General features: G+C 40.7%; 10 protein-coding genes across 16 annotated transcripts; 3 read left to right on the plus strand and 7 right to left on the minus strand.

Annotated features, from left to right (window-relative positions):
- Positions 1-3,200: 3,200 nt before the first annotated feature.
- si:ch73-22o12.1 (nectin-2) lies at positions 3,201-121,461 on the minus strand. Of its 2 annotated transcripts, XM_008431331.3 has the most exons (10): positions 121,056-121,461; positions 78,767-78,876; positions 75,633-75,882; positions 70,913-71,206; positions 70,568-70,685; positions 69,228-69,376; positions 7,247-7,379; positions 7,010-7,067; positions 6,788-6,880; positions 3,201-4,505 (listed from the first exon to the last, which is right to left on the minus strand). In XM_008431331.3, the coding sequence occupies exons 1-10, from the start codon at positions 121,135-121,137 to the stop codon at positions 4,299-4,301; spliced, it is 1,494 nt and encodes a 497-aa protein (XP_008429553.1). In that variant the 5' UTR covers positions 121,138-121,461; the 3' UTR covers positions 3,201-4,298. The 2 variants fall into 2 exon arrangements, with proteins under 2 accessions (XP_008429553.1, XP_008429552.1); XM_008431330.3 differs by lacking the exons at positions 3,201-4,505; positions 6,788-6,880; positions 7,010-7,067; positions 7,247-7,379 and adding an exon at positions 50,362-55,491 and having other exon boundaries at positions 121,056-121,460.
- A 6,890-nt stretch (positions 121,462-128,351) lies between these two features.
- Positions 128,352-147,998, plus strand: g6fl (g6f-like). Of its 2 annotated transcripts, XM_008431333.3 has the most exons (11): positions 128,358-128,601; positions 129,716-130,048; positions 132,635-132,898; positions 133,181-133,216; positions 133,493-133,822; positions 138,575-138,829; positions 145,061-145,177; positions 145,352-145,425; positions 145,623-145,649; positions 147,349-147,395; positions 147,671-147,998. In XM_008431333.3, exons 1-11 carry the CDS (start codon positions 128,523-128,525, stop codon positions 147,690-147,692), a joined length of 1,584 nt encoding a protein of 527 aa, XP_008429555.1. In that variant the 5' UTR covers positions 128,358-128,522; the 3' UTR covers positions 147,693-147,998. The 2 variants fall into 2 exon arrangements, with proteins under 2 accessions (XP_081453695.1, XP_008429555.1); XM_081597569.1 differs by lacking the exon at positions 147,349-147,395 and having other exon boundaries at positions 128,352-128,601.
- A 3,251-nt stretch (positions 147,999-151,249) lies between these two features.
- Positions 151,250-164,280, plus strand: abhd16a (abhydrolase domain containing 16A, phospholipase). Of its 2 annotated transcripts, none has more exons than XM_008431335.3 (21): positions 151,250-151,353; positions 152,201-152,333; positions 152,824-152,880; positions 152,964-153,030; positions 154,838-154,924; positions 155,182-155,267; positions 155,406-155,479; positions 157,083-157,190; positions 157,505-157,619; positions 157,712-157,813; positions 157,914-157,977; positions 159,102-159,151; positions 159,439-159,562; positions 159,645-159,749; positions 160,519-160,582; positions 160,692-160,748; positions 161,918-161,980; positions 162,117-162,193; positions 162,934-163,032; positions 163,115-163,161; positions 163,735-164,280. In XM_008431335.3, the coding sequence occupies exons 1-21, from the start codon at positions 151,313-151,315 to the stop codon at positions 163,816-163,818; spliced, it is 1,704 nt and encodes a 567-aa protein (XP_008429557.1). In that variant the 5' UTR covers positions 151,250-151,312; the 3' UTR covers positions 163,819-164,280. The 2 variants fall into 2 exon arrangements, with proteins under 2 accessions (XP_008429557.1, XP_081453694.1); XM_081597568.1 differs by having other exon boundaries at positions 151,267-151,353; positions 152,177-152,333.
- On the minus strand, positions 163,734-183,202 carry vars1 (valyl-tRNA synthetase 1). The gene is made up of 28 exons (XM_008431336.2): positions 183,088-183,202; positions 182,249-182,607; positions 180,736-180,879; positions 180,459-180,654; positions 180,248-180,363; positions 180,050-180,125; positions 179,420-179,520; positions 179,210-179,337; positions 178,137-178,301; positions 177,853-178,054; positions 176,698-176,806; positions 176,432-176,611; positions 176,194-176,318; positions 175,961-176,064; positions 175,721-175,879; positions 173,754-173,844; positions 173,532-173,637; positions 173,329-173,399; positions 172,998-173,123; positions 172,812-172,916; positions 171,194-171,341; positions 170,892-171,019; positions 170,602-170,757; positions 169,538-169,762; positions 169,312-169,423; positions 168,780-168,955; positions 165,952-166,101; positions 163,734-165,855 (listed from the first exon to the last, which is right to left on the minus strand). The coding sequence occupies exons 2-28, from the start codon at positions 182,603-182,605 to the stop codon at positions 165,787-165,789; spliced, it is 3,825 nt and encodes a 1,274-aa protein (XP_008429558.2). The 5' UTR covers positions 182,606-182,607; positions 183,088-183,202; the 3' UTR covers positions 163,734-165,786.
- Positions 183,203-184,511: 1,309 nt separating this feature from the next.
- On the minus strand, positions 184,512-188,955 carry LOC103477956 (uncharacterized). Its single transcript, XM_008431337.3, has 3 exons — positions 188,237-188,955; positions 185,590-186,351; positions 184,512-185,366 (listed from the first exon to the last, which is right to left on the minus strand). Exons 1-3 carry the CDS (start codon positions 188,534-188,536, stop codon positions 184,851-184,853), a joined length of 1,578 nt encoding a protein of 525 aa, XP_008429559.2. The 5' UTR covers positions 188,537-188,955; the 3' UTR covers positions 184,512-184,850.
- Positions 188,956-190,758: 1,803 nt separating this feature from the next.
- Positions 190,759-193,576, minus strand: ino80e (INO80 complex subunit E). Of its 2 annotated transcripts, XM_008431338.3 has the most exons (8): positions 193,432-193,576; positions 193,107-193,189; positions 192,943-193,013; positions 192,810-192,862; positions 192,652-192,733; positions 192,156-192,276; positions 191,787-191,885; positions 190,759-191,480 (listed from the first exon to the last, which is right to left on the minus strand). In XM_008431338.3, exons 1-8 carry the CDS (start codon positions 193,490-193,492, stop codon positions 191,274-191,276), a joined length of 777 nt encoding a protein of 258 aa, XP_008429560.1. In that variant the 5' UTR covers positions 193,493-193,576; the 3' UTR covers positions 190,759-191,273. The 2 variants fall into 2 exon arrangements, with proteins under 2 accessions (XP_008429560.1, XP_008429561.1); XM_008431339.3 differs by lacking the exon at positions 191,787-191,885 and having other exon boundaries at positions 193,432-193,560.
- Positions 193,577-195,720: 2,144 nt separating this feature from the next.
- Positions 195,721-202,086, plus strand: LOC103477958 (zinc-binding protein A33). Of its 2 annotated transcripts, XM_008431342.3 has the most exons (7): positions 195,721-195,874; positions 196,030-196,146; positions 196,306-196,401; positions 197,979-198,212; positions 198,643-198,665; positions 198,803-198,918; positions 200,794-202,086. In XM_008431342.3, exons 2-7 carry the CDS (start codon positions 196,081-196,083, stop codon positions 201,345-201,347), a joined length of 1,089 nt encoding a protein of 362 aa, XP_008429564.1. In that variant the 5' UTR covers positions 195,721-195,874; positions 196,030-196,080; the 3' UTR covers positions 201,348-202,086. The 2 variants fall into 2 exon arrangements, with proteins under 2 accessions (XP_008429564.1, XP_008429563.1); XM_008431341.3 differs by having other exon boundaries at positions 195,740-196,146.
- A 305-nt stretch (positions 202,087-202,391) lies between these two features.
- LOC103477959 (uncharacterized) lies at positions 202,392-222,299 on the minus strand. 2 transcript variants are annotated; one of them, XM_008431345.3, is made up of 11 exons: positions 222,095-222,299; positions 215,996-216,061; positions 215,728-215,748; positions 215,340-215,612; positions 213,007-213,127; positions 212,683-212,858; positions 212,325-212,467; positions 211,466-211,613; positions 209,938-210,119; positions 209,758-209,850; positions 202,392-208,785 (listed from the first exon to the last, which is right to left on the minus strand). In XM_008431345.3, exons 2-11 carry the CDS (start codon positions 216,039-216,041, stop codon positions 208,006-208,008), a joined length of 1,983 nt encoding a protein of 660 aa, XP_008429567.1. In that variant the 5' UTR covers positions 216,042-216,061; positions 222,095-222,299; the 3' UTR covers positions 202,392-208,005. The 2 variants fall into 2 exon arrangements, with proteins under 2 accessions (XP_008429567.1, XP_008429566.1); XM_008431344.3 differs by lacking the exon at positions 222,095-222,299 and adding an exon at positions 221,867-222,048.
- A 1,256-nt stretch (positions 222,300-223,555) lies between these two features.
- mdc1 (mediator of DNA damage checkpoint 1) lies at positions 223,556-236,442 on the minus strand. Its single transcript, XM_008431348.2, has 12 exons — positions 236,187-236,442; positions 235,576-235,713; positions 234,015-234,575; positions 233,861-233,939; positions 232,109-233,118; positions 231,766-231,828; positions 227,748-231,328; positions 226,842-226,973; positions 225,869-226,051; positions 225,656-225,781; positions 224,570-224,680; positions 223,556-224,481 (listed from the first exon to the last, which is right to left on the minus strand). Exons 2-12 carry the CDS (start codon positions 235,709-235,711, stop codon positions 224,278-224,280), a joined length of 6,186 nt encoding a protein of 2,061 aa, XP_008429570.2. The 5' UTR covers positions 235,712-235,713; positions 236,187-236,442; the 3' UTR covers positions 223,556-224,277.
- A 2,272-nt stretch (positions 236,443-238,714) lies between these two features.
- On the minus strand, positions 238,715-243,012 carry tubb5 (tubulin, beta 5). The gene is made up of 5 exons (XM_008431347.3): positions 242,855-243,012; positions 240,420-240,528; positions 240,149-240,259; positions 239,815-240,059; positions 238,715-239,701 (listed from the first exon to the last, which is right to left on the minus strand). The coding sequence occupies exons 1-5, from the start codon at positions 242,909-242,911 to the stop codon at positions 238,889-238,891; spliced, it is 1,335 nt and encodes a 444-aa protein (XP_008429569.1). The 5' UTR covers positions 242,912-243,012; the 3' UTR covers positions 238,715-238,888.
- Positions 243,013-245,563: the final 2,551 nt, after the last annotated feature.

The following is a 245,563-nucleotide window of genomic DNA, read 5'->3' on the forward strand; positions in this document are numbered from 1 at the left end:
TACGCCGGGCCTCACCCACTCACTCCACCAGCATAGCTCCAGACCCACATGCCTCCGTCTCTGTGCCTGCGGCTTCACAGCGTCACTCACCATGGTGCCAGTGTTCGTGCCTCCCTCGTCCTCTTGCTCTTTCACACAGCGTGTCCTTCTGGCCTGATATTTACAGAAATGGTCACGATAAGTAACAATAATGTGTAGGGAAACAAGCTAGCGCTAAAAGAAATCCAGTACACGCTGAAGAATATGTCGGAGGTTTACGTTTTTACCGTTTCTACACGTCACAGGAGACAATATAATCTAATTTGGTCCCATTTCTGCAATATTCTGTTCATTTGTCTCAATTAAAACACTCTGGGGTGCAGTAATCCCCGTCAGGCTTGTGTTTGTAAAATCAGTGTGTGTTTTACTCACCAACCAAGCCATCAGCATACAGCCAAACAGGCTCATCATTGTCATACACATAACGAGTCTGGGCAGAGTTTGTCCATCGGGTCAAGTTGCTGGTGGCTTAGAAATGAGCAGCAGGGATCACTGAAGTCCCAAGCTGCCACACATTTGTTTCACTTGCAGACAAGGTCACTCGGTAAATCCCCGATCACCTACTTTGCTGCGAGTCAACTCAGACATTTACTCCTTCCCACAACTTTTCTGTCCACCCCGATTCTCTCAATCCCTTCTCTTCTGCCTCTATTTTTAACCGGCTTAGCAGCACTAGAGGCATGAGCGCTTTATTCTCTGCCTTATTCCTCACTCCTGGTTACCTGCCTGCCAATTCACAAGGTCTGCTAATCCTGTAATGGGGCAAGTACTGAGAACAGTTATATTAGTAACAGGGTACAGGCTGACGGTGTTCTCTTCAGAGAAATGTTCCTCAAACTTACGCATAAAAGCCTTTGATCCAGTTTACAGCGCATCCTCTTGAAGTCCCAGCATTTTACGGCACCTTGAAAAGAATTCACACACCTTTAACTGTTTGATTTTATAACCTCACTTTTCACAAACGGAGTGATTGTACGCTGGAAGAAAAAAATGTTTACGTTTTTGCAAATGAAAATACTGTAACAGGAGTAGTAATCTATTTGGACATGACTCTGAATTTTAAACGCCAATAGAATGTTTTGGTCCATTGTTTTGGACCAAAACATTCCAAATTGACACAAATTCTTAATTGGATTTAGGTCCGGACTTTGATTAGGCCATTGCAACACTTTCTGTTGAGGCCTCTGAGTTAGTCACAGGTGGATCTGTACAGTAAGCAAGCAAGATCACGTCTATTTAAGCAGAAGTTTGGACAGTTTCTCTGTTGTTAGCATGCAGCTGTGTGCTAGCACAACACCAAGAACGAGACATCAGGCGTGTTGGACGAGGGAGACGTCTAAGAGCTGCAGAACACCAACCCTGGAGGACTGGATTTGAAAACCTCTGCTGTCGTAACTGTGCATCAATGTGGGAATGGTTAGGAGACAATTTCCACATTTGAATCCATCATTCTAGAGTTGGACATTTCTGGGTTGATGTCATCTGGGCAGAAGAGACTAAACCATAGATTTTTGATCATAATGAATAATACAATGTTTGGAGTAAACTAAACACAGAACAATTATCTCTTTCTAATTGGCCAAAGCCTGGACATCATGTGGTCAATGATTCAACAGCGAACCTCATCAACATATCGACGTACTTTACAGTAAAACGTGAGGCCGTCTGCCTTAGAGGTAAAACTTGGCCAAAATTGGGGAACAAGACAACGATCCAGAACAGTTTTACAATGGCTCAGTTAAAGTCCAGACCTAAATCTGATAGAAAACAACCTGAGATCTTTGCTGCATGTCGTTTCTGTCCATTTAATTTTTGAAGAACACTAGTGGCACAAGATATTTAAAGAAGGAGTGAGAGAACAGAAGGAGAATCAAGAAGAGAGGGAGAATAGGAGATGGCAATTAAAGAAAGTACATGGAAGAAAGCAAAATGATTTGGATGCGGAAGGAAGGACACTAGGAAAGGAAATAAGGCATTCCAATGATGGAATGAAGAGGGAGGAAGAATACAGGGAAGATCTGATGGTTGTAAGGAAAGATGAGAGGAGGTAATGAATAAAGGACAAAAGGAATAATAGAAAAAGGTAAGAAAGATAAAAGACAAAATAAGACCAAGAATGCAAAAGAGAAAGGATGGAGGAGATACAGAAAAGTACAGTATGGAAGGAAAATGAAAAGGATCGAAGGAAGAACACAAAAGACAAAATGTCAAAAAAGAAGGCCAGATGTGTCAAAGGAATGAAGGACAGCTTTTAGATATTGGGACAGGGAATCATGTTTTGAAAGACGAGTATGTTTCTGTCTTCCATTTTTTGTCTCCATATTGATCCGTACCTAGAAAAAAAAAATCCAGTAATTTCCCCAGAATGCACCGGAACCCTGACTGGCCTTTAACTGCGAGAGACAGACATGATGTCAGCAATGGACCCATTAGACATTCAGTACTTCTGAGAAGCTTGTTGTTCATGTGTGACCAGAATACAGACACAGGGGTAACAGACTGCAGAGTCATGGTGTGCTGCTAGCCTTCATCTGCAGCAGCAGCAGCAGCAGCAGCTCAGGCTAATCTGCAAAGGCCCAGGCTCATTCAGGACACAGCGGCACACCGTACCAATTAATACTGATAAACTGCAACACACGAGCGGCGTACACACGAGTCACTGCTGCGGCAGAGATATCTGCATAATCCCCAAACTCTGCATCTGTAAAGGGAATTGTTTGCTGTGGTTAAAGTGCTCAAACTGGATCACCTTCATCTGTGGAAAAAAAAAAAAACCTTTATTCTGTGCTGCTGGAGTGTGATACAGAAGGAAATGCAGCCCAAGATAGAAAGTGGTGAGTCAGACAGGATGAGGGAAAGCACCAGAACGAGAGTCCGTATCAGTTGAGCCACTACCGCAGTCCTCCGATGCAGCGTGAGAACCGGAGCCTCGTCGGGCTCCTCATTCCACCATCATGTCCTGACAAACGGCACAAAGCGACGCTCATTAAGCAGCAAGACCACACCACACTCTAATGGGTGTTTTCTGTGTTGGTCATTAGCAGGTGTGGAGCTACTCCGCTCTGCTCGCTCACTCGGTAAATACTGCCCTCTGGTGGGGAAGGCGCGGAACTACAGCTGGGAGTGGAGGGAAATAACGCTGCAATGAATACAAACGGTGATTTCGGAAACATTAAAATTTGTTTATTGGAATCAACAAGGAATTTGAAAACTTAATTTACACATGAAATATGATTAAAACCTGAAGTTTTCCAGCATAAATTACCAGTTTATAGATTAAATAAAATATGAAACACCCTCATGGCACCAGCACAAAGAAAACCCTCTAAAATCATAAAGGAGGATCATTTAAATATTTCAGCCACTACTACTCTTAGTCGTCTCCGTGTCAACGCCATTTTGACCTCTTAAACCCCTAATCCTCCAGAAGAGATTCATTGCAACAGATTCATGGTTATAATCCAGATTTATCTTAATCCAACTGAACACACTGCCACATAAAGTAAATAATAATAATAATAACAGGTACAAAGTTTTTCAATGTTCAGACATGGCAACGTATTTGGCAACCGTGTCCTTCCTTCTGTGGCTTTAAGGACGGACAGAAGGATGCAAAACGTCTGCTGCTCAAATACAAAAATATGGCTCTCGGGCTGTGCGCCCAATCTTCATCAAAGAGTCTAATAGGAAACAGAAAAAGCTGCAGGAATATGTGCTAAAACATGATAAGACAGCAGTTTAAAAACCTAATGTCGTCACGGTCTGCGGCTCTCGTCTCGGCGCTGCCTGATTAACTGCAGCTAATGGCTTCACTGCAGGGCGCCTGTTTCACACCGACTTCATGCCAGCTGGGCTTGAAAACCAACAGATGCAGCTACCAGGATTTATTGGTCTTCTCCTAACCAAGTTACATCTATAACCACAGCAGGTAGGAGCATTTGATAATCTGTATAAACAGGCCGACATTATCAGTGTTCATCACATGGACACGTTTTGTAACTGTATAGTATGCTGGGATTTTTAACATCCAGCTACTTTACATTCTTGTGCGGTGGTGCACAGCAACAGTTTGCATCTGGCTCAACATCATAAAAGCGACATGTCTGAACGTTGTTATCTCACAATAAAGACTACCGGCAACATGGCAGAAAATATTCACATTCACAAAGTTATTACTCTAGGAAAGAGTGAAATTGTGTCCTTTTTATACAGGAATGCACCCAGTCACACACACAAACATCCATTTCGTTCGACGACCCTCAGACGATCATGGCGGATGATATAAAGCTGTCTCCGCGGCCGACAGGAAGGTTCCCGTTATTGTCCTGAAGATCACTGTTTGTGTGCATGTAAGGAGGCGGGACGTCGTTGTTCTTAAGGTCATTCCAACCTGAAGAGAAGTAATGCTCTCCATCGTGGGATCCAAGCTCGTCATCGACCTCATCCTCCTGGTGGCCATCGAGGTCCTGCCAACAACAATTTAAATGGTGAATGTTTACGTTTGTTCCTGTCATGACTGGAAGAAAACAGAACCAGAAAAACACATATTGCACCTAAAATCACTCAAACCCTGCTGGCTAAATTCTGACTTTAGTATTTGCAATAAAAAAAAACAGGGTTTGTTGCCTATTCAAATACATGGAAGAATGAGGGGAGGCACAAATGGCCCATTGCTGTCTCTCTTTATAAATCCCATATAATATAAGATTACATATGTTCTACAAATGCTGACACTTCACAGTTAATATATGTAATGAATGTGTGACATTTTTAATCTGAGCAGCCATGAATGCGCAGTAAAAATCTGCAGGGTGGGCCAGGAAGTACCATGACGCACTGATAGGGGGCAGTGCTGAGCCCTGTAGGCACAATAGGCAACAAGTGTCCTCCTTTTACACATTGAAAAGACTTTAAACCAGTGGTCCCCAAACTACGGCCCGCCGCCACATTTGGTCCGCCCCCCTGAATAATACCAGAGAGCATTCAGATTTTTTTTCATATATTGTATTTTCCGGTTTATATGTGGATTTTTCTTCAACCACCAGGGGGCTCTTTAGCAGGAAGTGTGTCCTGTAAACTATGGGTGTTTTGTTTTGCATGGCGCATTGCTGCCATCTGTTGGACTTTTAGGGAACTGCTTGACTTTTATGTTATTTAATCAGTACGGTTGTTTGCTAGCGGTAGAGCAGATGAACACACGTGTCTGTTATGAACACTGCATTCCAGGTTTCCCTCAATGAAATATATACTAGTCAGGCCCAGTGACCGTTTCACTAACGGGTTTTGCCCATGTGCTTTCTGGGTAATAATCGAGAAACGCGCCACGCCACCCCCCTATTCAACGATTTCCGGCAGCGCAGGTGATAAACGTGTAATACTTCTTCTGTTACAAACTGACTCCGGCCCCTCACCAGAGAAGGGAAAAGTTATGTGGCCCTCACAGGAAAAAGTTTGGGGACCACTGGTTTAAACAGTCAGAAAAAATACACTCGAAATAGAAACTATCCAGAATGATGGTCCGTCTTGCTGATCATCTCCATTGAAGCAGCCAAATTTTAAAAAATTAAGGCAAACAAAGTTTTTATTTACAACAGATGCAGATATTTGTGGAGAATGATTGGCACATAGACTTTATATACAACATATGCAAAGGTGAGATTGCACACATTTTTTAGTTTAAAGACAAAAAATGAAATTTCTTAAAAATCATTTTTTCACTGTCAGAGTTTGAATCTGAGTGAGTGAAAGCACAGTAAATGCTTTGGAGTCCTTGGACTTGAAAAAGCGTTCTATACATGCAAGCAATATAACATTTTCCCAATTTGACCACAGGTGACTATTTAATTTTCCTGCCGTCATAAGGCTAAATTAAAAATGTATAAAATAAAAATATTTCAGTCAAGATAAAAGATTGTACTTTTGTTCTATATTTTTGGCTCCATAGCAGTCATGAACCTCACCACACGTTTGAGGCTGCTTATGTTTCCAGTATAGTTCAAATAAATGGACACAGAATTCTGTAATCTAGTACAATCCCAGCTTTTTGTTTCATCTTTTATGGTTGTCATTTATATAAATATATTTTAAAGAAGTCATATCCTAGATTTTTACGTTTTGAGGTGTCCACTGTCTTGTATTATGTTGATTTTTAGTGATGCATGGAGACATGTTTCTTTAAATGTAGGGTGAGAGAAATTATTATGTCAATATTTATAGTTAAAGTCAGAGCTTTACAAAACCAAAACCCAAAACTGTAACTGGATTTCAGGAATCTTTTTATGCAATTTTAACACATGGTGGACAGGAAAACAGAGCTGTGAAATTGGTAAGCTTTGAACAAGAGAAAAATGGCAAAAATAATAAATAAACAAAGCTTATGTGCAGATGTATAAGGCTGCCGCTGCTATATCCAGGCCACCAAGAAAAATCCACCTGGTGGCGCCACCAGATGATGAGGGTTGTAGCGAAACTAACAGCAGGTTGTGTTTAAAGTTTTTTTTTCTTCCCCTTTAATAAAATATTATACATTGGTTTAGACAGTTTATGCTGACCTCACCATCTTGCTAAAGGGCAGCTAGCTAAAAACATTTAATAAATAAATCATAATGCTCTGGAGAAGAGTTGAGTAATGTGATGAATATTTGATAGGAGCTCACAGGGGCCTTCTCGGTGTTAGGAAGAGCTCAAATATTATCCAGCAAAGTTAAAATTAAAGTTGGATTCATTTATAGTCAGAAAGCGTTCTCACCGTGACGGGCTCTGGGGCTTGGGTGGAGTAATACTGAGTCTGCAGAGGTGCATCCTGGGTCACTGGGACATTACCCGGGATCAACGGCTGTGACTGCACACACACAAACACATCAATCAATACATTTCAGATGATCAAATCAAATCTGGGTTTCTATCTGACAACCTGACACAACTGTCTGGACGATAATCTTTGTCTTTACAGCGTTTGTGTGTGACTCACCCCTTTTTTAGAGCTGCTGGTCTTCTTGGGAGGAGGGGGCTTGTACTTGGGAGGACCCCTGAAACAAAAAACACACAGCTGTCACGTTTAGTGAGTCGCACAAATGTGAGGCACGCTGCATGCCGTGCCATCTGAAGGGAACAGATTTACACACAAAAAAAAGAAAGAAAAAGAGTGAAGTGAAGCGAAGTGAAGTGAAACGGAGTCGTCCACGCTCAGTCGGTCACAGATACTCACTCTGAATTGAGTTTGTTTTTGCGTTTGCGGTACATGGCTATGCCTGTTCCGATGGCGGCCAGGACCACAATGACCCCGATGATGGCGCCGATGATGCTGCCCGTGGCGGCACCCTTCTGCGGGAGGCGAGTAGCTGGGAAATAAAGAACGGCGTGAAATTTAAAAGTGTTTGACGAAACAGCAACTTCTTACTCTGTAGCTCTGATATGGGAGTGTTTCTGCAAAGGATAAATGGCACATCCTACAGTAGTTTAGCATTTCTTAAAGACATAAGTACTGCATTTATACTTTTGTATGATGTTTACTTACAAGTCAAGTATGAGGTGAAATTAGTTTTCATCCAAAATAAACTAGATTTTAAGCAGGAGTTTAAAGGGATAGAGTATGTTTTTTTTTTCTTTTTTCTTAAGGGGAGTTACGTAAGCTCTCCACCTTAAAAATAGATTTCTGTCTGAAATAACTCTGCTTAGGAAAATGAAAAGAGAAAAACACTAGTAAAGAACATTGATTACAGATTTTCTTTGGTCACACTGAAGCATTTGTAGTCAAATTTTAATAGCAGAGAAAAATGACCGTGGTAAAAGTTAATGTGTTGTTTTTATTGTTTATCCATTTATGTCAAACAGAAAATCAAGCCAAACTGTAAGGAAAAAGTAAGAACCCCTAAAACGTCCAACTGGTCATTAAGTCATTTCAGTAATTAGTGTTTTTCTCCACTATGAAGGACAAAAACTCTGGTGGCTGGATGTTCTCCATCAGGATTTTCTACTGGACAGCAGAAGTAATGGTTCCACCAAATACACCAGGTCTATCTGGGCTTTTAGCTTTATGCCAAATAAAAAAAGAGGCTCAATTTCTCTCTCACCAAGTTACAACATGATAACGGAAATAAACTTGATAGATCACATTGGAAATAAAGTGGCCTTGATGCTGTTCTATGTTAAATAAAAACCTGAAGATGTACATTTCTGTTAGTGATTTTTGTGTTATTGCCTGAATATTTGGTCATCACTCCACATGAATATATTCGAGTGTTGTAATCATTTTCATGGTTTTCATGGCCACAGATGTATTAAAGGCTTCCAGACTGCTTCTACAAACATTTGTGAAAGAATGGAGAGTTGAGCATGGTTCAATGATATCCACCGGGGAAGTGTCTTCTGTACTAAATATCCCACAGTTTTATACAAAAGTGAAAGTGGTTGGGTGCATGGATGATCAGGTGCATAGAGTTCAGGGGTCAAACTCTCTACAGAGTAAATACACAGCGTCATGTGTCCTTCAGGTTAGCATAAGAGGGAGTTTTATGAAAGAGGCTGTCATTTATCTGCAGTGAGCAGCTGAATGCAAGCCCCAACCTTAACCTGAAAAATTAATGTGCATTTTGGGATGAATTAACAGCCAGACCTTCAAGTACAACATCAGTGCCTGACCTCACAAATGCAACTCTGGATGAATGTGGAAATCTTCCCATAAACAAACTACTGGAAAGTCTTTCCAGAGGGATTCAAGCTGCTGCAGCTGCTAAGGATGGGCAGATATATTAAACCCTTACAGGATGTCACTTAAATTGTGTTTGGTGAGTGAATTTTTTTTTCTTTTGCAAAACTGCGTATCTTGAGAATCTTATGCTGCAAGTATTCAAGCTGCTACAAAGAAAGCACAAAATTACTAGAATTTGCTGTTTCTAACCGTTGTCAAGGTGAGGAAAAGAAAGCTAAATGATCAAATTAAAACACGGTAAACATCAGAGCTGCACACCTCTTTCTGTTTCAATAATCATATATTGGTTCCAATTATTTGCATGACCTTTTCAAAACTCCAGGCTGCTCAGGTTGGAAGGCACTGATTTAACAACCATTAGTATTAATGAAATGTCATGTAGCACAAGGCAGGAAGATAGACGATATTCACTTCTCTATGAGTAGCTTAATAATACGAGGGAATAAAGAAAACGCACTCAGTGACTGAGTCGGGTGAAGAAATGCGTGTGTGTGCGTGGGTGAACGTGTGCAACACTGCTGCTAAAGTACAAGAGGGGTCTTGATTAGAGTGTCGAGTCACAGGGGTGATTAAAAAGAACCAGAGGAATCACGCAGAGGCTCGACTAATGAACCATGTCCACGCTGAGCATCAGCCGCTTTCAGACAGACACACACACACACACGCACGCACACACACAGAGAGGAAGAGAGACGAGGCGTGTTTACTGAAGGTGCAGCTCGACTCATTATCTTTGGTATTCCTGGGGGATTATGCTAATGAGGGGGAGGTAAAGGGCAGAGAGGATCTGAGGCTCATCTGATGAGAACAAACTCCTCGTCTTAGTAATTGGAGGGGTCATGATTGAGTGTTGTTAGCCTTCTAATTACGATTCTTTTCCAACAATAGACTACTTTGAACATCTCCTAAAAATAATTTCCATTCTTTCACATGCACAGAAGCCGCTCTAATGATCCTGTCTTCTCGGAGTAGTCGTCTCGCTACATCACCTCCAAGACCGACCCAGCACGATCCCTGCTGCTCAGAACAAAGCTGTGGGTTTCCTCTCTCGTTCGGGCTTTATGTTCTAATTTACGACAGCTGCGTTCAGAGGGGTTCATGTGCACCATCAACACATCACACTTTCCAAAATTTATCATCGCAATCCCACCTCTTTTGGGGAGAAGTCACAAAAATAATCACGAAGCTCCACACGTATTAAATAAACCCGTCTCTACAATCGGAGCTGGTCTTTTGATGAGGTGAACTGAGTTAATTGTGTTTTCAGGGAAAACTCAACCTGCTCATTTCTCGTCACCAAACCCAACAAGTGTGTAGTTTTCCATCGTCAGAGTCACAAAGTGAGAATACACTCCATCACAAGAGGACGCCTTTTATCAGCCAAATCAAACACTTGTGTGATTCGCTTCAGATCTTCCAGAGCTCTTCTTTTTGATTCCTAATATTAGATTTAACAAATCTAATAAATTGCAGAATCACTTCTGCAAACATTTATCGTAATTAGAGGCTTAAATGGTCAGAAATTAAATGTGACCCTTGATCTAAACGTGTCCAAGCAGAAGCTGGAACATTAAAAAGAAGCTGTGGAAAAAAATTCTGTCCGACTTAAATCTAAAGATTTTGAATTTAAAACGGAATGGAATGAAAAAAATGAGGAGTGAGAATATAAAGATGTTCTTTTGGATTTGAATAGAGATTAACAGAGACTGATTTATTCAAAGAACAGAGAACGAAGCAGCTTAATGAGATTTTTAGTGATCCAACCTGAAGTCACGTCAAGTCGACCAGATTCCCCACCGTCAGAGTCTCGCTTTATTTTATTTTTCTCTTGTTACATCAGAAATCTGAAGAAATTAAAGACACGGGGGACCACTTCATCCAGACAGAGCCACCTTTGAGGCATGTTGGTGTAATTTTATCCAAATCCAGTCAAACACTTGATATTTGGAGGCCAAGAGTGTTTTTTAGATACAGCACCAATGATAAACATGAATCAGAAACCCTATCACTGCGTTCAGTGCAACAGCAAAGTCACAAAAACTGTTTCAAGTTAATTTATTAAGTGTGAAAAACACCATAAGTGACATATATTCACATATCACCTGATTGGCACCCATTCCTAGGAAATGTATCATGAAGCTTTGAAAAATACTTTTCACTTTTTAAGCACATCAGAGAATCTTTGATTAGTAATAAACTTCATATTGTTCCTGGATATGAATATGATCCAATGAAGAGGCCAGTTTCTCTTTTTAAAAATTAAAACCTAAAACTTGATGTGATATTAATATATATATATAAACAATCTAAAGAACATTTCAGGCGTTTTAGACATTGGTCCAAAAGTTAAGCGTGGGAAACCCAACAGTTGTGGGTTTTTGGGATCTTCTTACAAAATTATACAAGTAAAGCATGTTTGTGCTCCAATTATTAGCAAAAATAATCAGTAATATATTTTCAGTTTATGCTTTTTGTGTTGATTTAAGGTCTCAGGTCTTATTTTGAGATCTGGAAGAATTTAAGTTTGGAGGTCACCATTTTAAGACAGCCAGCAACTTCTTCTTTAATACTGTGAAACAGAACAACTTGTGATACAGAACAACTTATAAAGAACAACCCTGGTAAACTAAAACTTTTTCATCAGGACTTGTTAAAAACTGGAAAATATCCGATTATGACAAAGCTATAGTTTTTTAAAATTACTTTTACTTATTTTCTTGACACTTGTATGCCAAGAACTGATAATTCTGGGATCTAATACTGTATTAAATTGAGACAGGAATAATAGAAAGTTGACCACTCCAAAGTAAAAAATATAATGAATAAATAAATAAAAAACAACTTCCAATCCAGGGCGGGCAAAGGCCCCCCAATGCTCGCTGCACACAGATAATTCTTGTACGGAAAGAGCCTTGAATAATGAATAGATTTTGTTTTGTCTGCCAAACTGACGCAAAAATTTCAAATCTAAAAAGTAAGAAGTCCCTGAATCTGAGCTCAACATGCAGCGCATCCTTGCCTTGATGCAGTGACGGCCCTCGGCCTCTTGGTGGTGCTGTGTCTCTTCAGCAGAGCAGCCTCTGCTGGCCACACGGCATTTTAAATACCTGCCTTTCCCGTATAGCCTGTATAACCGCTTCCTCATTACAGCGCCGTCTCTGTTTATCATCACACCAACCTTCTCATTTTTCAGCTCCCAGCGTTTTTTCTGAAACGACACTGAAGCCCTCTCTTTCTCTCCCTTTTTTCTTTGCCTCTTATCTCGCAGCCGTCATTATCCAACCATGTCATTTCACTCAGCAGGTTTCAGGTAGAAAGTGATTCCTTCCTTTCAGATAACCTCTGATTGAGAATAAAAAAAAAATGCTGCAGGAAATAAGGCTCAGTTTAAAGGACTGAGGTGTGAGAGTGAAAGAAGTGACTTGTGATGGTGCCATTTGTGTTGGCCCTGTACACCAGCCATGTCTTTCTGTAATGAAATCTCAGAGGAAGAGTGTGTGTTCTGGGTGTGTTTAAACCTGTGCAGCTTCAGGCCAAGGACAAGACACGCGAGCACAGTTAAGACCCATCCAAACAGAGTAAACACAGTGTATGAACACCCGGCTCCGTATCCCGCTCTCATCGCTTCACTTGACTTATTTACACAAGAACTCTACTGCTTCGCTGCGTGCCCTTTGCCCTCCAGCCTCTGCCTTCCAGACAAGTGCAATTTACATAAATAATAAGAAAACTGATATAAAGAAAAAACAAAAAGCACACACAAAGCACCGTCCAATTTATTTGAGAGGAACGGAGCCCAAAGGCAGAGAGCAGTTTCTTTCAACCAAATCATGTTCTGTTTTATTTCTTTTTCTTTTTTTCCTTTTTTTTTTTTTTTTTTACAGTGAATGGGAAAATGGGCCAGAGATCAGATTTAGTTTTGAGGTCGCGTCTGCTCCTGTGAGCCAATCAACGTGAGAACAATCTGGTCTGAAAGGCATCTTTTTCCCCTTCCTGTGCAAGAGCCTTCCCTGCCTGACCAGCCAGTCAACCATGGACCACCGCGCTCCCACGAGGCACAGGAGAGAAGGAAAATAGGAGCTGGGGGAGGAGTGGGAGTGTCGGGAAAAGGAGATGAGGCTGAATGGTTGGCTGAAGATGTCTGAAATTACTGCAGACCTACTTCAGCAGGATGAAAATACCACCAGAATCTCTTGAGCTTAAGGATGCATGGATGAATCCTGGACACAGCTCCCTAACTGAGCATTTTTCTTTCCTCAGTTTTATCTCAATTTCTCTCCATTTCTGGCTAAAGGGGTTGTTCAGATGTCACAACTTTCTTATCTGGAGGGTTGCATTGGGTGTGTGGAAAAGTTAGGAAATGGTCAGAGCAGCAAAAGGCTAACAGTGACTCAGACAAACCACAAGTCTTAGCCGATTTTAGCTATTGCATAAGAACTGAAAGTCAAAATGTTTGGATCTACGGATAATCCATCCATCCACTGTCTTATGCTCATCAAAAATTGGATTGTCAGCCTAACAGGTTCAGGAGAATAATCCTGACATCCTCCTCTCTGGGTCATTCTGGGGGAATCCCAGTGTTTTCAGGTCAGAAGAGTTGCATAATCGCTCGTATCTGTTCTAGCCCGTCTCCCCTCACATGCCTGGAAAACCTACAAAGGTCTACTTTGAGCTTGGCCCAAAAGAAATACTTCCCCATCTTATGTCAAAGTTTGAGATCAACCCATCTCCAGCTGCATCCTACAAGACGTACATCCATCTGGACTCCTTTGCCTGAGGCAAAGGCTGACCCTTAACCCCGTACATTTTGCTGGTTGGTTTTGCTGCAGCTCATGACTTGAAGACCACCACAACAAGCCTATCCAACCCACACTGTGAAGAAGTTTGACCATGCGCTGAAAAATCTGGATGCTGCTCTTGTTTTTGTTATAAAACAACTGGATCACACTTAAAAAGCCTGCCTGGTATTTCACACTCCGGCAACACCCTTCAAAAAGAGCCTCAGCTTACTGTGTGTTAAGTTTTGTTTCCCTTTCTGAGTCAAACAATTTTCCGAAACTTCTTTGAAGTCAACCCAAATTCCTCTTACAAAGCCTCCCTAAATTCCTTCAGCAGTAAAGTCTCCTCTCATGCAGCCACACGCTACGCTAACGGAAATTAATCTTCTACGCTTTTTGGACAACACCGTTGTGAAGTGTCGTTTTCTCTGCCAACAAACTTCTGTACCTCTATAGTCACACTGACTGAGGCTGCCAGCTCTATCAATCTGCCTCATCAACTGCAACTCCTTAGACTGCTATATTAATCACATAAAACTTTTCAATTCAGCTGCAGGTTGTATTTTATGCAAAACCACTGAAGACAGACGATCCAAGGGTCTTCAGCTCCAGGTCTCAATGGTCGGTGTCCTACAAATTTTGGATGCGTCTCTGCTTCAACTTGAGTGAAATAACCAGGTTGTTAGCAGGACTCTGGAGAACTCGACTGCATGCTGAGGAGTTAAATTAACCATTTGATTCAGGTGTGTTGGACCAGGCACACATCTAAAAGCTTCAGGACACTGACTCTCAAGGCCTTGGAGTCTCCTTGACTGTCCCTTTTCTTTTCTAGTTGGGAAAAAAATTATCACAGCAGCAATCAGTTGACAAGGTTAACAACAAACAGTCTTCAGCATTGTTACTTTGGAGTAACAACACAGCTGTTCATCTGAAAAAGAAAAAAAAAACTTGTGGACGTGTAGACAAATATCTCCTAAACTGGTAAAAAATACAACTGGTGGCACTTGGGTTGTCTTTACCGGTACTGTCAGGTATAGTGAACCCCTGGTATTCAGAAAAGGTGGAGGGACAGAGACCACAATCGCCACTAAAATCTGTGAATACCTTCTCTGAAAGTGTTAGTTTTAATTGTTTAAATAGCAAGTATACCCTGCTATGAAAAGTGGGAACTGTTTTGACACTATTCTTCACTCGTGGGGTGACAAACCAATCAGTGAACAGGAAACCAAATGACGCTCCTTGATTGGCTGCTTTGCAAACACCAACAATAGCATGTCATTTAGCATTGTGACTAGATATTTCAGCTTCCCGTTTTCCTTTGAATATTTCAGATACGGATTTTTCACAAAAAGAATATCAAATTCCACCAAAAAATTCACAAATTGGTGAATCCTTGAAAACTGAATCATGAAGAGAGCACCAACAGCCAAAGAGAACAAAACTGTTCAAGTGCAATTTTCAGAAATATTCAGGAATTTCCTTCTAAAGACTGAAACATCAATTGCGGACTAGGAAAGATGCTGGTAGCTGCTTATGCTGGGATGTTAAATCTGGGACTGGGAGGTTTAACCGTGTCCCAGTGCCAAGGAAGAAAAACCAGTGGAAGCTGCTGGCTGATGTGTTCAGTGAACAGGATAACTGCTATTGGCAATGCACACAGCACACCCCAGATTTTAGATTTCCAAACACAATAGCAACATGTTATCTCAAAGTGTTGCATTGTGCTGCAATGCAAATCATCAAATATGCAAAAGTGGGCATCACCAAAGTTTAAATGCAAGACAACATTATTAATTCAGACTTTCAGTATTTCTCTTTTAATACGTGGTCAAAAATGGATGGAAATTTTAAACTGCATCCTTCTACTCATCATACAATGCCAACTAATAAAACAGTTAACACTTTTCATTGGTTCAGTGGATAAACTGACAAAACCCAAATTCTGCTGCCCTTCGGCTTCAATCGCCTGTCAGCTTGCCGACTCTCGGACAACTTAGAATTTCACAAAGTGGTACTTGTAAAAAAAAAAAAAAACTTTAAGAACCAGTAATGTAGATGGATAATAGCAGTTATTATCCCGTGGGTTTAAACATTTTCAGTTCAAGTGGTGCTAAATGGCTGGAATCAGATAAAACGATGGGGTTTGCCCGACTAGATTCAACAAACCTGCAGTAAAAAGATATCTTTCTACAAGAGATAAGGAAAGTATGAGTAATAACCCCACAGAACCATCCATTTAGAGCTCTTTTATGAGTATCAGGAGACAGATCAGCTCTTTCTAATGACTAGCAGAATGTGAGTCAGTGGTAAAGGAGCTAAACGTAGGTAAGAGTAGCAGGCAGAAGAGGATTCATTGCGTGATGAGTCAAACGGAGATTAGTCCAAACATCGGCGCTGTAGGAAGAAAGACATTTAGGAGAGATGAGGCTGGAGGAAAGGAGGCAGCAGGTACAGCCAGGAGAGATGAAGCCTGTGATTAAGAGGCTGGCTTTTGATAAGTACAGTGGGATTTCCCTGCTGCTGCCTTCGACTGGCTGATCACACACTGAGAGGGGATGAAGGAGAAAGCAGAAGACAAAGATCTCACATCCCTCTCTTTTCGACTCAATCCCTTGTTCTCTGCTGCTGCGTGTTTACGCCTCTCCCTGAAGGGATTAAAGTTAAACACGCTGGCCTATCCTCAACTTCACAGCACTGGGCTGCCGGCTTTTGCTGCATTTGTTTGCCCTCCTCTCCGTCACCCCCCCTCCCCCTTTCTGTCTCTCTGTCATCCTGCTTCGTCTCTGGTTCAATTTAGGATTCGCTTGCTTGGCTCCGTAATACGACAGCACAAATCTGTAGCGTCTCTGTCTGCATCTCTTATCTGCTGTGTGCCTAACGAGAGGAGATAAGCCTGTTTTTATTACCCCCACTGACCTGTTCGGCAAATCTGAACGACACACTCACTAACAAACAAGTTTTTAGAGCGCTGAAAGCATTTTTACGATCCTTAAAAAACCCCACAGCCACGTATACCCGTGGAAGAAAAGGAACAGATATGTGTGCGGTTGATCTTGGCTTAAAAGATTACAGTGCGACTGTTCATTGAAAAAACAATCCTGCTGCAGCCGACGATCAAATTTGTTTCTAATGGGTTAGCTGGAGTTTTATGAAGTGACAGCTGACAAAAAATATCCAAAGCTCGATGGCGGTTTGGCCACGAGATGCTGATGTTACGGGATTGCCTTCAATTTGTGCCGTCTCCCCCTCCTCTGACCCTGTCGCACTCCTTCAAATCACACCCCAATATGGCTTTTTTAAGCAAATTCAAACACGTTGTATAAATCCAACACACTTGATCATCCTGCAACCATTAAAATGTCTTTGACCGAGAAAACATTTTTGATTTAAAATTCTCTCCTCTGTGAGATTTACCGAGTTCTTTTTAAAACAAAAACACACATCAGCCGAAACTGGAGACTTCTGCAGAAGTTTGAGCTAAGCGGCGTTTCGAAACAAACCAGTTTCGGCTGAAATTCGACCTGAAACTGGTTGTAGAACAAACACAAAGCACAGAAAAACACAAGGCTATCACGGTCCCAGCAGAGTGCCTGGAGATGAGATTAGGACCGAATGAATTGATGGCCTCTGAAGGAGATTAAGATAAAGAACAGTGCGTGTAATCTCGTTGCTCACTAAGAGAAAAGAGAGACCCCTGGCCTTTAGATTGCGCGGGTAACTTCGTAAAAAAAACACACGCACAGTTCATCCATCTGGTGGGGCATTCGTTAAGGTTGAGGCTTTTATGCACTTGGTACATTGCCTCTCAAAGCTACTCAAAGGCTCTTGAACTTTCTCACATTTTGTTGTGCAACAGCAACAAGCTTTGGTGTATTTTACTGGGGTTGCATAATTGTGCTGTCCTGTGGAAGGAAAATGATACACAGCTGATGAATTGTCTCACTAATTAAAAGTCACTACTTTGCAGAACCACTTTAAATGTCAAAGTTTTGCCACAGATCCTCAATTGAACTTCCTGCTCTGGACGCTGACTGGGCTCCATGACACTTTGCTTTGAACTTCAGCTGCTCAGAATATCTTGGATGTAATACTTGGTAGAATATAAAGAGATTCTGCATGTGGATGCTTTTGATTTTTACTGCCTACATGATGATCGATTGTGGATTGTGGATTCATTGCTTTTGTTGTTGGTGTGTTTGTGTTTGTTTTCATCTTTAACAAAACTCTGAGATTTTCATAGCTTTGAATGTTTTATAAACTATTCCTGCTTTAGAGTTTTCCATAACTTTCTCCCTGACGTCTCCGTTTCTTGGTTTGTTCACAGATTCTCTCTAGCAAATCTCTGACCTTCAAATAACCTTTTTGTAAACTCCATTAGGGGACTTTTGAAGATGCACTGGATTTTATTTGCTAGTATACAGGAGGAAAGTAGGAGAACCATTCATCTCTTTCTTCTCTTAATTATGCACTAATCTATTGGTCACCTAAAAATCCCAATAAATTACATTGAAGTGTATACTTGTACATGCGAAAAATGTAAAAATATTCAGAGGTACGGGTACTTGTGGACTGCAGAGGAGAGAACAGAAAGACTAAGATCAGAAAAAGTGGATAAAATACTGTTGGCTGAACGATACAAGAGAGCTGAAGTCCAGAGCCTCCTTGAGTCTTCACTGTAGCCCCTCAACACGCACACACTCTTAAATTATTCACCATTAATGCAGGAGCTGCAGCTACCCCTCACTTTAATTTTACAACCCTCAATCGCAACTGTCATTTACTATTCTCTGCACGCACAACACCATTACCATCCATTTTACCGCTAAACAAATCAGATCAAATTGATTGTGCTTATTTGGACAAACACGACCGCCTGAACGGCTCTGAGAGGACATGCTGAGGCGATCTGGCTGAAGGAAAAAGCTGAACAACCTGGGGTTGTGTGTGTGTGTGAGAGACAGAGAGAGAGACAGAGAGAGAGAGAGATGGCTTAGTTAGGGTCTTTGGTCAGGGGAAATCACCAAGGCCGGTCCTGTCTAATCTTCCGTGATCCTAGAGATCAACATTATACATTTCAGCTGTCTGAGGATTAAATTAACGTCCCAGTACGCACCGTCTTGTGTAAGTGCACATGTGCGTTTTGGCATTTTAAAAAGCTCAGTGGTGGATACTGTGTGAACTCGGTGTGTGATGCTGCTCTTCCTCTCCCTCTCCGGGGAGACAGTGTGTTCCCTGCCACAGTGCATCAAAGCACATTTAGTTGCCTTGGGAAAAGGCAGGAGCTCTCCTCTTTTCCCCCCCTCCCTCCATCTCTTTCTCTGCGTGCCTCCATCATCATCATCATCGTTCCCCCCCTCCATCTCCAACTCTTTTCCTTCCCTTTCTGACAAGGTCGCTGCATCCCTCCCTCCCTGTCAATATTTACAGTCCACTTTACACTGGCAAGAGGGGGGTTGGCTGCAGCCAGCAGAGAAAAGCAGGGGTGCATTAGCCAAATGTGGCTGTCCACTCAGGACATGAATGATCTGTTGTACTACAAACACTCTGCTCCTCTGCAAACACATGCACCGTCGCAGAAGGGCGCCAGGTATAGCTGGAAAACGCACTTTACACGAGAGTGACAAGGGCTCTGAAAGCACCGGTCAGTTTGTCATAACAGTCGTAGGAGCACATTATGTTTTCTAAACAATTTTAGCACTCCAGTGCATTAAAGTAATAATACAGAGCTGTGATATATCCAACAGTAAAGAAATACAACTGAACCGCACCATGTGGAGGTTTTAACAAGCTGGTGTTTCCCTGCATCCTTTTTACAAAGTTCCGGCATTTTACTGCACTATAAATCCTTCGTTCGGCTCGGATGCAATAATCTCATCCAAACATGCAAAACTGCAACAGAAAAATATCAAATAAAAGTTTATCTCACTACCGTTTTATTGTTAAATCTTTAGGAAACTGTTTTTTTTTTTTTTACATTTTATTTATTTATTTTTCTAGAGTATGCTGAAGAAACAACAGTTCCCTTTTTACGCAAGGAGTCGATGTTTAAAGTGTTGATGCTTCATAATCTCTTCGGTTCTCTTGAATTCTTGAAATCAACTTCTGGGCCAAATCCTGACAGATGGTCGCCCGCTCTTGGAACCGGATCAGTGTTTTTTGGCTCCTGCTTAGTTAACCACCATTTTAAAACAATTTTAAAAATTATTCACCACATGGTGGGGCTGAAATCTGGAGAGTTACCATGGACTCAAAATGTGCGTTTTGATCTTTGGACATCTTGATCCTTTTTCCCCCTCTGCTCTTTAAAGCTAGGAAAAAAATTCTGCCACTTTTGAATGCATGCCACGTCCAACACACCCGAATCACATGTAAAGTTAATGCAGGACTTGTTGATATGCCACAGAGGAAATTCAGCCTTTCAATATGGAATGATGCAAGCTGTTGCTCTTGGACTTTTTCTTCCAATTCTGGGCAACTATAATCCTTTCTTTTCCAAAAATGTTTGAAATAATTCAAATCATCAGGAAAATTAATATGATTTTGCTTAAATCCAATGTTTAGTCTTTGCACATCCTGCTGCCATTGTTGCCTGAGCTCTGCACTGGAGGCTGCTTGATTCTGACTTTGTGAAGGAGACACTCCTGGTGGCTGATTAAAGCTCTTCACTGCAACTAGATCACTAAACCTTTGATAGCTCAGATTTATTTTCCCTCTTCTTTTTTTTTTAAAGCAGAGCTCTCTGGAACGGTTGTACACCAGATGTCTTTAGAGAATTTGGAAATTAAGAATGAAGAATGTCATTTTGCCTTTTAGCACAAACCATTCACTGCAGTACCTATTTTAAGCAGCTGATATCTCTGCAGACAAAACCAGTACCTGGTAGCAGAAGAAGGAACTATGTCTCACACAACCTTATAAGTGTTGCATTTTAGCACCTTTAAAAAGTCAGTGAATTATTTTGCAGTAATCACCCCCACTTTATGCTTATATTCAACCAAATATAAGCTTGTAGAAAGAAAAATCAATACGCTTTCAGACTCTACTTTATTATATTTCTTGTTTGGTGAAAGCGATGGATGCTGTGTGCAGACTGCCACAGGAATGGGGTTATGCACAGCTTCCCGAAGCAACACAACGGGCTTCCTGCAGACGACGGCAGGTATAAACTAGGTGTAATACTTCCCTATCCGCTCTTTTAAAGGTTAGAGCTACCTATTAAATTCTTGATAATGAAGGTAATTATTATATGAGGTCTAATATGTCAGCTGTTCCCCTACAGATATGGTCACTTCCATGCAAAGCAGCGAAATCTACATGCTTCTGTTAGTCAAATGTGTATTAACAACACTTAAATACTTAGTATGTACTTTGCTTTACAAATTCATGAAACAAGACAACAACATTTTCCTTTGTTTGATGAAAAGCTAAAAAAAAAAAACACTAAACAAAATTTTTGATTGATTTTCCCCTTTCTGGGATAAAATATTAAAGTACATTTTCACAAGACAATTCTGAAAATTATTATTTTTTTTCCCATTTAATCATAATCTAACCCTAACCCTACCCTAACCCTTCAAGTGCCACCATTAGGTAACTTCTGGATGTTTCCCTGCTCCAACACACCTGAGTCAAATGATCTCCTAATGACAAAAGTTTCTGTAAAACCTGCCGTGATGCAAAGGAAGCAATTCGGGCTTTTGATGCATCCAAAAGCTGCAGGACAGGATTTGTAGACCCCTGTACTATAAAGTCATCTTTTATTTGCTAATAAAGCTCTTTGTAATCAGCTAATACACACCCGGTCACTGCACAGGAACCCAAACAATAAGAATAGTCGCATAAAGATCGAAAACAGCCGCAGGATTTTTGTGTCTCTGCCAAATTGTTTGACCATGACTGCACCGTGGAGGGCAGGGAGGCTGGTACAAACCTGGGCGAGGTTTGTACCAGCTTGTGTTCAAATGAACACAAGCTGCATTGTTATTCTGAAGGAGTCCACAGCTTAAGACTTTAGGGGTCATAATCTCCAACGATGTTTAGCTAGCTGGCAGGTGGCAGATTCACAAGCAAGAGCAAACATGGGTCTTTCCAACCACTTTGCACCGCTTTAAATTATCCGCTCTGTTAAACGTTTGTGATTTTGCAAAGACTGTCAGATTAAATTTTAAAGTAGCTCTTTGAGATTTTTTTCAGAATATACCGAGTTGGGAAATTTAAACACATTATGGATTAACTGGAAATCCAACAAGTTGTGGAGCTTGTGATTCGTCCTCATTTAGCAGAATCAGTGGGGGCCACAGTCCAGTTTAAACAGAGCTTCAAACGGCCTTGTTCGGGGCCAGAGCAATTATCGTGTTTTATGTAACGGCCATGTAGAGGAACATCACTCGGCGCTCGCACGTTTCATTGTGGGTCTCTCCAAAAGCACACAGATGAATTTTGATTAGCACCCCTTGATATCACTCCACAGAAAATGGAAAATGGAATGAAATGAGGTGAGGTGCCATTTGCATTTGCACATTTGTCCGTCTGTCTGTGATGGCAGACTGACGGCGGTTTTTATTTCATTACAATGCTAAAAAATAATCTATTACATTTCAATCTTCTGAATTTGTGAAAGATGAGAAAATATCAAATTTTCACTGCAGGATCAGGATGGAAATTTGAAATCAAAGCCATTCCAGGGAACTGGAAAGACTTTTTTTTTTTTGTATTCTTGCTGAGAGCAAAGCTCGATCTGTCAGTCTGAACTGTACACACGACTCTGTGTGGCGTCTCTGAAGAGGACTAATGAAGAGAAGGGGAAGAAATGCACGTGTGAGCCGCTTGACGCCGCAACCCTTCGCAGACGGAAACAGAAACTTCAAATCATCACCTGCTGGCAGCAATTTACACCTGTCCATGATTTACAGGAGATGAATCATCACAATTATTATTTCAACATGGAGAGGAAAACATTTTCTTCGATGTGCCAATTTGTTTTCATTTTTTATTTACGGCTTTCTCTTGTTCTTCATTACTAACGGCAACAGCAGCAATAATCACCGCAGCACTTTGAAAAACAAAAGTAGAAAGTGTTTCCATGAGGGGAGAACAGCAGATCGCCCTGCCTCATTATATAACATTGTGTTGAATCACGTTTTAAATTAAATATAACTTATTACTCTTTGTCTCTGCTTTGTTTAGGACTCTGGTAGAAGCGATGCTGCTAGATATTTCCATCTACCATCATAATTACCTCTGCTTGCATAAACAAACACCTAACCACACTGCAGCCTATGGACAACATTGTTACCACTCCTGGCTAAGTAGTTCACGCCGTAATTGACTTATTCACAATATTTAATTAAAACTAATGTGTTTGCATGCATCTTATTTCATTGCAGTTGGACTTGCACAGGGAATATGGAGACTGCAGGCATTAAAACTGTGGGTGTTCATATATTTTCATTTATATAAAAAAAAAAAGCCTAAAAATGGAAAAGGAAACTAAAGGGTTCTTCTATTAAAAAGGCAAGTATGTAAAAACAAAAATCAGGCAGTTCAGCAGTTTTTATTTTGGATAAGCCTGAATAAAAGAATGAAGCAATATCTGTGTTTGCAGACTTTATTTCCAATGCTATCAAATGATAAATCCATCCACCCATATCACAGAAAAATAAAAGAAAATCTGATGTTTTCACATAACATGTAGGAACCCTGAAACTAATTTAAACTAACTCCAGGCAGGTACTCCTCTCACCCTGAACAAATACTGTAACCTACAGTAAATGTTGCAATCTGAGAATATCCGGCAACCTATTTTAGCCCACCGTGCCCCCAGGCCTTCCATCCATCTTCCCAGCATGCTTTTCCTGCTCCCTTCGCCCCCTCAACACTCCCCCCTCCTGTGCCACTGTCACCGCGGCCTTGAGGCCAAGCAGTCAGGAGCAGCTGGTATGTTTACCTGCCCTGCTAACCGTGGCTAACCTCTGGCTAAAAGCTACTCTCACCTCATTGCCCACCACTCTGGAGCCTCACACATACACACACACGCACACACGCGCTCTGGGAAAAAAAAAAAAAAAAAGAAAAACTTTGATATCCTCTTAGATTTCTACCCTGCAGTCAAGAAGCTATACCCTCTCTTTCCTGCAGCCCACTGAGCAAAAATCCAACATATAATGAGAAGGGAGAAAAATAACGCAGAGGACTTGGCTTCCGCTCTCTTTCTTTCTGCGAGCATGAAGAGCCAGTTCGTTCGCTCCTTTTAACTCACACAGACTCGTGAGAGCGCTCGTCATGTCGCCCTCCCACCAAGTCGCTCACAAAGCCTGCCAGAAAAGAAACGAGGCACAGAGGACGAGCGAGATGGAGAAGGAGGGAAAGGAGTGTCAAACATATAGGAAGGAACAGAGAGAACTGACAGAAGAGGAGAGTCAGTCTGAAGAACGGAGGGGAGTGCGATGAAGACGTCTTGGAGGGAGAGGAGTTGAAGATGCGGCAAAGTGCCCGACTATTACTCTTCCTGATTGCCTACGTCGCTAATTATACATGTGCAGAATTACGAGTGTTTTTCTTTGAAACGGCCATTTCCCTTCCGGCTTTGTTTGTGTTGTTTGTACCTGCTGCACTGTTGACCTCAAACTAGGCAGACAAAAAAGAGCCTCACACAGAGTCCTGAGAGCGCCATCGCTGTAATAGGCCCCATCTCTCCCTCAAATGGCCTCTCATCAGCCGCTGATTAATGACACACAGAGCCGTAATGGCCCCGCGCACTCTCCACATTCATTTACTCTCCTCTTCATCCAACACCCCTGGAGAGAAACCACAACAATGCGAGCTGTCGAGACACCCGAAAACTGCGCTCTCGCTGAGCCCGAATTCAAACGCTCATTAAGAAAGACATTTTCCTCTATTGCCATTTAGTTATGCAGGGCAACTGGGAGCCGGTGTGGACACAAAAGCAAACAGCGGAGATGGGAAGGTGGAGAAGGAAGAATTTATAGGTTCAATTTATCTGTGTGGATACAAGGAAGGGTTTCATTATTGTTTAAATGTGTTTGATTGGCCTACTGTCAACGAGTGCTGGTGATTTATGCTCTGGGTTCCCATAATGTTGCAGGAAAACAACACTCATACAGACTTGCTTCCAAGCAAATCTAAACTGTATTTGCTTGGGGGAAAAAAGCAAAATGTCTCGGCTGTTTTGATTTCCGAGAACGCTGCGGATGTTTGAGCTCCCAGTGGTCATCGATGTGCGCCCGTCAACAATCCGGCTCATTACAGCGCTGCGACACTTCCGCCTCCTTCAAGTCCATATAACCTTTGAACAAAGTTTTATTTTATGGTAGAAATAAAAACAGGAAAAGTGTGGCGTTCATGTCCATCCTATTTGCTGCTGCAATTAAAGCCATTCTAGCACTAATTTGCTTTGATTCAACTTATTATGCTGTAGTTCTGGCTTTACGTTTAGGATCACTGCCACCCCCGTGTTTTACTGCGAGGATGGTTTGTTCCAGTTCCATTTTTTCAGCCGGCTAAAAGTTCTGTACTGTTTTGGCATCAGTGGACGAGAGCACCTTCCTCCATGTTTGCCATGTTTCCCCTACATGCTTTATTCTTTCAGTTCTTGTTCATCAGATTCTTTGCAAACTATTTTTGAAGCTCCATACCTCTCCTAGAATAAAAAATTTGGTCCCTTGATATCTTCTCTGCTAGATTAGCCAATGGATGTTTTGGTTGGGTTAATGTCACGGCGTACACTCACAGGGTGAACAGTGAATTTCACCCAGCTGTAAGCTTCTCCATAACTTCCTCCCTGCTCTCTCTGCTGAGGTCCTCAAGTCGTCATGTTTCCGTCTGTTCACTAATGTTTTCTAACAAACCTCTTAGAGAACAGCTGGATTTGCACTGGAGTTAGATTAATCACAGCAGGTCTATTTTGACCAATTTAGATCATTAAATGTAGATTTTATGTAGTTTTATTGAAAGAGAAAAAGGGACGGGATGTAACTCGGATTTTTAATCGCAAGAATGCTGAAAAATCTAAAAAGATGCAACTTTATTCTTCCACGTCACTGTTATTCATCATTTTGTTGCTTCATCACATAAAAGCCCAATGCATTACATGCTGAAGTGTAAAAAGTTCACTTTACAAGATATAGATAAACGTGCGGAGCATGGGTACCGTCCGCTCTCTTGCATCTCGAGGCCTTTCACAAAAAAACTACAACTGAATCAAGATGCAGTGATGCGCTTCCGGACGCATGAGCACAGATGCAAATGTTCCCGTAAACCCTCACACGTCAGGAATGAAAGACACTGAATTGCTCTACATACGTCAAATGACATTACGCTGAGTATCCGCCATTAAAACTCCCTGCAGCATCAATAATGAATAAATCTACATTACCATGCACTGAAGGCAACGCTGCTGATCTCATTGCTCCAAACTAAAAGTGGCTGGAGGCGCACGTTGGCTAATGGAAATGCTCCTTTATGCACCATTCATCTCAATGCTCAGACACAACCAAACTCCAGCCTCTTCCGCCTCTTGTTCTGGGCTCTTCAGATGCTGCCGCTCTCCCTCTCCCTCTCCCTCCCTCCTCGGCGAGGCTCGTCCGTTTATCACCGAGTGTGTACGTGCGTCTGTGTCCCTCCATCGACACTATTTATGCTCTTGCGTCTCGGCGTGTTTGTGTGGGGTAATCAATAGTGTTTCAGCGAAGGACACTTAGCGGCGGATCGGGGCCCAAATTCAAGACAGCATAAAAGACAACATGACAGAAACACTTGTGCTGGACCTGAAGGGGCTCAGTGTGACACAGACTGCAGAGACAGCGTTCAACACAAGGCGCGCACGCACACACACACACACACACACACACACACACTCCCTCACACACACTTTGGCATGCCTTTGAACTCTGAATCAGGGTCTTCGGTTACATTTAGAAGCGTTTACACACTACTGAATCAAAGCAGGCAAACTAATGAGTTATTGACCGATGAGCATGCACCCGTTCCACCAATAACAAACGTGACCAGCGTCCCCGTCACTACTAGAGTGGGCTGTAATGGGGGGAGTGCGCATGGAGGTGCGGGCGGCGGGGCTAACTGCGTGTACACAGGCCATTATTAAAGGTTTAGTGTGTGCTCACCAGTCAGTCAGGCTCCAGGCAGAGGAGTCAGCTTAAGGGCTCATAGCAGCTCCCTGAGGAGACACTAAATACCATCAGCCGTTTAAATCCATCCATGACCATTTTAAATATGCAGCACACAGTCGCTCCATTTTTAATAAGGGCTCTGAGCAAGACGCAGGGAGGAGAGAAAAGAAAGGGAGAATAACAGAGCGGCGGGCTGAGAAGTGAGAGCAAGGAATGTGAGGTGAGTCGAGTCTGTGGGGATGATTTTCTGGGTGTTGGAGATTCACCCGAAAAGTCAAAAAAAAAAAAAAAAAATGCGTCAAAGTCTGTGAGGCACACAGGAAGAGTGGCAACAAACACACGCATCCTGCACAGCCAGGTGTGCAGATAACATAAATAGAGACAGAAAAGCGACTCTGTGGGGTGGATATTGCAGAAGCACTCGTGAGTGAAAGCAGGAGATGATGCAAAGGGTTTTGATTCCTTCCACAGGAAAATCCAGGCATTTTTCTCCGAGTCAAAAATAAATACTATTACACACACCTGGATGAGCTGTAAATTTCTTCTTAATCCGTGGCTTAACTTAGCTCAAAACCCCGTCTGCTCTGCTCAGATTTCAAAGCACACCTGAGCGCGCGGCGGAGTGTGCGCCGCCAGAGAAACAGCGGGGGAAAGTCTGTTGTACATTTTGATCCGAGCGCGGATGAGATATTAGGATCAAAGTCGGGGAAAGTAAGGGGAGGAAATCAGCCCGATCTTGGCTCCGAATCCACCAGAAACACCCAGACAGACTACCTGATTAGCTAGGCAATTGTGGCCTATATCCAAGCAGGCGAAGCGAGGGGAATATTGATGGCAAAGCCTCAGGCGAAGTTGTACGTCAGGCCCTCTTGAAGCTCCAAATGACACAAATCAGTGGTAAAGTTTATAGGTTTACCTCTCACTGTAGTCGACTTTTTATGTAGCTCTGACTTTAACATGATAGTTGATAACGTGCTTAATGTGATTTATGTGTTAAGGTTTTGTTCCTTTCACCGGAACAAGACCGTTATTTGCCGCCGTTGAATTTTCTAGGTGCATAAAAGCTAAACATCCTCATCAAGTTGGATTTAAAAAAGAAAAAAAAAAACTTTAAACATGGCTTCACAAAGCTGCTGCTTAATTCTTTATTATCTAAGCTGAGGTCGTAGAGTTTCTCAGGTAAACTGCAGCCCATTATATTCAAGAAAATAAAAGTTCCCATCACATCCTCCAGTATGTAAATGTCAGATCTTCCCGTAACAAGTTGAAGTAATACAGAGTTCATGAAAGGTTTTCATTTAAAAGTCGACTTAAAGCTACTAGCCTGAGGTGTGTTTCCTGTTGACGTCAACCGCAATTAAAATAAAAACAAATCTGCTGGATGAATTCTGATTTTCAACGGTGGGATTTTGCGATTATGCCAATTTTTTTGTTGTTTTTTTTTTTTGAAAATGTGCAAGTGACCACACAGGTGGGAGAGAGGCGAGGTAAAACTAGGAGCATCAAATAAAAGAAAGGGGGGAAAAAAAGATTTGAGTTGATCAAAGTAAATACTGCGGTAGATCAGCAACCTTTTCAAATTCTTGGGCATTTCCATCTCTCTCTTTTTTCCCCTTAAATAAAACTCAAATGAAGAAAGTGTTAAGGATCAGTCAGTTGTAGACCAGGGCAGACAATATTTATGGGAAATGTTACTTTATTAGTGCATGAGCCCTTTCTCTTAAACATTAGATGTCATTGGACCATCAAATCTAGCTCCAAGGGTTCAGTATAAAATGCTGCACAATATTTGTAGCTTAAGCCAATTTGCAATGCCTCAGTACATAAAAACCCGACTGTTATTTAGTCTTTTAGTTTCCTTTCGTATGAATGTGTGCATGATTGTTATTGCGCAACACAGGCATTTAAAAATGAGTTTCAGGTACAGGATTTTAATAAAACATGGCAGTAAGGTGATGTGATAGTCTTCCTATCCAAGATCTTAATTGCCTAATTATACATCATCCTCAGTGGGTTAATTGTGCCAGAAATTGTATTTGTCATTTAATGGTTGGGTGGAAAGAAAATACTTAATGTGTAAAAACATTTGCAGCATGGAATAGTAGAGTAAGCTTAATTTGTTGACTGAAATTAATCAGAACCGGCCAGGAGGTCATTTTGTGACGGGTTTTTCATAACCCGACACGAAATGCCCTCCGTAGGTGGTTAATAATGGATCCGTCTCTTCCAGCCTGTCTTCACAAAGCTCTTGAATTTAAATCCATCAGTTTTCCACATATGGTTCAGATAGACTGCCTGACAAAAAACAAAAAAGAAAAAGCCACCTGGATTCAACTATGCAAATAGATTTGAGGCGCATATTGGATAATTACTGCATGGACAACTGTCTTCCAGCTGGCAACAAGTTATTTAATCCCATCTGATGCAATGAGCAACTTCTCATTTCTTCACCTTGTTGAAAGACCCATCATGTGACCGTGGAGGGGATTTGAAAATTGTCCATCACATTATCCATACTTGTCTGGAATCACCGTCTTTAAGGAAGAAATATGGGAAGAAGCAGTGAAGGAGCAGTTCAGAGAGCATCATTTACATCGGACATGGATCAGCCCTTCACCCCACTGAGGATATTTGTGGATCAGGTTTTGCACCTTGGTCAAACTCTCCCATCATCAAGTCAAGATCTTTGAGAAAAATGTATGCAACGCTGGATGATGATAAATCTTGTGACTGTGCAAAAGCTCATCGAAGAAATGCCACAGCAAATGTGCTACAATCAAAGTTAAAGGAGATCCAATTAAGCATTAGTGTGTGACCTTTTTACTTGGCCAGGCAGCGAGTTTCTTCTTGAAGCCGCATTTCTAAAAATGAGTCGACTCAACGCCGATCACAGAACCACGTTTGCTTATTAGAAAGGTAAATTTGCCACAAACCAAGAAAACTGACAGTGGACTTTCATTTTATCAACAATAAACTGCATCTTAAATGATATTTACAGCAAGATCTGGCAAACGCCAGTTAATTATTATTCTTAATTATTATTCTACATGTTACAGTAAACTAGATGCTCTGACTGTGCAAAGTAAGTGTCCACGATTTCTCACCATCTCATTTCTTAACTACGCTGCATCGTATTTTTACACGCTGTTGAATTACTGTAATGATAGAAGCGGCGCCTTTGACCTGCAGCTGTGTGCAAACCATTTACTAACACTCCACTAAAGCCTGTATGTCAACAGGATTCACTCAACAGGAATGATGTTGTTTCTCAGCGCGGTGGATCGCTGGCTCGCCCCTCACCGTTTTTTTTTTAGCTTTGGTAAAAAAAACAAAAGGAGAAAAGAGCACCGCCACGCAGGCCCGCCATTGTTTCTGCTTCAGGTGACAGGTGTGTCACACCAGAAACCTGCCGATCCTGCCTGGCGGAGCGAATGACCTGCTAGTCAACTTGTCTGGAACGGTGGGAGCTCACTCACTTGTCACGCTGGTTTTATTTTCTGGATTCAGGCCCATTGACAAAAAGAGAGAAGCCACCTTTGGCGTTTCTCAGAGACGTTCGCACACAAGACGTAGATTCAGCACGGTGTGTTTGTTACCCGTCGAGACCCGCGCTCATCCGGTTGTCAGCGAACACACAAAGCCAGAGTCGCCACTTTCTTTGACACACCAAGCTGGAATGTTAATGACTACAGAAACCCATTATCTTTACATCCTCTCGTTCCCTCCTTTAGCATGTAACCCTTCCTTTCAAGAAGAACCCGACAGTCATTGTTAGTTAATGGAGAGCACCGTTGTTTCACCGAGAGCGCATCTGGAGACACAGAGAGTGGAGGGCAGAAGATGGAGCGCGAGGCGGCAGCGAAAAGGGAGGCCGACTGGTGACATAAATTGGGGGACTCATAAAAAGTGTCATCCTGGAATTAATCTGTGGTGAACGAATAAAGTGAAGCACCTCCGGGACGCGTGAATCTGTGCAGGGAATCCGGCTGCATTCAGTCTGGGGAGAAGCATGACTTATAAAATCACTTGTAAAGCTTCATGACCTAGATTTAAAACAAAATGTGTGTGCATTTACTTCTATTAGTCAATAGAGATGCATGCTCAGTCTGTGAAGTTCTGTGTGTGTGTTTGTGCCTCAGCTGTCACATATTCCTCGTCTCTTTCTGCCGCAGCGCCTTCAGGAACTGCCACATACATCATGAATTTTATGCAAACTGAATGTCAACACTGATGCATAATATTTTTGAAATAAAACGCTAAATGTCACCAAATACCAGAGTCTGGTTCGACTGAGGGTGGGGGGGGGCAGGGTGCTGCATCACCGGAGGATGTGCCGCCGGGCTGCGGTCGCCAAGCCAGCCCCGTCACACCAGAGCTGAGAGGCTGCGGCTGAGCCGTGCACGGTTGTGGCAGCAGCAGCCGCAAAGTGGGCACAGATGTGAGGGACGAGGGGGAGAGAGACAAAAAAGTGGCAGACGACAGAAAAATAGAAGAATGCTTCTAAATATACATCCAAACAGGGTTCAGGCTTTCAAAACATTTTGCAAGAGAGAGGTCTCAACTCCTGCTTTTTTTTTTTAAACCAGTCTATATGATGTAAATCCATGCAATAAAACTTTAACTTGACATGGGAATCTAGAGTGACGCTTGTTATAAAAATAAAAAAAATAGTTTCAATAAAGCCCGGATGCACAGCTAACACAGCAAAGTGACAGATTCGATTTCCCACTGGATTTATAATTTTCCCAGGAGTCTCCATTTATGTCACACATTTCACTGGAGTTGGTCTCATTCTGCTCACGCTGCACTCTGATCTCAGAATGTCGATGAGTTGGGCGTGGCTGGCAGAGCAGGACAAGGAAAACATTGTTTCCTTAATTAGCTATTGTGAGAGCTGGATTAATATTAGTAGCTGTAATTAGAAGCTGCTGGTCATTTCCGCTCCTTGCAGAGTGTTTACTTCTTGGTCTGATCGTCTGCAGATGAGCTCCCTCTTTGCCTTTGGACCAGTACGAGTTCTGCATAAATTCATAGCAAAGGTTCATGACGACGATTCAGCTTAGTTGTGAGCAGAAAAATGCAAATTCACATTCAATTTACTGGAGCCGTTCCTACAAATATCAGGCTTTTAAGTATGAAAGTTGTGAGAATTAAGCCACTCTTGATGGCCCCCTGCTGGGCTGCAGGTCCTAGCATCTGCACAGTTTGGTTATGCCTCAGGCCAGCCCTGGAAATGGCAGTGCTTTGAACCCTGCATGCATCCATACATGGGTTTCACCATTTTAATCTGGCTTTTAAAACCTATTAAGTAACTTTAAAAAAAAATAAATTAAATCTTGTGAATGCATGTTTTGTGCTCCATGTCGGTTCTGTATCTGCATGCAAATGTAAAAAACTCAAATCTGACTTGTGGTCAAAATCATTCAGCCGTTAAAATCTGGCAGAGGAACCAAAAAAATGAATGGATTTACATTTGTGTTGTTCAAAATGTTCATTAATCTGAAGAAAATAAATAAATGAAAACGATAAAGCACTCAAACTACAAATGTTACCTCCACACACAATCTGAAGACATACATCTCTTCATTTAGACCACAAAGCATAAAAACTGTGTTCTTTAACCTTGAAGCACAAATGCTTCACGTTTGGTATTTGATCATTTAAAATGTCTTCATTATCTCCCCTTCTGCTCTTAACTTTTGGCACAAACTCAGTTAATAAGTGCTTTGTGAGGCTGCATGACTAACATTTCACCACTAAATCTAATTAGTTAATTTTTTAGGCTAAATGAGCAACTGAACTAAATTAAGAAATTCCCCCACGCAATTCCTGAGACACTGCATTTGAAAGAAATTGAACATGACGTCTTGCGCAAACGTAGCTGCATGATTAGTAATCAAATAAGGGGCAAATGCTTGAAAACAATGACGTGCTGACCCTTTTATCTTTTCAAATACTTTTTGGCTTCACTCGGATTATACTCATGACACCCAAAGGGAAGAAAAAATAAAAACGGCACACAAGCGGAGCGGAGGATGTGAGGACAGGAGGAGGAAGAAGGAGGAGGAAAAAAAAACACAGAATAAGTACCCAGTGAGGCAGACGTACAGCTTAAACTCTTCCTCCAAGGCAGGAGACCACCAGCTGAGCTCCTCAAATGAAAGGCTACACCATTAATATGTATGCAGAGTGCCTGCTTCAAGTATGTTCAAAAAACACGGCGACTTTCTGTCATGTGCGCACACACACACACACACCCGCACACCTACACACGCACACACACACACACATACACGTCCCCAATACCGGGCGGTCTGCGGCGGTCATGAAGAAATTTGATATTCTTGAGATTCAAAGTGCTGTGTTTGCGCTTCTGACCTTTAAGGTTGAAGGGGTGAGTAATGAGGAGCGGGGCCAGGCCTCTGCCTCTGAGGCTGCTGAATGATGGACAGAGATGGAGGGATGGGTGAGAGATTGAGACGGAGAAAGTAAAGAGAAAGAAATATGAAGGCGCCGTCATCACAATTCGTCCCCCCCTCTGGCTCGCCCAGCTGCTGTTTTCTTCTCCCCCCTTTCTTGATCACTTCTCATTGTCGCTCAGCTCCCTCCCATCACTCCTAACTACTTGTACAGCCGCTGCCCTCCCCTCCTCCTCCTCCTCCTCCTCCTCCTCTTCTCCTTCGTCTTTATTTTTTTCTTCTTCATCCACATAAATGACTCAGTGAAACAGGTCAAGTGTTACAAAATTCCCCCTGCAGCTCAACCTGCCTAATACAAAGCCCGGCTCATTGCACCAAGACAAGTAATACCCCCTCCACCCCCTTCACACACGCATGCACAGAGACCGACCACCAACACGGATCAACTAAAAAGCTCACAAAACGCAGCTGCATTTGCATATCCATTATCTCCATGTACGCCAACTCACACCACGCTCTTCCATCAGACATATTTACCATTCGAGCAATAAATTATAAGAGTACAGATGTCAGAAGAACACATTTCCAGCGAAAGGTATCAAAGTGATTCAATCTGTATGGAAAACCGAAAAAGGTTTTTTTTTTTGGTTTTTTTTCTTCCTGAAGAAAAACATCCCAATTTCAACAGATGAAAAGCTGGTTGATTAAACCATCTGAAGATGAAATCATTCCCAAATGTTTGCCTTTGTTAGTTTTGGATTGAAAGTGAGAAGTCTAAACACACCGCCTTTGGGGTTTTTGGGAAATTTAAATTTCTCTCCCTTTGATGGTTCACAGACAACCGAAAACTATGCTGCAGATTAATAAGCCGTGGAAGCCGTCAGTGTTATTGGTGCAGCAAACATTCCTGCTGTAAGCCAACGTAAACACACAGACAGACACTTCCTGAGCGCCTTTATGCAGCGTCTTGTAAAAAAAAAAAAATTCTAAAATAGCAACTACAAACTTCAGTGGATTGTAATGGAGATAGACAAAGCAATGCATAATTTTAAAAAAGGAAACAGTTTGCAAATTGTCTTAAACTAAAAAGAGTTTGCATTTAGCCCCTTTACTCCAATACACCTGAATAAAATAGCAGAGAAACAACCGAAAGCCCCCGGTAACCATGACAACTATTTGTCTTGCATCCTATGAATTCATTTTAAAGTCGGCATAAACATGAGAAGGTGCCTCAGATCAAAATCCATTTCAAGGGCTGCATGAGAGCAAGCAGGAGGAAAAGTAACTTCACTTCACTGGGAAAATGCCAACATGAAACTTCTTTTTTTCCAGGAAGGTTGATGGGAAGATGGATGGAGCTAAATGAAGAGCAATCCATGAAGAGCAATCCTGGAAGAAAATCTGTTAGTGACCGAAAAAGATTGAGAAACAAACAAGAGGTTCATCTTAGAACACAAAGAAGATCCTAAACATGCAGCTAGAGGCACAAAGAATAGTTTGGATCAAAGTATATTTGTGTGTTGTAATGGCCTAGTCAAACTCCAGACTAAATAAGTCCACTTAGTTGAAGCAAGATTTGAAAATGACCATTTCCCTCCAGGTTGGCGCTTAGCTTAAGCAATTTGGCAGAGAAAAACAGAAAAATTTGTGCAAAGACACTTAAAAAAGCACTTATTAAAAACTAATAATATAAATGGATGTCATGTGTTTCAGATTCTTATTCATAAACAAAACAAAAACTTCCACAACACAATTATGCACTCCTCTGAGCTGGTCTACCACATAAAAACAGCAAACTGTGAGATCAGGTATGAATGTTTTAGCAAAGCGCTGAACCTCTCTGGCCAATTCACGCTAATGAGGAGCAATGGAAGAGAGAAAACGCAGCACCATGAGAGCAAAAGCGCTATTAAGAGGAAGACAGCAGAGTTGAGGGCCTTAAAATAGGATAAATAACCAGGGGAAAAAAAAAATCAACACACACCTTTGCCCTTTATCACACACTCAGACACACACCATGACAAAACAGAGGCTCGACTGCAAAGCGAACGAGTGTGTTTCCTGTGCCGGCAGGAGGGCTGTGATATAGAAACGCAGCCGCTCCATATATCAGCTTGGTGGGGACCTACGGTAGATAAACGACCTGCGAGCGGTACCTGGACAGTGTGTGTAATACGCTGATAAATAACCCGGAGCTGGAGGCGATATGACGGCGTGAGGACTCCTAGAGGGAGAGAGGGCCATGCACAAACACGAGGCGATAAACAGACCGGAAGCGTGAAGATTGGGCCGGAGCAGGCACTTGTTTATGAGAGTTTTGTTTGTCTGGATCCACTGGGAATGATAACTCATTTGGGAGGGTAATGACTTAGGAAAACTGAAATGTACTGGAACATGAATTAATCAAAATGCAAGCCTCGTGCTCATGCTACCCCGAAAGTGCTCTGTGTGGTGCAGTTTTAAATTTTACACTGTGTTTTTATCTCCGAGCTAAAGTGCTCCATCCGTTAAACGCCAAACACAACAGAACCGAAATTCCAGGAGAAAGCCGGTCGCATCAGACGTCCGCAGCCGCGATGAACCTGTTTTTTCTGACAAGGCAGCAAAGATCAAATCCACAACGCCGAGGACGATAATCCTGTGTTTATAAACATTTCACGTAGAGCCCCTGTGATGCCAAATGCCACATTTGAATACCATTTAATTTCCTTCAGTAAGATAAGACCTTTTGTCCATTCAGGACTATTCCTCCTATCGCTGCCCAAAGCCGACAGTTAAAAAGAACCTGGGATGGCGCAGGGCGGCTGTGCTTTGCATGGCAATGCTCAGCCATTCTCTAAATAGCTCCATCTTCTGCACATTAAACTCTGAAGTGGCTCGCAAGAGTTACCCATAATGCCTTGGCTCTGGCGTTGAGTGAGTGCACGATGTGGCTGAAATCGCTTTGGCTCCCAGAGGAGAGGACGGGTTAATAAGGGGACAAAAACATACGGCGCAGTCCCTGGAGGAGTGGCACTCTGGTCAGCGCAGCGGCTCTTCATGGGGAAACAGGACATGTGCTGAAGAGATGATGTCTGGCAGCCACCAGAGCAACGCTTAACCCATGAGCAGCCAGACTCATCTGTCTTTTCAAGGTAATTAAGAGATAAAAGGCATAAACTAAACTTATCTCATCCACTCCACTGCCACTTCATTAGGCACACCTTGCTAACTCTAGGCTGGACTCTGCTTTGTCTTCAGAACCATCTCAAGGGTGACCTATAGGTCTAAGGTTACCCTCATGTTCATTAAATTTTTTTTTTTTTTACACAAAATCATTCTTGGATAATAACATTTCAGTCTGGTCAGTTCTGGCTATTTCGAGCTCCTTTCAAAACGATCCGCTTTAGTTCCTCTTGTCACTTTAAAGCCCAATAAGCATAAGGTAAACTCAATGTTTACCCTCGCACGTGAAAATGGCTGCAGCCAGATCGCAACTATACAACCGTACATCTTTGAAAAGCAGAAGTAAAGCTTTCTGCACAACCAGCAAGATTGCAGAAAGCGGTTTCTAAATGGTAAGTTAACAACAAAACACTCGACCTTTCCAGCCGCCATTATACAGAGTTGTTAGGGTTGCTAGGTAACGGTGACATGTCTGAATGTGACGTGAAGCTTTTGAAACAGTTCATTTTCAAGGCACCAAAATACATTAACTTATTGTCAAAAACCAGCTGGGTGGTTTTCTAAAGCACTTAGACTGTTTATAAAAGCAGTTTAGATCCAGACGGAAGTATAAAAATGTGCAAAATGTAAATTTTTACATTCCAGGTCCCCTTTTAACTTATTTGGTATTCCTTATGATGTTTGCTCATCAATGCTCTCCAACAACCCTATGAGGCCTTGAAAGAACAGATGGATTTCTACTAGAGATGTGCCGATCAGGTTTTTTCCTGCCGATACCGACCACCCATGAGGGCCAATCACCGATACCGATCACATAATTATTATTTTTTTTTATATCATCAGCACTACCGGTTACATTATGTGGAAAAAGCAACCATGAATTCACCTTAATTTAGACAAAAACTTGTTTTTAATAACTTTTTCGAAGAAGAAAACTAAACAAAACAGGCATTCTGCAAATTGTACTGCTATCGGTAATACTATCTTTAACAGACTGATAACATATGAAGGCTCTGAAGAGGCTAAATAATGCAAAGAGCCAAAATAAAACCTCTCAACATTGCCAAAAAATTCAAGTATAAAACTTAACATTCAAAGGCAAATACAGGTTCCATTACAATAAACAATCCAGAGTTACTGAATAAAAACTTCCTGATAGCATGGCGGCTAGCTGATTACTGCTAGTTCTGAGTGGCTGTTTCTGACTGAGCGGAGTAATTATGCAGAACAGGGAGGAGATCGATTATTTTTTTAGAGATTATCTGTCTCATGTTAGGACAGCAAAAGTTTTAGTACGTATGTAAAATGTATTTTTTTAGGTTAGATGCTGCAGCTTTAAACAGAGGTTCGGTGTGAGAGTCACTGCCAGATGGAGCAGAAGCGGCGCTCCGTCTGTGAAATATTACTACCTGTAGCGCGTAGCAGCGGTTCAACAGCGAGATCAGAACCAGCGTTTTACATCTCAGTTTAAAGACTTAAATAATTTTGCGGGTTATTTGTTTAGCTTTCTGACCGTCATGCTAATCCGGGTGAGCATTTGTAGCTGTGCGCTGCTTTACCTCCTATCTGATCCTCCATATGTCTTTTTTACTGCAGTGAGCCTCGATGTAGCCAAACTCCGTCAAGTATGGCATTGTTTTTATGTCGTATTCGCTTCGTCGTGTTGATGCATTTTGACGTGCTTCAGTTTTCCGCCGTAACTCGTAAACGTCCCCATTCACTCAGTATGTTATAGTTCCACATCGCTTAGGATTTGTTGCTGCGCGTTTGCGCAGTGTGAAGGAAAGAGGAGACCAGCTGCACAATGAGATGCAGGTGATCGGAATCGGCAACAAGAGCCAATGATCGCCGATCACCGATCATACACTTTTTCACGGAAATCGGCCGATTATGATCGGTGGCCGATCGATCGGCACACCTCTAATTTCTACCATTCCTCATGGCATAAACTCAACGACGACGAGTCAGAAACTTTCCTCAAGAGATCTGGGTGAATGGTGAGATGAGAGCCTTGCACATTTACTGCAGATATGAGCATCAATGAAGCCCATAAATGATGCCTAAAGCTTTTCTAATGGGTTGAGATGCGGTTGGCTTTTGAAGCCACTGGGGTAGAGTGAAGTCATCATCACGATCAAGTCGCCTTCGGATGATCGGACACTCTGGTCATTGAGAGATCGACCTGCTTAGCAACAGGACTTAAATATTCTGTGGTGTTTAATTGATGCTCCTCTGAAACTCAGAGGACAGAAAGCATCACAACACCATTATATCACCAACACAGAAGCATTCATACATTCATGTTGCACACTGAAAACTAACCCTACCTGGACCGCACATCTGAATGCTGTAGATAAAATCAGAGACTCACTTCTTGTCTGTGCTAATTTTGGCCTTGGCTTCTTTTTCTAGCTGACAGGAGCAGCACTCAGAACGGTCTCCTGCTGCTGTAGCCCAGCTGCTTTAAGGTCTGACATGCTGCACATTTGGAGAACAACATTCAGAATGTGTACAAGAAGAATTTATTATGACCATTCCCATCTGACAAGGTATTTTCATCCATGCAGGTGTCGTTACTGGGTATATTCTGTGTTTTTGACAATTCTCTGTAAACCCAAGAGATATTTGCGGCTGAAAATCTTAGTTCAGTATTTTCTGAAAAGTTCTGAGCATCCACTTTGAAGCCAACTATGCCACTTAAAAGTCACTTAAACCTTTTTTTTCTTGCTAATTCTGATGCTCAGTTTGAACTTCAGCAAGTCATTTTCACCACATCTACATATTGAAAACCCATCAAGTGAATGTCAGGTAAAACCTTAGATCACATTTTTTAAAGAGTTTCACAAACTAGTATCGGGTTGTGTAATCTCAATCAGCAACAACATTCTCTAAACAAAATCATCTTGAATTGCTTTTAGTTAGAACACAAACAAAACAGGTATTTGGGATTAATGTTCTACATTTATTCTGCCCCATTTTCATTCTAAGTCACGTTCTGCTTCACGCCTTGCTCCTTATTTTCTAATTTATCGCTTACCTTGGAACATTCCACTGTTTGACTTAATGATTTTTAATGCAAATTTAAACAATGGTTTCCAAATATGACAAATCCTCCGATTCAAAGCAAGGAAAGAAAATCCTCTCAATGTGTCGCGTTTCATAATTACAGGGTGTAATGTAGAAAGCATCAATAGGAAAAAACTTCAGTAAATCATTTCAAAACTATTTTTTAAAGCATTTCCTGTTGATTTATAATGACATTTTACCAGGTTATTTTAAATATTGATATATTCATTGGTATGCGCATTATAGCTTATATTTCCAGATAATTCACAGCATGTCATTAATTTCCTCTGTGCTGAATTGCATTTTCTGAACAAGATGTGTAAATGAAGCTTAAGAATGACGATTTAAATTCATGACCAGTTCTGTGTTTAATGTTAAAAGAAGACTAGAGACCGTAGGCCTGACTCGGGGTGACAAACGCTTGAGACCTGATCGGGGGAGTCAAAAGTTATTCTGCTCAACTTGGAACAAATGCTCATGAACATCTGTAATCTTATACCAGTTACAATAGTTTTTGATGTGTTTTTAATATTCAAAAACATAATGTGTGCCTGGATCTCACCGAGACATTTAACTACAAATTAAAAAAATGAAGGTAATCCAATATTTTCCTCTTTTAGTTTAGAGTCTAATTCCACTTGTTGAATTTAAATTTGTTCAAAAAATTGCTAGAGAAATATTACCTTTACAAAAGTGAGTATTTTTGTTGTGAATCACATGGATCTGTCACAGCTGCTGACCTGGCTCACTTTCATTTTGGAAAAGATGCTGATGACAAACATCACAACATCACATGCCTGCAGTGGGAGGATGAATGGATGTCATTTTGGGTTATTATGGTTTATAATTGATGATGAAGCGTAATGACACATTTTCCAAAGGAATTTGATGTTACATGCTTGTCATCGAGGTTTTCTTTTAGAGGTTGCAAAAATTCCTTTCCAGAAACGCCGCCTTCGACTAACGCAGCGCAGGGTGAGTCAGATCTGTTGGATAAATAAAACGTGCCGCAAGTCATTAAATATAAATGAGCAGAGATACAGAGTATACTGGTAGTCCAAAGGCAAACACAGCAACAGATTTCTTGCTTCAACATTTAGTCTGCAGGAGATAAGATAACCGAGGAAGCAGCCGGAGCAAAAGACTCGATTACAAGAAACGCAAAGTCTAGATAAGATGACGGATGAGTTCAGGGGGAAGTTTGTGGTTATGAAGGAGGTGCTGACACTTCCATATGTTTACACACAGACATGCACACATTCTGTGGAGCTCTCCCAGTCCTGTTTTCCGTAAGGGGGATATTTAATGTCAAACAAAGAAAGCAGAGAGGACGCGAACCCTGCATTGGGACTGGCTGGCCGATAACATCAGTGTGGACTCAGAGCTCAGAGTCCACGCCTTCACTTCACCATACTGTACTGTGCATACCAGCAGATGTACACAGAAAACCCACACACTGGATAAATACAGAACTTGCAGATGACTCAGACCCACAGCTGATCCTCACCGAGTGGGTGCTGTTTTTATAAACTGTAAATTATTGTACTGATGATTTGGGAAATTATACAGCGCTGTGCTTTTGCATAATAATTGAAAAAGCACATTTGTACAGTAACCTTAAATTATGAATATGCACATATGATCTCAAAAGGAAGGTTTTGTTGAGAAAACACTGAAAGATTTCTTGAATTTATCCCTTCGTAAATGCAGCTTTGGCGTTTAAACGCCTCATCTGCAGGCAATTTGTGCGTTTGACATTTAGGCAAGTTCCAACTTGTGGTTCCCAGTGTGGGCCGCGACTAAACGTATATAAAAAACCAAGATCTGATAAACAGCTGTTTGGGAATTTGGATTCAACTCCCTTCAGTTCAAAAGGTGATTTAAACCCTTTGAACTTTTGACAGGTTTATTGCTCTAACAAACCGCGGCACAGTTTGAGGTTTTATTCTACAGACTGACAAAATATAAGGCAAATGTAGTGAGAGGAAAATGATGCAATTAAAAATATAAGGAAGAAACACCTGTTCTTCCTTCGCTAACTCTTCAAGTTGTGTAAAACTCAGTGCAGAGTGTCTAATCACTGATTTTCAAGGTCTCAGATTTTTCATTCGATTTACGTCTGGACTTTGACTGGGCCACTAATCAATACCGGCTGGATGGTGAACTTCTTTATGATGACTCTGATACTGTTCAGCCTCCAAAAGGTTTTCTTCCAGTGTTTTTCCATGTCTGACACCAACTACTTTCCCTTTCTCTACTGAAAACAGCAGCATTGTTTTCTACAATACATAGTGTTACGCATGAAAAGGGGAAAGAAAAGTCAACCTTGATCTAATATTTCAGACATTTGCTTTGCAACCCATCTAGTTTACATCAAACCGCAGACAGGAATTTTTTTCAAGATAACTTATTTAAATATTTTCTTTAAAGTTGCTACTCGACTCAGTCAGGTTTTTCAGTCAGGTTTTGGTGCATTTGCAGTTGTGATACATCATTTACATTTCCAGATGATGGACTGAGCGGCGCTTTAAACAAGTTTCTCTCTGATCCGTCTGCTGTGCTCTTTGGTTTTCATGAAGCTGTTTGTTCACTAATGTTTTCTAGTAAACCTCTGAGGGCTTCACAGAACACCCAGTGTGTTCTTTTACTTTCTCTGCTAAAATCTTGTGCTACTTTGTGTTGCTCCTTCAAAAATAATAATAATTTTAAAAAAGCATTGAAGTTTGTGGTTATTAAGAGACAAAATATGGAAGTATAAATCCCCCAACACTGCATACAGAATTTTTGATAAACTTGAGCAAAAAATAAATAAATAAATAAATCTGCAAGCAAATTTTATGCCGTAAGTCATGGAAACAAGTGATCAGAAGTTAAAAGCAAAACTGAACATGAACCAAGTCATCCATCATTTTCTACCAATACTGCCATCCCCAGAAGATCGCGCTAAATCCCCAAGATCAAATATTTGCAGGCCTATTTTGTTTTTATCTTTAAAATTTATCTTTCTTTCCGAAGGTTTGCGTGTGTGTGTGCAGACGTGCATGTGCCAGCGCGGGCATGTTCTTTGTAAGAGCTGCCTGTTGAGACGGAGAATTAAACAGCGAGAGCATTTGATCTGCAAAACACTCCAGGGCAAATACACACACAAAAAAAAAAAGGAGACAACCCCACACACAAACACACACACACACACACACACACACACACACACACACACACACACACACACACACACACACACACAGGCTTGCATACAGAATCAAAATCATTTCCGTCACAGAAGCTATTCTTAGGAGCAGCAACAAACCATTCTTTCCCCTGATATAATCTTTTTATTCATACCCACACACAGACATGCACCTACACACACATGCACCCCTCAGACATGTTACCTTACTCACAATGATGCTCCCTGGTGGTCACGCTGCGTTCCCGTGATGCTTCTTATTTTTTAAGAAAAGGATTTGTTCCAGGTAAGTCGCAGCGTGACGACCTTTAGGGTCAAAATTTGCTCAGAGCAACAAAACGAGCTCATGATGCTTGTGGTTCTCATTGAGCAGCAGGGGCGGCGCGTGTTTGTGCAGGTGTGTGTAGGTCTGCAGACCCCGGGGCGGCCTTCTCTTCTCTGCCGTCTGAGATAGGCGGGCTTCCAGAAACATACACAAGCCGAGCTGCGAGAAGCTAAAATCAACACAGCTGCATCAGCTCAGCCATCTCCTCCATCTTTTTTCATGCGAGCCTCTCCCTTCACCCTGTTCTACTTTTTGCCCTTTTGCCCCCTCCCTCCTTGCAGACTCCCCCGGTCCTCCTTTTCATCTCTCCTCCCCATTTTGTTCAATCTTGTATTAGTCACTGCGAAATTCATACCGGCGAACTTTCCAGCTTTTTCTAAGGTCTTGGATATCCCCACTCCACACCATCCTGCCCTCTTTGCCCTCCTATAATACCACCTCGCACGATATATTCGGCTCCGTCTGCCCTTCCCTGCCCTCGGATTTGCCCCGAGGGAGATTCAGCCGCCCAACAATGAAGTCCAGCCACCGCTGCAGCTCCAGTCCTGTCAGCACGGGACAGAAAGAGTAAACGCCCAGAGCCTCCAGGGGAAACGAGACGACTTATTTCTCCCGTCTCTGTCTGCCCAGGGGTCTTTTCTGTGTGTGCAGAGGACATGCGTGTGGAAATAGAAAAACACTGACCAGAAGCAAAGGTTCATTTACAGCTGGAGGAAGACGAACAATACAATTTCCTGTTTCCTGTGATTATTTACAAATGACATCCTCTGCACTTTCCATTTACCTTGCTCGTAGCAACTCCACGCTGCTCAAGGCATTTCCTCCAAGATATAAAAATATAAAAAGAAAAAATGTATTTTTTTTTTTTGGACGAGCTTGAACAGCTTTAAAAAAATCATTTTAGAACCAGAAAGATAGAAAATCTTCTATTTATGAAGCGCGTAACTTAAAATCCCAATTTCTATGATTTTTACAGATAATAGGATAGATGATTTTAAAACTGCACTTTGTTGACAAACAAACTACCTTGTCAGTTGCCTTCTCAAAAACAGACACTCCTCATAGGGATCGTAACGCAGCATAGCATAAGTTTATGGATGCAACCTAAAACATAGATTTTTTTTCTTTGTTAAAAATGGTTCTGTTGAACGTATATTGTGGTTGAAAAAGGATGGAGTTAACAGTTTTTCTGTGTAAGGAATTTTGTTTATAACCATGAAGAGTAGCGTCATCTACGTGACTTTTTAAACCCCGACAACCTTTTGCGAGAACGCTACCTCTACTCCGAGTTACCAGACAAACTGCCTTGGTAACAGTTATGTCACAACAATGCTCCTCCATTAATCCATTTGCAAAAGTTCTTAGGCGTGTTGGACTGTAAAGTAGTTTGCATAAGTTCAGCAGACGCACAGCTCTAGCAAGCGTTTGCTAATCGCTGCTGCCACTTGTGCAGGAGGCGCGCTCTGTAGGGTGGAAGCTCGGCTGGAGACTTGGAAATGGGCAACACTCTGAACACAAGCGCGCTTAAATTCTTATAACATGAATGAAGGAATCAAATCAACAATCCAGGTACGTTTTTGATGATGGAATAACTTTATTTCATCATCAAATTTACATAACATTTAGTCTTAGAGGGCAAGTAACAAGGTAAGGTATTATCTAACAACAAAACTACCACTAGAAACTCAATATGATCAGAAAAATGAGATTGAAACATTTACTAAACTACTAGAAAAGCAGCTAAAATGCCGTTTACAATCTGCTGTAGTCACGCACAGAAATTACTCTCCCATTCTGACTCAAGCAATGAACAATCCTCAGATTTGTCACAAACTGACTCAGTGTGTGAAATTGGCAACGCCAGTGAAGAGTTCTGTTCTTATTTTTATAGCAGTGATTTAAATCCAATTAAACAGGCAATTCTGGCAAAAACTGATCCCACTATCAAGCGTAAAACACTGTGTAGGTGAAGTAAAGTGCACTCATGTAATAAAATCAGAGACAGCTACACAATGAGTCGAAATAAGACCTTTGAATAATTCCGCTCAGTCACGAAATGAAATGTCTATTAGTAGTTTGACAACTTGGCCTCAAATTGCATGGTTTGACCATGTTGGAGAAATCTATGTAGGAAAAACCTCCAGGTTGCTTCATTGGCCCAAAATAAAACACTCAACAGTTTTTAATGCTACATCACACTGTGCTTTTTTTTTTTTAAATAATGTTTAATACAGCAACAACCATTTTTTTAGGTTTCACTTCTGACAGTTCTTACATCTGTTTTTACATAAATATGGCAACAGAGCATAACAAGTCCCGTGTCAGACTGTAAACTCACCAAAAATGAGAAAAAAAAACCCATCTAAAATGGATAAACGGCAGTCTGCAATTAAAGGAAGTGTTTGGCCACATCCTGTGTGCTGATGCACATGGGTAACCAAGAATGCACATGCATAACAATCTCAACGAAAGCAGAAACTTAGTTTGTTGCTGTGCAGAAATGTGGTGCAAAAGTGAACAGATATGACCTTAAAGTAGCAGCTGATCCTGTTGATCTCCAGAGACTCAAGGGAATTTTTTTTAACATTGCCTTCTTCTGATGCTACCTTTCTGTAAAACTGCAGCAAAATGCAAGAACTACATCAAGGAACGTCATTTTAATTGCTGCGGAAGGTTCCTAAAAACTACAACAACAAAGCTGAGGTTTTAGAAAAGAGAAGTTTAAAGCAGAAGACGTCAAGGTGTTTTTGACGGATAAGGCCAAGAAACGAGAGACTGAAAACACCAAGAAGTGGCGGCATAATTCATGAGCACGGTGGTGGAGGGGTAATGACTTCTTCTTGTTTTGTAGTCATTTCAACTTTTGCACCTTAAACCACAATATGCTAAAGTCTGAGGTTTGTCTGACAGATGAAGCATCAACCACAGATTTACCAGGAAAAAAAACACAAAAGTACACCAAACAGGATTGCACAAAACAAATGCTGCTGCTACATGCCTATACCACGCCTATAAAAGATTTGGGGGGGAAAAATGAACCAAAATACTTTTATAACAATGAGAAAGACTATTCTGAAACTCCAGCAGACCAATATTTACAACTTCTTTCTGTGCACAGCTACTAAATGTTTAATCCGAGTCGTGTTGTGGATTCTGGCCTCAGCTGGTCACATTGTAAGACCTCGTCAGAGCCACTTTATGCTTTTCTATGAGCCCAGAGCTTCAAGTTCTCCTTTACTTTCACTGAAGCTGAAGTTATTAGACGTGATGTAAAAATACCACAGCCTGTGTTCCTAGAGAACTGCTTCGTTTGATTTGTGTGCGCACCATTAAAAGCCCCGGTTTTGTGTTGTGGCAGCCAGCCCAACAAAACATGTCATTCCTTACCAAGAAATTTGAAGTGGGCAAACTTCCAGACGTTCCTCCACTAAATAAACCATATCCCCGCTGTAAAAAGCCTCCCACAGAGAGGGGGATAAGACAGAGTCCACAGTGCAATGGTTTTCCTCAAGATCTGCAAGCGTCTTGAGCTTAGCTAGATTTAGATTGGTTTTGGCTTTGTTTACTTTGGAAGGAGATTCTGCTGCTCTAGTGACAGCCAGGGCACCCAGCAGTCATCTAATCTCAAATACAGATATGTTAAATGGGAAAACAGAAAACCTAACATTTATGTATTTATTCTGACTTCAAACCTGTTCTCAGATGGAAAAAAAAAACAAACAAAATATGCAACTCCAGCAAACCTTTGGAACTGTAGTGCAGGTTGACAGATTTGACTCTTAGCTGTAGTCTTACTGTAGAAATGAAAACACCGAATGGTACGTGAGGTTTATGTAGCTTGAAATTTTTATGTTTCCTTCTTCCAATCTAATCCCTGGCAGAGCTTGGCTGGACTCAGGCTGAGTTGTCGGCAGAGTTTATCTCAGAAGAATGACCCTATTTTTACAGATATCTGCTAGTTCAGGAAGGGCATTGCTACATATACTGCAATAATATAGCCATAAACATCGATTATGGAGTGAGATCCTCGCTCTACGATATTCTTTAGTATTAAGACCACAGTTACAGAAGATGAAAGCGTTTCCACAAATTTGAAACAAAAAATATAGAACAAATGTTTTTTATGACACATTTATTCCTACTACTACTAAAAACATAATATCTGTGGCATCTATTGTGATGCATAGAATATTAAAGTGTTTCCATACTGCTCTACTTCATGATACATAAGGCCGCAGATGGTAAACAGCTTACTTCAAGACGATTTGCTGCAAGCTCCCTACTTAGCATGAGACACACACCTGAAGATTTAAAAATTCACCTCAAGCAGAGAAAAAGACCATCACCTTAAAGCTAATAAAAATATGCAGAAACCTTTCATAATTGAGGTTAGAGGTAGACATGATTTAATCTCCGTGTTGACTCGGGTCACCACATCCATCGCTTAAGATATCCGTTCAACAGGCCCGGCCGTCCATCACCTTCTCTGGGATTTATTAGTCGGGTTCAGAGCCGGAAGGTGAGAGGTTAAACGAGGAGCATTGTGTTTGAAGTTATCAGCAGAGAGGGACCAGAGAGGGCCTTCGCTTATCCACACACACACGCGCACACGCGCACACACACACACACACACACCGTGACGATCAGACGTTTAATCAGCGCCGCGGATGTAGCCGTCGGAGCTGAAAGTCAAATATAAAGCCTTACACAAACATGCATGTGTCAAACAGTCACGTGCACTTCAATTAGCACACAAACATCCTGTCTGAAGTGATCACACACTCACAACTTGACACTCTCTAACGCACACGCACGTACACGCACGCAGTTCTGCATGCATTCATGCTGCAGCGCTTCAGCCAGAAGGCCCGACTGCTTTGGGGCACCACTCCACGTCTCCTGACTGTAAGCTAATGTTGATAGCAGTGTAGAGGCTGTCACTTTGGCTTCTGATTCAGGTTAATTGCCCTCAAGCTCAAATAAAATGGGTCTGGCACTATGCGGTCAGAGCTTTCACGTGAGCTGTATACCTATTCAGCTGAAAAGAGACACACAAAAAAAAAAAGCCAAGTGGCTGCATGGGCTTTTATAAAAAGCTGCAGCTTAAAAGCTTTACTGCTGCTGCACTCAAGTTTTTTTTTTTTTTTAAATATATTAAATTAAAAAAAATAAAAACGAAAGAGTACGTCTCTCTCTGTGTGCATGTCCTCTCCATCTCACCAGCCTCAAATCCAAAGCAATTAGAGTGGCCAGATGGTGGGCTGGACTCGCAGTAAATAGCTGCATTGACAGAAGAAGCTTGCAACAAAAATGAACTGTGACAAGAAGCCAGAACAACATGCAGATACACGACGGCATCAAAGCACCGGGCAAATATCGAGGACGCGCCACCATAACCGCCCATAACCAACTGTCACCCTCGCAGGGCCGTTACCAGCAGAATGTAATAGAGCTGCATTCAGTGGGGAGTGTGAGATAGAAGCTAAAACCAGATGAAGGGAAGGTGCAGGCATGCCAGCGCCGCCATGCAGACCTCTACACTGCTTTCCCTTCTGTTAAAATTTGACCAAACCAGTTTGGTTTAGTCAGGGTTCAAACAATGTAGCCTTTGAAAGGCGCCTTGTTCACAGAGCTTCAGCCTGGCCTGCACGCCCCCCTTCCCCCCCGTCTGATAACAGAAACCGCCTCCCTGCAGGAAAACCCACTGAAGCTCCACCAACACATTCCTCTCTCTTCTCGTCTCTTCTCAGGCCTGCAGTTTGTGGGTGAGATATGTTTGAGCTCCTGATGGGTGTACTAATATTTATTCCCGTTGAAAAGGAATACATGTGTCCTTTCGTAACAACCAGCATGGTGGGATGAGAATACTGGATGAAGACTCACAGATCAGGCCTTTCCTAACCAGTCGGTTCTGATTTTGCGTTTTATTCCAAGGTCTGTAGCACTAAAGTCAGAAAGTGCCTGCAGGTTTGTCGGTGGACGTGGTTTGAATCAGTTTTTATTCATGAAAAGCCTGCCGCACTTTCTGATTTTGAATAAACTCAAAGTGCATCAAAATATTTGCTGCTGGTTCACGGACTAGAAAATGGTGGAAAGTCTTTTACTGCATTTAATTAACATTCCTCATCTGACCTGCAGACCATCAATCTTGGGCGTTTTATTTTTGGTTCATCTCTGAAAAGCGCTCTATGAAAATAACTCCACCGTCTTGGACATTCAGTGTCTTGTGAAACTTTTCACACTCTGAACTTTTACCCTTTGTGTCACATTATGCAAACTCCTGTTCTTTTGGTTTGATAAGCACAAAGAGCAACTGAAGTGCAGGAAAGAGTCTACTTTATTTCCATATCAAATTGAGAAGTGAAAACTTATGTTCAGCCCATTTAAGTCTGGTACCCTGAAATAAAATCCAGTGAAACCAGTTGTCACCTAAATAAACTCCAGGTGTGTGTAGCTTTAACCTCAGTGTAACTGCAGCTGTTCTGTGAAGGAAGGCATCAGAGGTTTATTAGATATCACTGAATTAAAGGCATCATAAACACGGAGGAGTAAAGAGGGTTAATTCCTAAAAGGTGTGGAAGAGTTTAAATCAGGGTCAGGTTAAGAAACGATACCCTAAAGCTTTGAACAGAACTCCACAAGATGTCCAATCATGACCGTCGACCTAAACCGACAAGAGGAGCATTAATCAGAGAAACAGCCGGGAGGCTCATGGAAACGCAGCCGGAGCTGTAAGACGAGGGTTTAGATCCAGATCTGTGGCTTCCAGAAGAGAAAACGCAGTTCACACAGACTGAGCTTGCACTATGTCGCAAAAAGATTTCCTCAATGTGCAAAAGCTGGTAAAGACATAACCCAAAAGACTTTGCTGCATTAATTGCAGCAGAAGTTTTTACAAGTTGTTCATCCATGTGGACCGGGCAGAAATGCATACTGCACTTTTCAGATTAGTTTTCGCAAAAATCTACAAAAAATGTATATAAATCTTCTCTCCACTTACAAAATTCTGCACTACTTCTTGTTGTTCCATCACAAAATCTCCCAATAAAACATGAAAAAGGTATTTTTCACAGGCACTCTACATGAAACCAAGGCAGCATGTTTAGCTTAACCAGCCGGGACAGATGCGCAAAGCAGAGGGAGGGCTGGTGGGAGGTGGAGCTCGTCCACAGGACGAGATTTTTATTCTACAAAATTGTTTCCCTGACACTTGCGCTCAGTTTTTTTTCCCATAAGCCCGTTATCACACCTCCGTGGACTCGCACAGATTTATCGAAACTGAAACGAGACAAGCAGCCAGACCAGGAAATTGGAGTTAAAAATATCGAGGGCGGGTCTGGACTCTCAGGGCTGTGTGACATGAGACCGAGAGGCCACTTCATATCTCGATCAATTTATCTATAAATCTAATCAGCGGGAATCAATGAGTGGCGCTTCTTTTCAATCTGGGAGCCAACTCATCCTGCAACCCTCAGCTGTTAAAGTGACTGACACACCGAAACACACAAAGCAGCAACACAGGAACAGTTTAAAAATCAGGAGATCTTTAATATGAACCGAATACGAAAAAGAAACAAAAAAATATATAGAAAGACATGACAAAACAGTGACAACAATCCTAATTCAGACCAAAACAAAAAGCCAAAAATTAAAAAATACAAAAAGTTAAAACAACCTTCACACAGAGCAGTCGATAGTAATAAAAGCACATTTTGGGTTAAGACTGTTTTGTAGCGAGTGTGTGTGCGTGTGCAGTTCAGATTCACCAGATTTGGCAGCAATCACAGCGCAGCAGTCAAGAATAAAGCACTCAGAAAACATAAATTATAAAGCACTGCAAAATAACAGAAGAGAGAGAGGAGACTGTAATAGAAGAAAATAAATCCTTCATGCTTGCTGTCACTGAGTAATACACAAATGTGACACCATAAATTAGTAATTCTTTTTTCCTCTGCTACATATTTATATATTTATACTATGTACACAGGAAGGTTTCTTCATTTTTTTCTTTTTTTCGTCGGTGATGTGAGCGAGCTGGGAGATGTTAAGGCTTTGATTTGTCATCGGATGTCTGGAGCCAAACAAACAGGCGAGGGGGACGTCGCTTTTTTGGAACATGGGGGGGTGTTGGGGGAAAATATCTGATATTTAGACTGCATCACCTTGATGCTAGGCCCGAGCAAGAATTGCAGGGTTCACTAAAAGCATTTTGTCTGACAAGCGCTGCTTCAGTGAAGAGGTGGATGTCGCCGCGTTTGTGTCTGAGGTTGCAGAGGTACGAGAAGTCAGGCGGGCGAGGGGAGGGGACGAAGCGGATAGGGGAGTGTGACGAGTGACTTTTAAAAGCATTGAAAGGGAATCTGGGATGAACACGAGGTCAGCTGGGTGGCATTTTCATGAAAGCTATATATCCTAGGACATAAATGGATGCTCTTTGAAAAGTGAGATTTACATGCTCACAATTTGAGTGTAGCTTCTTCTCAACACGGCTTTCAAGCACGATGGAAACATCTCTGTATTAGTGCGATTGTGTTTGGGGTTGTGTTGCTTTTTTTTTTGTTCCCCCCCCTATTATTATTTTGTGCAGCTTTGTGTGGGCTCATGTCAGAAGATGGCAGACTTGTCAGGTATGAGGTGTCTGCTGCTCCACCAGTTTGGCTGTGGGAGTGAGCATAATGAAAGCGACTGAAGGGTGTTTGTGTGTGGGCGAATTGTTTCTCCTCGTTCTGCCGATGTACACGCATATAGCAGCTGTGTGTGCGCGCCAGCGAGCGCGAGCGAGCGAATGCACCTTTGAAATGCACAATATCTGCAGTTTGACACTTTTTAGCGGTGACTCAGGGCGGCCACTCGGGTTGCAGCTCCGGTCGTGAAAAGCGTCGCTGGAATACACACCGACTAAACGGAGAGCTGGCTCACGCGGGTTCACCTGCTGCTTGTGGGGTGAAGGTATCCCAGATAAACTGCGGTTTTCTTTATTTTTTTTATGCTGTGTGCAACGACACTAGAAATGGGATGCGGTTATGTGAAAATGTCGGTGATTCGAGGGAAAAAACACCAATATAAAATAAGTCTCAGGTTATATAAGGTTGGACAGTTCAGCATTGACCAAACTACATTCTGAAAGCCTGCGAGGACATTTGAACTGGAGGCCAACACAAACCTCCATACTCCTGGTGAAACTGGCTCCATCAATCCGATATTTACATTTCATAAATATGTACATTTTCACGAGAAAAATAAAGATGATTACATTTATAGTACACAGATACTTCACACCAAAATGTACATAAGTGTTTTTGTTTGTCCCTTGTTTTCTTCTTTTTTTAAATCTCCCCCGAACCCAAAGAAACCAAGTTTCACTCGGATATTGTTCATTGAAGATGTGACAAACACGAGTGCAAAAAAAGTAATACTTTTTTTTTTCTATTAAGTGGTTGTGACAAGTCAGCTGTGTTCAATAAATCTGTTATTCATCCATTTATGCATAAACTAAGGCCATTAGATGATAATCCCATTGAACACGCTGGCTTACAATCTGCCACACGGTGCTCAAATGCTAAATGCTGTCACCGTTTTTGTTATTTGCCTTCTGACTCTCTCTGCTTCTCTCTCTGCCAGCACGAAGGTTAACAATTAGAACAGCAAACAAATATTTCTACTTATTGAACGCAGGGTCTGTGGTAGGCATGGACCGGCTGCCGTTGTCAGGGAAATAAATCTGCAAAAATCTCCAATCGTACTGTTTTAATGGTTTAAAATCCTTTTAATGAAATTCCAAGGGCAGAGCCAGAGAGGCTGGAGTTTTCCCTTTGCTGCCTGGAGCGTACAGTAACGTGGCACTGCCCCTCCCCCACCTGCTGCTGGATGCTGTTAAGTCAAATAAAAAAAAAAAGAGCAACTCATCAAAATAATCACATTTAACTTGTTTTATGTTTTACTTAGCTCTATATAAAAAAAGAAATGCCAATGCTATGACTAATGCTCAGTATAATTCATTTTAAATTCAATTTCAAATAAAGTGACATTTTAAGTAAAAGTTTTCAAAAATTCACATTTAAGTTAAATATTTCAGTTTAATAAAAAATTACATTTTGAATTGTACTTTCTCTAAAGGGTAAAGTTTTAAAATTGTGGCAGTAGTAGGAATAACTTTTGCTTTAAACATTTTATTTCATCGTAATTTCTGCCAATATTTTTGACGCTGTCCTCAACCTGCTGTGAGAATCTGGTACCGGTCCATGCCGGGTCTGTGCTGTGGCGTTTCATGCTTAAAAAGCAGCCCATTACAGCCACCTACGCCCCGGCTGGCGGGTCAACCTGGTTTTGACCGGCGGATTCCTTCAGAAAGGCCAACCCAGAGCCCACCTGGCCTTAATGGCATCAATCAAGATTACACCTGCTGCTGGATGTCCTTCTGAGGAGGTCAAAGGGGAGTCAATAATCAGGGTGGGAAACTCATGAGTGGAACGAGCTTCTCACCACAATTATCCAAATGCATGCAGATGCACACGCCGAGCCTCAAAGACATCAGTGTACAGTAGCCACCGGGTCTAATTTCTAGAAAGGAGCTCATTAAAAAGGAAGAATTAACGGTTCGAAGACAATAAGCTCTGCACCTAAAGGGTCATTTCACCACATGTTGCCCATCAATACCAAACCTTTTTACGTCCTCCAATCAATTCGCAACATCTAACATCCGCTAATGGAAAGTAATATATGATCCTCACTGAAAATCTGTCTTGTCTAATGCCGCAGCACTATGGAGGCTCTGCTGCGTCCGGCCATTTGCTAAAGTGTGGAAGGAGGGGGTTGTGAATGTGGCCAATCCAGGTGAATTACTCCATCGGAGTGGAGTAAGTGGGGCTCCTGATGGATCAGGAGCGGTAAAATACTCCCCCTGCTCTAGGTGGCCGTGACCTGGACAGCGCCCCGGATAAATCAACACTTCCCATAAACACCGGAGAGAACGGGAAGAGAAGGGGCTGCAGAGATGGGAGGAGAGCCGGAGCGAGGAAACGCCACTTCATAAACGATAAGCGGCGGCAATCTGTTGGCCCCAGCTAGACGAGCAACTTCATGGCTCATTACCAGTCAAGCTCCTCCTGTTGGGAGGGATCCGGAGAGATGAGGGTGAGGAAAAAGAGGTGCTTATCTCTGTTCCTCCTGCATCTCTCTCTTCATCCCTCCGCCCTGTCACATCAGCAGCACTTCAACCAGAATCTAACCCTCCAGGCACAGAAAAAAAAAAAAACAAGCCCGCATGCCGAATTTCCTAAAAAAGTTGTTGCAAATGGTAACTTTCTCAACTTTTCTATTAGTAAAGAACTAAAAAAATAATAGACCAAAAACTTCTCTTCCAACCTTAAGAGTCCAGTGTTGCTGATGATCTGCAGAGCTGCGTGTTTAGAGTTGTCAGAGCAAGGCAGAGAGAGCAGAGTGAGCACGAGCAAATACATCATTCACATCTCTAATACACCCGATGGTTTGTATTTTTTTTTTTTTTTTTTACACACCAACACACCAGATGTTACAGCACAACACATTACCAAAACAAAAGGCTTCCCACAGGAGGACTGAGAGTCGCAGGCAACATGGAACTGCTTGACAACCACAGTATTTTTTATTTTTAAGTGAAGTTAGGAGTGAATATGCAAGTGAAATGCCTGTATAGCAAAGCTTGTATCATGATTCAATTTTCCTACTCCCACACTATGAATTTTCTCTTTTAGTCTGACAGTTGAAAGTCAAGAACCGAGCAATGGGGAGAGCATGAGCTGAAGCGGTGAGAGAGATGTTGCTCTTTTCTCAGTTTGATTTTCAGTTGATGCTTCTTAAGATGCTTTTCCTCATGCCCTCTTCCAGTCCTGCTCACTACGGGGCTGCTCTGTGATTAATAATTGGGCATATTTAAAATCAATTTGCAAAAATAAAAGTGGTATTTTTTTATTTTTTTTTCCCCCCTCAATGGGAATGGGACAAGACCCAACGCCAAACAATCCTCGAGAGGATTTCTTAAGCCTGCTTTTTATTTCTCTCCTCTTCCTCTTCTGTATGCTCCCCTCCTCTTCCTCTATACGTAAACTGCAGTCCGGGAGATGACCGAGCCGTCCCGCTGGGACTCCATGTCATCGTCCATGTAATCTCCAATCATGTCGTCCGGGTTGGGAGGGGGGCGCAGTTGCAGAATCGGGCCTCCTCCAGCGAAGTGGTCGTATCTCTCCTCGTCCTCCATCTCGTCAAACTTCCTCCTCTCGGCTTCGTCTAATTCATTGCTCAGCAGGATGTCCTGGGCGGTAGGTGTGCCGGTTACGACCTCAGGCCGGGCGCCCATGGTGAACGGCTGGTGGTGGTTGTTTTTCTCTCCCAGACCCTGGTTGGGCGAGCGATCGATGTAGACGGGTCCGTTGTTATTACCACCCGCAACGCCGCCGCTTCCCGTTCCTCCGCTTGTTCCGTTCTTGCTCGCCTTCTTGCCGCCACCGAATATGCGTGTCTTCATGTCGCTGCCGCCGTTGGCCCGGTAACCCTGCTGCTGCCTACGGCTACGGGTGACGAGCACGGTAACGAGGGCGGCGACCAAAAGGAGGGCCAGCAGGGAGCCTATAACTGCCCCTGCCACAACGCCGGCATTGGAGTCGGTCTTTGAAGGCTCTGTGGGAGGGAGGAGAGGCAGGAAAGGAGAAAATAGAAGAAAACGAAAAATTATTGGAGGAGGGGGGAGAAGTAGACACCAGAAAGAGGAAAAAAGAGATGGCATAAAAAGAGACCAGTAAGAAAAGAGGAAAGTGAGGGATGGGAGACGTCAGTGGTGGTGTGAACTTCAGTCAAGTGTGCAAGACTAATGAGGTGCAAGTACAGTTAATTGTGTTTAAATCCAAATATATATGCAGTGCAGTGAAAAAGTATTTGCTTGCTTACAGATTTATTCCCGTTTTTCCTTTTGAAACTCAAATGTTTGACACCAAACTGTTGCCCTCAAAACAGTTTCATTCAAATCAATCGGCCAGAAATGACACCGGTGTCATCATGACAGGCAAGGGGTTAAAAGTGCCAGAAAAGTGCCAGAAAAGTGCCAGAGCTTTAGGCTCTGCTGACCCTAAAGTACAAAAACCCCGTGTCACCAGCTTCCAAAAACATCCTTTTCATAAAGAAATCTGGAATATTTTTCCAAGTCTTTTGAAAAAATATTCTTCATACTGATGACAAAAACAAAACATTTCAGAAACATATTTAAAACTAGTCTAGTGTTGGTCTGTACCAACGAGTCCACCTCAAAATGGTTCAAACACCACAACAAAAAGGATTGGAAGTGGCCTAGTCCAAGTCTGAACTTACACCAGATTGAGCCTTGTGCAAAGACCCTCAACAGATTTAAACCAATTATGCATAAAACAGGGAAAAACTTTCTCTGGTGATGTTAAATAATGCTTGCTAGTTATCACAAACGCTTGATGGCAGCTGTTACCACAAAGAGTGGAAAGACCAGTTGAGTTTAGGGACCAATAATTATTTCACAAAACTTATTTTTTTTATTCAGAATTTAAAAGCTGCTTTTTGTGTTTGCTTAGGTAATTTTTTACATCAATTTGACGATTTTCACATTTAAGTGGGACAAAGTCAAAAAAAAAAAAGAAATCTGTAAGCAAGCAAATAGTTTTTAATAGCAGTCAGTGTGATGGTGTGTGTGATGGTGTGTGTGTGGAGCCTTCAGCTGCACTGACAGATCCTCCCCTCCCTTTAGGCTGTTCCTGTCCCCTTCACCACAGCCACGTCTTTACAACGTCTCAGCCACATTCCCCCGTGTGCTGCCCTTCGACAGCCAGGGTCTGTCCAAGGCTCATCACAAATCACAGAGCTTGGAGGGACGGGGGAAGGTTGGGGACTGGGAGTTGAACCACGCACACACACGCAAACACACGCATGCACACGCATGCTCAAATGTACACAGTTTCTGATGAGGTGGAGAGCGGCGGGTCAGGAAAACAAGTGGAGGCCATGCAGAGGAGGAGGAGGACTGTAACAATGAATGAAGGAAAGAAGAAGATGAAGAGATGGAGGAGGAGGAGGAGGAGGAGGAGGGGGGGTGAATGAGAGAGCGACGCAGCAGAATGACAACTCTTCCTTGAAGCGATTCATCAGCAGCGGGGGGACTGAATGGGTACCCCCCTCTGCTTTTGTAATTATTTGAGTTTAGATTAGTCCAATGTGAAGCCATTTCTATTCTAGCATCTCAAAGTCCCAGCAGCCTTGCTCCACATACATACATACATACATACACATAAAAAAGTGCATTTAATGGCTTTGTTAGAGTGCAAACTAACTTAAGGGGATACAAGCAAAAGTAGGGCTCTGCCAAATCCAACACATTGCTTTTGCAACATCTCTGCACGCAAAAACTCATGGGACGGAGCAGTCGAGTCTAAATCAGGGTTTGATGAGGTCCCACATGACTCGTCGGCTGCGCAGCTCTTACCGCTCCCCGGACACCCGTGTCCAGCGATATTATTGCTGTATTTTATCTCAACACGACCTTTTTAAAGCACATCTTTGTGCTAGAATGGATGTTATTGCTTCCACGAGCGAGGGAAGCGCTAATAAATACCAAAGCTGTGCTGGAAGTGTTCAGTATAATTCACTATATAGTAAAACAGCCAGTTTATGGTGCTACTCAAAATCCTTCCTTTTACTGCTCATTCAGTTTCCACACACTACACCGAGAGTTGTAAACAGGGGACAGTAGAAGGCATTAGCATTAGCATGCTCAGTCAACACTAGCTTTGTTTATGCTAACATCCAAAGCTCTCACTGCGATCTCCAAAGATTTTCCAAACATTGCAACTCCAGTCTTGGTAGTAAATGACAAATATCCTGAAACTGTTTTATTTTATTTCAACACTAAAAAACCACGTAAAGTCTTTGTTCTAGATTACAAACATGAAACAGTAGCTACATTTTTCACAGAGTGTTTATTTGAGATACGTTTGCAAAGAAGTTCAATTGAGCTTTTTGAGAAATATTAATTTATGGAAAGATGTATTGCAGCTCGTGCCTCTGTAACTCGATACAACAAAACAATAATCTCTAAAAATGAAATGTTATAATTTAAAGTCAGTGTTGTGAAGAAATGACAGTATTAGGCCAAAAATCACACTGTCCATCCAGCAGCCATTTATTTATCACATGCATAAATAAAAATACTCCATTTGCCATTGTCAAAGTTAAAAAAAAAATAAGTCAAGCAAAATGTTTTGTCTTCTGGAGAAACTTGATTTAACAAAGCGATTCCTCAGAAAGAGCTGGAGTGACAGGCGTTTTGCCGGCTTGTATGTAGCACAGAGAAATGCAACTATGCCCCTCCTCTACCTGTTGCTTTCAACTTCTAAAATACAGAAATTCAACCCTTCATAAATATTTGTTTGCACAAACGCTTCTGTCTTCATGTGTAAAATGAAAGGTGTGTGAACCAACAGTCTTATTGTTTTAAGTCCACATTGCCAAGCCAACCTGTTACAGAACCAGACAACCCAACTTAAGCAGCCAGCATCAGCGGAGTGTGGATAATGTTTAACACAAATTATACCAAATGTTCTGTCTTTTTTTTAAAATGTATCAATCATAATTATATATATATATACACAGTTTAACAACTAATGTTAAAGTATTCAAAAGTACCATGAATGGATGCTTTTCTGATTTATAAAGCCTTTTATTTTACATTTAAAAGTGCAGCTAATTTCATGGAACCATACTATTTAAAACCTTGTATATCAAATAAACCACTTTAGAACTTAAAACCTAAACATAGCACACCTAACATGTTTGAATCTTATATATGGTTAAAAAAACAAGCATAATAAAATAAAGATGCATTATGTCTTGCCGAAGTGCATGTAAATGTTAAGGCACAAAGAAAAAAAAAACCACACATTTTATCAAAGTTACACCAAATTATAATGTGTCCTACAAGAAAAAAGTTCATGATTAAGCTCTTTTATAATAAAGAAAACAGTAAAATCCCAACAAACTTGAGCTTTGCAAAGGCTTATTTAGGTCACAACTTCAGGATTTTAAATGCTTTCTGGGACTCTGACAACTCCCCATAAACAAAATCTGTGACCGTTTCCTCCCAGTGTGGTCATCATCTATAAACGAGAGGGTTGGGGATTTCTGGCAGTAGCACTGCTGGAATTAATGCTGTTTGCAGTCACAGTGGTGTGAAGCTGCTCGGAAGAAAAATGCCCTCCAACTAGCACCGGTTCTGCAGCGTGGCAATATGTAGACAACCTATCAGGAGATTTAACTCCAACAGAAAGGATGACTACATCAGAAAGACAGCCTAGATTTTATTTCATAAGCCGTTTCTACAGTAACACATAATCTTTGGAGATTTAAAGCGTAAGCCTACTTTTAGAAAGGAAATTGATTCTCTTTGTGAATATTTCCTACTTTCAACGAATTCGCAGCCTTCGTGTGATGCATGCTGTAAGATTTAATTGTATTTGACACGCTTTCATGTGATCTTCCAGCAGGTCGTGGATCATCAAGCAACGGAGCAACGTCTTCTTATGGGTCTGGTAATGAGAAGAAGACGACACAGAAGGCGACGCTGGATCCCAAAGTTGTTTATTTGAGTAGTTTCCATGATGCCAGCTTCACTCTTCACTGGGCTTTCTTAGTGTTTTCTTGAAAATGAGTGGCATTGCAGTCTTATATTACAAACCCAATGCTTTTCGACTCGGACGATATTCTACATGTGTCCAAGGATGCAGTTGATTGGTCACCTCATTAGTAAACACTGTCCATCTGTTCAGAACTTAATGTCAATATAAATTCAGATGTTCTGTGAAAACCTTAGAGGTTTGTTAGGAACATTAGTGAACAAACAACGACATGAGGACCAAGAACATGTTAGGAAGAAAGTATTAGAAACAACGTCTAAAGCAAGTTAGCGTGTAAAACAAATCCAAAGCCCTGTGCACCTCAGAGACCGTTCAATGCATATCCAGAAATTAAGATTTGCTTTCCATCTAAACTAACAGGCCGTATAAGGAGAGTATTAATTAAAGCAGCCAAGAGACCCAAGATAAGAGCTGCAGAAATCCAAAGTCAAGGTGGAAGAATCTGTTGACAGGACAAGTGAAAAAACTGGACTTACTGGTGAGAAGAAATCTACAGCTAAAAGAAAACCATGAGAAGTCTCATTTTCAGTTTGCCAAAAGTCATCTGAGCGCTGTGGTCAGAAGAGGCCGAAACTCATATTTTCAGTATGTGAAAAAGGTTGTGCACGGAAGAAACGCTGCGAATCCCCCTAAATGCACCTATAACAAAATATGGCTGCGTCATGCATGACTTCTTTTTGTTGGTCATAGAAAATCCCAATAAAAACATTTAAAGCAGGTACTTGAAACGTGCCAAAATGTAAAACTGTTCAAAAATATACATATTTTTTCCCAGCACTGCATCTTGGTTAATTTCCAATCTGCTTTGCTTCGGTTCAATCCATCCACCTGAATCTCTTGTCTGCCATTTTCCAAATAAGTTTGGATCTTTGCTGCTCTCGTTCAGATTAAATGCTGCCATCTCTCCATCGCTAATGGTCAGAACTCTCATTTGCACATTTCTTTGTGAAGACAGGTTACTCCTGGGCTCCCTTACGCCCATTTGTGCTAAAAGCAAAGAAACCGCTCTCTACAGATACAAGTAAACACGTTTGAAATCTTCATCTGTCACAAACGTATTCGTCCTCCCCTAAGGTTGGAGCTCTTCAGCTTATAAGCAAATAAAATTATGCCGTGCCCATAAATTTTTCATGCCAGTCCCTGGTTGAAAGTGATCAAGAAGCCTTTAGATGTGCTGAATATCATGTCTGCAGCTTTCCTCTCTGCACTTTCACCAGGCGCTGCAGAGGATTAACCGCAGGACGCTGCTGTTGGAATCCCTGCCGAAATTTGAAAGCAGCAAATCAGCCTAACTCTTATTGTCATTCCTATTGGAAACCCCAAAGAAGCCCGCCCTTCTCGTTAAGTGTACAGAAGGCTGACAGAATCACTCTTGTGGCACCGATTCTTGTCAAGAGAGAAAGTGGAAGTGTGCTGGCTTCTACACCTGTGCTCTTCTCCTCTTTCCTTTCCTCCGTCTCTCCCTCCACTCCACCAGCTGTCTCCTCCACGCATGCCGTCTGCGCTAAATCCATTTTCTCCATCATCGCTCCAATTTACATTTGTACTTCTGTTTTATGCTACATTTTTTGGACCCCTTTTCCTCCATCGCGAGCCCGAGGAAAGAATTAATAATGATGGATACACTTTTCTGCCGCTTTTGTTCGCTTTTCTCCCAAAGCACACCAACTCTCTTGCCTCGCAAGCTGCGCTAAACACTCCTATTCACACACACCAGAGAGCAAAAGCTAGAACTCTCTGTCCACTCGTAACAGGAACACAAGAAGTCCATTATCTCCTGCCCAGAGGAGCTCCGTCACATGCAGGAGAACTTTGGGCAGGATGCTGCGACACTTTTCCATCACATCAAAAGAAATTACACTTAAATTCAAATGCAAATTTTCCCCAAGCACTACTCATCCAATTATTTTTAATGCATCGCTCAAGTCGGGGTTTTTTCGGCATGCGCAGATAAATCCTTTTGTGGAGGATAATTCATGTTTTATTCTGCCGTTCTGACGATAACCCCTTAAAAGATTCACAAAATGAGACGTAAAAAGAGTCACCGCAGGCTGCCGGTGCAGGCCCAGACATCCAACAAGGAAGCCTTGAAGTTTGTTTAAGTGGGTAAAGGAGGAGACGTCTCCGAAACAAGCTGCTAGATGAGCCAGCGGAAAGCTTGCAATATGCAAGCTGTGTGGATAACGGCAGCGGGGAAAAAAAGCACAATACTGGTGGGTATTATGATGATGATGTGGAGTTGTGATGGATCAGTACATGCTGGCAAGCAGAGGGATTATATATTCTCTATAAAACCTTCTGATTCTGCCTTTGGACAAACATGACGGAGCCGAATTCAACGCAAACTCATAATATTGTGAAGTAATTAAACTAATTAGGATTTTCACAAATGATTGAAGCTTATGTAATTTTTGTTTCACATTTTCACGGTGGCTCAGAGGTAGAAGAGAGACCGTCTTTGCTGCTGCTGCTGCTCCGTGTTTGTGTGACGTGAGCAGCGTAATCTGCCTCTGATTCGAGTCCGACCATTCGAGAGATGTCACACCTGCACTAAACGTCTTCTAGTTCCAAGTTGGAAAACATGAGATTTGCTGTCTGTTATGGTGCCGACTATAACAGGGCTGCACAATGTAAGGAAAACATGCGCTAAAATAACTAGCAATTAATAAAACAAATATTAATCAAAAAGAGTATTTCTGCTTTACGTTCATTGCACACAGAAACAACAGGTAGCGAGTCTATTTGTCTAGTTGGAGGAGGGATAAAGTGATTAATCTCAAATTAATCTTATTAAAAATGTTTGAGTAAGCAACAACTTACTTATACTTTCTCAGCAACTTTAATATTTTGAAACAACAAATATTTAGGGTGGATTTAACCACCCATGTTACTTATACAGTTACAGCAGGTCAGCAAGTTCTTAGCAATACTGCGACTGACACCAAACAGTGCAGCAACAGTGAACTTAGGCCAACACAAAAATATATTGTTGCCTCTAAATCATTATTTACTCACACACTAAAAGAAGCCTATTCAGAAATGTATGTTTCACAGCATTATATGACAGACCGACTTAAAATGCGAAACATCACAACTTTTTATTCATTGTCATTTGTTCAGCTGCCATATTTAATATCCGAGTCCTGTAAGCTTTGGTTTCCCCAGTTGGAATTGAAAATAGGCTGACATTTCCTGGAAAATTTGAAAATCTTGCTTCAAATTAAAAGAAAACGTGCCGTTAGAAGATGAGAATTTTAGCTTCAAGAGATTATATTGTCATCGTCATTGTGATGAAGCACAGCCTGTTCTGATTCCCTTAGAAAACTGTTGTCAAATACTCCCATCAAACATCAGTCTGGTTATTTTTCAATAGAAGTATGAACATTTGTATGGCTTTTAGAAAAAAAAGTATAAAAGACAGACCTTTGATTTCTCTTTTACGAAAATATAACTTGGATTGGAAAACGTTTAATGGATTTAATTTAATCTTTACACTACCAAGAGTCACACGGCTTTGACTAAAGGTTTTAAACCAATTTACTGCAAAAGTCTAAATGTTGTTCTACTTTGAACTGCCTTATATACCAACCTTACACAAGAAAAAAAAATCAATTTCTATATCTATGTTATTTTCTGCCAGCTATGTCGAAGGGTGTGCCTTAATGCAGGGAGGAAAATAAAAAAAATATGATACAAAGGCACCAAAATCACTTCCATGAATGCATTTCCTTTTTAAATGAATCTAGCCAAGGAGCCCAAGGCCGACTGTACTTCATATCATTAGTATATTTTTGTTTTAGCTGTTAAGTTGGGGAAAATAGCCTAAACTGATTAAAAGCTTGTTGAGAAATGGTATTTGGGCTTAAAGGCTTTTTGTTTTGACAAAAAGTAACCGTAATAAGATCCCGTTCGTTATTTGACAGTAAAAAATAACTAAAAATATACTAATTTTGCCATCCTTACACTACAGCAAGCAATTCCTCCCCCCGCCCCAAACACAGAAAGCATATTGTGAATGCCAAAACACAGCCTGCTTCTTGTGAAGTCTTGTCCAAGAGGACTGTACGCTTCAAATGAGCGAGAGTAATGAGGGAGACGGAGCGCGAGTAAAAATTCACTGCAGCCTCGCAAATGCAGACGTGGTCGCAGCCTCGCTAGTCCTCCCACACCATTACGGTCTACGGCGATCTGACGTTGGGCTGGACTTCACGTAAAGCAGAGCTTGAAGTTATCGAACGGAGCCGTGTGTGGGTTTGGAGCGCCACCGTTTGTGCATGTGTGCACTAATTAGTGTCGGGAAGGGGGCCAGTCGCAAGCTGGAGGGGGAGACTTGGCTCCTGCAGACCTGAGCTCTGGCCGTTTCTCGCATGGCTTGACAGACACAGGCAGACGCGCGTGCACAGGAAAAACCCCTCACCCAGTGGAGGAAAAACAGCCAAGCCCCTTTGACCTTGAACCGTCTCCTCAGATGAGTTAGAAAATGGGAGAGATTGCACCGAATTGAAAGGAAATCTCTTTTCCGCCAAACTGAGGAGCCGCGCCGACCACATGGGAGATTCAATCCAGAACATTTAACTTTTTTTTTTCTTTTTTTTTTTGGACGTACAGCTGAGCGGCCCCCACTTTCTTCTTGGACTGACGAAATAAGATGGAGGGAATCTAGGTTATAGCCTCACAAGAGTCCCCCTGAGAGAAACCCAGAATGGAGGGATGGAAGGAGAAATGGAAACTACTAAGCTGTGATTAAGGAAGAGCTGCTGCTATTTAAGAGTTAAGCTGGAGAGGAGAAGGAGATTGCATGGACAGTGGAGGAGGAGAAGAACGCTGGAGGGGGAGGGGGGGAGTAAGAGCATCCTCTCCGAGCAGAGAGATCAGCAAGGATGCAGGCGGAGGCTGAACGACAACCTGAGAATGAGAGAAGTGGGAGAGAGCGTACGTTGAGCAAGAAGATGAAAGATGCAACAAAGAGCCAAGTGGAGCCAAGGAGATGACGAAGGAGAGATAAAAGGGAAAGAAAGAAGAGAAGAGGGTATGTTTGCATATGACTAAGCAACAGGATCAAAAATGAAAGGAGGAGAGGCAAGGAGAAGAGAGGACATCCATCCCTCTCTTTGCCTTGTGTACGCAGGGCACGGCTGAGGGCAGAGGACTCGAGTAACGCAGAGTCACAGAGTGGAGTGGATTCATGTTTTTGTGTGTCATGCAGCTGTGGGGTAAAAAAAAATAAAAAATAAAAAACACAAGGAGCGGGGGACCTGCCATGTAGCAGGTGCTGACCATTTCACGCCTGTCGGCCCCTCTTAGCCCTGTTTGTCTACAAAGATCCACATTAGTCTCTGCAGGTCTGAATCACACCCCCATCTGAAGTCATCTCTCTCCACCATAGGTTCCTCTTCCCACAATCATACTTCACTCTGACATTTGCTGCTCGCCTTAGTCACCTCTTAACTGCTGGCAGATTTAGCTCGCATCTTATCCTCCTCCTCCTCTGGAAATGAGTAACACTGGAGCAGGACGGAGGGAAGGAGGAAGGAAGGACCCGACTGGATGGATGAGCGATTTGTGGGTAGTTCAACATGCGACCGAAAATGATAATGGAGAGAGTAAGAGGTCAAAAAAAGATGAGAACGCAAAATAAAAAAGAAAAATAATTGCGGGAAGAAAGAGAGCAGAAGAGGAACGAATGAGTTGAGAAGAAAAGCGGTGAAGAGCTGAAGCAGCAAAGGGTGACTGATCCGCTCTGAGAGGCTTGAAGAGTGACAGAAACACACACTACGCTGAGCAACAGCGGAGGCCAATGGCTGTGCACATTGGACGCAGTGGCACAAGATTCCCACAGGAGTTTTAAATGCTGTCGGCATCGCTCCCGCTCCCTCCGTCCCTCATGTCTTTACCCTCTCAGACTAAAGAGTGCATGCTGGCACCGATTTATCTGGGCGCACACTCCCTGGCTTTGTAGTCTGAAATCAAGTCTCCATCTTCCTCCACCTGCTCGTGGGATCTTCCAGTCTTCCTCACTTGTAAAACACAGCAGGAGATGGAAAAATCCTTTGTGTTAAAAAGGCCAGTTACACTACTACTGCATGTAGCAGCAGAAAGTGGCCCCCGGGGGTTTACTGACGCATACTGTGGCACCATAAAAAGCCAAGAGACCTCGAAGATGAGGAAGTAGAGAGCGATAATCAGAACGAACAAGCAAAATATGAAGAGGGTGAAAAAAAGCTAAAAATTAGAGCATGAAGAGCCTGGGTGGCTTTTAAGACGCAGCCAGCAGAAAACATGTACTTTCTCCTCCATTATAGACACAGTTTACTCCTATGTCAGCAGAAAATAACTTCATATTAAGTGCAATCATGCCACAGAAGAGTGGAAGGAGATGCATATTGTATGAGGTGAAATGCAGGGATGAACTCTGCTGAAAGGTCCTGCTGAACTCTTGGAACAGAGCGGGGGCAGGGGGGGACTGCGTGGCCCCTTTTCCAGTCTTACTGACACCATTTTAGACATTTTTACTTCAAAGCACAGAAACGCCATCAGAGGCTCTTCCTCGCATGAATGCATGTCTGCATAGATGGATGATTTTCACAAATAAGAGTGGCCACACAAAAACATGTGCAACTCAACGGGTATTACCAGATCTTGCAATATTTAACGGGCTGATATCGCTTGGCAAAGTGAAGTCTGTTTTTCAAAAACATATCCCAGCATTCGATGTTATCCCCAGTAAAACTTTAAATATCTCCTCAATTTCTCACAGACTACACTTAACTGTGGGATTCGAATCAGAAATGATCATTTCTGATTTGAAACAGCAACAATGTTGACATTTATGTGAAATTTTAAAGGATGAGTAAACAGTGACTAAAGCTAGGCTCAATATTGCAGCTAGACGCGTTTACTTCAACATGGGTTAGCTTTTCTCCAAATCATTAACTTCTTGACTTTACATTTTTCATTGAAATTTAATAGAAGTGCGTCGATAAATTGGGCCAGACAATAAATCTTCCCCAATTTCCTTAATCAATGATCAACTGATACATGTGAAATCCATCTCCTTGATCGACCTTATCTACCTCGGCAAATATCTAAAAATCAACCACTGTCTCCTTTTGCTGTGTGGAGAAAAAGGTTCGACTGTCGGACTGGACCACCAGTTAATGTCTGCAGGTTCCCAATTAACGATCTGGGAACCAGCTGCTCTGGTTCTGGGCGGCTTTTGCCCGACTCTTGCCTGATCCACCAGCTTTGGCCTCAGCGATGCCAGATGCCATGATGCCGCCTGCTTGTTTTTTTGCTTATTTTGCTCAACAAAATCTCAATTATTTCTTGAAGTCCATATCTAAATCCGTTTTGCTCCAGCTGAACCAGCCGGGTCGTAACACCAGAAACACAAAATCTGTTTTAGTTCTTAGCAAAAGATAAAAAGTGCTGCTCCATGTCGTAGTTTTTAAAAACTTCTGGATATAAAATAAAAATAAATATGCAAAATTCTCTTCTTTTTTCAAACTATGTTTTTTTTCCCTATCAAAACGTCTTAAAATTAAGTTGAAATTCTTCATTTCGAAGAGGAATACGTGAAGTTATATCAATCCCTCTAATATGAAGGTTAGTGCTTTGAAGATGTACCTGTTGTACCTATTTAGTAGTTTTAAGACTCAAACATTGAAGTAAGAATGAAAGTACTTCTTGAGTTGCCACGCCGCGTTGACCGAGTCGGCTAATAAAAATTACTCATCAGGCTAGCTGACAACATTCGCCTACAGACGCAATAAAGAATAATCATCCTCCAGTGCCGAGAAATAATTTATCTCGAAGCATTTTGACAACTTGGTAGCAAAATTAACAATGAGAGTGGAAGAAGAGACACAAATGATTTGTTAGAACTGTGAGAAAACGGCTAACCATTATTTAGCCATCAGTTAGCATCCGCTCCTCTTTGGCACTAAGAGTTGCTTCAGTTGTTTAATGAGTCTGGAGAGGGATCGGACAAAAAGATTTAACATTTTAACCAAACCATTTTTAAGAAGCGACCAAATGTATTTTATCATCTTTTTGCCTCCAGTCGCAAACGGCTCTAGAAGTACAACCTATCCGTCATCAGAAGGACTTCTGCACTCCAAGCACTTCAATTGCATTTCTAAAGACTAAAAATAGTAGCATTGAATCAGACACAACCAGAGAATCTCTTAACGTTTTCACTGAATAGAGAAAAAAGGAATGTTCACACTGCAAACCTAAAAATCTTACATTTTTATCACTTGCAAACAAACAGAAGTTAGAAACATTACCACAGATCAACTAGTTAACATTTTTTCAGTGACAATTGCAAAATTGATATTCATCAAAATCCATTATTTCAAAATAGAATATTTTTTGAAGAGCTTAAATTTAAGGATATTCTTTAAACATCTCTTCTCACTCAAAAAAATGACTTTTTTGTCTCTTTTTTGTCAATAGAGTCGTTAGGATAAGAACTACAATTTTTTTTTTTGAAAAATCAAGTGTGATTTAGAATAAGACAAAGAAAATGTAATAAGTTTGTGAAAAAACTTCAGTTTTCTCAAAAATATCCCTACTCTTGTTGTGTTTTTGTGAACCTAAAATCCTGCATCAACTTGTGAGACGGATGCATCATTAACACATAGCAGGTTTCATACCAGCTTATAAAATCTACATCTATTCAAATCAAATACACCACTCACAGTTGTAGTCTGAAGTGTGATTATTGCTCATTTCCTTTGCTTTGGGTCCTCCATTTACATTAATGCATGTAAGTGCTTCTGAGGAGTCATAAAGTGCAAAAATGGCTTCAGGCTAAAGAGGCCTCAGTTGAAAAAAACAAAACAGAAAAAAACAACAGATCAAAAAAATGGAGGCCAAATGAAAAGAAAATGCAAAATTGCCTCTAGATGCACAAAAAAAACAAACACAGGGGACCTTGAACACTATTGCAGCATAAAAAGTATCAACGGCATGCAAAGAGACGTGGAAAAAGTGGCACGCACTCCTAACAGAAAGCAGAAAAGGAGAGGCATGATGTTGAAGGAAAGAATCCAAACGGATGCACACACTGACTCAGCATTTACATCCCTTCAGACACACACACCAAGGACAGAGCAGCTGGACCCACTAACCTTACACTAAACACCCAAGATCGACCTCAGCACAGAGGAAATGTGTGTGTGGGTGTCTGCAGTGTTTATGTGGCATGTGAGGAAAACAAGGTGTATCCCTGGGGAAGCAATAAGAGCATAAAACACGGGGAAACGTGTGGCTCTTGTGATGAAAGAGCAGTTGGTTCCAGCTCATCAGTTTTCAGGATATAAATATTTTCATACACAAGCCTGAGGTAAGTTTACGTAATGAATGAACAGCCAGCAGTGCATTTCGCTTTCACTCTGCTGGAATTCTCAAAGCTTTATTGATGCGTTAAATATGTACAATTCATCAGCATGTATGGACATTTGCAACTCGTGCAAATTACACCAAGCACTGCTTTTAATCTATTTAGAGCAGCAGATGAGTGGATTTGTGATGCCAATTCATTACGTAGCAGGGAAGTGCATGAAAAGGACACTTCAATTAATCATTTCCAGTGACGAATGCACACATGTGGCGCTCACATTTTGAATCAAACTCAAAAGATGTATGCACTGATTGTAAGAGTTAAACTAAAGTGCAGCTTGCTCAAGTCAGGATGCAGCTCACCTCTGACGTTGATCGTGATCTGTTCCCTGGTGGTCCCGATGCTGTTCTTGACCTCGCACACGAAGGTGGTGTTGACAGAATTGTCCACTTTCAACACCTTGAGCTCATTTTCTTTGGGATCCACGGTATCTGGCATCTGTCCTGTCATTCTGTGGGGAATCGAGCAAATCAGCGTAGGAAAGAAAAGGAAAAAGCAGTGAGGAGAGGCAGAAATGGAAATTTATATATGAGCAGAATGTGTTGCATTGTTCAGTCCCAGTAAATTCCACTAATCTTGACTGGCAGAAAATAACCAGTGTCCAGCTCTCCTAAAAATTAAATCCACTATTCAATATGGGGAAGAAGAAATCACATTTAGAATTATAATGACTATAGTTTTCCCCAGCTCCAATATTGTTGATAACTGGAGATGAACCAACCAGAATTTTGTGAATCTTTCACCAACCAGTCAACTTGGCTCAGTTTCTTTAAAGAACTACAACGTATAAAACAGGAAGGAAAAGAAAACCAATCTTAAATGCCGTCATTCTTCATTCATAGCATCAGCAGGAGTGGCGTAAAAGCACACATGGGAGACAACATCACTTTAAAACAGTTTTTGTTCCATGTCAAGAGGTTGAAAGCGAAAGAGGATTAAAAAAAACAGCAACTATGTTGTGGTTCATTCAACCTTCCTGTTATCTGCTTTAAGTTTCACTCTCTCTCTCTCTCCTTTGCAGCATAAAAGAACCAAACACACACGTCTCGACTTGTTTACTTTTAAACTGCGCTTTTCTAGCTTAATTTTTATACGCCTTACTGACACCAAAATAGCAAACATAAAGCTTATTTACCCAGTATCACCATCTGACCAGAGTCTGTGTGGTTATCACAAGCTGGCAGGCCGTACAAAAGGTTCCACTGATCAGGAAAAGACCAGATTTTAAAGCTCATAAGGCTGAAAATAATTTGATTCAGGTCAACAGTTGAACTGATTATCCATTTCTATGTGAAATAATTGATCGTCTGACTTTTATAGTAAGACAGTTATTAAAAATTAAATATCCAAGCTTAAAATGTCCAGATTTATTTCCTATATATTATTTCAGTAGTTCCTACAGCTTTACAAACGGCCACTAATTAAGGAAAACAAGAGTCATTGTGCTGCGTTTGTGGAAGAATTCAAATCCTATTATGAGAAATATCTCAATCATTTCACCGTTTTTCAGCCTCAATAATAAAAATTATGATTACAGTTGTACAACGCCTGCAGACTGAAGAGTAAACTACAGGAAGGAAAGGAAACCTTTAAACGGCAGAAAGACAAAACGATAAAGCCTCCAGAATGACCCAATACTCACGTTGTCCACTGCACAGAGTGAGGAACGGGGTTTGCGTGAGCCTTGCAGAGGAGCCCCACGTTCGTACGGCCCAAGTACCAATTGTTGTCATATCCGTCAATTTCAACCACAGGGGGGTCTGGCGCAGGACGAGTGAATGACAGGAGGGAAATTGGGGAAGGAAGGGAAATAAGTTTAATTATACACTGTGAGGTTTGAAATGTTCAAAGCCTATCACATTAGTGTGAGCGCCAGGGGAAATCATGAGAGCAGGGGCTCTGTGTGTGTGTGTGTGTGTGTGTGTGTGTGTGTGTGTAGGTGTGTGTGTGTGTGTGTGTGTGTGTGTGTGTGGGGAGGTGGCCTTACACCGAATGGCTAGCTTCAGTGGGATGCTCTCGTCTTTGAGCTGGGTCCTGTGGTTCACCAGACACGTCAGGTCCTTCGCGTTGTCCGAGGGCGTCGGCGCCAGGCGGTACTCGCTCGTCACTGTCACCGTGTTGTCGGCGCCCGTCTTAGACGTTTCTGTCCAGTTGCCTTTGGCTGTGGTCACCCATCGGATCTTTGCCGCCGGGCGGCCATCTTTGGACTCGCAGCGGGCCACCACAACCGGCTGAGTGCCGGCCACCTCCGCTACGGTGGCGGCGGAGTTCACGGGCTTGGCTGGTGGACGGGTCGAGGAAAAGATGCAAAGGGAGGCGGAACAAAGAAAGAGGATTAATGGATGTACTGAGAGATAAACAGAAAATAAGATGGCTGAGGGAAATGATAATGTGAGCAATTATCTTTTACTGATAAACAATTTAAGTCAGTCTGGCTGACAAATGCAAACATCCTCTGCCCTCCCAACCCCAATCAAACCCTCTCTGTCCAGTTAATCTTTTTTCTTTCTCCCTCTCCTGAGATTTCATTGACAAACAATTACAGGCAAGCCTGCGAAACTCGCAGATCCTGCCTCATTTCTTCATCCACTTCCTCTCTATAGCCCATCTTCACCCGACGCCGATAAGCCGCGTCCCCGACTGGCCCGCTGCATTTCCATACACCGTTTCTAAATGACGACATGATGTCAGTCATTTCACCCTCCGCGCCGCCTCCCTTCTCATTTGCCCTCTCTGATAGCTTTGCGGGATCAGAGGAGAGCAGGAAGACAGGAACTGACAGCAGGCATGACAAGCAGCCAGATCAATACGCCGCCTGAGGGGAAGCACAGAGGATCGGCGAGTTGGAGAGGCGAGGGGCCGCCGAGCCGCCGGGTGCTGAGCCTCGCCTGTCTTACATTAAGAAGAATAAAACTGGTGCCCCTTATAAAAGCAATAAGGCTCTGATGCTAAATCCTTTCAAACTCTATGTTTGAATTAAACAGCAGCACAAGATGCCTTGCATTTGTCCCCTAGGTAAGTATTTTCTAACCATAGCCAGATGGGTGACCACATTGCACAAAAAAATAATATATATATATAAAAAAAATTATAAATGCTTCACTTTCCCTTGGCTCAGATTCAGCAAGTCTGGAAAACTGAAAATGGCTGAACAGTTTTGGCAAGAAAAGTGAAATAAACTAAGGACAGCTGGCCAACTTCTTCTAGATTTTACCCTCACTAATCAATGTGTTGATGGTGTGTGAAAGTTGTAAAAACTCAAACTAAAAACCTGTGAAGTGGCACAGATCATCTTTGATCTGGGTTACATTGCACAGAACAATATCTTCATTCACTGACTATTAAATAAAAATAAAAGATTCAGGCAACAGATTTATAGGTTCAAATTTAAGTAGGATGAAGTTTATACATTTTTTACTTGAGTTTTTAAGTTTACAAATAACTTATAGGAATAGTACGTGTTTACGTCACTTTGAATTACATTTTTAACGTAAAAAATAACAATAAATTTGTTCTATTACTGCATTACAATGGCAGATTTTTACCAACTGAGACTTTCAGCACAGGAATGGGCCAATATCTGATATAAAGGGGAAAAAAAGTTTTTAAAAAAATATTATATTCGCCACACTGCTCCAAAAACTTACGATTTTTTTATAAAATACCAAGGAAAATGCTGATTCATACTGCAATGGTTATTAAAACGGTCGTTCTCCGTTTAATTTTAAGGTCTATTTAACTTGTAATATTAGATGTATTAAGCAATTTAATCCTCCGTGGGCCCAAATGGTTCTTTTTATCTACTTTCTTCTGAATAGTCAACATTTTTGCCCACATTAATCCTAATGGTGCAAAAATTAAGGGTTTGGATCAAAGTTACAATCTCTCTTTTCATATTACAACTCTTAAACTCTGACAGTTCAAGAGTTGCACAAACACAGACCAAACACTCAAAAAATTTTTTGGATGAGCTTTAATTTAGCCATTGATTTACTCAATTGGTAAACATAGATTTTTTAAAGAGATTACAAAAAAATTAATAAAAAAACAGAAACCTCTGGATGTTTTGCACTGGGTACAAATTTCTCAGACTATCAACGATATTAAAAGTAGGATTTAGAGTTCAATTTGGATTAAAAAAAACTTTTCATTTATTTACTGCAAACTTGTGACTAACTTTTGCCAATTAACCCAATTTGTTGTTGCTGCACATTTTCAGATGCAGCTGCAATCTAACAGTTCCTACAAAGAGGCATCAGCCGCAGTGTGAGGCGTTGATCATCACCTTGTACAGCATAGCTGGATTAAAGCTGACACCATGAAAGCATGGAAACAGTGTTGCGGTTTCAAGCTTTTGGTTTCACTTTGAAACGTGTCAGCCTTATTTCACCGTAGAGTTTCAAAGAGAAAACGGCACCAGACAGGAAAAACAGCAGAGGTAAACATCAGACAATTTCCCAACTCTGTGTTGACATAGTTGGCTGATAAACTGGGAGCAGGCCCTGTTTATGTGCTGCAAATACCAGCTCGTATTCATTTAGACTAAACCGTCAGCAACACTTGTTGAGAACAGAGATTTACATTTAACTACTCTGGAGTAAAACTAGACTTTAAGTTCCTCCTGCTAACATCCAGTCACATCTTAAACTAAAATACCTTCTCATTTTAATATGCGATTCAAACTTGCAGCGAGATCCACGGGTGCGAAAATTAGTTTCTTCCATTCCTGGTTTTTGTTTGCGCGTTTGTCACACTTCAGTGTTTCAGAGCATCAGTCAAAATCAGCAAAAATAAAAACAAAAGTGAGTTTTTAAATGATGGTACAGTTCATTACTGAAGGAATAAAAAAAGCTACATGGCCAACCACTGTTACAAACTTAACAAGTGTGACAAACATGAAAAAAAAAAAAAAGGATCTCAGGAAGGAGGGAAACACCAAGTGTGAAAAGCATTATATATTAAACTGATTATGAAAAATTCAGTCATTTAGTATAATCCTCAAAAAATTATTGAAGTTCGTATCCATCTGTCAACTGGATCAAATAACAAAATTTTGTGGTGTTTAACGTTTTTGCTGAGATGCACCAAAATAAAATAAAAAATCTCCGTGCACCTCCATCCAAGCATCACAACCTGCATCAATGCAAAGCAGCATGAAATCAGAAAGAAGTTCTGCTGAGGTCTAATGGAGGCCCGGGTTCCCAGTCTGCCTCGTTGGGTCTGGGTCATGTAATCAAGTCTGGTCTCTGATGGTCATTAACCCTATGTAGTAGCTGCTCGCCGTGCGGCGTACAAGCATGCGACGCATTAATAAGGATTCGTAATAACAGACGGCATACCGAGTTTTCATTTCGACTCTGTTGGACAGCACGGACTTCAAACTTTATAAAAGTGGTGTTTTTATATTGGTTTTGTGGTTATTTACTTCAAAATAAAGCCAGAAATAATATCGATCATTTCCACCTCATTTTGTGGGGTCTAAATGTACCACATTTCGAAACAACCAATGAAAATGTGTTGATGGTCTGTTGCTAGGTAGACACGCGGAGACACGCGGAAAGAGACGAGGGGGGGGATTTGGATACGGCAAGAGACTAGGGTGCAGCGATGCTGTGGATTTTACTAAGAGTGTTTTGATGGGTTTTTTAGACTATAAGTGTGTTAGAGTTTGTGGTGTGTGTAGGGTTAGTAGTAGTTTTGCTAGCTATCACTACATGGCTTCATAGCGAGCACTGACGCACAGAGAAGAGAGACTGGGATGGCCATTTAGACCTCGACTGCAAAGGGTTAATGCAGTTATTGGTAGTTTAGAAAGTCCTGCTGAAAAGCTGCCAGAAACAATCATGAGGTGGTTAAAATGCAGCTGCTTTCACTCTGGACAGGGAACATCAGCAGATGATGTTACTGTTCCTTTCTTCATCAGCAGAGAGAACGATTATGAGTCTTGATTTAGAACTGAAATGCAAAATGTAACTTTTATTCAAACATATCTAACAAACTAACCAGTAATTCAGTTGTTTTTGCTCTTAGCCCAGGTACGGCCCTCTACATGTCCTCTCTGGTTAAAGAATGGCCTTACAGAAGAACCAACAATCGTGTTTGTTGACTTGCAACTCTGAATCCAGCTGCAGTCCAAATCTTACAAATCTCTTTCAGATTTGAACAGGTTTTGCTTCACTGTCTTCTCACAGCTTCAGTTTTTCTTTGGAGTTGTGCAGATGTTTAAAACATTTTTTCCTTCCACTGAATTTTTCTTTCAACAAGTTTAGAGTTGGCAATCTGAACAGTGAGCTTCTTTAGTGACTTCCACTCCACAGTCTCTGTACAAACCATAACAACTTTCCTATATTGTCTAATGGAATATTCTAAATTTCACAAAGAAATTTATTGAAACTTTAGAAATTATTTCTGTGTGTAATAGAGCTACACAATTTGAGTTTGACTTTGCAAAATTGAACTAATGAAGTAACTGAACTTTGATTATGTTCAGTTTTATTGCGATGCCCCTAAAGAAATTCATAAATTGCTCATTTATTAGCCACATTGCTCAACAAAGTGTCGCCTACAGACTCAGACACAAGTGGCTCTCAGATCTATTATACTATTAAAATGAATTTCTTGCTCATCAGAACCTTTACAAAAACATTCACATTGAGAGTAATTGAATCCAAAATCATTAAAACCAGCAGATTATGACTGTGACCTACCCAACATGACCAGCTGAGTGATGCCCTGCTCGTTGCCGTCAGGATACGTCGCGTATTCGCAGACGTACCGACCCTCGTCCGTCATCCTGACGTCACTGATCTCGATGGAAGGGCTGGACAGCTCTGGCGGACTGGGTTTGAAGGTGACTCTGCCCTTCATCTGGGACTCAGGGTAGTTGGGGCCAAAGGTGGGGTGGAACACAGCTATGTTCATCCTCTCTCCATCCTTCGGCTCGTATATCCAGGTAACCTGCAAGGGAGCACGTTTGGGGTCAGCATAAAGCAGCAGAGAAGAACTGCAAACCTCATTTATCACGGCATCGATAAGAAACACTGGAGAGCCTTTGAAGGCGTCCAGATTTAAATGTAAACTACACGGAGCAACACATGCAGAATTACAATCAGGTGAGTGCAGCAGGTATGAATATGGATGGGAATATTTCCAGGAGCAAAACTCTCAGCTGCTCTCTGGGAAGCTGCTAAAGTTGTGCACTTCCATTTCATTTAAATGCAACCAAGAAGTGGTTTCCATTACCATATTCAATCCCCTGAAGCAAAATGAAGCTTAGTGTTGTTTATTTAGAGTAATAAAACATTAAGCTCAAATGTGATAAAAACCTATCGGCTGCCTTAGAATGATTTCTGCAAGCAATCGTTTGTTAGATTAAGGTTTAATTTGGCTAATTAAAAACAAAAACGGCACATGAAGCTGAACTGAAGATCCTTTGAGTTCAGTGAATTGTTCTTCTCCAGCTGCACAAAAACTTCAAAATTTTGTCAAAATGTAACTGAATCATTTATTATAGCGGTCAAACTGCTGCACAGTTTCAGTAGATTAAGTTCAAGACTTTAAAGCTGCAGTAGAAAACTTATACAAATATTTTTTTACATATTTGTTCAAACTGTTGCTTTATTGTGATAGTGTAGTACTAGACAGATAATATAAAAACAAAAGAAAAAAACAAGCTCATCTACCTTCTCCCTGTGCAGAAATACACCATCAGTCAGAAACAACCAATCAGAGACAGGAGGCGGGTGTTGGTGCTGTCAATGATGTTTATGTAGGTGATGCCCACGCCCTTCCTGTTGCTCTCTGCTGTGCTACAGTTCCTCCTTCACACACAGCAGAGTCTGTTTTCCTGGAAAACTGTTTTCCTGGAATGTTGGGTTGTTTCTTTGCATTAGCAGCTTAGCTAATGTTTCTTTGCATTAGCAGCTTAGCTAATGTTTCTTTGCATTAGCAGCTTAGCTAATGTTTCTTCGCTATTTACTAAGCTGCAGAAAACCGCCGATATTGAGCTTGTACACGCTGTGCAGGGTAGCATGTGAGCAGCACCAAGACCCTCCTCCTGGCTTTGATTGGTCGTTTGACTTGGTGGTGTATTAATGCAAATGGCAGATTTTTTCAAAGATCATCTGTCTTGTACAGTTAGCGACAGTTTTAAAAAATGTGTAAAGACATTTTTATTAAACGTTGCCTACTGCAGCATTCATCACAACACTGTTACGATATGGCAACTTAAAAACAAACTCAATTTAAACACAAGGCACTTCTAGAGTGAAATTTACAAACATTTGATTTAAAGGCCTCATCACTATGAACTACTTAACATTTTGTGTATTTCTGACCAAACAATAAGATTTTGGAAGTAGTAAAGAGTCAGCGCCTTGGTTTTGAAGAGCAATGAACAAATATGATAGGAGAAGGGAAGAAGTCAAAAACCAAACAAGAGGAAGATCTCAGCTGTTTCTACCACAGTATAATGAGTTTCTGCTAAAAACTAAGCAATGAGGTGAACTACAGCCAAGATACGCCATGAATTGTAATTAGACATGTTTCCATACTGTTCTCTGGACATGATTGGTTGAACGACTGTAAGAACCACAAAACAGTGAAGACTGAACCGACAGCTGAATGACGCGCCCACACCTGGTGACCCAGACTGGGAATTTGTGTCAATTGTTGCCATTTTGGTTGCTATGCAGGACAAAATGAGTGTTTGGCAGCTGTTTGAGAGAAATACATTTTCTTTGGTGTCGGTATGTTTGAACACCTCATTATTAGATTTTCATTGATCAATTTCACCGGTGCTTACCAATTTAAACAACACAGCTACCCAGAGCAGGAGTGGCATTTACAGCTATTTACAGCTGAGAGTGATTATTGTCCGTCATTGTTTATCATAATAGGACTGAATGAAGTGGTTGTAAACAAAAATACCGGATATCAACCATTGAATTTAACAGATCATCAATTTATATGACAGTATATTTTAACATTGCCAAAAAACTTGGGTGCATTATATTTTGTCTCATCTCCAACTAAAAACTAGCAAGCAAGCTTAACCTGTGCAACATCAGTTTTATCATTACACCGTTTTCCTGCTTCTTTTTTTTTTTAAATATACTTATCTCTTTCCAAACTCAACACTGTGGATTTGTGATCATTTTATCTGCTCCTCTTCATTTATATTTGTTTTGTATGTAATGTGTATCCCTAGACTGCAGCATCAGAGGAAAACTCACTCGGCATCAAGGGGTTTAATCGACAAAAACTCACATCAGAAATGATTGCTGCTGGTGCCACTCTCAAGAAAATAAGATACACAAACAAATGGTAAACGGACTCAATTTCTATAGCACTTTTCCAGTAATTTTGGCACCTCAAAGCACTATTAAATGTATACAATACATTTATACACCCCTATTGCAGCTCGGTGGGCAACTTGGGGTTGAATGTCTACATTGAGATTTGAAAGGAGGAACCTGGAATCAAACCTACAACCTTCAGATTACAAGACAACCACTCTACCCACTGAGCCACAGCTGCCATGTATAAATGTAATATGATACTTAATGAAATTCAAAACCTCAACATATTTAAGACTTCTTAAAAGCCCTAAATGGAAAATAAATAAATTGGAGCCTCATGAGATTTTAAGGCCCTGCAGAAACCCTGTTTTATTTCCAAGCAATTTCACCAAATTACTGAGCCACAAGGCAGCAATATGCTGTAATGTTTGGGTGAAGAAAGCCAAAAGTGTACGGCAGATATGAGCACATCAGTGAACACAGATAATCAAATCCAGATTGAGGAAAAAAAGATAATTTCATTTTGGAAATGGGAGTCTGACCATTGTGAGCTGAATCCCCGTTGGGTCCGGGAAGGCGCAGCGTAGGTTGACCGTCTGGCCGGGATATGAAGCTAGTTCTGGTTCCACCTTCACCCGCTGACCCGATGTCCCTGCATGAAACAAAGAAGAGAGAGAAAAACATTAGCCACAGTCATTTCCTACGCCAGGGAAGGAAACGGAGAAAGGGAGCGCAGGAATCATGTCGGTAATAAGCCTGATGATAAATGGGGACTGTGTGGATCTGTCTGGTACAACAGAGGACAATATTAGTGAACCCAGGCAAGTAGGCCAAGAGGCTGGTATGTCTACATGACTGCTCATGTGGATGAAGTAGCTGAGAAAAAAAATTAAATAAAAAAATAGGGGGGCAAATGTGCAGCGGGAAAAAAAAAAAAAAAAGGCAAAAACCAGTCTTCTTTTGAACATAGGTCATAAATCATCAGGATGGGATATGCCTCTCTATAGCCTGCCATTTGCTGTGCCGACACATTCCTGTGTAACAGCAGAGTCAAAATAAATATGCTTTTCTCAGTGTGAGAAATACAGAGCGGGAGAGTTTTAGTCCGGCAGTCTGCTCCTCTTTCTGTGTGTGCGCCTGTTTGTGTGTGCAGGTCTCTGTGAAAATGTAATTACTTGTGTGAATAAGCCCACATTAGTTTATGTCAGCAAGATGGCACCAGTTTTAAGAAAGAATGGATTACCTGCAGTTACACAACTTCAAAATGTCTGCAGCCGGTGCTGTGGAGCGATTGCGTGTTTGCCAACAAGCTGCAGATATGCAGCGCAATTAGCTGCAAGACCAGCTCTACCAGTTTGGGCCGTGTCTGAGCCGCTGCACTGAAACTAATGTGAAACGCACAGCTGAGTCGAAGCTGAACACGCATGAAACGTGGAGTCGACTAGATAAGGGCAGCGCTGTCTCTCATTTGACAAGCAATGAACAGCACATCTCTCCATCTCAGGGGAGATATGAAATATCAATACAGAGGAGGAGATGAGGGCAGAAGGAATGAAAGACTGAGTGGGAAAGTGGAGGAAAACAAGACTTTCCTAGAATAACATCAGCTCTCACAGCGCCAGCCCAATTTGCAACCACAAAACAACCCCCTTCTAGCCAAAGAGAAACCTCTGGACAGCCGCTAACCAGCCGGTGGGAGCAGTGCTGATCCTTTTTGGGGTGAAACGCGGAACTTTTCTCCCCGTTTCCGGACACACAGAAACCGTGCAAGTCAACAACACCCTGCATATATGCGAGGACCCCCCAAGATATATTTTGCAATGCAATTTTTCTGATTTATCTACCTGAACTGGTCTAACAATACCTGGGTCAACTTGTGCGACTGGAGCAGCAAGAACACAATGAAGCAGAAAATGAGAAAACTGGATTAAAATTAAACCTTTTATTACACTGTGGTTTGGGTGTATTGGCAAAGTCTGCTAGACTTATCCAGAGTGGTTTTCTAATTGTCCTTTATTCAGCGTACGGTTTGCTAATTATAGGTTTCATAGAGCGGTTTGGACTTTCCAGCCCACACAGTATGCTAATGCTAGCGCGATTAAGCTAATAGTGTGTTAAAGAGATTATCTAAAGCTAATGGAATGCTAAGAGTTAGCATGCTAACACAGTTGCATTTATTCAGTTTGGCTGAAGTTTTTAGCCTTTAGCATGAAAACTGAATGGTGCTTCTCTGTTTTGTTCTGGAGATGCAGACCAGAACCAGAACCAAAACAGTCTGGAAGGTTGAAACAATGTCAGCAGGTCTTTACTGTATGATGGTGCTAAGTGGTTCAGTGGTTTATAAACTAACCGTACTTTAAAGATGATTCTCTGAGCTACAGGAAGCCGGTGTAAGGTTTTAAGAACTGGGGTGATTTGCTTCATCTTCCTGGTTTTAGTGAGAATGCGAGCAGCGTTCTGGATCATCTGAAGAAGTCTCATTCATTAGACAAACCTGTGAACAAACTGTCACAGTAATCTATGCGACTAAAGACAAACAAGGATGAGTCTCTATTTGATGTTTGTAGGTCTTTTTACATATGCTGTTGCTTTAATTTTGGTTAATTTTAGCACATTGGCTAAACATCTTTATATCTTTCTGATGTATTACCATCTATAAATGTTTATAGATGCTCTAATTTTAGTGTTTACATAAATATCTTTTTAAAGTACTTCTGCTCAACATCAAGTTGCGTCTCTTGATGGTTATATTTCCCTAACTCCTAATTTTGCTACTTTTATGAATGCAAACTGAAGTGCACAGATATTCCTACAACATTCGCCGCTTTGTTTAAAGCTTACGTTTGCAAAACAGAGAAAGTATTTTAGCATTTATGCTTTTATACAAGGAATATAATTGTACAGTTAAGGAGCCTTTAAAATACTTTTAAAAAACTGTTGCTACCCCTAGACCTGTGCAAAAGAAACAAATAAACATAACTGTGCAACAAGAAAAATACTCCAAGTTCAGGCATGTTTTTCCTGTTGTGCAAATACCAGTGTGCGCAATCGAGATGCACAAACAAAGCAACGTGGGGTCAAGATGGAGGGAGGTTCGCATCAGTCATTCAGTTGCAATGAGAGGAGACACAACACAGATCAGCTCCCGTCAGAGCGGAGATGAGAGACAGGCTGGCCTCAGACTCCTGCAGCCTCCGGAGAAATGAATATTACACAGCCTCAACCTTCATAACAGAGCCCCCCCTCCCACACACTCTAAAAAATAAATATAAAAACCCTGAAAACTTAAAGTGTCACTAAAGGGGGAGACACAGGAAGAGAAGTTCAAGAATGAATATGAAGATAAAACGCTCAGGAAAATGTCGGAGCAAGGACGCGTTTCAGAAGGCTAATTGAGAGTGTAAACATTGGGAAAGAAGTGGCCACAGTACAACAGAAGGCAGGGACCGGCAAAAAAAACTAAAGAGAACTGGAGAACAAAAGACAGTTCAAGGGTAAAACAGAGGAGGAGTAGAAAAAAAGGAGAGCAAGAAGATTGGGAGGGGAAGAGAGAAAATACCAGAAGCAGAGTGTCATTGCTGCTCTACTTTACAAAATCTCTGCTGGCTGCAGGTAAAATAAATGCCAACATGTAAAACCTGAAGCATCCCATCCAAAAACTGCACTCTTCAACCTTCTCAAGTAGTTGGATGTCAGTAACCCAAGTACTGTCACCTATCATTATGTCTTTAACACCCACATGATGTGCGTGCACACAGACTTTTTATGCTAATGGCGCTGTGACAGCCCTGCCATATTAACATAGTCCTCTCACTCTGATCTCCAGCCTGGTCACGCTGACATTTCCATATTTCCCACCGTTCATCTGCGGAGAGGAAAATGAGTCTGAGAGGGGCGTGTGCTGGAAGGATGGCGGGATAAAGTGATCAGACGAAGGGGGAGACAGCCTGGGAATGCGCAAGTGACGGAGGACGGATGCGAGGAAAGTGAGGATGAGAGGGTGTGAACAGAACGTTGGTGCCAGGAATAGAGGATGTAAAGAGGGAGCGACGAGTGAATGTGTTGAGGGAAGGAGGAGGCGTCGTGAGCGGTAAACAAGGTTAATAGGAGACAGTTGAGGGACAAAGACGTCTGGCAGAGAGGAAAAGAAAGAAGTGGAAAGGGCGACTAAAAATGGAGAGGTGACGGTTGATGAGGGTGGGAGAGAATCAGAGCACGGAAATTGATTCAGGGTGGACTCCACAAGCGAACAGAGACACATTTCCACCGTGTGACCACAACCGTTTTCCTCAGTCCCGTCACAATTCTACCCAGGCCACTTCTTGTGTGTGCTTAGACTGTGAGGTACGAAACAAGGTTGAATGGGGGTCACTCCTACTGAGCGACCACTCCGTTCGGGATTACAATCTGGCCTGCAATCATAACTTGTATTAATTTCATAATAGTTACACTCCAGAACAATTTTAAAGCCTAAAGATGTTTTAAATGTTCAGATCACTAAAGTATGTGCAACATGTCCCAGTGGGGAATTAACTGTGCTAACTTACTGATTGTTTAAATTTACCTTAGAAAGTTGTGAAGATGTATTTTCTAACATAACATCTCGATAAAATAGTTTGCAAGTGTATTTATGAATGCAGGGATTTTATTCATTTGATTTTTTTTTTACTGAAATTGATTATGGATAACTGGATTTAAATCAGTTTGCAAACAAAGATGTAATTTACTTATTTTGTACAGTTTAAAGTTATAGTAAAGGGATAGCATATCTAAAACATTAAACTAGGGAAGGATGAGAATATCCAACAAGTTAGCAATGTTAAAGCTAAACTGTAGCTCCAGAGCCATATTTCTGCCTTGCTTCTTTGACTTGGATCCTGAAAAGGTTTCTTGATTTCAGTCCCAGCAACTACACTTTATAACTTATGTACAGTCACCTTATGAACGCTGGATAGATCCGACCATCACCTGATTTGTTCCTTGTTCTTGCTGTGGAACAGATGAAACAATGGCTCCATAAAGCCACCCTGGCTTATGGAAAAGGCCCCTCCAGTGGAAACGCAGCGCTTATGGGAAACCACAGTGCATATAAAGGAACAGAGTGAAACTGTGAAAAAGCTACAAGAGGCAAGAGTGAGAAAAAGAGGGGGGAAAAAAAATCCCCACAAATCCTAATTTGCTCTGCAGCCCATTTGTGGCTTTTAAAACCAAACATGCGCTTATCAGTGTGTGTCCGTCTGCCTCGCTGCCTGGGAGACCGTCTCAGACGCCTAATGGCATTCACGTCCTCTGCCTGATTGCCGCAAAGCTGGAGAAAAGCAGCAACGTCAGGGAGGACAGGGAGTGCAGGCCATCAACTAAAATATCTAACAGCCTTCAGAGCTCAGTGAGTCTGCCATTTCATCAAGCTAGCGGCTTTGCGCTGCCAGGTGGGCTACAATGAAGCGTCCCCCTCCCGCTCTCCATGTTCTTGAAGATTGCTTCCTACCGGCCCATTGTGCGAGAGTGCGAGCGTGTCTAAGACGGAGCGCCGCAGAAAGAATGTGGGTGTGTTTTTCCCTTTGGCCTCTCCGGCACACAGCTGTCTCAGTAAGCATTCTGCACTTTTCATTATTCTCACAGGTCTGTGAGAATTTCTCCATTTCCATTATTTTCCTATTCCGCGGCGCTCACCCTCTGCTCTGCTGCAGAATGTTTTGATACAAGCCGTATGGAGAGCAGCTTAAGCAGGATCATTTATTCTCAAGGAAAAGTTTCCGAATAATGACTTGCAGCTTCTTGCAAACTTGTGAATATAGAGGAAATTACTTATTTACTACATAGTTAAAGAGTAAGCAGCAAACTGTGGACTCAATGCATCCTTGAACATGGAAGAAAAAGAAGCGCTGAGGAGAAGTGGCAAAGGCTGAGCCATTGGATCACTTTGCTTATCCATTGTTCAAGAGTCTGGGTTATATTTCAACTGAACAGCCTCCGTTTCTGCAGCCGCCTTGAATACATGTGGTTTCTGAACAGGAGCTCTGCCAAACACAGCTTTGAGACGCTCCCAATGAGCAATTTTGTGCTTTTCAACAAACTGGCACCAAGGCTCTGATTATGATCCAAGATTATTACAGAGGTTGTCTTTTTGTGTTGAGAGGCTTAAATTGTTTTGAAATGGTCTGAAATTAAGCACGAGTGCTTAAGGAGACATTCGTCTTATATTTAAGATCTTAATTAGATTAGGACGGGGATCATTTTGCATTCGGTACTTCAGCACAAATTACTTTTAACACTTGCAACTTTTAGCCAAGATGAATATCATTTGTTGGAGAACAAACTACAAAGATTCAGTCTTTTATTACTTCGCAGCAAGGTCGGCGTTTCTCAGTAAGTTAGGAGCTCAGACAGTAACGCAGCTGCTCGCCCTCCAACAGGAACAAATCAGTCTGTCTTCTTTGGCTTCTCACTCATTCCAGGATGGATTTTAAAACATTTTCAAAAGGTTTTAAGCCGACTTACTCATCCTCCCACAGAGGAATGCCCTGCTAAACCTGGTGCTTTTAGGTAATCTTTGGTATATCCAAAGAACAAAGATTTTCCCTGTCTGCTCCTGACTCTGCAGAGAATGGACCATTTATCTTTTACTTCCTCAGATTTGCAAAATCCTTTAAACATACAATGTTTTAGTACGACCTGGCCAACAAAGCCTTACTCCCATTTCATTCATCAGACAGATTTCCCCTCATCCCCTTTTCATTTTGATATTGCATACTTTTCCAGGCTAAACTTTATAGAGATGTCACTCCTTTCTAGCTTAAAGCATCAAAACAAAGGTTCAGCTTGAGTTTATGGCAGCAGTTTCTGTAGTTTCAGGCTTTAAAAAATAAACATGCTAAAAAATACAAACTGTCAGAACAGGATTTACATAGATTATCAAAAATTAGGACAAGTGGATGATGGACGAAAGGATGAATAGATTAACAGAAGAATGGAGTATTAAAAACATAGCAACAAGTGTGTAAGATCTGTTTGTTTCCCATCAAATGGTGCCACATTTGTAAGGAAAATGAATTTGGGGGTTGAGCAGTATGTGGGTTGCACCCATGGAAAACTTGCCAAACCCTCTGAGTCAATGACAAACAGCTCCTTTTGTTGCAGACTTATTGAATATATGACTGAAGTTTGAAGAAACAAGACGTTCTAGATGCATGAACAACAAAGTGGCATTTCACTCCTTAACCAGCACCTCCCACAAGCCAGCCAGTGTGGTTATATTTGCCACCGCAGCACAAACGGCACACCCAAACTGAACCCACAACGTAACCGTGTTAGCCGTATTATAAGAGCAGAGACATGGGATTCCCACTGGTTACCAATTCTTCTCAAAAAGCACAGTGGAAACCCCGTCTACCAGGGTTGACATTCACATTACCAAAACTTGCTTTAACTTGATTAAAAAGCAAAACAATTCTGAGACAAAGTTTCTGACTCAAAGCTAAAAGTCAGATATGAAGAGTTTTAATGTTGCAGTTCTGTACATCCACATTTTTGCCCTTTCTTTCCATCCGTTCCTCCGTTACTTGCCGACGTTCAACAATTGCAGTTTGCGTGTCTGTAATTTGGGGAGCTGGCTATTCATCCAAAAGCGCTACGAAAAGTCAAAACTGTCCAAAACTCTGACCACTAAAGCTGGTATAAGTGTGCTTTTTGACACTTTGGATAACAATGCCTCCCACCCAACACGGCTGCCTGTGTGACTGACTTCTGTGTGATGTTTGCGTTGTTATTAACCAAAGCAGATACTGCAACGTAATGCGTGTGTCATGTTGAAACTGCTGCTGGTGTGCAGATATCAGCAGGAGCCTTGAAATGCATCAGCCCGAACGCAGCCGCTCCGTCTGTCTGCCCACCACTCCCATCAGACATCACCACTTCCTGACTTTCACACACACACACAAATCGACAATGAATTAACTTGCATTCCTAGCCCGTGCGCGCTCACACACACACGCACACACACACGCACACCCACACACACACACATTTAGTTGCGGATAGTTTGATATGCAGAGAGCAGACTCTGGACGAAGCTTAGATTTGACAGTGGGGGGCAGCTTGACATGCCAAGAATAAAACCAGGAAATGAAGACTTGAGATGTGTCTCGTATTCTCATTGACCTTTCCAAAGGGCCTTTTCTAATCAATAACACATGGGAAGGCTACTTTTAGAAGTCGCATTATGGACTTCTCCAATGACATCCTATATTAATGCATTCATGCAATATGCTTTTTCTCTACAGAGCAGCAGAGTCAAAAGCCCCTTTGTTTGATAAAAGAGGCACACTTCAAAGACTTCAAGGCTACCACAGAAGATGGACATTAATATCACCACAGACACCCCACCGGTGAAGAAAAGCAATAGAGAAAAATGAGTATAAATAAAAGGTTTATGGTTACAGAGCGGCTGCACACAGAAGACAGGTGGAATAAAATCTTTGTGATGCAATAGGAGCTGGGGAGGGATGAAACAAAAACAAGTAAAACAAAAAGAAAAAAGTGCAACATGTCACTTTGTTCAGTGATGAAATATCTGATAACAGACTGAGTGCAAGTGTGAAGAGAGAGTGAAGAGGAGAGGAATTGGGCAGAAATAAGGAAAGGAAGCAGAAATGCATGAAATGTGACAGAAGGGGAGTGAAGGAGAAAGAGGGGATCAGGAGGAGGGACACTGGGAGACATGAACAGGCTTCAAAGTGCCAAGGAGAAATGAACAGCTGGAGGAGAGATCTGCACCAGGAGGTATGAGTGTGTGAGCTTAACGAGGGTGTGTGTGTGTGTGTCTGCACATATTCACATGCATCTGCACACTGCTGCATGCTCTTCGCTTAGCTGTTTATAACAAACATGCCCGAGGACTTGGGCGAACATCATTTGCAAAAATAAGCATTTGCCATTTCAATTAAGTGTATCAACATCAGGAGAGAGAGAGAGAGAGAGAGAGGGAGAGAGAGAGAGAGAGAGAGAGAGAGAGAGAGAGAGAGAGAGAGAGAGAGAGAGAGAGAGAGAGAAAGAGAGAAAGAGAGAGAGAGAGAGAGAGACTGGGGATATTTCTTCCTTTCAAAACTATGAAAAACTTCAACTCCACAGAACCCCAACATCCTACTCTACACTTCTCACAACACCGGATCGCAACACATTGTCTTTGACCCGCTTTCACAAATTTTGACATTGGAGGAAGAATCTGCGAAGCAAGAGTCAAAGCAACCATTTAGATTTGCTAAGACAGAAGAGCTTTCTTCTATTTGGCAACATAAATTTATCTGCAGTGATCAAATTGGAATATGATCAAATTGGAATATATGCAAGTGAGAGTGAATCGATTAAGTTGTTTCTCAATGTAAACCGAACTAAAGCTGCACAAATATTTCCTAATTTCAGTGTGCAATATTCATATTGCTGAGGACCATTTGGAGCACTAATCGATGGCTAAAACATTCCAAGTGTTATTAACTTATATTTCTAATGTTAATATAACATCCAACCAGGTTCACAGAGTCTCATGGCAGCAGATGATCACAACGGACACAAATGATGTCCAAAATGTAAAGGTCACAAAGTCATTGAAGCACAAAGAAAAGAAAACTGAACACTACCCAATATCATTTCAATATTTACCAATATTATCGACATAAGACTTTGTAGATTGTACAAGATTTTAGTTGTGAATCTGCGATTTATAATTAAACTAAATTGATGATGGAGAGATGGATGAACAAAGAAACCGATGACAGAATGATGCCTGCATAGACAGAAAGGGGTGGATAAATGGATCAATGAGGAATAAAAATATTGATAATGTATTGATGAAAGGATTAAAAGTGAACTGATAGAGGAAATAATTGATGAGCTGATGGATGAATGAATGGAACAACATAGAGAAAAAACAAAATGGATAAAAAGAAAGGGGGATGGATGAAAGGATGAATGCAAGGACACATTTAAAGATGGAGTTTAGACAATGAGACGGTGAATAAAATCTAAAACTATCAATGTTTCCCATCCTTATCCAGACCTGAAAAATATATGAAAGTCAAGTTTCACAATAGGAATCCTGCTAATTATATCTGGTATTGATAATTATTGTAATAAAATCGGGAACATTCCCAAAGCCTGAGGGAGTGAAAGAATAAAAACGAGACCTTCAAAACATTCAGCTGTGTGGGTCTTGACAAGACATTAAAAAAAGACTACAAGCTCCTCCAAACGGCTTCCTCTGTGGACTTCCCACTTACATCCTCCATCCATCGTCCGTAACAAATAAAATATTTCACACCAGACCAGCTGCTGGTCCAACTGGTCCAAAACAGAAATCCTAAGGCTGGAATTAAAAACCAGGAAAAATCAGGAGAGGCCCATCCAGCACAAACACCAGCAGTACGATGAATCCACAAGCCAGCCGCATTCGCAAGGCCCTAAATGATTTAGCACGGGCCAGGCCAGGAGGAACACAAATAAAACACCCGAGGGATTAAAGTGACTTGTGGTCACGCAGAGACAAAACACGTTTCCACACCAACAACTGCTGGGAAAGCAAAACCACATCTAGAGCGGCGCTCAGAGGAAACGCACGCATGGTGGAGAGGTTCTCCTCTCTCCACCAGGAGTGAATAATTTATTCGAGAGTAGGAACGAAAGCAGAGGTCTCCCCCTCCACCTCCCCTCACCTCTTCATTATTAATAAACACCAACATCCACACTGTACCTTAGACAGGAGGGGAGCGCTGAACGAGAGAGAGAGAAAGAGGGAGAGAAGGAGGGACGGAGGGGTGTTCAAGGAGACTTCCTGTCTGTGGTATATTAAAGCATGAAGCCACGAGGCTTTCATGACCATCATGTGATGCTTTCAAGCGTCAAGTCCTGCTTGTAACAAGTCGTCCAGTGTGGACAGAAAGGACACAACCCTCCTGTGACAAACAAATAACGTCTGCTTCTGTGCTGTCCTGCCATCGCCACGGCGACAGCGACAGCAGTGAACAAGTGACTGAATAACTTACTGGCTGACAGACACCCGGCTCCCCTGCGGGTCCCGGTTCTGCTTTGTCTGTTTTTGGGCCCGGCACATCATTCTACCTCCACGGATCCTGCCTCCCCCCCTTCGTCAGCGCTGTCCTCCTCTGTCCTGTCTTTTCATTTTGGAATAAATCCTTCTCATCCCTCTGGCTCATTCAGCTCTTCTCTGAATATATACATTGTTGTTGTTTTTATTCTTCTTTTACTCTACTAGTTCTGTTCCTGCCCAATTTCTTCAGCCTGGCTCTGTTCGCCATCACTCCTCATGGTAATTTTAGTGGGCATGTTATTTTAGCACTGCATGTAATATTGAGTTTGGAGCCGGGTGGTCATAGTGGCGGCTCCGCAGTTGCTGTGAAAATGCAAATCCAAAGATTTTAAAATGACTTTCCCATAAGTCTACAGTCAGTGTTATTGAAATATCTCGATCTGTTCCCCCTCTTGCATTCTGAAGCCTCCCACCTTCTTATAAATCGAAAAGACCCATCACACGGCTTTCCCCTCAATCGTCTTTTGAGTGCATCCTTTTGTGCGTTTGGTAGCTCATCCAGAGTCTGAAAGCATCTCGCCTCGAAAATAGCCGTGAATTAACAGATCAGGAGACGCTACAAGTGTCAGGTACTTCCACAAAAATCCCAAGATGACGGCGCCCGCGTGTGTATCTCCTCATCTTTTCAGCACGCACACACCCTTTTCTGCAGCACGTCAGTCAGCCACAAACATAATGTGATTATGCGTCCTATTTTCGCCTTCCTAACAACACTTCCCCTACCAAGGTGTCAGAGAGGATATTTTCAGGCGGGGTGTGATCATTTGCTCACTCCGAATTAAAAAACAACCAAGCCGTCTGTTGAGGCGAGAGGAATTCCTCTTCGACTTAATCCTCGAACCTAAACACAGCTGTGTTTTCCAGGTTTCTCTCTGCCCACGTTCACCTTTATTTCACCTTGGGTCTGCGCGGCCGCTTTGCCTCCAACTGAGGCAGGCGTCGGTCAACACCGACAAGTCCCAGCTCATTTGCAGCAGAGAGGGCGAGACGCCAGACTAATTTATGTCGCACATTAAAGGATTAAAAAAGCCGAGCCGTTATGGAGGGAGGCTGCTGTTCGCAGAGTCAGTCTGTCAGGAGGATCACGCAGCATGTTACCAAATGAATGGCAGCCATATGGGAGGCAGAAGGTCAGGCAGCCACCACAAGCAAACAAACAAGGAGGAGTGTGGCAATATTGTAATTAACCAATGACTCTGGCCGCTGTACGACAGAAACAACCAGCTGGAGTGCAGCGAGCTGCTCTCGGTGAGTTTTAGCTCAAAACAAAAAGATCCAACGGTGGAAATGGGCTGGTCACGAGTTTCAAGGTATTACAACAAGGTGCTTTAAATCCACTTAAATGTCTAACGTCTTTTCAAATGCAAGTCAAAACAGGTTGTAGAGCTTCAATAACTGTAACTCCTTACTCTCAGCGTCGAGCCCTGACCTGGTTCTGTGTGCTCCTGATCACGCCTCATCATGTTTTACTCATAATTTTAAAAAGCGGGCTGATTGGCACTGCCACCCATGACTCATGAAAAGGTTGTTCTGTTTCCAAACCGCAGTAAGAAAGAGTAAAAACTCTGAAAACTGAATTGAATCGGCCCGACTAAATCGTCAGGTGTTACCAGTTTGTCCCAGTATTGCGCTAAAAAAATATCAGAAGGACAAGAGAGGATGGAAATCTGTACAAGAAGCATGTTTGTTTGAAATCAGCTGCTGAAGTTGGAGTCTAAATCTCAAACTTTTAAATCAATTTGCCATTTCAGTTGACCACAACTTTAAACTGTAGCTCATCGCAGGATTTAATCCTTTATTTTTCTAAATATAAGTTTAAACTTTAGACTAATCATTCGGGTTCTCCTGCTCTGGTGTGTGTGTAATTGTTGCTTTTCTGTTTGAGAGGGAAGCAGTTGAACCACTTACTGCATTAGTAGTGAGCCAGAAAACTTAAAGACATGAAGTTGCTCAATTTAGAGCACAGTAACATCAGAACCCCCCTCCCCCAGAGTGTGTTACTGAGAAGTAAAAGGTCCAAACACTTCCATGAAATGTTGAGACAAGCCTGTTATTTATTCGGGTTGAGAAAGAGAGAGTTCAAGATTAATTAGCAGATAACAGGAAGGCTGAGATTGCTCAACATTTCTTATTGGAATAAGAAATGTTGGAAAAATCTTATAAATCTCACATTTAAAGTGAGGATCCACATTCTGTAAGGATTGCTAGTAGAATGATAATCTTAAAATTGCTAGTCCTGCAATTTGCACTATTGCTTATTCAAGAGTCTAAAGATGGATTAAAATATCAGCTCCAAGTCATTTAGTCTGTGCTTCAGAAAGTCGCTTTACATTGACTTTTTTTTCGCACACTGTGTGACATCACTTCCCATCACCGTGAATTTCTGCACATGGCAAAAAGGCCAGAAAAGATATTTCAGTAAGCAAGAATTTGTTGTTCCGTCAAAATTATACATAACCTGGAGATTGAAATAGGTTACAAAATCTCATACATGCAGTAACAGTGGAAACTTTCCATATTTGCATTTTTTTGCTTGAAACACTTAAATATTTTGATGCAATGCTTCTTGACATGCTATTTGATGTTGTTTGCAGTGCAGCCAATGCAGAAGCACCACTTGTTTTCCTTGGCACTGATTGGCTCAACCTAAGAGTGGAAGTAAGGAAGGCTGTTTATGTTTCCACTGTGAGTTTTAATGTATATTAAAGGTATATTGGGTGTTTAAACAATTAAAGCACTATTATAAGCGTAACTGTTATATATTATGGTTCCCAACCCTGCAAATAACAGGGATGAAACCATGTTTTACTCAGTGTGTCTCTCATAGTTTTTAAATAAGCACTGAAAGGTATAACCTACATCAGCGTTATTAGGATTCATCGTGATTGTGACTCATCTCAGCAGAGCTCTGCAGTTAATTGCTCAAACAGTAAAAAGGATGAATATCTAATTAGTCCACCTGCATTTTCAAAGCACAATGAGAACACACAACTCCCTCTGAATTACAAAAAAACAAGCAAAGCCACAATGAGGCAGGAAGATAGCAACAATTAGTAAACATCAGGCATGCATGATGCAGAACAAAAGGACATGAGTGAGTGACAAAAAGATAACCAAAGCAATTAAAAGTTAAAAAGGAGGCATTCTTTGTATATTAGCGCAGCTGCATTGTATGCGCCAGAGTTATCTGCCCGCAGGTCTGCAGTGAGCCGAGGGGGTTGGCAGGGAATGGCCTTTTGTCTTGAAGTCAGAAAAAACAGGCAGGTTGGATGAAACCAACACGCTCCACCTATCGGTGCCGGCATAAAGGAGGGAGGAGGAGGCGTTCCTGACGGAGGGAGGGAATGAAACTGAGGCGGAAAGGAAAAGAGAGGTTTCAGGCTTTATTAACACCACAAAGAAACATGATGAACTTGTGCTCAGGGTTGCTTGCCCGCTCTGCCTCCTTCTCCTCCCTTTGTACGTAATGTTTAGATCAACTTTGATTACTCTCTGATGAGCAGTCACTATGACAACTTGCCTCGGGAACATTGTGTATTGTTTTGAAGCTGATAGACGGCTGAATGAGCAACTGATAGACAAAAATGCAGCTCAAGGAGACGGATCAAACAAGACGGGAGCATAACCTGATATTTTCCCTGAAGCCACCATGTTAAACACAATTATACTGAAGAAAGTAAGGAGATGTGGCAGGATGGATGAATGGGGGACTTTTAAGGTGAAGTAAAACAGAGGGGGGCTTTGTGGAAATGTAAAAAAAAAGCAGAGAGAAAACTTCATTTATCCTAGGAAACTGTACAATTATTTAAATCTACGGAAAAGATGAAACGGGCGTAAAAACTAAAAAGAAAAAATATCCACGCAGTGACGCAACGCTCACATAATTAGTTTGCCGCAGAGGAATCTAATAAATGAATAAAGTTGAGAACAATACCGTTCAGTCTGTTTCTGTCGTGGCGTGATAAGCTATTAAACCTGCAGATAAAAAGGGACAAGGTCAAAAAGCCTTCATAAATTATTTCTAATAGTGGGAAAAGAATAACTGCACAAACTGGCAGCGCTTCTCCATTAAAGCTCCTTTCATCCCTCTATAAGTGATTGTTTAACTGGAATTAATTTTGGCCCAATTAGATCCCATTCACTGCAGTGACGTGTTCTCGTTAGACACACTGTAGACGTAGCGGGTTAACGTTCTGCCTAGTTAATTACATGAGCTTCTGCGACAAGCCAGCAGGATGTGGAAAAGTCGGAGACAAACTACAACCATAATGTGGCGGCGCAGAAACAATCTGAAATCACTTTAATGTCATTTACAGACGACGTTCTTTGACTGCAGCTCGGCGCTGGTCAATATATCCTGCAGCCAGGCTTACGCATAGATTTTTTTTCCCTTTAGCCTCGCTGATCAATAAATAGGAAATAAACCAGCAAGGATTGTGGAATGAGGTGATAATTTAGTTGATCAACAGTTACTGAGGCACTTTTTGTTTTCTCTGACATTTTCCTCCTTGGAAACTCGGAGTAAAATCTTCACGAAATGAAGGGGGGCTCGCAGTTGACTGATTTTCAAACATTTCCAGCGTGAAAGTAAAATAGATCTTCAATCCAAAACGCAATAAAAACCAAATTTTCTCAAGATATTGAGTGACTCTAAGCCTTTCAGTGAGCCATAAAGAACGACGATGTTATGAGACACAGCATTAGCTGAAAATTACACTATAGACCAAAAAACGAAAATGGGATTAACTGAAGAAGATTAAGCGCAAAAACTTTTGCTGACTGGCAGGGGAAAAAAACAAAAAAAGAAAGAAAACTAGTTACTTTTATCGGTAAATCTGTCCTTATAGAAAGACACGACACCATCATTCTTACTACACTTGGAGGAAAAATATCGGTTTCATGATGTTTATAGTAAAACAGAAAGTAATAATGAGACCTAATTGCTTAAATGTGAAAATCATTCTTACAACTGTCACAAGTCTAAGTGACAATACACACTATTGTCACTTAGACTCCGATACATTAGCAAAATTAGGAAATACGCATTCACAAAATATACTAGCAGCTTTCATGTTTGTTTATTTTATGGCAAAGAATAATACAACTGTATTACGTTCTTTACAGAGCAACTGATGGGCCGATACTAGATGGTTAGTTAATTTGTTTTTCATTTAGCCTGCAGTGTAGCAGACATGTTTGTGGTTTGCTAACTGTAGCTTTATAACAGGTGTTACCTTGTTAAAAGTGGTTGGTGCTCCTTTGGTTTTCATGCCTTCACTGTGAGTTCATCGTGTCTTTGTACAACAATCGTTTATGCATATTTTTTCAGATCTGCACCATTTGATTTGATTCCAGACATACTTTAAGGAACTGAGGAAGCAGTTTTTTCCATAAACATCTTGGGGAAACATCTGACTCTGCATGGTAATATAAATTATCTGCAATTAAACAACTGACTTTCATTGTTGATGTTTTAAACAGCCGCCATCGTTCTGCAGTGACATATGAGAGGGACAACAGAGGGAAAAACTGTGAAAACTACAATTTATAGACCAGTCAAATCTAGCCTGTCGTATCCTTTACAGATTAGTTTCTATAAAAAAAACGGAAGTCCTGTTTTCTGAACCAAATAGAAAAATATCTAGCAGTACACTTACATTAGGCACAGACAGTATGATGGAAAATGCTAGTGCTTCTAAAACTGCATCTTTTTAAAATCTTAAAATCTAATTTTCTGAATGTCTAGCTGCATGTTTAGCAAATTGCATCATTTATCCAAAGTGTCTGCAGCTCCACCCGTTTATGTGCCATTGTGTGAAATAAATCAGTTATGCGAATCTGGAACTTTTCATAAATACCACATCTGTTTACCGTACATTTTTCCCCCCAAGTACTTTCATCGGGTCCGACGCAGCAGGAGTAATTTTTGTCAAAGCAGGATCTCAGCCATCAACTCTGCTTGATTCTCTGGAGGGTTTGAATATACCTTTTCAATCCATTTCAGCTCAGAAGCTGAAATTTTCAGGTTTGAAGGAGGGAAAGTTTTTAAATTGTAGGTTTCTCACCAACACCAAGCTTGCAAAGCAAACTGACAGTTGTAGTTTGAAAGTGCTGATGGTTTAAATGACATTATTATTATTATTATTTTCAGATGCATACAATCTCCTTCAGAGCATTTCTTTGTACAGTTAAAATGCAGAAAATGTGTTTTATTAGACAGCAGGAAGCCTGGTCAGCGAGGTCAGTTAGAATCAGCTTTTATGGACCAAGATAGTGTGAACAAACAAGGAATTTGACTTCGGTTTAGTTTACGGAGATCGAGTATGAATGCATAAGCTTTAGATTAAATAAAAATAAAATAGGTGTGTGTATGCATGTTTTTTTCTAATAATTTCCCAGATCCAAATTCAACTCAGCACAGACGGGTACCACCACACACTCCCCGTTTAGTTTTCCACTGCTTGCATTTACTCTACAAATAATGACATTTTTCTCCCCAGGACAGACAGCCCGAGCTCTCGCCAGCAATACTTTTGTCTAACTTTTAGAGCCACATAATAAAGAGGGTTAAAATTTAGCCAGAAACTGCTTCGCAGACACACCGGGGCCAGACGTGACGTCCCCTGTGAAGGATCATAAAGAGAAGCACAACAAACAAACACTTGCAGGGACCGCCACTGGTGCTGGAGCGGTCTCCTGTCAGCTCGTTATTACACCAGGTTGAGGCTGCCTTTGTTTATGACCTGCCCCTTAAGGCGGAGTGACAGTCCGAGGATTGGGGGAGTGAGCGATAGATGTATGGAGGCACAAACAGAGAGATGGTCCTGCTATGCTCTAGCGTCTGGCTTCAAGGACAGATGAGCCCTTCAATATCACAGCCTCTGTGTAATTGGACCAGCGCAGTGTCACGCACCAAAGACTCTCTCCTTTTTGTGTTATATTAAACGCTGCATGGGCATCCCCCCCGCTGTGATTTGCTACGGAGACCAAGCCCAAAAGGGGGAGACTTGAACAGATTTAATTACATTCATAATTCAACCATCTTTAGCTGTAATCACCCGGGGTTAAGGAAATCCACTTTCCAGCAAGCCGCCCACATCCTCGCCGATGTGTTTTGTCTGGATTTTCAGGGGAATTTCACTCACAAGTCGAAACCTTGAAAACGAAAGTAAACACAGTTCATGGTATGCAGTGGTGAAACATTAACAGACTATCTCCCTTCATGAACTGCAGTATGAGTGTGTGTGTGTGTGTGTGTGTGTGTGCGTGTGTGTGTGTGTGTGTGTGTGTGTGTGTGTGTGTGTGTGTGCGTGCGCGTGTGTGTGTGTGTGTGTGTGCAGCTGTCTGATCCTGTGTCTCTGAGGCCGGCTGCTGCGTCTTCAAAAAAAATAAAAATTTGCCGCTGCATACATCTCCGTGCGTCTGTCTTTTAGTCTTCCTGCGTTTGCTGCACCTCACAGCCAAATCACAGCTTAGGCAGGCAGCCTTTTCGACAGAGAGGGGGAGACGAGCAGAGCAGATCAAACGCGAGCCAACTAATCACAGACGCCGGCTAATTAGCGCAGTCCTCAAAGGGGAACCGGGAATGAGCGATGATTCCCCCACTATGAAATTCCCACTGACGCCGTGCCGTATGCCACCGTGTGAAGAGAGAGACCAGAGAGGCTAAAGTGCAAAGAGAGACACCTCTGGCCTTGTAATCTTATCATCTGAAAGCACAGGGCAAAGTGGCGCTCAATATCCCTTATCAGCGTCTCAGTTGTGTGCCTATAACACACACACACACACACACGCACGCACACACACACATGCACGCACACACAAATTCACAACAATATTTTATCTCACAGTCCTTAAATTAGACTGCATGTAACGTTTTCCCATTAAGGGATTTCTGGAGCGATTAAATCCCTGGCGCAGCGATATTCCAGCCGCCACGGCGGAGCACAGGTTGACGTTCCCGCGTGTAAGCTCCGAGTGCTGATTAGCTGCCGGATCTGCCGCACTGATCCCAGATTTCCAGGAGATCAGAGCCAGCCAATTTACAGATGTGCCACATGCGCGCACGCCCTCAGATGTACCCAGACTGTCCAGAAGCAAATTCAGCCAGGCTGGAGTCATCACAGCACAGAGAATCCACCTCTCACCTTCTCAAATGACAGGAGCTTTTTCTTCCTTTTTCTCCCGGTGACATCAAACAAGAAAGCACCTGTCAGAGGATGCTCTGTTCAGCAGCCAGCTCTCAGACATGGACAGCTAATAAAGGTAATAAGGGCAGACTGCTGAGGGAATTTGGCTTTAATAAAATCCACCCCTTCAAACTTCATCTGTACAAGTTGGTTTTTTATCTCCATCATTAATATACGCATCAAACCACACCTGGAAATGGACTGGAGAGGCATAAAATACAGGATTCTGAGACCATTTTCTTCTGAGCTGCTTGGTCCTACGTTGATTAAGAGGGGAAAGAACATAAAAGCACTGCTGTGATTGACTATATTTATGTAATAAATACATCTCACGCCTCAGAGAGCGCCATCGCTGTAAAAACAGGTTCTTTATTTTTAAAAAACAGATAAATTGTTAGCAGAGGTGACATTTTTAACTGTCTACAGCATCTTGTATCAGTGATTAGCTGAGTTAGCAAGGCTAGCATTACGAAAACAGCAGCCTTCATGTGCATTCCCATGAGAACGTGGCTTTACGCCTCAACCGTCTTAAAATGTAACGTGTCCAAAAAGCTGCTGACATTTTCAAATTCAGTCTGACCCAAAACTTTCAACAAAAAAAACCAAAAAAAACAAGCAGCTCTGCAGTTCTTCATTTAGCCTTCCCGTTATCTACTTGAAGTCTCTCTTGTAGGCTAAATAAAATACACACTCACTGCAGTTTCATTTTATATTTATCTGCTTCCTCTGACTTCATAACCTCCCTGATACTAAAAATGGCCAACACAGCATCTTCTTCACTTAGTTACATCATCTACACCAGAGTGACCTTTCAGAGCTTTGTCCGATGAGTTTGCAGATCTTTCATTCAACCAAATATGTAACATGGCATCTACAAACAATTACAGTTGTTTGTACGAAAATGATAAAACATTAGACCAAGCATCTCACTATATGTGCTGAATTTAGGAGGATTTTGTGCAGCCTGTGACCAATTCAACAACAGTATAAACTGATAATTTTCTGTGAAATTAAAATACCAAAAATGAATCTTTAATTAGCCCAACACTGACCTTTGATTTTAGGTTTATTGTAAGTAGAATCAAGCATCAAGTACAAAGTTGAAGGTGCCAATTCACTGAACTCTACTAAATAAAACAAGGACTTTTAAAAGAGCAAACTTTTTGATTCCAAGAAATTGGGAAACAATCGACCCCGTAAAAACAAAAGTAAGTTTGTAATAAGTGAAAGTGCAAATCTCCATCCGCAAAAATCTAACTACTTTGTTCACTTCATTTAAATATTACAAGTGTGTGACGGGTAAATTTAGAACATAAAATCAAAATATACGTTTTTCAAGCAACAAAAGTCCATCCACAGAGCCATAAATAGTTTAGATTTTTCTAGCTAACAAAATATCAATCCATTTTCCACTCACTCACTGTATAATAGTTGTTTATTTCAGAAAATGTAGAAAGGTACGGTTTCCCCAATACTCTAGTCGCCATTCAAGGTCGTTCATGCAGAATAATTGGCCTATTCTGACCGGCAAATTTCTCAGTGAATCTCTAATCTTGACTCTCGCTCTGCTCTTCAACAGCGCTGTCACTATGGAGAATAAAGTCCCGATATTCAATATTTCTTTCATTTCACCAGGTTCACAGGGGAACAATGATCTTCGCTTCATGCTTTTGGAAACCATCACCAAGGGCTGACATTTGCGTCACACAATCACAAGGCGACAGCTGGCGTTCATGTAGAATACAAACAGATTCCCCGACTTATTGTCAGTGCAAAAATAAAAAATAAAAAAAATAGTTAAACCCTTTAAACATCAACAGCTGCATGAGGAAGCTCGAAAGTGGAATGAATTGATGGGGATGGTCAGAGGAAAACAAAAAGGCATCTGAAAATGAAATTAAACTCACCAATTTGCAGCTGTGCAGCGCAGGAAAACGAGGGAGGGGTGCAAACTGTGTTTAGATAAATAAGAGCATGAGAGTCATCTGAGGGGAGCGCTGCAAAGCAAACCAACAGCTGCTGAGCATCACATCTGCTCCGAGTGGAGTCATCAGCAAACAGACAGACTGGAACCGACCCACTGAGGCAAGCTCCAGGGGAACGAGAGAGGGATGGACGGAGGAGAAAGACTGGAAGCAAATGATAGGAGGGCAGAGGGATGGGGAGGAGGGGGGGATAATACAATTAAAGAGATGTAGGATGAGATTCAGAGAAGCAGTGCGGAAGAGCAGACAGCTCACAACAACCTGTTACTCCCCCCACCCAACGTTTGCTCGTACGAAGGTGGAGGAATCATGCTGGGGGGAGGCAGCTTGTCGGATTGTTCGGCATGCAACAGGAAACTCAAATCACTTGCTGTCTTTTACCTTCTCACCCTTTCCCTGACATCCTTCCTCCTGCTCCCTTCCTCCCTCCTACCCGTCTTTCCCTTCACCGAGACTGACAGAACAAGCGACGCCTGTGAGAGTAAAGATGAAAGGCCTGAGAGGGAGTTGGGGGTTGGGGGGAGGGGGGGGGGGGGTATAGAGTGCATTTTTTTTTTTTCCCTGAGTGTGAGGTGAATGAATGATCCCTCTTATGCCACAGCTCGAGATGTCCTGCCACGACACAATAGCGAAGGAAGAAGATATAAACCTCCACTCAGGGCACAGAGGTCACTGTGCATGTTCGCTTTGCCTGTGGGCTTCATCCACGCATTTGTGCTCCGATGTCCGAAAAACAGAAAACATAACTAACAAGGCAGTGGCTGCTGGAACAGCATATATAGTAAACAATATAGTACATCTGGGGCTCGCAGCGAAGACCCTCCCCGAGGTGAAGCAGAGACCCTGAGAAATACACATTGTTCATTCATGATACCAGCCTCTGGTAGTGAGGGCAACCCCGTAGCAGAGTAAGCAATGTCATTTGGCAGCAAATGAAGGGGAAGGAGAAAAGCAGTTTCTGCGTCTCTCTGCGCTCTCACAGCTAGCTCTAACATTTAGTGAGGCCGGTCGGCGGGACAAAGCTCGGTTTGTGCTCGCATCTCTGCGTGGCGAAATAAACAGAGCCGCTGCCCCACAGTTCCCCTCTAGCTCGCCATCTCCCATGCATCCTTCGCCTGAAAGAGCAATCTCCTGACACAGCTTGCCTTTCCAAAATATTTACTCACAGAATACAAAAGCCATTCTACCACCACCTCTGATGTCTTAAATTCAAACAAACCATGAATGCGCACACTTGTTGAGTCCATCTGCTCTGGATTGCACTTTCCTTCCTCCTCACTATGCGTTTGTTTACTGCTGAGATGCCTCCACTCATAACGTTTTATTCCTTTAGCAGCTGGGAATTTGGTAAAAAAATAAAAGCGGAGCAACAATGCTGACCACTCCTTCTAACCCAGGAGTCAAAAAGACATTGTTTCAGCACCTTTTCCTGTGCAGTTCATTTCCTTTTTTCCTTCGTTTCTCTCTTTTCCCTATCTCAGTCCAGCACCTTAACTTTTTCTTAACCTTTCACCTTACTGACCTCCTTTGCTGACCTGTGTTCACAAAAAGTCAGCAAAATAATCAATCATGCTCTGTTTTTAAGCAACTACCCCCAAAAGCTCACAACTCTGAATTTTTGAGTTTCTTTTGAAAGGTTATGTTGATATTCTGCAGTGAACTTAGACTTTCTTGGAATCATTTTGCATAAATTTAGAAAGGTCAGGGGCAGGAGACTAAAGCCAACGGCCAGTCCGAGACCCGCCTGGGGGAGTTTTCTGCATGCCCTCTCTGGGCATGTGTAGTTTTTCTCTGGGTACTCCAGCTTCCTCTCACAGTGTTGAAGCATCACTTAAGCATGTTTATGATTGACACATCTACACTCCACACAGAAAATAGACTTATAGAATCTGCTTGACAACTTTTGCAGAATTTCTACCCTGTGCAGCTCGTCCCCACTGTAGTTAATAATCTGTAGGACACGTTTAGCAAGCATAACATAAAACAGTTAGTAGCAACATGGCGACACGCATGAATGTAATGGTGATATTATTGTCTTTATGGACCAACTGACTTTCCAAACCTCCACTAGGAGGAGCTCTTGCAGGTCTGGCATGTTTGTTGCAGGAAAGCGTCTGTGTATTTACAAAAATACAGAAGTGCAGAAAATTTGGTTCGCCCCGACGCTGCACCGAGGGGTGTAGTTGCTGAAATGACGTCTTGGCGTGACCTTTCCTGTTTTACCCAGTTTTCACTCCACACTGTTTTTTTTTTTGTTTTTTTTAAACAGTTATGAAGCACAGTGGTGAAACAAACTGGTGCTGTGCAAGTTACTCAGCAAATCGTTGCTAGGTAACCACCAGTTACTATGCAGATTGTTGCTAGGTAACCAAAGAGTGAGTGAGTTTGTTGGTGCCACCAACCTTGCTTAGTTGGGCGTATACCCCCAGATTAGCCATCAACTTCAGTGTTTCTGTCCAGTTAATCTGGATTTATAATATATAAAAATATCAAGAAAACCGTAACATTAACTGAATACAAGCTCTCAACAAGGCCTCACTTGAAATATCTTTCCCATCTTTTTGAGAATCAAATGCTTTAATCAGTTCCAGTGCTGAAAAGTTTTGCTTTTGTTGGACACCATAATGATTTTTTTCATATAAGCTGAGCTGCTTTGGTGATTGTTGTTTTCCCACGTCTTCCACTTGTGATTTTTTTTTTTTCTGCACGCGCTTCAAATAGGAAGACGAAGACACTGTGCTCTGATTAATGGCACGTCTGGGCACCCCCTGTTTCAGCATGATTGTTCAAGTGGTCCTGTGGGTTTGCACATGCTAATAAGTAATCTTTTTCATCAAAGGGAAAGTCTCCCATCTTTCTCCTCTTGTATCTTTGACTTCTCTCGGAGCTTACCCCATTCTTTTCTGCCGGGGAGGCCTGGGTCCCTCTGGCTGCACCTGTGTCTCATTACCGTCACTGATGGTCCAGTAACCGGCTCCTCTCTTCCTTCCCCTCTACGCCATCATGACTTTCCAGCCTTTGGCTACTGCCATCATACATTTACCTCCAACTGCATAGCCTCCACACACCTTTTCTCCTTTTTGTGTCCACGGGAATCTCTGGAGCCCCTTTTCACCAGCCACTTCTGCCATTACAGACTCAGCACAAATGGGGTTTGTCAACTGTGAGGTGATCTAATGATTTTGTGCTAGGCTAGCCCATGACCTCAATTTATCAGCGAGCCCTCAAAGCAGCCTCTCACTCGCTCAAACATTTCCACCTTTGGCACAGTGGACTACACCTATATTATACTGATTAACTGATTCCAATACCTTCATTATGAAAACAAATTATAGCAGGGCTGCAACCGATTAATCTTTACAAACCTTTACCACCAACAGCTCAAAGCCAAAATATCCTCTTTTTACTTCATTTAAGACAGACTGACAACATTTCCATTAATGAAGCAGAATTTGTAACACCAGCATTTTTACATTCAGTTCTTATATGGGTATATCACTACAATAACTTATATCTAACTTTAAAAGGCTGCAGCACAGAGATCAAGACCAATAAACCAATACCTTGAGAAAATGTAACAAATGAAAAGAGCAGCAGTGAATGAATGAATGAATGAATGAATGAATGAATGAATGAATGAATGAATGCTCTTCTCAAAAAATCCTTGACACGATTTTTATCTAAACACAGATAAGATGCAGTGAGAAGTTGCCTAAAGACCTTAATTTGCCCATATTTAGCTTGATCAGCACTGACAGGTGATCAGAAACTCCAAAATCAAAACTTTTTAGAATTAAGAAAAACAATGTGCCCTTCAGTGTGGATGCTGTTAAAGAACATTAAAATATATTATATTTCAGTATCCGAGTATTCAAAGCTATCAGGATTTCTGAAAGGTATACGCTTTAAACTTCCCATGATGTCCAATAGGTGCTACTTACCAAATTTGCAACACTTAAATGTCATATGACAAAATCTTGCCAATTTTTGACCAAACTTGGAAAGGAAAGGTAGGTATAATTGCTCGTCTTGTGGATTCTCATGTTTTGAAAATCAACCGTCATTTTTTTTTTTAATCTTGTGAAGTAAATCAGGCATAAGTTGCTTTCAGGCTCCAAAATACCTGAATGCATTCAGCAGTGCTTTAATGCAAATTAAAATGCTGCTAATTTGTGCATTCAGCAGCCTCTCGTTTCAATCTCATTCCTACTCCACATGAACCACAAAGTTAAAAACTCGCTAAATATCAATACTTCCGAGTATATTTAAATATTAAGGGAGATCTGTCAGGGAAAATCCTGGATTTGTCTAACCTGCTTTAAGGCGTAAGGCAGTCATGCAAACATTTGGCGCAATCAAAGGCAAGACTGACAAAAATAAACTAGTAGAAAAATAATCCTTTACAAATGGAGGAAACATGGTTTCCTATTCATGCCTAAAGTAAAATAAAAATCTTTCTGTAAACTTTGAGCTGGCTTCATTTAAAGATCAAGATGACCAAAACAACCGTGTGATGTCCATAACTTTGTTTTATCTCTAAACAAGCTTGTGTTGAATCTGGCTTTGAGAGCTCATTTGTTTCCACACCAATTGTTTCCAAAAAGCCTGTAAGCCTGCCCGGATGTCCTGACATACTTAAAAGTGTTGACTTCAGAGAAGAGGTTAGGTTTCAAACCTTTGACCTTAATTCAGACCCATTTTGTTTGGCACAATGTGTGACCTTCTCCTCCTGCAGCAGCTTCTTTGTAGCTGTCAAGGAATTGACCGCTACAATTCCTCTCAAGATAAAAATATGCCTTGGCTTTCCAAAACGCCCACACAGAGCCATTTCTTGTGCTAAAAGTTTATAGGCAGCTACAGTTTATCATAAAAACAAGCACTCTGTGTCTATATTCAGCATGAATCCAGATTACTTGGTCTGAAGGCAACAACAAGTCCAAGAAAAAAAAAATTGGATATGGACCTTAAGCAGCTCTAATTCAATCTGTCATCACATTTGCTTTGGGCTGTTATGTACAGAGAAGTTGATTACTTACTCTGGAGAGCACAACACCTTCCCAAGCAGAGAAACAACTCAACAGAAAATTTGGCATTTAAAAAAAAGAGAAAATACAGTTCACTTTAAAATAAACAGTTTTTTTATTTACACCACTTTAGTTTAATATCAATGACCCGTTGCATGATTGGTGACACACCGCCTCCAATTTACAGTGTGAACAACTTCCCCAATGTAAACATAACAGCTTGAAATGTATTAAAGCTTCACTCTCGTTAATCAATTGTTCTGAATCTAAACCAGATGAAGATCTTCATTTTAGTTATTTTCTGCAACTGTAAACTTTTTAGAGAACTTCGCTTCAAAAATCCAGATTTGTCATGACTCTGAATGACTAAAAATATAATTTTGAGACCTTCAGTTGAGTTTTTTTTTTCCATCAAAATTTTTAAATATCAAATTAAAATTCCTCATGAGAGCGATTTGACCGAAGTCATAAAGCAAGTAAAATCTCGACTTTGCACATTTTCCAACTGTACCACCACCTGTCTCTTAATCATATTTTAAACAAAAGCCAAATTCCCCAACTCTGTTGACTCATTGTCTTTCAATTAAAATCAAAAATCAAATTTTTTCCAAGGTTGCCTAAGCATTTGAACATTTTACAAGCAAAATCTAATTCTGCACAAGCTTACAGTTTCAGCGAGTGCATGGCTGTGTGATGATAAGCTGTATGATGTGTGATATCTCAAGCTACAAGACTCACTGTGCTGACCTGCATTTGATAAGAAATAAGACACAGAAGGCAGCTGCACTGCAGGACTCTGGCTCCAATCTGTCAACCGGAACGTTACTTCATCAGTGCAGAAACAGGATCAAAAATAGAAATAAGTTATTTTTCCTGAAGCACTCTTAGCATGTCAACTGTCTCAAAGGAGAAAAAAAAAACAAAAAAAAACACCCTATTAGCAGCTTTACAGATGATAACCGATCTTAATAGACAATGAATCTGATAACTGGGAAATTGGTACCCATTTTCTAGAATCTGATAAGAATTAAATGAGGTTTCTATATGCCTTTTTTTTTTTAAATCATCGAATCCTACATGCAGTATTTTAACTACGATATCATAGCCAATACTGCATCATATTTAAGGTCAATTAACCCCAGTGTCACTGATAATTATTCCTACAAAGATTTCACTTGGCAAATGAATAGGATGGCAAAACTACACAACTCCTAAAAATCAACTGCTGGGCACAAAGGCCAGCATGCATTAGCTCTGATGGCTGCTGAGATAACCAGCTCCAAAGTATGATGGCTTCTGAAGATGTGTGGAGGGGACTGAGAGGCTATAAGCATTAGAAGATCATGGACAGACTCCCTCCTTCGCTGTGCATATTAATTCTGCTAATGCAACTCCGCTCAGCTTGTCGCACCTTGACACTGCATAATTATGCCATCTTCAAGGGACAAGCTTTTTAAAGGGCAGGCGTGTAAGCGCAGCAGAGTGCCTCTGTCGATGGGGATGTTTGAAAATGCCAATACATGTCTGAAGAAAGCTTTACTCTTAGCAGATGGGAGAGCTTTCAGGCTGGAAATGGAAAAAAAGAACCAACCCTGTTAGATCTGAAAAGCCCAGCAAGGCATCTTCATAAAGCTGGCAAGGCTTCCACGGAGGAACCTTTTCACAGTAACGAAGCAGCCAATTCTGTAAGTATTATCCTGAGTGACAAGAGCGTCAATCAAACGCCCGGAGCATCTCACCCGTGGCCTCCCGTCATCTATCACTCCATCCTGACAGGCCCATACCTCCATCTCTCACTGGGTAAATAAACAAGATCAAAAGGGACAAATGGTGCAAAGAGCGGAGTGGAACTGAAGGTAGGGCATTTAAAGTGGATAAACTCTCAAGGTGTAGCTGCAGAGACAAAGGTCTTCATGGCCTTCAGCGGTTTGGATTGAGCATCGGTCTGCATCTGAGGCAGAGGAGTTCAAGTATCTAGAGTATTGTTCAAGAGCGTTGGAAGATTGAATGATCGGAGTCTCGTTTACAGTTATGTTGTCTGCTCCAGACCGTCATGGTGGAAAAAGAGCTGGACCATAACCGATGTTCTTAATTTACAAGTCCAAATCTATTCAACACATCTCAAACAAACAAGGTGGCTGAAATGAGCTTCCTTCCTATTGTGCTGGACTCAGCCTTCGATATAAAGAGGTAGACAGAGTTGGACTCAGCCTTCGATATAAAGAGGTGGACAGAGTTGGACTACTGCTCCTCCACAGTGAAAGGAGTTAGTTGAGTTAATCTGTCTGCGCAGATGTACTCTTGGCCAACTTCCTCTGGAGGTTTTTCCACATGAAACAAACCCATATGATGACCCAAAGTCAGTTTGGGAGAGGAGACAATACGTTCAGGGTGTGAAGTCGAAATACTATAATTTCCCAAGTTCTCCCATCCACACGGAGGCGATTTTAGGTATATCCAAGGTTTTGTTTTGTCTTATTGGCCTGAAACGACCATTTTTGAAACCGGGTCTTTTCTTAAGCAACATGTCGGAGCTCCATCTCCGCCACTCAAGAACCTCAACCAAACATGTAATTGTTCTTTGTTTTTATGTCCCTCTGTGGCGGTGTTACAGTGCCACCGACAGGCCTGGCATACCTACTACAGCATTTTCTGTGGTACTGGATCCTGCAAATTTTTTCTTACTTGTTAAAAAAAAAATTACTTTGCTCATCTCCATGTATGCATGGCTTTAGTAGGTTCTTGAGATTAGAAAAAACACTAGAGGAAGGATCAGTGTAGAAATGGACAAATATATCAACATATAGGTTGACAGACACAGGCAGACACAGGAAGAAATTGTTAAATGGGCGGATGGAGGGAGGAATACTTTAGATCGATGAATGGACACACTGACTTAACTACACACAGATTGATAAATGGATAAATCTTTTGTTTTAAAAATAAAAGACAATAGTTGGTTGGAGTAACTTATTTTAAAATGTCAGACATTCAGGAAATGGTGTGGAAATAAAAGTTTTGTTTTTTTATCAGAGATAACCTCGATGTCGAGAGACATGAGGTACACAGGACAAGTCAGTTTCAAGGAGACGAAAAAAAACTGATGCATGCAGTGTGAAAGAGGAGGAGGTGTAAGAGAGAGGCAGGAAGCGGAGACACAATGGGGTGAGGTGATGAAGAGCGGGAAAAGGAGGAAGAGTCATCTCAAAGGAATGAGGGGAGGGAAGATAAATTGGAAGAGAGGGGAACAGACTGGCACAGGGATGGCGGCCAAAAGAGCGGACAGACAACAAGGAGGTTTTGGGGAGGATAATGGGAAAAACGTCTACGGAGACATTAATAATCTATGCCAGATAAAGGATTTCAGTGTCAAAATCTCTGTGTAAGACGTTGGAAGGATGAAGCAGAAAATCGGCTAGAAAAGTTAGAAGTTGGTAGATGGAGCCCGAGGGACTTCTATTTAAAACCAGAACAATTGTGTTAGTTTACATGAGCATAGAAGTCACATCCTTTCCTCACCTCTCTCCTCCCTCCTCCCCTCTTCACTGTCCTCAGGCTGTATCTATTTAAATGTGTATTTAGGCGGCGAGTGCCACTGCTCTAATCACGGCTGGCATCGCAGCACATTCCCTCCCCGCTACCCTCACCTCCCTTCCAGCAATCAGACTTCTTCTGAAACTCCACACTCATGCATTGCGCCCTGCATGACTGTGTAACGCTGGAGAAAAATTCATGAATCACTAGAGCACGAATCAGCCACAGGGTTTTTGCAAGAAAAGAAAAAAAAAGATGGGAAGAAGGGTAAAGGACAGCGGGTAAAAGTGTTTCTTTTACAAAGCAGGAACATTGAGGAGATAGCTCAGCAACCCGAGGGTATTAGCAGACACATGCACTGGCTTTGTGTCACCCAAAAGATACTTCCTTTCCTCTACTCTTTACTTTGTAGGTGGAAAAAGTTTTAAGGAACTCCATGGCACAGAATAAATATTTATGCATCTTCTGCAGACAGTAAATATCAAATTTTCAGCACCAAAAAAAAAAAAAAAAAAGGCACTATGGTGGGGTAAAGAAAGCACAAAAGCGCCATCAGCCGCCATCTCCAATCATCTCTTGTTACTCAGCCACTTCTCCCTCAGGGTTACTTCTCAAAGACAGATCAGTGTGTTGTTACAGGTGTGGTGCGGAGCAGAGGGAGAGGCAGGGAACAGAGGACAATAGATGTCTTTTTCAGGGGCTGTGCTCGATTCACCTTGATTAGAGAGTATAGAAAGCAAAAACAATTTGCAGAGACGAGGAAGGAGGATGGCCCCAAAGCTTGACCACAGACAATAGTGCCTCTGTTTTGTAGCATTATGTCCAGCAGCAGGCAAAAGGAAAAAAAAACCATAAAGTTGTGAAAGTATTTTACTCTCTTCTATGACAGACTTATAGTTTAAGTGTATTGATTCTGGGTTTGAGACCTCTGACCCAGAGCAATGTGCTGTTTAATAGTACAGTGCATTTTTCCCATGAATCGACCAAACATAATATTTTATATCTTTAGTACGTCTATTAGATCTGTACTATCCGTTGTAGCATTAGTTTTAGCGTTAATGCTCAAATAAGTAATGGTAATCTTGGTGTCTGTTTAAATATTATTGATCAAAAAAATTCACAAATAATTACAATGCCAACATGACTCAAAAGTTTTTAAAAAATGGGATTTTATAAACAGTTTAGTGTCGTCAGTGTTGGCCTGGACTGTAGCAATAGCATTAGTTTTAGTAATATAAGCATTTGTATTGGCAGGCTTAGTGTTTGTATTGTTATTTTTATTGCAACAGATTTCTACTAACATCCACAATGTTTTAAAGATATAAATAAGTGCAAACACTTAATGTGCACTGCTGGGGACACAATAACTCCAATCTGGTGTTCAAACATTACCAATTATATTCCTTCGCAAGAAGAAATGTATAAATGAACATCGTAAATGTAGATCACATAATTGGTATTTGCATTGTGGTGAATTAGAGTAGTTAGTCATGTCGGCACGTAAAACCGAAAGCATTTCTTGTTGAATCCTGAATGACCATATTAGGTTTGTTTTGGCAAAGCAATCAGTCAGCGTGACATCAAAGCTGTAAACACAGCATTATGAGCTACCAGTAGGGGAAACCCGCATTAAAAAACTAGCATCATCATCGCTTCAAAACTAATTCTACAGGATGAGGAAATGACTCGCTCATTCATTTGAATCAGGAATATTTAGAGCCCTGCTGATAAGTACGGCCCAAACGTGAAGCACAGAAAGGTAGTGTCTTTGTTTAATAGCAAAATCTTAAAGAGAAAAGTGTTTGACAAATCCAATCACTTTACTTCTTCACCAAGTGAGAAGAGGGGAAAAAAATAGGTTATAAATAACTATCATGTGAAGGATTCAACTTCATGTTTTATTTTCAAGTTGATTAGGAATTATTACCACAACTTCTTGTTTTCCTTGGGTAAAAATATGACTTGATGAGGTTTCTCTTTACCACAGTTTAAAAACAGGAAAGACAAAAGACCATGCCTTTCTACCAAGGAAGGAATCATAAGTCAGGAAATGACTAAAAGAGGCCGTTTGCTTGACGTCCTGTTGACGTGCAGTTAGTAACTCTTCAAAATGCAAAAAATAAGAAAGCACGGCATTTAAATTAAGCACTTTGAGGCTGCAAGAATTCAACTATTCTTGCTTTATCTACTCAAGAGTAATAATGGACATGGATCAAAGTTTATCTCACCAGCAGGCAGTGAGGACAATAAAGTGAAAAAAAAAAAAGGAAAAAATAATCTAAGCTTGCTAGTAGGGAACAGCAGCAAACATTTCACACTGAGATTATACCACAGTAATAAAAAGTGGCTTTATTCAAAGGCTTTTAATACATTTTTTACCAGGAGTACCAATGAATGTGGAAAATATAGTAAAATATAGTCGTACAGATGAATGTAGACTTATTATTCCTTTCACTTTTTATTATCTCCCACCACAAAAGCTTCACAAAGCTTTTTTTTCCTGCTACAGTCCTTGTCAGCATTGCTGTTCACAGCAGGAATTAACTTTCACATGCAATTCCCGTTTCACCTTCAGAGTTAGATTCTTGTTAGATGAGTCAAGCTACCGGTTCAGCCACTGCCTGCAGCGGAAGAGCAGTGTGTGAATACGTCCAGCAGCAGGGGAGTGGACATCGTCAGCCTGATCCCAACACTGCGCGACAGGTCAGGTTTGCTGAAACTAAATAAATCCTGCTCCACTTCCATTTTCCTCTTCTCTTACTCTGCACACTCCATCACTTGGCTTTATTCCGTCACTTGAGCCTTCATTTCTCAAATGTTTCAGCCATTAAATCGATCCGACATCCTTAAGTGTTGCATGCAAACATGTGAAGTGCATGTTCCAGTTGCACTGGTGTGCAAGGAGGGGGCTGAAGTGGTGGATGTCGATCAGCAGGCTGAACCGTACGACAAAGGGAGCAAGCGAGACAGAGTGGAGGAGTCCAACGCTGTCAAAACAAGTTAACCTTTAAAAAAAAAAAAAAAAAAAAGCCCACCAAGTCAGAGCAGGAGGAGGTACTTTTGTCCATTAGGAAAGAAACTGAAAAAGGACAAGCATACAACACTGATTGATGAGTAGAGGAAAAAAGAAACAGAAAACCTCGTTAGGAAGGTACAGATGCCTGCAACACACGTCTGTAGGGAGGCTGGAGGCTGTTGAGGAGGCATTAACAACAGAAAGACAAAGAGAAAATGAGAGTAGGAGCCTGAAAGTAGCAAAGGCAGTTTGAATGGGCTTAAAGAGAAACTCTGGGACTGACATAGGTGGAAGAGACAACTGGGGAATTGGATAGTGGGACGGGGAGAAGAGGAAAGCTTCAGAGGGGAAGGAGAGGGAGATGGAGGGACGGAGAGGTACAGACATACCAATTACAGAGGCAGAACCAGGAATTGATGACTGAAACGCAAAGGGAAGAGGCAGAACAAAAAAAAATAAATAAGATACAGCAGTTTACCGAGCAGATGGATCAATTATGCGAACCAAATTAGAAAGAAGAGGAAGTTGGAGCATTGCGAGAGCACGTAAACAGAGGAAAAAAAGAAAAGCAGAAGTAAGGAAGGAATAAATTAAGATGAAGCACTGGAAGCTAAGACACAAATGTGACCGAGGGGAGAGTGGCAGAAGGGAACAAGTGGCCCATTAGTGAGCAGGCAATCAGTCGAGCAAATGAGACAAATCACTTCAACGGAGGGGAGCCTTCCCCTCCCCAAACAAACCGGGACACAAAATGTTGACAAAACACAGGGCTGATAACCGAATAAAACCTGCTGCCTGCGTTTGACCTTAATGGGCTGTTGGGGATTTAAACGCTGCTGCCAGTGAAGGCTCCGGGGACTAATGATGACTCTGCGACTTGTTTATCAGCTTCACAGCAGATTTTCAAACCAACAAGTTACACGGAGACCATCGGCGCCAAGGCTGAACTGTGGAATCATAGCAACACTGCTCGTCTTGTGAAACGCAAGAACACTCCCTGCATGCCTTTGTGATAAATAAGACCTGTTGTGCAATTGTGTAGTCGGGTTTCTTATCTCGGATATCTGCGGATTATACATTACTAGAGTGTAATTTTAGCCGCTTGGTCAAATCGAGTCCTGGGATAACAAGAAAAACGAACCTTATCGAAACCCGTCGGTGTGAACAAGGTCAAGGAAACGTACACATTTTCCAGCTACAAGCAACATTTTCACTTTGACACGTTGATACAAATCTTTACAGTAACTTGAGTTCATATTTTAACAATGTTTTGGGCTTAGTACTCAAGCATTAAAACTTGAAAAACTGTGGAAAGAAGCTCAACCTCAGCTAAATGATGTCGATGTGTTTCAGTCACCAATTTAAAAAAATGGAAATATCACACATGGATATTTTTATAAAATGTATACAGAGCATATATACATGAATATTATCAGCTAACAAACTGATTTTGTACTGAAATCAGCTGGATGTTTTAAGTCTCAGTTTGTCAAGGTCACAATGTCTGTTTTTTCCCATTACATTGAGATAAACAGCTTCTTTAACAGCGGAGTCTGTTTCATTATGTCAACACAAAGTTTCAAGTTACTGCAACGATAATTTCATAATTTAACAAACTGTCATCACATTGTCACGTCAACCCTGTTTAATAAAGCTGTCAGATTTTCTACAGTTAAGATTTAAAGCTTGTTTTTTTTCTGTAAATGGTTTCATTACATAATTAACCTGAGATAATGATACACTGAGCGTTTCCGCTGCATTTGAATCTCATCTCAAGATGATCAAGATCTTCAGCTTCGTTTTATAGTGAAATCAGTTTCATAATTTTATTCTTTCAAGATTTTAAGATATTTAATCACAGCATTTCAATATAATATCTCTTATTCCTTTCCATGTAAGAAAAGTTTTATTATCGCGACATAAGACCTCACACTCTTAATGGAAAAAAGTCTTTTTTTACCATCTTGGAATAATGACAATTTTATGTAGATATGCGAGTAAATCTTGAGCTTGTTAGTTAAACTTACATTTTATCCATCCAGCTTGTTTTTTCAGTGGTAAATAAGATTTTGAGCCAATTCATTGTAAAGATAATACCCCAGATTAATTTTATTGTAACATTTAGTTGAAATTCTCTAAATAATGGGTTAATTAATTTCACCTGCATAATCCAGGCTGTAATCTATTACAATGATTACTCAAACTAAAACAATCATCATAAATACTGGATAAAGGGGGAATTATTGTTCTATAAATCAAATTTGTATCATTTAAAGAGCAGCAGGGGTAAGTGTTTACATAAAACCTGTGTTTAATTTAAAGTCATAATGAGGATTTTTCACCAGCTCATGCTTAGTCATGAATGGTGATGGAAAAGCAATTCTGAGCAACGTAACTCGGCGTAAAGCATCAATGACTCATTTTTACACGGTAAGCCACCTGTTGCATAAAAAGAAAAACAAAACTGGAGTTCCTCAAAACGATGAGTAAATTATTTTTAACCCTTTCAGAGATTATCACAAATTAAATCAATGCTGGTACCAGATTTAGGCTTTTTATTTATAATCTTTTTTTTTTTTAATTACTTCAGTTTTAAAGAAGAGCAATTTTTTTTAGTTTGGGAGGAAAAAAATTCCCATCTTGATTTTTCCCTACATTTTTCTAGACTTGGAGAATGCAGAAAGCAGATTGCTTACTTCCACGTTTTTTTAAGACTGTGTGGGAAACATGGAGTTTTTTCTAAAGGGGGCACAGGGCTCAGTTTCCAGCTCCTTGAGCCCTGACAAGACCTGTCTCACCAAATTCAATTTCCTCCTGTAGCCAACCTGTCCAATACCCCAGATAAGTGTGAATTGGACATGACCTTGTCAAAGTCAGGTGTGAAGGAGATGCGGCGTAGCCGTGTTTGCCTGCATCTATGGTGCCATGCAAAGGTGTGTCGACAGGCAACGCAAAGGAGCAAAAACGTGTGAAAAGAGCCACAGGAGCTGGAGGGTGATGGCAAAAACGGCTGGACGTTTTCACAAACCGTGGGGGCAGAGAGGACGCAGGGAGGGATTAACAGAGGAGGAGGCAAATAGAGATGTTTTGTGCTGCCGTCATGAGCCCTAAATGTTTTCAATATCACATAAGGGCACTGCATCATCCACCATTCAATACCGGATCGATAAGGTAAACCACCTTCCACCTCGCAAACTACATTTAGATACATTAAGGTGACTGCTAATGAGCAGCTGTGTGCATGTGCGTGCAGAGACAAGCCGGCGAGGACACAGCCAAGGGCCTCCGCGCTCAAAGCTGCATCCAGATCTGCTGAGTGCTCTGAAGGGAGGATTTCAGAAATAAAAGAATGTGACAAAGACGGAAACAAGAAGAAGAAAGATGACAGAAAGAGGCTAAATGCCAGGTTACGGTCATAAGAAAAGAAAGGTTACAACAAGCAGTCCTTTACTGTCTCCACGAAAGGCTCTTTGGCAATTAAATATGTGTCTAAAGCTTTAAGAGCGAGAGAAAACGAGGGGTGGGGATGTGCGACCAAATTACAAATGAGCAGATAATTCCTGGCCTGCTCGGTTCACTCTCTCCTCGCAGTTCTCTGAAAACCTCCTCTTGCCTTTCCGCAGTGAGGAACTTGTAAATGTCGACATCCTCAACCCCACCCCGTCCCAAGACACCCACCGCCGATTCCCCTCCAGTGATTTCACTGCAGCGGAGGTCACGGAGACACCAATCTCTCCAAGTCTAGTTAATTAAGAGGATTTTATTTTAAAGAGTTTGGCCGCCTTTCAATGGATCTTCAATTGAAAATTAGCGCACATTCCCCACATTGGCTGAGCTGGAATGGCTTCGACCCGCGTCTGACCAAACTCCATTTAGGGTTAGCTAGTTAGACACGTGCAGATAGGAAAAATGCAGACTTGGCAGAAGGTTTCTCGACTAATGGTCTGGAAATGTCTCGGTGCTGAATAAAATAAAAAAACGGCCACATGCATAATAGCGCCACAAAGATGAGCTCTGGCATGCTGCACTAGCAAATATTGCAGTCTTAAAAACTCTCCATTATCTGCAAACATGTGGGTGGCTAGAGTACATTATAGAACGGTCTTTTGCAGTCAGCCTCCATCAGTGTGCGAGCGCACAGATTTGGTGGCGATCGCCGTTTAACCCCAAACCTCTGCCAAGAGACGCATCGACCCGAGCGCTGTTGCATTTTTTGGAAAGCCCTCAGCCGTCCCATCCATATTAATAACGTTTGGCAGTCATTCCAGGAGGAGGATATCTGTTCATTTCTCTTTTTTTAATCAGATGGGACCGGCTCCAGCGGTCAGGGAACCCTGGGAGTCAAACACAAGCATCCCAGAGGGGGGCTCTCAGTGCGACCTCAACACAGGTCACCATCCGCCCAGCATGTAACTACAGGCAGGGGGGAAAAGGGAGGCAGCAGGGGGGCGCCGATAAAGAAACAGATCCATTCCACAGTCTGCGGCTTGAGCTCCACTGTAGCAGGAAAGCCACTTTAATAAGGGGGGGAGCGAAGTTACAAAGACCTACTTTAAGAATCAGTTGAATGAGCAGATCTAATGATGTACTCTCTAAAAAAGAAACGCACAGTCGCCATCATCCTGCGATGCGACACCACCTCTCCATTACTGGAACGCCAGTCGACTTGCAGCGTGGCCTCAGGTTACTGCCCTTGTTCACCACCAGCTGCATGTGCAACTGTGTGTGCATGAATTGCATTTGTGCTTGAGTACGTGGCCCGAAATGCAAAAAGACGCAGTGACTCGTGCTCATCGACGCTCCCTCTTCTCAGATCCATCCACCCAGCCTCTAATAATATCTGCCAAGTCAACAATAAACTTGATGGATTGTTTGTGTTTCAACCCACTGGCACTGTTTACAGAGCAGAGTAACCACAATTAATTTATGGAAATATCTATATCTCTGTAGTTCTGCAACTTGCTGAGTATCAACAATATTTTAAACGTATAAAAAGGCTTTTAGCATTTGAAAGGTCTGCTTGTAAAATGTTTTCAACCCCTCAGCAACGCCTAATTGGCAAAGGAGGCATTTGTGTGTAAAATGGTGACAGTAAGTTGATTTAATTTTTTGAATTAAATATGTGGAGACCATCCAAAACACTGTCTGCTCAATATTTACTCAAAGTTCAGCTATTCCATATTCACCGAGAGCTGTTTAAGGTTCAGTTAAGTAAATATTAGTTGGGTTTTTTTCCCCAGAGTTTTCCAATGAGCTTCCTCACAGATTGATGCTGACAAAAGCTCACTCATATCTCCATTAAACCATAAACTCCCACACCTTTCATCTCTGAATCAACAGACTCTTAATCGTGGTCATAAGATGAAGCAGAAGGTCACTGAAGTGTCATTTTAACAGTAAAACTCCTTTAATACCTGCATGTACGTGTAGTGGGGGGTGCTACGTCCAGAACGAGCCTCTCTTCTAACACACGTTTGGACACACACTCCCGACCTTTTCAGAATCCTTCTGACATTTACAGACCCTGTGCGGAGAGGGATCGGACGGCTCATTTCCATAATGATAGGACTGAAACGTGACAGCCATTAACGCTAAAAACCAAACCAAGACCCCTCAGGGACTAATGAGACACTAAGGACTTTTTTTTTAAAGCAGGCAAAAGAAAAATAAGCTCCTTTCGTGATCCATCAATTAGATTCCTCTTAATGGACAGAGTACAGTGCTCCTTCTCTGCTGTGATGATGAATGGTCCTAGTCTTGGCAGTACTGCACTGTTCTCACCATGTAGAGGGAAGTAGTTACATCTAATAGTTTGAGCTATTGCACGCAAATGAGTGCCAAAAGAAGTAGAGTGTGTGTATGCATGTGTGTGGGAGGGCAGGTTATGCTGAAATACCTTGAAATGCTTGGAAATCCAGATCACTTATAAATACAATATCAGTGGGTTTGATTTTTCGATGGAAGAACAACTAAACATTAAATCCAAGACCAGGGTGAGGTCACGTGTGGTTTATTTTTCCTGCCTGTCTGCGGTGTGCGTTGTTCCTGTCATAAACAGGCCAGCCTCGAGTCCAGAGAGAAGAGCAGGGAGGGGCCGGGTGGGCTATTTGAATGACCCAATGTCTACCGTCTCTCAGACAAAAGCACTGGACAGGAAAGGACCGAAGATAAAGAGGCGGGAGAGAAGACGAGAACAAGGCCCCTATGTGCTCAGCGGCGGGGGGGAAGGGGTGACCGGGTTTGGCGGGAGAGAGAGGGTGGTTTGAAGAGGCGGGTGGGGGTCTCCTGTCTTAATCAGTTTCTGCCTGTTGAGTTTTCCAGCCAATCCACAAACTCGGCCTCTGCAACGCAAAGCAGCGCAACAGGGGGGCAGAAAACCCACCTGTTTCCTCGAAACTGATGAGGAGTCATTAGGAGCCAGCCTGCATATGAGGGCGCTCTGCAGCAGGTACGCAATGTAAAAAAAATAATCATCATGAAAAAAAAACAAACAAAAAAAAAAAAAAAACACTCCACCCCCGGCATGCCCGTCGGTTTCTCAGGCAGCTTGACATACCATGCAGCCATCCCCCCTGCACGCATCCAGCTTACTCAGCCATAAAGACAATGCTACCATGGCGTCACCCACAAGCCCACCCTTCTTCCAATAAAAACATCGCCATGGTAATGGGGCAAGCTTTTCTGACCCACATCTACAATTCCTCCAAATGTTCGGGAGTAAGGGGGAGGCAGTGGGCATTGCACAGTAATTTCAGAGCTTAAACTAGAAGCCCACCTGCCTGATTTGATTAAAGTATACGTTCCACATTCATATAAACAGAAATATTACAGAAGCCAACCTTAATTAAAAACCTATAAACTCCATATTGAAATTTTCATTAGAATCTGAGCCATATTAAACCACAAACTTGATTAAATAACTTCCCTCGCTTGCAGATTTAAGGTGGAAGGAAGTGGTTACTGTAAAAGCCTGAGCAGAAATGCAACGTAGGCTAGTGGAAAGTTTTTTTGTTTTATTTTTATTTCCACAGTTGTTGCAATTTAAGTTGCATAACTTCACTATAAAATATAAAAGGAGGTAAGAGGTTCACATAGAAACAATGAAATGTTTTCGGTGGAAAAAAAAGAAACTAAAAGCAGTCCCAGCAGAGCCCAGCATTCTTCTGTGCTCATAAATATGTAAAACCTTTTGTGTCGTATTTTACCATTTTTCTCCCTTCCTCTAAGAGCACTTCATGAGTTGTTAAATGAAATTGGACCAAGCAGGTCCACAGCACGAATACCTAAATAAATAAAAATAAAAAGTCATGGTGCCCATGAATCCTGATTAAAAAAACAACACCCTTAATCAACCACACGGCAGTCTACCCCGAAACAGAAAAATCTCAGTAGCTGTGCCAGGATGCGAGATCCAGTCCTACATTCTTGCCCCAATTACATCACAAAACAAATAGATGGCCTAGCAAAGCAAAGAAAAAAAAGGATGAACTGGTTTAATGCCACACACAAATATGCTAATGAAACTACATACCAGGAATACCACCCCACAAAACCACCCTGACTTACTTTTTTATTAGTAAACGGAACTGTGTTACCTGTACACTATAAAGCAGAGTCTTGGAGAGTAGTAAATATTAGCCATTGATTATTTAGATAAAAATGTCATACTAGGCTGTTAATTTAATGCTCAATAATGGTTGTATTCAAACATTAAACCGTAAAAGTTTGGATGTAAATTTTACATATTCAATGGCATTTATATAGATTGTATTATGAATACCTACATACATTTAGTATATAGTTTGTGTTGCATCAGTCCACACTCCAAACCAGTTGGTGGCGTTAAAACACATCTAAGGATTTTTGCCAAGTGCCAAAATATCCTTCAGAGAAAAATACGTTTCAAGATTCACTGCTGCCAACTCAGTGCCTTTCTCGTGATATTTATTGACTTTTCAGACGCCTTCACTTACTTTTTTTTTTTCCAAAACAGATACTAGTGACAGATCTAGCAACTTTTCCTGTGTTATTGGAGATTACATGAAAGTAACAATCGTACTGTATTTACAGGCAGATGTGGGTGTTGGCATGAACCCCTCCAAACTCATAGACACTTATAGATGGTCACTCCGACAGCTGATTTATGTGATGTAGGTTCAGGCAAACTCTTTGGATTATTGTGTCAAAGTCTGTCTGTAGCTCTAAATAGCTACAAATAAGAGTTTAGATTCTTTTACTGCCTGGAATTGACATAACCAATTATGCAGATTCAGCGATTAAGTCATGTAGTAACTTGTAGCCATTTTTAGCACCGCTAACAGCTACTGTCCTTGCTGAGTAGTTGGCAACAGTGTCTGTGTTTGCGCAAGAATGTAGGCTAGCTTCTAGTTTCAACTGGTTTTACTGGTGGTGCTAAGGTTGCTAGCTAGTTAACATTTTCCCTGACGACCAGAGCCAAGTTGTAAAGAGTTTGAAACCAGCTTTAATTAGTTAGCAACAGAACTAATGCTAATATCAGACATGTTAGCAAGGTAAGGCAATTGTTGCCATAAGATCATTACATCTTTGCAGTGACTGAAAATGATTTACATCTGATCTTGTTAGAGATGAGAATGTAAACATTTAATTTCAGTCAAAGTGTTATTTTTACCTTGATTACTTCTTGGAACAAAGGGTCTAGCAGAGGCGCCCATATTGGAGCGCATCCTCTGCAATCAAACTTGTTTGCACACACCAACAACAAATCTGAGCTGCAGGTTTTGAATATTAAGCAAGATGATCCTAGACGGATAAATATTTAATAACCAAAACAGAAGAATGTTTTGTAACATTGGAAAAAAATATTTGATGATCCAGAGAATCGTCCTCGCAACACAGCAACACAACAACAAAGTATCTTCAAACAGATCTGCTGTAAACCAAACCGCTACAAGACATCCTTCCTGCCTGAAGCTCCAACCATCTGCAATGCCTCTTTGAAGAAACTTGGATAATGAGAGCTACCACAATATCAAGCTTCCCTTCAGGATTAATCAAGTATTGATACATTAAATTATTCTGGAAGTGAAATGTTCACTGGGTGGATATTTTGTACATTTTTGCTTCTGATTTTAAGGTTCAAGTCAATATGCAACAGAATAGTTATAAGTTTAATTTCACTACATGTAGATCAGAAATATTTATAATTCACCAAATTGTGTAAGTACGTTTTAAAATTTGGTCAGGATTAAGGAAATGCATTTCATTTTTAACTCAGAAATATTTCTTAAATTCTAACAGTAGGGTTTCACCAGTGTAGCTGTGGGCTACCTGAGCTCAGGAGTGGAAAACACCTGAATTATTAATATAGCAGGAGTGGCCGAATCACTTTAAAGTAATAGTTACTCATTTACATTCACGTCCTCCCACCCACACACATAAACACATATCTCAGTGATACTGCTGATAACCTGCCGTATAAAATCTAGCACCTGGGATTGAAACGATTTGTCATCAAGTTTCAGCCGCAACTCCCTCCATGTTCAATTTGGAGCTCGTCTCCAAGTCCATTTTTACTCTACTGAACTGTAACTAATAAATGATAATGTGCTGAGAGAAGGGGGAGAGCAGCTGGAAAGACGAGGAAGCTACGCGCTAGGATGGAGCTCACTCCCCGAACACCTGTTTCACAGAAGAGCCACACCTTACAGGAAACCAAACATGGCGTTGAGTCACCACCGAAACTCGGGTCAAAGACCGGTGACCGAAAACTCTGGAACAATCAGGAAGTGTGGCTATCGATTGGATATGACGTATGTTTGTAGTGTATTTTTTTAGAAAGAAACTTTCCGGGAATAAAAAGTAATGAAAAAGACAAATGAATAAAAATCACAAAGCTTGGAATATCACCTGATTTCGTCCTGTTGCCACCCGGACAGGTGGTTTGCATGATTTAAATACGTGAAAAACGGAAAGCTTTTTTTAAAAACTGATAGTTTCTTACCGTGTCGGAGAAGTATCGACGCCGCAAAGAAGAGCAGCCCGATCATTTTTGCGGGCACATTTCGGGCGTCATGCCTCGCCATTATGATCCTCCGTAGAAGCGCACAGTCTCTCCGGAATAAATTCAAAACAACCGCAACACCTTTAGAAAATACTTAATGTCGACGTAAAGTCTTGGTCAAATAAAAAAAATAAAACTTTTAATTAGATGGCAGTCGTCTGGAGAGACTCCCTTTTCTCTGGGCTGGAATGAATTTTTAAAATCCTTGTTGAGTTCGTCACAGGTGAATATTTCCCCTCACAGCAGCAGCTGGTGCTCGGGATGTAATGAGGTGCTTCTTCGCGTCTCCGCTCGCGCAACTAGTACAGAGCGCACCGCGGAGTGCGCGTGTATGTGGGACTGACTGGGTGATGTCATCAGAGAGGCGTCACAGCCATCAGTCCCAAAAAAAAAAAGAAGAAATTTAGGTCTCAGTGACCGCAGGATCAAATTCAGGGAACTTGTTGAAATTGCCAAAAGCATTTCTCCCCCGCCCTAAACTTGGATGACACAGCTTCCACCTGCATTGGCACCTAAAACTGATCAGCAGGTGTTCAACCAAGTGGAGTTGCATTCATTTATACGGCTAAATTTGGTTTAGATTGGTCTCATGGGGGCTTTGCAATCTGTTCCGCGCACATCTGATGAGAAAGAAGTCAACACAACAAGAACAAATTGGAAAATCAATATATCTCGCACTGATTTAAATCCTTTTATTTTATTGATGTTGTCGTTTTTATTCCATGCAGGTTACTTTTTAACCAATCTTCCTTTACCCTTGAATGCAATTTATATAACTGTAATCAAACAGGAGAGAGAAAAAACACATCTATCCCCTTGCAGAAAGGACTTTGACTTTTATTCAATTCTTTGATGTGGAGGCTCGTTGAAACGGATGATTCTTGCGCCCCCTGCTGCTCGTTTCTTTACACAGACACCAATTTGCCCCACTGATTTCAAAGACAGCTGAGGAAAAAAGAAATCTATAAACATCCACGAATCTGGAAGACCCAAATCGGTAACACTTTATTTGAAGGGGTGCGCATAAGACTAACATGGCACTGTCATAAACATGACATAACATCTGTCATGAACATAAAGAAGTCTTTATGAATGTTTATGACAGCTGTCATGAAGTGTCATTCGGTAAATAATGACCCTTCTAATGCAACGTTGCTCTAAAAGTTGAATTAAAAGTCCATTAAAAGTGCCAACTTTGCATGATTTTGTAAATTATGATAATTTAATCCAGCAGCAGTAAAAAAATAAAAAAAATCCAATCAAAAGAAAACTAATTATTCTTTCTCTTCTTGCATCAATTTGCAGACTTCACAGTGACGAAACAAACTGTTCTAGTCAGAAGTTCAAATCAGAAGTTAAATTGATGTACTTTTAATCAATTTACTTTCTGTACTAAAGCTACATTTCAATAAATTATGTCATTGAAAAATCTTTTTATGTCACAAATTTAAATAGAATCTGCAGGAGTTTTCCGCAAATTTTGATTATTACAGTTTGCTAGTAATAAAAGTACATGGCCAGCGCTCCTTTTACACAAATTACTGCATCAGTGCGGCGTGGCATGGAGATGATCAGCCTGTTTCTCATCTTCCTCTTGACAGTTTTGATTCTCTGGCCAATCAAGCTCATTGACACCACTGGGATTGAACCAGGTATTGGTAATTTTGAATGTGCGGGTAAGTTGCAAGTTCTGCTGGAAAATGAAATCAGCATCTCGATGACGGCTCCACTGGCTTTGGACTTGATAAAACTGGACCAACTCCAGGAGATGACGTTCTAAATCTTCACTGATTGTAGAAGCATCACTCCAGATCTAAAGAAGCCTGAATGGTGTGGGTCGCTCCCGTTGTTCCCCTAATGCTGAGTCTGTTGGGTTGTGCACCACCTACTGTTTTCTTCCACTAAACTTTAGATTTTTAAACACTCTCTGAACAGCCTGCTTCTTTAGCAATGATCCTTTGTGACAGAATGTCCTTGTGGAGTATGTCTACTAGACGACTGTCAAGTAATCCTACTTATCCACGATTGTTAGAATATACCATAATATTTTATCAAAATCCCATTCTCGGAGGTCTACATTTCTGAAAGCTAAATCTTTGCTTTTGTCACTTTTATGCCATATGTACCTGTATAACAGCATTTATTTGAAAATTCTTAATCCAGGATCATGTATCCAAATATAAATTTAATAGCTACAAATTTACAATAGTTGACACCAGCTGTCAAACTATGATTGTGTCATTAGTGTGCACAAATAAGATTTATGAACCCAATGGATCCTCTCTACTATGATCCTCCTCTGGATCCTCCTCAGCAGTCGAATTATAACTAATAAATACCTTTCAGGACAGCAAAAAGAAAGCAAAAAATGACAACTGCCTCTGGATCAAGGAAACAAAAAGTTATTGAAATAGAAATCTTTAAGCCGTCTCTACAAAGGTGGCATGAAAAGCTTTCCGTGACAACCGCAGCTGAGATGTGTCATTCACCAGCAACAGCTGTCTCCAGGTTTAGAAGCTCAGCTTGCTGATATGTTTGAATTTAGCATCAGTGCCATCGCTAAACTAGCTAAACTTGGATGCAAACTTAAATTATTCCTCTAATGTGGAAACCTTTTCAACCAGAAGAGTTTTTAATGTGTATTAAGATGACAAGTTACTTCAAAAATATAACTGCCTAATGTCCATCATCACACACTTCAAGTATAAATGTTATGAATTATAAATAGCTATTTTTAGTAGGAGTTTTATTTTCTTAGTAACTAGAAAGAGACTCTTAAAATTTAAGCGATAAAATTGGTGCAACTATGTTTTCATTTGAATTACTTAATTTTACGTTGAAATTGTGTGAGTTTCACAACTGAAAGATTTGGAAATAAATGTCTTTAATTCAAGACAAGTGATTACTCAACTTCATCTTTAAATTTGATTTAACCAAATCAAACATGTAAATGTAATCTATTCTTACAAGGCAGAATGTAGTTTAAACACAAGTAAATGTACCCATTATTAACAAATACTGCTTCAAATGTCAAAGCATGCCTAGCAGGTTTTAGTTAAGCGTTAGTGCTGTTGCTAAACTTGTCAAAACAGAGTTATACATTTCTAAATTTATTATGTAAAGGTGGCATGTTAACCTTTTCCATTACATTCTCAGCTGAAGTGTGACGTTCGCTAGTAACTGCTTCACAGGACGTACATCTTGCTAATGGGATTGACTGTAGCAATATAATTGTTGGAAAACTATGAGCTGGATAGAAACATTTAAAATTTATATTAACAAGGTGGCATCTAAACAATTTTTCTGACAACTACAACTGAGATAAACTATTCATTGTTAACATTTCAGGGTTAGGAACCACGCTTCCTAGCAAGGTTGACGTTAGCATTAGCCATGCAGATTTTTAGCTTAGTATTAGTGCTGTCGCTAAATTAGTCAAAGCAGGGTATTCATTTTTAAATATATTATAAAACATTGGCATATCAACCTTTTTCTTTACATTCCCAGCCAAGGTGTGATGTTTTTTAGTGCCTCCTGCCCCAAAGGAAGTTCATCTTGCTAGCAGGTTTGACTAAATCTTAGTTAGGAAACTAGTTTAAGCTCAATACAAACTTTTAAATTAATCCTTATAAAAAGGGATACATTTTTCCCCAACAATCATGGCTAAGATAGACTATTAATTTGCAACAATCCAGGGTTAATAAGGACTGCTTGCTAGCATATTTCACTTTAGCATTAGCACCTTACACAGAACTAGTTAAAGATAGATACACGCTAAATATTTAGATACAAACTTTTACTAATTTGATATTTTCTTTCCTTATTCAATCCAAAATAAACATAGCTGTCTTATTGGGCCCCACATGATGAATCAGATTAGTTTACACTTAATTAAGCCATCGTCTGGTGTTAGATGCTAATCTAAATTACGCAGGATTAGCCTCCGAATGTATTCATTTTCAAATTTGTCAGTAATGAACACCTTATTCAACAAATTATTCACAACGTAAAATAGTTTTCCTCCTAATATTTACTACCTCACAAAATTCCTTTTTTGTAGTGTAGCATGACAAAAGCATTATCTGCTTTAGGTCTAATCCTTATACCCAAGTGTTTTACAGCCAATGTAATTACATCTCTGTAAGTCCTGCAGTTTGAACAGCTCTGTCTGCCTCCCTCTGTTCTGCTCCTTTTTCTCACTTCCTCTGCAGCTTATTTCCAGTGTGTTCCTGAGGTGCAAATTTGAAAAGAGTCTGATAATAATCAGAGGTCACCTAATGTTCTGCACACCAATACACCAATTTAGAGTTGATATTTTCTACTTCTACAGACTCGTGTGAGAAAAAGGAGCTAGAGTTGTGTTTGCTCAGCTCTCCTCGCCCACCCATGGAGTGTGAAGCAACTGTCATTCAGACAAACAGTTGTGTGTTTTAATTGGCAAAGACACTTTGCTTTGAGAATGATCAAATTTGCAGCATCCTTCTGGCACTGCAGCTTGCAGAGAACTCTCGCCACACTCCCCATTTCACCACTGCTCGTGCTAAATTGTATGTATTCGTGATAGAAAAAGGAGTTGGCCACCAAATGGAGGATTTCAATTCTTTTCCTCCGCACATTCATCCATTTTTCATACCCATACCAAATTGACCTTCACACTTTCTATTTTCCCACCACCCATTTTACTGTACGCCACGCACCCCCTCTCTGTCCCTTCATTCGCACTTCCTTCATTCCTCTCCTTCAACCCGTGTCATTCAATTTCCCCTGTCCATTCGTCCTTCACTTCCTCCTGCTGTTCACGCCGTCCTCCATCCTCATGCTCTCCGGGGGTCTGTAGCAGCGATAATGAAGCGCATAGTTAACAGATATTAGCTCATTGGTGGTGGATTCATTAGACAGAACCCAGGCTTATGGTGATTATTTACCCATATAGGAGGAGCAGGAGGAGGGGGCACCGGATCAGTACCCCGCTCTGACTCCTTTGAAGTCAAACTCGTCCCCTCAAACAACCTCTCACACTTTTCCTTTGCCCTCTGTTTCTCATTTTGCATCAGCACTCCTCCTCCTCCTCGCATGTATTTCCTTCCTCCTGCTCTTCCTTTTTTTTTGTCTCTTTCGCTGTCATTATACACCCACAATTCATATCTACTTTCCTTCATTTTCAATCTCTTCATACAGCCCCCACACCCCCAGTGGTAATTATGAAAAAATCTCTAATAGTGCTCAGAGGAGCTGATAGCACCTTTAGCTTAATTAAAGACATTTACGGGATGTAAAGACATGTTGCCCAGGGGGCGGCTGTGTACCCGTACCAGTCCAAACTCTTTCTGCCTCTGCTTTTTCATCTCTCAGCCTCTCACTCTCTGTTGCACTTATCGTCTCCCTTTCACACATGCTTTGTGATACACTCATGACATGCCTCTTGGCTTTTGTCAAACTCACTGATAGGGTCAAAAGTTTTGTAGGACTTTTGAGGCTTCACAGCGTTGTAAACATTGTAAACTGAGATCATGCAGATGTCAGAATCGGTTACATTAGCACTCATTGTTTATGCGAATATCTTTGCTATGTAAAGCTTGTAATGTCTGCCAGAGATGCTCTATTGGAGGCAAAGGATTTGTTCATGAAGCAGTTGAAATAGAAAAAGAAACTGTCATTTCTGCACACATGCATTCGGCTCATGTGTGAAGATTTCATGAACGTCATGCCAGTTTGGAGCTTTTGATGAGGATTTTTGAACTGTTTCCTATTTTCAAGGTGAAATGATTTTACATCATGCAACTTTACAGATTTTTAAAAACAAGAATTGTGTGCACAAGTTGGGATTCATTGTAAATATTCTCTAAACCACACATGGTCAAAATCGCATTTATGCACCATTTATATTTGACATTGAGGTTATCAGATATGGCTATAATGCGACTTTAATTTAAAACTGCATTAGTAACAATACAGACTTTATCAATGTAACCATTGAAACCAGTAATGACTTCATCTCTATCAGGGTCAATAAACCAGCCAGTTATGATATGACATTGTTGAGTGGTAACAAAAGCTTCTGGCTTCTCTACAACCTGCTAAAAGGTATTAATACAAATATTATTGGGGAGGTATGAATGTGTTTGATCCTGTTTATATAAATCTGAGTATGTTTGAATTAGTTTTAAAGATAACAACCATTCCCCCTTGAGAAAGGAGCTCCATAAAAAGCTGAAAATGAATATTCATGCTGATGAGTGAAAACTTTTGAATGAATCTACTGTATATCCAAAGTTTTTGTCTTCTCTCATATCCAAGTTTCTTAACTCCAGTTCCAAATGTGATTTTAGATAAAAGACTCTTCAGAAAGCATTTTTAATGGACGCGTCGACTCCAATAGAAAACTCAGTTACTTATTATTGTACATTCCCGACAGTCATCATTACACTCCCATCTGCATGCCATCTTTCACTGCACTGCCATCTGCACATCACTATTTTAATTGCACTACCATCTGCACATACAGTTGTCTAATTTTTCAGATTTTCTTTTTTCAACTTTTGGATAAAATAGTGTAAACTGCATTCATCAGTTGTTGCCTTTGCAACCAAAGCACCAGTTCAGATGTCCAAGAACAGGCAAAAGAACCACAAATTTGAAACTCCCCTAACAATAAGGAGTCATCCATGCAAACAGATGTTTAATAATCAGATAGGATAAATTTTGAGTTGGGGGATAAAGGTAAGAAATGAAACACCAAGAGAACTGTAGCTATTACTGAAGATGATCACAGTACAATCTGGGGCTGTTTTGCTGTTAGTGGAAGAAGGTTGGAAATGATTGACATTAAACGTTCTTCAGAGTTAGCAGATGAATGATTAATGGAATATTAAGCTTTTTTAATCGTCTTCTTGGGGCCCTGACCTGCAGCCAGTTGAAAATATTTGGTGTGTGAACCACCAAATGTGAGTAAACTCTATCACTAAAGCCTAAAAACATCAAGGTCATGGTGCAGCTTGCTAAAAAACACATCTTCAAATTCAATTATCTCCAAATCTACCACCAAATTATTGTTTTTCATCTTTGCTATCTTTTAAATATGGCTAAATGCCACGCAGCCCATCTGTCTGTTTATAGTGTTTGCATTTTTACATAACTGCAACTTTGCTTTATCAGTCTCCAACACAAAGACAAACGGCAGGAGCAGTGACGCTCTTTTCCTGCTGATTATGCCGGCGTTAGATGCCCCGTATCCTGTGGAGCCATAAGATTCTCAGTAAACTTGCTGCCATGTCAGTCAGGGATCCCAGTCTGACTGCAGGACCTTGAAAGATACTCTGTGTTCTGAGGGGAAACTAAGAAAGGTCGCAGTTTTGGAGAAAAGCAGCTGCAGCGAGACTTTTTCTTTCTTCTTTCTTCCAATGTGTGATGGAGTCTGGGTTTTTCTGCTTTATTCTCACTTCTTGCCTTGCAGTTTATTCTTCTTACACAGTCAGCTCACACACAGGTACGTTTCTGAAGATTTCTCAAACTTTTTTTGTTTTATATTTCAAACTTGAAACAAGTTTTACCAGAACTGGTTAAATCGAATGGGCGTGTCGTGAATGGAGAGGTCACGTCTTTGTGCCAGCGGATCGATGTTGTAACATTTTGATGAGTTACATGAGCTCAGCTCAGACGGGGCTCAAGGCCGGCTTTTTGAATTTGTATTTCATTGGGTCCAGTTTATTGTTTAAATCCCACATCGTCATGAAAGAATGTTCTTATGCTTACAGTGAAAAGGTATCATAGAAAAAGAGCAAAAATAAAAGAAAATAATTTGAATGTTTTAATGTATTTCAATTTTGACCAACTCAATGTGATGTTAATTGACAAACTGGAAGGTTCTTGGTGTAAAAAGATTAGTACAGCCAGCGTTTTATTGCCAAGCAACACATGAAAGGAAAAAGGGAGAGCGACCTTTTAAATTAATTTTGAAGTTTAATGGCGAAAATCTTGTTTTATCTTCAGCAAGTTTCTAGTTTGTACAATTTTTATCCTGAATATGGATTTTGTAGGACAATTTCACACAAACTGCAAAGTATCTCATAAGGATTTTAGATTAACACCATGTTAATGTTCTCAATTTTTTTAATTTTTGCCAACATTACATCTGAAAAGTGTGGTGTGCATTTGGAATCAGTTTCCCAGAGTTAATACGTTCCTGAACCACCAATAGCTGCAGCTGGAAGACTTATGACGGTTTGTCGCTTGTCGAACGTTTAGAGACTGAATTTCTTCCTAATGCTGTGTTGCTTTCCCTTAGCATGAAAAACCTGAAATTATATGAACAGATTATTCCAAATGAGTTGCATTAGATTTTATTTAGGAATTTGAAAGTAAAGGGGGTGAAATACAAATGCAAACCACATTTTCAATAAGAAAACGTCAGAAACAAAGTGCCCTTACTTTTTGACAATGTGCTACATTATAATGATCTTTCAACAAAATGCAAAAGGAGGTTGTTGTTGTAATCAGACAAAAATGTGAACGCTTCATGAATATGTTTAGAGGGTAAAACACCATAACTGTTTGTTTTGTTTGGGTTTTCTCTGTGTGAAACTCTTCCCTCTCCTCCTCAGAGTGGGATGAAGTTGTGATGGTTGAACAAAACACATCCGCCACCTTGGTCTGTACTGGTGCCAGACTCCGGGGCGACATATCCATTAACTGGAAGGTGAAGTCGGTGGACACGGATGAATGGAAACTGATTCTCTCAGCCAGCGAGAAGAAGAAGTTTTCTGGAGGTGCCTCGAAGCCATCCATGCGATTGACTGACGACAACTTTCGAAACACGGGGGATTTCTCGCTGGTTGTTTCACCCGAAGTGGCGGACGCAGGACTCTACTCATGCCTCATCCAGAAGCAGGAGAGGAAAGTGAAGGAGAGGATTTTCCTTTTGACAGTTCTCACAGGTAGAAAAATGACTCTGCTGTGAGCAAAAGAAACCGCATATTTTTTTCTAAATCATAGGTCTTCTCATTTAAAAAAAACACATACTGGTGTTAGTCCGTGAGGAAAAGTAAAATCACTCTTCTTTGAATGAACGTACACACGAAAAATCACATATTAAGGAAGCAAAGACGAGCCTTCAACTAGGAAAACGTTTCTAGCTCTTTCCAAATATTCAAAAGCAACCATCATTTAGTGAAATGAGAATTTCACAGAACGAGATCTTGTTTTGTTTGTACTTTACCATTTAAAAAAAACTGCTTATTATTATATGTGTAGAACTGATTATTTACTTTTTTAAATTAGTAAGAAGGTACAAGCACCCTTTGCTTCAAGTGCTACAATTTTCTATGTAACTACATTGTTGCAAAAGTATTGATTGCTTTGAACATTTTCACATTTTGTCCCATTGCAGCCTCAAACTTACAGGCATTTCATGTGAAAGGCCAACACAACGTAGTTGTGAAGAGGAAGAAAATTGATAGATGGTTTGCCAAAATGTTTTCCAAAAAAAAATCAGAAGAATGCAGCGGGCTTTGTGTTCAGCCTCTCCGAGTGGATACTTTCAAGAACCACATTTTGGTGTGATTACAGCTGCAGGTCTCTGTAAATCTACAGAGCTGCATTTCTGCTTGTTTTCAGATGCACATCAGTTTAATCTCAGTCAGATGAACACCGAGTTTTACCGCAGATTGTCAAATGAATTTTGATTTGACCATTCATTGATTTAACTCCTTCCAGCTTTTTAGAAAAAAATATCCGCTTTTTAGAGAAGTTTCACTGCACCATAGTTTTTACATGTATGCGAATAGTATTATAAAAAAATTCCCTTTACTTCACTGCAAGTAACTTCATTGACTGAATCATATTGTAGCCAAAATGTAGACACAGACACACACTAACAAGTTACTATAAATGTAAAAAGTGTCTTTTACCAGAGTTTGTTTTACTGTAGTTATTTATTTTCTTTTTCTTTAAGTCAAAATTTGTGCATAACTTTGTACTTTTGTCTGTCTGATGGCTCCATTTCTAAACATTAAATCAAATGTTGTGAATGGTTACTCCGTATTTGTGTCGCCTTGTTACAGAATATTTTTTTATTCTTCCCTAAGTCATTTCTGGGCGCGAGACGTTTAACGTTTTACTTGAGTGAAAATATGTTGAAGTAGTGCAACTTTTAACTGAGTACGGTTTGTCGGTACTCTGCCTCAAACTGTGAAGGCTGTGGGCTGAACTGGATTTTACTTATTAGAGTAAAGAGGTCTGAATACAATGCATCCCACTTTTCTAGAGTTTTACTTGATCTTTTTCCCCTTAGCTTAACTACTACTACTTTATCACAAAATCTTAAAGTCCATTGTTGTTGTGGTCCTGATTTGATCAAATGTGAAAACCTGGGATGTTAAGTTCTTGTCGACATTTTAGAGAACAACTGGGTAGCTGTAAGTTTTATTTACCGCAGTATTCCAGTTTAAAAAAAAAATTGATTCAGTGTTTCAGAGTTATTTGACCACAAATTCCTCCTTTTAAGATGCAGGAATCTAAATATTTTAAACCCAACTTCAGTGAACGGCGGGGCATTGGAAATACTCTTGCAGGAATACTTTTCTCAACTGATTTGTGGTTTCTTTTGGTGCTGGTGCTCATGTGCTTTTTACTCTAGTAGATTGGATCACACACACACACACACACACACACACACACACACACACACACACACACACACACACGCACACACACACACACACACACACACACACACAGTTCTGGTTGCTCTTTAGAAACTCTGACTTTATAAAACAACCAGAATTGATCTATCAATATTTCTGTACATCTCTGATGCAATGATTTCTACCACAGATATGCATGACTGTAAACTTTAGTACAATTTTATGATGACATATTGGGATAGTTGGGATTGGGATAGTTTAATCCGATTTTACTTCCCAAAGTCTTGTGATTTTGAGAAGCAACAGAGTTTTTCATTGTTTTTATAGCTCTTAACATTTTTGAAGGATAAATATTTTAAACTTATAACTAAGGTCAATGTAAAAATAAATTCTGAAAATACTTCAATCTAATTTTCTGGCATTAGAAAAAAAAGTACCATGTCACAGTATCGATGGCTAATCAGTAGATCATACATATATTAATTCATCTCTGAAAACTTTATAAATTATTAACAACTGTTTACTATACATTTATTTTGTATGAGAAAGAGACTGAATCTACTGGTTTCTTACCACATAGTGTCTGCTCATTATATTTTACATAGAGTTCTAATACTAAATATTTCAGATTATCATTTGTAAATGTAATATTTTAGCATATAGTCTCCTTCTCATTCGTAACTAATGCATAATATGGAATCAATTATTAATGATTAATAAGGTGTTTATAGATGAATGGATAACATATCTATAAACTATTTATTAGCCACCTATAAGGAGAGCCTTATTGTAAAATGGAACCAAATAAATAAATAGAAGGATTAAAAGTCAGCATGCTTTATTCTAATGTTAGCTTTCTGAATCCTTCCCTCTCTGCAGTTGGCTTCTTTCCCCCTCTGCCCGTCCGTCAGTACAGCACCCTGCGCCTGTTCGCCAAAGCCATTCCTGTCTTTTCTGTCTCTGAAATCACCTGGACGGCACCTGGCGGCCTTCCCATGAAGACAGAGAAGTGGCCAACCTCAGGCACGATGACTAAAGTGCCGCAGGTCCAGAACGCCGACAGCGGGGCTTACACCTGTACGGTTTACCCCCGGGGTAACTCCAGCGGCGTGCTGGCTGTGCGTGTGGACGTGAGCGTCGACGGTGAGCAGAAGCACTGAGCAAAATCACGCGATTGTTGTTTCTTTCATTGAAGATAAGCATCAAACCCGGAATCTGCAGGAGCAGAAGCATTATTTATTTAGGAATCCTGGACCTGAAGTTTTTCAAAGTATTTACTTCAATAAAAGGGTTTCGGGATTCGAAAGCATCCTGTAGATCTACACTGGATTTCAGCTTGATTTACTGTGAATATTAGAGCTGCTACGTTTATATATTATTCATCATTTGTTCTTCTCCTTTCCCATATTGCTCTTCTCTCCTCAGCCAGCAATGTGGCCTCGTTCACCAATATTTCACACCGTAAGTAACTCCAACAGAATCAGGCTGAAAGTCCTGAGTCAGCTGCTTGCTAATCAGGTGGAGCTGAAGGTCAGAGGTGACTCTCAGCCTATAAAAACTTAATCCTAATTGCTGGAGATTTTTTTTTCTCCCCCCATCATTTCATTACTCTTTGGCTATTCTGTTTATTCCCTGTCTTAACCTCTTTCCCTGTTATCTTTTTGCTCAGAATTGCTAATCAGCGCGTCTTTGTGTGCTGTAATGTTCTCGCCTCTGCTTCCATTCCTTCACCTGCAGGAAATGAGATCTCCACTGCCACTCAGGCTCTAAAATCCTTCCTCCTGGCCTGTCCCAGCAGCCAGGGCGACTACGTCCGGCTTCACTGGCTTCCCCCAGACACGAACGATTACAGCAAGATGAAGCTAGTGTACCACTACGACCGCTGGAGGAGTTTCACCTCCAACCACAACAACAAGCTCCAGCTGGCCGGTCCGCCGTACGACCCACAGGCTGGGAGCTTCTCCTTCCTACTCACGCCTGATTTGAAAGATGGAGGCCTCTACATTTGCGAAGTGTCTCTCAACGACGTCATTTTCAGCCAGAGGACAAAACTCAGCGTACTGAAAGGTAAGGAGGAGAGCGGTTGGAAACTGTTGAGCCAGGGGCGTGGCCACAGAGGTGGCTGAAATCCGATTGGTCACTGTGCCTGGCCCCGCCCATCAGAGCTGTCAATCAGCTTGTTCATAGCATATTGTACATAGATTCGCGTTTTGTCCGCACTCCATGTAAATAGATGACAGAAATGCTCCTTTTGTTGTTTTACAACTGTCATTAATAATTATTGTTGTTGTTGATTGTTTCAATTTTATTTTAGAAAAACAGAACTCAACTCATATTTACATGTAAATACGTGAGATTTTTGCTAAATGGCTAAAGTCCCATCGGCAGATTGACGGATAAGAAGAAAAAGCAGCCTCAGACTACGGCACAAAAAAACTTTTCATAAAGGAGAAAAGGAAGTAATTAAACAATTGTTTGCAATTTGTAGTCTACATTGTCTCAATAATTTGCATTTTAAGTTGATAAGTAAGCTGAATAGAGTCAGCATAATGGCACTAAAAATGGAGTCGTGTTCTGTTAAGCTATGCTAAGCTAAATAGGAACAATTAGCCTGTGTTCTACACGCCAAACAGATCCATGTGTGTGTTTGGTAAATAGATAGTTTTGTCATTCAAATCTCGGCCTGCTATTCATTGTAATCTAAGACTGCAGTGCATTTAGAATAAATTGCAATTTTAGTGTGCCACTTTTCTATAGTTTGTGTCTCTGAATGGAACCCATACAAAAAAACATCTAGAGCCTGTAACACACTATGTGTGGTGGAAAACTGACACATCACCTTGAAATCATCCATATGTTGAAACATGGTGGTGGCTGTATCATGTTGTGCAGTCACTTTTCATCAGCAGCGACATGGAAACTTGTGATTTGTTATCAGCTGGAGAACTTTATTTGTATTCCTCCAAAAGTTCTGGTTTCATCTGGTTCATAAACAACAAGCACTGAGTTGAATTTTAAGCATCAACGTCAACAAATTTCTTTCATTGCAAGTAAAAACATATAGAACCGTGTCATCTATTCATTCATTCATTCATTCGCTTCAGTGCACAAACATTTAAAAACAATCAATCACAGCCCACCAGTAAAAAACAATAAGTAACTTACACAACCTGCTCCTTCCTTATCTATAAAAATAACAACATGCATCCAGGCATCTCTGCTCAAACATTTCTTCACAAATTAAACCCAAAATCAGCTGCAAGCAGCCTCATCAACCGAGTAATATTATTCAATTAGTTCTTAAAGTCTGATCATTTGTTCTCATGGCATTTGTTCAATTACATCACTGTTCAAGTCATTACCCACATCATTTTATTCTTCTTTTCTATTACCAGACAAACAGCCATGCTATAATGTAATTTGTGCACTTTAAATCAATTTCTCTCGCATGATTCTTGCCATCAATTTGTATCTTAGATGAAGAAATAAACAAAGAATAAATCCTGCAACCTTTGTGGAAACTAATTTCCAGTCTAATAAAATATAGATATAAAATAAAGAATATTATAAAATAAATAAATAAGTATATGGATTACAAATTGCTGCTGAGTTTATGCAAAATATTTCTCATTTCTTAATCACAATTTATTTTTCCAAATTCCTAAACACTCATGTACAGAATAACTGGGGAAGAATGCAGAAAGGTTTTTGAATGAAAGTTTCATGATGAGTAAATTGGTGTCAAATATTTTCATCCAGAACTTCTCCGCAAAACTTCACCCTGCGAGTTTAGTGAATATTTTAAAGTTTTACAGATCAAACCAAGATCTATTTTGTTTTGTTTTACTTTTGTTGTTTTGTTGGTCTGAGTCAACGAAAAAGTGAGTGATAAATATCAAAGAATGAAAACATTAGTTTTGTGAAACTAAATGATGACTCTTTGCCTCAGGGGAAGCTAAATTATAAAATAATGGTGTCAGAAGAAGTTGATGACGGTTTACAAACTCAAGCTCATGAAGCATAAAGCAAGGACTTCTGCAGGTTGCCACATCATTAGTCACAGAAACGCTGAAATCTTCTGTAGTGTCTACATAAATATAAAACACAACGCTTTACGTCGGTTGTGGAAATATTCAAGGAAACAAAGGAAACTGGGGCCACAGTGAGTTTTCAACAAGAATCTGCTGTCTCTAAAAGCTCTTTCTCATCTCATTGTTCCTTTAAAAATGTGACTGGCAAGCCATAAATTAAGAGGAAAGTCTTTGTCAGCAGTTGGAGGAACAATAGAACAATGGCAGCAGAGATCTCGTGGGATGTCGTTTAAATTTTATTCAGATCAGTCTTTTATATGGTAAAGCATCTCACCTCCTTAAGCTGGCCTCATTCGACAGAGTATGTTTGATAATTACATGGCAAATACAGAGTCAGGGATTTATACAGGTCAGTTCTCCTTGATTCTGATGTAAAGCGCATAGTTATAGTTGTAACAGCTATATTATGCATGGTAGAAATTATGCATGCAACCCCATTGATATATATTTATAGATCCCTCAGCAAATGACCCATTAATCACATGCTTCCCTTAAGCATCTACAACCTGTTGGCTGGATATTTGATCATTCGTCAGGGCAGAATTGGTTGGTTTCCTGTCATTTAAGCAACATTTGCTAATCTTATCCAATGCACAAGTACCACTGGCAGTGAAACAGTTTCACAGCATGATGCTACCACCTACAGCTAGACAATTGGTGTATTGTTTTGAGATTTGAAAACCTCACCTTAACCTCTCCAAACTTACTCATCTGATTTATCTGTTGCTTTGGGCTTTGTGCAATGCATGAGGACCATGACAGTGAAACGAATCCATAGCAAAATGCTACATCCACCATGCTGGACATTATTCACAGGTTCGAATGCCTCATCTCGACTCTCCCAAACATAAATTTCTTCGTGGACAAATGGTTCAATCTTTGACTTCCCTGAACATAAAGCTTTTATTTGGAAGTCATTTTCTTGAGGGAACTACAAACTTCAGATGACTTTGACTTTGCTCATATTGAAGCAGAAACTTTACTATTTGTTGGTACCCTCTTAGTATATTGCAATCTAAAACCAGCTTCCTTGTGGGGAATCAACGCAGGTGTTTCTGGTTTACCCTTTAAGATCTTGACACCAGTTTCTTTACTTTCGTGTGACTGGTTGGGTCAGATGACAGAAAACTGGATATGTCTGGATTCTACAGCAGGAAAAAGATGAACATCACTCACCACAACTGGTGCTGGCCTGGAGTAAGTGCTTAAAAAACTCACCTACCAGGCCTTAATGACAAGAACAATGCTTGGAGGACTCAAACCAAAGAACACGGTGTCAACTGTCAAGCGTGGTGGTGGCAGAATCATGCTGTGTAGCTGTTTGTCTTCCTTGCATTGATTATTGTGTATTGTACAAACCTGGTGGGCTATGCTTGAAAGCAATGTTCAGCCTGGATTATGCAAGCAGCTTGGTGATGGTTATAAAAACGGTCTGCATTCAACTTACTGAGGGTAAATGATCCATGAACTCAAATCTTTTTAATCCCACTGAAACTGTTGATTTAATGCCACTGAAACTGTTAAAGGTCCCAAATTAATGTGACCTTCATCTCCACTGATCAGATTACGTCAGCGCCTCACAGCACCTGTATTTATCCACTCAGTGATTTTCTGCAAGAACGTGAAAGCAGAAATGTTAAACCATTCAGCAAGGCTGAAGAATGTGCAGAGCTGCTAAGCACCGAGGTAATATGTGTCAGTGTTTAGAGAGACAAGCCTCTAGCACCTGTCTCCTGAGGTGTTTCGGCAATCATGTGCCCCCGCTGAAGAGTCATTGAGTGAGACATTAAATTTGTACTGGTTTCAGCTCTTTATTCACTGACTCCGAATGAGGAAAACAAATAAAGAGGGAGTTTTCCGGAGCCATTAGCAGAGTGTCTCATTATTAAATGAAAACATTAACTATATTGCTCCGGAAAGAGAAATATGCTTAATTTATAAACGTAAAGACCAAGAAAAATTCTGCTAAGCACCTGTTGATTTTTTATGAGAGTGCCTGAGGGAGTTTTCCTCCCTTTTCTTCGCAGGAGCACCCACACATGCACAAATCCAACATGCACTCCTACTCTTACAACAGCCTGTCATGCTGGCCTTGGAAAGCTTTACTAATCACAGTCCCACCGGCATCCATCACAGCTGCCCAGACATGACCGGTCGATCCGTCACTGTCACTGTCACCCCGCTTCACAAATCTGCATCCGTTGCACACGTTCACACCTCCACCCACTCCCCAATCATGTGAGGCATATATTTTTACCCCTCCGTCGTTAGAAGCATCATTATGTGTGATTATACCTGCTGCCCTCCCACCGAGGCTGTGGGTGGCCCACGCTGATCACACTAATCAAGGCTGAAGTGTGTGTTTTTTAGGCTTGTGTGTGTGAGGTGGGGTTCTGCGGGGCTTGATTACGCCCAGATGGATTCTCATTACAGTTTGATGAGACACCAAGCATCAGTCACAGTCAACCAATGCATTAGCAGTAAATCACTTTAATGAATATATATTATTTTGACCCTTCCCTGAATTGTTCTGTGTTTCTCATACCACGGTCCCCCTTCGATCATCACTCCCTCTCTCCGTCCTTGCCCTTTTAAATATTCAGACAGAAACATTTTAACTCTTTCTCATTTCTCTTCCTTCCAGACATTTTTTTTCCCACCAACTCATCCTTCTTTCTGGTTTCTCTTTCCTCTCCCATCTCCTCTCATTCTTCTCTCTCTCCTCCAGTGAAAACCAGCCGTTATCCCTCGAAGCTGAATCTGCTGTGCCTGTACTCAGAGCGCTCCAACGTTCGGGGCGCGGTGTGGAAACATGACAATAAGAGCCGGCGGCTGCAGATATCAAGCAGCGGCCCTGGCAGCATCAGCACCACCCTGCCGCTGCCCATTACCCCTGATGTAGCCGGGAATTACACCTGCACCCTGCAGCTGAAAAACGGCCAGAGCATCCAGGCTGTCCAAGCTTTCACAGCGCCCCCAACAGGTGAGATGAGAGCGAATGCTTTGCAAGTTATTTCTTTCAGCTTTCTGATGTAGTATCTTTCTTAGATCAAGGGTATTATATCAGTATCACAGAGTCCTGGTGGACCTCCTGTCAGGTCTGCAGAGATAATGAAGCATGAGTGTGGAAAATTCTAGGATATGTGCTTCATGAAGCGTTCTGCTGTGGATTAGAGACAACCTCAGGTCAGTTCATCCTCCAGAAATCCTGCTGTTTGAAAAGCAGAATGCCTCTGACAGATACCATATGTTAAACTTTTAAAATTTACCTCGCAGGGTCAAAGGGGATAAAACTGTTTTTTCGGAGCATAACGTTGGTTGGATATGCAGCAGATTAACCATTTAAAGCCTCGCACCTTCAGATTTTTAAAATTTATCATTTATTAGATGTTTTAATAAAACAAAGTAGGTTTTTGGAAACTATGTTGGGGTTTTGTATGTATTATAATGGTACATTTCATTTAGTCACCTTCCTAAGATAATGAACAATGTCATTTATTGACAGAAGTGATTCTTTTTCTTTCTTTTTTTGCCTAAAATGTCTTTTGGAAAGAAAGAGGAGCTGATTTTTTTCCTGCAAAGTAACTCATTAAATAATTATTTTTAGAAAATTATGACATTCAGTATAACTTTTTGAGACTAAATGATATTTTTTCTATTCATTTTGCAGTTTGTTTGTTTTTAAACAGTGTGTACAAAGTATTTTGCCCCCTTGCAGATTTTTAGTTTTTTATTTGGTCACACTTAAATGTCATGTCAGAGATCATAAAACATATTTTAATTTTATGATAATATAACCTGTGTAAACTGAGCTGTTTTTAAACTGTGATTTAATTTATCACACTATTTAACCGAATCTTTGACTACGCCCCCTGGGAGGGAACAATTCCCACTGACACATGATTTTATTTTTACATAACTATGGAGGAATTTTGTCCCATTTGTCTTTGTCAAATTGTTTTAATTCAGACATATTTTTAACACAAGCATGCCAAAGCATCTCAACTATATTAAGTGTGGACTTTGACTAGGTCACTCCGAGACACTGATTTTAGTTTAACTCCTTTGTGTTTCTGTTTAGCTACTCAGTCCCACTGGTTTGCTTTAGATCATTGTCCTGCAGTATCATCCAGGTACGCTTGAATTTAAACTTAAAACTGATGGTCAGGTTTTCTTCTGCAGGATTTTATGCTTTCATCATTTATGGAAAAGTCAGTCGATAAGCAGCTCATCGCTCTACCACCACCACGATTGACTGAAAGACTGAGTTGGATTTTCTATCAGATGCATAGCTTTTACTTTTGTCACAAACTTTTGTTTTGGTATTTTGAAGATTTTATTTGTACTTTTTTGCAAAATGAGAAGAGTTTCTTATACTTTTTGATCAGCTGTGGTTTTCGCCTTGGAGCTTTCCCATGAAAATAGCTTTTGCTCGGGCTCTCTGTCTTATTGATCACAGACCTTAACTGAGGCGCATACTGCTTTAGGCACTGTTTTGGGTTCTTTTGTCAAATCCTGAATGAGTTGTTGATGAGTTGGAGTCATTTGGGAAGTTCAGACACTCCTGGGAATATTCACCCTCATCCCAGGTTTTCTCTGCTTGTGAATAATGGTTCTCTCTGTGGTTCACAAGACTTTGTAATCCTCTCCAGTCTTGTAGATTTCAACAACTTGAAAAATGAGCCTCTTTAAAAAGCTTTTTGGGATCATTTAGTCTACTTGATGTTGTCAGACGGGTTCCCTTCACAGAAGCTTTTTACATTAATTATATTAATACTCCTGGATGAGTCACACCAAAAACTGCATTTAAAAAAATATTCTGGTTATCTTTGTCTTTATGATAATATCGTAGCATTAAAATGTGACAAACAAGCAAAAAGAGAAAAAAAATCTCAATACAGGAAGTTTTGAAGAAAAGTCCATAGAGGACTTTTTCCAGTCTCATAAATTCTCATATCCAAAATAATATTCTTGGCTTGCATGGTTAAGTCATTCCACATGATTTCCTAATACTTTGTAAAATTCTGTGTGCAGATTCTTCTTCTATAAAACATAAAAGATATGAAGGCTTTTTTTTTTTTTTCATTACCCTTACCCGGTTAATATGTGACTATAATAAGACAGGACCTTGGGACATATCTCCTCACAAAAACTAAATTATTCAGGCTTATTGTATTGCTTGGCTGTGGGGAAGCACAGGAGGATGTGACAGTTAAATGGATCCCTTAGCACAGACTATTTACCTCTCCATATTCCTCTACATCACTTAGGCTAAGAGACTCAGATCTGATTATGGCTCCTACTAATCCTAAAGCTGTAACAAGACATTATAAAATGCATATCTCCTATAGGTGCAATTATTCTGAAGTAGAAGTGAGTTACATTTCAGGTTTGTGTCATGGGAAATTTCGACTGAGCAGACAAGAAAGTTCAAATAAGCTGAGTGCTGTTTGACCTACATAACGCTGTTTAAACTGTCAGGTTGCACAAAAACTGCAAATGTGCAAGGTGGCATAAAAATCCGAGGGTAATAATGAATAATGTAACAATAAGCGGTGACATTTACTGGTGTATAAATAGAATTTCTAGAAGGAAAAAAAAATTCACAAAGCTGTTTGATTGGAGAAAACTGAAGATACTATTGTGCTTCGAAAAGCATTCAACATTCAACACTGGTTAAAACATGTTTTATCACTGCATCCAAAAACTTTGGTGCTTTTTGGGATGTTATGTTGCCTAACATAAAGTCAGGAACTTTTCTGGGTTGTCCACTATTTTCAGTAATATTTTTCCCTGTTAGTTTATTCCTTTGTGCTTAGTCAATAAAACACATCGAATAAAAACATGGAAAAGCTCAAAAGCGTATGAATATTCTTGCAAGGCGCTGGGTTTATTTGTTTGGGAACATCTAATGCGCAAAACCTAAAATAAAGTGTGAATTCAGAACATTAAAAAAACAGCACCGAATAATAGAGAATTTCTTTTACCGATAGCACAGTACAAAGAAAACAAAATTGAAGCAATCATTGTGCTCTGCAGCACACAAAATACTTCAAATGTGAGGGATTTTCTTCCATATCCTCAATTTACTCATCCTTTGCGAAGCATTCAAGCAGTTCTTTGGTCTGCATCCTCTGCGCCACTCCACTCTACAATTACAGTGATATAAATCACACCCCACCTCATTTGAGATGAAACAGGCGAGGAGGAAAGAAAAATGCCAATCGCAGAGACGGCAGGATAGAAAGAGGAGCCGCGGAGGAGACTTGAGAAATGTACCGAGATAGACCTCACTTCACTGCGCTCCATTAACATAATGCATGCATTAAGGCTGGCCTGGGGCGCCGTGCTGGGCAGTCCTGGGGTCAGCTATCAGTACAGTATTCCATTAGCAACCTCTGCACATATTCTCCAATCAATTACACCTCGTGCAGCACATAATTGATGGATCGTTCTGAAGCCGGTTAAAAGCTGTGACACGGAGGTTGAGGTGAGACTCAGGGGTCAGTTTGTTATTCAAACAAAAATAATGATAAATTGATGTGTGAGTGGACTTTATATGCAGTGCCTTGATAAAAGTGTTCACACCCCACAAATGTTTTGACATTTTTGTGTCCAAAATAATGTCACCACTTTGATTTCACAAAGTTAATTGAGACTTCCGGAACAATGCACTGAAAAAGGAAAACAGGTGATCCAACTTACCTAACCCTAACTTAATACATGAAGTTATTAAGATAATTAAGTTGCCATGTTAAATAAATATAAATACAGTAAGTTTGGCAAACTTAATTTGATTATATGTGATAAATATACATTTTTTAACCCTTTCACACATGAATTATGATCCTTTGTGTCATGATTTTTTCCAATTTCTTTTTTATTTTCTTAAGGCATAAAAAGCGTAGGAAATAAACTTTTGTAAAAAAATTTTTTTTTTTTTTAAGGTGATCAATTGTAATTTTCTACAAATACAAAGTTGTTATTTGAAAAATACATCAGTAGTAATGTTCTTTAGGGGTTATCTGATGTCACAATATTTTTTTTACTTCCAAAGAGTCGTCTAGAAGGAGGGACCGGGTCGGTTGGCATGCTTTTTTGTCTGTCGGCCATATTGGATTTAACAAAAATAATTTATTGCATTTGCAGCTGATGGCCAGTAGTTGATGGTGTACTTTATGATTCATTAGTGTCCACTTCAGTGGTCTGTGTGCATTTATAACATAAAAATCCACAAGAGGCACAAGAAAATGGCTTTTAGACAGCTGTCCACTGTAGTGACCACTATGCATGAAAGGGTTAAGTTGGAAAAAGAGAGCAATCCAGTCTCTCTTTTTGAGTGTGGCTGAGATTTACCCTCTTCCCGTTGGATGGGCAAGTCAGGGTAAAAAGAAAGGCAGACTAAGTGATGCACTCATACTCTACAAGCTTTGGGAGTTGGTCCAATCCAAGTTCATCACGGTAATGTCCTCACAGAAGGAGATCCACTTAAGGATTCGGTTATTCAAAGAGTGAATTTCCTCCTAGTTGATGTCATGGGCTTTTACAAATTCTCCAAGATGACAACGTCAGGATTCATTTGACTCAAATTGTGAAAGAAAGGTTCAGGGAGCATGAGATTTCTTTTCACACATGGACTAGCTGCCACGGTCTGGACCTAAACCCAATTGATAACATTTGGGATGTGCTGGAGAAGGTTGCAGAGCGTTCAAACTCTTCTATCATCTGCACAAGAACTTGGCAAAGAGCTAACTCAGCTCTGAATGGATATAAATATTTTAACATGTCAGAAGCTTTCCAAAATAATCCTGCAGAGACTGAAAACCGCAATCAAAGCTAAAGATATTCCAACAAAATATGAGTGTGATTTTTATCTGTTTGTTTCACAAAGAAAGCAATACGTGGCTTCTGACATTTTTCACATGTACAAATCTAAAATTTGGTCTGGAGTGTCTGGAGCCCCCAATGCTCTGATTGCCTTTTTAATCAGAGTAGGCCAATTGCTTTAATTGCTAAGTCCATCTGAGACTATTTTGCAAACAAGAAGAGCCCTGCAGAAAAACCCCGCATCTATAACTGAGAAATTAATGTTTCCCTTCCACTTCACAGATATGGCCCACTTTATGTTGTTCTATCACATAAAATCCCAATAAACCACATTAAAGTTAGTGATTAAAAACCGCTCAAGGCGCGTGAACACTTTTTAAGCCACTGCAAAGGGCGCAGTGAGAAAACGACTTGCTCAAAAGCAATTTAGCATTTATTATACGTCCTTTCAGAACGACTGGCGGATATCTAATTGGTTTGTACTCCATGAACGCTGAGCAGACAGCTGCTCGACAATCCAGCTTCCCCGTGGCTCTGTTTTGCAACACTGATGTCATCCTCAATATGCAAACAGGTTTCTTCACAAACCTGCACTCTTCCCCATGAAATTTGAATTGTACAACCGTAAGATAATAGTGTGCTTATGTAACGTGTGCGGTGATCACTCTCTACCTCACCTGTTTTTCAAAGCTGCATTGATGGGCCTGGCTGTTTGTTTTTGTTTTGTTTGTTTGCCTGGAGGCAACAGCTCGATGCAGAAATCAAGTGGGAGGAAATGAAGAAGAAAAGAAAAAAAAAAAAAACCAGAAGGAAATATTTGGATTTTTATCATGTTTATGTTTTGGAAATATGATATGGAGTAATTAGAGGCTGTGAACTCCGCTCTGTATGGAAGCGGAGTGAACATTTGTTGACACCTGGTCTCCGAGAGACGCCTCCGCACTCCGTCCTTTCGTGTGAGTTTTATCTGATTGCTAGGCTTTGTGGTCCAGACTGGATGCGTGTCAGATCGATGTCTGCAAAGGATTTCCACAGGCTACTCTCTCTCTCTCTCTCTCTCTCTCTCTGCCTAAGAACGCCTCAGATTTCCTCGCCATCTTCCACAGCAATCATTGTCTCTGACTGACAGCAGCATGATGCAAATGCATGAAACATGTTCGCGGTGGAATCGCAACTGTAAAGTGTTCACATAACAAATTTGAAAAAAGAAAAAAAAATGGTCGCCCCCTCTTGACCCGCGCAGCAGAGTAGAAAGCAAACACAGATAAGTTCGAGGGCACTCACTCGCTGTTCTGAGAGTTTTACATTAGCGTCGCTCTGAGACGTTCATGTTTTTGTCCTTTTCTCCTCCTCTCCCCCTCCCACCCCCTCCGCCCCTCTGTTGCAGAGAGTGTCACCCCCTCCTTCCTGCACCCGTCCCTCTCTGCTTTATTACTCCTGGTGCCCCTGGTTTCAGCAGCTGTCGGCGTGTTGCTATGGAGACAGAAACACATTTCTGATCGCGGTGAGTCTTCCGGCGATTTATTTCTTGACAGCTTCTCCGTTGCTCCGTCCATCTCCGGGCCCCCTGTCGGCCCCTGCGTCTGAGTGATGTGGGCCGTGACATCCTCTGGGCTCGTTGTAATGAATGTGCCCCCACTTCATGAGAGTGCGTTCTGTCGCTTCTCTCTGCTCTCAGGTATTGAGCAGTCACTGTCTGTCCAGTCTGGTGAAGCGGAGAACATCTATGAGAATCCAGAGGATATCAGACAGGTGATGAATTCAGACATTTTCAAGAACTAAACGCCCTCTGATGAATTTCACTCCTTATATGCTTTCGTCTTTCTTTTTTTCGTCTTCTCTCTGAAGTGCAATTTTTATTCCTTTCCTCCTCTTTTCCCATTTCTCCCCTTTTTTCATCACTTGCTTTTCATTAAGCCTGTTTTCTGCTCTCTCCTCCTTCCCAACAGGCTCCTCCCCAGGGTTCAGTCTACATGGTAAGTTGATTAGTCGTCCCCAATACACACAAGCACAGTGCGACATCTCAATAAATTAGAAAAGCATTGACAAGTTAATTTATTTCAGCAATTCCATTCAAATAGATCTATTACATGCAGGAAACCCCAAATTCAACACCAGAATAAAACATATGACCAAGTAAAAAGTTCAGAAATACTGTATTGACCAACACATTCATGGGTAATTGACACCCTTCACGAGGAGGGCAAGAAAAAAAATCATAATTTGGTTGTTCATATATGTATCCAAGCATATTTAAGAAAAACTGAGTGGAAGGTAAAAATTCAATTGGAAAAAGTGTGCACAAGCAACAAGGGTAATCTGGACAGAACACTTTCATTCTATTGGCTGGAACGGTTGTCAGGCGACAGTACTTTTTTGTTTTGAGAGAGAGCAGAAAATAATTAGAGAGAGAGCAAACCAGAGCACAGAGATTCGAGAGAGCACAAAGAATACCTGAAAGGGGGCAGAAGTTTTGAGTGCAAATATTACAAGTTTTGAGAACAAAGAGATGAAATCCTGCTTTCAAACTGAAAATGTGTGCTCTTGATTTATGGCAGAAAAATTCCCCCATAGAAAAACCAGCCATGTGTTGGACAGGGAGCACAACTAAAAGTTACAGGACACCGGCCACCGAGGCCTGGAAGAGGAAGACACCAGATCCAAGAATGTAGACATGCTAAAGCTGCTATTAAAGCAACCTGGACTTCCTACACATCTCAACAGAACCACGGGTTGATCACCTCCATGCCATGCTGCATTGGTGCAGTAAATTCATACAAGAACCTGGGCTTCCTCTATACAGAAAACTGAATTTAATTGAATTCAAAAAAGAGCCCAGACCAAGTACTGAGTGTGTATTTCTGTAAAGTATATGGACATATTTTACATACAATCCTTGGAAATCAAGAAATTAGATAAAAGCTTGAAATATTTTTCTGTCTGTTGCGAAACTATAATATACAGTACAAATCGTACCATTTGAATTGAAATACTGGAATTAATTTAATTATCTCTCTTGCTTTTGCATTTTTTTCTAAGACAGCGTTTCCTTCCACTAAACTTCCCAGTAATATGTGGATGGCACATTTTGTGAACTACCAGCTTCTTTAACAGTGAACCTTTGTCATATAATATTTACATCATGGCTGTTTGCTGGAGATAATTGTGTAGGACCATGACAAAACCTGTCTGCATTAAAAATATATATATTTCCAATTAATTTTATGAAACATTCCAATTTCTTCAGAAATAAAATGTTTGTGGTTTCAGTTATAGCTGCAAGCCATGTGAATCAAAATGACCAGAAATAAACACTTGGACTGTGTCACTCTTTATATAACATGAATTACTTAAACAAATTGACCTTTTGAAGAGAATTCATTCTACTGAGCAGCACCTGGACATGTGAGGACTTGTATTACATGCATTAAAAAAACAGTCCCTGACACTCTTCCAGTTTCACCCTCTCTAAGCTGTCGGCAGATACGTCTTCCTTCACACTTGGAGTCCTCCAATCTGTCAGGACTCTTTCATATAAACCCGTCAACTTTCAGCAGCCTCCTTACATTAGTAGCTTTAAGGAATCAATCTCATTACACACCAGAGGGAAATGAATCTGGCCTCAGAATGTGTCTTTGTCCCCGTGTCACTGCTTTCTCTTTTCCTTTGTGCAAGGATTTGAAGCCAAGAGGAGACAATGACGTCTATAAGGAACTGGAGCGGTGAGCGAAAAATTCTTGCATCACCTGTGTGTGGAGTTGCTTGTGGACCGCTCGTCACACTCACCAATCAGACCGGCCTGAACATCACTCTGACACTGTGGCATGATATCACGCCATGTGCTGACAGGCAGCGCTCCTTCGCCTGTGTGTTGTTGTTGCGTGGGCTGCTTGTGTTTGTGTTTAAAGGGGGGGGGGGGAATGAAAGAGATTGGAGGACTGGGGTTTTTTTTCTTCTTTTTTTTTTGAGCGAGTTTGTCTTTGTTCTCTGTTTTCAGATACGAGCAGTGTCAGGGCTGATCACCTACCCACATCTCATCCCCATCCAGCTGTCACATCCTCTCTCTTCACAGCTGCAGCAAAAGGCCTTTTATAAACAGGAGTAACTACTCAATGTCAGAGTTGGGGACTTAAAGAAAACTTTTGAGCTTCACAGAAATGCTATTTAGGTTTTCCTTGACAAGCTATCGCTCTTTAGAAGTTATAGAAGCTCACAAACCTCTCCAGAATGGATGGTGGTTAATATTGCATTGTAAAATCTAAGCTTTCGTTTCCAGTGAAAAGGCTACAAATAAAAATAATAGTTTATGTTTATCACAAAGGCAATGTGTTATCAGTGTGTGATGTGGATCTCTGTCTTAGTTTATTTGATTTGCATGAGTGTAAAATGAATCTTTATGATTGTCTTACTGAGTGAAATGAAACAACTGCTTAAAAATACAGCTGTCCTAGTTTAATTAAAACATATTTTGATGCTTGATCATTTAATTACTTTGCTGTTCATTAAATTTTTTTATGGTGCAAACATTTAATTTTGCACTCATAATTATTGCTGTCTGTTTTAGGAAAAGTTTTCAAAATGTCAATAATTATTGCTGCTTAACAAGTAAATGCTCAAATGTATGTACAAATATTTATGCAAAATAAATTTACCGCATTTTTGCTGACAAAAAACAAGATTTTGTTCACTGGAATATAGCTCATTCAGCAGATATAGCAGCAGATTAAGCATAACTGGTAACAACTCCAGCCACTAGATTGCATCCAAGTGCTTTCAAAACCAATTTTTGATTAGTACTGAAAACGCATCACCAGCCATCTGTGGCTGCGTTTTGGTTATGCCACGAGAGTTGGTGACGAATTTCCGTTTGAATTTATGCCACATAGATTGGTTCCGGACCTGCTTGCTCCTATTGTTTTGGCCAAAGCTGCAAGATCTGTCCAATGAACAAGACGCAAAACTTAAAATATCTGCGAGCTACTGGTACAACAATCGAGTTTTGTGGTGTGCCGTTGTGTCCAGTAATTAGCCGGTACCATCCAGTGCTTAGTTTTTTCAATTTCCTGCTAATATCAAGGCGACAGCAGACTGTAGCCAAAACTTAGCCACTACAGCTAACACCCGGTTTGTAGCTATTTCAAAGCTCGAGGATGTTGAAGATCCAGCGTCAGAAATGGGAAGACGGAAGTTAAAAGTTAGCTGTACGTTCTTCGTTTACTGGAATAATTTGTTGGAGGAAAATAATGCCGGAGGAAATCCACTGCAACGGGAACAGGCGCAGAAGAGAGGCAGCGATTTGGCACAAGTTATGTCAATACGTGTGTGTTGATGTATGGGTTTGTGTTATACGGAGTATGAAATTATTTTTAGGCAACTCCTTAGCTTTTTTTTAATGTGACAATTATATAAAATACATTTAACATGCAGTCGGAGCGACGAGCCCCTCTGATACCGAGCACGGTAATTTAAGAACCGAGGGCAGCAACGCTTCAGCCCGATCCAAACCACACAAGTTGTCAGTCAAATTAAGGTCCAAAACCTTCGCTTTACAGCCGTTTAAGTGTCACCGATCCACATAAAAAACCCACAGAACAAATGGTACAAATCACGTATTTCCCGAATCCCGAAAATGACATTTACCTTTGCTGTTTCATAATTATTATCCACTTAGAGTGAATTTTTCCACTTGGCTGCTATAATCTGTTCTTGCGTTACACAAACGTAATTTGTGTAATCAAGTAATCAAGAAGATGTACATTTCCACCTCAATTGACCAGGTAAGCATTAAGGTAAAAATAAAAAAATAGAGCAAAATGGAAACAGGGCAACTGATAGAAATACTTTCTATATAAAGAAAAGCAGAAAAGTTAACAGCAGGAGAAAAGTTGTTGGCAACATTAGCTCAACCGATCTCTCCCTCCAGGAAGCCATCAAACAGAACCCCTGTCCAACTCCAACTATAATAAAGATAAAAAAAAGAAAGAAAACGGAAAGTTAAAATAACAAATAATGCCAATTTAATCATTCAGATCTAATGCGTTCTGGAATCTATTACTGACATTTTACAAATTTCACAAATCAATTAGAAGGTTTCACAAATGTTTTTATTTATTCTGCTGTTAGTACAGAATAATGTATAGGTTTGAAATGTCTATGTGTTGTTTTTAAAGTACTACACATTAAAAAAGCTCAAGATAGTTGCCCTTTAGCTATTTTCCGAATTAAATGCTACATTCGGAAGCTAACTTCAGCTTCGACTGATAGCTTGGGCACAATATAGACAGATCTATATATATATATATATATATATATATATATATATATATATATATATATATATATATATATATATATATATATATATATATATATATATATATATAAAGCATAGATATGTAGATTGCACACTGCACAGATAATCAAAACACTTAACATTTACATAGCACCTTTCTAAGCTTTTCCCTGTTAACTATGTCAGACATATAAGGCATTATGGTGAATACAAGCGATTTATTAACTTACCTTCGAAGTTATTGTGAAGTTTTGACACATCCAGCTTAAATCCTTTGTTGTTGTTGGAGCGTTTCAGGACGTCTGAATAATTCTATAAGCATCATTAATAGTCCTGCAGTGACCGAGGAGCCACTGTTAACATACTGTTGCCTGTACACCGGAACCATTCTATGTGGCAAAAAAATGCGGAAGTGCTAAAACGGAAGTCCGTGGCATATACCCCATTTATGACAGAAGTCTATATAGGGTTAAAGAAAGTAAATAAATACAGTTGCCAACTTATCCGTAAGAATAACGATTTCTTCTAGTGTATTAAAATAGGAATAAAATGAAAACTGTCGACAATTTACTTGCAAAGTTTCCCAACCATATTTAAATATCTTGAAATAAAAAAAATGTCAAGCACTTTCAGAAAAGTTTCAACTCTTTTTTTTGGCAGATTACACATGCAGGGTGTTAGTTTGTGCTTTCAAACTAACACCCTTTAAATTTTTTTAAGTAATGTTTATCCATTTGTATAGTAATTGGATCTGGGCTTCAAATTAACTTAATAATACTTTGGGCTTAAAAGTCCATTTCAAAATAATTTTGCCAGCTGAAATAACTTTATACAATAAAACAAATTGTAAAAGAAAAAAATTGAACCATTTGCTGAATATTCCAGTTAACTCTGCAACTGCTTTCAGGTCCAAAATGACCATTAAGTCTCCTTTAATGGCCTCAAGATTGAATCTTGGGGCCATGAAAACAATTTTATCAACATGATTGACCACCAAAGTCAAATGAACAATTGTTACTAATTCAATTCGTCTTGAAATATCAATAACTTGCAGTTGTTTTAAACTTGTTTTTTTTATTCATAATAACTACTCAGAGCATGACGCTTCACATTGAGGATAAAGAGTCAGATATAACTTTTCCCGTAATGTAAATAACACAAAATTAAGCTCCCTTATTTGCTTTATCGCCCTTTTAAAGTCATGATACCTTTACTTCGTTTAATTTGTATAATGTATGGTTGTTTTCCGGTTTCTGATTGTAGGCTTTTATTTTGATACAACTTCCGCTATATATGTTATAGAACGGCAGCTCAACGACTGATGACAAGTTGCAAAAACATTATTAAATGTATGTTGTTATTATCGGCCCCCTTTATAAAGGCAAAAGGTATGTTTATTTTGTAAATAAGGATATTTCTAATATTGAATGGTTGAAATTGTGAATTTGTTTTATTGTAATCAAACACTAAGGTATTTTTGAAATAGTTTATATTTTTAGTGGTGAACGTTATTTTTAGTTACAGACGTTGCGGTTGTAAGAGCCTGGTTTGTAGCTTACACCGTCTTTTGTGAGTGTGTTTATACATACAGCTCTGAAATGCAGTGCTTACTTCCAATAAACCTCACTGTTCATCAGTAAAGCCACAATCCTTCATTTGGGGGAAGGGGTGCTACAAGTAATGTTAATTTCATCTAGGAATAACATTTTAAAAATGTCAGCAGTGAAAGTATTCCTGAAGAGCTCCATGTCTTAAAAGTTTTGTCAGCAAAAGGTGATGTGAGGAACAGAGAGCAGGCTGGTATGAGAAGCCCCGAGGTCCCAGGATGGGATTTGTAGGGAATGGAGGTCAAATACGTGCTGAGAAGTAGTGATAAACACGTAAAAATTAATATCTGATGATGCACAACTTTAATCTAGGCTAAAATTGAATGTTATGTGTCGTGAGCAAAAAAATAAATAAATGCTAATTTTAAAATTGAATTAGTCTAATATTGAAAACAATCCACTCAAGCCATTTTGAAAATTACAATACTTTTTATTTTGCGAAGGAAAACAAATATTGTTTGTTTTTTATTCTTTTTCAGCGTTGGTTTTTTTTTTAATTAGAATATTTAGAAACATACACGAGTTCTTTATAAATATAGAGCGTATTGAATACAAATGTCTTATTAATGTGGTTGGGTTTCATTGTTTTTAATCGTCGAACTAGCCACTTCTTTCATTTTATGGCCAGTGCCGGCTGCCGTAGCCACCGCGGCGGAAGAATGGCAGCCTGGATGTTGTACCGCTGTGTTTTTGGGCCTCATCTGCAACGAATTCACCGATCACCGGAGCAGCCTCGACCTGAGGGCAGGTTTGCCAGGAGGGTAGGAAACGATGAGTTCAGAACCGTCTTACAGCCGCTGACTGCAGATCCAGACTTTTATTTATTTAAATCGCTGCTGTTGTTGCTGTCATTGCTCCGCGCAGCTCACAATGATAGTTGGGGATGAATGAACGTACAGAGAGTGAAAGATGTACTTTTATTAGTCTTTTTTAAATTAATTTATTTTTTTTACTGGTTTTCTGTTTCAACACCATAGTAACATTAGGTCTAACTTGATTTTGACTGTATGTTGTTCCTTTCTATTTTATGACGCTAATCTAGCTAGCTAACATTAAAATGATTGAAACCGCGGAGAGGAATAAACGACATAAACATAGAAAGAAATTAAGTAACGAGTAGCACCATTGTCCGTCGAATTTGATTCAGCGTAAAATGCATGTGTGAGGATAAATGATATATTTTATTGGATACGAATGTTACCAGCTATGCTAACATTAGCTCACTTAGCTTCTTCCTCTATTCTCTCTCAGCCATGGAACTACCAACCCAGAAGTCTGGAAAAACACACAGACAGCATTCTTGGCTGGGTCAGTATAATATTCTGCTTCATCTTCTGGGAGAAAGTATAAAATTATTAAATTAAAGTGTGATTATACTTCATGCCCTCCAGGCTTCAGCAATATGGTCGATATCCTACTACAGCTCCCCTCTTCTCCTCTGCTATCTGTACAGAAAAGGTAGGAGTAATGAACTACAGCTTTTGTCTGAAAATAATGTCAATATAATGATATATAAAGTGACAATGAAGCACTACATCAACTCTGCTTTTGCTGTTCTAGAGATTTCTTCAACAAGAGACAGATTTTGTCTGTATTGCATTCACATAAATTGAATATCTGTCGTATTATTATGTCAGTAACTCTGTTTTCAGTTTGTTTACAGGCCGAAAACCTAACATGTCAATCGATAAAATGATAATTGAAAAATGTTGGGGAACTTGTTTTCTATTTAAAGTCTTTGAGTGGAAGTACTGCGTCTTAATATTCAGGATTTAGAATATCTAAATCTGTCTAAAAATATCAGCTGGACAATTTTTAGCTGTTAGCAACATCAAAACATTAGCCAAGAATCTAATAGACAAGTTGTACAGAAAATAAAAATACAAACTTTTTGATGTCAAGTAATTCTGATCAATTGTCAGAGGAATGTTTATCAATCATTCAGTCAATATTTCTATATCGCTTTTCATAAAGATTTAGCACAACATGGTTTACAGAAACTAAACAATTGCAGGAATAGAAAAAAACAACTTCTCTTTGCCACCCAGTCAACCGTGTACATAAAAAAACACATGGAACCAGGAAACCAGCCGCACCTATTTGTAGTAAGGGCAAAATAAAATCATATGGTAAAAAAGAAAAACCCACCAATACAGAAGTTATTAAAATATCTTAACAGAAAATTAATGAATGTAAAACAAGGTCTCAAAGAAAGAAAAAGTATTAAATTATTGGATAATATTTATGTGAGTGAGCAATGATTTCCGTTTACCGACAGAGGTTGCAAGAACCATGGATGTTTGCAATCTGATTGCTAGATACACCGACGGAAATGAAGCTATTGTTTCATTCAGTTCGCATTCACAAAACCTGATCAAGGAAATGAGAGCTGGAGGGTGTGAGGCAATAAAAATAAATAAATCCACAGCATAGCTGTTTGTTTGTAAAAAACTGAAATCAGTCAAAAGCCGGTTCTTATCATTTTCACCAAACTTCAGTGTTTACCTCATTAGTTTGAAAGTGCTTTAAAATTTAGAATTTGTAAACCGTATATGTTGGGGTTTTTTTGCATTAAAATGTGGTTTTCATCAAACTAATAAAAATAATTATTATGAGATAAATGATTGGGTAGTTGGGGTTTAATGGACGCATTTTCCATTTTTGCTTGTGAATAAATAAACACATTCATGAAATGATCTGCTAAGTTTTTAATAATCGTTTGTATTTGCCAAATGGATTTCTGGGTAATCAGTGTGTCTGTTTTAAGATTTTTTGAAATAACCAGATATCAGTGTCCGTACTGCATTCTTCACTCAGTTTCTCCTTTGTGGAAAAAGCCTAAGGCTGAAGGTTATTTTGCTTCCCTCTGGGTAATTGCCTGTTTACTCCTATATATATATATATATGTATATAAAAAAAAACTGAAACTTTTTCCTCTCTGGCCATTTAGGTAACTGTCCAAAAATTTTTTCTTTCTTAATACAAATCCTCCTCCTGGGACCAAAAACTATTAATTGATGTGTCCTTGTACGTGGCTGATGTCCTACAAGTGGAATTAATACAAACGTAATCAACTGACTCATCTGGCGAGGCTCAGCATCGCTAGAAATTAATAGCTCAAGGTTGAGTGTCACTCCTTAAAGGACTATTGAGCTTCTAAAATGGATTTATGCACATGGCTGAAGGCTAGTTGTCAGACTGTTCATCGTTTTATTGGTGCTCGATGTTTAACCTCTTGTCTGCGTGTCCCGCTGCTCGTTCTCAGGCTACATCTGCAGCAGTAAGCTGGTTCCAGTGAGTCAGTACCTGGGAACCGTGCTCGTGTGTCTTCTAGGAGTTGCTTGTATTCGAGGTGAGACCGCTGACTTCTCTTTTAACCTCCCGCGAGGCAATAACTAATTCAGTCCATTCGTCTTTAGATATAGATAGCGGTTCTGCTCGCCAATAAGGTTTCATTACCATTGAGACTGTCGAATAAGGTTTCTGCCCACAAAGCATACTAAACACACCCTTGAGGTTTTTGCAACTATTTTTTTTTTTCTTTTGTTGTTTCACATAGAGACTTATCTCTCTTTGTCCCCTCTCTCACCCTCCCCGCTTTTCCCCAAGGATGGGGCAGATGGAGAAACACAGACTATGTTCACTTTATCTCAGTTCTGGAGGAAACCAAGAAGAATCACACACCAGAAAACAAGGTAAGGTTTCACTGACTTGAGGCAGGGGGTCAGAGTAAAATGTTTAAAATTGCGGGAATAAATCATGCCGCTGTTTTATGATTATCCGTTACGGGGAAGTTGTGATGCCGTTTTATGTATTTTCTGCTTTGCTTCTAGAAAAAGCTGAGGTGTTTTGACTTCGACTTCTCACACTGGCCTGCAGATTTCAGCTGGACAGAAGTCAGCAGTCCGTAAGTTGCTCATTTCCATTTAAAATGGCCGCTTGGTCAATGCATTTCTGCTCATATTAGGATCATATTGTAATATTTATATGATTACATCTTAGGTAGAGTAGCACTTGGTAAACAGATCTAATACATATAACCCTGCATGTGTATTCATTGTCATGTTTTTTGCATTTTGTGGCAAAAAAATGTGTTTTATTAGTGTTTAATCTGATAGACAAATACCAAGGAGAGGAGTACATAACGATAAAATATATTTATATTTTGGATAGTTTTCGAAATTTTTCACAAATAAAATTCCAACCTGCCGAGACTGGGCTCTACAAGTGGAAAAGTTCAAAGGGTGTCGATTAGAGATGTGCCGATCAGGTTTTTTTCTGCCGATACCGATCACCCATGAGGGCCGATCACCGATACCGATCACATAATTTATTTATTTATTTTTTATCATAAAAACTACCGGTTACATTATGTGGAAAAAGGAACCATGAATTCACCTTAATTTAGACAAAAACTTGTTTTTAATAACTTTTTCCAAGAAAAAAACTAAACAGGCATTCTGCAAATTGTACTGCTATCGGTAATACTATCTTTAACAGAATGATAACATATGAAGGCTCTGAAGAGGCTAAATAATGCAAAGAGTCAAAATAAAAACTCTCAACATTGCCAAAAAATTCAAGTATAAAACTTAACATTCAAAGGCAAATACAGGTTCCATTACAATAAACAATCCTGAGTTACTGAATGAAAACTTCCTGATAGCATGGCGGCTAGCTGATTACTGCTAGTTCTGAGTGGCTGTTTCTGACTGAGCGGAGTAATTATGCAGAACAGGGAGGAGATCGATTATTTTTTCAGAGATTATCTGTCTCATGTTAGGACAGCGAAAGTTTTAATACGTATGTAAAATGTATTTTTTTTAGGTTAGATGCTGCAGCTTTAAGCAGAGGTTTGGTGTGAGAGTCACTACCAGGTGGAGCAGAAGCGGCGCTCCGTCTGTGAAATATTACTACCTGTAGCGCGTAGCAGCGGTTCAACAGCGAGAGCAGAACCAGCGTTTTACATCGCAGCTCGAAGACTTAAATAATTTTGCGGGTTATTTGTTTAGCTTTCTGACCGTCATGCTAATCCGGGTGAGTGTTTGTAGCTGTGCGCTGCTTTACCTGCTATCTGATCCTCCATATGTCTTTTTTACTGCAGTGAGCCTCCATGTAGCCAAACTCCGTCACGTATGGCATTGTTTTTATGTCGTATTAGCTTCGTCGTGTTGATGCATTTTGACGTGCTTCAATTTTCCGCCGCAACACGCAAACTTCCCCATTCACTCAGAGCGTTATAGTTCCACATCGCTTAGAATTTGTTGCTGCTCGTTTGCGCAGTGTGAAGGAAAGAGGAGACCAGCTGCACAGGCAGACTGCGAAATGAGATGCAGGTGATCGGTTTGTGTGATCGGCAACAAGAGACCGTGATCGCCGATCACCGATCATATATTTTTCACGGAAATCGGCCAATTATGATCGGTGGCCGATCGATCGGCACACCTCTAGTGTCAATGCTTTTTCCACTGTGTTTATCTGCATTAATGTTTTCAATTATCCTGTGAAAGGAAACATCCCAAAGGAGGAGTTTCTCTGCTGAAGCCAGAGCCCAGACTGAGAGGGACAGCAGACAGTTTCCTCCACTCTGTCCGCACCTTACCATGCCACGTCATCGGGTATGTGTCCTTTGAGTGGATTTCAATCAGCTGAAGCTAAAGCTGTGCCATTTGAGGAGCTTTGGGTAAAATATATTTACAGACAAAGGTGTTTTTATCAAAAATGCTAAATGTATATATTTGTGAACTGTTTTGATCTAATTACAGTCCTGAATATGTTGTATTTTCAGCAAATGGCATTTTTTGACTGTGTACTCCAGTTAACAATTAATCAAACGCTAAAATGGTTGACGATTATTTCAATAATCGATTCATCGCGATTAATCGTTTCAGCCGCACCGCAGTGCAGTTATGTTTCTCCTCTTCCCTTTCAGGTTCCTCATTGCTCACTCCTTCGGCAGGCGGATGCTGTACCCCGGCTCTGTGGGTTTACTGCAGAAAGCCATGAGGCCGATGTTGCAGGGAGGCCTGGCTAAATTAATAGAAGAGGTAAAAGGAGCAAAGTCCTTGCTCCCATTGACAGTAAATGGATCAAACAACTGCCCCGCTCTGCCATTTCTTCCTCTTCCACTCTGTCACAGTACGACGGCGAACGGAACAAGCTGGTGGCGTGCGACGGGAACGAGATCGACACCATGTTTGTGGATCGAAGGAAAGATGGCGGGCCGAACGGCCGGACTCTGGTAAATGTCGAAAATGATTTGCTTTTTCGTTCCCCAGGCCCGGTCCTGCTTCCAACAAAACTCCCGTCATATAACTGATGGTTGCTGAAATGTGCCGCAGGTCATCTGCTGCGAGGGGAACGCTGGCTTTTATGAGGTGGGCTGCATGAACACGCCACTGGAGGGTGAGAAATATTCTGCTTAACAACAATTCAGGTTTTTTACGGGGCATCGCCTTGAAAAACATTCAAACCCTTTCAACGGTTTGTCTGTTTTGTAACCTTAAAACCACAAACTGGAATGTAAATCACTAAGTAGTGCATATGAACGAAGTGGAAGGAAAAATATACATTTCTTTTAAAATAATAACTGGTAAAGTGGTGTGTATTTGCATTTAGCCCCCTTTATTGTGATACCTCTTAATAAAATCCAGTTTAGTCAGCTTCAGAAGCTTCACGTTTAGTAAATGGAGACGACTGAAGGCCAAGAAACATTCAGACAAATCAGGGAGAAAACTGGACGAGTTTAAATCAGAGTCCAAGAGCATTGATTAGTCCGTAATCAGAAAATGGCACAGCAGCAAACCTCATTGTGAAATGGCCGCCCACCTGGACAAAGAGACCTGAGTTAACTCTGGAGGAGCTGCTGAGATGCACAACTCAGGTGGGGGGATCTGTCAACAGGAGAGCAACACGCTCTGGCGTTTATGGAGGATTAGCCAAAAGAACGCCGCCGTCGTTGAAGGACACGACACGCATGTGGATAATGCTGCTCTGGACAGATGAGAACAAAACTGAATGATTTGGACTTTAAGCAAAATATACGACAGAAAGCCAACACTGCGTATGACCCTAAACTCAGGACAGGTGATGAATACTTAAATGTTTTATCGTGATATTTTGTGGCACGACTGTAATAGCAATAAATGTGATAATAAGAACTATTAGTACTTCTTCTTTAGGTAACTGAATGGCTGTGACTGCAAGGCACACCGGTTTTTAATACGCTTCTTTAGCACACGAGTCTCATAAAGAAGTGTAATTTTATCATATTTTCAAATTTATTGATATTTTGAACAAACAGTTGAGAAAATTGCAAAAATGGCAATGCACAAATAAAACTGAAAAGGACCTGTGTTCAAGTACAGACCGAAGACTTTAAAATAAAATTTTCCCTCCGCTTTACAATCATGCACTACTCTGTCTGTAAACATCCCACTAAAGCACTTTGCTGTTTAGTACTAAAGAGTGAAGAAGTTTGAGCTGAATGAAGGTTCTGGTTCTGGGGTTAACGGTGGAATCTGTTTCAGGTGGTTACTCCGTTCTGGGCTGGAACCACCCTGGATTTGCAGGCAGCACGGTGAGCCGCGTCGCCCTGTTCTCAGCCATTGTTACAGATCGGTGAGCTCCTGTCTGACGCTCGCCGTGAGTCATCCGATCTAAACGGGCCGTGCAGCACAAAAGAACAGCATGTGGAAAGTCTGGTTTCAGTTCACCAGCGTTGCACAAGCAGCACAAACTCTCTCACGGCAGATTAAAATCGGAGGACGGGCTATGAATGATTCAGCGGCTTTTAATGTTTAAGGAACTGGATGTTTGCGTGATTAGGATTGTTTTATTAATGTATGGAAATTTCCTTCCTGGCAGGGAGTTCCTTTCCCCCAGAACGAGGCCAACGCCATGGACGTGGTGGTACAGTTTGCCGTTCACAAGCTGGGCTTCCAGCTGAGCGACATTGTGATTTATGCCTGGTCCATTGGAGGATTCACAGGTAGACGGAGACGCAAGCAAGTTATGCTCACCTTTGTGACGAGTGGGGAGTTCAAGTCTTTCCTTTGTTCCTCCTCTCTCAGCCAGCTGGGCGGTGATGTCATACCCAGAGATCCAGTCAGTTGTGCTGGACGCCTCCTTTGACGACCTTTTGCCCCTCGCCCTTAAAGTGATGCCTGAGAGCTGGAGTGAGTGCAGCCTGTAAAGCACCAGGCCTGCGACTAACCCATTTTATTGAATATTCTGATGATTAAGCGGATTAAAAAAAATTGGCAAATTCTACAGATTTTTATACATTAGAAATGCATTAAAATATCAAATATTCCGTTTTAAGTCCAGACTGAAAACACATTTATTGAAAATCGCTGCAGCTGTTGCTTAAGTATTGTTTTGGTTTTTATTCATTTTTATTAGCCTTTGGTAACTTTGCCAGTTTTATAATTGTCTTATTATTTTTTACTAAACTTAATCATTTATCTACCTCTGATGTGTCTTTTGTTGTTGCTGAGGCTGCTGTAAATGTACCACATATATAAGCTTTGAGTTTTAAATAAACAGTTAATTAATTAAACAGTTAAATTAATTAAATAATTCGTCTTAAATGAAGAAAACTAATATTTTATTACCTTAAATCCAATAACTTTGATTCCTTTAGTGAATTTGAACTAAGTGAAGCTAAATCTAAACCATTTGAGGAGTTTTGGCTAAAACAGGTTTGCAGACAACAATGTTTTTATCTTAAATGCAAAATGTTTATATTTTTTTTGTACTGTACAGTTTTGTCTTAATTGGTACTTTGAATATGTTTTTTTTTTTTTTTAATACTCCAGTCGATGATTAATCGGCTGTTAAATAAGTCACCGGTTATTTCAGTAAACGATTAACCCGATTAACCGTTTCAGCACTCATTAAACAGTTAATCTCCTCTATTCATTAAAACGTTGTCTTGTTTTTCAGGGCCTTTGGTGCAGCACACGGTGAGGCAATACATGAACCTCAACAACGCAGAGCAGCTCGTCAAGTGAGTCCGGCGGTCAGAGCACGGTGAAAATAATGGTGAAAGGTTAAAGCGTGAGTCACGGGTTTCACTGGTCGTGTAGCTGATCGTTGAATTCCTTCGACTCTTCCAGATATCAGGGACCAGTCCTGCTGGTCAGGAGGACCAGAGACGAAATCATCACTACGACGTAGGTTACCGACTCTTTTTTTTTTCTCATCACAGAACCATGAATATATGTTCTAGCAATTTGAAGTTTAATTATGAAGCATTTCAGCCGGTCTTTCTGTGCGAGTCTAAAAGACGAAATATAAAGTCTGACTCATTAAATGTCTCCTGCATGTCATTATAAACTTGTTGCTTGGAATCGATTCCTTTAATTAAGCTGAACGGAGGCCCTGTAAAAATCATTATGTGATGCAAATAAGTCATTTAAATAATATATCATTCGGTTTGATTGGCTTCCTCTTATCCAGTTTGATTAATTAATTTTCTCCTTCCAACCTTGAGGCTGGAAAACAGGAGGCACTTAAAAGGCTTTCTACCCTCATTTGTTAAATCGGACGGCTTTGCTGAAGTTTTTCTACCGCTTAGATTCTTTTTTCACATTGTAACCATAAACTTTATTGTGTTTTATTTCCGTTTTATGCGATAAAGTAACGCATGTTTGAGAGGTGAAAAGAAAAACCATTTAAATTGAGCAAAGCTGGTTTTATTTAGATTAAATTACAAATATGTGAGCTCTCTTAGGGTTGCTTACGTCAATGAGTGTTTTGCACTGGACTTTATCTAGTGGTATGAAATTATTACACTAAATGCAGGTATGTAAAAAAATCAGCGCCCACTGCTCTGAACCCCATTGAAAAGCTCCTGATTATTCCACCAAGTATTGATTCCTGAGTTAATCAATACTGTTGTTGTTTCTGAATGAACATGAACGTGTTTTCTTTGCATTATTTGAGGTGTGAAAGCTCTGCATCTTTTTCGTTATTCTGACCATTTCTCATTTTCTGAAAATAAATAGTAAACTTTTGCTTGTAACTTCAGACATGCTGGCAGTAGTTCATAGAATAAAAGAAACAAAGTTAATTTTACTCAAGCATGAACCTATAAAGAGTAAAATCAGAGAAATGTCTATCTTATTTTTTTTTCCAGAGCTGTGTATTTTTGTCTACAACAGTAAATTTATGAATGTATTTTTTCTTTAATTTTTCATTAATTTGGGGTCCGTTTTCTCAATGATCTCTGAACGTCAGTCCCTATAAAGCTGATTTTTCTCGCTAAATTTTTAAAGTAAATGTTCTTATTCTCACATTGGATGAGTAGAAGTAGCCTGGATTAAGTGTAAATGTCTTACAGACATGCAGATGACATAATGTCCAACAGAGGAAACAACCTATTGCTCAGACTGCTTCAGTTCAGGTCAGTTTTCACACACACACACACACACACACACACACACACACACACACACACACACACATCTCTGTATTACCACAGTATGGGGCGCCTCGTCTGTTCAGACCCGTTTGGTGACTCGTTAAATTCTTCTGTGCAGATACCCCAAAATAATGACGGATGAAGGGGTCAGGGTCGTGAGACAGTGGCTTGCAGCGTCTAGTCCAATAGAGGAAGGTAAGGAGACAAGATTCAGCATGAAAAGCTGTTTTATTTCTCCTTTTAAGAGCAGGGTTCACTTGGTGTGTGGGGGAAAAAATATATATATATATATTTTTTTTTTTTTGATAAATTTCCAAATCCATATAAGATGAGGAGAAACGGATGAATAAGTGTTTGACTTTCCAATCTTCAGATTTAACATATTTTTTCCCTATAAAAAGCTTGGAAATTTTTGTGAAAAAAAAAAAAAAACAAAACTTGGAAATTTCCAAGTTTCCAAAATTGAATTTTTTTTTTTACTTTGAAAACTCAGAAATTTCCAGATTTTTTTCCCCTAAAAATTGAATTAATTTTAACATTTTTTTTTTCTAGCAAATTGTCATCTTTCCAATCTCAGAAATGTCCTTTTTCTATAAAACTTCCTCTCCTTTTATTCTGTCCATTCCTTCTAGTCTTCCTTCTTTTGTTTTTTGTTTTTCTTGCCTTTGGCTGCATCTTTTTTCAGGTTGCTTTTGGTTGTATCCTTGCTTCTTTTCAGTCTTGTCCTTCCCTTCATTGTAATACCTCTTTCCTTCCAGGTTCCACATCTAAAGTATCTGCCAAAAACCTGACATGAACTTTATCAGATTAAATGCATGTACCAAAATAAAAAAATGAGCAGGAAATCTAATTTTAAGACATAAAAAGTGTAAATGTGACCCAAAAAAAGACGTGCAGGAAGCCTTTAGCTACTGGTGGTTTTTGTTGCTCTGCAGCGTCCGTGTACAGCGGCTACGAAGTGGACGACGACTGGTGCTTGTCGGTGCTGAAGTCCTACCAGACGGACAGAGACGTCTCGTTTCCATGGAGTGTCGGTGAGCCGCTGAGCTCCAATCAGAATTACCGACAGATGAGTTGAGTGTTGCCTCACTGCGTTGACGCTCTTTGTGTTAACAGGTGAAGACATGACGCTGGAGGGACGGCGTCAGCTCGCTCTTTTCTTGGTGAGGAATGAATCCGTCCTCTTGTTGTCTTTATTCTTTTTTTTTTTTTTTTACAATCCCATTTATTTTACTACAATAAAATAAAATAAACTCCCCCCCACTCTTTTTTATTTTTTATTTTTTGGGTTTGCTTGCCTTCCTTCCCTCGACCCCCTTACAAAGAAAACACACTCGGCTCCTCAGACATCATTACCGCTGAGGAACACTGTTCCGGTCGCCATAGTAACCGGCTCACCTGTGCTCTCAGGTTGACTGGTGTAATATATTTCAGCACGCTCCGGCTTATTGAAGTCATTTAACATCAAACAAGAGGAGTGCCATCCATTACAGCTAATGCTATGCTTCGTCTCCCCTGGTGACGCCGTCTAAATTAGGCTCCATTCACCTCCCGCGTAAAGCCCCTAAGAGATGGGAGAGATTTGTAAGGCACTGAGCCAGATAGAATGAACCTAATATAATCAAGCTTCTGCACTTTTATTTTATTTATTTTTTGTTCGTCGCCCTCCCACATATCTGATTCTCCATTCCTCCTCCAACCGCGCTGTCGTCTCTCTCCGTCTCTCTCTCTCTAAGGCTCGGAAGTACATGCGAAACTTTGAATCAACACATTGCACCCCTCTTCCTGCCGCCGAGTTTCACTCGCCCTGGAGACTTTAACAAAAAGAAGAAGAATCAGGATGGATGGATGATGGGAAGAAGAAAAACAAGAGGTCGATTGCCTGTGGTGAACTGTGTTCCTACTGCTTTAGTTTTTTTTTGGTTTCATTTCCCCTCCATACACCCATAAAAAAAACATAGAAATACGGTACATGTGTTCCTTCGTTAATTGTAAAGCCATTACTCGCTCCTCCCATTGTTCCCTCCCAGGCTGGGTTTGTAAAGCAAATGTAAATGAGACGTATATTGCTCTGATGCAAAGAATAAAAAATAATCTTAATGTCGTTTTAGAGGATTTCCATCTTGTTTAAACGCAGCCAGAGTATTTAAGCTTTCCAGGGTTTCTTTTTTTTTTTCTTCTTCTTCTTTTGTGGGAACTGTCTGTATAAATTAATCTGGAGTCTAAAATGATGCTCTTAAGTGTTTCATTAAATATGCTGAATAAAATTTTGAGATGATGGATTTATTTTCTTTTCTTCTGTGTGCATCCATCACATGAGTGCTTAACTGCAGGGTTCCCACTAAGCCCGGAAAAAAACTCATTTCATTTCAGCGTTTTTCAGGTTTCTGGGCATAAAGGAAGATATTTGTTCTTCCAAACTATAACTGACATGTTCATGCTTTTCCTTTCCTTTTGTCCCATTCTGAGTTTGTCCTCACACTTTCCTTTCCTTCACTGCAAAAGCACCAACAATTTTTTAGTATTTTTTTGCCCAGTGTTTGCCCATTAGTGCACCTTAAGGACAACTTACAATATTTTAGCAAGATGTAGAAGCTTGTTTTAATTCTTTGCAGCTGCACTATAACTTTTATAAAAAGCTTTTTCACATTGTGACAGTTTAATAGAACTGTGAAAAGATCGTTCACCTCATGTTCAAAGACAGGAGGTGGGTCTTAGCGCTGTTAATCATACTTGTGTACCTGCTTCCAAGTGTGCTGTTTATTTGCCAACGTTGGTAGCCATGTTAACTAATCTTAGCATTTGTAACGGTCTCTGCTGTCTGGAAGACACTAGCTGTGACTCCATTATAAATGTGTGCAAAACATTGTTTATATTCCACTAAAGTAAAAAAGGCAAAAAACATTTTTATGTGTGTTTCCAAGATGAGCTACTAACATCACTGGATAAGATGATAAAAACATGCTGTGACATTGTCCTCCCACCACTTCCTGTCGACTTCTTTGTTTTTTACGCCAGCGCCAACATGCAGTCATCGATCACGTGACCAAAGGAAGCGTTTTGCAAAATATATACATTTTGATACGACCCTAAAAAAAAACAAAACCGTCCTACCGCCAAAACTTTATATGGAAAAAACAATTTTTTTGAAACTGGTTTGTTTCCATCAAACAGCTTTACTTTCGAAATATCAAATTGGACAGTTTCAGAGGTTAATGCTGTAGTGCAGCAGAGAGAAAAAGGAGAGGACAAAGAGCACATACATGAGCTGATTGACAGCAATAAGACCCTCCTCCTGACTGTTTCTTCTTAGTGCTGGGAGGAGAGCGAGGAACTTCATTTCACAGATTATCTGTCTCATACTTTACTGACAACATTCTAGATAACTTTCATTCAATTTTAGCAAATATGTAAAAAATATATATTTTTATAGAAGTTACAAACTCCAACTTCAAAACTGGTGAAGTGCTAACTCCATTAGCAGATTTCACTCAATGAAACGTTAGAAATGAAACGGGGCTACCAACAGTGCAGACAAAAATATCTACTAAATCAGCTTTGAATATTTTTGCTTTAAAGTTTAAAATATAAATTGTTTTATTTTTTTAATTATCCCCGACATACAAATAAACCAGATTAAAAATAACCAGCCTATAGTTGAAGCCCATTGTGGTATTAAGAGCTTTATTTAGTCCCTTTCATACCAGAGTCTGCTTTGGGGGGAAAAAATAAAAAACACAATGACATGGAAAAAAAAAACTGAATCCTGATTCACACAATGAGGAAAGTTACATCATTTTCTTGAAATTTTCTATGGCCTCTGTCACTTTCTGGAGCTCGGTCTGGCTCTGGCGTAGCTGTGGAGGAAAGAGGAGGAAAGCAGACGTCATTTACCGGGGGATTCACGGGTCCTACAGCTTCAGGAGCCCGGCAAGTCAATTTCTTTTTGTCACCTTCTCCGCATCCTGCTCCTGCACCTTCGCCGGCACCTTCTCCTTGTAATCATTCTTCGCCATCTTCTCTCTCAGTTTCTCCATCTGTTTCTCCAAGTCACCTTTCTTTGTCATCAGTTTAGTCACTTCCTTCTCCACATCAATGAGACCCTGCGGTGGGGAGGCGGAGGACAACAGTTTTAAATCATCTGGTAATTTCAGCTCTGAAAGCGAGAGTAAAATACTGGAGCAGCGATCTGAGAATGTATGCCTTGATTAGCATACAGATGATGTGTGTTTATGCTTTTAGGGCCGAGTTAGTGCTGTCATGTAATTTGTCTGAGCTGAAATGGAGCATTCAGCTGATTAACAGCAGAAAAACATATGGAAAATGTCAGCCCATCTGTTGCATATTCAGCCTAATTTACACAAATACAACAAGAGGATGCGGCAAAACTAGACACACTTTGCCGACAGGTGAAGTTCAACTTGACTTGTAACTTTTAGAGGGATTTTTCACACTTTTCCAGGCAAAACATTATGACCACCTGCCTAACAGAGCCTCTGCTGTTACCACGACAGACCAAAGCTGTCAAGGAATGGATCATCTACAGAAGCAGCTTCAGAGCCAAAAAACTGAAGGTTTTAGAAAAGGTTGTTTCTGCTGTAGGGATGATTTTTCTGGAGGCTTAACATAAACTAATATTTGTATTATTTACATATCCATATAATCTAGTTTCCTTTTGGTATTAAGTTTTTTAACATAATAGATGTAATATAGTGTCTTCAGTCAGAGGCTTCTTCTGACGTGCTGTAAAACAAACTGCTGCAGCATCTACAATTACTTTTTTTTTTTTTTCAACAAACTTATTTCTGCACTGAATCGTCCATCAGAACTTCATGGTTTTTCCACCACATCTCAGAAATTCACTGAGATCCGGGGAAGCTGGCGGTAAAGTCAACACCTCAGACTATTTCATTCCCCTTGGGTATCAATAAAGTATTATATTTTAATTGCATTCCCACTTCCCGTATGCGGTAGGGAACATTATTGTGCCGAAAGAGGCCAGAGCACCAGATCTGACTCCTCAAACTAACCCAGATCTTTACATTTCTCCATTTTTTCTGCATCTCAATTTTCCCGCCCACCAGCAGGTGCCATAATTAGGAGGCTATGAGTGTTACTCACTTGCCTTATGTTGGGAACTCATAAAGAAGTGCACAAAAGCATGAACATAAATGGTTGCTATGGAGACTAGTCGACCCCTAGATACCACTCCTTGCTGTGGGTGTAGAAAGCCTTAAAAAGTTTCTTCTGCGGCTGCAGCAGCAGCAGCATCATCTCAGACAAACAGAAGCTGCTGCTGCTGTTGTTTCACAGCAGGTGTTGGTGATTTTCTTTCTCTACCTCACTACCGGATGAAGCCTAAATAAGAAAAAAAAGCTTATTATCGTATAGATTTCACCGATACGATCGGCTATTTTGCTAAAACAGAATTTAAATCGTTTAACAACTGTTCTCAAAACAGTTTTGTACGTTTTTCAGAAGCTTCTGCATTAAAAATTTATTTATTTTAAATATCTTTACTGTGGACAATTAAAACTGTGGAGGTCTTAGTCTATACAGAGAGGCGATTATTATCGACTCCAACGTCTCTCTGCTTTCTAACCATACAGTTTTAATCAGGAGCAGCAAAAGCAAATGAGGTGGATCAGCAGCTTGGCAACAACTGAGTGTCTCATCAAGGACATGTTACTGTGGAATATCATCTTCTGCCCAGAACCCGAGCTGTTAGCATGTCATACTGCCAGGCCTGTCACAATAAGGAATGCATCAATTAATTGCATGATAAATTAAAGCAAACTCAATCGTTTCCATTTGCATTATTTATCGTTTTTCTCTCTTTCTACCAAAAACTGAATGATAAAAGGGATGGTTGTGGCAAAATGTATCAATAAAACTACCAATTAAACAGCTAAAACATGAATAAAAGTGTCTGCATTCAACAGCTCCCCTTAAATTTGAAAAACACTTTTATTTTTTAATTTGGCAGAATACAGATTAAAAAAAGGTTTTGCGTCTATATATGGTGGGCCGGATTTGGCCCCCGGGCCTTTAGTTTGACACGAGGGGGGGAAAAAAGAAAGAAACAAAATAATGAGGCTGCATTGCTTTGCTTATCCTCCAACAATCCCATTCAGACTCAAGCTAAGCGTTAGTCAGTCACACCTGCTGCTCCAGGAGGATTTTTTACAACATTTACTTATTTGCATTTCACAACAAAAGCCACAATCTGAACCGAAGCCACCAGAGGAATCTCACTGGCACAGGAAACAGTCCGGAGATGGCTAAAAAATAATTTCCCAGGCTGGATATTCTGTGCAACACGGAGCAGACTGTCAGCATGTAGAGATAATACGGTCATCCCTTCAAAATTACTAATGAAAAGACCGGAAGAAAACCGGTGCGGTCGGCTGTCGAGAGGCCGACAGGAATGGAATCGATTATCTTCATGTTTCCCTCTGAAAGATTCTTCCTTGTATTTTCTGTTGGACGCTTTAAAACCCGTGAAAGGCAGAAAAGGCTCCTGAAATTCACCTTCTCCTCTTTTCTTTTTACACCACAAAAGCCCGGCATCTTAACATGGCTGTGCAGGCTTTTCAAACCCGCCGTCTGCCCCGTCAGACCTATTTACAAATTCGTCATTAGGGCTGCCTTTAAATGCACCGACTCGGATCACGGTGACGGTCTCTGCGGTCTCAATTTGGAGCACATTAAAGCACTTAAAAATCCAAGCGCGTTAACCCATTTCCAGCACAAAGGAGGAGTCGGATTACTGGGCTCTCACCTTGAGCATGAGGTTGACAGTACATCTGTCAGAAGCGATAGCCACAGCGCAGCCTTCTGGGACCGGCTGCTCGGCTGTCAGAGGGATGACGGCCTGAGAGTAAGACAAGGTCTGAATCTGCAGGCTGTATTTCTGCAGCAGAGACACGGTTGCAGCATCTATGCACTGCAGGTAGCCTGGAAGACGAAACACAGGGCAGATTTTAGACAGCGAGTGACGTTGGGTTAAGCTTTAATGCAGCAATATGCACTCAAATTTTAAAGCTACATTTGTGTTAAAAATGTGTAGGAGTGAGAGAAATAAAGGAATATATAATCTAGAAGTAATAGTGCTAAGTGCCTCAACTTTATTTAAGTGCAGTACTTGAACTATGCAATTACTTCCCACCACCTCTATTCATGTCAGCGGAGGCTGAGAGAGCCACCCAGCAGGCTTCCAAAAAACCAACAAAAGAGATTGTGGATAAAAAGTGAAAGCCTCAAAAGTAAATTTGAAAGAAATGTAGATGTTTTAAGAGTCTCTGCTTCCTTACAGTCGGCTCTGGTCTTGGTCAGGTTGTAGTCGGCCCTCAGGGATCGGATCGTCTTGACCACCGTCATGGTGAACTCCATGTCGCGGTCGACCTCTTCGCTGTTCCAGCAAAACTACAGGAAGGGCGTTACAGGAACACTTTTGGCTCAAAAAGCAGAGAAGCAGATCGCTAGCAAACAAACTACATAATCTAAAGTCGAGATTAATTTAATTCCTCTGTGTTTTACCTCTGTGGTGTCTGGGTAGGACGTGACGCAGATGCTGGGTGGGTCAGTCTGAGGTTTCCGTCGAGGTAACCTCTGGTAGAGTTCCTCAGTGACGAACGGCATCAAGGGGGAAAGAAGCCGCAAACCCACGTCCAAACAGGTGTAAAGGGTCTGCCTGCACACTTCGGCCTGCCTCTGGGTGGCGCTGTCTTCGTCTGCCTTAATGAACACTGGCTTCACACTTTCCTGCAATGCAAAGAGTTTGTTACGGCCCATAACCGTCCACCCAGCGTCTACGCCCGCTTGTCCTTGCAGAGTCATCGTCTTCAAATCAAACGAAATTTGTGTCAAATGTTTGAGCAGCAAAAGTTTTTATTTGTGTCGCCGTCACTTTAAGAAGTCATCAAAGGTCAACAACCTCTCCCACATTTACAAAACCAAACCAATTTGGTGTCAATAATCATCCGTGCTACAAAGTTATTTTAGGTGCACAAAACCAGCACAATTCATTTATATCAGTTTCATTTGATTTTGTTAAAGTGTGTAATCTGTGGAGTGCAGGGGCAGGTTGATCTCTGAAGACATTTTTTTTTAAGTCTTAAAAATTATAAATAGTAGACTTATGTCCAATTACGCTGCAAAAATGTTTGTTTCTGACACTAATTTTGTTTTAATTGAAGAAGGTTGTGTCTCTTTTGAAAAAAGAACTACACGGACTGAACTGATCAGATTTCTTCTAGCGAAACTTTTTATTTTAATTTTAAGAATTTTTTTCTGATAAAATTGCATGTTATCACTACATTCTCACAATTAAGCAAACTTTCTCAAAACCTGGCCCTGATATTCTGTCATTCAACTCACAGAAGGGATAAATTAAATGAAAGCTGCTATTTGAAGACATTTCTGTCATTTGTTTTAAAAACTGTAATCGGATGTGGATAAAAAAAAAAAAAACTTGCAAGTTTTATTTTTAAGCCGTTTCGCCCAGCCCTAACGCCACTGCTGCCAAAGCTGGATTTTATTTTAACACTTTTCACACATCTCTACTATCTTTTCTGACACAAACTAGAAGTAGTGGCTCTTACCAAGTAGACGTCGCAGAGCTCATAGAGCCAGAAGTTGTAGACGGCGGTGGTGATGGCTGGGAAATCGTAGGCCTTGAAGCCAGCGTCACACAGAGCCACAGCCGCACTCAGCCTGGACAGGATCCACCTGTCTGCCACGCTCTCCTCTCCAGACAGCTGAACAAACGCACCGCTTACAATGTAGAAATCCAAATAAACAACGCAGAAGATCTACTGCTGCAGTAATAAACAACAAAACCTATTTGCATTCATCACCTGCCACCTGTCTTCGCTCCGTCTCATGATCTCACCTGGGCTTTTTCCGAGGGAACAAAGTTGTCTCCAAGTGTTTTCATTGCAAACTTCACAGCGTTCCACAGTTTGTTGCAGAAGTGACGGTACCCCAGGATGCGGTTGACATCCAGGTTGATGTCCCTTCCTGGGAGAAGGGAAAAAAAAAAGACGCACATGATGATTTAGTAAGGCAGGATTTTATAAATGTATCAGCCATTTATTCTAACAGCAGTGATGGTTCGTGTGTTTATTTATGGGTTTTTATGACAAACTGGGTGAGCGTCAAAGGGAGAATCAGAAACTCTGCGAGGGATTTCACCTTGGCTGGTGTAGGCGCACAACGCGAACCGGAGAGCGTCCGTCCCACACTCTGGGATGCCGTTTGGATAGTCTGACTTCTGGCCTTGCTTCGCCTTCTCCACCTCTACAGGATCCAAGTTGCTGTCCGTCAGCTGGGCGTGAAGACCCTGCAGGAAGAGGAGCAACGCATTTTAATAATATGAATCCAACTTCAGGGGCTCCAGGTCTGGAAATGCTAAACGGCAAATTGAAAAATGTTTTCCAGATTTCATTCTTTACGTGCAACGGATAAAAATCTAGATTTAAAAAGTGATATTTTAAAATATTTATATTTAACTGGCACCTTTAAACACTACTCGGGTTAGCACTTGAGTTACTGCAAAGCTGCAGATAAATACACAAATATCTCACAGATTTTTAAATCTCTTTTTAAGTAACTAATCTTTTATAAATTCCAAAACTGAAAAAAAATCTTAACTTTTCTGCAAACCAGAAAAACTGCTTAAAAAATAATGGTTTTTTTTTATCTTTTATCAAATGTTGAGTGACAGCACACTGCGATCAAAGCTGAAGGCGGTTTAAGGAAATGTTAGTGGGACTTTTTTTGCTCCAGCTGTGTATTTTATTTCTAATTTGTGGAAAATACAGTAATAATAATAAAACACAAATCTAAATCCCAACCTCTGCTCAGAGGGAATGTTTCACACTCAAGTGTTTCTAGGATGTTGTGAAAACTGCAAACTAAATAATGTGGAAAAGTTTTCGATTCCCTGACCTGGACGAGTAAACCTGTTATAAGGAAAAACATTACAGAGGGTAAAGTTCAGTTTACTGCAAGTGAAGCAGTGCCCCCTAGAGGACAGTTCTGCTCCGGCTGCTGAATAACTGCAGGAGAGATTGATGGCTTCAACAAAAGCCTGTTGGAAGCAGAAGGAGGTGGTTAATAAAGCTTTTTATAAGAATATGGGCTTCAGGGGGCCAAGGAGCTTGTAGTGAACATGTAAAAATAAAAAACCCAACTGGGAGACAAAGACAAGGAGTTTATCTCTGTGTGTTTGTGTCTGAGGGAATCTCTGCATGTCTTGTTTTTTTTTTTTATGGACAAAATTCCAGACTCAATTTTCCAGAGTTTCCAGTCCTTTTCAGCCGATTTCTACAGAATAAAAACCAAATTTAACTGAATTTATTGGCTGAGGTTTCAGTAGAGCTACAGCTTTAAATGTGAAACCTGCAGAAAAACAGAGTGAGGAAGGACGAGTGGAGGGAGGGATCATCTGATAGATAAACCAACAGATAGATAGATAGATAGATGGATGGATGGATGGATGGATGGATGGATGGATGGATGGATGGATGGATGGATGGATGGATGGATGGATGGATGGATGGATGGATGGATGGATGGATGGATGGATGGATGGATGGATGGATGGATGGATGGATGGATGGATGGATGGATGGATGGATGGATGGATGGATGGATGCCCACATGACCTGCTATAAATGTACATTTCCTGTCATTACTTATTTCTTTTATCTTCCTCGTCTGGTGATGGACGACCCGTCGCTTTAAGCAGAAACCTCATAGAGAACGCCTCCTGAAGCATTATGGGTAACGTCAGTAGCGACTCTGTTACCTCCAGGGAAATCCCGGTGATGACGTCCAGCGGGTCGATGACGTTCCCGAGGGATTTGCTCATCTTCCTCCCGTGAGCGTCCCGCACCACGGCGTGCAGATAAACCTGTCGATGAGAGACGCCGTCATTCGTCGTTCAGGCTGATCGTCTTCCTGCTAAAGGTCGCCAACGGTCGGCCGGCCTCACCTCTTTGAAGGGCAGCTTGCCCGTCAGTTTCAGGCCCATCATCACCATGCGGGCGACCCAGAAGAACAGGATGTCATGACCCGTCTCCAGCAGGGTGCCGGGGTAGAAGACGTTCAGGTCCTGGCTCTGAACCATGAGGGAAAACACTCTCAAAGTCACGTTTTACGAGACATGAACCCGTATATTATCTTCATAAAAGTTACAGGTGAACGCAGAATTGAGGTGAAGGCACTCCCGGTTTATAAGCTCCGCTTTACAGCTTCTTATCTTCTGCGGAGGAGGCTGCAGCCTTAGTGGCATTTGCATCGGTAGCGAGTCAGACGAGTCTTACCTCATTAGGCCATCCGAAAATAGAGAAGGGGAAAATGCCAGACGAGAACCAAGTGTCCAGAACATCCTCGTCTGAAACACGAGAGCAGAAGAAGGTTAGCTCGTCCGCTCAAATAGTTGGTTAAATTGATTTAATTAAGTGACTCTGCGTGGCTGCAGACCGGCTAACCGAGGTACTGAACGAGCTAAACGAGTAAATCTCACCCTGCCGGAGGGAAATCTTATCCACAGACACATTGAAGCGTTTTGCTGCTTTTTCTTTGGCCTCCTCCTCTGATCTGCCACTCACCCAGTAATGACCATCCATGTCCTAGAGATACAAAATAAAAATAAAAAACGCAAGATATGAGCAATGCTGATGTAAATCGCTTTTGCCTGTCGTCTAAAACCCTCCACAGCTGAAAGAAGCGATAGATGTCAGTTTACCTCGCCGGGCTTCACAGCGGGATCATTTACTGTGACGAAATAGGCAGGAATACGGTGACCCCACCACAGCTGCCGGGAGATGCACCAGTCTCTAAAAAAGAATGGAGGAGAATTTGAAATTGCTCTTAAATTATTGAAACAAGACGTCGACAATTTGTGAGAAATTGCTTCTGAAAAAAAAAATAAAAAATCAAAGTTTTGCAAAGATTTTCTGTGTCATAGTTACAGATTTTTGTTTTGTGCCAAATTAGATAAAGATGAAAACATGTTTAATACTGTTTCATGTCAAGAATTGAAATGCAGCATCAGCTGTTTGTTAAGAGGTAGTTTTACCAACACATTCTGCTACAAACGGACCTTTGAAGACATTCTTGGTCGTGATGTGGCCCAAAATGAAAATGATTTTGACACAGCAGGCTGAAGCTACATTTGCTAGATTCTTCTCATGCACATTAAACCTTTAATAATCGAGCGTCAAACTGAGATCTGGTTGTTCCACATGTAAACAACAGACTGCTGGTGTCGGTTTTGTTCCAAGAGTTTCCAAAATTAAAGTCCGAGGCAAATCCTCTCCTGCCAAACCAGTATGGCAACAAATTCCAGTCATGAGAATTTTCCATTTGCAAATCACAATGTGTAGTTGTGAACTGAGTTTTGTAACCTTGCAGAATAAAATGGTGGAGAATTTTATCTTTGTGCATCAATAGATAATAATTCATGTTTGTAAAAAATAAAACACACAAGCTATAATTATAGTTTTTTGTTACAGATACAAAACTACGTTTAAAACTTTACTTCTTTTGCTTACGTGTGAGTCCGAGTTTTAATAGTTTTGGGTTTTTCAATAGTTTAGTTTTATTTCGCTGTGACGTTTTGTCTGATTCAGTTTTAATTAGTTTTTATAGTGTGTTTACTAGTTTTATTAGTTTAGATTTTATTGGTTACAGTAGTAGTTTTAGTATTTTTCATATTTTGATTAATTTTTAGGTCAAATTATTGTATTGTGATTATGTATACATATTTCAAATTTCAAAACATATATTTAATTATTGTTGAACAACAATTAACTCTAGTGTTTTATCTCAACTTTGCCATCGCCATTTTGCAGACATCAGACTAACAGAGGTGCTACCAGGAGTTTAGAGCTTAATTTGCCAACAGCTTGTATAAAAAAACAAATCAATTTCACATCAGTTAAAAGGCTGATAAATAGATTCATCAACAAAAAACATAAACTATTATATCAATAATTTCAGTATGTTTTAGTTAGTTTAATAACCAGACGATACAGTTCTAGTACCGTATTTTCCGCACTATAAGGCGCACCTAAAAACCTTCAATTTCCTCAAAAGCCGACAGTGCGCCTTATAATCCGGTGCGCCTTATATATGGACCAATATTGAGCCACAACAGGTCTAGCAACTACGGTAAGCAGCTGCCGACTTCATTTCCCCCGTAGAAGAAGAAGTGAGCGGTGCATGCTGGAATAGTTGTCAGAATGCTGGTTTGTTAATAAAGTTTGATAATACATTTAGACGTCGGAGGGGTGGGTCGAGGGAAGAGAGACAGAGTCTGCGGCGGCAGCGTGTCGGTTGGTCTGTGTTACCCAGAAAGCAGTTGGGCACAATATTGCAACACCAACACCGTGAGTGAAACAATGACTGGGGCAGCCTATTATTTAAAGTACTCGGGGACCATTTCTTTACAAATGTGGATGTGTAATAATAGAGTACGGAACAAATTGACAACTCAAACTGAAGCGTCTATTCTATGCGCCTTATAATCCGGTGCGCCTTATAGTGCGGAAAATACGGTAAGTTACAGTTTTTCCCCATTAATTGCAGTTTTTACTTATTTCAGTTAATGTTCAGTTTTGATATAATGGCCTTGGTTTGAACGTGTAGGTACGAATCTTGACGAGGATTTTCTCCCTTTCGGCTGATTGGTCATGTAAATAACAGACCTACCTGATGTTGTCCATCCAGTTGAACCACGTCTTCAGGTGGTGATCAGGGATGATCTTCAGCTTCCCTTCCCTCACGACGTCTGCAGCCTGTTTGCCCATTTCTGTGCAGCTGACGTACCACTGAGGCTTCAGCAGCGGCTCCACGATGTCCTTCGAACGGCTGATTGAGAGGGAAAAGGGCAAAGGTTAGGAAATCATTCTAAATGGGAGACATAAATCTTTCAAACCGTCTGCGCTCTACCTGCAGACGGGCACAACCATGGGGTTGTCTTTGATCTCTTTAAACTGGCCTCTGTCCTTCAGCGCCTGCAGGACGGCTGTTCTGGCCTCGAATCGCTTCATGCCCTTTGGGACAAACAGAGGAGGTGAAAATGAGACTTCTGAGACGAAATGGCTTCCCTGAGCCAAGCTGACCGAGTGTCACAAAGAAAATGCCCTCGCTGCAGGAGGAACAGAGCTAATGAGACACTGTACCAGGAAGGGAGGAGGCACGTTAATGAGCAGCCCATTTTCATCCAAGATGTTGATGAAGGCCAGATTGTGTCTCTCTCCGACCTCGTAGTCATTATGGTCGTGAGCTGGGGTGATTTTGACAGCACCTGAACGCAGAGGGTGGAGAGGGACGGAAAAGGACAACTGTAATGAGCCAAAAGGCCCGGCTGAACAACTCTGTGATTACTTCTTCTCTTTTCCCTGTGATTGAAAACCTCACCCGTTCCAAAATTCATGTCCACAAAGTCGTCAAAGACTATCGGCATCTTGCGCTCGCAAAAGGGATGCAGCACAAATTTTCCCTTCAGGTGCTGGTACCTGGGGTCAGCCGGGTGGACGGCCACCGCCGTGTCTCCCAACATCGTCTCGATACGGGTCGTGGCCACGATCACTTCCTCATCTGAGGAACACCGAGTTCAGGGAATTTACTGACGGCGGGACACGGCGTCTTCGCTAAATTCATCTGTTCTGCTCCACTGTATATACCTGATCCATCCACCTTGTAAGCGAAGGACACCAAGACCCCGAACTCTACTTTCTCCTTGTAGCCGGGCACAGGGAGCAGAGTTCTGCCACTGAGCTCCTTTTTATCCACCTGGAAGACAAATATTAAAGGTTTATTGAGGAGGGAACACTGTGACCAGAGCCGGCAGAGGACGGGCTAGAATCAGGTTTCATTTTGTCTCTATCTGCACATTTACAGCTCTGGAAACAAATGTACATCCAGTCATCGCAGGCATGAAGGTCAGGATAACTTCTAATGGTGGATTAGAGTCGTTCTTTCCCACAACTTCACTTGATTTTTAAACTAGAATAAAGTGCACAAGTTCTCAAAGTGTTTAAAATGATAGAGTTCAATTAATTAGCTTCAAACACAGTTAATCATTTGAGATCAAGAATCATACAAATTTGTTCATGAGTTATTTACTAGTCAGAGTAAAATTATTACTTTTACAGATAAAATTTTCTTACAATGGAAAATGTTTAATTTGACATAAAGTATCTGTATTTTTATGACCGAGCTTTTATAATGAGTAGAGCCAAGTTTATCCAGAGACTTTTACTGAAAAGCCAAATTTGCTGCACCCAAATCAGCACTTATCTAATTTATTAAACTCGGCTAAATATAGGAAGCATTTTAAAAGAAAGTGACCTGAATTATGTTCTCATAGCTGAGAATAAATTAGTTCAACTGAGCCTGGAAGAATTTGAGAACCAGATGGCTTTCTTTTAATACAGCGAACGTACAAAATCCTTTTTATATTTTGAATATATGATGAATAACACTCCTTTCCTAAAAAAAACAAAAAAACAAAAGTCACATGACTTTATGTGATTGATTTCAGTACAGCAGGAAAAATATATGCTGATCTAATGTCAGACTATTCATGTTTTTAAGTCTTCTCTTAAAGCTAACTTTTTCTCATTGGTCTTTAACTCAGCTTGTTGGTTTTTACAGTTACTGTTAATGTATTTGCTGTGTTTTTATTTTTTGTTAAGCATACAACACTTTGGTCAACAGCACTGTATTTAAAGTGCTTTATAAATAAAGCTGGAACTGAATAAAAAGGTTATTTAACTTTTTATACGGTATATGTCAACATCACAAGCAGAGAGAAAGGAGGACAGGTTCAAACTGACCTCTATGTCAGAGATGGCGGAGTTCAGTGTGCAGGACCAGTTGACGAGCCTCTTGCTCCGGTAAATCACTCCTTCGTCATGCATGCGGATGAAGGCCTCCTGCACTGCGTAGGACAGCTTCTGGTCCATGGTGAAGCACGCCCTGTCCCAGTCCAGAGAGGAGCCCAGCTTCTTCAGCTGGTGGTAAATTCGGTCTCCCTTCCTTCAGAGGACAACGTTCATCTTCATTAGCTGTTTATTAAAAGTCGTTTTGGATCCATTTTTCGGCTGGTATTTAGACTCACTCATTCTTCCATTTCCAGACTTCCTGGATGAAGTTCTCCCTGCCCAGATCGTGGCGGCTCAGACCTTTCTCTCTCTTCAGCTTCTTCTCCACCACCACTTGCGTTGCGATGCCGGCGTGGTCGCAGCCCGGGTTCCACAGCGTGGTTTCCCCCCGCATCCTGTGCCTAAAGACGAACCTCATTAGCTCACTACAACTCTAAAAGTGACCTGTTACGCTTCCTTGAACTGGTTAGGATACGTCTGTATACTAAACATGTTCATGACGTCTTAGTGAGCTTCCTGCCCAGTTTTGCCTATTTTTAGGGGTCACTTTAAATCCAAGTAAGCTGCTGCTGGCCACGCCCCCAACTCAACGTTTTCACTCACATGGGGAAATGGCTGCAAACAGATGCGAAATTATGCAATCGTGCATCTTTGAAAAGAATAAATAGATTTAAAATACATTTTCATTAATAGACTGTAGTGCAATTTAAATTCTTCAAAAAAACAATTTTTTTAATAAAAAACATCTGTGGGAAAATTAAATTGAGAATTTATATTGAGCTTAAGAGAGAGTATCAAACTGGGTCCTATGAAAACTAAATTTATCCGGAAAGCAGCGGCTCCTTTGTGCCCAGATCAGAACTGGGCACAAAGTACCAACAAGTGGTTTCTGAATGGTAAGTCAACAATAAAACGCTTGTCTTTTCCAGCAGCCATTGCACAGCGCATATAGCAGTAAAACCAGCTTACCAAACGTGCTAGAATTCCATTTTGGTTGCTAGGTAACGGGCTGGTCTTTGCTGGGGTTGCAAGGTGATGGAAAGTGTCTGCTGATTTGTAACCTTACATTCAGAAAGTTTTTGAAACGTCTCATTTTCCAAACACCTAAAAACATGAACTTATTGCCAAAACAACAGCAGCTGGGTTTTTTAAATGGTGTGGGATGTTTTTAGAAGCAGTAGAAACCGAAATGGAAGTACAAAATTATGCAAAGTGTGAATTTTGCATAATTGGTGCCCTTTAAAATTCACAATTTCAGTGAAATACTCCTTTGATATTTCCAGTTACAAGGCAGTGAAGTATAAATTACCATCTGGTCAAACAATCCTGAATGGCGTTGGTGAGAGCGTGACCCAGGTGAAGAGATCCGGTCACGTTTGGAGGAGGAATGCACATCATGAAGATGCCACGAGGGTTCTGCTCACTGATGCTCTTCCTCTATAAAATGCAGGAGATTAGAGTTATTCCTTAAATGTTCTGATCCAGAGTTGGCACAAACAAAGAAGAGGGACACACTTACACCAAACTCAGGTTTGAAAAAGCCCTGCTTCTCCCACCATGGATACCAGGTAGCCTCCACGTACTGAGGGCTGTACGAGTCAGGAAGCGCACTGACGACGTCTAAAACCAGAGGTCACAGAGAAGCTTCATACTCTATAAACAATTCATATTATATGGTGAAAATAACCATTAGTCCTGCAAAACGGAGAGGAATAACATGTCAGGATAACACAAGCAGCCCTTATAATTAAAATTTTATCGGAATATACTCAATGGCAATTTGACTATCGAGTAAAAAGCTAAAAAGCATGGACTCCCTGCATCTTGCTAGGAGAATTTTATGTAAAGTTTAAAAAGGGTTTTGTGTACAAATTTAGAACATACAAAATGATTAAAGAAAGAAAGCGTTTTGTGTTCTTGTTGCAGGTTGTGAGAAGGTAAATCTTAATTTCCAGGATAGTTACCGACTCCTACTGCAAGAAAAATACTCAGAACAATTAATGAAGTTTGGTCTCGACTCTTCTGTGTTCCTGATTGTATTTCAATGCAAGCAGGAAAGTCTTGTAGCTACGATGTATTTCAGTTTTTCAATGTGTCAAATAAAAGTTAAAACGATGACGAGTAACCAGATCTGCGATGTTTGAACTACCTTTTTTCTCTCCGGGGTTTGTAGGAATGTCGTAGGTAATCACTCCAAGCTCTTTCTTTTCAGGTTTTGCCTTTTTCTGGAAGACAAAAGCAGCAAGGACCGAACACAAAGCATTTATCAAGTCATCTGTGTGATGTACATTTTGACGCTTTTTGAAATTACAAAAACACTCTTTCAAAGATTCATTATTTTCCATACCTCTGCTGCAGGTTGTGTCTTTTTCTTTGCCTCCATTTCCTTCTTTTGTTGAAACTTTTCCAGTTTTTCTTTCTTCTTTGCTTCCTTTTTCAGCTGCGCCTCCGTCTTTGGTGGACCTGCAGGTGAAAATTAATAAGCAAACTCAGAGATAAACATTGCTGCGAATCGCAAAATAGTCCTCTAATATTTACGAATGGAGGACTCGGTTTACCATTAGCAGCAGAACTGTTGGAGTCCACAGCAACATTAGCAGCTTTTCCAGCAGCGTTGGGTGTTGGTGTTACTGGTCCCACTTTCTCACAAAGAGCGATCTCTCCCAGCACCTTCAGGAACTGAGGCTGGTTGATGCAGGTTGTGAACCATCTGGTCACGTTGGTCACTGCCTTCCTGTCTGAAGGCTCCAACGCCTGAAAATAAAACATTAAACTAAAACAAGAAAAGACCAGGCAGGGGGAAGCTTTTATCATACGGCTGTGCTGCATACGTACATATTTGAACGGCAGAAGAACAGCTGTGGCAACGGCCATGTCAGCCAGAGTGAGGCTCTCTCCCACCAGGTACGTTCTCGGTGCCAAGGCCTGATCCAGAACCTTTAGAACCCGCATGAACTCCGCCCGCGAAGTCTGCTGCAGCTGAAAGTCAGAAAAGAGTTAAAGGAGATAATTCAGACAATCTAATCTCATCAGAGGTGGATAGAGTACCAAATACTGTATTCAAGTAAGAGTACAAGTGAAACTTCAACATATGTTTTTCCTCAAAAAAAGTGGTTTAAAGGCTAAACGAGTAACAGATAAATTAATCAATCATGAGATGAACCAAAATTCAAAGCTAACTGGATTATTTTTGTATTTTAAAGACCAAAATGAAAAAAATTTATATAAATAAAATAATTACAAAATAATATCAGGCAAAAAAAACAACAACAACATTTTCCCCAATCAATTTCTTTCAAAATAAAACTTGTGAAACTTTACCCAAACTTGTAGGAGTGTGTATGTGTCAGATTTATGACACTGGTGGGAGATACTTTATTTTGCACTTCATAAATCTGGCCTTTATTGAAGAGTGGAACAAAGAAAGGTAGTGTTAAAGGAAACCTGTTTGCAGTTTGCCAAAAGCCGTAAAGGGACAGAACAAACATGACGAACAAAAACTGAAACTATTAGCTAAACATAGAGCAGCCCTGGAAGACAATCTTTAAGAGAATCCAAAAGAGGCAGAGGGCCAGTAGGTCAACAACCATGAATATACAGCCACAGCTACAGTACAATGGTTTAGATCAAAGCATGTTCATGTGTTAAAATAAAACATCTAAATCCGACTGAGAATCTCCAATCGAGCTTAAATTTTTCTGGGTAAAGATGTACAAAGCTGTTAGAGCAGTGAGTTTTTTGGACATTTCTCTATCTGTGTCATATGATGGGTCTAGAAAGTAGAGCTGGACAACAAATCAATAACAATATATATAACAGTAGTTATATCAATATCAATAGAAAATACATTTGATAGATTGTTCAACACTTTCACTGAACTCCAATCCAGAACCGCACAGCATTCTGGGGGATGTAGGCAGAGGAAAGGCTTTAGCCACTCAACCTCTGACGTCACATTGGTGGCATCAACTCGTTAACTCTTTGGTTACCTGGCAACAACCTTTACCATAACTTGTGGTTACCTAGCAACAACCTTTACAGTAACTTGCACAACAGCAGTTTCAGGTTTTGCTACTGTGCTTCATAACTGCTTCAAAATAAACAACAGTGTGGAGAGAAAGGAGAAACTGACCAACAGCTCAAGAGGAAAGGTCACACCACCAGTTTGGCTGAATTTCAGAAATTTAAAAACAAAAAACGAATCAATAATTATCGACATCCACTGATATTAAACGCTTACATCGTGATAAGTTTTTCCGCCACATCGCCCAGTCCTTGTACCATAAAATGCGAAAATATTAAAGGGGAAAGAATACTGCATCTAAATTCACAACAAGCCTTTGCTTACCTTTTTATCTACGCCCATCACTCCCATCAGAGGGAAGACCACGGCACAGGAAACTGGGGTGAGCTCGTTGTCTGCAAAGCTGAGCCACTGCCACACTTGGCTCTGTTGCTTTGAATCCACCCCAGCCCTCTTCCCCTGAAAAGCCAAGTACCAGGCCACCGCACTGGCCCCGCTCAGGACAGAGTCCGCGTCTCCGGCAGCGGTCAGGGCCAGGGCGGGTCTGGAGCGGGCATTCAGGGAAGCTGGCGGATCCTCCGAGATGATCCGAGGACGAGATGATGGACAAAACTCAGCAGCGATGAGAGCCAGCAGACTCCTGAAGTCATCGGGGTGAGGGGACACGTAGAGGGTGGCCATCTCTGGAGGAGACACGGGAGAAACACGAGTTTGGCACAACACTGAAACACAAACATTTCCTGTAAAAGTTTCACAGCTGAGCAGCAACAAACTGGTTTATCCAGTCTAAAGAAAAATCATGACCATATTAATAAGACTTGTGAGGAAGTTAAAGTCGGTAATAAGTTTTAAATTTACTACTTTTGAAAAATATGGGTTATATACAATATCGCTCCGGTTGACAGCTGGAAAGCATGATGATTTTACCACCCTATATGTTCTGTTTTATTAGGTTTAAAAGCTGATCTCTGTCACCACCTGTCAACTCTGAAGTCCTGCCCGGCAGGCTAAGTTAGCCTTAGCTTCTCTGTCAAAGTAAAGCTTCACTTTTTTACTCTTACTCTGGGTTTTGTCCGCACTGCTGCAGCTTCTAACTCGCTGTCTTTAGGCAAAGTTGTAGCGCTTTCTGTTAAAAATAGCGCTTAGAGAAAAGCAATTCATACCATTGAATGGAGCAGAGAGATGTCAGCTTAGTTAGCATACACACAACCACATGAGTCCGCTCGGTCTTCTGCGCATGCGTCATCTGATGCAACGTAACAACAACTTCCGGTAAAAAATAAAAATAAAAAAATATTAAAAGAAAATGCGTTGTTTTGTTAAGTGTCTATCGATGCAGTATGATAAGAAAAAAAACTGAAAAATTATAATTATTACTAATATTATTTTGTTAGAAAAAATATTAGTTACGATGTTATGGAGGGGGAATAGATTATTTCAAACCGCTGAAATGCCCCTTTGGCAAATAAAGAGCAAATGTTCCCATATCTAAAAAAAAATGTTTTCTATGGTGACAGGAAAAATACAGTTAAGGACTTACAAATAAATTAATTAGTTCCCATGTTATGGAGGAGGGACAGATTATTGCAAACAGCTGAAATATTTGGTTCCCACCTCATACCTTTGGCAAATAAAGAGCAAACGTTCCCAAATCTACAAGATATTTTGTGCATAGCGAGAGGAATAAATACATTTAAACACAGGGAAATTATTTACTTCCCATGTTGTAAACGGGTAAAACATTATTTCAAATAAATATTTGGTTTCCCCATAACTTTGGCAAATTAATAGCAAATAATAAGGTATTATATGAATATATTTTATCCATTAATCTGTCATATTTTACATTAGAACGCGATTCGCCGGAAAGCATACTCTTTTTTCAGGTCCCGCCATCTAGCTTCCATCTTTTTACATCAAAAATAAAACATTATAAATGCACACAATGTGTTCAGAGACAGTGTTTGACGCCTGGTTGATAATCAGTGAGGCTTAAGAGAACATAACAATAGTTGGAAAAGGACACAAAAAATAAACAAAACAAAGAAGAAGCCCACAAAATGTTTATTTTATTTATTTTAGAGGGTTGTTTTGTTGGTTTTCTAACAGCAGCTGTCGATTAAATTAAAAGTTACGACCTTGACATGATTACGTGATTCGTTTTACCGAGAAATGGATCAGAAGCCAAAAAGGTCGGTTCCGCCTCTCTGGCTGCAATACGCGCTCCCGCCACAGGGTGGAGCAATACCTGATCTGTGATTTTTAATCACGGGTTTTTCAGTGTGGAGTTAGCATGTTTTTCCGTGGATGTGTGGATTCTCTCCAGGTCTTCCAGCTTCCCCCAAGCGTCTAAAATATGCATGTAGGTTTAGCTGGCCACACTATTCGTCTTTAATGTCTCTGTGCTGCAGTGTGATGGAATGGTGACCTGTCCAGTGTGTGCTCTCCTTCTCATCCAATGACACCTTGAAACCAACACCTCTCTGCACCCCCACGAGGACCAAGCAGCTATACAAAGTTGTATGGATTTGTGATTTTATGTATCAATAATAAAAACAAAAAAATAACAAAATAGAACATGCTAGGATTGTAAGCAAGCGTTATCCTTTATTTGACTTTACAGGTGCTAAAATCCGACACGGGAGTTGAGTTGAGCCTTTTGATCCCAAAGCACAGTGTGTGTTTTTGTAAATCAGACATCTCAAATGCAGCAGTTTATTTGGACAGCCAGCTTTCCACAGTGACCTGTAGCACATTGTGCAGCATTTCAACATTATTACATTAAGACAAAACCTGAAAACTCTTCTAAGGCATATCAAATGTCATCAAGTTTTAATTTTTCAGCTTCCCGGGTGCATAAGTAAAATCCAAAGCAAAACTGAATAAAGACACTTTATTTATGGCTTTGTCTAAACCTTTCACTCTTTTACTCTGACTCCTTCCCAAACGCCTCTCTAGCTGCACCAAAAACCACATCTATCATCCCCATGATAAAGTTTCCTCCCATCATGAACACGCTGCCCACTCCGCTCCCACCTCTCCAGGCCAGCCGGCCCAGTCCTCCGCCCACAGCCTGAGCTTGACCCCCCATTTCTGACACCACGGTACCCACGTAGCCTTCAGTCTGCTCCCACAGCCTCCCTCCAAAGAACTTGGTCAGCCACCAGCTATTATCCAGAACGCCACCAAAAATCCCCGCTGTGTCTCCGGCCAGGGTCCCCATGCCCGTCAGGCCGGTGTGGCAGCTGCTCAGCAGGGCCTCCGCCATTGACGAAGAACAGTAGTAAACACTGGAGAAGCAGGTCTCCCCAACACCGAGCAGCATTTCTCCAGCTGATCCCGTCCAGGATAGGAGGTCAGAGGTGAGGAGGTGGAACAGCGTGAAGGTGTCGCCAGGCAACGCGGACAGGACTCCCACATCTTCCTGGAGAACGTGAGTCACCTGAAGAAGAAATGGGTGTTAGAGGAGTGAAACCATGCAACTGTACCAAATGTGTTAACTAATACTATGTGGTACATTTCACCAAAAACCTGCATGTTTAAGACTTTTTCCACATCTTTACTAGCGGTGCCAATGAGCTTAGAGAGTTTTATCTAATAACAGAAGGCCTCTGTGGCTTAAAAACAGAAATGAAAGGCAGGATTTAATGCTCATGCTGCATCACCTGGGCAGGAAACTCTGTGATGGTGGAGAACACGGGGCGGAGAGGAGCTTTCAGGATGGACATGGTGGTGGACAGGGTGGTGGACAGGACGTAGAGCAGAGTGCTGGTGGAGTTTGAGTCGTCTTCAGGAACAGATTTGCTGTACTGCTGCACCCTGCTGCTGACAGAAACTACAGATTCTGCTGCGGTTTCCTCTGAAAGGTCAGAATCCTCCGATTTAGCATCAACACCAACCCTTTCCTCCGGCGATGAATCTTTGCTGCCCTGCTCTCTGCCTGCCTTTGCATGTGGGTCAACAGTTTCTGAATTCACATCTGATTGTGCGGCATTTGCATGAAGCGCGTCGGTGTGAAGCCCCTCTGCGGCTGCAGCTGTCTGCCTGTCTTCTCCCCCACAGCCTTCAGAGAACAGCTCCTCCACCCCTAACATCTCCTCCAGCTCCTTCATGCTCACTTGCCTCTCCGCTTCTTCTGTCTCTTTGATTAACCCCACGCTGAAGCCGCCCTTCCCCTCTGGAGGAGCGCAGCACGCTGCCGTCCACAGCGGCTTGGCCTGACACGCTTCGTCTCCATCCTCCGCTGCCCCGAGACGTCCTGCTCCTGTCAGAACGTAGACACCCCCTCCTAAAGCGGCGCACTTGGGAATGATGCTGGACTGGATCAGTGCCGCCACTGTCGAGTCCCACCGTTGAAGCGGAGAGTCAGACGGATCCTCTGTTGCGCCTCTAAGAAGAGCTGGAACGATGATGTGTTCTTCCTCTGTCTGCCAGGGAAAAAAAGAATCAAATTAATTATTACTTTTACAGTAGATCAAACTTTTTTTGTTGTTGTAAAAGCTCCAACCTGAGTATTTTTCCAGCATCGTGTACTATTTGAATTCAATACGTCTGTTAATATTTCAGTTTTCAGGCATGTAAAAAGTCTGCAAGGTCAACTTTTCTCCCTCCACACCCTCTTTATCTTCCCATGAATATCTCCATAATGCATTTCTAAAATCTGAGTCATGCCTCTGCCAACTGTTTACACTGGGACTGAAAACTTCACCTGCCAATAAAATACAGATTAGAAATTAACAGCAACATGCATTACCATTGGGATTTGTAAATTAACATCCTGGTGACTAGTTGAATTAGAAATCTGATAAAAGACACTTACTTATCAATTTCTGACTCTTTTCTCAACTTTGCAGACTGTTGTGTTAATAAACTGACCTAAATGATTATTCCTATGTTGGAAATGACATTTAGCTTCTTCAGCTCTTTGGACCTCGACGGCTCTGAGTAATCCTGACTTCAAATGATAAAGGATCAACTAATGTTTTAAATATAAATTCAATAACAAATTGTGGTTTGAGGCGTTGTTTTTTATGTAATAAATAGATTTTCCATGACAGAATGACACTAAATATACTAGTGACATTGTTTTACATCTTTTTTTTGTCATTCCAAAGAAGAAACAGCTAAATTTATGTTTTTCCTTATTGTAAAATCTAAAAACAGATTTGATATTGGGTTCTTTAACAATGATAATAAGTAGGTATTTACCAAAAATGCTAAGTTGTCTTCTTAAAGGTTATGTAACATTTGTGGATCTACATAAGTCTTATTTATCTGGACTGAGGGCAAATATGCCTCTTAGGACTTCAAAGGCTAAACAACAGTTAAGATTTTTGGGCTATAAATGTGATAAACATGGCTCCTTTTAATATTTTTCAATACTATATAATATTATTTTTCAATAAATAATACTGAAAAATAGAACTTATTTTTCAATATTATTTATTGAAACCTTAGCTCTCCAGCAGGTGTTTTTATCTAAATGTAAAATATTTTCTAAAGTTTTGGCTTAAATACTGACCTGAATACCTTGTTTCTTCAACAATATGACCTTTTTTGAGTCTGTAGACTCCAAGTAGCGATTAATTGATTCCTAAATTAGTTGATGGTTATTTCAATAATTGATTCGTCACAATCAATCTGATTAACTTTTTCTGTCAACTCTTCCATAAAGTCCAGATTGCTGGAGGACACGACACAGCTGATCCAGTCAGCTGGTTCTCTCAGCTGAGCTCTGGATCTGTGCAGCTCCTCCAGAGTTACCATCCTCTGTGCTTCACTGATAAGTGCTCTGCTTTCCTCAGTGAGATCAGGTGTCGCGTCCGGACAGGTCTGGAGCTGCGACACTCTTTCCATTTTCAGATGATGGATTGAATCTTTGTGAAATCTTCAAAACTTCTGGTATTATTCTATAACGTATCTCTGCTTCTTTATCCCTGACCTGTCTGCAGGTCTTTAGGATGCTGAGGCCTTCAAGGAACAGCTGGATTTATTACAACTGGGTGATCTTGAAGGCAGCCCAGCCCGGTTGCCCAGGATTTAGCTGAATTAGGCATTACTCTGTCTTGTTCTATCACATAAAACATTAATTTGATACACTGAAGTTTGTGGTTGACAAAACATCTTTGGAAGCAATACCCGAGTCCAAAGAAAAACTTGAAAAAGAGAAACAGACACTTCACAGAATGCTTTCAAAGTGCGGTGCCTAGAAGCTATTTATGAAGAAACGAGGAGGGATTAGACTTTTAAATAACACCGTTTCTGTTTTCATTTCATGTTATCAAAACTAGATTGTGACAAATGTATCCTTACCACAGGCTCCCCCTCCTGCAGCTCCTCCCTCCCCGTCCATCCGTGGCTGAGATGGAAGGCCGAGCAGACAGCCGTGTCACAGGCCGGCCTGGACAGAGCGGCGAACGCCCGTCCCCCCGGCAGTCTGTGGCAGTGTCGGTGCAGCGGCGGCTCAGCTGCGGCTCCCCGGGGAGGCGTCTGTCTGTAGAAGCAGCCGTCACAGAGGGCGAAGCCTGGCTCCGAGTCATGCTCAGCTGGAAGAGACAGGCCCGGGCCCAGCAGCGCCAGCAGCCACACCGCAGCAGCAGCACTCAGCAACATGGTGGTGAGCTCAGCTTATCTTCCCTCTCTCACACTCAGTGAGAAGGGAGAGGCTTATAAATTATCCAGTGGTTTCCTTGTGTAGATGAAGAAGATAAATAATGGCTGCTGATGGGCTTCTTGCTCACCCCCCCCCTCCTCACTGACTCCTCGCTCTGTCCTCCGGTTTATCTGCAGCCATCCCTGCCTTCCTCCCCTGCCAGCCGAGCTCAGACAGGACGAATCAGTGGTTGCAGGAGCAATCTTGCTTACTCCTTCATTTCCTTGTCCCCCCTGACAGCCTCTCCCCCCCTCTGTCAGTTCCACCCTCTGACTCTCCCTCCGGCTGTTTCTGCACCTCACCACTCCCTCCGCAGCTACACCTTTACCGCTCACTGCTGTAATGCACACAGCCTGAGCCAACACCTACTGATTACCTGTAAGTCTGCATTCCCAAAAATCGGTTTGAGCACAACCAGCAAACCTTTGAACTCTATTATTCTTGAGAGACCTAACTCGGTAAAAAAAAAAAAAGACCAAATGAGCTCTATAATTATCAGTCTGTTGATGAAATCCTCATTAAACTGTAATGCAGACAGCAACATGTTCACTCTGAACTCACATGCCCACTTCCATGCCCTGCAGATTAAAGCCGACTTTCCCCAAAATCAGCAACATTCCTGCTGAGGCACGATTCTGGCACGGGTGGATTCTTACAAAATCATTATGAGGCAAAGGCGGCGTAAACACATAATCTTCACAGAGCAAGTGTAAGAGTGAAGGAAAACATCTCAAGCACTTCAGACAACAACAAGAGGTGGAGCTCAGCCAGAATGCCTTCACATTGCTCAAGAGTTATGGGCAAATGGAGCCAAAAGGCACCCATGAGGTTCTGCAGAGTGGTGTCAGCGTTCCTCTGCAGAGGTCAAGCAAGGAGTAGATATTACTCAAAACATGGATTGAGGTGCCTTTGCAGAAAGAAAGAGCATGCTTACATGCCAACTTTAAAGAACGCAAACCTGGAACGAACATTTCTGGGTGTGATGTTCAGGGTGGGGCATGAAGCCATCGAGTGAGATATGTGCAACGCTTCAGACGAATGTTGCAACAAGGTCAGAAGTTTCTCTAGGGTTGCTTCTGTGCTATTTAAATAGCAAAGCTGGGAATATTTTAGTTGAAAACAAAATGTTTAGTGAGCTAAAATCGAAAAATGTCGATACACAAATTTACAAGTGCAAAAACAAAGTGTTTATGTATTTAAAAAAGGTTATTTTGACATTCTTAAAGACAAAAGCTGATACCTGGCACAGGTTAAATATACCAGAACTGTAACAAATAGACATTCATAACTCTAAGGTTACAAACGATGAACTGTGAGATGGTGGTTGATCCAAGCAAAGCAAAAACCAATCTCTGAAGAACAAATAAGGATGAATTCACTGGCTATCCAGAGGAAGCATAGAATCAGCCGTGGGATTGATCAAGTTGGCTAAATAGGTATTGATGCACCAATCAACCAGTCAGTGACTGAAGTCAGAGTTTTTCCTTGGACAGCTCTGTCTGATGATCAGCAAGTCAAATGTCACAGGAGGAAAAGGGCATTTTGGTGCAGAAAACTCAGAGCATGAGCAGTAGTTATGCAACGCTTGCAGCAGTCGAGCATTTATAATCTACAATAACAACTGGTCTGGTCATTTGTATCTTCAGGGCACCACCAGTCTTGGGGTTATTTTAATTAAAAAAATAAAAATACATGAATTCAATATATAATAAAATTAAATAATAATAAAATAAAAAAATGAGGCTTTGCGAAGTTAACTAATACTTTCATTACCTGGAGAACAAAGATGTCATATCATTGTGAGCTTGTTAGAAGTAAAAATACGTTTTTGGGGAACTTGAAGCTAACAGCTAACGCTAATAGCTAGTCAAATCTAAGCTGCCCATTTTAAACTAAACATGTTCATATCAATGGCAAAGAATAGTTTTAGCCGTTATAAACAGTTTACAATTTCACAACAAACTATGTAAAGTTGGTGCCATTTTGTGAAGTTGAACATAAACTCTGCTTCCATGTGGAAAAAAGCTGCTTGTATCAATCCACCGACTGATGTAAAAATGTTCAGATTGAGTCAGACGAGCCGTTAGCTTCCACCAAAGATTCATTTATAATTTCTTCTAGCTCATAAAAATACAACATCTTTCTACTACAGGGAAGGGAAATAAATATTACCTACCCATAATACTTCTACAGAACCACCGTTAGCCCTTTAATGCTGTGCAGGTTTTAGGCACCAACATGTCACAACAGAGTAGAAGCTTTCCAGTTAATCCTATTTTGGAAGTTGAAATGCAAAATCTCTGCTTAGGGCAAAATATCTGTTGCTGTTCAGAAAAACAGATAATGCATCTTTTTAATGGTCAATGTTTTTCACATTTAATTATCGGGAGAAGAAAAAAATATTTTACATTGTAAAACTGGCAGATTAAGACACAAAAAGAAATCAGTTCTGGTCGGGAAAACATAATCAGTGCACCTATACAACTAAGACTGAATTTAAGAAACTATCACTGTTTCACGGTTTTATTACTTCAACAACACATTTCTGCAGTTTTATTTTGCCTGCAATTAATCTCATATCCACCAGGGGGAGCTTGCCTTTCAGGACAAACATTCAAGTCCTCTCTTTCACCCCTTACAGACAGAAGCAGGCCCCCCCTCCTCCGTCTTGCCGTTAGATACATCTCCCAGTCGCTTTCACTCATTGGGGATGTCGATGACGAGCTCGGCCTCGTCTCCCTCCCCTCTGTCCTCGTCTCCCCTGTCGCTGTCCCCGTCGCTCTCACCTTCCTCGTCAGCCGCATCTCCGCTGAGCATTTGTTTGGGAACCCAGCTGAAGGGGCCGCTGGCTGTTTGAGGGGCACCAGAGGCTGACGTGTAGTTAGCCGCCATCGGACCAACAACCTGAGGAGCAGGAGGGTACAAATGATTTCAAAATCGTGACACAGGAAGGGACAAAATCCTCTTAAATAAAAGATGAGTGGCAATGGAAGGCTACGTCACAGATGTATAAATAAAAACAAGACAAAACATGTGTTATGTGTCTTAATTTAAGGAACTGTTGCATGAAAAGACACCATTTTGCATTATACTGAGTAAAATACTGAATAAAATAAGATAAAATCTGAAATAAACTAATAAGACCAAATATTTGCAATATGTTTTATGACTACTGCTCTCTGTAAATATCTCCAATCCCCCTCCTCTCACCTTCCCTGTGGCCTCTCGCTTGTTTTTTGGCGTCTTTGTTTTTCTCTCTTTCTTCACTCGCTCAGCTGGCGGTGCCAAATACTCTGGTGGGAAGGGCATCTGCCCCACACACATGCACACCCCGATTTTTCCAAATGACCACATGCACACATTCGTGAGGAGTTTACGACACACACATACACAGACCAAACACAAAAAGAACAAACACAGGAGAATGAACGGTACAGAGATGGTGAAGGCATTAAAAAAAAAACAAAAAAACGACAACAATAAAACAGGCATAAATAAAAAAATGCTCAATGAAAACAGGGATTATGCCTGCAGATGATAAGATGGTAATGGCTGCAGAGGAAGAGATGGAGAACTCACGGCGTTGAGGTAAGATCCGGCGCTGGACGACTGCAGGGGGTTTACTCCAGAACGGGACAGCAGAGAGAGATGAGGCGATGACGAAGAGGAGGAAAGACAGGCTCCAGGGCTGCTTTTTCGCCTGAATAAAAAGAAAGAAAGAGAAGGTGTCAAAAAGGATGGATATAATATATATGTAAAATGCCTGCACAGCTGAAAAGCTGCAACATGCTCCTAAGTTTGATTTCCTGACATCAAAAAGAAGATAATGCATTCTTTTTTCCAAAATCATTCTTAATGTAAATAGTACAATAATAAATTACTATTTTACTCAAAGTGCACTTTTCTAAGAATTCTAGAAAGTTGCAAAATCTTGAATAGCGACAAATACAAGTCTAATAACACAACATAGAAGTATTAGGATTTGATTTAATGGTTTTTAAAGTCATTGAAAGCTCTTTTTAAAGATACAGGTCTAGTTGGATCATTTTCCAGCTTATAAAAATTTGTAGCTTACTTCTTTGCGATTTCTCGTTCTCTTTCCCTCTCTCTTAGTCCTTCCCCTTCACTGTTTTCTGAAGAAACTGTTGCATCTGAATCTGAGAAAGAAGTAAGAAAACATGATTCAGTAAGAAAGTAAAATAGATCATATAGATTTATTTATGTTCCACCTACCAGAGGAGTCTTCATCAACCCTCTCATATTGGAGCAATCTGTCTAGAAGGAAGCTGGAAACCAGGGGAAGCTTCAGTTTACCACGATTTTATTTTTCAAACACCTGGATGTGTTCAAGCAAAATCAATCTCACCTTTTGTCTCGGGAAACCTTCAGAAGTTTTCTTTGTGCTCTTCTCAACTCCTCCTGAAAACATTCCTGTTCCTGTAAACCAGCAAAAGCAGCAGTAAAAACGAAGTAAAGCACGAATCCTGGGAAGAAAACACTTGTGATTAAAAAAAAGGAAAAATCACTCACATAAACAAGGAATTTTAATTTTCTTTTGAGATTTTTGTACTTCCGCTTGTAGTCGACCTCTACGTCTGTCTGACCGTTCATTTCTGAAAAATTAAGATGCAAAACGGTTAAAAATCAACCATCTGCAAGCTGTTTTGGCGCAGTGTAGGATGCATTTCAAACTGTGTGTTGAGAGCTCAGTTAGCTTAGTTAGCTGTAGCAACGCTGTTTTAATGCTACATTTGTCAACATGCAGGACACAAACACCGCTGAAAAAATACAATATCTTGAAAAAGTAAGAATACCACTGAAAATATCAAAACTCTTTGAAAATATAATTTGCTACCTCTAGCTTGGGTCGGTCTCTGCGACATCCTCTTGTTTACATGCGTCTTGCTCCGCAGCATTTCCGGTTAGGTAGATATATCACAGCTCAATGCTGCCCCCCGCAGGTTAGGAGGTTGTAGTTCACCATCTGCCTCAAAAAAACAGAGCATTACTCACCATGGCGTAGATTCATTGAATAAACTACGTTAATGTTGTTGATATTGATGTTTATAGTTTACACCAAATTTAAAAATTCCAAATTTAGCTTAGCATTAATGCAGAGTATAACACTGAAGCAATGAAATATAATGTCTGACACCAAAAAATATTTTATGAGGTACACAGTTGTGGGGAAGAAGGCTAAGGGGACATTAACTCCCTCAAAGTAAGTCACAAATTTTTAATGGTGAAGAAGCTGACTGCACGCAGAGCTACATCCAGGCACATTAATGGAAAGTTCTGTGGAAGGAAAAAGCATGGTAGAAAAGGTCCAAAAGCTGTTGCCTTTAGAAATTTCTGAAAGATATTATATTCACTGTCTGTATGAATTCACAATGTTTTAGTCATAACATCAACAGCCACTAAAACATACCCAGCATGCACTTGAGTGACAAGTTTCATTCCTTGTTTCATGAATCTCGTGGACCAGAAACTGAACTGAGGGGGGCGGGGGGGAACTGGTCAGTTACCCCACCGTTACATTTCCAGATAAAGTTTTGCCATTTTTCATTTGGAAATCAAAGGAGGCAGATTAAAGAGGCACATATTTAAATTTGATTGTGGGAGTCATGCCACCATGTTACTGTAGGTCTGCTGTGTTTGATCAAATCCAAGGTCAGTGCAACCATTGACTAGGAGATTAAAGAGTTCTCCATATTTTTCTCTACAAGCTTTTGTACATGTGATTTCATGGTGCAATAATTCATGCTAACTGAGCCCAGACTAAGTACTGAATGCCAATCCTGCAAAGTAATGAACTGAAATGACTTCAGACTTGTATAGCGCTTTTCAGGACCCTCAAAAACACGTTACAATGAAATCAGTCATTTTCATTCACACACACACTCTCTGATGACGGCAAGCTACTGGATTGTAGCCATAGCTGCCCCAAGGCAGATGCAGCTGTCTGACATTATCTAGCATTGCTGTATTACATATGGTTTTAATATTCTTATTTTCTCCAAAAATCCATTTTGGAGCCATAATTATCAAAATTAACAGAAATAAATACATAAAATGTTTCCCTCTGCATGCAATTAATGTATATAAAACATGAGCTTCCATTTTTTAAATGAATTATAGCATTTTCCAATTATCAACATACAAATGTATTTTCAATGTAAAGTCTTCAATTTTAGTACCCTAATATAAGATAGCTTTGTTGTTTGTTGTACTTTCTGATTGCAATTTAGATGCAGAAAAGGGCAACAATGTACAATATAAACAATATACCTTCTGATTTTTAAGTAGCATCTTAAAAATTTGCATCTTTTCCTTTCTCTTTGAAAATATACTCTACTTTGTGTGACTCTGTCACATAAATCTCACAATAAAATACTTCAAATTTGGTTCGCATTTTTAAAAAAGTGCATCACATAGTCCAATTCAATAAATAAATAATACATATGCAATGATTGAATATATTATGAAGTGTAAAAATCTTTCTGTGAGTCATAATTTGGAGCCAGTTCGACTCTCCCTCAGTGAAACTCTGATGCCGTCTTGCAGTAAGATTTCGTTCCTTACTCATCTCCCCCTGCAGGTGTCCTCTCCACCTGCAGCAGGTTGTACTGCACCAAGTTTGCAGCCTAACCTTAGCTCTCTACAGTCACTTGCCCGGGCCCAGAATCATGAATTATAGATGAAGAACATTTGCAGAGATGCTGCTTCAGTGCACATACCCCATAGCCTGTAGCCAGACCCTCTGTGTTTGTGTGGGATTCGTTGGGGGAGGGGAATAAAGAGATGTGGACCACAGCGCCTTGTTGGAGTACAGATAGCATTAACCTGGACATTTAGTTTGAGTTCCTCCCTCTCAAAGCAGAGTCCTTTCATGCACCTTCCCCAGCAGGGCGGTAACAGTGCATACAGCTGCAACCCAGGATCCCGCCACCCCTTCCAGAGACATCACAGAGCCACCTTTCAAAAATAAACATGGATCCTCTCCCTTCCAGGCACAGCAACTGATATGAAACACAATCTCTGACTGGCTGGCTGCCTCTCTTGTTGTTTTCCAAAGACACAGGCAGACAGAAATAGATTCATCTGTTTCTGCTTCCATAAATCGCTGCTGCCAACCTCTCCCTATCAGCCAACAATCCCTCCTGGCAGCTCCAGTCCTCTGCCCCTCCTCTTCCTCCCCTGCTTGTTTCTAATGGATCCATATATTCTCAAGTCAGGCTGTTGCTCCTGATTACCCGAGCCTGTCAATGCGTTTCGTCTTGTGAATTTTCTGCTTGGATGTACGTCCTTGTCTTGTCTGCTGTTTTCATCGTGTCAGCATGTGTGTTCCTGTCTTTTCCCCCCCATGTCTCCCCGTCTCCTTGATGTGTACTAATGTCCTTCACGTTGTCTCACACTCATAATGCCTTCCATCGCTTTTTTTTTATTATTTCAGCTTCTCTGAGGTCCTTTTGGTTCAGCGTTGCTCCTTATTCAGGAAACTGGAATGTACCAGAACCACACCAAAGACACAAACAACAACTGCAGCAAAAGCCTTCTCTGTGAGAACAAGGTAAGCTTCATGGTTTGTTGCTCTCTCTGTCTTCATAACATGCCCCTGTTTGTTGAAAGATGATCCTTTAAGCAAACAAATCCTGGGAAACTTTTCTACTCACTTTGCCTTTTCTCCAATAACCTGCCTCTTCTGTGTGTGTCTGTGTGAGTGTTACAGGCCAAGCTTGTTCAGTCTATTAAAAGAATCAAACATGAGGTAGACGAATGCAGAGAAGCAGAGAGAGACACGTACACAGACTCGGTGGAAGTAGAGGTATTTTTGCTGCATTCTTCACTCCAACACAAATACGCTCCTGTCAGACACAAAAGGTTCAGCTCCACACAGAATAATTATGATTGAAGCAGTATGAAAACACTGAGGTAAAAACATGCCTGACAAAAATAATCCTTGCAGAAGTAGTTCCCTTATGAAAAGGCCGTTATCTCTGGAGGAGCTACAGAGATTCACAACTCAGGTGGGATAATCAGGCAAAAAAAGACAATTATAAGAGGTCATGTTTGCATTTTTACCACAAGATGAGATTGCAAATGTGTGGAAGACGGTGATGCAAAAAAAAAAAGCTGAAAGTTACTACAAAACACTGATGTTAGAAAATTCAACCAAGTTACCACAGATACGCCACAACATGGCAGAGTTTGATCTATTTTGAAAATAAGAAGTGTCTTGGTCTGTAGTCAAGAAACCATATTTGTTTATGTTCTTCTGTCATTTTCATATTACAGATAACATGTGTCAAACTCGAGGCCCGTGGGCCAAATTTGGCCTGCCATACCATTTTATGTGGCCCTAGATTATAGACTAAACATTAATATTATGTTTTCAATCAAAGTAATGCAGTTTTTATTAATTTACTGCCAAATTATATCAATCAGTCCCTCCAGTTTCTTGAGAATTATTGTGGAAATTTATGCAAAATCAACAAATCCTCTCACTTTTTTGCGCTAATAATTGGGAATTTATTGCACATTTTTCTAAAAAATTTACAAAACTTTCTTACTTGTACTAAACATCTGCCTCACCCTTAATCAACGTCAGATTATATTCCATGAACTATACATAATAAAAAGTCGCATTTGCCGTCACAATTAAACACAAATATCACAAATATTTCCAAATTAGTGTCACAAACACTTTGATTTTTATTGCAAGAAATCACTAAAAGTATCATAAAGTGACTGGAGTGACTAAAAAGATGGTGAATAATATTATTCAATCTGAAGAATTCATTGATTTTTTTAACAGTTTGGTGAACAAGTTTTATCAATACATCCTGACACAACCGGCCCTTTAAGAGCATTTATGGTCTTGATTTGGCCCAAAACAAAAATGAGTTTGACACTCCTGTTATAGAGCTACTGCTACTAGAAGCTTCATACCTTCCAGGTATGAAGATTTGCTGCTACAGTTGCATTCTTCTTCAAAGAATCAACTACGATGGACTGACTGCGAAACTAACACGTCAGAGTTTAACTTGTAGAAAATGTCCAATTATTTTTCTTCCATTTCAAAATGATACGTTCTTTGATGTATCGCAGAAGATCTCCCCAAAACGCATTGAAGTTGTTGGTTGTAACATCACAACATGTTAAAAATTCAACGGGTGCAAACATTTTTACAAGGCATGAAGTTGTAGTCTCACAATATGTGTTAAAAGGACAGGCTCTGAAAAATATGTGTGAAAAAATATGCTCAAGATAACCATCCATCTACACCTCACTGCGAAATAAATCACTCACAACTCCTTTAATTAAAAAACAAATTCAACATAACCAAATCATTTCATTTAATCTACACATTAAATATGTAAAAAAAAAACTCTCTTTTTTCAGAACAGGTTTGATGAACTAGAACGAGAAGTCAGAGCCGAGTTTCAGAACCTCCATCGCTTCCTGGAGGAGGAGGAGTACCAGAACCTGGAAAGACTGAAGAGGGAGAGACAGAAACTTCTGAAGCAGCTGAAGGAGAGAGAGAAGAAGATAGGCGCACAAGGAAGGGACCTGGAGAGAGCAATAACGGTGCTGAACAGCAAGTTGGCCGAGGAGGACAGTCCTAACCTGTTCAAAGTGAGGAAAACATGGAGGACAGAAGATTACTGGTTTGGTTTATTATTGATGTCGTGTTGCAGCTACAGCAATAAGCTCTGATGTTTCAGCATGCAGGAAGAAAATTCATGAACACATCATACTTGTGATTCGTTGTGATTACGCCTTCAGACTCGGAGCTGCAGGAAGAAATTGTGCTGCAGGTTTGCATCGGAGTAAACCTGCAGAGCTGCATTTAATTCGTTCTGCTGCATCTTCTTGGCTCCCGATCAGTTATTGACGCTGATCAGCTAAATAGTTGACTTCTCTAATTTAGAAGTGCAAATCAATTTCTCATTTAAAACGTAAAGGACAGGAGACAGTTGGTGTGTTTGTCAGCACATAAAAAGATGAAACATTGCTTATGAGTCGAGTTGACTATGATCATGTTCTAAACTTTGTCTCACTGCAGGAAATCCAAGATCTTGTAAAAAGGTAGGTTTATTTTACGGCGTTCTTTCCATAAACGTATCACTTATGTCCTTCTGTGTGTTGATAATCTGTTTGTGGTCTGGTATTCTCTTTGCTGTGAGCTCCATTTTAACTTTTCTCCTCTCACTTTGCTTGTTTAGGTCTCAGGTCCACTTCATTCGTCCTGCAGAGGTGGACACAGAGGTCCCCTCAGGTTGGTTTGTGGGTCCCATCCAATACAGGATATGGAAACACATGAAAAGCTGCCTCTACCCAAGTATGTGTCTACGCTGCTTTGCAAAAGTCTTCATAAACATTTTCACATATTCTCACATTACAGCCACATCCTCAGTCTATCTTATCTGAATTTCATGTGCTGGACCAGCACACCACCTTAATAACCACAGCAGTTTGGGACACAGCAATAAATCAAAAAGATGTTTCTTATTATAATTTTCATCGTTATCACAACAGTACTGCAAAATAAAGTTCTAAGTCCATGTCATCCCTCCTTACTGTAAATGTGACGTCTTGATTTGTAGATTGTAAAACTAATGAGATCCTGAGTTATGGATCTGTGCAGCCTCCAGAGTTCCTCTTTGATTTGTCTCTCCTTGTTCAGCCTGTCCGTTTAGATGGATGACCAGGTCCTGGTAGGTTTCCAGTTGCATCGCACTGTTTCTGCTTTCAGATGATGGACTTTACAGAGCTCTCTGAGATGTTCAAAGCTTTGGGTTTTGTTTTGTTTTATAACCTGACCCCACTTTAAGATTATCCACACCTTCCTCCCTAACTTGTCTGGTCTGTTCATTGGTTTTCATGATGCTCTTTGTTCACTGATGTTTGCTAAAATAAAAAACCTCTGAAGCCTTCACAGAACAGCAGATTTACAGTCAAATGAAATCACACACAGATGATGAACATTACTAGGCGACATCTAAAGACATTTCATTACAGTGGACTTTATTTAGGGGCATAAAAATGGAAGAAAATCTAACAAAAATAAATAAATGTCCTGTTCCATTAACTTGCGCTCTGCACGTTCTGCTACATCGTCGAACATGGAGTTCAATTGATTTTTCACCCCTTGTTCTGGTTTATTTATTCTATTGTTTGTGTTTTGGATTTGTTTCATTAGATTAGTGTTTATTTGTGCTTACAGTTTAGATTCGGTTCAAGTTTCTTTTTCATTCTCTTTGCTTCCTCGTCTTCAGCCTGCTGCTTCCTTCTCCAGCTGCATTTACTCACCTTTGATTAGCTCTTCTGGTCCATTGGTCATTTCCACATTTCCTCTGTATATTTAAGCTCCTCAGTTCTCATTTTCCCCACTAGATTCTGTTATCTCTGTTTTATCCCGTTCCCTTGCTGTTTCGCTGTCTTCTAAGTTTTTCCGTATCTTCATTAAATTATGAATTCCACGACTTTCCCATCCTCGAGTTGGATAATATTTTGTTACATTTATTCAGTTACATTTACTTGAGTTTCATTTCGGGGAAAACTACTTTAAGGAGTGTTTTTACACTGTACTTCTTAGTTTTACTTGAGTAATTCTAATATGAAGTATCATTCCTCTTAGTTGAGTAAAATTTCTGTGAATAACTTCAGTGAATGGAGAACAAGCTTGTTTTAATCAAATAAATTCTCCAGACACACACCTGCAGTTTTTATTAAAGTTTCATAGGTTTCATATTGAAAGAAAATTATTTGGAAACATATCTTTTTCCTTGATTATTTTGTATTAATTATTTTTATTTTGGCCTTCAAATATCAATATTTAAACATAACTTTCTATTTTTAAATATTAAATTATGGTTTTGCTCAGTTACTCAATCCTCGATTTGCCTTTTTACCAAATACTTTTTTACTCTTATGTGAGAAATTTCTTGAACAGCAACTTTTTACTTTTACTTGAGTAAAAAATAAGCTGAAGTAGCTGCTACTCTAACTTGAATAAAGTTTTTGTGTTCTGTATTTTGCCAACTGATCACACATGACACCACATTGTGTTCGTCTATCACATAAAATCCATACAAATACAGCGGTGTGACGAAACGTGGAAACACTCCAAGGATGCAAGAACTTGTATTGAACATCTTTGACAGCAGTATAGATTCATTAAATCTCTCTGAACTGAAACCGTTTCTGCCTTCAGATATTACATCGGTGAGGTTTGACCCGGACACTGCCCACCCTAATCTATGCCTGTCTGAGTCCTGCACTTCCGTTTGGTTCGACGTAGAGAAAGACACTTCTGAGGTCCAGGCCAACCCGCGTCGCTTCCACTATTACTACTGTCTGCTGGGCCACCAGGGCTTCAGCACCGGCCGACACTACTGGGAGGTGGAGGTGGGCTACAAGACGGCGTGGAGGCTGGGCGTGGCGCGGGAGGATGTCCCCAGAGGAGAGATGACGGCGACGGGAACCTCAATCGGCCTCTGGACTTTGGCCTTCAAGGGCGGGTCTGTCCTGGCCTGCACGGATCCGAAACCCACCAAGATCACCGTGTCCGCCCAGCTGGTCCGCATCGGCGTGTTCCTGGACTGTGAGGGCGAGGAGGTGACTTTCTACAACGCTGTTACCATGGCGCCCATTTACACCTTCTCCATGGGAACCGTCATGGTTCCCCTGTTTCCCTTCTTCAACCCGTGTGACACAGACGACGGAAAGAACACGGCGCCAATCGCAATCTTTAACCCCTCGCTTTAGGACCTCAGCATCTGGATTGATGGACAAACTGAATCCTGGAAGAATCATTAAAATGTAATTTATTTCTCAGTTTGCTTGATGCCAAACAGGTTCAGTTTATTGTCTTGTTTATTTAAAGGGGCAGTACTATGAGTTCTCCAGCCACATAGTGTCATTTTATAAATGTACCTTCAGTTGTTATCAAAATGCTGTATAGATCAAATATGACCTAAAAGAAATTTGACTTTGTAATTTAACACCTTGAAATTCTTTAAGAAACTCTTGTTCTTTCTGACACTCGGACTTCAGGAAATCACGTTTTTACCAGATTTACACTGATAAGTAGCTCATGTAATGAGCTCATTAGAGTTTTATCAGGTGCTTGCTAATTGCTGCTGGCTAGTCTGAGGAGCTTCATCTCAAAGGCGGAGCTAGGTCCACCCAGGCGCTTTGCTCAGCTTGATATTTACCACAGGAGATTAAATGACTTCTCAAACATACAAGAAAGAATCAAAGCAACACTCCAGATGTGTTTTTGATGAGGGAATAACATTAAAGCATGATATGAAGGTCAAATAAGTACATTTTACACAACACTGCCCCTTTAATTTAAAACAGGAACAAAAAGAAATGCAAGCTATTACTAATAATTATTGTAAACAGAACAATTTATTTTCCAGACTGATTGTTTTCTATAATGCAGAATGAGCAGCCAAGTTACACAATGTCTGCATTTATTAAAATGATTTTAAGACTGGTCTTTTATTGACATGTAAAGTGGACTCTTATAAAATAGAAGCAAACAGCAGCAGGTGCAAAGAGCTTCATGACGTAACCTTTGGCCTGCATATAAATATCTCCGCTATGTTGCTGTGACTCCTCCCTGCAAGGTTATGGGAGCTCAGAAAATGGCGCCGATAATGAGAGGTGAGGGAATGGTGCTTGATATCCAAAATGTAATTATAGTTGACACTAAATGATTTATTAAACTGAGAATAGAAAGGCGAAGCTCCGGGATCAAACCGGCCCTCCTGCTGCGTGACAGACGAAGGCGAGAAGACAGAAGATGGCATAACCTTTTTGTTTATTCTTAGTATTCATTTAGGCATGAAATAAAGAAAAAATAGTGACCATTTGTCGATACAAAACATCCGTGTGAAGAATTGTGCAAAATGGAAGAACAGAGAGACCATGTGGGGACGCCACACCACAAACAGTCCATCACAGCAGCAGTGATCAGAGAGGACAGACACGACTGGCTTAGTGTAAGGAGGAGCTGTGGTGGCAACAGAGGTGGTTTCTCCTTTTGGGTTGTCAGAATGTTTCTGGAACCGGAACGATGTGATAACTCTGATCTAGTGAGATGAAGCCTTCGTTGGGTGCAAGAAAAGTAAAAAACAAAGGCTGGTCATGTCTTAACACAACAGCCCTGTGATTTAGAGACACTCCTCGAGTAAAAAGCCTAAAAATAAATAACATTTTTACTGCTGCAGCATAATCTTGTACTAGCTATTTATAGACAAGCATTTAGACAGGCAGCATGGAGGTGAATCAGAAGGTCCTTCCTGGTTGGTGATCTTTCTGCATCAGGTTTGCATGTTTAGCACGCTTTGGTTCTCTCTGGATATCATGAATGTTGGTTTGACTCTGAAATGGCTTTAGGTGTGGGACAGTGTGTGTCATTTTGGCGCCCTACGATGGACTTGTGAGGCATCCTGAACGAACCAGGCCCACAACTGGCAGGAGAGAAAGAAATCACGATGCCATCCACTTACAGGACAAAGTCTTACCAAGAATTTTTAATGTAGTTTCTACTGCAAATGTCTCAGTACCCTTGAAATAAGACAAAACTGATTTATAAGTAAGATGTCAGCAAGATGCAGGAGCTTATTTCAAGCCAATAATTCCTTAGTATTGATGAAAAAGTTCCAGTTCTAGTTATGCAATAAGATATTTTCTCCATATAACTTGACATGTGTGGCAGATTATTTCATTTATAGCTGATACTTTTGTCATCAATATTAAGGAATTGTTCACTTAAAACAAGCTACTCTATCTTACTGAAAAGCTACTTGTAAGTTAGTTGTGTCTTATTCCAAGTGAACTAAGATATTTGTATTAGAAAATAGACCAAAAAACTCTTTGTAAAATGTCGTGTTTTTGCAGAGTAAGCATGAACACAGCATCACAGAGCCTCCACTGTACTTCACAACAGGAAACAGATATTGTGTTTTGAACATCAGTCTTTTGTTTTCCACAAAACCCCAGTAATGTTAGTTTTCACAAGACTCAATCTGGATAAAGTTCACAGTTCCAGATAATGGCACAGGGTAGCAAACACCCCATGCTTTAATTTAATTTGATCAGAATAAATCTTATTATTTTCCTGCCATGCTTGCCACGTTTACAATGTCTGATGAATTTTATGGCAACTTGATGACACAAAAATGCCTCTAATCTTAAGTTCTGTCTTCAATGTGACCGGTACCGAGATAAACTTATCAGCTTTGTTTGTTAAATTTTATCCTTTTTTTTATTGTAGACATTGGCAACTTAAGGTACATAGCAATTTCTTTAAGACTTTTTCTAATTTGTAAAGACCATCACAAGCCTGCCTTTCTTGAATTGCATATCCTCTGATCCTTTCCATCAAGTGGTCAAGAAAAAGTAGGCCTACATAATATGTATAAAGGAAAACAGACAGTCATGGATCAATGGCTTAAACTATCTATATTCTTTGATCTACATAAACTTTTAAGTATGGATCAGTTTTGTTTGTGACCCTTGTTATTTTATTAAAACTTGCATTTTTTGTTTCTCTAACTAAATGTCAAGTTGGATTTTTCCAAATACTTAATGTGAGATTATGCTGCTGCAGTAGAATATTGCATTTATTAAAATGCTTTTTACACATCATCAATCATTGAAGATATTTTAATAATATTATTAATAACTATATTTTAGCCATCACTTATTGACTGAACAACCAACAGCAATTTTTCAAATGAATTTGCTGCTGTTGTTAATTCCTAAATAAACTCTCAGAGTCAAGCTAGTAAAATAAAGCATATTTAGCAATCTGCATGCTACACATCGTAAAATAAAGTTACATTTTCCTCTTTGCTTTCACTCACTCACTCACTCACAGAAGCTTGTTTTAGGTGAAGAAGCGGCGTTCAGGTGTGTAAAAACTGTCCTGTGAGAACATCCTGTTTGCCACCAGGAAGCGACTAAAGACAATCCAATAAACATCGTAGGCACTGAAACAAAAACAAAACGAGCTCAAATATCAATACTTTACTTTGTGTTTAGTTTTTTTTTTTTTTTTTTCTTTTTGTGGTTCTGAACACATCCACACTCTTGGCTTGAAACACAGTTTGAGCAGGCACATGGATACCAAACACACAGACAGTACATATTTCACTCTGTACAAACCGCCAGTGCATAGATTCAGCACACGCTTGATCATTTATACGTCCTAAACCAAACCGTAGGCACACAGACGCAACAGACGGGTCCCGGACACACAACAACTGCAACACTGATATATCACTTCGCACAGGTACGACTTTATGGATGATAAGAAGCTCAGAACATGTCTTGGGCATGCTGCGGTCGATGCGTAAAGTGACGTAGGCTAAGCATGTTTAATACAGTATAAGAGATATGTTTCACTGGTAACTGTGCTAAAAGGAGCTAATATCTGGGTTGTTACATTAGTTCAAGACATTAGTGAAGATTAGTACACATAGTATCTGTAAAAGCATTTATATATTAGATTTAAGGTTGGGGTGAAAATTTGAATTAGTTCAGGTTTTATTTGTTTAATGTGAGACAAGAAGTGCTTTATACATTAGGAACATTCAGCCACTGAAGGGTTAAACTGGCAAACATGCATTATTTACAGTGTGTGTTTTTTCATGTGTGTGTGTGTGTGTTTATATAAAGGTTATTGTCAGTATTGCCAAATGTGACAGTGGTTCCCACACAGATCCAGGCAAGTCCCATACAGTGATTTACATCACAAATTTTCATTCTGACTGTAGACGTTGGTTTGTACGACTCTGAGGCACATTTATACACGTACATAATTTCAATTTGTGTCGTCTTTGTATCAAATCTGACATCTTGTTTTATGGCTTTTTAAGAAATCATCATCATTTACGTCTAAGGATGAACTTTCAGGAAAAACTACAGAGGAAGGCCAGCTGAGTGATTTACTTTGAGTCATTTTGTGCTGCTTCCATGTTTCCAAAGTTTTTAGGTAATTCCAGGATATGAAACCTGCACCAGGGAAACACGAGGTAGAAAAATTAATTTCCTTAAATAAATAATTATGCACCTGTTTTTTATGGGGGGGAAACTTACAATGAAATTGTTTTGGTTGCATTAACCGCCGGACCCACTCAAACCAGTTTAAAAGAGACGGTGTGAAAGCACAAATAAAAACCTCACACCGAAGTCAAGTTAAAGATTACAGCTAATTAACATCCAACCTGCAGTAGATAACTCATTTGAATTCAGATTAGTTGGTGCCAAGACCAAAATGAACTTCTACTCCTTTAGAAAAAACACACTGGTTAATGTCATTACTTACCTAGAAATCTTTAAACCATTGTCACATTTTCACTGGTTATTTACTAAAATGATCATGTTTATATACATGGTAAAGTTTGGAGGCGGTGCACCACCAATAATCTTCCTCCGTGAAACGTGGACTCAGAATGAAACTTGTAAAGCGATTCTGGTCAGAGAAACTGTCTATTATAAAAGTAAGAAAGAGTAAAAATCAACAACATAGCACTAATACAAACCGATGCAGTACTTTTGCACTACGCAACACTTTATATGTGAGTTGCTCTGAGCTTGAACACTTTGGAGGTTGCTCTCTCAGTGCGTTTCACATTTGAAGGCTTGTGGTGGACCACAGAGCTCCATTTCCCAGATCAATAACAATTAGCTTCTGTTTAAATAACCATTTAATGCAATTGAAACTGGTTTAAACGTTTCTACACTTATTTGTTTTGGGACAGTAGAGGTTCAGTTTAATCTTGGCCCCTCTCGGACTAGCTGTTAATTTAAAATAATCTGTATTTAGGTGAAATAAAGACACCAAAGGACACTGAAGGTAAATGTTAACTCCTTCAGTTTTTCAAAAATCAGACCTCTCAAAACAGAGAGAGATTTTTGCTCTTTGTCACTGCCACCAAAACACATTAACATGTGCTGGGTCCGATTTGTCCTGTAAGAGGAATCCACTGGGATCTTCTACTTGTTGTGATGGTAACTACTATTAACAAACATATTCAATCCCATTTTCAACCAGCTAACACAATCGCATAAAGATTGCATGTGTGGGTTAATAAGATACAAACCTTTACTCCTGCAGAGTTGAGTAAGTTTTACATGTCTGGCAACCACATTGTACAGTGAACTTGACGTTGCCGATGGTCCAGCCAGAATTTCAGCTTTCCGTTGTATTTGATTCTATACAACTCAATTAGACTCTGTCTTCTGAATCATAATACAAAAGACTTTCTTTAATCTATGACTGTAACTATTTATTTTCAAACAATTGTACTTGTTCGTTTTCATAGTAATGACAAAACTATGCAGATCTCTCTGGTTAAAAGTGTAGGTGACATTGTTCTGATTGTTTTGTATTCGGCTTCTCATAAATTCAGACTTTCAAGTTTTAGTTGAATGTACTATCGAAGGAAAGATCTGGTTAAATGGCTTTAAAGTAAAAGAAAACAGACAAAAGAGGAAAATTAGCAAGGAAAAACAAATAAACATTTTCCTAGAGGAATCGCGTTCCACGTGTTTGGGATTTATGTCAGAATTTCCTCCTTGGAAAATCAAAACGAAGCAGAAACAGGAAGGAAGTGAAGGAAGTTTGGACAGTGAATTGTAATATGGCTGTAACTTAAACAAAGTCATTTATAAAACCACATAAGGGTTTGACCAAAACTACATCACCAGGACTTAGGGATTTTCTGCTAAAACACATTTCAACCATCTAAGGCGTTTTTTTGAATCCCTGCATAAAGTCCTATTAGTAGTGGTTAAGAAAAGGAATATATTATTTTATAATATTTGTGCTAAGTTTTTCTATTTGGTTAAATTTATGAAAATCTTGTTATTATGGACGCTTCAGTATCAATAATGTCAGCATTTAATGCGTCCATGCTTAGGCTGAAAAAGTTTCGTTTAGTGAGTTTTATCCACATGCTGTTAGAGGATCAGTCGTCTCAATGGAAACCAGCGGTTAGTTCAAGGTTAATACGAAATTTTTGCTACACTGATATGATAAAATGCCGTAAACCCTTTTTTTTTTTTTTTTTTTGTGGATATCCTATAAAACACTTCATGTGGAGTTAATATTTTAGTTGTAAACTCTGCAAATGTTTTAATTTGCAGTTTGGCAGTTTTTCCTGTAAAATCAATAGAAAATGAGGCGGCAAAACTGAAACGGTTAAAGATTAAAAGCCACTTTAGTTACTTAAACTGTGTGTCAGTCAGAAAGTCTCCCAGGTTAGAGTATCACTGTGGGTTTAGTGTCGCCATCGCCCCAGCTTGCTGTGGTTTCCTCACCATTTTGGTAGGGGGTGTTTGATTGTCTGCGGTGGTGGTAGACGGGGATCTGTGGGGGTTCCTCATGTTTTCGGAGCAGCGGTTTTCAGGTCGTAGTCGGACCCTCGGCTGCGGCGCCGTCTTTGCTGCCCTCTGGCACGACGCTGCTGGACTTCAGCTCCACTTCGTGGGTTTTAGTGGAAACCTCCTTTGGAGTTGGGTCTTTGATGATTTCTGCATGATCCGGACTTACTTTGGAATTGGGTCCCGGCTCTGGTGTGCCATTGGTGATGGGTTCTGCTGGGCTCGGTTTGGTGGGCTCAGGAGTTGAAGCTGCTGGACTCTTAGCGTCGGGTGTTGGAGTGGTGGCTGCAGGCGCAGAAATCTTCGGTTCTGGACTTGGAGTGGGTGCAGGCTTTGGATCAGCTGGACTTAGACTAATCTTGGGTTCTGGACTTGGACTAGCAGCAGGTTTTGGATCAGCTGGACTCAGTCCAGTCTTGGGTTCTGGACTTGGACTGGGTGCAGGTTTTGTTTCAGCTGGACTCAAACCAGACTTCGTGCTCGGGGTTGGGCTAAGTTTAGCATCTACTGGTTTGGGTGTGTCCAGCTTTGCTTCGACGGGCGGGTCCGGGGCTTTTTTCGTCTCAGGGACGGGGCTTGCTTTAGGTTCTGGTACCGGTGGAGCAGCTGGCTTAGACTTAGCAGCAGAAGGAGGGCTTGGTTTGATTTCAGGAGCAACAGAGATGCTTACAGCCTCAGAATCGGGGATTTGATCGGGGACATCGGTGTCAGTATCGAGCGGGAGAGCGGTGTTGAAGCCAACGCCGGAGTCACTGGTCTCCAGATTACCAACGCCAACCTCTTTAGAAGAAACCTCCAGACCCTGCATTCACACAGACAACCAGCGAACATTATTAGCTGCTCAAGTTGCAGAGTGCAGGTGAGACGTTTACGTACACTGATCATGGGTTTGAGTATCACACTAACTTAAGGCTTTCAAAGACACATTTAAACCAACTTCATTGAAAAACCAGAATTGGTTTCTCCAAACTACAGAGGCTCAAACTGATACAGGCTTTTATCCTCAAATTAGTGAGAGTATAATTTAGACCCTGTATGTGTTAGAGAAACTCCACAGTAAATTAAATCTCCAAACACCCTTTCCTATTGAAAACCCGTATCGTCACTTCACCCTGTAAGCAGAACCATTAAAATTAACCTTTGAAAGACTTAAATTAGCATCATATTCATGTCCACGACAAACTGGAGTCGAGTCCATCTGTTGCAGACAGAGCAGGAAAGGAAAGAAGGAAGGAGTAAGCTGAAATTGCAAAGAGAAGAGCTGGAAGAGCTCAGCTACAATGTGCCGGGCATGGGCTGGCTGCAGGCTTTGGATTGAGGTTGAAACATATTTAACTCAACAAAAGGCCGCGGCAAACAGAAACAGTTTCAGCCTTAACTTAGGAGAACTGAAGGTTAGGGCAGGCCTCGGGTTTTCTGGGAGTTTGTTGTGGTGCAGAAAATCTGCATGTTTACTTTAACCTTTTCAGGAAAATAAGATAACTCCCAGAAGACCCAAGAAGTCAGAACAGTTCATAAAACGTGAACGGATCAGAGACACATTTTGGCCCTAAATCATTCAACGCTTTTCTTCTTTGTTGCACAGGAAGCCACTGCAAGGAATCTGAGACCTGGACTGATGTGATCCACTTCCTTGATCTTAGTCAGGACTCTAGCAGTAGCGTTCTGAATAAGCTGCAACTGTCTAAACGGCAGAAAACAGCATAAAAAATATTCAGTCATTATTAAAACTTCTCTGTCTTAGCTCAAAGAACGGGGTGTGGTGTCTCCTTACCTTGATGTCCACCTCAGTGCTTTGAGATTTCTCTGTGTTGTCCGCTTGGGAATGCTTGGACTCCTCGCTGAGTTTAGTGATGTTCTTGACCACCTGTAACGATGCAGCACAAACACATGAAGGTTAGTAATTGCATTGGAGACACCTTCGTTGTCACATGTGATTGTGAATATACCAGACCTGTCTAAAGGCCTCGCCCTCGTCTTCTTTGCCAGCGTTCTGAGCCAGTTTCTCCAGTGCAGCGGCCCTCTTGGCCCTCTTCTTCACTTTGATCAGGCAGGACAGAAGGCAAACCAGCAGAAGGAAAGCCAGCAGGCCCAGCAGGGCAATGATGGCCACATAAAGGGACTCCATTTTGTAGGCTGTGGGGAGGCAGAGAGAAGTAGCATATTGAGTTATAGCAACTAAAGATAAATTCCTCCTTATCAAGAGAGAAGAAAAAAAAAACACACAACCCCATTTCTGTAAGATGTGTGTTGAAAGTACAGAGCGTAACATTTCTTTAGGAGGCAAAAACTGTCATGTTCAAACCTGCTTAGGTTATACAGTAGACCAATACCTAGCTTAACAATTCTGAAAAAGAGAAATAATTGAAAAGGCAGTTTAGCAACAAATTTACTTATTCTTAATAAAAAGAAGAAAAATCTTTAAAATCTTTAAAGATTTTAAAGATTGTGCTGGTAAAGTTTTTAAATACTTTACATTTAAACAAAGGGGCATCAAAAACGTATGTCTTCTGAAAAATGAGTGTAACGTATGGAGAGCCATGCGATGGAAACGGCTCTCCAGGCACCCAGCTTGAATTATGTAGCATCACAGTCTGTCTGTCATGTGAGCGCTGATGGTATCAGCCAGGCTGCTGACCAACGCTGGGAAAATGACACCAGTCTTCAAATCACTTTACTGGCTATTACTGGTCATCCTGGATGGTCTAGATCAGGATGTTAAACTCATTTTCATTTTAGGCAAATTAAAATCATGAATGCTCTTAAAGGGCCGGTTGTGTCAGAATGCATTGATAAAAACCTGTTCACAAACTGTTAGCATATCAATGAATTCTTCAAATTAACAGCTTTTCAGTCCCTCCAGGATTTTGTGATACTCTTTGTGATATTTTTTTTTTTTTGTTGCAAAAAATCATAAATCACAGTGTTTGTGGTACTATTTTGGAAATATTTACGATATTTGCTCTTATTTATGACGGTGGACAATAATATGACATCAGCTAAGACTGTTTAGTACAAGTAAGAAACTTTTTGAGAAATTTTGAAAAAATTCTGCAATAAACTCACAATTATGTATTTATGTGTGAATTTCCACGATAATTCTCAAGAAACTGGAGGGACTGATTGATATAATTTGTCAGTAAACAGATAAAAACTGCATTGATTTTATTGATAACTTAATGTTTAAGCACATTTGGTGTTTAGTCTAGAATCCAGAGGGCCACATAAAAAGCTATGGCGGGCCGGATTTGGCCCACGCGCCTTAAGTTTGACACGTGTGGTCTAGTGGATCACATCAGCCCAGGTCTCAGATTCCTTGCAGTGGGATCAACATTTCAGAGTTGTCAATTACGACTCATCAGAAATCTCTTCAGTCTTTTCTGTGTAGGTCAAATGTTTTTTAATCACTTTGTATAATTTATTAAGTTTTAAACCAAAAGTCATGACTTGTGGCACCAATCTATTCTCTATTCCCGGCTTACGTTTCAGTCCCAGATGGACGGTGGACACGGTGAATCCCTGCAGGTCTGTGATCTTAAAGAGTCCAGGATCTGAGCTCTTGATCTGATTTAGAAAGACCATCGAACCCTCCACAGAGAGGCGGTCCTTGAAACCAAGATCTGCTTGAGCCTGGAACGAAACAAGGCGTTTAATTAGAAAACATGAATAAGATGAGCCGACATCTTAGTGCATGTAATGGGATTAATAAATGTCCTACTGAAAAAAGAATGAAGAAACAGGTGATAAAAGTAGACAGAGATATTGTTTTGGGGTATTTAATATATAAGCTATTGTCATAGCTAACTCACCATATGGAGAAGTAATAAAACAAGATAAATAAATACTTTAAACTCTAATCCAATTACATTGCTTTATTATTTTGTCCCATTTTCTATTAGAGAATTCATTACTGTTTTCTGCTGTTTAGAAATCTAAGAAACAAGAAATGACTCAAGAGATTTCCACGTTTATTTCTCTAGTCAGTGAAATGAGCAACGATGGGCAACATTTTAACATTTATAGTTTGACCAAACAAGCTGAAACAAAATCAGTATAGAGATTTTATTGTCACGTTCCACAGGTGTTTGTGTTTAGATCATTTACTTGGTCATTTATGTTTGACATCTTGTCATATTTGTACTACATTTGTTAATATTGGTAAGTTGTTGCCACATTAGTTAATTTCTTGAAGTCTCTTTGTGTCCCTGCAGCTGCTGCGCATCTCCTCTTATTATGTCATCCAACCAAAAAGAACCTAGAATGGGTTGTTTTTTGCAACCCAACACAGCGGTTCTAATATCTTGCAATAACTTTGGAGAAAATAAGACTGTTTATAGTTACACTTGTGAACTCTCCCTTATCCATCAGCAGGACGGCTGAGGACTCCGAGTCTCGGGTGTAGTGGAGTTGGATCAGGGAGCTGTTCAGAATCAGGTTGATCTTCAGCCTCTCATCAAGAGGAAGGTTCACAAAGTTTGTGTGCTCTGCAAGAGACAATAGAGAAGGGAGGAAATCTGATAACTTCACAGTCTCTCTGTTTACAGACTGCAAGTGCATTAGCCTACCATTAAGATTTGAGTCTTTAAAAAGCCATTAAAGCATGCAGGGGGAGCATGAAACTGGAGCAACAACAACATCCTGAATGAAGACAGAATGCATGGGCAAAGATAAATATTCAGCCTTCATCTGCTGTCCTCACCTTTGACATTCAGGCACACTTTCTGTTTGATAACCCCCTTGTTGTCCCTGACGGTGTAGCTGCCCTCGTCGGCGCCTGTAACCGCGCTGACGGTGATGGATCGCTCGCCAACGGTGATGCGATCTCGGTAATGCTCGGTGGAGACCCCAGTGGCCGTCAGCACCACCATCGCCGGTCTGCAGGGCGAAAGTCGAAGACGGTGAACCTTCCTCAACCTTTTTCTCGATGCGTCTCAGACTTGTCTCAGCGCATGTGCGTCAAGGCTGAAAAATGTCAGTTCTGACTCTTGGGTTCAGAAAGTCAGTGCGATTGTGCCGACTCTACCTGGATGTCAGGTTGGCCTCCACTGAACTGGGTTTGTACTCCAGAGTGATGGGGGGGTTCACATTCAGCACTGGAATATGGAAGTTCCCGCCATATTTGCTGATTTGCTCGAGGGTGCAGTCTGGAAGGCAAAACAAGGGGATGAGCATTTTATCTACGAGTGAACGGGAGCAGCAAATTTAAATAGAGTTGACAGGAAAGTGCCTGACAATTTCACAAAGGCCAATGAGGCTGGATTATTTGTTTGAGCTGAAATAAGAAATGACAGGAAAACGGTACTGTGAAGGGAAGAGGAAGGAAAAACAGCTTGGCAGATGTAGAAAAAAAGGGACTAAATGCACAAAAGGAAAGGAGCAGTGACCCGAAAATATCAGGGTATAATGAGAATGATAGGGTACGAACAAAACTAAACAGAAGGAAAGACAGAAGAGACAAGATAAGGACAGGAAAACAGAGGGGACGGACGGAAATAGGGACGGGTAAAGAGCTGGATAATTGTTGCCTGACATCTCCAGCTTTGCTCTTACTGTCAAAAACCAAATGCACCTCTTCATTAGCTCACATTACACCCTTCATGTGGCTCTGCACTCAGTTACAACAGTCGCTTTCATCCACACTCTGAGTTTAAATTGTGATTCAGTCTCTTGTGTTTGCGCTGGATTTATCTGACTGGGAAAAGAAGTGATTGACGTGACAACACAGTGACTCTGACGCTGGCCTGGGGCCTAAAGTAGAAAACCATTCAGTGCCCTCCACTTTAATTATAACCTCTGGTTAAGATTTGAATAAATTAAATAAATTGAACCTTTTGTGGCAGTAGTGTAATCACACACTGCATAAAAGGTGCACATTTTTATTTAAGTAAACCCATTTTAGAGAGGAAAAAAATCCACATTAAAGCTTGGGTATGTAACTTTAATATAAAAAAAAATTGTGTTATACATGCTAAAACTATTTTAGTAACTACAAAAATAAACCGCTGGGTCAGAAACAACCAATCAGAGCCAGGAGGAGGGTCTTAGTGCTGTCAATTATTCTCATGTACACGCTGCTCAGACCCTCCCCCTTGTTCTTTACAGCTGGTTCATCACAACAGAGCCAGAAATTAATGTTTAGACTAGTTAGCATGACAGAAGATGGCGGATAAATGGTGTTCTTGTGTCTGTAAGTTTGTTTCCCACCATTAACACATTAAGCAACGTGTACACGAGCATGACTGACAGCGCTAACACCTTACTCTTGGCTCTGATTGGCTGCTTTTTACTGGGAGTGACGTATTTCCTCAGACAGCAAAGCAGCACTGCGAGAAAGCAAAGGAGCCAGATTTTTTCCTAGATTATCTGTCTCATATTATACGATCACATCATGGTGACAGTTTTAACAAATATTATAAAAGTTGCAAAGAATTACTGATTTATTCATTTTATGTGCAATGGCTCAGGAGGTGAACGTTTATCATGTAACCAGTGAGTTGCTGGTTTGAAATCTCACTCTGTCCATCTCTCCCAAAAGCCCAAAATCTCAAATTTTATATGAGTAAGGTATAAAAGAAGAACTTCTTGGCGATGGCAGAGCTGCAGTGGGCCTTTCAAAGTGTGGGGCGTGGGCCACCAGGGGGCACCAGAGCTCTTTAGAGGGACGCAACAAGAGGAAAAATATAAAGTAACAGACATTTAGCCAACTTCACAGCCATTCATCCAGCCACCAGCTGTGTTTCTGTCATTGTTATAATTTTGTCTGTAGGTAATTATATGTCCTTTTATTAATTTATTTGTTTATTTGCATTTTTGCAACGTAAATCAAATTTATTGTTTTGCCTGTTCATTCACCACAAACTCTTAGAGCCAATCGAATTCCTCCTCGAGTATAAGAAGAGCAGAAAGTTTACAGAAATACAAGCAACAATGTGGTTGGGAGTGGAGGGGGAGGCTAGCTCTCCACACACTTTGAAAACCTCTAAACTTTCTTTATTGTGTCAAAAATATAATTTACTTGTTGGTTCGTTAGCACAGTATATTGAACAGGCACATAAGTATAATTTTAATTTCAAATTTCTGATAATTACTGATTTGGTAAGTAATATATTTCAGCTTATATTTCATTAAATTGAGATAAAGAGTAGGTGTTCACTTCTTTCTACTCCTTTTCAAACAATAAAGTCGAGGTAAACAAAATCCTTTTTCTCTGTCTTACTGATTGCTTGTGTTGTTTGGAACCTGTTTGAAATAAATCAATCAAATCAAAGTGTGCTTCATGTTTCCAGTTTTCAGCAGATAAAGTTCACCCCTTCCAGCGCATCCTGAAAGTTCCCGATGTGTCGTGTTGCTCCGTACCTCGGACTATTAGTGAAATTTTCTTGATGACACTCGGGTCCTTTGAGTCCTTCAGGATGTACAGCCCCTCGTCCCCTTCACCCACTCCCTCTATGTTGATGTAGTTGGAGTCCAGGGTGGGTTTAACCCGAGTGCTGATTACTTTGCCGCCCCTCATCAGCACCGAGGTCTTCCGAGGGTCGGAACGGTTCTTGAATGTGACCTCCATGTCTTGTGACGGCAGCCGGATGTGGAAATCCTCTCCTTGGAATAGAGTTGCGGATTCCTCTGTTTCTGCATCGGAAAAAAAGAGAAAGTAAGTACAGTAAACATTTCCACTCAGAGGGAGAGGAGACCTCTTAAGTGATGCATCAGAATCATGCGATGTGGTGATAATAGGCACTTTTACCTTTTAGAGGGGCAGAGATAGCTGCAAGATCAAACAAAACAGCATAAAAAACTATTTGAAAACATTTGATCTCTTTTCAATCAGTCATTTCCTTTTCTAGCATAACAAACTAATTAATATTATTAGATATCACTTCCTTAAATAGACCGTCTCACACTCGCCAGTATAACATTAAATTTAAAATCAAAACATAAAATGAAGCTGTACAGTAAAAATTGTTTGAAATGTTTGTTAATGCATCAGAAACTTTGATTTTTACTCCACATACCTGCAGAGATAAGGAAACTGAGCATGATCACTGTGACTGGCGTCATTTTGGAAGATTCCCTCGTATCTGAAAAGGAACAAAATATACACAGATGTTTACAGTTTTAATACAAAAAGACTTGTTTTTAATTGTGCTCTTTGTAGATATGTATAAAACTAATTAAAACATATTTTTTTATTTTACTGCAGTGACTTAATCACACACACACACACACACCTCAAAATCTAGAAAATATAAAGTGTCCACATTCCTGATGAAATAGTTTTTATGGTGTAGAAAAATGAGGCCAACATAAATCTCTTTAAATCCTGTTCCACCTTTAATTTGGAAAATGTAATCTGACAAACAAGCAAATCTGTTAGAGCTGCAATAAGACAGTAGCATGAGTGTGACAAACTAACGTTTTGTAAAAACATTGTATAATTCAAATTCACATTCCACTAATTCAGTGCTTTTTCATAGCATCCCACATCTTATCTTTAATATTTGGTCAAACTTCTCAGATTGCGACACTGCTGCACCATTCCAAAAAAGCAGGGCCTTCCGATATTAAAGTAAAACAATGAGAGTTTTTTTTTTGTTTCAGTCAGGTAAGGAACAATACAAATAACAAAAAAAAAACTTTTTGTGTAATTATAACAAAAGAAATACAACCAGGTCACACTGTTAAGAAATAAAATCCCTCTTCATCCTCAGCTTTCTAGTAAAAATGACTAGAATTTACAACTTTTCATGAACAAATGTAACCTTGGATCATGAAAGTCTGTTATTTTTGTACCAAACTTGCACTTTGAATTAATGACCAAAAGTTTGAGTTTGTTTTTGTCAGACCACAAAACATATAAACTAGCCATGTACATAAACCAGATTTAAACATCTTATTGTTCATTAGAAGCAAAACTGTATAATTATACAGAATTATACAGTTTTGTATATATGATATGGTGTCTTTTTTTTGTTCTCTTGTCCTGACTGATACCTTTGTACAACATGATTATGCTGATGCTTTGCAATCAGTAAATTATAGCATTTACTAAAGAAAGCAAATCAGCAAATAATAGAAAACTTTATTCAAAATTCAAAAGGTTCTATATAAATATTGAGAAGTCTGTGATGGGTGTCAGATGCTCCCAAACACACATCGGGATAAACCAGCCTATATTCAACATTTATCGATTATTCTTAAAAGCTGCAGGCATGCCATAAAACCAGACAATTTAATTTAGTTGACGTCTTCCATTTCTCATTAGGACAGCGGTCAAATATCCTGACAGAATTACACCAGAATTCTGTTTTGGATCCAAACACTCCAAAACTTGTTTGGATTTTTTCTTAATCCCCAGTAAATTCAAACTTTTGCTGGGAAGTTTTATTTTTAAAATTTGTGTGTATAAACATTTCACCCTTGAGAAGAAATAATTGCAATAATTATTGCAATTATTTCAGTGTTAATTAAAAGAAATAATTAACACTGAAAATGTGTGTGAACTTCTGCCTGACACTGTAAATACAAAATGTATTCCACCAAATATTGATCTCTGGATTCTTCCTGAGTTAAAACATTAGTATTGTTGTCTCTAAATTAATATGAACTTGTTTTCTTTGCATTAAAGCTCTGCATCTTTTGGTTATTTTGACCATTTCTCTTTTTTTGCAAATAAATGCTAAATATTTGTTGGGAATTTCAGAGACATGTTGTCAGTAGCCCATAGATTAAAAGAACAATGTTCATTTTACTCAAACATAAACCTATAAAAAGTAAAATCAGAGAAACTGATAAGTTTAAGTTGCATCTTAACTTTTTCCAGATATGTGTGGTTCTGATTTCACAAGTTCAGGAGAGGAAAGAAAAAGCTGCAGTGATGAAAGACGAACGGTGCAGCATGAAAACAGCTGACAAAAAGAGTTGTTTACTGCAACAAGAATGGAAAAGAGAAATTTAAACCTTCTTTCTGTATGTCTTTGCTTCTCTCTTTGCTTCATTCCTTCCCTTCTTTCTATAATCCAACCTTTCTTTCCTTCTTTTTCATGCCATCTGATCTGTCTGCAGAGATTCTTGCAGCCTCTGCAAATTAAGCATATCTGACACTGTCTCCGGGTTACAGTTGGTCAACAGGGATAAGATCTCTCTGTATTGCCGATTCAGTTGAGAAAGCTGTTTGATTTCACAGCAAACCCTCCATTTAGTTAAGAATCTGCTGTGCTTTTGGCAAAGAAACAGTTTAAAGACCTTCCCAAAAGTCTCTCATGTCTTAAAAAGGTCATTACTTGGAGAAGGATGCGCATTTTCATGAGGGCCATCTGGCATTGTCATATACTGATGATTGCTCGGCCTAATTAAAACATAATAGTTCATAAATCTTGAGGCATGAAGTAATAGAGAGCAGAATAATGACTCGGCTGAATTTAAGTCAGGAAATGTGTAGAAGCAAAAAGGGTAGCGGGAAGTTTGTTTTCCTCAGAAGAATTACGCTGGAACACCGAAGGAGGAATTATGATGATGTTGCAGATATATCTGGGGGGGAAACATGATGAAGGTTTGTAGAGAAAAAGGTTTTGCTGCAGTTTTCTCTTACAGCCCAGGAGAGGACTGGGAGGGACACCTGCAGTGCTTGCAGTCTCACTTTGCAGCGGCCATTAAACATGCGGCAAAGATTAAAGTGTCTCTTTGCAACACGAAAGACACCATAAGACCTGCCAGTCTGTCTGGAGATAATTCAAATGTTACCTCCAGAACTAGGACATGTAATATTAGCAGGTTTCCAGAGAACAGCAGCTCTTCGTTGCTCGCTGTTATTTAATGAATGCATTTTGCACTGTGTCATAATCTGACAACCAGAAATGCTGTTTCTAACGTCACGAAAGCCTCTTCACTCCGGGCAGGGAGCCTAACAGCCCACTCACTCTATTGTATCTGAAACCAAATGTGTTTCACCAAGCATTGTTTCCTGCCAGACAAACCATTAATACATTTACAATTGATGAGATCAGTCCCAATCTGGCTTTTTAACTTAATACTGAGGGTTTGAAACGTCCTGTGTAGGTGCACAATCATGCTCTGATTGCAGCAACAAAACAAATGACTGCTTGCTGCTCCTGACAGAAATGAACATTTAATTAAAGCAGTAATGTGAGGTGCAGGATTGGTTGGCTGTGGTGCAAAAGGGAAGGGAAGCGTGTCCATCTGTTTGTCACAGCAGTTGGCCTCGTTGGCAATCTGTTTCAAAGCAAGATCCTGAAGCAAAATGTGAAAAAAAAAAAAAACTGTAATATTTTTTTCTGTCTCTGGGAAGCTTTGAAGCAAGAAGTAAAAGAGTCCTAACCGAGCACAAACATATCGACACAGAAGTACAGGTGATGTGGTGGCTATCAATATGGGCCATATGACTAGAAGGCATAACCAAGAAATTGACACACAAAAAAGCAATTGCACTAATTTGTATCTACATTTTATAGGTTTATAATGTCATTTTTTGCTTCTAAAACTAAATACATGCATATATGTTCCTGTATTATGGCTAACTGCCTTGGGTAGAGTGTCCTGCCGGATGATGCAAGTCCTTGTCAAAATAAAAACAAACAAAATGTTGACTAAGGCTCAGTTTGTCAATTCAAACCCTCAGTACAGAACTGCAGATTACAATTTCATTTCTGTAAGCAAATCATCGTTTGACCCTTTACTTATTACTTTATTTTTCATTACAGTTAAGTATTTCATGAGTTATGAAGATAAACAGTCATAAAAACTTTCATTAAACCTGATATGCAATTTAATTTAAGTGTATATCTTTCTAGGAAGATCTGTTTCTGTTGCTAATCGTTTGATGAAGTTAATTTGTATGAAACATGGCAGATTATGATCCCTGATTAAGCCAAATTATCGGGAAATGAGCAGCTGTCAGTATTTGCCTTTGTCTTGTGTAAAAGGTTCAGACTGTTATTATGAGCCCAGGATTTTAAGCCTGACTTGTAACTATATCTGAGGCTCTTATTTTGAAGTTACAAAGGAAGTTGTTCCTGAAGTTATCTTAACAGAGGCTACTGCTCGTTGGGCTAACCCATCAAAGTTGCTACAACAGCTTTAAAGAAGTCTCCTCACCTTTTAATCAGGCAAAAATGTGTACATTTTATATTCAAGGCTAAAAAAAACTTAATTGTGAGGCAGACAAGCGAGAGACAAATGATTTTTAAACACAGTGACAATGCGTTAACGGCTAAAGTTAGCATCTGATTCGCAGCTTCTTGTCAGAGCTAATCTTAAAAGGTGAATAATTAGAAATACTTTTTTCTATATGTGAAAACAATACACAGGATGTTTTTGTACTTTAATTACATTAGCAGCATCTATTGAGGGAAGCATAAAAACCCCAATATATGGACAAATGCGGATTTTAATATTCTGCATTGATTCTTTATACAAGTGAAAACAAGCAGATGTTCTCTCCTCATTAATTAGGTGTCTAATTATGATTTAGATAATAAATATGATTTGCTATAATATCTATATCTATTCATCTATCCATCTATAGATATAAGACACATCTGCAGACACAGCACTCGGAAACCTATTAAGTTTATTTGGGATAAATAAAGTATATTTGAATTGAATATGAATTTTGAATTTGCTATCATTTATACTCTGTTTAAATAATTACATTTTTATTGTTTCCTCCAACAGCCTCTATTTTCTTTTGCATATCTGGGTGTAAGTTTTCCATCCTCTTTCTCTTTCATAAATCTCCTCCTCTCAATATGGCCGCCTTCTCTTTATAAATATCCCAATTTTCTTAAGTTTCTCCCTGATTCTCCATCTCTTTCTTTATCAAGTCTCTTTAATCCACTCCTCCTCCTCATCATCATCACCATCTTCTACAATCCAAGCCAGTGAATCCCACTCAGAAATCAAGGCCTGTTCCTGTGTTTTCCTCTCGCTGCTCGCTGAACGGGGACAGACATGTCTTTGTCGCCCCCCCGGCCTTCAGTGACTGCAGATGTGTGGGAGCCTACAAAGCAAACCCTGTGCCTTCATCATCATCATCATCATCATCTTCTTCGTTTTCACTTTGATGCTTTTGTAAAAGAGTTGGAGGACATGAGGTCAAGTGCAACTATGATGTGCAGGGCTACTCTAAGTCAGCTCGGATGCACGCAGGCACAAACTGTGCTCATTTATAAGTTATGAGGAACCCAAAAAAAGGAATAAAGGCTTCATTATATAAGGAGAAAAAGATTAATGTGTGCAGCAAACTCAAGATTTTCAGAAACTACTCCTCTCACATAGGGCAGAAAAAACATGAAATAACCATACTGTCAGGACAAATTTCTAATTTCCAACATTTATCTCTCAGAAGCCTGTAGCTGCTGATAACCTATTTCCTTCAGCTGCAGTGAACTAAAGGATCAGACATGTTTCCACCATATTGCTTGCACCTGTCAGCTCCATTAAAATCAGAGGACATGAGGGAGGGGATGGGTCCGAGATACATGCAGGAAGACTAAACAGAAAAACAGAATATCTTTATATGTGTAAGCCTAAAGTAAGACTGCATACAACAAATTCACGTTATAAGAAATTGTTTTGAGAAATGAAAGTGTCATTAAGCAGAATGAGAAAGCTCCGGGCCAGAACCTACAAGATTTATCTCAGAAAAATGACATTATGCGACACCAGAGAGAAAATTAGTAATACAAATATAATCTAAATGAGTATATATTTGAATTTTTAAAATATATTTAAATACATATTTGGCATAAGGATAGATTTAAAAATATATATATATATAAAGTCATTTCTGCATCCATATGCATATTTGCAGATATATTTTTAGCTCTTAAACTATAATTAGGTCTCTCCTGCAGCCGGTTCCCTACCTGGATGGTTTAAAAAGAGCTGAAGATCATTTCACACCTTTCTTCTCCGCTGATAAACCTGCACGGCAGCTCAAAGTGTGGATCGGTCACATCCGAGTCGGGACAGCTCATCCAACAGAAAAAAAAAAACCTGCAAAATTTAACCCGTCCCGCTCCAGACACATTTGCAGGACCCACACACACTCCTCGGCTCATGCAGGGAGGATAAAAAAGCCATAACCCGCCTACCTCGTTCTTCCGCCGGCCGGTCAGGGTGATGCTGATGTAAGGACGCCTTTCAGAGGTGAGTCTCTGCAGGAATGCTTGCCTGCTCTCCCTCCCTTCCTGCCTCCTCTGAGGAGCTGCACTTCACGACTCGGGCACCAACATTTGGAAGATGATCAGAATATGTCGGGCTCCTCTCTCGGAACCACTCGACTCGAGTTCGGGAAACACCGGGGCCACGGCGTCCAGAACTGCATCACGACCCGCGGGATGTTAAAATAAGTGACGGTTTGGCGACATTTATTTACGTCAGAATAATATTTGAAATATATTTGTTTTTGTAGAATAATCCCTTCTGTTATAGCTTTTATTTCGTAAAAATAAGATAATGTTTTATTGGTCCTATTTTATCAATGTCAGATCAGAGGTGTCCAAAGTGCGGTGCGCGGGCAATTTGCGGCCCTTGATTTTGTGCGTTCACCAACTGCCGGAATGCTGAAAGACACTATCAAGATGTTTTCACTAACAAATCAAAAATATTTATTAAGCATTTATAAACATCATAAGTTTTCACATCCATGCTATTATTTGCAGGTTTTCTCATTCAAATAAATTCTTTCTGCAATTTGCAGCTTGTTTTTATTTCTTGAAAATAGTCTGTTGCTGTTTTCTATGCAGAAATACATTCAGTTGCCAATTTTCTTTAATTTCAGTATGCTATTTTTTAATAACTGTATAGTATTACTTTCCCTATATTTTAATTTGTCCTTACCATTTTCTTTTTTTGTTTTTCCTGTCTACCTGTAACTCACTGCTGGCACACCTGGCGCTTCCCATGGTGGGACAATAAAAAATATTTCTATTCTCTGTTTGACTCAGTTTCTATGTTTTGGAGCTCCAATCATTTACAAATCCTTTTTAAAAAGACTATTATTTTGTTAGTTTCAATAAAATATTACATGCTCAGATTATTGTTAAGCAGAAAAAAAAATAATTAAAAAGTAAAATACATATTCTGACATCCACAAGTTCTTTAAACTTGTAGAGTTTGGAATCTCTGGCAAAATGTTTGGACACCACCAAGTTAGGGTATTATTTAAATTTAATAATATTGTCTTAAATGATAAAGTCAACTATTATCTGTGCCATGGACAAGATGGTTGAATCATAAATATGATTGTATTTCATGAGACTATCATTGAGATATATCATAAATATGATGGGTCTCCTCAGAACTACAGGCTAGATATATCTTTATTGAGATATAAAAATGTTAAAAAGTCAAAGTAATAAACTTGCCAAGTCACAATTTCGATTTAGCTGTTAAAATTATGACGTAGAAAGAATCAGATACAACTGCTAGGTTTTTACACTTTGTTTTTGAAATATTCCTAACAAACTAACAAAACAAGACGTATTGTAGGCAAAATGAATAACTTGAGATATTTATGCAAACATAGAGCGAGAAGATTAAATACAAACAAGTCCAACATATACAAAACCTTTAATGTTTTCATGATTTGACACAATCTCTGTCAAGTCACATGCGAGGCATAAATGACAAGCTTTTGTTTTCACCTTTAAAAGACCATGTACAGCAAAACCCAAGTAGAGTTTGACATGTAGTGAAGGTGTGTGATGGGCCAACAGGATGAAATGTTGCTGCTGCAGCAGCATCATAGCTAGGAGGAAATCATGGTGTGCATCTCTCCCTGAAGGAGATGAGATTGAATGACGCCTTAATGGAGTGGAGATGCTTAATGGAGACAGGAGCAATACACAGAGTGGTGAGCACATGGTCATCTGACGTATAAAAGGCACTATGCACATTTTATCAGCACAGGAAACAAGCTTGTTGTACCTACAGACATCTGGAGCAGATGGATTTCAATAAAGAGCCTTCAACACACACACACACACACACACACACACACACACACACACACACACACACACACACATGCACATGATTCAAACACATCAAACTTCATGGCGGAAACTAATCTGCTTCATGAGTCCAGCCTCCAGGGGCTCGTTCTAAATGTTGAAAACAAACACCATCACCTGACGCAAAAACAACGTACCTAGAAAATTTGTTTGCATTTGTTGGTAAATACATTCCTAACTTTTCACACAGACAGAAAGTCTGTCATTTAATCTCAAAGAGACGCACAAACCCAAACGTGTTCACAGCGAGATATCGTGTGCTAAGTCTTCTTTCGGCCTCTTCCTCTGCCCTCAGCAGGCTGCGGGTTGGTGGCAGAGGGAGAAAGTGCGTGAGTCTGCAAATCGACTCTCTGCTGCAGGATTCCTGTGAGAATAAACTCGGCAGTGACGACAGGAAGAGACGCCGACACGGCGGGGCCACACAGCCGCAGGTCCTCCTCGCAGGAGATCACCACGGTCCGAGGCTGAGAGACGGAGAGTCGGGGCACAGAGGAGCGGTGAGTCAGAATAACAACACAAGACAACATCTACAGCTCTGGACTCGACTGGCACCTTGTGAGCCGCGGGCATCTTTGTCAGGAAGGTAGCGCCGCTGCAGGTGATGATGTCTTTCATGTGAACCGGTTCTGGCTTTACAGACTTCGTGACGTGGATCTCATATCCCTGAAACAAAGAAGCAAAGTGATACGTTGCACATTTTCGTAAGCAAATACAGAAGGATTGGTCTATTCTTATGGACTAACAGTAACAGAATGAGAAAATCGATGAAAAAAGCTCTTGGCAACAGAGTTTGGTGAGGTGTACACCCTAATATTAGCTTGGCATCAGCATTTCTTTGTTGTTTCCAGCTCTCATCTTACCACGGTGATGAAACTCTACAGCCCCAGAAACATAATCAGAACACAAACAGCGAATGTCAAATTAATTCCCGCTGGTTCCTGAAACTCCACCTGAAACACAGCGGCTTGCAAAAATATCCACAACCCTCCAACGGTTTCACATTTTCTCACGTTACAATCAAAAACCAAGGATGTCATCTGGCATCAGCAAGAAAAACTGCATAATTGTAAAGTGGAAGGGGGGGGGGAAACCATTTGGTTTCTAGACGTTTGTTTACAAATAAAAGTCTGAAAAATGCATCTCCGGTGCATTCGGCCACCTTAGTCGACACTTTGTAAAAACAAATTTCTCTGCAGGTCACTTTGGTCTCAACCAGCTTTCAAATATTTTTGAAAACACCGAATCATGCCGCTTCCATTAACACTTGTGAAGCGGACTGACATACAAACAATCCCAACAAATACATCAAAGTTTGTGGTTGTAATTTGACAAGAGGTGGAGAAGTTAAAATGGGTACAAATATATATGCACTGCACTGGAAACACTTTGCAAGGTGGCAAACACACACACACATACACACACACACACACACAACACACACACACACACACACACACACACATCGGATGAGAACCGGGAATGACTCAAACATTTCCCCGTGTCTACAGTGAGTCAGTCTTTCTCACCAGCACCGCTGTGCCGTCAGCTAAAGGAAATACCGGCTACAGGCCACTGACACGCCGTCAGCCACTCAGTCAGAGAATAATAAGAGAAGAAATAAAGAGGATGAGGTGGTACCTGGAGGAGAGGCTGACTGCTGGCAGTCCTCAGAGACTCCTGCAGGGAGAAGCTGAACTTCTTCTCCTGCTCCGGATCGTTCACGACAAAAGCAAGCGGAGAGAGGAAGCTCCCAGCTTTACCGCTCTGAAACCAAGAGAGGAGAGTCTGAGTGGGACTGAGCCGACCCGAGAGAACGAGTCTGTGTTGCATTTAGCAGCTCCTGCTAATGACCTGTTCCAGCCACCGAGTGGTGACGACTGGGACACCTTTGGCCACGGCGCACAGGAATTTGACCGTCCTTCGCACTTTGTCTGTCACGAGACAGTTCATGTCGGAGACGCCTCTGGCCATGGCGCCTCCTAGACGAGCCAGCACCTGCTCTCCATCTTCATCCACCACTCCTGTGAACAGAACCTGAGAAAACAACAGCACGGCTTCACTTCACGGATAACAGACAGTTTTACTCACAAACTGAGATCTAAATCTATCTGGCAGCTGATTGAGCAAATATGGAAACATATGAGCTTAATTTCATTGTTATTACAGATTTTTTTTAATTCTTCATTTGTCTGGGGAGTAGTGAGAAATGAGACCTAAACAAACCAAAAATAAATGTTAACGCTCCCACTTTAAAGAAAGGTTATGATACAAGTTTCCTTCCAAGATAAGAGAGTAGCATCTGGATGAAAAACATAACAAATCAGACAAAATGCAAAATACAGGATAAAGTAGTTAAAGAAAATGGAGAAGGTACCAATAGTCAAGGAAATTCAAAAATATCACTGATCAAATCAGACATGGACGCTTTCTGCTTCCTGTCTGCTACTGATTGCTGCTGCCTCATGTGATGTCATCAACTCAAATATGAATAAAACGGAAGTACAGTTTTTAAAAAACATATTTATAAGAGGTGAAAATGTCTCACACAGTTTTTATTGGTGTTGAATAGTTAAATACAAAAATTACAATTCCTTTGCTGCCACCTATCCACACCTTTACTATTCACTTTTTTCCTCAAAATTCTAACTTTTTTTTCTCTATTTATTTACAAGTCTGAAACTGAGATTCAAGTCAGTTTTTTTTTTTCAATGGCCCTAATCCTCTCCCATATAAATCTTTCATTTTAGGGCCTTAAAGGAAAGTTTCATGAAAGCTCTAATATCCTGCATGTTTTATTTGTTGGGTAAATGACAGAAACACAGACCTTGTAGGCTTGGCTCCCGGCTCGCACTCGGCTAACCGTAGCTGGAGACGCAGAGGAGGAGCGCGGCGTCTTAGCCGCGGGGGAGGAGTTTGAGGAAACCCGCCGCTTCTGGGGAGGAGTCACGGCCGAGATCTGAGCGAGTTGCAGAGGAAAGGAAGAAAGTAGGACAAGACCGGAGCTGAGCTGTACAACACTTATATGAATACTTCTTATAATATTGGTCTTAATTATTGATTGTTTCGTCTTTCTTCCTCGTTGTGTTGGTCCCGACCTCAATCACATTGGACTGCAAGTCGTGAATTGATAATCTGGATTCAGTTCAGTTCAGAACAACAGTGACAAAATGTAAGAAGAAAGTGTGGGCGAATATAGATTACAGGTGTAAAACCTGAGGTCCGCGGGCCAAATTCGGCCCACCATAGCTACTTATGCGGCCCTCTAGATTCTAGAGGGTGACACACTTTAACATAGTTGCATGCTTAAATAGTATTTTATCAGTCAAATCAAATCAGTTTTCATTTACAGGGTCAAATTACATCAGTGTGATGTTGAAATTAAATTGTTACATTTTAAGAAGTGCTAATCAAATGCAGAGAAATTTTAAGTTTGTTAACAGTTAGTGTTATATATACATTCTCCCACAATCGGCCCTGTGAGGACCTTCATAATTGTGATGCGGCCAGTTGGAACCAGTTGGAACCAGTTGGAAACCCCTCACACAGAAGGAAGTGCATCACTTTACAAGGGTTGGAAAACCCCAGTAATGTGCATTTTTCTCCATTTGCTGGTTCATGGAGCAAAATGCAGCTTAGCTAAAAGCTTAGTTCTTACTGTGTTTTAGCCATTTTGGATGGATGTGCGCAATAGACTATAAATCTTATTTTTAAAGTGAAACAACAAAATCACCTCTGGTTCAATCTCCTTTCCAGCCGGCTCCATGGAAGAACCAGACGTCTGAGTTTCCTGCAGCTCCTGGTTTTTATTTTTCTGGACCACGGTTGTTCGACCCCTGGCTTTCTTCCCAGCAGCCCCCGCCGCTGCAGCCTTCTTTCCATCTTTTACTTCCTGTTTAGGGGGCGGCTCTTCGTTCTTCTTCACCTGAGAGCTTGAGGCTCTGCTTGTTCTCCTGCCCTGTATCCCAACAGGAATCTCTTCCTGTTGCTCCTCTTCCCCTCCTGGTTCTGTTGATTTTTGGACTCTATCCACTTTAGTTTTTTCCTCACTAGTTTTTGCTTTTCTCTTGTTTGTGGCCTCGTCACCGTCAGTCGCTGTGGGAGTCTCCGTTTCCTCCACAGGCTCGGTCTTTACAGTTTTTGCGCTCCTGTCCCTCATGTTCCTCTTGGGCAGAGGGGATGTTAGATCAGCAGACGTCTTTTCCTGATTTGACTGAAGGCCCTCATCCTTTAAAACTAAAGCTTCAGAACAATTGGCAGTGACTCGCCGCTGCCCCCTACTGGTACCAGCAAGCTTAGGGTCTGTTTTCCTTTTCTCATCTTGCTGCAGAACCTCAGTGGCTTTTTCTTCATTTTCTTTAATCACAACATCGGGCTGAGACAAGGTCTTCCTCCCTCTTCCTTGTGGTCTTCCTCTGGAGACCTTAGAGGTCGCACTGACCGCCTGAGCTTCAGCGTCCGGCTCCGCTGCGGTCGCTGTCGTCGTCCTTCGGCGGTTGCTTCTCACAGTATCCGTCTGGGAGACTTCGCTGCTCCTCTTCGCTCCTCTTCCTCTTCCTTTGTTATCCGGGGTGTTGTCGTTGACGGAGGAGACCGACCGCTCTGAGCTGAGGGAGTTGGAGCGGGAGCGGGTTCTCCTTGCCAGGACATCCTCGCTCGAGGCTTCACACACCGCTGTGGTTGTTCTTCTTGCAGCTCTTCGCACTCTTGCAGAACCTTTGGGGTTCTCCTCTCCGTTCTTGTCTTCTTGTGATTCTTTGGGCTGTTTTTCTTTCTCCAGTCTTGCAAGGTGTTCTTGGTCCGTCTTTGTTGTTTCCACACTTGTTCCCTTTTCTTCTTCTACTTCACCTCCTGATCTCGTCTCCTTTAATCTGTGTTTTCCTTTTGATTTTCCTTCCCTCTCATTGCGTCTCTCTGTCTCCACATGTTCTCTCTCTTCCTTGTCTCCTTCCTCCTTTATCTGGCTCTTATTTTCATCGCTTCTTTGTCTTTCATCATCATCATCCTGTTTCTTGGTACTTCTTCTCCCTCTGGATCGTTGATTAGCCGCCTTCACCTCTTCCTGATTGTCGTCATCCTCAGATTTGGTTTTGCCTCTCCGTCCTCTGGTGCTTGGTAACGGTTTATTTTCAGTCTTTGTCTGTCTATTTTGACGTGAAGAACATTGTGCCTTTTCTTCTTCTCCTAATCGAGTTTCCATTGAACTCGAAATGCTGGATGCATCAAACACATCGGTTTTTTTCAGAGTATTCGCTGGAGAGACTTCAGAAACCGTGACTGGCTGCATCTCGTCCTGAAGATGAGACTTGGATGTCTCTTCGTTATTCAGCTCTTCCTTCTCCTTGTGTCTTTCTGTTTCTTCTTTGTCTTCTCCAAGTTTCCCGTCTCTTTGCTCCTTTGTCTGGCTCTTGTTTTTGTCCTCGTCTTGTTCTTGTTTTCTTGTAGTTCTTCTCCTTCTTGTCTGCTGATTAACCACGTTCTCTTCCTGCTGGTCGCTCTCATCCTTGTTCTTGGTTTGTTCTCCTGTTTCTTTGGTACCAGCTACAGCGGCTTTGCTTTCCTTTTTCGTCCCATCGATTCTTCTCTGAGATTCAGAAGCTGTGACCAGCTTTGTCTCGTCCTCAAGATGAGGCTTGGATGTCCCTTCATTCATCAGCTCTTCCCTCTTGTTGTGTCTTTCTGGTTCTCCTCTGAGTTTCCCACGTCTTTGCTCCTTCATCTGATTCTCATTTTCAGCTGTCTTGTTTTTGTCCCCATCTTGTTCTTCCCATTTTCTTGTAGTTCTTCTCCCTCTTGTTTTTTTATTAACCGCCTTCACTTCCTGCTGAATGTTGTCATCCTTAGTCTTTGTTTGTCCTCCTGCTTCTTTGGTACTTGGTGAAACTTTCGTCTCGTCGGTTTTTCTCTGAGATTCAGAAGCTGAGACCGGCTGCATCTCCTCTTCCTCAAGATGAAGCCGCTTTTCCTTTCTTTTTCTGGGATATGTGATGGATTCATCGCCATCCCTTTTTCCATCCCTCCCTTCTGCCTGAACTTCAGCAGGAGGAACTCCAGCAGCAGTGAGAGGAAGAGCTTTCGTCTCCTTTTCTGGTAGGATGTCTTCATCTTCACAACTTATCAGAGGCTGGGTCTGCTCATCTTCAATGTGCAGCTGCTTCGCTTTCCTTTTTCGGGTGGAGATAAAGTCTTGGCTGCTTTGTTCTTCCTCGCATGTAAGAGAACGCTGAGATCCATCTGCAGAGACTTGAGAACCAACAAGTGATTGTGTCTCGTCTTCCAGCTGCAGCGGCTTTGCTTTCCTTTTCCGCAGGCTTGGCATCGAATCGTCATCATCCTCACCTGGAGTCAAAGGCTGCGTTTCACCAGAATCTGTGCGCTGCTGCGACTCCTCTTCGTCAATATGAAGCTGCTTCGCTTTTCTTTTCCGTGGAAGAAGAATCTCAGAGTTATTTTCATGATCTCCACATGAATCCTTCGGCTCAGTTTCGTCAGCGCCGACATGCAGTGGCTGGGTTTCGCTCTCCTCGTCGTCGCTCAGACGCACGGGTTGGGTTTCAGCGAGGCATAAAGGTGAAGAAGTCTGTGGATGTTTCTGCTCCTTTGCAGACTTCAGGGACACCGCTGTCAACTCTTCATCGCCGCTCTCCTCGTTGTCGCTTGTAAACATGGGCTGTGTTTCCGCTACCGATTCAGAATCAGCGACGTGCCTCTTTGTTTCATTCTTAACCGGTTCTGAGGAACAATCTGGCTCATTATCCTCCGCAAAAGAAAACATTGGCTGGGTTTCAGCCATAGCAAGTGCAGATGAAGTCACACTTTCAGTCCTGGCAGAGTTCAGTCCCTCATCTTCATCTGAACCTTCATCGTATGGCTCTTGGATATAAGCCTGAGTTGCTTCCATAGTCAAGTCAACACACGTTTCTTTTCTAGACGAAGATCTGTGAGGCTCCACCTCGTAGGGCTGCGTGGCCTCCAGGTTGGAGTCATTCTCTGCACTTTCCTCATAGTCCTGAGTATCCTCCATGTCTACTCCACCATCGACTGTGGCATAAGCTCGGGCGTTCTCCCTGGCCTCACCCTGCAGGTGGCTGCTGTCAGACAGTCCCAGCTGGAAAGAATCATCTCTGTTGTACCGGTCCTCTGGGTTGACAGCAGAGGACTCGAGAACGGAGGCTCGGTTTGGATTCAAGCCTTTGAGGCAACTTCTTGTCTGAAGAATGAAAGACTGGGTCTCAGCCACAGCATAATCTTCATCTTCCTGACTGTCTGAGCAAGAAGACATTAGTGCTGGTCTTAAGGAGGAAGGTACAGCATCTGCAGGAGCAAAGAAAATAAATCTATTTAAAACTAAGCTTGCAACACATTTATTAAAAAAAAAAAGAATCTGAAAAATGTGGTGTGTAGGGATGCAAACAATTAATCTACTGATTGTCAATTATTGGTTTAGTAGATTAGATCAGTTTATAAGTGGATGTTGTTAACTTCTTTGTGTTGTACTTTGGCTAGCCAGCAGAGGGAGTTGTTTGGAAATTACAGTTTATTGATCTTTGACAATGTTCTCGCATTTTGCTTTCATCATTATTTTTAGTTGAAAATTGTATCAGAATGGCAATCATCCTTTATCTCAATCGTTTCTAGGACAATTTATTGTCTAGCAAAAGTTATTATTGTGACAGACCGACAAGTAACAGTTGTTTATGTCTAGTTACTAAATATTTTTAAAACAGGATTTATAAAATAAATGTACTCACATCTAGGTGGATGAGAAGTGGGGATTGTGAAGGCCTGAGTTTCCATCTGCTCAACTTCTCCTTCTGTGAAAAAAAGGTCAAAAAAGACAATTTTATTTTTCATTCCAACTTTTCACATGGTTCATATCCGTAGGGTAAATCTGTCTTACTAGGAGACTGAAATTGACTTTAAATAATTTGCCTGGCAAAAAAGAAATGCAAAAATCACATCTCTTCTGATTTCAAGATTCATCTCCGAGATATAAGATCTTCTTTCAGTGTGTTGCTGTAGTTTTACTTCTATTGTTTTCACTTGGAGTGTTAAACTTTATGATATTGCATCTGTTTATTTATGAGGGATTACCTGAAACTTGAACAGGAGTAGAACAGTTCTGCCGAAGAGCATTTTCTCTCTGTCTGCCCTCCTCTTCCTCCCCAGGATTTGCCTCCTCATCCTCCACGTCTGTATCACTTTCCATCCTAAGGTCAGCTGGTTTGCCCTCGTCTGCGGCTCGGGGTGCAACAGGTTCATCAACATCTGTGTCTGCATCTGATTCTGGAGCTCCTGCTGCTGCTGCAGCAGACGACACAGGCAGGTCTGCTGCAGCAGCAGGGACAGCGGGAAGTGAGTCTTCCTCCAGGTCCGTATCACTTTCGGACAAAATATCCAAACCAGCTGCAGCCACCTCCTTATCACAGGCGTCACTGTCTGGATGCAGACTGTGAGGAGACAGAGGTTTACCAGATTTTTCACTGAGTGTTTTGTCTGTTTTGGGATTTCCCCGTTTCCCAGCCTCCTCTTCCTCATCCACATCCGTGTCCCTGTCCAAGTGGAAATCTCCAGACTGTACTGAAGGGGCGGAGTCGGCACTATGCGCACCCTGAGGTAACCTAGCTTTGGATGTGACGTTAGCATCATCATCATCATCCACATCAGTGTCACTCTCCACTGTGATGCCCTCAAGCTGAATACCAAAAGCAGCAGGAGAACATTTTGTTGCTTCATCATTTAAAGACGACGTTCTTGGAGTTTTATCTGAGACATCTTCATCAACATCAGTGTCGCTGTCTATGTGTGGCAGAACTGTGTTTGGGCGTTGATTACTTTTCCCAGCAGGTGCCTCCTCTTCCTCTCCTCCCTCCACATCCGTGTCACTGTCCAGGTTAAATTCAGGGACGGCGTCTCTGGAGACCTGCAGCGGCGACCTGAGTGATTCACCGCTTTCTGTAGGACTTTTACCGCCTTCCCTTTTCACAAACACGGGTGACTTGTTTTTCTCCAGGTCAACATCCGTCTTCTCCAAGCTGAAACTGATGCGTCTGCTTGACCCATTTCTGCTGGAGGACGACTGTGTGATGGAGCTTTCGTCTTCACTGCAAAACAGCAAAAGACAAGATGGCATTTAAGATCTGAAAGCAGCTACTGGCAGATTTTCTGTCAGTAACTCACACTTTCTGATTTCTTTTCTGTTAGTATTACAGAGCCTTTCAAGAAGTGTTCATATGCCAAACAAAAACTTTTATTTATTTTATTGGGATTTCATGGCAGCATCAGGCTGTGGGGATTTTGTTTTGGAAAAGCTGGGTAGAGTTGTTGGGAAAATGGATGGAGCAAATCACAGAGCAAATCTAATTAATGGCAATTAATTAGACTTTAATTCCTGACAAATTTACACACAAAATCAGACCTTTGTGCAGAAAAATTTACATTTAAGTGATTCATTAAACTTTGCCAATTATAGCGCATGTTTTCAAAGAGTGCTGAGAAAAGACAAGAAAGTTAAAATCAACTGATTCCCCCAAAACGTGGAAACTATTACTTTTTAATGAGGCAAGCCCACAAAACCCTTTTTTGTTATTTCGATCTACACTCAATTACAGAACGCTTTCTCACAAGAAAAATCTCCAAATGTTGGGCATTTATTGGAAAATATATATATAAACCACTGGTTTAAATAAAAACAAACACTACTTTGTGTTCATTTCTTAAGTAAAGTCCAGGTAAGATGCACGTACATTAGAGGTTGTAGTGTAATGTGTAATAAAATGTGTAAATACTCAGTATAATATGCAGCTGTTAGAAATGCACTGTAAAAACTAAGATATGAAAACATACCTTTCAGGAATGACTTTGCTCAGAGGGCTTACGAATGCAGAATTGTTCAGACTGGATTTGTGGGAGTCTGAATCAGACACTGAAATCAAAGAAAACCAGTGAATAAAAATATAAACAGTGGTTGTGTTTATAAATCGCCAGAAATTTCACATACCAACAGCCTTCGGTTTTCTGTTTCCTCTCCCTTCTCTTTCGCTCTCTGAGTCAGAATCAGATTCAGATTCTGGCACCAAGCTCCCCTGTGGCTGCACTGGAGTTTTCTCAAATGAGAGGCAACCGCCTGCGACAGGAGTCCTCTTAGCCTTTGTGCCACCACTGACACATTTCTTGCTTCCTGTGTCAACGTCATCCCAAGCAGACAATCTGGCGTTTGCTTCCGATTGTCTTGGAGTCTCCACGTCACCAAGGGAAGAAGGGGAGTCCACCCCGGAGCTCACATACCGACATGGGATGTCCCCCAAAACCAAGCTGTCGCCCTCACTGAGGGCATAGCGCACGTTAGGGGTCAGCTTTAGGCGTCCCTTACGGGTCCCATTCATGCTCTTTAGGTCCCAAACCAGGGCCTCCATGTCCACTTCATGCACACGGCCTCTTCTCCGGTGAACAGAGATGCTGATGGCAGCATGCTGCTTGGACACAGATGGTGCCAAAAACTGTAGTGTGCAAAGATTTGGGTCACGACCCAGGAAATTATCTCCCAGGAAGAGGGGCAACTCTAAGTGACGGAGAGAAAATATATTATTGGAAAGAGTTGCGCAGTTATGACAGACTATGCATACAGACAAATTTGTGACTCTAGTAAAGATGCGAATAAAATTTTTTAATTATTGAGTTGTTTATTACTCCTAGACTGAATAATTTAAGAAAAAAATAAATCGTTTAATTTGGGAAGATTTGTCCTCATCTTATTTTCAGAACTATATTTTAACATAAAGTTTGCTGGTATTTCAAAGAGATGAAGATGACGTGAATTCAGGATCTTTTGGAAGAAAAAACCCCCCAAAGCATCAAATATCCTCCATAGTATTAAGCAGGCATATGATGCTTTTCCAACTTTTATCCCCGATTTCACACCAGTTTGTAAAAATATCAAATTCTCACGTGAACAAACAATATGGTCCTGTTTAAAGAACTGGTGGTCAGTTATATAGGATTTAATGGAGGTTATAGAGACTTGGTGACTACAAAATTACACTTTTCTGAGTATTTCATTTTACCTCCTCTACCATCTTCCTCGCTGCTTGTAAGACACATATAAATCCTCTTCCAGATTTGATGAGTTAACCTTTTTATTATTGCTCTGACTGTAGGCTTCAGCAAGTTGCCACTTTCTTATAGCATAAAGATCAACACACACCTGCCTTACTTAAATGGCATGTTCTCTCCTCTTTCCAATTTTGTTAAATGACTCAGACGAATTACTCTAAGTCATGTCATATTTATCCACCAACAGAACAGAAAATCATGGATTACTATTTAGAAGATCTGTGAAATTATGATCAATTTTAAAATGTAGAAAATGTAAAGATTCCTTTCTACATGCATCATAAATGGGTCGTTGGGTGGTACAAACATGCTGGTGATTTTGTTAAAGATATTAGTACTACAAATTTTTTTCTGTGTAATATACCCTGCTGCAGTTAAGGTATTTCAACGCTTTTTATGCACATTACATACAGTAAAGGTAAAAAAAAATACCACAGTAGGACACTTACCTTTCTCAGGGATGTGTGGATTATTTAAGATGCACAGTTTGGCCAATGGCTTCCTCCTTTCATTTTCGGTCTCCTCTTCACTTTCCTCCTCCTCTGACTCTAAGATCGAGTCATTGATCACCTGAGTTGCATCCATTCCTGTTAAAGACCAAAGCAGGATGGCAATAAACTCTAAACAAAAAACCTACTAATGTTAGCTTAGCAACAGGGGTTACAGCATGCAGCTAACGTTAGCCTTGGTGGCTAAACCATTAGTAATCTGCAGCTAACAGATAGAGAGAGGCTTCACTATGAGCATTTAGCTAGCATTTTATTGAAACATTGTCTTCTTAATCAAATTGAATTCATAGGTCAGCTCTAGATAAGCCCAAGCAACACAGAAATAACTTTTATTAAGCTTGTATGATTGTTTTTTTAGTGCCAAAATCACAGCAATTACACTTCCGGTCAACGGTAAACCCGTTAGCCGTTAGTGAGTTCAAATGGCAATATTCCAGTTAGCTTAGCGAGAATCTTCATGATTATTATAGTAATTATCCTTATTTTTTTCCAACAATGTTTACTACTTTCCGGCTAAAAATGGTCCCGTTTGGGAACCATATGGCTGTTACCTTGAAATTAGAAAGGAAGTATCCGTCTGTTAACGAGTGACTTTACAGCTCAGATGGGCTCATCTGCTGATCATTACCCTGGACGCGTTGTGTTTTAATATTCCAACAACCGATGACGGGATCATGCTCTAGCACAGGCTTTCTGGAGTCTTGCTTTACTCTGTAGACATAAACAAAATGTAAATACTAACCCAACCACGCCCACAATATGTCTTTGAGCAAAGAGCCATTGGCCAATACGAGTGTCACTTATGACATACTCTCTCTTTCATTTGATAGTTTTTTTCCGGAAGCTTTTCTGATTGGACCAATAGTTCTTTAATGAATTCATTCGTCCATTTATTTTCGCGCCAGGCACAGAAAGAAAGCAATGGAAATGATGGAAGAAAAAGATAATATAGATCTTAAGTTATTTTAGCTCAGTAATTCGCGTGAGAAAGTAAAGCTCATATATTATGATTGATCACACCCAGAATGGTGTATTTCAGTTGTTTGCTACTGGAAATTTTAATGATTGTGGTTTACAGTTTATTGTAACTTACCAAAAAGCTGAATGGTGATTTTTTTTTTTAAAGACCAATTTCAGAATTATTTGTTAGACAGAAATGTCTTGCTGAAAAGTATGTCTATATAGTGTGCTTTGGATTGCAATAAATGTAAGGTAATTATTTAAGTACCATGCTTTCACATTTTCAAATTCTCCTTGTGGGATCTCCTGCTTAAAGCGAGGTAAGCAATTTTTTGTAAAGTCTATGATGATCAAACCATTAAGAAACTACTGGTCTATTACTGAAGCAGTAGCTATTGGCCAGAAGCAATTTTTGTCAGCAACACCTTACTGCTGAGACAAAAATATGTCTGGGTGATTATCTGGGTGACTGTGTGCTATGGACACAAACAGAAACATATACTCTAATTATTTTTTGTTCATCACAAGTAATGTTGTTATGATAGCCACCAATGTTGTCACATATTACATGTTTCTAATAGTGTGCACCCCTGCTCCCTATAAATTTTCAGGGAACCTCAAAAATATTCACTGCACTTCACCTTTTCCACCTTTTGCTATGTTGCAGCTTTCTTACAAATTGTGTTAAAGTTTTAAGGAAAATCCCTTTCCTTAAAATTTTAAACGCAAATACTTCATTATGACAATGTGGAAAAAAAAATTCTGAGATTTTTGCAAATTTATTAAAAATAGAAAGGCAGGTATTCCTAGCTTTTACCTAATACTTTGTTGAGACATTTGTGCATAGCCATTTTATAATCTTTCCAGAAATGTTCAACCATATTCAAGTCTAGACTCTGGCTTGGCCACTTGAGGACATTCACAGAGTGATTCTGAAGCCTTTGAGATCTTGATCCTTTAGGTCATTGCATGCTGAAAAATAAACCATTTCCCCCAGTCAGAAGTCTAGGTACTCTGGAGCAGGTTACATTACTGCATACATCTTTCCCAGTATCCTGACTAGTCAAACAGTCCCTGCTGCTGCAAAACATCCACATAGCTTGATGCTTCCACCACCATGTTTCACTTTGGGGATGGTATGAGCCACGCATGGTTTCCTCCAAACATGACGCCTAGCATTCACAGCACAGAGTTCAATCTTTGTCTCATTAAATCAGAAAATTTTGTATCTCAAGTACAGAGTCCTCCAAGTGTCTTTTGGTAAACTCTAGAGGGGCTGCAATGTGCCTTACGGAGTGGCTTTTGTCCCGACACTCTACCATTTAGGCCTGATTGGTATATTGCTTCAGAGATGGTTGTCTTTCAGGAATGTTTTCCTGTCACCCTGGAAAACTGGAGCTCTGACAGAATGACCGTCGAGTTCTTGGTCACCTCGCCGACTAAGATCCTGATTGCTCCGATTAGACGATCGGAGAGCTCTAGGAAGAGTCCCTGTGGTGCCAGACTTCCTCTTCATTCAAATTATGGAGGCCAATGGTCTCATTCTTGAAAGTAGCATAAATTTTTCAATCCTGTCTTGAAGGACAAAATTCACAGACAATTCTATTTGACCTCCGACCTGCAGTGTGAACTATAAGATCTTGTAAAGACAGGCGTGCCTTTCCAAATCAAGTTCAATCTATTTAAGATATAAAAACATCTCAGATGATTGATCAGTGGAAACGGCTCAATTTGAGCGTCATAAGAGTGAATAGTTAAATGTGTTTTTTTGGTTTTCTATTTTTAATAAATTTTCCACATTCTCGTAATGGGGTAATTGTGTATAGAATTTAGAGGAAAGAGATTAATCCAATTTGGAATAAGTCTGTAGCAAAATGCGATAAAGTGAAGAACTGTGGATATTCTTTGGATGCACTGTCTTGCACTGCATTTGTGAAGTGTGGCATGGAGAGGATCAGCCTGTGGGTCTGAAATTAATCTTGCTCATATATTGGCTATATTCATGTATAATCATCAGGTGATGTTGATTTTTGTCTAGTACATTTTCTAGTCTAGCAATCTCCATGTCATTTAATACCTGTTACCAGGAGAAGACCACAATAATCAGACAACAACTTAGTTTAGTTTGTCAACTTTATTGGTACTGAATGACAGGGGATTTCTACTGCAACCTAAAGTTTGAACACAGTTAAGTTTTCCTAGTAATGCTATTGAGTCTATGTGGGGGTGTTGGTACTTGTAGTTTGTTCCTTTCATAGTTTCATTTTGGCAATGACTTCTTGACTTCACATCTTCAGGCATCCTCTTCGGCCTCCTCCTCAAACTCGCCCTCCTCCTCAGCAGTGGCATCCTGGTACTGCTGGTACTCTGACACCAAGTCGTTCATGTTGCTCTCCGCCTCGGTGAACTCCATCTCATCCATACCTTCACCTGTGTACCAATGGAGGAAGGCCTTGCGCCGGAACATGGCTGTAAACTGCTCAGAGATGCGCTTGAATAGCTCCTGGATGGCTGTGCTGTTGCCAATGAAGGTGACGGCCATCTTAAGACCACGGGGTGGGATGTCACAGACGGCGGTCTTCACATTGTTGGGGATCCACTCGACGAAGTAGCTGCTGTTCTTGTTTTGCACATTTAGCATCTGCTCGTCCACTTCCTTCATGGACATGCGACCGCGGAACACGGCGGCCACTGTCAGGTAGCGGCCGTGGCGTGGGTCGCAAGCAGCCATCATGTTCTTGGCGTCGAACACCTGCTGGGTGAGCTCTGGAACTGTCAGGGCACGGTACTGCTGGCTGCCCCTGCTGGTGAGGGGAGCAAAACCAGGCATGAAGAAGTGCAGACGAGGGAAAGGCACCATGTTGACGGCCAGTTTGCGGAGATCGGCATTGAGCTGGCCGGGGAATCGCAGGCAGGTGGTGACGCCGCTCATGGTGGCGGACACCAGGTGGTTAAGGTCACCGTAGGTGGGTGTGGTCAGTTTCAGGGTGCGAAAGCAGATGTCGTACAGGGCCTCGTTGTCAATGCAGTAAGTTTCGTCTGTGTTCTCTACCAGCTGGTGGACTGACAGGGTAGCATTGTACGGCTCAACCACTGTGTCTGAAACCTGCAGATAAACAACATTTATTCAGTCTTATGATCTCAAAATAGGGAACCTACGGCTAATCAAACTAAATTTAAATCCCAAACAGATCATGTGCCATCACAAGGACCAGTTACCTTGGGGGAAGGCACCACACTGAAGGTGTTCATGATCCGATCGGGGTACTCCTCACGGATCTTGCTGATCAGCAGGGTTCCCATTCCAGATCCTGTTCCCCCACCAAGAGAGTGGGTAAGCTGGAAGCCCTGCAGGCAGTCGCAGCTCTCTGACTCTTTGCGGACCACATCCAGAACAGAGTCCACCAACTCGGCTCCTTCTGTGTAGTGACCTTTGGCCCAGTTGTTTCCAGCACCGCTTTGGCCTATGGAGAAGATAGAAATGGAGGTGTTTTTTTCTTGATGCTTTAGTATTTATTCATAAAATAGTAAGATTTATTAAGTTTCTACTCACCAAATACAAAATTGTCAGGTCTGAAGATCTGTCCAAAGGGCCCAGACCTCACAGAGTCCATAGTTCCAGGCTCCAGATCCACGAGAATGGCTCTCGGCACATATTTACCTCCTTCACAAGAAAGAGAAGAAGACAATTGAAGATGAATAGCAAGAGAAACAAACCAGCTCAATTAAAAAAAGAGAATAAAAGTTGTTATAAACTTCTGGCATTACCAGAGAGAATGATCTATAAAATGTGTAATTAAATAGTATTTAAGAGGGAAGCTAACCTGTGGCCTCATTGTAGTAGACGCTGATCCTATCCAGCTGCAGGTCACTGTCTCCATGATAAGTGCCTGTGGGATCAATGCCGTGCTCGTCACTGATCACTTCCCAGAACTGCAGACACAAAATGGAAGTGATCACATGACTGTTACTTTCAATAAAAAAAACACTTCATATATCCATGTGGTTTATGAAACTGGGGCATTTAAATGGCTAAAACAGCAGTGGGATTGCATTTTTTTTTTTTTGCAGGCTGATGGTTAGGCCAAAATATCCCCCCCTTATAAGCGTGTCATATCAAAAGCATTTCCTGCAACGCAGCTGTTAATATTTCTGCAGCCGCCAGCTGATGACACTGCAGAACGCAGCTCTTTCACATGTAAAATATGATGGAGGGGCAGCACAAAGACGCTACAGATCACTCTGCACGCCGTACTGCGAATAAACTTCATTTGCACCCAGTCGCTCAACACGGGAGGACAGTGACCGTCTGTATTCAAGTCTTGTTTGCCCTTTTTAAAAAGGCCGCATTCAAGATCTTTAAAAACAAACCCACACAAAAATCAAGTGTGATTATGCAGGCGATTATTGGCTTTGACTGTATTTTCAAACATTTTTTCACTTTTAATTTATTTATGTTTTATTATTTTAAAATGTATTTATCAAAATTATGATTTCTTTTGTATGGATCAGCCGTATTGTGGGCAAGCAGTCACTTTGGGAGTCAGCGGTGGAATGCAAATCATGACATTTGAATCGATGCATGGCAATCAGTAATGCCTTCAGGAGCAAAACGAGGCCCAATAAGGTCGAGAAGAACAAAAGACCTGCACAAAACAAAACAGAGATGAGAGAACTGACGCAAGGCTGACGGTGGCACAATAGATGGCTATCAGCAAAGATGAAGAATCACAGTGAAAGAATGAGGACAATAAGCAGGAAAAAAATGCCACACCCTGACCCAGATCCCTGCAATGTATGCATTCAGCATTTCTGTCAATCACATAAGCTGGACATCTGAGTCAATGGATCCCAAGGGAGTGGAAACAAATAGAGATCCTATCTGAAAGGGCAGCAGTCGTCGTTTTATCAGCTTAGTCAAACAACGAGCAAAAATAGTGAATTCAGGTGAATAAACATTCACTTGATTACCTGCCCAACCTTATTTACAGCAACAAGTATAAGAAAAAGATGAATACTGATTTCAAGCCGTGTGCATTATAGTCATAAGCAATCTACAGAGACAATGCAAGCAGATGCAGATTAAAGCAATTGCCTCTGCATCCACTGTGCATCAGCTGTTTCCTCCAGTCTTCCTCCACCCTTCTCTTAATTTGGTTATGGAAGGAAAGACATCGATTACAAAGGAGGGTCTGGCTCTCCAGGACATAAGCACCTCTGCCAGTGCTGCATCATGACTATAATGATGCATCCTTTAAAATCCAGTCTATTGCTGTAGTGCAATCTTGAAAATTAGAAGTAAATATATGAAAGGATCAGCTATAACATAAAGAAACGATAAGACAGCCATAATAACAGGCCAGTAAGCTCTTTTGTTGCAGAATACAATTGCTAGTGAAAGACTGAGTGGATGATGAATTGATTTATTGGTTCCCATTCAGACTGTGGTGACATCCCACCACTTGTGGAGAGATAATTAGGTCAAATCCATCAAAATATGTGTGTAGATCATCAACAACTACTGCACAGGTTCATTGTGATAGAGGCTTTTAGACAATATCAGTAAAAATTAGAAATTCCCTTTTACCTCAGCCAATTATTCATGCCACACCCTTCCACTAGATCCATTTCTAGACTGCTTGAACTGCAGTTCAAGCAGTCTAGAGGCTGTGTAGAGGCAGTCTGCCTCTACACAGCCTGGGGAATTTAAAAAAAAAAATCCAATCAATAAGAGCTATTGATCCAAATAGGGAGGAAGAGGAGAAGTACTAGGCCTCTCCTCCAGACTCCCACTCATTGTCTGAAATACCGGTCATATCTGCCTGTGGGAGACAAAGGAAAGGCAGACTGGTCTGACTGAGGGGGGCTGTGACAACTAGAGAACAGACTTGTGTAACCTCTTTCTTCTCCTCTTCAACAATGTCTGATAAGCTAAATCTAAAGTGTTGGGAAGGCGGACACGCCCGGTGTTGTGTGTGTGTATGTGGGGGGGGAACCCCGTCGAGACATCGAGACCCCCGGTATACCGTTATATCAATGCACACACCCTCCCACCAGTTACCGCAGTGCACAAGATTCAACTGGAAAACCACAAAGAAAAGATCTGCTGGTGTAACTTAATGAGTGATAATATATGCACTGAAAATAAATGGTTATATTCACAATTCACAAAAAAAAAAGGTATTTGCATGAGCTAAAACTGAATATATTAAATAAGAGGAGGGTTGGTTTTAGTAGGAGAAATGCTGTGTTCTCTTACCTTGGCGCCTATCTGGTTGCCGCACTGGCCGGCCTGGATGTGCACAATTTCCCTCATTGTGGAAGTGAAAGTTTTCTAAGATAAAGAGCGAGGAGAGGTTGCGGTTACAGCACGAGGAGCCGACTGGTGCCTCAAGAGCTCGCGCTGGACAATGGATTTATAAGGCTGGAGCGTTTCCAGCGGAGGTGGGGGTCGCGGATACACCCACATGCAGCGGCTCCACAGCGCCGATTGGCTGCGAAGGACAGACTGGGGGAGGAGAGGGGGATCTGGGCAGGGAGGAGCGACGTTGTTGCAGATCAGGGAGTGGAAATGAGAAAAGGAGATTGACCAAAATTTTGCCAGCTGGTGTCCAGAAATATTTATTACAGCTGTTTTCTGGGTCAGCCATGACAAATCATCTCGTATCGCCTTCGTTATAGGAAACAGATGGCGGGCATTTCCGTGTCCAACTGGGGGGAAATGGGGACAATTTCACTCAAGTTCTCTTCAGTATGTCTTCAGGGGGGGGAAAAATCTCACTACCAGATCAATTTTACTGATTTTGGAAGTCGTTTTTTAATGCCCTCAGTGTCTCCAGATGGAGCACACATTATGTGCATTTTCTTCCCTTGCCTCATCCAGTTTGCTTCTGTATGCAGGGAGAATGCCAGAAAATAGTCAACCCTCTATTTAAAAAACCTGGATGTAAATGGATGAGATCATTTTAAAAAGAAACCATCAGGCAGCTGTAGAGCTGTGAACAATGCAGCTACATGCAGGACGCCAATGGGAGAAAAATAAATGGATTTAAAGACGGGCAATAATATACACTATTCAGCTAGACACATTCATCGTCAGCGGTAGTTTTTATAAGAGCAATGTGGATCACTGTCTAGGGTGGCAACGCCTTGGAAGGTGCGGATAGCATGACTTGACAAAAAAAAAAAAAGCTCTTGGGTCTAAAGCCAAGCAAATTTTTCATTTCTTATGTGCTTGTCCAGCCAAAAATATATACATACACCCCATCAAATATTTGAATAAATATCATAATTTGCAGATGTACCTTACCTTCTTTTGTTTAATTGATTGCAATTAGCAAGCTTCTCGTATAATTGTGGCTGCTCTTCTTTGTAGAAGCGGCACAGCTCACTTAAACTGATATTTATTTTTCTGCCACAGTCCATAGCTGTAAGCATAATCTACATATTCTCAGCATGAGTGAGTCACGTCAGAACAGTTAATTGTGTCAAAGTTTCATTCATTTAGTCCAACCTGCTGAAAAGAAATTGGTCTTGATGTTTAACAATTCGGAAAACACCAATATTTCTCATTAAAGTTCTTTAATGGGTCATTGTTACACCTTAGTAACAAACAGGTCATTAAAAACCCAAAATAAATATGAGATTCATGACAATAACTTAAGGGATTCTTTAATGCTGGAGGTGCTTTGTTTATTTACAACAATATTATCCAAATGTAAAAATCATAATGTTTTGCGCATTCTTACTTTATTATGTTTAAATTTGAAGAGAAAATCATCATATAAGGGAATGGGTGAAGCTTTGGGAAAGCAGTAGACTGCTTTGTCAGCAAGCAGCTTATGCCTCAGGCCATCAGAGAGCAAAGTCAGTAAATGTCAACATGTTTCAAACCACATAAAACTGCTTTAGAGAACTGAGATTATGTCACTTAGAGGCTGATAGTTCAGACAGAGATCAACATTGTTTCTACAGCTTACGGGTCATATAAATGAAAACCTGCTCATCATGTTCCTCAGTGATGTTCTGCTGGGAAAAAATGTGGCGGCACAAATAAAATTCAACCACCTCCAAGAAGGAAACACAAAGTCTGAGATTTTGACCCAGCCTGTAAGGTAATCTGAAACTGTTTTTTAAACCTGACAGCGACTTCTCTGTTCTCCAAAGGCCTCCACAGTCATTAGACCACAATTCACTAGAGCACATTTGGTCTGTGGGAGAAGCTTGTGACAAATCCACAGCTGATCTGATATAGAGAGCAAAATTTCATAAAAAATGTTTGAGTCACCTTGTTAAATACATGACATCAACGATGAAGTCAGTCCTAAAGTCAAATGGGGCTCCATCATGTTTCCACTAGGGTGTGCCTAATAAAGTGGCCAGTTATGGTGTGGCAGCAGGGTGTCCCAAGTGTGGCCCAGGAGTCATTTGTGGCCCTTGAAATACATTTGTTAGGCCCCTTTGAGCAACTCAAGAATGGTCCAAATGTGGCCCAGCAGAATATGCAGCGGATGCAGATGTACTCTTATTAAAAATGTTTTGGAAAAATTGTACATACAAAATTAAATCAGATTAAAATGGAATATGTTTGGTACACTACAAAGTATTTAATTAGCTATGTTTGTTCCTTTAATTTTAGTGTAACTGTGAACAGAACCACCAACATCCAGCAACTTATACTCCAAAACAGTGACATTCAGTCAATGTTGCTAAATATACCTGTAATGAAGAACAAAGAGTGACCTAAATCCTATTCTTAGATAGTTTTGTTCTCAGCCAATAAAACAGAAAGTGTTCGACTTCCCGAGATTAGAAAAAAATATGCATTTCCATTAATAAGGTGATGTGCAAGAGTGTTTTTATTTTTTTTTTAAATCACACTGCTTTGTTTGCTTATTTAAAATGCAAAAATAATTATCAAAAAAATCCCAATAAGATTACTATTTTTTAAATTTATAAAATAGAGACA

This window comes from Poecilia reticulata, chromosome 16, assembly GCF_904066995.2.
Source record: "Poecilia reticulata chromosome 16, P_reticulata-male-v2, whole genome shotgun sequence".
NCBI classification, from domain to species: domain Eukaryota; kingdom Metazoa; phylum Chordata; class Actinopteri; order Cyprinodontiformes; family Poeciliidae; genus Poecilia; species Poecilia reticulata.

What these genes read in the sequence shown, in the direction of transcription:
- g6fl (XM_081597569.1), top strand. Translation starts at nt 128,523, where the DNA reads ATGGAGTCTGGGTTTTTCTGCTTTATTCTCACTTCTTGCCTTGCAGTT. An exon ending in AAAACTCAGCGTACTGAAAG is followed by an intron (nt 133,823 to 138,574) that starts GTAAGGAGGAGA and finishes TCTCTCCTCCAG; the next exon opens with TGAAAACCAGCCGTTATCCC. An exon ending in TTTCACAGCGCCCCCAACAG is followed by an intron (nt 138,830 to 145,060) that starts GTGAGATGAGAG and finishes CCTCTGTTGCAG; the next exon opens with AGAGTGTCACCCCCTCCTTC.
- vars1 (XM_008431336.2), bottom strand. Translation starts at nt 182,605, where the DNA reads ATGGCCACCCTCTACGTGTCCCCTCACCCCGATGACTTCAGGAGTCTG. An exon ending in CCGCTGTGAAGCCCGGCGAG is followed by an intron (nt 173,638 to 173,753) that starts GTAAACTGACAT and finishes TTGTATCTCTAG; the next exon opens with GACATGGATGGTCATTACTG. An exon ending in GACCAAGACCAGAGCCGACT is followed by an intron (nt 168,956 to 169,311) that starts GTAAGGAAGCAG and finishes TTCGTCTTCCAG; the next exon opens with GCTACCTGCAGTGCATAGAT.
- si:ch73-22o12.1 (XM_008431330.3), bottom strand. Translation starts at nt 121,137, where the DNA reads ATGGCGAGGCATGACGCCCGAAATGTGCCCGCAAAAATGATCGGGCTG. An exon ending in CGGGGATTCAGCTCACAATG is followed by an intron (nt 75,883 to 78,766) that starts GTCAGACTCCCA and finishes GCTCCCTTGCAG; the next exon opens with GTTACCTGGATATACGAGCC. An exon ending in CACTCAGCTGGTCATGTTGG is followed by an intron (nt 71,207 to 75,632) that starts GTAGGTCACAGT and finishes CCCGTCCACCAG; the next exon opens with CCAAGCCCGTGAACTCCGCC.
- ino80e (XM_008431338.3), bottom strand. Translation starts at nt 193,492, where the DNA reads ATGCTGCGGAGCAAGACGCATGTAAACAAGAGGATGTCGCAGAGACCG. An exon ending in GAACGAGAAATCGCAAAGAA is followed by an intron (nt 192,277 to 192,651) that starts GTAAGCTACAAA and finishes CTTTTTATTCAG; the next exon opens with GCGAAAAAGCAGCCCTGGAG. An exon ending in CCGGATCTTACCTCAACGCC is followed by an intron (nt 191,886 to 192,155) that starts GTGAGTTCTCCA and finishes TGTGTGGGGCAG; the next exon opens with ATGCCCTTCCCACCAGAGTA.
- LOC103477956 (XM_008431337.3), bottom strand. Translation starts at nt 188,536, where the DNA reads ATGTTGCTGAGTGCTGCTGCTGCGGTGTGGCTGCTGGCGCTGCTGGGC. An exon ending in TGCAGGAGGGGGAGCCTGTG is followed by an intron (nt 186,352 to 188,236) that starts GTAAGGATACAT and finishes TTTCCCTGGCAG; the next exon opens with ACAGAGGAAGAACACATCAT. An exon ending in TCACAGAGTTTCCTGCCCAG is followed by an intron (nt 185,367 to 185,589) that starts GTGATGCAGCAT and finishes TTTCTTCTTCAG; the next exon opens with GTGACTCACGTTCTCCAGGA.
- LOC103477958 (XM_008431342.3), top strand. Translation starts at nt 196,081, where the DNA reads ATGTACCAGAACCACACCAAAGACACAAACAACAACTGCAGCAAAAGC. An exon ending in CAGACTCGGTGGAAGTAGAG is followed by an intron (nt 196,402 to 197,978) that starts GTATTTTTGCTG and finishes CTCTTTTTTCAG; the next exon opens with AACAGGTTTGATGAACTAGA. An exon ending in GAAAAGCTGCCTCTACCCAA is followed by an intron (nt 198,919 to 200,793) that starts GTATGTGTCTAC and finishes TTCTGCCTTCAG; the next exon opens with ATATTACATCGGTGAGGTTT.
- LOC103477959 (XM_008431345.3), bottom strand. Translation starts at nt 216,041, where the DNA reads ATGACGCCAGTCACAGTGATCATGCTCAGTTTCCTTATCTCTGCAG. An exon ending in TATCTCTGCCCCTCTAAAAG is followed by an intron (nt 215,613 to 215,727) that starts GTAAAAGTGCCT and finishes TTTCCGATGCAG; the next exon opens with AAACAGAGGAATCCGCAACT. An exon ending in AGTGTGCCTGAATGTCAAAG is followed by an intron (nt 212,468 to 212,682) that starts GTGAGGACAGCA and finishes TGTCTCTTGCAG; the next exon opens with AGCACACAAACTTTGTGAAC.
- mdc1 (XM_008431348.2), bottom strand. Translation starts at nt 235,711, where the DNA reads ATGGATGCAACTCAGGTGATCAATGACTCGATCTTAGAGTCAGAGGAG. An exon ending in CAGAAAACCGAAGGCTGTTG is followed by an intron (nt 233,940 to 234,014) that starts GTATGTGAAATT and finishes CTTTGATTTCAG; the next exon opens with TGTCTGATTCAGACTCCCAC. An exon ending in TACTCCTGTTCAAGTTTCAG is followed by an intron (nt 231,829 to 232,108) that starts GTAATCCCTCAT and finishes TTTTTTTCACAG; the next exon opens with AAGGAGAAGTTGAGCAGATG.
- abhd16a (XM_081597568.1), top strand. Translation starts at nt 151,313, where the DNA reads ATGTATGTTGTTATTATCGGCCCCCTTTATAAAGGCAAAAG. An exon ending in AGGAGTTGCTTGTATTCGAG is followed by an intron (nt 154,925 to 155,181) that starts GTGAGACCGCTG and finishes CTTTTCCCCAAG; the next exon opens with GATGGGGCAGATGGAGAAAC. An exon ending in GTCCATTGGAGGATTCACAG is followed by an intron (nt 159,563 to 159,644) that starts GTAGACGGAGAC and finishes CTCCTCTCTCAG; the next exon opens with CCAGCTGGGCGGTGATGTCA.
- tubb5 (XM_008431347.3), bottom strand. Translation starts at nt 242,911, where the DNA reads ATGAGGGAAATTGTGCACATCCAGGCCGGCCAGTGCGGCAACCAGATA. An exon ending in GCAACCAGATAGGCGCCAAG is followed by an intron (nt 240,529 to 242,854) that starts GTAAGAGAACAC and finishes TTGTGTCTGCAG; the next exon opens with TTCTGGGAAGTGATCAGTGA. An exon ending in ACCTGACAATTTTGTATTTG is followed by an intron (nt 240,060 to 240,148) that starts GTGAGTAGAAAC and finishes TCTTCTCCATAG; the next exon opens with GCCAAAGCGGTGCTGGAAAC.